Source organism: Barbatula barbatula (genome assembly GCF_947034865.1).
Source record: "Barbatula barbatula genome assembly, chromosome: 3".
Lineage (NCBI taxonomy): Eukaryota > Metazoa > Chordata > Actinopteri > Cypriniformes > Nemacheilidae > Barbatula > Barbatula barbatula.
Window position 1 is genome coordinate 18,175,007 of NC_136764.1, and position 253,901 is coordinate 18,428,907.

The following is a 253,901-nucleotide window of genomic DNA, read 5'->3' on the forward strand; positions in this document are numbered from 1 at the left end:
CACTGCTGCGCTACATTTTTGAAACCCACACGCCCACAAGCTCCTGATCCTGTGGAGGTCAAGGAAAACCTTTTATTTTTAATCCCAGATGTCAGCTATCCTATACTGCTGATTTTGACAAATGTAGTTTGTAGGTCATCCATGAATTCAGAACATGTGCATAGTATTATTAACGATTCAGTACGGAAATTACAAACGAATAAAACAGTTTTTTATATCAATTTCAAATGAAAATTTCCACTCTGTATTTGTGAAATACTCTGTTTCCTTCATGAAATTCTCCTTTCACATCTTTGAAGAATGTATTTTTCTTTCTGGCTCTTAAGAGGTGCAGTAGCTGGACTGGAATAGCCTTGGTTTAAAGGGGTCATTTGACGGCTAAAACGAATATTATTGTTTGCTTTAGATATAATACAATGTGTATACACTATTTAAGGTTCAAAAACGTTGTATTATCCACATACTGTGCATGTTTGTATCTCCTCTTTGCTCCGCCTCTCTGAAACGCGCTGGTATTTTACAAAGCTCATCGCTCAGGTACAATGAGATTTACAAGACCTTACTTGCGTTTAGATTTGGGCGGTCTTAGTCATATAGTTTTACAAACTGGCAGGTGTGGGTGAGCAGTCGCTTCTAGATAAAATACATATTTTGTTCCAACACTTACATTTTTGCAATTTTACGTGTCTAATACATGCATGAGCAACTTATACCACACCAAAGACACAGAAAAACACGTATTTCCGGCGAATCAGCCCTTTAAACACTTGTAAGCAAATCAAAATAAGCTTTATACTTCAAGTGTGCACACACACACAAGGAATTTGTTCTGGTTAAAGAGCTCTTAAACACACAGTATACACATAACACGAGAAATAGAAAAGAATGTAAAACAATATGAGGCTAAGAGGATAAAAATACAAATAATATACAAAGGTGCAGAATAGTTATCTGCTAGTGCCTATTACGTACTGTATTTAATAAATAACAATGCATGGTGGCATGCATACATGTCTTCTGCATTCGCATTGCGTGCATTCGTGTTTATAATATATCCGTCTGAGCAGACCAAGCCATCGTTCCAGCCACGTACGGTAACGGCCCATCAGGGAAAACGCCCGGAAAGCCAGATGCTCACCCCGCCCCTGGAGAAACCGGTAGGCCTACATTAGATGAGAAAATAACTTGCGGCCAGTGGCGGTTCTAGACAAAATTTACTAGGGGGGCCAAGGAGGGGCCAGTGTTTAACCAGAGGGGCACATTAAAAAAATTGCAACAAATTATATTTAAAGATTACAAACTTTATTTTTCTTTACAATCATATAAAAATGTATTTTGTACAGTAATGCAAGAGTGAGTTCAGGTGCAAGAGGTAGGGCCATAAAAAAATGCATCCAGGGTACAACAATGTGCCATTTCCTATTGTGGACAGTTGAGTCCACACTTAACTTGGCATAACAATGCTGGATCAATTATACCAGTTTGGCCTGAGCTCCGTTTTCTGTCCCTCATCAAAGTGGTTGGGAATAAATTCAAGATGGGCTGTACTGGTACATTATTCTTGGACTTGCTGATATCTGTAAAAAGATGTACAGTAAACACACATTTATTTACTTATGCATGTATATCTTCATGTATTTCAATTTATAAGCCAAGTATTTACTTAAAAAATAAACATTAGTCATATTGTCACAAATAGGAATTTACAGCAGAAAGCACTATTTTAAGGACCCACTGTAGACCAACATGATAACGTTTCATGATAACTATATGAAGAAAAAGAAATTAGGGGCATGTATTACAGTCTGTCCGGGAACCGGACTAAGATTCTTTCCCTCTCTTACCTCTGTCTATGTGCTTTCGTCTCCTTTTCTCTCGTCTCGGCAGTCCCTACCCCCAGGCGCTGCAGCCGCCGAAACTGGCCCTGGGGGGAGTAAGGCTCAGTCTCGGGAGTACCCCCCGGGCCTGCGAGGGGCGATGGGAGTAATAACTAATTATTAAAAAATTATTACTTAAGCGATCTCTATAATAATACGGTATCCAATGAAATGTTTCTATTGTAGACCATCAAAATAATAATAAGATATAGCCACTGACCTCTTTTGAAAATATAGGATCTTCTGATCTTATAAACAGCATTGTTCTAGCCATATTTTGAATAGTAAAATAAATCACAATTGGTACCAGTTGTCTGAGAATAATTTGAAAAGAATTGCTTTCCCTTGAAAATTGAAAAACTATATTACTGATCTGGAACCTGACAGATGTGCACTGTGACTAGAATAGGTAGTTACTGGAACTGGTCAAATTGTCACATCTTGACGAAGCAATTCTAATTAGATTAGATTAGACTTTATTGTCATGACACATATACAAGTACAGTGTAACGAAATGTAGTTTAGGTCTAACCAGAAGTGCAATTAGCAAGTGCAGGAAATACAGTTAGAATAAATACAGAATACAATATTAGGAAGATATTATACAGTGGGCATGGCCTATGAAAATACTTTACACTATGTATGTTCTATGAAAATAGGACAGTAGGTTTGTACTATGAACAATATATATAGATGGCTATATACTATGAGCATTAATGTACAGGTGGCTATGAACAGATAATAATTTAGACTAAACAATAGTGCAAGTAACTTAAGTGTGCATCAATTATAGACATAATTATATAACATAATTTGGGTCTATGTTTTCTCTTGTAGTTTGACTAACAACTGCACTATATGCATACAGTATAGAGATTTATTATAGATTTGTATAACTAGGAGAACGATGGCGAATACTAATACAATAGAAGATCAAGTTTACTATGAAGTGTGCTAAACAGAGTCTACAGGACATGTCAAACAAACTGCAGTATGATTAGGCTATTACAGTAGTTAACCTATACAACTTAAAATGACTGCCGTATTTACCAGGCACTGGTCCACAAACAACAATTCTGAGGATCGTGTGTAAATTCAACTTACAACACTGACCAGAAAAATCAATGTTCAGAGAGTCAACTCACTCAGTGAGCCTTTACATGAACTAGCAGAATCCAGAATGTAAAACAAATTACCCCAAAAAGTGATACAACGATACAACAATACTATGTTTATAATGAGATCTAACAGAAATCACTTTGTTATAGTAAACATTTTCACATTTATCTCTAAATTGCCATAACAGCTTCAAGGTTATACTGTAGTTCTAGTGTTTGTTTTAATCTCCTGGTGTCTGTTTTCTTTTTATGGTCCTGTAAAGGCCATAGTGCATGTGTGTAACATACCACATAATGTGCATAGCATATGATATTAAATTGGTTACAAAATGACTTTTTTCAGTTGTTCCTGAAAGGTACAACATTACAGTTTAAAAAGTATTCTATTATGTTTTTCTTTCTTTTAATATTTGATTTGCTGATTTTTTGAATTCAGGCAGTTTTACACATCTGCATAGATGTATATTAAGTATTTAACCAATTGTTTTGCATTGGTCAAAGATACAAATATAATGATTGTAGTATAACTGTAGAAAATTACAGTATGAATCACACATTTCCACAGGGAAGACGTGGGACAATCACATCTGACGTAAATGACATTTTGGATCTTACGACCACGAACTTGAGCAAAAATTGTGTACCTAAATCTTCTCCTATAGAATAACGGCTCAAAGTTTAAATATATACTGTAAAACATGTTTTCAGGTTAACATAAGTCTCTGAATTTCAGTGGAAGGTTACAGCAGTCGTAAAGTTTTATATGCAACCTAAGAACCCCTTACACTCATTTATCGTCATGATCACGTGATGCTTTAATTTCCAAACGAACAGGTCATAACATTGAGACTGAAAAACACAGAAGAAGTCTCCTCAGGATACGTACAGATCTGTTTATGCACAGCAGATTAAGTAGTTTATCTTTGGTTTCAAGGTCAAATGCCTGGCCATCACGTTGTTAATTATTAAAGCCAATGAACACATCCTTCATCTAGTCTTTATCAATGAAGTCCACTCATTTTACTGTGAGACGTCAGATGTTGAGATTAAAACTTTGATAAGATCTGTGACAGAATGATATACTTCAGTGGCAAATAATTTTTGGTGGGCCTATTTTGCTGTGGCCTATTGGTTAGAGCGTTGGGCTTGTGATCAGAGGGTTGCTGGTTCTAATCTCAGTGCCAGCAGGTCATGACTGAAGTGCCCTTGAGCAAGGCACCTTACCCCTGATGGCTCTGCAGTAATGTGCCACTGTAAGAAACTACTTGTAAGTTGCTTTGGATAAAAGCGTCTGCCAAATGAATAAATGTAAGTGTACAAGAATATAATTTTAATCAAATAAATGCTTTTTCTTTCTTTTCTTGAAGAGCACTTGGCAAAGTTTTTATCCACTTTATCCAAAAGTGACCTTTTTTCACTGAAGGTTATAACAGTTTGAACATTCTGCCTTGTCAAATAAATACTCTGCCAATGTATACAGCTTTTAGAAATCAATTGGGAGCTTTCAAATATGACAAATCATTCTGAATTGTGAACTTGTTGGTCTGAAACAACAAACTGACACATGCAAAACAGATTAATGATAATTTAATACAATTGTATCCTGTTGCTTAACATCAAAATGATGACATAGTTTTTAATTGACTATAGGAATGGCTGAGCGGAAGTATTTCTGAAAATATGTACCGCTGTGATACTGATGTAACTTAATTTGACAAGTTATTGAGAGATCAATAGTTGTCCGTGTGAAGTATTGTTTTAAAAACATTGCAAATCCTTAATACAATAAAATAAATCTTTGAATAAATCTTATATAGACCACCAGGGCCCAGTTGCATAAACTTAGCCGCTTAATAATAATAGTCTCACTGACTAACAATTTGTTAGGACTAATCAGTCTTAATTTTCTAATTTCAATTAGCCTATTCTACCTTATATAACTGATTTAAAGAAGTGACATGTGAAGTGAGATGACTAACTTCTAAGACAAGTCTATGCAACCCGCCCCTGTGTGAAAAATCTGAAAAATGAAAGTCCTTGAAGCTGTTTTCCAACTCTGCAATACAATCAAAGTACAGTCTCCTGGTTTTCAGGTTGAGGTGCACATGAACTACGATCAAGGACACGCGCACACACAACCCTATGCGTGCTAATTTCCTAGAGGCAGGTGGCATGAAAAAGGGGGTGGGGAGAAATCATTAATTTGTTGAGTTACTTCATGTCATGGGCTGTGGCTTCTGTTGAAGCATATAAAAACAGATAGAGTACTTGGAGTCTCTTGAGTGCATCTTCAAGGATTACAGCCTTACCCGAGTTTCACCAGATTTTCACTCCTGCAGTCATGATCCTCAGCGTTGCACTCATTTGGGCTGTAGTGGTAGGGCTCTGTTGTTGCCTCTGGCTTATCACGGGAGTACGCAGAAGGTAAATACTCAGATTTTGGTTATTTAAAGCTTCATTTAGTTGCTTGTTGTCTTGGACTTTGCCCAAGTTGAAATAACATCACTGGATGGTGGGATTCACATCTGTTGTGTTGAACTGATGTCTTTCTAAATCACAATCTAATAAATGATTTAAAATTTGTATAATACTGCTTGCTTCTCAGATTCCAGATCTGAAAATCATATCAACTTTTTTGCTTTGTATGATTTTGAATCGATTATTATGATCTGGTTTTCCTAAGCCGAATTAGCATCTACAGTATTTACTGTTCATTCCAGAAACCAAACCATATTTGAATAGATTTTTATGATAGAATTTCATAGAATTTGCTATTAGATTGTACATTTCTTAGCTATTTGATGGGTGTTACAGACAACCTGGGGAGCCTCCACTGGAAAACGGGTGGATCCCTTACCTTGGTTGTGCTCTTGCGTTTGGCGCCAACCCTTTGGAGTTCCTCCGCAGCAGACAGAAGAAATGCGGCCACATTTTTACATGTAAGATTGCTGGGCAGTATGTCCATTTTCTTTGTGATCCCTTCTCCTACCATGCTGTCATCCGCCAAGGAAGGCATCTGGACTGGAAGAAATTTCATTTTGACGCCTCTGCAAAGGTACAGGAAAGCACAAAATAACGTTTTTATCTGTAATTAACGTACCAAATTCATTCTTTTAATTGTTTGTGATCTTGCAGGCATTTGGTCATGAAAGCATGAATCCCAGCCATGGCCACACCACAGAAAACCTGCATCAGACCTTTCTCAAAACCCTACAAGGAGATGCCCTGCCATCTCTCATTGAGACCATGATGGAAAACCTAGAGAGCACAACGCTGCAACCCGGTGTTCTCAAAGCCAAACCCTCAGAGTGGCAGGTCGATGGCATTTACGCTTTTTGCTACAAGATCATGTTTGAAGCAGGCTACCTGACCCTCTTCGGCAAGGAGCTGGATGGAGACAAGAGTGTCGCACGTCAGCAGGCTCAGAAAGCCCTGGTGCTCAATGCTCTGGAGAACTTCAAAGAGTTCGATAAGATCTTCCCCGCTCTGATCGCCGGGCTTCCCATTCACGTTTTCATGAGCGGCTACAGCGCACGTGAGAACCTGGCCAAGACTTTGCTCCACGAGAACCTGAGCAAGCGCGCCAACGTGTCTGACCTCATATCCCTGCGCATGCTACTGAACGACACGCTGTCTACCTTCAACGAGCTGGGGAAAGCCAGGACTCACGTGGCCATTCTGTGGGCTTCTCAGGCCAACACTTTACCTGCCACCTTCTGGACCTTGTTCTATATGATCAGGTACCAACACATACAGCAAAAATCCTGCACAGTAGTCACACCTCAGCATTATCATCGTGCACAGGGAATAGAGCTGTGTTAATTGAGATGGCAGAGATAAGAATTACTTCATCTAATATCCTTCTCTTTACTGGTGTCCTTGACCAGGAGTTTAACTGCACCTGCATGTGTAGGCACAAATATTATCTTTAGTAAGCGATAAGAATAAATTGTAAAACGGATTCGCTTTGTTGCAGAGTAACATTTAGGATTGAAGTAGAAAATTCAGTTTTTGCTTACAAAACTTCTGCTTGTTTTCAGGTGCCCTGCGGCGTTGAAGGCAGCGAGCGAGGAGGTGAAGAAAACATTTGAAAATTCGAACCAGAAAATCGACCCTAGAAATTCTCGACTTGTACTAACAAGAGAACAATTAGACAACATGCCCATTCTAGGTGAGACACTATTTGAAAATATTTTAAGGTTTTTGTATTTACCATATGATGAAGTGTTATGTGAACGCCCCTGCAATTTCTTGAACAACAGACAGCATCATTAAAGAGGCTATGAGACTGTCCAGTGCATCTCTGAACATCCGAGTGGCCAAGGATGACTTTCTCCTTCACCTTGACAATGAAGAATCTTACCACATTCGTAAAGATGATGTCATAGCTCTGTACCCCCCGCTGCTTCACTTTGACCCTGAAATCTATGAAGATCCATTGGTAAGTGTTTTGTTCTATAAATACATCTGAAGTAGTTCGTAGAGTATGTGGGAGTTATACATCCAATCATTTTTCTCGTGAATGTTCATGCATGTTTCCTCAAACAGACATACAAGTATGACAGATTCCTTGATGAAAATGGACGGGAGAAGACCTGCTTTTACAGAAACGGTCGCAAACTTCGTTACTTTTACATGCCTTTTGGATCTGGGGTCACCAAGTGTCCGGGTCGCTTCTTCGCTGTGCACGAGATCAAGCAGTTTTTGTCTTTGATTCTCTCGTATTTTGAGATTGAACTCTTGGACTCGGATGTGAAAGTACCGCCACTGGACCAGTCCCGGGCCGGTCTGGGTATTCTGCAGCCTACCTATGATGTCGACTTTCGATACAAACTGAAAACTCATTGAGGAAAATCTATTTATTGACTCAACTGTGAATTGTAAATAATGTACATTTTATGCCATGTCCGACCGGACCAATGTAAATAGGCTTCAACTGTGTTCTTTTTATTCGAGATGATTCGAAAGCGATTTAAAAAAGTTTTAAAGAGAAAACCCAAGGGTGGTCTTATACAATTTTCAGTAACATTTACTGTTTGTGAGCTTTGTGTCTAAACAAAACATATACTTAGATCATTTAAATAATGCTGAAAACAGGCTTTAAGATTTATTTGTACATTTAAATGAATTTAGTTTTTGTACTTCTAAAGTTGTTTGTACTTCACTTCTAAACCTCGAAATGATCAGTTGTTGCTCTATTTAAATGTAAAATGTGCTTTTGTCTCATTAATGTTCATGTGATGAGTGTTAAGATGTTTTGGATACTCGGAGCGGTTAAAAAACCTGGAAATAAATAAAGCAATTTTAATGAATTTCTTTTTATAATTTGAGAATTCTTGTTAACAATTATAAGAGACTAAAAGGAATGGTCAAAAACGTTTATTTAAAACAAGTAAACAAAGTAAAAACAAGTAATTGAATTAAACAAAACAATTCAATTATTTCCTTCGATGACAGCATGCCGAATTGTGAACATAAACCGGTTGAACATTATCTATATGATATTCTCGGGAATAAATCTAAATTAAACTATGTTTATTACACAAGCATTAAATTATATATAGTAATAATTGAATCACCAGTCACTAATATAAATGTATTTACACACATCCCTTTTAAATCTTCTCATCAGGCTGTTTGTAAAGTTAATGTGCGCCACACATGTTCACCTTTTCACTAACTTCTATTAGCATTGGCCAAATTCGAAAAAGAATCATGACATCAGTGATGTAGTATGATAAACACAGAAAGATCAAATAGATTGTGTCAAGGTCACAGCATTTGCAACCTCCCCATTCTGTTGATAAAGCTAGTATACAAATATTAAAGTGACTTGTCGTAAACTCGATCTTGTAATACCACAGGTGTCATCAAGGTACAATGTGAAAGAGTAAACTCGTGTGCAATATAATGCCCGCTGTACACATTGACCTTGACCTCATTACGTAACAGACTGCCAACGTGCACGCACATAAAGGGGTCGCTTTGCTAAAACAACAGAAAGTTTCATGATATTCAAGAACTGGTGTCAAGAATTATCCGAAAGTGGCTTGTTTCAGGAATTACAGATAAATAAACCAATATGCCTAATAATGTGTCATCTTTTTTATTTATTATCCCTTTGAAACATGTTGTGCACGTTAAATGTGAATATAAAAACTTCTGAAGTTGGATCCAGAAGGCAGAGATTGTACTTAAAGGCATATGTTACGAACCCCTTTAAGGTCTAGGAATAAAACGAGATTGTAACAAAGAAAAAAATAAATAAACTGACGGTCACTCAATCCCCTGATTCCGAAGGCACCAAACAAAACACATGTTTGTGCAAAATATATGGTTTTTATTTTGCAACAAAGTAGGAAGAATTCCTTCAGGAGAGGGCAAGGCCAACACAAAAAACAAAACAATCTAACTTCCCAGATAAGACTTAAATAACCTATATCCAAAAGAAAAAGAAATAAACAACAAAGACTAACCTTCCTCATTGACTAAACAAAAACATTAACAAAAATAAGGTTCAAACCAAAGGGCACCCTCTCCCTACCTCTTCCCAAAATTATAGCAAATATAGTATTCACATAAGAGTTAAAAATATGCAAAGAAATAATACTAAGTTAGTTAGCTCACAATTTTAGTCACTGCTAAAGATTGTTTACTCCTTTCCCACATTGAGAGACGTAACCACACTTGGTCACACAAAAACTCTACACAAGATAATTGTTCGAAATCAGGACAAAGAGTGAAGCGTGCTATCCGTCAGCTCCTCAGCATTTCTTCTTCTCCACTTATACGAATGCTTCAGTCCTCCAATGAGCATCAGCTGAGACAGCAGACAGGTACTATTTTGCCAATGTAAATAACTTGTTTGCATGCGAGCTAGATATCCTTATCTATTGCAGAGTTGGAATTGTTTGTGTGAGAAATGTCGATATGCGGACACTTCAGGTGACTGTCAATAGTCCTGTATCCATGTACATTCCCTGTAAACGTTCAACATTTTAGACTATAGCATTTTTTATATTTATGTTTATTGAGAGTCATAGTAGGGTATAACTGTAGTGATGTAATAAATTGTGTTATATTATCTTAACTTCTTCGACAGTGATTACCTCAAGGCCATACTGCTTCAGATAATGGTAGTTCAGATATGTGAATGGATTATCTAGTAGATATCTCAACTAGGGTTTACTCAAATTGCTTTTAATGCCTGATACAACAGTTAAGGAACATGTAAAGATCTCCACCTAGGTAAACATAGACCCAAAAATCAAGCCTTTATGACTTTCTTTCTTCAGCAGAACACAAAAGAAGATCTTTTGAAGAAAGTCGGTATAGCTCAACAGCGGCGGTACCCATTAACTTCTATTCTATGGAAACAAAACCAATGCAAGTCAATGGATGCAGCCAGTGTTCTTCAAAATATCTTCTTTTGTGTTCTGCAGAAGAAAGTCAAACAGGTTTAAAGTGACAAAAGGGTAAATGATGACAGAATAAAATTTTTTAGCTGAACTATCACTTTAAGAAAAGGTTTTCAATTTAACAGATACGATTGAAAGTGATACACTGCGTGTGCTTTGATATAACCAGACATTACGTTACCTGCAATTTCAGTCATTCGGGGGTGCCAACAGTATTCATTGAACAGGATTACATAATGGCAAACTCAAACAGATTGCTTCACTGACTTTTGTTTCTTGTAATACATTAATGAATGATTCTCAACAAAGCTAAGACAAGCATTGGCTGAATCCCAGTTGGCATTGCATACAGTAGCACGTGGCAGTGTTTTTTTTAACCTAGAATCCATTTAACTTCACAGCTGAGGTGTTTCACTAATCTGACATACCCATGTCCAGTTAATGAAGTGTTTGCTGGTGCAAACGGTTTATGAATAAGACAGACATACGTATATATATATATGTAATGTTGGGGCCTTCAAAGGGCTTGATTGAGAAACACTGCTGGCCTATTCTCAGGAAATATTTACGATTAAAGCGTTGCAAAGAACAAACATTTACAGTATGTTCAACTCCAGGCCAAAACATTACTTGAGGAACAGTACCTCCCAAACTACATTTGAAAATAATATAAAAATATTAATAAACGACAAAAATGATGTATGTACGTTTTTTTGTTCCGAATACTGTAATGTACCATACTGTAATTTCGGGGGTAAAAGGCGTAATAAATTGATCCTTAATAAATTGATTTCTCTTAAAGTATTTTTTGGTATGACCATTCACATTCAATAAGTGGCCTTTTCTGGTGCTCTGTATTTTGACCACATTTATGTGAACCGCTTTAAGAACTTAACAGTACATCCAGGTTACATTGTATCAGCGGTCACAGTCCATACAAGGGACATTTTGTCAGATTCACTGAATTGAAATTGACCAGACTTGAAATATACTAGCACTGTCTGTTTCGTCAACCATAGTAGCTGTATTCATAATCACACCGTATGTTGTAATTCCGCGTTACACCACGAGATGGCAATGGCTTTCCATTACAAAACCTGAATGTGCTGGTAAAAACATCAAGTTGGTCAGAGTCTTTTAATTGGTCGCAATTTAAGATTTTTCATCATGGCAGCCTTTATCTCCTCTACCATTTTAATTAAACTGGATATTGTCAAGGTCAAAGTGTAATATACTGCTAAAGAAATGAGACATCTAAGGAAATGTGGATGTTCCACATCACACTACAGCTAATAAAACAATATCAGTTGTACAGTAGGCTACGTGGTTTATGATTGATATATTTTATGATTTGTATTATTTTTAATCAAGACTGTCTGACAATAAAGAATTACACTCTATAATCCTAGACAATCCATAAACATTTGTGACTAACCATAAATACATTTTAGTAGGTTTCATTCCCACAGTTCCCACAAAGAAAAAAGCCAAAATATAATTTATTGGATACAGTGCATACTCATTTCTCTGATCGTCCCTGTAGGCTACTGTATGAATATAGTTTGCAGAAGTGAGATTACAGTCAGATTGGTAAATGTTAAACTAGTTTGTTTTCATTTAAGAAGCGTTTCTTAATGTTCCAAAAATGTCATGTTTATTAAGTCGACAATTATTATGAAACACTTCAATTTTAGTGCAAGAGTATGTAAAATGTCAAACGTGTGTGTGAAAGTGAGTGCATCAGTCTGTATGTAGCTCTATGACAGGGCAGGAATGTGTTCTTGACACAGGGCGGTTTATTTGTGCCGTGTTCACGGCTGGACAATCTATTGTTATAATTATACTCTGTATCAACATTACCGTGACCCAGTTATAAGAGTTGATTGAGAAAGAGAATTAGTGCCTTCATTATACATAAACTTAAGCTCGACCTTTCTTTCTGTACCCAAAGAGTCATGATGGTATAAATATTTCCAACCAAATCGAACACGAACATTTAGCTCCCAATTCCCGGTAATGAACACACCTGACACACTCTGATTATTTACTGCACAAAAATGCAGGTTTGCCTTTATTTATTATTTTCAAACACAATAAAAACTAAATAAGAATTATTCACATTGTTGCCTGGATCAATTCTGTCAAAACAAATGAACAGAAAAACATCCCTGGAACTCTAACATAATTACTCAGAAACACCTACAGTTATTTTTTCCTTCATAAATAGGCGCAAACAAGTACCATAAAAAGATCTCATATAGACACAGTGTAGAGGAATAGTAATGATCAGCCATATGCCGGGGTTATACAGCAAACTCTCCAATCTGCCACTGTTTCTTCTAATTAACACCATATAAGCATCTGACAGTTTCATACACATAGTTTGGATGACATTTATCAATATGCCAGAAGTGATACAAAAGAAGTATTTTGCGTAATACAAAATAAACTTTTTCTTTCTTAAACAAATCATTTCATGCTACCTCACGGGTTGATGGACTCAACCTTTTCTTGATTAAACCTGGGAAAAGAAATACTTCTTCATACGTCTCTTTTTTTGTCTAAACAAGAGGGACTCCCGATGCCAAGAAACCGCTTTACTTGGCTGACTATCCCTTTCAAAGAAACTGGTGTGGCCCAATTCAAAATCACATTGTTACTAAAAAAAACAAAAAGTTTAATTCTTATACTCTAGGAGTAACACAGATTCTATTTACAGTTTGAAAGAGGGCTGAAGCAACCCGTCCGGCCGTTTGTAGCGTCGCTACGAGCGCCCGTTTTATACTTACAACAGAACTCTGTTTCTAAGGCAGTTGACTAGAAAAGATCGCCACGGAGAGGAAGAATGATACAACGAGAAAACGTGTGAGAAAGGAGGTGTCGTCGGAGGAGGGAGAAATGCAGGAGTCATATCATCCACATTCTTTTTGTGTGGGTTTTTTTTCTTCTTTTTTTTTCTCAGAGTGCGATTTTTCCTCTATACAAAATAAGTTTTGGTTTTCGTTCTGCTGTTTGTGAGTAAGAGCTTGGAGTTCCTGACACACAGCAGTAAGTGCTTCGAAACCGGTGGACTGACACAACCCTGCCGCCAGGCGAATTGACCTACGCGATTTCTTAAACCATGAGCAATTGCCGATAAAACACACGTTTAGAGAGATTTCCATACACTGCCTCTTATTAGCTATGTAACAAGGACCCGAAACAATAGGAGGGCATTAAAAGTCATTAGAGCGAGGTGATTGCATTTAAACAAATTTGTAGAATACAATTTACATTTTCATGCTTTGATGATTCTAGTTTTAAGATCCAAAATGTCTGAATGTCAGAAGCTAAAAGGAGATACGAATTCCGTACCCGCTGCAGTTGGGGAAGTAAAGCGTGAGCCACAAGAAAGAAAACATTCAGACATGGATTTGCTGATGCATGGATTGTGTCTAGTCTAAAATAAGGCCTGAATTACCAGGCCCTGAATAGCTGTACTGGGATGAGGAACGGCCTTGGTCCTGTGAGCATGAAGGATTGTGTGGGTGTTGATGTTAATCAGGTCAGATACAGGGCTTTGTCCCTCTGCAGAGCTCTGTGGAGAGAAATATAAACAAATCAAAATGGCTGCCACAAAAAGCACAAGCATTCTCTGCGTTTCACAGACTACCCTAACTTCATGTTTTCTTCTCAATGAATATGTTAAACATGAAAGATTGATGTGAGCATTACTGCCCGCAGTATAATTTAATAGCCGGGGGGGTGGAGTCAGCACTCACCCGTTGCCGCAGTAGTCAGGGGACCAGTCCAAGCCCTGGGTCGGGCCGTTCCTGCAGCCAGTGCGGTAGTCCATTGAAGGGGACAGACCCTGTCCAGCGGATGTGACATTTACCATGCTCTGATACTCTGCCTGAAGTGGGAAACCCTGAGAGGGAGCACAATAAAATATTATTTACTGCACGTCCCGTATTGGGTGTGTTATGCATAATCTTTAGATTTGAGATATCTAAAAGCTCTCATGTTCTGTATAAGCTAATACATACTTTAGATGATACTAGATATGTACAAAATCCAGTGACAAATAGAACGGGTGAATAATACATAAAACATTTCAAAATATGGAGTTAGGATGTTTCAGGAGGACAGCAGCGATATAATAAAATAACTGCCCATTGGTATTAAGTCAGTGATTTCAAAATGACTCTTAAAATGACATTATATTCATAACTAATATATCATTAAAAAATACCATATTGGGCTCAACTAGAGTCTGAGTGAGAAAACGGAGCAAAACATCTTACACGATCCGAAGCGGACGTGATTCCAACGTAACGCAAACAGCCTCCAATGATCGCTAATGAGGAAATGCATTCGGTGGATGTTTGGGGGGGGGGGGGGGGGGGTGTTGAGGAAAAATAAACGAAGCAGATATTCTAATATGAAGACTTCTTCTCTGTTCTTAGCTTACGAAAGACTGCATGTGAAAGGGAAGTTAATCTGAGTGGTACACAAGAGAATCTGCCTGAAAGAGCAAGACAGCAGGTGGCTGCGTTTTTTCCCCCTCCAGAGATTCTACCTATTCATGAATTGTTCCTCAAATTCTTCTCCTTCATTCGATCACAAAGGCTCCATCTGCCCCTTTGTGTCCCCCACCCCCCCCAACAACACCGCCCCACCTCCCCCCACCCTGCCTCGGCTCAACGAAAAAGTTGAACCGCACGTTTTTGTTTGCTCTCCACAAATATGCAAAATGAGCTAGGATTATTACTCCCCTCTGGATTTAAAAACTCTCCCATAAAAGCAGGATCTGTGGAACAGGCTTAAGAACTCCCCGAACGGAGGAGAGAAAAGCCAAGTTTAAGCATTCGTACTCTCCTCCAAAAGATTGACACAGCCATACAAGGAGCCCTGTGGTAATCTAAAATTGGACTTCAGACAAATTCACACTATAATCTGCATGAAAATGAGATGCTTTTTTTCCTTATGACGATGATGATCCGCAGCAATAGTTAATTTTCCTGACGACGAGTGATAAAACGAAGCACATGAAATTCAATCAAGTAGTTGCTCTTTTAAACACAACGCTTCCCAGAATTCCCAGCGGGCACAAGAACAGAATTTTACAACAATAGGCCTTTTATATTCAAATGCAGATGCTTAACTTTTTTCTGCAGCAACAGTTTCAATTGGAAATGTGGCTTTTTCATTTTAGTTTGTGAAGGAATTAATACATTGCTGTGCGGTTCCATAATGACGCCTGAAACAAAACCAGACAAAAAAGAATGAATTGAATTTTAATGATGCGATACACATCGCATCCTTCAGTAAAAGATCAAACTGCTGTCGCTGAATAAGCGTGTCACCTGTTCTCCTGACCACCTGATTCATCTCTCTTTATGAAGCTAATCTCTGTTTACCCCAAGACAATGTGATTCTCCACCCTCCCTTTTCTTTCTCTCCAGCAGCAGCAGCCAGTCCTGCCTCCCAGCTGATGCTCATCTCTTAAAGAGTTTCAAGGCACAAGGGTGCTATTCATTAGGACCTCATTACAACCTCATCTCTATCCCACTGAAGTTCCAGCACAACTCAGGGCTATTAGGACTCGAAACGGATCGACACGCAACTCTTAACGACTTTCTCGCCATCGCAGTGAGCGTTTAAGAAGACTGGGGCTTCAAACCTCTCCTTAACCACCTCTGTTTGAGATCTCTATTAAGAGAACGAGGGTTTAATTAGCACTGATGCTAATAATGAGACTGAGTGCACTTTAGATCGAGCAAACAGGCTGTGATGCTAACATGGTGCTGTGGTTTAAACAGCCTCTCCCTCCTCACGCGTAAAAGCGGAGAAGGCAATAAACCCAGTGAATGTTTTTCCAAACAAGGTCATTTTCTCTTTAATTAGATTTAGTTTGGGGGGTGTGTGTGAATGGGTTGAGCCTTTATTTAGTTTCTTTTCTGCGCTTTTGTCTACATGCAAAACAAATATTTTGGTTTAAAAAAAGACAAGGAAAGCCATCTTTTCTTTATACACTTTAGCAAAGAACTAATTTCATTTCCTTCGCCCCAGCCTGAAAACCCGTTTCCATCAGATAGGCATGGCGTTTTGTCTTCAGCGCTGATGTATTCATCAATCTCAATGTGAGGTTTTGTGCGCAACCTTAAGTCACATCCAAATCCTAATGCATCTGTTTATTACACAGAGAAAATTGAAAATCTGTCTGTGTGATACGCCTGGATTTTTTTCGCAGAGCATGGACATAAAACAAGCTGGCAGATATTAATGGTTTCTCTCTTGACCTCATTCGCCGGCGTGAGAGATAGGCTGAAGGGGCCGGAAATGATGAAAAATGAAACGCCGCAGCATCTGCTGCATAAACAGCACTTCCTCCACTCTCACATTCATATATACACACACATATACGCTCTGCTATCTGTCCGCCGATAATGTAGAATGGAAATTGGAGAGTATCAGACCAGACGGGTTCTTGAAGAGGTTTATGGAAAACTGATAGCAGGGAGAAAAATCTTTTAATTGGTCTGACCCGGTGTCTGTCATGTCTCTCTTTTTGGTCTCGGTTTAATAATACTGAAAAGACTGGTTTTGTCTCTCTTGATTAAAGTCAACAAGCATGTTATGTTGTCCAGATCCTATTTTTCTAGCACCATTTCTGAGAAAAAACACATTGAATGAAAAGGAATATGGCATGACTTGATTTTAAACATTCAGAATTGTCTGGAAAGATGGTGTTTATATGACAGGAGAGTGTTTTTTTAAGCAGAATGTTTTTTTTAAACAGGGTCCCTTTTTCTATTTAAGATTACTTCTATTGCGCATTTGATAGTATGGTTTTAAAATTTTCGCACCCTCACGTTGTTCCAAATGAACACAGAGAAAGATATTTGGAAGAATGCTTGTAACCAACCAGTTATTGGCCACCATTGACTACCATATTAGGGAAGATTTCATTATACATTTCTTTGTTCTGTTGAACACAAAAGAGGATATTTAGAAGAATGTAGAAAAAAAGCAAACAGTTCTGTGGCGCTATTGAATGCCGTTGTAATTTTTCCAATTATGGTAGTCAATGAGATCCAAGAACTGTTTGGTTACAAGCATTCTTCCAAATATTGTTCTCCTTTTTTTTGTAAGTCGCTTTGGTTTATAAGTCGCTTAAGATAAAAGCGCCTGCTAAATGAATAAATGTAAATGTGTTCATCAGAACAAATACATTTATTAAGCTTTGGAACAACTCGAGGGCGAGTAAATGATGATAGAATTTAAGTTTTTGGGTGAACTATCACTTTAAGTGTCATTGGTGCATTGTTTTGTGTGTTCTCACGTGCTGAAGTGTGTCTCACCTGAGCCATAGAGGGGGAGTGCAGAGACATCGGGTGGCTGCTGAGGTGCTGCTGTTGCTGGTGGAGGCTGAGGTGCTGGTGTAAAGGGGGGCTGATCTGCAGCGGAGGGGGGGAAGAGCCCGTCATGCTGCCCATGCTCACCGATCCCGGCATGGGTGCGCTGGGCCGGACCGGGCCCCGATGCATGGGGGGCAGGTGGGGACTGAGTCCTGGCTGCTGGTGATATTGGGGACCCATATAGAGACCTGGGTGGGACTGACCGGCCCCTGAATAAACCGGTGGCTTTGGTCCAAGCATCTGGGAAGCCTGTGATGCCTTCACATCCCCCGGGTCATTGTAGCTCTAAAGGAAGGTACGGAAACATTTGCCTTAAAACAAACACCCCCACAATGGCAAAGGAAAAGAACGTGCCTATTAAAGCGCAGACACATGTCAGTAGCCCGCGGCCATTTACTTACCTGAGACACAAGGCTCGCTCTGTACGCAGCCAGCTGTTTGAGATACTCCTTCTTTGCGGTCTCTGTTTTTTTCTTGTACATCTGCCACGATAAAGCAAACAAACAAAGAAAAAATATATTAAGGGAGGTCAGAGCCGTTCCCTGTGTTCCTGCGCGCAATTATTCTTAGAAATCTATCTAATGGCAGTCCATTTATGAGCCATAATGTGTAATTGTTGTTGGAGCACTGAAATGGCGCTTGAGTGCAGCCCACTTTATCCAGTGCTTGTTCTTCTGCCTTTATGGACTGTCCATATTCCCTCTTTCAGTACGGAATATGTGTAATTATTTGCCCATCAATACATCTGTGCTGTCATTACCTCAACCAATAGACCTCTACTAAAGAGAGAAGTGCAAAAAAAAGAGAGAGAGCAAGAGACCAAGAAAAAAAGCGGTGGAGAGACATGATGTTCTTTTATTAGGCAAACATCCTCTCCTGCGTCAAAGTACTTTGAAGTGTTTTCATCAGCCTCACTTGGCTATGTTGTGCATAGAAAAAAAGGACCACACATCAACCAATACAAAAAACCTTAAAGAGTTATTTAGCTTTTTATATCTGTATAGCGGCTGCCAGGTTGAGGAATCAGAAGCTAACGCACAACATTTCTCAAAACCTCAATTCAAACCTCATAAAGAGTCTCTGTGTCACATTATGTTTATTCTTTGTTTCAAATGTCAAAATAAACCTCTTTGAGGTTGTACTTCTAATATTTAAGGTCCAATATTACATTTTGATATACACTTTGGTTCCTACTTTAGTTTAAACGCACTGCAGATATCAAAGCAGTTGTTATTTGACAGCAAATGAATGTGTAACTTAATGAACAATAGATGAGTTCACGGCAACATTTTTAGTACGTTTTATATTTTAAATGCTTCGAGGCACTTAAGCCATGCAAACTCCCCCTAGAAACAAATCTGCAAAACATTACTGTTGTGTAATTCGGCTGTGATTGAAAACCAAACGGAATATGACATGCAGAATGGTATTCGTGCTAAATATGTCCTGAAACGGTGATCTAAATCGTACCAGACCGCACAAGGCTTTGGTCTTACATGCTCTCTCACATATTGCACTGTTTTCACACCTGGCTTTGTTAAGACTTCCTCTACACGTACAAGCACACTTGATGTTAGACCGCAATAGGCAGAGCAAAGATTATGTTATTATGGAAATCAGCAACCATTCTGACCAAGATATGCGTGTCATCACATCTGCTGTAATAACAAATCATTATGTGAATATACTTTTGTATACTGTAGATGAAAGCTTAGATAAAAAAACATGTACTGTACCTGTGTAAAGAGCTATGTGTATAGATTTGTGTGTATAGAAACACACAGCACTTTACCTTTATGAGTCAGCCGCAAGATCGTAGCGAGATAAATCAACTTGTTTACATGTGCATGTGAGTTGTGTGGTTTAAAGAGAAAGTCACCTGTTTCTGTTCCTCTCCCAGACCGTCCCACATTGAGGCCACTATTTTGGAAACCTCTCCAAATGTGGCGTTGGGATTTTGGCCTTTAATTGCTGCCTGTGTGTCTCTGAAGAACAAGGCGTATGCTGACACGGGCTTCTGAGGCTCGTTGGGGTCTTTCTTCTTCTTCTTCTTGGGGGTTTTGGGCTTCTTGGCCATGTCTGTGGCTGCTCTTTTCTCTGCCCCATTGATCTGGAAGCAGACAAGCTCATTATAGCAAACAATAGATATCCAATTAGATTAAGCTATAATAAAAGGTTTATGAATGAATCATCATAAAGCTAGTTTGCGAGTCTTATCTTCAGTGCTTGGAGCTACTTTTCAACTTTTATTGACTTGCATACGTTATTTGTATATAAATAATGCATTGTGCCCTGGCTATGATGCTTGTAATTGTTTTCAATTGGTGAACCATTTTTTATAAATTATTTATTAACACAATTTCTTTATCATGAATTACTGAGATAAACACAATCGTACACTTTACATTTGAATTTGTTTATACTTACACAAACGCAAGTGCTAAAATACCATGAAAAATTCAAGTATATTTGATATATTTTTGTATATATCATTTTCATAGTATTTTTAAAGTACATTAAGTAAAATGACATTTTCTACCTCATGTAATATTTTTTTATTTCCAGATATTTGATGGAGATGTAAACAGTGGTCCAGGAGCACTTCTGGTTTAATTTTTTATTTTATTTTTTAAATCTTACATATTTAATCAAATCTTAAAAATATTTGTGTAAAATTTTAATTCGTTTATACATGTTCTGTTGGATGCATTCTGTTCATACGTTTTTGCAGTGGTTAAAAACTGAAACGCTGACATTTTCAGAAGTGGTCTTTAGGGGACTCCAAATTGAGATATAATCCTGTATGTTAACAGCTTTTGGCATTTTAAAGTCAATCTCTTTTCCCTGCATTAGAAACAAGAAATATCTTGGCAGTGTGCATAAATGGTATTTTTTTATTCATGAAAATGTGAATACTTTGAGAAAATGAGCTGTATTTGGGTTGTAAGAACACACTTGAGGCAGATCAGTGTCTTAGCAAATCTATGTATGAGGAAACATGGCAATACAGGTTAGTGAAAGGTCAGCACTGACTCATTCCTTTAAATACACTGTATTTTGCCAAGGTGCATAAAACTGTGTCTGAGTGCGAGGCGAAGATAAGCTTTTATATTCGTGAGATCATAGAATCTGCAACAGTCTTCCTCTCTCACCTTGGCAGAATCATCTGCATCGTCCTCGTGCACTGAGCTGGAGGGGGAAGGTGTGGCTGACTTGCTCTCTGGTGGAGATGGGGAGCCATGGGTGCCGTTGTTGCTGTTCAACCCCAACTGGGTATTGAGCTGTGATTGGTTGATAGTGGTCAGCTGACCTTGCTGACCCATGCCAGGTTGGACTCTGGGTCTAAGCGCCTCCACCTGAGGGTGGCCACCATAGCGGGAGTCTGAATTCACCATTTGCTGCATCTGGAAAATAAATGTTAATTTTCTTCAAAAATGTACTTTAAAAAAAACCTGTAGGTTTGTTTTACACAAGGCCATAGATAAGAGGATAATTCTAAAGTTAGTAAGCTTGCACTTATCCATCCATACAATATGACTGGTTTAGATTTCATTGTTTTGTTGTTATAAATACTAGGTTGTAGTCGAGATCGTCACGCTAGTGGTGGTGATCTTGTTTTTACGGTTGCGTCTCCAGCACTTTGGAACTTGGCGCCAATATCTTTAAAATCCTAGTCAAGCCTGGATATTTTTTAAAATGACTTGAAGACCTATTTATTTTATCAAGCTTTTGGTGTTTGATTAGGTCTGAGAATTGTGAGTGATTCGATGATTGATTCTTTTAGTCCTATGTTTTTATGTATTTTATGTTTCTATGTATTTTTCGTTATTTACTATCTATGAACTATCTATCTTTGGTCCATTTTAATGGCTTTGATAAATAAACTTTGAGTTAAGTTGAGTAGAGTGTAGAAAACATTGCTTTCCTTCACTGTATCTGGCGGAGAAATCACTTCCGACAAGCACAAGCCCTGTTGTTGTAGTCTGTCACCTGATACTGTCTGAAGCAACAGGTGACCTTAAATGTAGACCACGCCCACCATTGTGTTGAGCACAATACACCCGACAGGTGGAGCTTTGGGGTTAAAGGACACGGGCATTTCCCTGAAGGCCAGGTGACTCTAACTCCCCCACCAGAACACTGAAAAGACATACTGGACTCTCAAATTAAACACACGTAAATAGCATCAATCTAACGTGGTACTGTGCGTCTATAATGGGGGAGCACTGAAGAATATGCTAATAATTATAAAGGAGCCTTAATCAAAACAAAAGATAATGTAATAAAATGATTCATAAAATAAAATCAACAATAACTTTTTACATTAACTGCTTACAATTTAAGTTTCCTATTATTCAGATATAATATTTTGGTTTGAATGTAGCCTTTAATGTAACATATAAAAATACTATGAAAATACTTTATTTTAATTTTAACATATTTTTTTATATTTTAATATTCAGAGTTGAATATTTTAAAATATGATATATAATATGTATATCAAAAGTATTGTTATTTAATTAGTTTGTCACTTAATATTTTAATTTTTATTTGACTGTACTTTCAGTAAATGTATTTTCCTTCTTATCCCAGTTTATTCTCGTTGTTATTTTTTTTAAGATGAACAAAGCGTGTAGAAGAAACCACTAATTTACGAAAATTCAACGTATATCCGAAAGCTGACGTTAATATATATGAGAAAACAATTTTATTTGTGCCAGGATGTCGAGTCGATCGGACTAATGACGTGACATTACGCAGCAACGGGCAGGAAAATGTTCAATCGTTGCGGCTTTAGTGGTAAACTGAGTAATCATAAACTGACTAATAAAAATGTCACGTTCTCATGAAACGGCTGGAAAAAGTTCACAATGGAAAACGGTTGAAGAAATTACAATGTTCATGGACAGAAGGAAGTTTCATTTTACGATGAAATGCATCCACCTTCACACACAGCTCATCAATACGCTCTGTGTTTTTAGTATTGCACACATCCTCCCACTCGATTTCTCTTCAAACATCTGTATGTTTTTGGGGGACTTTTTCCACTCGTTAACCAGACAATACCCACCTCTGTGTTATGAATTGGGTAATAAGATAATGTGGTCAGTTACACTTCAAGTTAAAAACCACGCACGCTGATAAAGGTCACCCTTCTTTTTCTTGGTAAAACAAAACCTAGAAGCGTTTCGACAGAAAGCATCATACAGAAAGAGCAAAATCGCATACAAGCCCGTAATGTTTAATCGAGGCACAGCCAGACCACTCACGAGATTCTAACATCCAATAAGAATTTCCCAATGAGAAATATATATAAAAAACATAAATGTGCTGGAAAATATTTTATCGTGTTTGTCAGAGCGAAGTAGTGATGGTATTTATCATCTGAGCTCACCATTAATCTCCACTACACAGAGGACAAAGGCTTGCCTGGGATGAATAGAGGTCACGTGACGAGGTCACACACAAAAGCCCTAAAGGTTGCCTGTTCTGCACTTTTTAAGTTTTAAATAACAAATGGCTGGCTGGGCTTTCATCAGATCCACTGAACCGTGCTGCAAGGGAGGTCATTCTCATTTGATATCAATTTCCTTTAAATCACAGGGCAAATTGTAATCACACTTACAGTAGAAGTCTATTTGCATGCTTATCTTCCGTAGTGTCGGACAGAGATGTATGAAAGAGAGCCAGCCAGCTTTTTTATGGAGTCCAATGACATTTTAAAGGAAAGAAAATAATATCTGCTTTACTCTGGCTGTCACTTCAGGGGCACTTTCATGTCCTTCTGTTTCCATTAAAAAGGTATAAATAGCTTGAGTACTGGACTAGATCAGAGCCAATTGTTTGCGCAGGGTAATAAAACCACAGGCCAATGATAAGGACTTTTCAGGTGGTGGAATAAGGGTGTATGTATTTCATGTCCTTGTGTAAGACTGTAGGTGTTTGTAAGCTAAAAAACACACCACTTTTCTATTGCAGGAATGTAAACGCGAAGTGCATGTGAAATATGACTGTAGACTTGCATAGTCTCAGTTATTCCTCTTCTTTCCCCGTGAGTTAATCCACTTCCAAATGGCTTTGGCGTTTTGGTAATAATAGCTTGTCAAAGTCTACATGATGGAAAACACCCAATATTTATGACACGCAGGAGTACATATGAGAAGTGAGGTAATTCGGAATGTAAAAGCTTGAAGTCATATTAAACCATCTGTCATTTGTACATGCCAGGGTTTAATTGCTCTATGGATACATTTTACACAACTGCAAGCAAATATCTGTCTCTCCATTTAACTTTACTGTAAATGATCTACAGTATGTGTAAGCAGACTAATAGGAGTAACTTGTGCCATTTTATGTCACGCTGCACTTTTAACGTCTCGAATGTTCTAAAGAAAAATGAAGAATGGTGTGATTTTCACACCTAAAGTATTTCTTACACTCAAGGTTACAGTAATACAGATATAATATGATCATTATAATAATATTAAAAAATCCATTGCTCAAGTAAGGACGACCTGATCTAAAGGAAAACAAATATTGAAATGAATCTTTAATTGTGTCTTCCTTTCAATTTTACAGTAAATGATCTCCGCACCAGCGATCTAATAGCAGTGTCAACCTGCACCATGTTTTAAATGTGCTTCTAGTTTTGATGTGCGAAGCAAAGTGCTGTAAACTGAAGGCTTTGCAGCGAATTCACAATAAATGGAGATTTATGTCCATTACGGATTCTTTTTTTTATTTAGGCCACTGCTGGATGAGGATTTAGTGGCTTTTGCTGTGATGATGGACGATGTGACTGCTCTTTACTGCTCACTCTCTCTCTCTCCCTCTCCCTCCTTCTTTGTCAGCTCTGTTTATATTTGCACATTTTACACACATCAACTTGTGCTTATTTAAGCGGACGTGCGGTTTTCTGGAAATCAAACTGACCTGAGCCTTTCCAATAAATTATTTGCGTTTTATGCGAAACACCCAAATCATCAGAACGCCCCGATAAGATCTCATCTCTCACATTATTATGTTTAAAAGGCAGCCCGATTATGTTCGGCACCGAAGAGCCCTTCCCCATTCCTCGGGACTGGGAGATCCATTTAGCTATTCTGTTACATTTATTTCCATTCTTTTTAATGCAATGAGGAAGGGCAACCTTACGAGATAATTTTCCTTTTAATCTAATACATTTTAAAGCGCTTAACTATCTCTAAACAATGCAAGCTGGGAGACCTATAAAATGAATGCAGAATGTAAGAGACCCATAAATGCACTCTATGTTCCAGCAGAGAAGGCAGCTCCAACAGGCTAATGCTGAGAGAAAATTAATTCCATCAGCTAGCTCTTTCATTCTCCACTGCAGCTACAAGCTCTCTGTCCCGTTGCCTGGCAACCATAATTCATAGCCGCTCTAAATGGATGTTCTCCAAGCACTGAGAACATTAAGGTGAAAAGAACAAATGCCTTTGTGAATCTCAATATCTTTCAGCGTGTATGTCGTTCTGTGTTTTTTACCCACCAGTGTGCATTTTTTATTTTTATTTGTTTAGGTAAGCTAAAGTTTGAGAGGGGCACTATCTATGACGGTACGTAAAGATGTTTCTACAAACAAAGAAAAAGAAAATATTGGCTGTACTATTATTTCCGTTGCGGACAGTGTGGCATTGTCATTTTACCGTTATTTGTTCATTTTCGAAACGGAATAAATCATTTGTGCTATTCTTATCATGGTGAAACAAAGGTCAAAATAAAAAAGCAATAATAGCAGCACTGTTCAGGGGTTTAACATGCACGAAATGAACACTCAATATTTTGGTTCAGCCGTGAACATGGAGTGTGTGGAAAACAAAAGGTGAAAGATGAAGTGAAGTTTCAGTATGACTCAAACATCAGATTAGCAGCACATCTCCCATCCATCTCCAACCACAGTTAGTCACATCAATAGCGCCAGATATGTATCATGATCACATAATGAGGTTTCTTGCACCTAACCAAAATTTAAGGTTTGGGTTTCATTTCTTCAGAAGTGACAATGATTCGGACAGTATTTAAAAAAGATAAGGTAAGGTACTAAAACTGGGTTTAATTATAATTTAAAAAATACGTTATTAATTAAACAATACGTAACAAAATTACTTTGAGCAAAATAAATAATATATAATAATCTTTTATAAATTTAAATCAAATAATTAATTGATACATGGCTGTAGTAATCCTTCTAATTAAATTTTCTCAATGCTTCAAAAGTGTATTTTCTGCTCAACTATGTAGTACAGCTATATGGCAAGAAGGCATTAGGAAGAGGGCCTTGATGCTAAATTATATCTAATTAACTTAATCCAGAGGGAATTTGGCATTGTTTCACTGTGCATTAAATCACATTAGCTCTCATTTGCTGTGCGCTATCTCAATCATTCTATATGTCGCTTCAGCCTCTTATAATCTCTGTTGAGGTATTTCATTTGTGTCAATTAAATAATTGTTTGTGCACTGAAACGACTTTGGTGTTGCGTAATTCTGTCATGAGAAATGCATTAGCGACATCTCAAAGGAGAGCGTGTGCAGTGGTATTTTTTCCGCAGTAAAACGTCAATCTCACAATGGCATTTTCATCCACAAAGAAAGAAACTCTGTATTCTTGGTCACGTTGAATGACAGCTATTTCCATACCAGTGGCGTGCGGACTCCTGAAACGAGGAGGGAATGTCCCCAATATGGTTTTATGTTTTTAGATTCTATTTTAATTTATGTTTTGGTTCGATGTCTTGTTTACACAATTTCCAGCTATAAGGAATATGAAACAACTTTTACTTGACACAATATAATAATATCACATTTAAATTCCATTCAATATTAAAAAAAGTCATTATGGATTGTTTTATATTACTTCAAAAATGAAATCCAACGTGATAAGTAGATTTTTGTGTAGCTTTTATTTGCTCTTGGCATTTGTTTGTATATTATTTATAGTCATCTTCTTTTCGGACAATTAGTCATCAAATCCTCTGTAAAGATGACTGCAGGCGTGTAATGTGGACCTGTACTTTAACTGACCTTACTGCTCACTAAAACATCCATAGCCCCTGCTTGATCACATTTGAACTCATATTTATTTTCTCATCCGTTTTATACCAGAAAAATATCCCCCATTGCTTCGGGTCCAGACACAAAACACACAGGTACTCACCACTGAGAGGGAGTTGGTGAGCAGGCCCCCATCTTGGCCCAACATGTTGGGGACTGACATGCCAGTCAGGTCCATTCCTTGCAGGTGAAAGGGGTGCAGTCCATTCTGGGAGACAGGGGGGCAAAGAGTATGGTACTCAGATTCGGGCAAGTGTGCCAGCATGTGTTCGGGGAGGGTGGGGGGAGTGATAGGGGGGATGTTGTAGTCTTCGTCCCCAAGACTGGGCACTGGGTAGGACTGCTGATTTAAACAGAAAAACAGAACAGAAAGGTTACTGCGTGTGATCTCATGCAACACCGATGCACCTTATGTACAGTTGGATGGCTGCATGCTCATGAACAAAACCACAATTATATTGATATTATTTCATTTCATTCTACTATCATCTCAGTACTGTACCTTTATTTGTAAGTAAAACACCGGGATAAAAATTGTGCATTGTAATTTTTAAAGCAAATGATGGTGAAATGCAACGGTCTTGTGGAGTGTCTCCAATGGCAGTAAGAAAAGGCTTTTGCAAACAGTTAGTTTGAAATACGGCACAATGGGGGGTTTACCGCAGGCAAGAACAAGGACAGGCTGTCCATTTGATACTTATAAATAAGAGAATAAGGTGGGTTATGACATGAACAAAAAATCTCTCCAGCAGTCTCGCTAAAAACCGACGGTCTTTGATGTTCTATATTTTCCAGCTGAAGCGATGGCTATGATTCACACTGTATCAATAACAGAAAAGAGACCAATCACAACTATGCAAACAGAATACTGAATAAAGTACGCCATAGCACCTTACACTGATGCAATTTGAGCACTTGAGGAAGTAAACTTATATCCAAATGGCCAATCAATCTCATTAAACTACACCAAAAGGCTGCTTTTATAAAGCTGAACGGTCCCTTTGGTCCGACTGTGAAGTTTTGCTTTGCCTGCTGTAATACAGTACACCCTCCTCTGGCCCTTGTCAGTTTAGACTGTGATGAAAAAGATGTAAAGCAGATAAGCAGATGAAAGGCAGTACAAATCCAAGCAAAATCATGAATTATTCTGTAAACACTCCCCTGGAGTAAAATACTGTGGAAAAAATATACATATACAGTTATCCGCAGGCTGTGAGAGTGGATCGCAAATGCATGTATGAAGTTTATTATCTACACCAGAGAACATATGAAGCCGTGCTCTCCGCCCAAAACCATAGTTTAAATTCAAGTCTAAGAGCGAAACACTTCACGAGAAAAAGAGAACGGCAAATGCGCCTCCGATTCCAATCGAACTGACTCATATGATTCCTCTCCTTTTTACCTTCAAAGGGGCTCTTCTTTTTGCCTCCTTTATTATCTCTAATACATAGCTTTTATTTGCAGCAAACTAAATGAACCTGTCAGACAGCCAACTACAGGCAATTAGGTATGAAATTGCTTCCAAATTCAAGCTCAACTCAAATAACGGTCCAACTGTTACTTTTAAGGATTGCAATAATCGTTTTAATGAGCTTCCTACTTCTGCCTCTAAAAGCCAATGTATCATGTTCATTTGCATATTTGATTGTGTTGTGCTTCACAGATGTCTGCGTTTGTTTGCAGGAAATATGCTGGCATAATTCATACAGTAAAGCCCTTAGAGAAATGATTTTACTGCCAAAATTAAAAAAAATAATAAATCACATAAAACAAGACGACTGTTTGACTGCATTGCTGTCGATAAATGCAAATAATGTACTTAAATTTAACAAATATTTGACATTTAAAAAAATTTAAAGGTGAAAATAAGAAAATGGATGAGAGATAAATTACTTCAAGTCGAGGCTAAATCATAGGGTTATTTGTAAGGTTTCTTTGTCGTTCTTGCACCTTTTTTTTGTCACACTGTGATGTATAAACAAGCAGCTAAGAAACACAACACAGGAAATCAAAAACCCTGTGCTGTGGTGTGCGGCTCTGACAAAAAAGTACAAAATGTTCAAAAAATTAAGAGCAATGCAAACATGCGTTCCTTTATAGACTTAAAACACAGTGAGTATAAACGTAGCAAACCACTGTGCCATCAGATAACCTCAACTTATTTAACTTCCCATTGCAAAAGCGTTCTAGGTTATCTGAATAAATACATTTTCTTCCTAAATAAAGAAATTTTGCACTATGAGTCAGTTATTCTTTTTTTCCAATTCCAAGCTCTGAACAGCAACTGAAGATGAGACATTTAAACATGCTTCATTTATCTTTCCATAGTCGTGTCTGTGGTAATTGAAATATTTTTGTACCAAGCTAAAAAAAAAACAGGGTCACAAAGTGCCGATTTCAATAACATAATAAGAACAGAATCTAAATGAACTCTTTACATTGTAAGTCAAGAATGTGACAAATTACCCATGCTACATCTCTACATTCCAGTCCAGTGTTTACTATTCTTAATAGAATTACATTCAGATCACAGCTACGTTCAACCCCTAATCTAGATCGACAACCAAATAGTGTGCGCTTTTCTCTAGTAGTCAAGCTTTTCGTTTAACAATAAATACTTTAATACAACAATACTTTTTTTTGGCTTCACCTCGCTTTTGATTCTTCAGAATTTGGATGACACATAGTTTCCCAACAACCCCCTTTGCGACACACGCAACCTTTTTTTTCGATGGCAGGCGAAACAACAACTTCTAAAATGTGCAATGTGCCGGTCCTAGCCCATTTCGTGTGACATCATTCCAACCGGACAACAAATCTTGCAGCGAGGTGATTGCCTGTCAAATAGCACAAGGGTAATGGGACTGCTGAGAGATGAATGGCAAATGAGCAGGAGAGTCATTTAAATCTACTATCAATTACTGATGATGGTCATGATGTGCTGTATGGAATCATTGTCTATGGACGACATCACAGTCAGCAGTCAATCAAAGCCTCACAGCAGAGAGAGAAAACCATGAAATGGGTGAACAGTCATCAGTATCTGATGTAGTCTACACTCACAATAAGGAAAGAAATGAGACAGAATGGAACGATATGAACACTTGTGTTTTTAGCATGTGTTTGCGATGAGTGGCACAAATGCTTCAATAGCTGAAATTGCGCATTAAATTACCTCGCTCTCAAATCTCAGTGGAGATAGTCGATTATCCTTCCATCTTGACAGGCGAGTCATTATAAAAGAAACGCATGCAAACTGAGATATGACTCTGAATGAGGTGGTTGAGAAAACGTGCACATTTGAGATAAGAGATACCCACCATTGTTGCATTAACTATGAAAAATGTTACTTTTCTGACTAATGATCTTGTTTTTTGTTTAAATACGATTTACGGGGCGTTTTTGAAGTGAATTTAAATAATCACTCCTGTATGGGCTGTGGATCATTACCCAGAGTTCCGTGTGGCACAAGGGGCGCTCCGACATGTTGCCGTGCCCTTCCACCAATTAAATTGCCAAAGCAGAGCAAAAGGAAGCGTAAACAACGGTAACCTATGCCCACGGATGAGGCGGCTTTTTCATAATGTAATTCTGAATAATGAAGATGTCAGGTTAAATGCTACAGTAGTTAAACTTAATAAGGTGCCCCATTTTTTTCCACCCGCCTTTTCATTTGCCATCTAGGCTGAGATTGCGAGAGTGAGGCAAGGAAAGCAATTCAGCCTGTAATGAATACCTCTGGGACCCAGGGGCGGTGATCATTTGAATGCAACATTCTTTGGCTGGGCCCCCAAAACAACCTCGAACCTGCTGAGCTGCCGATTACTGTTGAGAGCTTCTGGATAAATGGAGAAGGGCTTGTCTGTCTTGTGCAACAACCATCAAGGTCAAGCATTTCGTAGGAGATTTTTACTTTGTCTAATGGGGGTGACAGGAGGGCGTGTGAAGCTTTCCTGTCTACTTGACTGACCTGAGCCGTGACATCAGAGAATGTCTCTGATATACAGATTGGGATAAAAAACCTCACTAGTCACCACTCCCTGTCCAGAAGCTCTGCATAGATGCTTTTGATGAGCTTAAGGCTTATGCATGCATGAATATGCAATTTTCTTGAATAATGCATATTACGGCAGAAACAACCCTAGATGATTTCAGCCCTAAACTCAGGCAGCAAAACCTGGCATAACGTTCTCTCAATATGTCGTATTTGTACAGTATTTGAGTTTGGCTCAAGAGAACGTTTTTTTCTCTATCTGAAATACACTAAAAACACAAGTAAGAACGGGCCTCTTCGGTCCCAGGGGAGAGTGCAAGGTTAGTTTATGCATGTTTAAAATGCACAACTTTCTGCTGGTCCCCCAAGATCTCTGCAACATCTGGGGGGAGGGGAGAGGGATGGAGACTCCTCCACCAGCACCTCTGCAGTATATAAACCAACACAACAATCTGACAGCGTCCCCATCACATATGCACGTTGAACCATCCCACTATGCAAATACATTCTGTTTAGAAACAAACAAAAATAACATGGCCGTATTTTTTGCTACATGAGCATATGTATACATACGCTTTGATCGCGTATTCTATAACACGGACCGGGCTCCCAAAAGCTAAATTAAATATTAAACATCGCTCTTATCAAATTTGCGCTGAAAAACAACAACGGCTGTTTAAAGAATATTGCTCGCTCTGCGAGTCAAAGTGAGCGCTTTCACTCCTCGCTGAAGCAGTGCCTTTGAGGCCGGTCCAGAAATATGAGAACTGTGTATATTTTTAGTGTTCGGTGTGTGTATGCTGTAGTCGGCTTTATCTAGCATCGCTGGCACACACCACTTCATCTTGCTGCTGCATTAAAATAAATAAACTGCGATAGAGAGCGCTTGTGGGCCAACATGTGCTCAGCACGCCACAATTTTGGGCTAATAAATGTGGCTTTTATTTAATAGCCAAGAAACACATGGTTTGGGTTGGAAGAGGGGGGATGAGAGGAGATGGTGAGATAGCGAGGAACCTATGAGCAGACAGACAGCAGACCCGCTCTGTTCTTTGAATGCTCTGTGTATTTTAACATCTCATTGATTTGAGATTTGCAGGGCTGTTATTATTGTTATGTCTAATAGGCAGAAGCAGATCTCTGGATTGTTTGGATAGAGAACAGTATCACGTTTTGTCACTTTAAGTCGCTATGAGGTTTTTAAAAGTGTTGTCGGGCTAACAGGAGGGTTGTGATGGCAAACAGCCAGAGATTTCAACCGTGGGATTAACGCTAGTTTTTAAAACGCTGTTTGAAACATAAAACTGAAAGATACTTTACATGTTTACATGGGTTGATGTCAAACTATGACGAACCGATGTTTACTGTAAAATCTCAACAAGACAGCTTACATTATAAATCATTATTATAGGTTTACTTTTGCAAATCGGGGTAAGGTTGCTCAATAACAGATTTTTGTTTCTTTCCAACCAAAACAAGTTACAGACTGTTGTTTTAAACACCATTTTAACACGTTCATTTTATTTTCAAATCACATCTTCACCAGCTCAGATTCTAAATTCCTTATCCAACCACTAAAACTCACATTTATACACATTTCTCACAATATACACATCTTTGGACAAATTTAAAAAAATATTAGTTAATCGTCGTCGACTGAACAAATTTTTGTCCAATCAGACTCTCTAGAATTTGATTTCTCCTCCCCCCATACCACCTGCAACCAATTATAAAGCAGATTAACAAGCCATTCAAACGTCCCCCTTAAATGCCTGGTTTCAATCTAAAAATATCTCTAGACAAAACAGAAAGCAGTCCTCATCAAGTGATTTTATGTGGAATTGTGACAACGTGTTCTCTTTCCATCAGTATCGGATCTTGTGCAAATTGTGAAAAGCGCTATATAAATAAAATTGAATTGAATTGTGCACCAGGATCACCATCACATCACTTCAGATGTCTCAACTACTAAAATACAAGTTGAATCTCTGCAAACACATCCATGATGCTCCTTTTGCTAACTTGAAGGAAACCACCTACTGGTTTCTGAGACAAGACCAAAACTCCCTAACTGGTCAAATTGCCTGGTCTGATTTACAGATATCCTTTGCTTTGTATTATAAAGCAGATTAAAAGACAGACTTCTACATAACATGTTTTGCCTTCAGGCCTGGAGCTAGATTTGAGGTTTAGTTTTAGCTTCTCGAGTGTGAAGTTTAAAATAGGCACATGGGTACACTTCAGTCTAATTCCGTTAATGTGTGTTTAAAAGCAAGAGAAAGCTCGGTGGCTGCGCTCCACACACCGAGGTCAAGGTGAATTCAACTGTTGTTGCCAATAAAAGTAATTACCTTTTCCCAACAGAGAGAAACGTGGAGAGAGGAAAGTCAAGAAAGATAGAGGAAGAAAGAGAGAGAGAACAAAATGGGAGGAAGTAAAAAAACTGCACAAAATAGAGACCGCAGAGCAACGACAAAAGGAAGTAAGTTGATGTATAACATACTCTTTGACTTCAAATTCAACATCAAGATTCAGAAAACATATCTAATGTTCTGTAGAGACTGACGTTTGCACTATTTATGCTAGACTCCAATGCATATAAAATTATTTTAGATAATAAACAAATATAATATATAAATATATTAGAAAATAGTTTATTTAACAACAATGTTAAAGTCTTTTTAAATTTAGGCCTTTAACCTTCTCTTGTAACAGAATAAGAATGCACTATCCAAAATAGTAAAACAAAACATTGTAGAAAAAAAACAGAAGTACAAGCTTTACATTTGTACTATATTCAAGTTTTAAGCTCTAAATTTACTTAACGTTTTCTTTTGAATTCAAAAACTTTCAAATGCTTTAAAGACAATATAAGGGACTAGCAATCCCATTCATACATGTGACATGAAGGTGGAGTTTAATGGTTAAAGAACGCACAATCTACCCAACAATGGAGTGCAAGATGCAGGGAAACACATCACTCTTAAGACTGCATGCAGGACGGTACAGATGAAACACAAACAATAATATTTTCCGGCTGGTGCGGGGCTATTTACCCATGTCAGACGGGGGCCGTCCGTGTGTGTGGTGGTCTCTCTTTTCCAGTGGCTGGCCTGTTTGTTGCCGTGCTGCGTCTGGCTGGGACTGGCAGGTACGCGGAACTACAGTGGGATTCAAGGCCATGGGGTCAACCAACACAGTAGAGAAACAAGAAGTGACAACACATGCAATACAACTGAACTTTCATCACTTTGCCATGCTTTCCTGGGTGTTGCGCTGCTTTCCATTAACATTGTATCTTTCATCTGCATTAAATCTAAGGCAAACATGCAGCGTGAGCATACTGACCAGAGCATCCAGAATGCAGAAAGCACATTTGAAATCAATTTCTAGCCGTGTAATGGGCGGCAGAATAAGACAGTGTGCAGCCCTTCCTGTTTAAAGCCCTATCAACTCTTTGAAACAAACTAGTGACCTGTAATTCAGTGCACTTTTCTTTACATTCTCTTGAATGCATTTGCTACGGAGCGTTGAATAATACATGACTCGAATATAATTTATTTATTCTTCCACTTACGATTGAGAGCCATAACACTACAAGGCTTCTACAGCCTAGAGGTTACGCAGTAATACCTTCTGATTCTCTATATAACAATCCACTGTGAACGCTTATCTAAGAGCTTTTAGAAGTGGAGGGAACCACATAAAATGATCACGTGGCGAGCATAAAACACATGCGATTTGACATCTAATAATTGGAACATTTTTGCAGATGATGTAAACGGCAGGTCTTCGCCCCAACCTACTTCTGCCAGTTAATAAAGAGACGCAACTTTGTCAAACTGCTGCGAATGTGTTCACAATTAGATTTAAATATACAGTTTTCGACTTGTGTGAGGAAGGTGTGAATTGCACCTTCACACGTTTCTGCAGAACTGAGACCTGTTAAACGTTACTAATGTCAAACCATAAGACAGGAGAAGTTTGAAGCAGGCTGCCAACCCATATGGACAGCTTTTTTAAACGTGTTTCATTATTAAATTAACTTTTGCATAATTATTCATAACACTTCTATGACTTGTGAAGTGAGAGAGGAAGGGGGAGTTATTTTCGAGCGGGATCTCACAGTCTCTACGTACAGTATATAACGTTAAAGGCCAAACTCTGTGATCCGCAAAACAGATTGAATTTAGGGCTCTGATTGTATGCGGTAAGGCACTTTTAAAATATCGTTTATAAGTTCTTGTATAATGTCTCTGAATCCTATTGTGTGTGGTTGTATCTGAGGTTTTGAAATGTCAAAGCGTAACTCAGATAAATTTCATGGAGCACAAGCACATAGTTCAGATCAAAGATTTTTATAAAAATAGGCAAAACCCAAACAGCCCATGACAGAAGCGGGAAGGTAATATTTAAATGGGTCAGCAACATTATTTGTAGACGTTTCATTGCACGCAGGTGCCTGGCCCCAAATGAACTTCCGGTCTGGCTTGTGGCTAATAATATAACTATCAATATTTAATTTGATTTATATTAATAATCATTTAATTAATACATATTTAATTTGATTAAATAAACACTTGTATTGTATTTAATAAACAATTTGTCCAATGGGTCGTGTAACTTTGTCGTATTTAAGTTTAGCACGGTAACGGTTCTTCTGGTAACCCAAAATAATACTGGTTGGACAGCTAATGTCATTTACTTCTTATTTCTTTAGCTTGTTATCAGAAATAATTTTCAGGGACTCTATTCTTTGCTCTTTGTCTTGTGAGGCATTAAAACTGGTGTTTTGCCTAAACATACATGCACACGATCTGTGGTAAAACCGCCCGCCTGCCACATTCATTTCCATGCCGCAGAACGTGTCAGGTGTCCTGAGGGGCACTAATTAATCTCTAGCATTAATTCATTAGGCAAACATGTTAAACGTCCCTTAAGACAACCTGCTCTCCTCCAGCAGGCACGTTCACCCTTGACCTCAATGCACTGACGTCCATGTTTCACTTTAAATATTGAACCAAGCTAGGCTTTTTATAGAAAGACACAGCCATCTTTAAACATCTATTTGATGAACTTTTCTAGCGGTGTCACTGACACAAAAAAAAGCTTTTATCTTGGTTTTTTCGTTAATAAAACAAGATCAAGAATCCTTAAATAACTTCTGTCGGTAAGTAGCGGCCTTAACTGGAGCAGTGTTGCTCAGGGGCTGCACATTCTGCCTTTTAAAGACCTTGTTTGTGTGATGTGTAGTTTGTTTTTAATGAATGTGTAAATGCAGGAAATGAAAGGCTACGACAATATGCATTAAAGCTTCATTTCATTAAGCCGGGACAAAGCCTTAAACGCTTTGTTTACATGTTATAATAGCCCCTGATTACGGTAGTGACTGATAGCGGCTCTAATTTGCGATGTGCCGGCTTAAATTTGTTTAACTACGATTTAAAACAAAAGGAGTGAGCAGTAATTAACCCACCTGGTTCCCTGGCACAAAGTCCTGGCTGGGCTCTGGCATACTCATGAACATGTTTTCACTGTTGTACTGCAAATAGAAAGAGAAGAAGGGGAGAAACAATAAATAAACAGTCAAAAATGTTGGGTTAACACATAATCCGAGCTGGGGAACAAGGCTGAACGTGAGGATGGTGTTCTTGTTGAACGCTTTCTTCCCTGAACACAGACCTTTAGACTGACAATTAGTCTTTGAAGTCTCTGCTGTATCAGATGAAGATGTCAGTGATTTGATGTAATTAGAACAGTGGTAATTAAAATCGCCGGATGAGGGGGTGAATGTGAGCAGAGGAATATAACAGAGAGCCATGCGTGGATAGAGCGGTGCAGGACGGGCCCAGGTGGCTCGCATGTAAACCAACAGCAGGCTGTTAAATCAACATTTTGAGACATTATTTGATCGGCTTACCACTGAATCAATATGAAATGGAGACACATTTGACTGATGATCTAAATCAAAAAAAAATGTTTGACTCATTTTGTTGAGTGAGTATTATTTCTGCTTGTATGTGAACTACTGCAGGCCAGTATACTTTAGGTTCACAGGATTTGCCTCAAGAAAATATTTATTTTATTTTTTAATTACATTTTTCTTAACTAGTCGTGTCGGACACTGCATGTTACCTGTTTTGACAACATGAACCAACAACCTTCCTGACCCACAGCCCACCTATTCCCTCGGCATGTACAGACTGCCGTGCTTGTTTTACAGTAGACGTGTAGCTCGTGTGTTCACACATCGAAGATGCTCGAAACAGCTTCAGCTGAGTCAGTGCAGGTTAACTGTGTGCTAAAGCTCATGACCCATCTGTGCAGCACACCTGGGAAATTACAGCAGCCTACAATGCCTGCCTGCCTGCCTGCTATAGTCCACTCAGCAACACACACACTGCAAGTTCTGCTGATCTGTCTGCTTCACAAACACAAATTTACCAATTTATATATTCTTAAAATCCATGAAAACGGAATATCAAAAGTATAAATCAGGTATATTTTTGCTGAGATGGATGTGGGAATATGGAATTGCCATTAGAGGTATTCTCAGTTCAGGTCCTGAACAGGTTTGATTGTGTTTCGAAAGACGGAATGAGAGGAGAGAGAAATAAAGAGAGAGAGAGAGATCTTAGGGACACGTTTCTGATGGCTGTCATTGGCTGGATGTTTATATTTCTGTTCATCCGAGAAGCACATCTCATTTCATTATGCCTGCTCGAGATAATTCTATGGAAATGAAATGGCAATAATCCTAATGAAAGCCTATCACATTGCGACCTTTTAAGTGCGCGAGTTGATGGGCCGATCTGATTGGTTTTTGCGCACGGATGACAGTTAATTTCATGCTAGCTTATTGATTGTGATTAATGTGATCAGGCTGATCTAACATGTGGCTATTCTGAAACTAGGAGATGTGCTTCTTTTTGTAACACTATTACAACTGGTGCCACAAGGCCACTAAATTCTATTAAAGGGGAGAAAAATGTTTTTAAAAAATTATAAAAGCATAGCATTCCATTTTCAGCCAAGCTGCATTCATTGGTGTAAGTTCATGATAATGGCTCTCTTTTTAAATGACTGTGTCGATTTGCCTACATAGGCAATATTCTAACCACATAAATGACTAATTTTGTATGCTTTACATACGATGGTCTTCTACTATTTATGTCATAGTAAAGCCTACACAAGACTATAAGACAATCTGGAAAATTGTTTCATTGAAAAATTATACAATAATAACAATATACAAAAGGTTAATACTGTATGTCTATACGTGTGTGCTTTCTATACATATGTGCATGTGTAAATAATATCTTTAGAAACTTAAAAACCACACAAAAGCTTGCTTCTAGCTATATTCATAATTTTCTTGATTAAAGGTCTAGTGTCTGAAATGTAGTGGCATCTAGTGGTGAGGTTGCGAATGGCAACCAACGCCTCTCCCCCCTTCGAAGAACTACAGTGCCTGACAGAGAACTAAGATGTCGTCACATTTTGGCTTCTTAGCTGAAGGAGATAACATATTTATGAAACACACTCTAGAGAGTAGTTTATCCGTTTAGGGCTACTGTTGAAACAACATGACGAATTCCATGCAAGAGGACCAACGGTGTGTGTAGATAGAAATTGCTCATTCTAAGGTAATAAAAATATAACGCTTCATTATGTAAGGGTCTTTATATACTACTGAAGACATAGTTGTGTATATTCTATTGCATTTCCGTTAATAGATCCTACAAAAAATTAGTTACAGACACACCTTTAATACAACCCAATTTCTAATTTCACTCAAATGGCAGTCAGATATTTATAACAGCAGCTCCACATCAAATCCATTTTTATAAAGATTTTCTCTATGATTTCAATGTTGTGACCTTTTAGATGTCTCTCTCTCTCTCTCTCTCCCTCTCTCTGTGTCCGTGCACTGTTCTATCTGCTTAGCTCTTACCCTCTATCAGCCACTATTTGCATATGAATGTGCCAGTGGAAAGTGTGAGGCGGCCTTTAGTTGAAAAAGTGAAACCTCAGAGCTAAACCCATCAAACTGACATCAAATCCATCTAGCAACAGTTGGCCAACAGCCTCCCTCACCTACACCCGAATGTGCTAACTGCTTTCAGGAACAAACCCTGACATGCACGTGGATTCACGTTTCTCGATCTTGTGGCATGCTGGCAACCATTTTGCGTCAACGTTTTTCGCGTCTTACAAAACCACACCTGTGTAGATTGTGATTATCGATTCGGACAGCTTCATTTCATAAGCAATTTGAGGACATTATCTTGTTTTTAGAAATTCAAATCTATCTATCGTCAAGCAACATGGCCACGAGTATGAGCCGCTGCCCAAAATAAACAACACGTTCAGTGTGAAAAGAAAGAAGGTATCTGTGCGAGTAGGTCAACAAACGACTACGATGTACATTCGGCAGCTGCTGCGGCGATGCAAATGAGCTATCAAATAACAAAAACAACAAAAACAGAACAGGGCCTAATAGCTGCGGGACTGTAAATCGATCCCATCCACACTCCACCCCGAGCGTCTGGCAGTTTCACAGGAAGCTTAGGTAAAAGAAATTGATCCCAACTGACATGACCACATGCTAACAAATTCCTCATTATGATTAATAGGAAGCTCTCCTCTGGGGGAGGAGGGTAATGACATGGTAGTATTCTCCCAGAATAATATTAGAATGACTGTGGCAACACTTATTAGCACTGTAATTAAACTGTTCATCCTTAAACGACTCCCCTGGTTCAGAACGACAAGGCCTACGGGCCAAAGAGCGCACGGGGACTGAACTGTGGCCAGAAATGTGTACGTTCGCTAATGCCTGTATTTATCTTACGAGGGTTCCGCTGTTAATTCATTCTAATTAGTGTCACAGGAGGGTCCCGGCGTTGACGCACGATCAGATCGAGGCATTAAAAAAAGCTGCGTTTGATTCCCGCATGGTTACAAGGCTCCTCAATTAATGAACATGTGTATGATTAGATGACATGAGCTGTTCCTGGTTAAACATCTGCATCTTTCTGTCAGCGTGGACGGAAGTCCATACCTAGATATTAATATTGTTTGCTATACTTCAACTAAAACAGTAGACCCCCAGAAAATAAACATGCTTTTTAAACTGAATCACAAATAAACACACAGGTCTAAAAAGTCTCGCTCATTCACTGTTACTGTATAGTGCTGTACTTAACGTTGCAATTACGTCCACACCTTTTCTGGTTAAAATAAATATTTGAAGTGTTCTTGAAATAGGGATTTACTGTATAATCTGAGCTGTCAGGATTTCGCGTGAAATGCCAGTTTTTTTTTCAACACACATATAAATAAGAACAAAAGTTAAACCTGCAAATGGCGACAGAGAAGCAACAGTTACACGTAGCAGCTTTAAAGGGATAGTTCACCCAAAAATTTTGTTTACTTCTTGTCATTTCAAACCTGTTTGACTTTCTTTCTTCTGCAGGACACAAATGAAGATATTTTGAAGATTGTTGGTAGCCGAACAACAGAGGAACAAACATTGACTGATATTGTATGGACACAAAACCAATGCAAGTCAATGGGTACCGCCGTTGTTCGATTACCAACATTCTTAAAAATATATTTTGTGCTATGCAGAAGAAAGAAAGTCATACAGTTTTGAAATGACAAGAGGGGGACTAAATGTTGACAGAATTAAAAATGTTGGGTGAACTGTCTCTTTAAAGGACACACAATGAGAATGTATGCTGTATAAACAATACATACTAAATGGGATCAATTATTTGGTGTTGCCTCAGAAATAATTATTAACAGATTTAGAAATGAATCATTAAATTCAAGATTTTAATTTCTTTCAGCCCGCGCAGTCTAGCATCACTGTATTACTTTCTGAGCTTTTCAGAGGTATTGGGATTATGATGTTTTATGTATTATAAATTCATGTTTACTGTTCTTTTACTGTTAAATATAATGATATGAGTATGTCCATGCTGTGCTGGGTTCTTTGTCTTGAAAGCTAGCTGGCAGAAGTGTGTAACATGAGCTCTGAGGAATGCAGAAGCAGGGTCTCAGATAACAAGTGTGTGAGTGTATGTGTGTGTGCGTCAATCGCATCTCTCGGCAGGACCGGCTATTTTCAAAATGTTTTGCAGGAGCCAATGGTTGGGGGAGAATGGAGTCAGATTTACATGTCCCGAGGTGATTGGTTCCGGAGGATTCAACGCCCGCCCGATGAAGGGGAGGAGCCCGAAGATAGAATCGACGTCACATACTTTATAAATACTTGTAACCCAGAAGTGTGGGTTCTGTTGTTTTGTCTCATATGTATGTTGAGAGAACAGCCCCAGCTGGAAGAAGCTTTTACATCTGATAATAAATTCTACTTAAACTTATTGGGAAAAACGATCTCTTTGACTTTTCTTCAAATTTTGAACACGCAGGACTCGAGATTCAAAAGTCCGATAGTTGGTGACCCCGACGACGTGATTTGAAGGACAAAGAGAAGTTTTGGCGCCACATTTCGGCGGACCCCGTGGGGGAGGAAAAAAAGATATCGAGACGATTCAGATTTAACACAAAAGGCCGGCTAAAATACAAAGGTAAGCAGAAAACCTGTTATTTCGAATTCTGCTATTGGATATACTAAATTTCTGTGTTAAATTTGATGAACATCTCGATGAATAGACGAGTAAAATTGAAATAAGGAAAATCAGATTTAAAAGATTCTTTTAAAACAGTTAAAGTCTGTTTAATAAGGGTTAGAGTCCCTGGAATTAAAACAGATTAAACTCTGTTTACGGGTTGGAGTCCCTTGGCGAGAAAGCCATAAATTAATAACAGATTAAAGTCTGTTTAATTGGGAAAGAAATCCCGTGATCGGCGAATCACAAATTCTGTTAGGTTAAAGTCCTTCGGAGAAAGAAATCCGTAAATTATTTACTTTGTATGAATGGTATTGGGGATGAAAGTATTTAGACGTGGTGTTTAGTTGAATGCATAAGTGAACGGAAAATTCAGCACGTGGTGTGTGTAGGCCTTGTGTATGTGTATAATCTAAGTTGGTGTAAGGAGACGATCGTAAAGGAACTAGTAGGAAAGTTATATTGAATACATATATATATAAGTAAATAAATAAATAGAATGGCAGAGTTTCAAAAGGAGTGTGATGAATACGAATGTCCGACCGTATTAGCGCAATGGCAGAGTATCGCTGAGATGATGATAGCACAGGCTGAACCAAGAGAGAAAAAAGGGAGACAAAGAGAAGCTCAGGAATGTTGGTTAGAATTGTGTGATAATTATGCATGGACGAAAGAGGCAGAGACATTCAAAGTGCCCCTGGCCCCGAAAATAAGAAATATGGAGAAAAAGGCTCATTGTAGGTTAGTCAGACATAAAGGTGATGAAAAAACGATTAAATGGTATAATGCAAGTAGATATAAAAGTAAAGGGTGTGACTTAGAAAAACATTTAAGAAAATGGGGTCGTCTTGCCCTCGTGGCGACAGCTATATCACCTATTGGACATAGGAAAGAAGGGAAAGCTACAGACGATGATGTTAGACTGAAAGTGAAGGATGGAAACAGAGAGACCCAGTCACTAGCACCGCCCCCTGAACAGTACCGCCCATTGTATCCGTCTCTTGCCCCGCCTATTGCTCAGCCCCCCCCCTACATCTCACCAAATACGACTCACAGCAAACAACAGGTCGTGCTTGAGGTACGAGAGGGAGTTTTAGACTGTAATTTAAAAGAATTAGAAGAACTTCGACAGGAAGTACAACATCTGGGCAAGGTAGTGACAGAACAGGTACATGCGGCACGAGCTCAGGTGAATGAGACAATGCGCCACATGGCTGAGAATATGGAACTTCCAGAGGGAAGTGATGGTAGTGAGAACGGAGTAGGAAGTGAAGATGAAAGGGGAAGTTGTAGAGCAGCTGGCCCTATAGAAACAACAGGTCAGGCCCAGGGCACGATGCATACAGTATGTATTAAGGGAACGATGGTGATGGATCAGGAGCCAATAGCAAAACGTACTAGGGGAAGGGAAAAAGAGCAGCAGCTGTCTAATTTTTCAATTGATCATTGCCCCCCTAACGTACCAGAGCAGAGAGAGCAGGCAATGAGTCATCATAGTAATCAATTATATCCAGGCGTACAAGCCCCATTGTTAGCAAAGAGCACTGGGGTGCAGTACCAGCCCTGGTCACACAGTGACATGACTGCTATTTCCAGTAAACTTCCTCCAATTACATCAGGGGGCTCTAAGTGGTTAAGTAAATTAACGGCCTTGAGTCATGGTACCGTTTTGGCTTTGGGTGACATAAGGTGTCTGTTGGGTCAGATTTTGACAGCCTCTCAGATGGGGAGTTTTGAACTCGAAGCCCAAACATTACAATATCCAAATGATCTTGATTTTTCAAAAGTAATCACAATGGTGGGCAGGGCACTCGGTCGATTGTACCCATTGCCACCCACCGTATACCAAAACATAAAGTTTCGCATAAAACCAGGTGAGACAGGTGCAGCATATTATTTCAGGTGCGCTGCTGAGTGGGAACAGATGGTGGAAGAAAATAGTTTAACCAACCCAATTACACGAGACATATTCAGAGCAGCGGTTATGGCAGGTGCCCCTAGTGGTGTTAAGCAAATAATGGAAAATAACCCTGACATTCCAATTGCTAGTAACGAAATATGGGAAAGGCATTTAGTCCACCACACAGATAGGGCTGTAGAGAAAACAGGAAAAGAGGAAGAACAATTAGAAAAGATAAAAATAGAGTTGCTAAAACTACAGTTAGAACAAGCAAAAAATGAGGGAGGGACAAAAAAGAGTAAGCAAATGCCACAACAACCCTATCAGCCACCCCCTTACCAATATAACGGCCCACCCTATGGTACAGACGCCCATGCAGCAGGTGGGAGGGGAAATAGACAAAGGAGCAATTGGAGGGGTAGTAATAGAGGGAGGGGGTCTTATGGAGGGAGGCAGCAGGGCGAGGGAAATTGTTACGTGTGTGGTGAGGCAGGCCACTGGATGAGAGAGTGTCCACAGCTTTCAGGTCAGTTTAACGGACCACCTGCGGAGGGATGGGGTCCTCGAAGAGGTGGTGCCGGTGGTCGCGGCAGGGAACCACAAACCCCATACAACCCGGGGCAATACCCTCCACCACCCTCCAACCTACAGGTGCCGATGTTCCCGCCATCGGGCCCGGAGGATGGCGCGAGCAGTTATTGAAGGGGCCCCCAGAGAACCGAAATGAGGGCTAGGGCCGAACCTCTCATTTCGTTAATGGTAAACAACAAACCATTAAAAGCTCTGGTGGACACCGGAGCCACCTATTCGACTGTCACAGGCGGCATAAAACAATCTGATCTGAGTGACAAAATTGTGACAGTCACCGGGTTCTCTGGGGGAAGTGAAAGCTTAAAAATGACACAACCATTTAAAGTAGAAGTGGCAAATCAATGCTTATCACACTCGTTCCTTTTCTCCAGCAATGCTCCCATTCCTCTTTTGGGTAGAGATTTATTAATAAAATTAGGGGCTAGCATTCTGTGCTCAGCAGAAGGGGTAATAGTTACATTTCCAGATGGTACAACCATTAACTGTTCCCTATCAGGTAATACGACAGACAGCCAGTGGATGCTGACCTCGTGTGGGGAGGAGGAGGCAGCTGATCTATACTGGGTAAAATTAGATGATGATACACAGTGGGGCACAGCAATGGAACTGTATAACAAATACCGTTCATGGATTTCAAATTTAGATATCTATTTACCCCCCATAGACCCATTGCATTGTACATTGTTTTATGACAGAAATGACATAACCATTTATGAAGACATGTTTCAGGAAGTGGAGGGAGACAGATGGGTGTTGGAGGGAGCTGGAATTTTTGTGAGTAAAGAAGGAGTGATGGCTCCAGTGAAGCTGACAGAAGAGCAGTTGAAGTGGTATGAGATGGCAGACACAGCAGCACCTCACATATCGTTAGCCTTACACCCAAGCCATGAAGCCAGGGAGCTAGGTAAGATTACAAAAACACTGTTAGCCACCCAGGATTGGGAGCCCACGGAAAAATCAGATGTTAAATATTCACCTAAACACAAAGCCTATTGGATAGAAGGTGCCACACGAGACACTGGAGCTCTAGAGCATGTGCAGGTTTCTAGATTCCATGGCAGGGAGCTGTCAGATAGTGTGGGAGCACCAGACATCATAAAAAATTTACCTGAGGATCTTTGGTCTCAGGGCCCAACAGATGTAGGTTTTTGTAACATGTCTCCAGTTTACTTTCAGTTAAGCACACCTGACCCAATCTGGATTCCACAATACCGCAACAAACCTGAGGCGGACGAGGGTGTGGCCGCAACAGTAAAAGGTCTCCTAGAGAGGGGTGTTATTACACCATACAAATCTAGGTGGAACACACCTATTTTTCCGGTGCCAAAACCAGGCACGAATAAGTACAGGTTGGTACATGATTTGAGAGCAATCAATGCTGTTGTGGCTACACCATCGTTAACAGTGCCTAATCCGTATACTGCACTCTCTGTGATAACACCTGAGCACAATTGGTTTACATGTATTGATCTGGCTAACGCATTTTTCTGTATCCCTTTAGCAGAGGAATGCAAGGCGTGTGTGGCTTTTACATACAAAGGTTGTCAATATTCTTACAACAGATTACCCCAGGGGTTTGTTTTATCACCAGGAATTTTTAACCATGCATTAAAACAACAATTACAGGACTGTAGTTTGCCTGGAGACTGTGTGTTGATCATGTATGTTGATGACCTCCTTTTGGCAGCCAAAACAGAGCAAGGATGCCTGGAGGGGAGCGAAGCTGTGTTAAGACAATTACACAAAAGTGGCTTCAAGGTAAGCAAGGAAAAGCTGCAATTTTGCAGACCTTGTGTTACATTTCTAGGTCGCATGATCACCCCAGAGGGCTCCACGCTAACTGTAGCCCATAGACGAGGAATTTTGAGTCATCCAAAACCAACCACGGTTAAAGAGATGTTGTCATTTCTAGGCCTAACAGGGTATAGTAGACACTATATTCCAATGTATGTTTCATTAACAGCCCCTTTGAGAGATCTTGTAAAACAACAGGGTATGAAGAATTTGAGAGCAGACATTGAGTGGACACAGGAAGCTGAACGGACGTTCATTAACCTGAAACAACAGATGGCACATGCAGCTAATCTCAGTAGTGCCGATTACAGATCACCATTTCACTTAGACGTCTCTGAGACAGGGTCAAGTGCACATGGGGTACTTTATCAAAAAGACCAGGGGGGCAGAAAAGTGTTGATGTATGTTAGCATGTTGTTGGACAGTGTAGAACAAAGACAGCCACCATGCAGCAGGTTTGTCGCAGGCCTGGCAAAGATAGTGAAGAAAACGTCTCACATTGTTATGGGCCACCACCTAATTGTTTTAACAACGCATTCAATCGCATCTTTTGTTAATTCTGAATCATTCACATTTTCCCCTTTACGACAGCGACGCATTGCAGCAATTTTGCTCGCCGACCATATCATATATACACATGAGGGCATTAACATGGCAGATTTGGTGGAGGAGGGAGAACCACACGACTGTGCACCGATCACAGAGAGGGCATCGGTGGTCAGACCAGGTTTGTTTGCAAAACCATTGACTGGCCCTGAGCCAGTCATGATTTTGTTCACTGACGGGTGCTGTTTCAGGGCGGAGGACGGAAGTTTGAAAGCGGCTTATGCAGTGGTAGAGCAGGTAGGACATGAGATGATTACGAGGGATGCAGCAAGGTTAGAGGGGAAGCAGTCAGCACAGAGGGCAGAAATGATAGCAGTGATCAAAGCCTTGCGACATACTGGTGGACACCGTGTAAACATCTATACTGACTCTGCTTATGTTGTTACAGCTGTACACGTAGAAATGCCGTTGTGGAAACGTTGTGGCTTTATCACTTCGTCAGGTCGACCAATAACACATGAATGTGAAGCCAGAGACCTTTTAGAGGCTCTGATGATCCCCTCAGAGGTGGCAGTGATTAAATGCGCTGGTCACTCTAAGGTGGATAGCTCTTTGAGCAGAGGCAATGACGCAGCAGACTTGGCGGCAAAAGCTGCTGCTGGTTATGTGTCCTCGCAGATGATGTGCACATCAGAAAGAACATCTAATGATTTATTGCCGAGATTCACAAGGGAATACCTTTGTAAAGAGCATCAGCGCTGTACCCCCGAAGAAGTCTCTGTGTGGGCACAACATGGAGCTGTTCGTGCCTCTGACGGACTGTGGCAAGCTCCGGATGGACGTCCGGCGCTCCCAGCGAGTCTGTGTCATTCCATCATGGTAGAGGTTCATGGAGTGAGCCATGTCGGGGACAAACAGATGATGAGAGCGCTTGAATATTGGTGGCATCCTTTTTTAAAAGCTATGGTCTCAGCACATGTGAGCACGTGTGAAGTTTGTCAGGGATATAACGTTAAACCCACGATTAAACCAACAAGGGGTTCGTTTCCTTTGACCGGTGGTCCGGGGGACGAAATCGTGATTGATTTCACAGATATGATCACGAGGATACAGGGTAAGCGTTATCTTCTGGTAATCGTAGACTATTTCACTGGATGGCCTGAAGCTTATCCTGTAGGCAGAGAAGACAGTACGGCGGTGATAAAATGTTTAATTAACCATTATATTCCGCGCTATGGTTTCGCCCGGCGTTTACGATCAGATAATGGCAGTCATTTCAAGAATGAACATTTGCGAGTCGTCGAAAAGGCCCTAGGCCTCAAACATGCATTTGGTGCAGTCTGGCATCCTGCCAGCCAAGGTAAGGTTGAACGAATGAATCTCACACTAAAACTCAAATTGGCTAAAATCTGTGCACAGACAAAACTAAATTGGTTGTCAGCTTTGCCATTGGCCTTAATGTCAGTAAGATCATCTGTTAACCGAATCACAGGATTCACCCCTTTTGAATTGTTTACAGGTCGGCAGTTTCCAGGGCCACGGAATGCACTGTCGGATGCCATTGTGACACCATTATCTCACACTGTCTATTTTGATAAACTGACTGCTCTCATTAAGACTTTTTCATGCCAGGTCAATCCATCTCCAGCAGCAGACCCCACTCCAACGACGGTACAGTGGGTGAGGCTGAGGACGTTCAGGAGAAAGTGGAATGAGCCGAGGTGGTCGAAACCCTATAGGGTGACAGCGAGGACATCACACTGTGTTCGATTGCAGGGCAAGGGTGACACTTGGTTTCATTTAACCTTATGTGTAGCTTGTGACCCCCCCTCAAGGGATCTTGCAGAGACACGGGTGGACCTGCGTAGACAGGTCCAAGAGAGGGAAGGAGAATCGGAGGCTGAAGAAGCCACAGGTGAAATCACAACACCACCAGTACAATAACAATTGCAAATCATTCACAAGACAGGTGTTCCAGGTGAATGTGCTGTGACCAAAGAGAAGGACAGTAGAATCATTTTCCAGTGCAATAAATTTTGAGTGAATACTCAAGGGGAAATACGTATTACCATATATTCTTTATAACCATATTATATATTGTTCTTATTGTGATTCTCATATTTATTATTTTCATATATCTATTGTTTTTCATATTTTTTTATATTTACTATTTTTTATACCTTTATATTACTATTGTGATTTTTATATTGTCATTCCTTACTATTTTATTTTGTGTGATTTTAACCATTTATATTTTTCCTTAATTGCATATTCCCATTAAGTATACTGTGTGTTTAACCATTTTTAATTTCCAAGAGTGTGTTTATTATTCCTTTAAAGTCCAAGAGAGGGCAACAAAATGAAGCTGTGGGAAAACTGTAAGCTGTCGGGGATCCTATTAATAATTTCAGGAGTTATAGTAGGAATAATTTTTAGCCTAACTAAGGGTCAGGAAGGCAACAACACCATATCAAAATCGAGACACAAAAAAGCCATAGCCGATACGAGGTTACCATGTGAACAACTCGTAATTAACTATGTTTGGGGTAAGACTACATCATTTACTTTCGACCTATGCGCTGTCATAAATTGTGGGGGAAAAAATAGCTCATGGAGGGGGTACAATATATATATATGTATGGATGGGAATATGGATAGTGTTTGTAAGGTGTCCCAGTCTAGGCAAACCTATAGGGGTGAATGGTGTCCATCATGGAATAAGGTAATCGCATATACAGGTGCTTGGACTCCGGAACAACCTAGCCTTTGGACCCGTACCTCGGCAAAATTTGATTTAAAAATGCAGAGAGATTACAGTGCAAGTCAAAATCCACTCACCCTTTCAATATCCACCAGAACGGGATCAGCCAATTATACAGGGGAGTTTTTCCTTATAATGGGGGTGCACAGCCCAGGAACAGATAAAAAAGCAGTAATAAAATTTGTTATAGACAGTTCACCTGAGGAGGAAAGAAATGAGACAATAGCTGAGCCATTATCGGTAGGACAAAAGAATGTAGTGGTGGAAATAGATTACACCATGTTAAAACCAGAAGATATGATAGAGAGAGCTACAGGATATGGGGAAAATAATTTGTGGCTGGAATGGATAATTACCACAGCCAGAGAACAGAGGTTAGATGATTGTGTTGGATGTGCTAATGCAAGACCTCATTTATATATTGAACCAGCCCCGTTGTACCAAAATGATACGTGGGGCTATGAGTGTATGCTGGCATTGACACGGATGGCCAGTCCAAAAAATTGTACCACATTGGCAGCAATATTCCCACCAATAACTAACCTTTCACGGGCAGGTCCATTTACACCAAAGAAAGCAAATTATACCTGTTTTGATATTAAACGTCTATCACCAACCAGCAACCTGGGGGAGATAAATAAGGAGTGGTGTGATCACATCATAGTGGATAATGGGACTGAAATAGGTACGTGGGCTAGAGCAGGTTTGTATTATTATTGTGGAGATCGAAGATTGTTTACTAGGATACCTGAGCGGGCAAAGGGAGTGTGTGCTTTGGTAAGACTGGGAGCCCCAATAACTCTGATAGGTGACAGAGCAGTCAGAACGGAAACTATAAATTCAGCAACATTGACAAGAAAACGTAGGAGACACATCATAAAACGGAGAGCAATAGGTTCAAGTGTAGATTTATCATTAAATAGCCCGACATACATTGATGCGATAGGCATTCCACGAGGTGTGCCGGATGAGTATAAACTAGCAAACCAAGTGGCAGCAGGTTTTGAGAATATACCCATAATAGCTGCCCTTTTTCCAGTCACCCCAAACAAGAATGTAGATAGGATTAATTATGTGCATTATAATGTGATGAGGTTAGCGAATATGACAAGGGATGCCGTAGATGGTTTAGCGGAGCAGCTAGCACCAACTTCACTGATGGCTATACAGAACCGTATGGCTCTGGACATGCTGTTGGCAGAGAAGGGAGGAGTATGTGTAATGTTTGGTGATCTTTGTTGTACGTACATTCCCAATAATACTGCCCCAGATGGATCAGTGACGAGGGCATTGGAAGGTTTGAAAACTTTGTCTATAGAGATGAAGGAACATTCAGGAGTAAATAATCCTATTGGAGATTGGCTAGACAAAACATTGGGAAGATGGCAAGCAATAGTAATGTCTGTTGTGATGTCCATAGGGGTATTTGTAGCGATTTTGATTACGTGTGGTTGTTGTTGCATTCCTTGCCTTAGATCACTGTGTAATCGTTTAATAGTTTCAGCTATTGAGAGACCGGAAAGCCCCAAACCATTTAATATGCCATTGTTATCCAGCTATACTGACGACACGGAGGACCAAGAATTTTGACCTCTGTCGAGGTCAAGAGAGGGATTATTGGGATTATGATGTTTTATGTATTATAAATTCATGTTTACTGTTCTTTTACTGTTAAATATAATGATATGAGTATGTCCATGCTGTGCTGGGTTCTTTGTCTTGAAAGCTAGCTGGCAGAAGTGTGTAACATGAGCTCTGAGGAATGCAGAAGCAGGGTCTCAGATAACAAGTGTGTGAGTGTATGTGTGTGTGCGTCAATCGCATCTCTCGGCAGGACCGGCTATTTTCAAAATGTTTTGCAGGAGCCAATGGTTGGGGGAGAATGGAGTCAGATTTACATGTCCCGAGGTGATTGGTTCCGGAGGATTCAACGCCCGCCCGATGAAGGGGAGGAGCCCGAAGATAGAATCGACGTCACATACTTTATAAATACTTGTAACCCAGAAGTGTGGGTTCTGTTGTTTTGTCTCATATGTATGTTGAGAGAACAGCCCCAGCTGGAAGAAGCTTTTACATCTGATAATAAATTCTACTTAAACTTATTGGGAAAAACGATCTCTTTGACTTTTCTTCAAATTTTGAACACGCAGGACTCGAGATTCAAAAGTCCGATAGTGGTCAGCAGGGTTTCAGAAGAACCCCTCTGCCCGGCCTCATCATCTCAACGCATACACTGATAAAATGAAAACATTCTCTATAAACCTATATAACCATTCTATGAGTATAACCCCACCCACAGCACTCCCTCATCCTGACAAACACTTTTTCCTGGCATACAATGTTATATAAGTGTACCAGCTATTCAGGAGGACGGTATTAAGGCACCCTGCCAACACTAAGCGCTGACCAGCTCTAAGGACAACTCTCTATTAAAATATACGAGGAACTCCTATCTGCCACTTAGCTGGGCAAGGACAGACTTCTGGAAAGAAGCTAAACCTTTATGTTTTATGCTACAAACAGGATTATTCCTCTGAATGAAACACTTGGTCATTCCACGTAATTATATTGTCCTGTCCTCCAAAAAAACATCCAGTGAACATTTTTTTAAATGTGCTCCTGTTTTTCCTAAACTAAACTAAAATGATGGTTTGTATCAACACAACATGCTACGACAAAATGAAAAGCAGACAGAACTAAACTGGACAGAAATCAAGTCTTGTTTATATTGCTGTTTGGAGCCGAAAACCACATTTCAGGCAAAATTCCATTTCGTCTGTCTCTACTTTGTCTACAATATAATAACAGCCATGAAATGTTGCATTTGCTTTATGAGAAGAATAAATCAGCTGTGAAGATTTGTAAATGAGCATATTATGCAAAAGAAGGTGCAAAATATACATGCGTTGCATTATGAAACAATTACATTCTGAAAGTGCTAACGAGAATTAATGTTTGCGTGTTCTTCTCCTCAAGTCCTCCAGACTGAAATGTGTCTCAAATTTGTAACTTTTAAAATCGCATTTCGAGGTGTTGAATTCCAACTAAAGCATCATACGTTTTACATTCATGCCAATTGTATGTAACTCAAACCTAATCTTTCTCATCAAAATGAACCCAATAAATCAACTCCAGAAAGAAACGCTCCCTCTCCTTCTACAAGAAGCATAATTTTATGCAAATGTTATACAATAATCTGTATTCTATATCTGCGCATGGTAATGAGATTGGTTGCTCTACATTATTCATATTGTACAGGTCCAATATAAACAGATATCATAAAAGGGGGTAGGGAACGGAGGGGAAACACATGATGCATTGGTGACGCCATCGATTTTAAAATCCTAATTTCTAAATCTACACCACCCAGGATTTCCATTTTAGTAAAACCATAAAGACATTTCCTGTATAAGTGAAGGCTGATGGTGTTCTCTTGTTTCAACACTATTCTGTGTTTGCTATAGCAGCACCCGATCAAAATGGCTGACATTCAGGAAGAAGTGTAATGAGATATGAGTGCAATGGAATTCTCGGTGCTGAACATAATCATGCAACTTGCGTGCAATCAATGAGCCTCGCATCATCTCCCATGATTGCCTACCGTACAGACGTGATGTACTTTTCACAGTCATGTATCATGTTTGACTTCTACGACTTTGTAAATGGCAAAAAATATAAAATGATCCCAGAAACAAATAAGAAAAGAGGAGCCAATTGAATATATTTGTTGAACAGTGAGGCCATTATTTTGATGTTTATAGCTCTTGGCAGATCTTGTAGATTTCTTTTTTATTGGATGCTGTATATTGACCCCTTTGTCAAATTGGCTTTATGCATTTGCTTCTCTGCCACTGGATGATATGTCGAGAAGTGACATATCTCCTGCTCAGTGATACATACTGTAATCAAATAGAACGAATCCTATTTCTGGCGTTGCACCTGTGCTCAGACTTTATTGCTGTGCTGTACTCATCATTTCATGTGACGCAGATGTGAATGACATTATCTTTTTTTCTCAAATGTTTTAGTGGCATGAAGCTTTCATTCCTTAAACGCAGTTGTTCAGCAGAAATATAGAATAGGCCATGATTGTTAATAAGACAGCGTTTCCTCTCATGTAGTATGTGCACATTGTATGAAAGTGAGAAACCATTTTTGCTGCACCAACCAGGATGTTTTGTGTGTGTGTCTCTCTCTCTCTCTCTCTCTCTCTCAGATGTCCAGATGTGAATCAGATCTTTTATTTTTTTCAGGAGACTGGAACCAATTTCATTCCTCATCAGTTTCTTATGGAAGGTCAGAGTATGGGAAAATCAAACTGCGAATGTGTATTCTTTCCACACCCTGTGGTTTAAATGCACTCACTACTCAGCACCATGCTCATTTTCGTCCCCTTTTATGTTGGACTCAGAGCTGCTGAAATATATGGGTCCCCTAAAATATCTATTATAAAAACCTCTTGAACTGACAGAAATGGATATAATGCATTTTTCAAAGTGCTAATGCGGTTCTTAAACATGAAATACTTCAGGGCTGTGTTTTATCTCTGCATTTGATGTTTCGAACATTTAAAATGGTCACGTTGTTAACACTTGTAATAAAACTGTGGTTTCGTTTCATTTTAGAAAAAGTGCAATGATGAAAGATGTGAATGTACAAGATGTGTACTCACTAACATGATATTTTCATTATAATTTTTGTAATATAATTGGTTACTTAACTACATTGTGTCTGGGGATATCATTTTACAGTATACGATATGTGTAAATGTGTAACAAAAACAAATGTTTTGCTTTATTTTGTCCAGTCATGGTCATATTGTTTTGTCTGAACTAAAGCAGAGATTTTGCTCTGCTGTAGCTAAAAACTCTTTCCCTGCACCCCCCTTTCAAAACATAGATGGGCTGATGTATTATATAAATACAGTTTACTGTATATACAGTGCTGCGTAATAGACTGTGAGACATAAGGAAATAATTAATCCTGTCGTCTTGTTATCAACCTCTGTGTAAACTTTAACTTACAGAGGAACCTGTAGTAAAAATATGAGGATCTGATTTAGAACTGGAAAGGCTAAGTTTTACCATTTTAAAATGTAAAATGGTTATGCTAAAAATAATTTATGAGCCAATGTAATTGGTTGTAAAAATGCAAAATAATATTTTACAATGTTCTTTCTCTAAGATATTTGGATTTCTTTGATGCACTTTTATAACCACATGACCGTTTGGACCACCAGTTGACCTTTTTGTTTCAATATGGGTGGACCCTTAAAAGCGGCACTACGTCAATCAATAAAGAATATTTCTCTGCCTTCTCGCAAGATGCTAATGCTTTCTTGGAGACGTGCCAGAAATGCTCTCTGTTTCGTGTGTGATCAGCAGATGCTCGTGCGATGAATAGTATCAACATCCAAACGTACACCTTCGGTGTAATTAGTCACCGGCGAAACTTCACTTTCTAAACATGTCAACGTTTATAAAACACAGATAGGCAAGAAAAATGTGAGCATAATGATATGCGGCAGAGTGAAAAAGGAGAGGTTTTCTTGTGGTTTCATTTCAGCTGAAATGTAAAGGTCAAAGGCAGTTACTAAAAGCAATAGTTGCGAGCGAGACGCACCCTCAAATCGGTTCCTGTGTCGAAAATAATAGCTTATTCCCCAGATATGAGTGCATTATGATTTCTTTTCTATTAAAATAAAGAAATACAAAATTTCTCGATAGGAGTCACTGTCGATAGCAACCACTCCTCAGAGAGGAACATGCAGGGGTTTGTTGTCAAACCAAATTACACACATTCTTTCCATGGATAAACTGTAGCCTGAATAATAAGCAGCCACAAAAGTGGGTCAGGGTCGTCATGGAGAAAAATGGAGGCAAAGAGAGAAAACGAGTAAGAGACATAGAGAGAGAGAGAAGGAGAGGCGGGTGTGTTTCTCTCTTTGCTCCCTAGCATTCAATATCAAGAGTGGCAGTCATCTTTGACTTCAAATCATTCCTCTGATGAATAACCTTTGTCTGTACTGCATTACGGCACAAAGTGATTTCTTTTCCCCCCCTCCTCAAAATGGCAATTTTCTGAGAGCCTGAAGCTGAACAGAAAGCGTCTTCATCCGTGTTCCACCACTGTAATTTATTACAGTGAGCTAGAGTGACTTTCATGACTACCTATAGAGGCACTCTGATATTAGGCCCACAGATGAAGATGAGGTATAAATCACTGCCTAGCTCTTATTGAATTGGTACGATTTCATGTCGAGCCGAGAAACCATGTTGGGCTTTTTCCCTTGCGCCCTGCCTCGAAGCTGTTGTGGGAATTTGTTTAAGAATATATTACTCTGTAATGCACGTATTCATTTCGATCGGTTGATTGCTGATTGAACATAGGTGGAAACTCCATGCTGAGAGACAAACACTGACGAGAAACCACCCTCCTATGTTACAATTATCTCCACAAAGGCCCGACGACGTAGATCTGTGAAGAACGGCAGTTTGTATTTGAATGGTAATTTGTATAAGGGGGAATAACACAGTGATGTTGCTCTCCTGTTCCACACGTGAAACGGGCACTTCGTCCGCGGAAAAAGACAGCTGAGCATCTGGGAAACATTTTGACTTCATTGGTTTAATGATTCATGAACGATGACATATTGCTTTTCTAGTCGCCCATCTCCGTCGTTGCACTTCGCCCAAAAAAGAAAACTCTGTCGTCAAATACTCAAACCTGTAAGCCTGGTTTTTGTTTGGTGAAACACAAAAGATGGATAAAAAACTTTAAAAAAAAGAACGCTCTTTTATATACAGCCTCGGATAAAATTAAGAGACCAATCCAAATTTTCCTTTAAGCAGATGTATTGTGGTCGTTCCAGTCCAGTGTCTGTTTAATTTTCAAAACAATCTTACCACGGGAATGATATAAACTCATCCAACAGCAATGTGAAAACTAAAAAAAAATCTAAGTTATCATATAAATGTTGTTTCGCTTAAAAGAGAATCAGAATTTTTTTTTACGTTGCAGTATTTGAAGTCCGAAGTTCTCCAGTTTTCTTTTTCTACAAATAAATGCAAATAGAATAAATATTTTTATTTATAATTTGGTAGAAGCATTTTAAGTAGTTTACAGAATGAATCAAAAACGATCATTCAGCCTTAACACACATAGTACGATTTGAAATGGTCTCTTAATTTTTTTCTGTGGCTTTAATGTGAAAGTGGTGGGGATTGCGGCTTTCAAGCACTAAAACGACAAAAAGCACCATACAAGTATCACGAAATAGGTCGGTTTGACTTATGCAATATTTAAAGTATATGAAGCCCTGCGATAGCTTTGGGAGAAGATCAAATCTATAAGGTGCTTTTTGGCATTTCAGAGTTTGACGGCCTCTGTGAGAAATGATAAAAAAATATTTTCATAATAATAAAGTCATATGATTTTGAAATAACACAGAGTTTGGGAAATGACAGAATTCGGGTGAACTATCCTTTTAAGTGCCTTATCAGTTTATACCACTTGTGGTGTTGGTCACTGGTGCCAGCAAAATTACAGAGACCGTCAATTAGCTTTTAAACCATTAGAGAACCTTTAATGTCTGTTTCCTCTAACCAGGTCTTTAGATACGCTTCAACACTGAATCTCATCTAAAACAGAGCTGACCTGAAAAAAAGAGGGATGGGGATAAAAATGATTACGTTTCAGAGTGAGCAGCCAGTGGCTTGTTAAATATCCTTTCACAGTGAGACAAAATTACAGTGTATCATAATTTACTGCCTCGGGAATCCCGACGGAGGTAAATGAAGGCATATTTCACCAGAGACCAATAGATGGTGACATGACCACTTAATTGCTTTATTTTACGATTGGCTGAGGGGAAAATTTGGTTTGATAAGGCTGTTTGAACAAGTGTTTTCTAGCACAGAAAGCCCAAAGACAACATTTATTCTCCTTGTTTGTCTTTGGTGTCTGTTTCGATATTTTGATAAATGGTGCAGATTTTGGCGCAGCTGCGTGAGGTCAACAGTGTTTAACTCGTGTGGGAGAGTGTTTAAGTGTATCTGCTCACTTGAGGATGTTTGCAACTGAAACAAGGTAGGTCACGTTATTTTTATCTCAACAGAAGTTTTGTGGGTGTGTGTTACATTTAAGGCTGCGATGGTCTCTAGGATGCAGTCCGACATATGTCTACAACAATGTCCCACAATGCACTTCAACCACAGAGCTATGCACACAAAACCTCTTCATGACACAAAAACACCAGACCACTGTCACCAGCACAGACCATTACACATACATCAAACATAAGAGAGTGATTCAAAACATGCTCGTCAGGTGCAAAAGCAACTTCCTTTATTTCTCCATATATTGGACCTTTACTTCAGTCGTATTTTCTGCATTACTAAGAGTGCATTAAAGGGATAATCCACCAAAAAATGAAAATTCTGTCACAAATGACTCAGCTTCAAGTTGTTCCAAACCGGCAGGGTGAGTAATTCATAACAAATGTTTAAATTTTGGGTGGAGTATCCCTTCAAAGAAAAGTCAAATTTTATATTACTAAATTCACCAAACCAAACTTTAAACAGGCAAATGGCTCACAAACTGCAGCGCTGGCAGTCGTTTCCCGAGCCTATGAGAGAAGAGCATGAGTAATTTATGTAGGATAGTATTTCTGAGGCAAGGACCCTTGAGAAATCTAATCACTTAGGGCGGAATTTTTTCTGGTGCATCAAGAAACTGGACACAAAATAATTTGGGAGGGATTTTGGGGAGGTACGCTACACTAAATCGCTGTAATCGCAGAAAAGATAGACCCCGAAAAATGTCAACAGGTGCGGTCCACTGAAAGGATTAACATTTTTCTGCCTGTATCTTTATACACCGAGGAAAAAAACAGACAACAAGGAGACGGGAGCCAGCATGACCTGGGTGGACGGATGCCAACACCCAGCTGAAAGGGCTGCAATTTCAGCCATTGTGCAGGAGAAAAAAAGTCCCATTACATGAAATTAAATTTAGCCTCCAATGTGATTAATTCAGATGTTGGTTTACGCTTTTTCCCTACCGTATGGCTGAATGCCACACACGGTGGCATATTAAAATATAAATCTACCTCACTTGAAGTAAGAATGTGCCCTTATCACACCTGATTGACATCAAGCAGGTAACTCGTTGCATTGGATCCAATTAACAAGCTATTTTTATCAACTGCATATGCCTGTAAATGAAAATGTAATGAACTCTTCTGTTTGCATTTGTTTAAGTCTAACATACAGTTCTAATCAATAACACAGCTCTTGCCATCTGGCAAAAACACTAAAAGCCACAATGAGAATCATGTTAAGTCATTTTCCTGCTAATTTGCAAAACACGAAAGACGATTAAGTGGAATATCCGGCTAAATCAATCCGCTAATCCATCATTTACCCTGACACCACGTCAACAGAAGGGTGTTGCGCGGCCTGTCCCGGGCAATGATGACAAATCAAAAGAGGGATGTACGAAAGGCCTCTCCTAGAAGCGAGTATTGGAGGGGGGGAAGAAGCACCCTTGAGCGCGCTACTTCGCTTGACAAAAGCTGCCAGCAGGAGCTGACCGGATTCACACATCGGCCCCTGTATTTGAACCCAGTACAATGGGCCACTGTGTTCTCATCCTCAGTCAACAGAACAGCAGTGCTACACATCCCCGGAGCTGCCCTGCCTTTTACAGAGACACCACACGAGAGACCAGGAATGCTATCAGTGCTGGACATACTTAGAAAAATATTCCAAGGATCTCGTGAACATTTGTTCCATTCAATCTACAGCTCATGCTTTGACGATGTATGCATACATACTTTCATGCACTATTGTATTCTGTTTGGCTTTGTCAATTAGTTATGGGAAAGTTATGTTGTTGATTCATTTTAAACATTAGTTGTTTTCTATCAAATTCTTCACAGTAAACCTTTTTGTTATCGGCAGTTATTTGTATTTTGATTGAATTTTATTTGCACGATGTAACTGTTTCAGGGTTTATGCTGCTACAGATGCAGTTGTTAAAATGTAGCATGCAGCATCGTACAAATCAGAATTTATACGAAGTAAACATTTATAATGCTCAATACACAGATGTTATTCAAAACAAATTTGACCGATTGATTTGACTCTGCTCTGTGTCAAGCTGAACCAGAGATGCATTTTTACGGGCTTCGAGCTTTAAAGTGAATTGTCATCTCTTGGGCTGTTGCTATGCAGCTATATGTACTTCCTCTGCAGCTGCCAGCCTGGTGTGGTGGGTGATAAGCATCAGGGATGCTGGGACACAAGCTCTCCTATCTGAACGCATGACCACAATCACTTCCTGTTCATTACCTCCCCTGCTAAGAAAACACGTAGGAATTAATGCGGCCTGACCAATGAGCCGTCGCCAAAAACATATCCTGAAAAACAAGCTTGGACACTACCGGGCACAAACATCCCATTACGTGTCAATCATCTAAACCTGTTGTCGACATGCGCGCATTAACAGAGAAATGTATGGGTGAGCTAAATCCAGTCTGACTGCTGCGTTTATGCTAAGGCGCAAAAACAGCTCCTCCATTAGCATGCAGGTCTTGTTCCCTGTCAGGAAATAAAGATTGCTTTATTGATACATGCTGTTGCCATGACAAGCATCCAGAAGATCCATTCGGTGCGAGATTTCGGCATCCTGAGCAATCACACAAATCTGGACCGGCTAATGAGTTTCGGGCTGATCGGCATCCCATGGTTCTCCATGACGTCGCCGAGGGTGCACCTGTTTTCCCTATCAGCAGTGCATCATTTGTTTATTTAACAATAAAACTATTGATTAGGGGTAAACCTGAGAGCAAAACCTGCTTTTACGTGTCATTCTTCTCTTTATTGGCTAATGGTGCTTTGGACATCATCTCTTGAAGTGAAGTCTGGAAATAGCCAGCATTTGCTAAGAGGACAAAAATATCTCTATCAAATGACAGTATTGATTGTGGCTGAACCTGAGCTGCAAATTTACTTTGAAGTTTCCTTTGGAAAACATGACGGATAATCATATTAATCAAGCAGAGTAATGCTTCACATGGCTCGGCTTTGTGAGAGCTCAAAGATAAAAAAAATCTGAATGACGTGATATTTATACTCGCTGTATTAAAACCACAACCATAACACAGGTAAAAGCTATTTCATGTGAGCACTTCCATCTGTCTTGTCACAAGGATTTTTTTGCTTTCATGTTTACTTAAAAGGGATAGGTCACTCATGCATGAAAATCTATTCTTTTTACTTCACCCTCATGTTTCCAACCCATATGTTGGAGACATGTTTTTCATTATTATTTTAATGAGAAGAATTTTAATGCAAACATGCCATACAACAGATCACAATGTCCATAAAAAAAGAGAACACGTTTTTCAGAGAAAAATGAACAGCTCATAAGAATGGAATGACACGAGGGTGAATACACAACGACAGAATCTTCATGTTTGGATGAGCGTTTCTCTTTTATATTTAACAGTAAATAAAACATCAGCAGAAACAAACTGGGGAACGATCATTATAACAGCATATTAGTGTGATGATGGTTTAAAATAATATTTGGATTCATCTCACCACAGCTGAGCACTATGAGTTTCCACCCAGTGAATCTAAACGTGTCAAATGCGACTGCGGGCGCCTGATCTCCGCTAACAGCACAAAATGCATTAACTTCCTATCTGTCAAATGTATAGGGTGCTTCATTTGTCTTCCAAGAAGCAATTTTGTGTTTTAACCACCTGTAGGAAGCTTTGTAACTCTCTCTCTCTCCCACCCCCCTTAATGTGCCTCAGGACCCACGGCTGTGAGGTTCATTTGTTTGTGTAGTTTTCTTTGCCCATGTTTAATTACAATGGTGCAGCTGTTCCTCATTTACACTGGGGTCATATATTTGAATGTGTGTGTGTGTGTGTGTGTGTGTGTGTGTGTGTGTGTGTGTGTGTGTATGTGTGTATGTGTGTGTGTGTCTCTTTATCTCTCTCTCTCTCTGTCTCTCTCTGTCTCTCTCTTCAGGCCCTTGTTTGCAGAGAGAAAAACACTATGTATCCACCGCCATAAGACTCAGTACAGGGATGGTTTCGTAGTTCAAATTATAAACCTCTACTGACTGAAATGGAAGGTTACATAATGGTATGTTATTAAAATGACAATGGAACAATTTCCAGCTTTTAAAAAACATAGCTCACCTGTGTAATACTGATTTGCATTTACGTGAACGGAAAGGCTGAATGCCTGGAAGCTTCTCAAACTCATGAATTGTTTTATAGATCTGGTGTCATATTTGTGATGACAGAGAGTTGCCAATTCTAGACAGATTTTAATATATTGTGTCTTTCTTACACTTTGAAAATCACAGAGACGGTTTTTCTATTCAAAGTTATCCTGAAATGTTATGAAAGACTTTAAAGTTCAGGAGAAATGGTTTAAATAAAATAATGGGAGTGGATCAAGGGTTTTTTGTATTGTGATGACAGACAATATCCAAACTAATTTAATGTAAGACCCGACCACAACGTGTTCAACGTGTTTCTATGAAACAAATGGGTTTGGAAGCATTTCCGAGGCCATTTTCTATTCTTTCAGTGGGAAACCACGAAGAAGGTATGACTAATACAAAACAAAATTGAGTATGACTTTCTGCTGGTTTCCTGTTGAAATGAGCTCCTTGTTTTCTTTCATTTCCATTTCACTTGTAGCGGTACTGATAAGGTTTAAGTCTCTTTGAATTACCTTTTCTTTTGCTTATGAACAGCGTATGCACTTGCCGGGCTGTAATTAATTGCTCTCTCATACGCTGCAGTCAGAGCAACGCATATTTTTGTGCCTATATTTAGGTTCATGGCTGAATGTGTCCTCTAAAAGCCTAAAAGTGTAAACACCCAAAATATGGAACATCGATCAGGCTCAACCCTTCAAATAATAACTTGGGAAAATTACTTGCTTCAAAGCTTTTCACCAGACCATGAACAAGCTGAGGGGAGTTTCTCTTAGAGTCAAGTGTGCAATTATAACTTTAAGTCTGTTATTTTGGGTCGATTTTGACCTCAAACCAAAATAAAAGGAGATGTTTGTTAAAAACGTCTTTTTGTTTTTTCGCTTGAATTTTGCATGTAAGGGAAACGTTCAAAGGACTTTCAAGAATACGCACACTATGAATCTGAAGAAAAAACAGCATCTCTCTTTGATTTCATGAAAGTGTAAGTAAGGCTGAGCAGTGATAGTAATATGTCATACAATGGTAAAATGTGTTTTGGAATCAATAGCTTGCTGTAGCTTTCCAAATGAAACTCTCGATATCCCGAACCAATACTGTATTTTTAATAATATAACATGATTTTACAAACATCAATCTAAAACAAGACATCAAAATGGCCTGTCATACTACACACCGCGTCGTGTTCAGTGCAATATTGATGTTATAAGCACCGTCCAACTTTCAGTGCTTATAGGTTTTGATTACAGCTAATGATAAACCACAAAGCCTGGAGTCCATTTCGATGATTATGTCCTCGAGGAGAAAGGTGTGGGGCCCACCTGTTCTAGTGCCGCTGAAATGTGATCTTACACTTGTCACAAGACAGCGATCAGGAACGCTCAATGTGTTCTAGTTGATCACAGGAGGACAGGGCAAGGCATCAAAAGACTGACAGGTGCCACTTAAACACCAAAGGCCGAGTTGAATGAGGGGAAACGCAGCAGGCCATTAGTTCACCTACAGATGGGCCCACAAAAGCCAGGGTGTGTGATGCTCCACAAAGCTGTAGTGTGTGTATGTGTCCTGATGTGTGGCTGGGAGGCAAGGAAGCATCACACAATGGAAAGACTGGCACTAATATCGTGGCCAAAATAGCACGAAAACCACGCCAACAAACATGCACAAATATGTATTTATCAGATGCTGGCCTCTGTCACACACAGACAAACACTGCGAAAACTCAGACAGATGCCATAAAATGATAGAGATGCAAGCAGACAAAAAAACAGTGGGACACAGTCGTATGTTGACGCTACGTGCACTCAAACGCTTCAAACAATAAATGATTATGGTGAGGGGCCTTTGAAGATATTAGCAATTATACTGATGGCAGAGGAAAATGTTTGGGATGTTTTCACGCCGCTCCACAAATCCTGGATCTGCACCACATTTTTCGTTAGATTCTGAGGGAAAAAATCCTTTATGTGAAAATGATTGCAATATGTTTCATAGTGAGATTAAACCAAACAATTAAGCTATTCTGGATTGGTTTTCACAGAGCCATCTGTCTGGATGTTTCCTCAAACTGGGAGCCTAATCAGCTATTCATATGTAGACTGTCATTGGGCAAAGCAGACCCAAAAAATTAGATGCCTCCAATGAATTGCAATCACACATTTTTGCCAGAGTTTTCTCGATGCGCATGGCAGGCAGGAGAAAACCCATTTCCCCAGCCAAAATAAAGCGAACACATGTCCAGATTTTATGATCATTATGTTCAGCTACTTAATGAGTTGATCTTTTGGCATTTTCTGCATCACGCTGCACTGGCTGATACGGTTGAAGAGATGGAAAGCTAATTATATTGAAAAATTAATCTTATTCTGTAACAAATATGGCTACAGTGCTATGTCACATTTGTTTGAATTAAACGCAGAGGCTGACTTGGAGATTAGAGGGCCGTACTGGAACTGACGAAAAACATCGTAAACACAGACAGACAGACAGACAACATAAACATGTCTCCAAAATTCAGACCCATAAAATTTAACTGAATGTTGTCTCTCTAGCAGAAATTCTTGTGTTTATGACTTCAGTTTTTCCACAGTGACAAAAATGGAACACACCAACCCAAGCTGAAATTTTACGTCTTTTCCATTTTTGCACCTTCTGGCTGAATGTGACAACCTCTTTTCACTTTTTCACAAGACCTTCTCATTATTCAGATCCCTTCATTCACAAGTAATATCATCTCTGATAGATTTCCCAAAGCACCTTCCTTGATTGCACCTTTTCTGTCTTTCAAGTTTGGCCTTCTGGGTCCCTGTAACAAGCAACAACATCATTCGACAACAACAATTCAGTCTTTTTAAATTAACCCTCTTCGAAAAAATTATAACCAGAGATCGTTCCTGTTCATACTTAAAGGAGTAGTTCACCCAAAAACAAAACTTCCGTCATCATTTACTCTTCCTCTTGACATTTTAAACCTGTATGACTTTCTTCTGCAAAACACAAAAGAAGATATTTTGAAGAATGTTGGTAACCAAAAACCGTTGGTCCCCCTTCACTTCTGTTGTATGGACATAAATAACGTGTTCTGCAGAAGAAAGAAATTCTTGTGAGTGAATGATGACAGAATTTTTAGGTGAATTATCTCTTTAATATTTAACAACAAATATAGAAATGTAGCTGGTTGAGTTTTGCGATGACACAGTCGCTGATAAAGTACGTCATTTACGCTGTGCAAATAATCAGTGCTCTCCTACAGTCCCTGTGTGTTTGGAAAGTATATAATGTATACGCATGGAGGAATATTTCTCTTGGAAGTGCCCATAAAGAAAAAGCAAACACACTAAGCAGATTTCGTACCGCATAATGGCCAACAAAGTTAGATGAAGCACACGGCATTTAATGGTCTTATATAATAAGTGCGTGTTTGTGTTTATTTTTGTGTGCGCATGTGTACGCGGTTGTACATTGACCTGTAAAGTAGTAATGAACAGTAGCCTGATCCACAGAGCCTGTCTCTTTAGATATGCACACATGATATGCAATTAAAAACTCCATTCACATTTCAGTGAGGCTGTCAATCAGATGTAAATCCTTTCTGACAGTAGCCAGTGAACCGTGCCAGCTAGCCACTGAACAGGAACTCAAACAGTAATGGCTTTTGTTACCAGCAAGACCAAATTTGGATGCAATTAAGTTTAACTTAAATTAGTATATATGGATGTTGTTGAGACAAGACATTAATTGGGGTTGTACGGTTTGTTCTTTCACCAAGTGTACACTTTGGTTTAATAACTGACAACTAGTAACTACATTAAAAGCTATGACCCTAATGCAATACTAACTTATACAATATAGGCATTATTTTGCAACGTCATCTGTCATCTTTCTTTATATTATATGGACTCACTCAGAGCTCAACAAAATTCTAATGCACTTTCCTTATTGAATAAGCTTTTAGCAGCTCTCAAACAGGATCGCTGTAATGTATGATTTTCCCTGGAGACGCGAGGGCTAACGGCCATGTGTAACCCACACTGATGTTCAACAGGGTGTACGCTCGCAGGGAACTGCAGTGACTACTGCTGGCCATTCTGGCAACAACTAAAAACGTCAATCATTGACAAACATCTGCTCGGGTGTGGAGGTACAGTCCCACTCTATGGAAATCAAACATGGATGATGTGCAGCTCTTTGTGCTGTGTTGTGCTTGGAGCGTGACCTAGGCACAACATGAGCAAAGATCACAGACTATGTAAACATCTCACATTTATGACAATCCACCCATGTGTGGCCTGCCGGTGTGATGTTGACATAAGCTGTTGACACAGGAAAAACTCCCAGATATCCGTGAGTGAAAGAACATCGCTCTTTAAAGAAGGAGATGGAGTTTGGGGAGTTAGTTACAGTAGAATACTTTTAAAACTACTCAAACATGAAAGTGTTTCAGTTGTGAAAACTATTTTGTGCGTCAAATTACTATAAATAGTAGTACGTGGTGTTCAAAACAACCCTCATTATTTACTTTCCTTATTTTGTTTTATTGTTTTTATATGTTCTTATCAAATGGTAGGGCATGGCATTACTAACACATAGTTTATGGTTTTGATTCCCGATGAACACACATACTAATAAAACATACAGCTCGAATGTACTGCAAGTTTCATTTGATAAAAGCATCTGGTGAATTTATGTGTTTCATTTTGAGCCAATAACAATAAACAGCTCCGTTTTTTTTACACAAAGCCACTTACCGTGATGACATCACATGAACGATACAAAAAAGAAATACCAACATAATTCCCCTCATCATTCGGAATTAAATGTCCACTCAGTCTCACCTGTCATCACATCACTCTTTCTTCAGAGCAGTGACCTGGTAAACAGAAATGATCAGAGCTTGCCTTCTCGCTCACAGTCAAATCAGCTTTCACTCACATGGTAAGTCTGCCAGTCCCTTTGTTAAAAATGCACATGCATGTACTGTCCATTGCAGCTGCAGTATAAGGACTTTGGGGTGGGGGCAGTTTAAGAGTGGGGTTTGAGTGCTGCTCTTGACTAACAAACACAAAAGACAGTGTATTATGTCAGGGTCGACATCCTGAGACCCCTCTGACATTCAGGACCACCAAAGAACTCAGTAATTTCGACTTAATTGAAAATGCCTGTGGCTAAGACACGCACATAGCACACTTTATATTACCAGGCATGCATGGTGCATGACAGCAATACATATTTTGGATATCTAATTTCTCATCCGTTTTTAATGCAATCTCCTTAAGACCAGAAATCACATTTGGAATGTACCAACAATATTACATTTTTCCACAAAGAATCATTTTTCTGACTAATTACAAATACACGCACAAGATTAAAGGGACTATTGTTGTGGTCAAAATTGTTGTGGTCCATTTAAAATTTACAGATGATGACATATATACAGATTACCGATTAAATGGAGACCAACTGTAAACCTTTGTGATAGACTACCCAGAAATAAAAAGAAGATATTTTGAAGTATTTAGTTAACTGGCGCCCATTCACTTGCATTGGTTTCGTGTCCATACAATAGAAGTTATGCTGTTTGGTTACCAACTTACTTCAAAATATATATTTTTGGTGTTCTGCAGAAGAAAGAAAGTCATACGGGTTCAAAATGACAAGTCATGTAAATAGTGATAGAATTTCTATTTCAGCGGGAACTTTAAGTCTTATTGGGTCTTCGTTTGAGAAAGGCCCAAAAATGTCTCATATTGTATGTCTCAATAGAATTTCAGAAGAGATCTTAACAACAGACTGAGATTAAATCGTAAATCACATTATCTATTATGTATTATGTCTAAGCAATTTTAGAAAACATGGACAAAGTTAATACTTTAACATGAAACCTCTCCTGAGGTATAAAAGAGAAAAAAGCGATAAAATGTTCCTTTGGGTATTTTTAATCAAAAGAGCTTGAATTTATCTAGTGGTTTTGCCATTTAAAATTGAATTTGCCATAGAAAACATGTTTAAAAGATGTCTGTTATGTCTCTAGTCAAACTGTAATAAAACTAAAACCATATGTTTACTGGGTATTTCTAAACTGTGTCAATAGGAAATCCACAGCCCCGTTGCGCTCACCAACTCTTAATTATTTTCTGCCATTGTTTTAAACACGCAAGCAATTAAATCCTCTTCAACTCTATTAACTGCATTCATTCATAAGCATCATTCAAACCTTGCAGGTACCAAATAAGATACACTGTCCCAATTAGTTCAATTGAAATTCTGTTATCCCAACGACTGACAGAGCCTCATTTTCTACCCTGCCAGTAAACAAACAAGAACTGTGAAATTTGGAAGCGTACGAGCGCGAACCTTGTCTCATTCCATAAACCCACATCAACGACAGGCTTACAAGACAATGAGTCATGCGTGGTGTTAACAGCTTGCTTGCATTATCTCATTGGCTGTAATAACTTCAAGCCTGCAAACTCCATTAGGGCAGCGACTTGAGCACCAGCTGAAAGTCATTAGGCATAAAATAAATCATAGACTTTGATATAGGTTGGCTTCAGCGGAGTAGTTTTGTTGGCCATTAATGGTCAGGGGCTGCATCTCATAATCCCAAACAGACTGTAATGCAATCCTACCCATGATGCCACACTCTCGCTCTAGAGCACCCCTCTGAAGCACTCCTCAGGACCGCTCTTGATTTTCTCAACAGGATCGACTACGGCACACCAGTGCTCTCGTATTAAACCATACATCAGAGGTGCCACGTGCAGTATGCCGATTCAAATCAAGAATGGCCTCATGGGTGGACGCCAGGCACCTCTGTGAGTTTCTCCAATTCATATTTAATTGCTTTTCCATTTATTTGCTTAGCAAACGTTTTCTTACCACAGCAACATTGTGCCTTGTGACAAAGATAAGCATGAAGCGATAAGGCCCATACCGTATAGTGCAGGAAGCGTGGAGCATTAAGTTAAGAGAGCGTGTTCAAAGTTGAGGGCTGGTTTGTTTTTTTCCTCCTTGCAGCAATAAACAGTTTACAATTGCGTAACTTTAACCACCTTGAGCTATACAAAAAGCATTAAGCGATACAACGCACATTTACATCGCATGCCGAAATTCCACAACAAAGTGCACAGCTCATGCTCAGTACAATGCTCAGCACCTGTCTCTAAGGCTGAACCATAAACCGAGGAACTAAAATCCATCCTATATATGAATAATAAAAATACTTTTTATTACACTGTTCGTTTTTATATCTTCCCATACACATCAGATAGACCCAGTGGAGACTTCGGGCATGTGAGGAGAGCAGTTCAGCAGGTAGAGATGAAGGTAATCAGATGGGGACTATGTGCACAGACCGAATCATCCTCTGTGGCAGTGTGACCCTCATTTAGCCACATACCATCAATTTCTGTCTATTTGTTCTAGAGATACCGCACACCACTGTCACAATCTCAGTTGTTTGCTCTATGTATGTCTCCCCCTGCCCCCCTTACTCTATAACTCTAGCTCCACCCCTCCCTCTCTCTCTCTTTCTGAATTGCTAAAATTAAAATTCTCGAGTGGAGTTGATATAAGCTGACTTGCTTCTGCAGTAAAATTACACTATATAGATTCTATCTGAATGCCTTTCCCCTCCCTCTTTCTTTCCTCTCTACCCCCACCAACCTCCTCTCGCATTCTCTCTCTCTCTCCGGCTCTGTTGAAATGGTTTTATAAACTCAGCAAAGATATTAACAATTTACAGCTGCATCAAAAATCACATCTAACAAATGACACAATGCTGGTGAAATTGTGTTTTTACTTTTTTAAATTAGAACTGTCATAATAGTGCCTCCCAAATGTGTGATTCGTCCATAAAACATGTTACTGGGTATTTGACTACACTTAGATGTGCATATGAGACCTATGGCAGTGAATCAAGAAGCATTGAAAGGAATAATACAACCCCAACCCCCACTTCAATCACCCCACAGTAACCCTACCCCCTCCTCATTCAAACACACACACACACACACACACACACACACACACACACACATACTCTCTCTCTCTCTTTCCCCATCTCTCTTTTTATCGTACAAGCACTACACACACTCGCACAGTAACAGCACCATCATTAGGAGAGGGAGAGGAATACAAACCTCAAATATCTTTGTTGTTCAACAGGGAATAAATGATGCCAAACGTCAAAAAGTGTTATTTATTCCTTGCGCATTTTCAAAGAACATATTTATATAGTTCATGTCCATGTTGAGTTTGGGGCAGCAGGTGTATTTTGTAAAACGCGCGCCACTTCTACCAAGTTAATGACTTACATCTTTAATTGTTACAATGTTGCGCGCGCTCGTTGTCTATGACAGGCGCGTAAAGGCGCACTTAAACTTTGCGATGTAATAACAGGTGAAAGTGATGATGCGCGCATTAAAAAAAATCATATGATACAAAACAATATACAAAAATCCTAAACTCGATAAGCGGTGGATACAAGTTTGTATACATTTTCGGTCCCGCGCTCGACGCTGCTACTTTCAGACCCGCTGTGACAGTCGGTGAAACTTTGAACAAGTCCACAACAGTAGTGTTCATTCACGTTCAGCCAAGCAAAACACAAATTCATTGCATTTACACAAAAACACGTTTTCACGCCTTACCTTATTGCAATACGCAGAGTCCGAATAGTGTGACTGTCCCAGTCGGGAAGGGTCTGTTGCTGATGGTGGCGGCTGTGGATAAAATCTCACGTCCATTTCAGTAAAAACATCAACCGGTCCTATTGCCTTTCCACTAGAAATCGTGTTCCTCTCTCACTTAGAGATCGCAACGCAAATGAGAAAAGGTGAAAACTGAAGACTGAGACACACTATTGCGCCTCACATCCGTTCCGTGGTTTTCACCAAAACTTTTATATGAACCTCTAACGCAGGCGTCTTACAACAGAGAGATGCCGCTGAAAAAAGCGTTCGAGTTTGGAAAGAAAAAGAGCATCTGGCGACGAGGTTTGATGTGAGTATCTGTGTTGACTGCTGAGAGTAGAGATGTGTATCTTCTAGGTGCAGCTGTGGCTCAGCGTAACTGCTGTATGAAGAGAAGCGAGCGCTCTGCCAGTGTTCAAACACAAAAGACTCGCAAGAAACGCGGCTGTGCCTCCGCGCGGCACCTAGGGGGCGCTGCAAAGTGCGCACCTAATGGAGAATTTGCATTACTTTTACATGATACTGTCTGCATAATTTGTGACGGAATGATGCCGTTTAGTTTTAGAAAATAATCCACGGCATGTACAGTCAATGTTGGGCGAAAACAGAAATTGTGTATGTTTACGTGAATCTTTCATTAAAAGAAAGCTACACAATTCAAATTTCTCATACAATGGTGTAGATGACTAAACGTCCTAGTTAGTCATAAGATGTGAGATACAACCTATTGTATTTCACAATAGTGATGTTTTCTGGGTTTAGCTAGCCATTGATAAAAATGCGTTTGTTCTGAAATAATAGCAAATCAGTCAAGTCAGTTCTACTGTTTTCCTCAAAGGCAACATCTTAAGAAATATGTAATTGTGAAGATAGGCATTTCACAGAAGAGCTTGCAAAAGCCAAAGCTGCTTGAATTAAAATAGAGAGCTGACAGGCTTCACTACTCATTCTCAGACCAAACCACACAACAGTCTATTACTGTTAGCAGCTCTGTGCACAAGCGATCTTAGCTATACTAGATTCTAGTTTCTTATAGCGTTCAAGATGCGTTTTTCAAGAACCAGTTTTTTCAGCCTACATTACATTACTGTAAGATTGCCTCTGGTTTTTGGTTTGTGTTGCAAAAATGCACATCATTACGTAAAAAGAAAGATCATGTTTTCCATGTTTTCTTTGAATGTTACGTGGTCTGTATTGAGTAGAATTAGCATTTTGTCCACACAAATATTCTACTTGAGTGTCTGCCACATCAATCATTTTATGAAGCTAGATTTTATCAACGATTTAGCACATTTCTGTAATCCCTCAGTGAATTGAGCTCACCCTCTTCTGCCTTTTTCTACAGTAGAATATTTCTCATTTAGATCTACATTTCTGTTCATTTTGTCGACAAGGATATGTGCCTCTAAAAGTAAAACACTGTCTGTCTGTCTGTCTGTCTGTCTGTCTGTCAGTTTAAAATATACTGCCTGTAGATAGATAGACAGACAGACAGATTTCTGTTATTCTATCATTTGCTGAGAAATTAGGTTGACAAAATATTGCCATGACAGAGCATAATGCTTTTGGAGAAATGAATTTGTTTTCCACCGACAAATGGAAATGAAGGAGTTGAGAAGAGGGCAGAGGAATATGGTGCAGGTGGTCCTATTTCTTGTCAATTACATTGGAGAAATTGGCATTATTCATCATTTCTCATTGATTATGATGATGATGGCAAGGGTGATGATGATAGAGCCGACACAGTGTTGCTGTAATGTTTTTGCCAACAAATGTACCAAATCTGAGTGTATCATTACAGCTGCCTCTCTGCATCAAAAGACACGGTAAAATCTTCTCTGGTTCAGTTTGGATATGGAGCTTCTGAATTGGGAATGCTAGTGAACACAACCTCTTGCTTTTTGTGGTAAAAGTCATGTCAGCATTTTTTTTCAAAGGCAGTTAATCTCTGAACAATGTGTAACTGGGAGCCACAAAAACTATCCTGGCTTTGTGACATTATCTGCCATTAAACCTATCGTCACTATTTTTTATTTTTAAAACAGACAATGGAATATACAGTACAGTAAAAATCATTTCAAAGAGACTAAATGTATCTGTACACACAAACAGACATTTAAAGCTATTTAACTGCAGACCCCTCACAGACGGAGGTTTTTATACTATGATGATGACATTTACTACTGTAAAAATACAGATGTAGGGCATACCTATGTGGGCAAAATATTGAGAAAGAGTAGGCATCTAACGCTCACATAAACCTGTTGAGATTATTAGTTTGAAGCAAAACATGATTTGAGCTTTCAGAGTGAGGACCTCTTCACTTCGAAATGTTCAATTGCTTGGCCCTCATAAGTGCAGACAACACACACACACACACACGCACGCACAAACACACAAATATTATTGTTGCCACTATAACAACACGTATGCCTGTTTGCTCTTACTTGTGAGTACCTACACCACCTAGTGAAGAGGTCAACATGATCTCATGGAAAGCATGCATAGTGAAGTGTTTTTGCCTAAAACAGCCCAGTGTTTCTTATTTTTAACATAAGTCAAAACAATGCAACAAAATGAAAAAGGCATTTAACATCCGCCAGAAAAAACTACCCTTAGAGGTCATAGAGTGTTCCAAAAACAAACCAAAAATAAACTAATGACTAGCATTTTGCATTTTTATCATTCAAACCAAAGCAAATTTATGAGATTGAAACTCCAGCCACTAGAGGGAGCACTTTGAAATTCAGATAGAAGAGATACATTTTAGTAGAGTAGATACAACTTTTGAGCTGAGGTAATAATATCAGAAGCAACAAAATTCTAGAAATCATTAACATTTGAGTTACGCTGACATTTTACCAAAGAACAATATGTTGCCCACATAGGGTGAATAAATGTACAATGAGGTTTCTATCCCATTAACCTTTGACTATCAGCTGGCATTTGAAGCATTGTGTTGGCATGCTAACACGGCTATCACGTCACGAGAGAGCTCATAAATAGACTTATTTCAATTGGTGGACTCAGTGTTAATGAATGAAATGGAGAACAAGAGGTGACCAATGCAAGACTGGGTTATTAGTTCAATTTTATTTCATCAAACTATTTTGGAAAGCGAATCTTCAATGTAGGAAGGGCTTATGGAGTGGTTGGAGGTTGTGTCCACGGGGAAGTTCCATTTTAGTCGATATGTTATTTCAACTGATGTACACAGAACCAAAAATCAATGGGAATTCACAATGTGAAACATCTAAACAATCTAATGGCTTTATAACCAGCAGTGCTAAACCAACTTGTGAATTTCGTTTTAAGTTCGTCAGAATTCACTGTGATTTGTAAGGTGCCTGTTTTTCAAAAACACTATATCCAAATAGTTTTTTATAGTATGTTCTGTCTGTTAAGTGATAGCCTACAGAGGTTTGGGGTGTCAGGAGGATTTATTAGAAGTGTATAACTCTGATAGCCTATTGTTTTGTCTCTTGTGTGTTTGAGCGAGCTGAACATGTGCCAGAACTGCATACTTGGAATTATAACTTTACCTCAGAAATAGGCATCTCCTGAATGTCAACTTCCCATCCCCCACTGTATTACCTATTAAGTACATTCAAACAACCCCCTCGCACACGCTCCCTTCCCCCATAGAAATGTACACCCTCCCCCAGCCACTGCGCAGTTTGATGTGAATATATACACATCACAAATCTATATCTAACACACAATCCCTTTCTAACTGTGCATATAATACATACAAAATATAGCCAGATTATACTCTGTGTGCACGTACCCTGATTTTAGGGACCATAAAGAAATACATCAAATATAAATTTAAACTATGTGCTCTTGTTTACCTGATCTAACAGTAATAGAAAACATGGATATGTAAATATAATTTATTGTGTTAATCAAATTTACTTCTTGTAAGGTTTCGTTCTGTCAATTTTTAATCTTTGTACACAGAAGAATACAACTTCTAGTGTCACGCATGCAGCTAGACTCTAGTTCTGTTAAGTATAGATAAAACACTATAGTCACTGATACATGTTTAACATTAACTTTAATACTCTTTAATATGTTAAATAAGAAATTAATTCTAACCGTGAAATCATAAAACATGTGTGCATAAATCTTAAGTTGGGTTATGTTTTAACATGCAAATTCCTAGTGAATGCATCTCGCCTAAAGTACAGGCTGTAGGTGAGGTATCATCACTGCATCAGGCTGAATACATTGTATCATACATTCAAATTTATTCTCCCCTTCATTCTTCCGCTGTTTCCTTCTCTTCTTTTTTTGATGAGCTCTGTTACATAAAAAAATGTATATAACACCAATCGTAATCTTCCCCCACTGCACAACCACCCAGCCACCCACACATATAGAGTACATACACTTTAACACACAGACACACACTTGCATGGTGATCTGTCTGTCTTTCAATAGATGAATTTCAAGTAGTGTACATTGAATATATTTGCACTTTCATTGCTCAGGGGCCATTCTGCATTTAAGATTTCTATCCTTTTCTCTCTCCATAAATCTCATCATTATTTAATGCGTTTGTTGCCAACGCATTTTCTCGCATATTCAACGACAAGTTTATGTCATATTGGTGTAAAGATGGATTTGGCCCATTTGTTCAACATTTTAGGTTACCTGCTGAATGTCCTGTTCTTTCATTGAGAGTTGTGTAACCTATTTGAAAAAATGTTAAAGTTAATTTGAACCTGGCAAAATAAGTTTATTTTGGTATCAATATCAATAAGCATGTAAAGCGATGAAATGGAGCACACAAGTCCATGTGTTATTTCACGCACTATCTATGCGTGTGTGCAGTGTGTCAGATAAAAATTGATTGTGCCAGCAATGACAGCCTGTCCAGTTCTCTGTTGATATCAACCCTTTCTGACTCTCCTGCTTCTGATTTTCACATCCGTCACCAAGACAACCAGATTATTTTGAATCTATCAGATCAAATTCAATTTTGCTTTTGATTTTGGATCGGGAAGTCTCTTGCCTGTCACATGGTGTAGACTGGAGATACTGCCTTGAGATGTAAGAATTTGACAGGGCTGCTATTTTACACTAGAGTGGGAAGTTCATTTCTAGGGTTCTGTTGTTTTTCCAAAACGTGAGGCCAGAACATAGAGTTAGGTAATGTATGCTGGTGGTTTTCGAAAATAATTCAAAACAGAAGGTAGGGTGCAGAATACGAGAAGTTTGACGTTAGCTATTTAAAACACAATTTATTTTTTATTGTCAGTACAAATGCGTTTCTGTTGTCGTGTTTCATGTTATATTATTAGATGTCGCTCAGATATCACATTAAAGCTCGAGATACTTATTTTGTGCTGTGGCATTATGTCACAGACAGTTTTTGGTGACTGACTTGTGTGTGCGCAGCTGTCTGCACAACCCACACTGTGTGGGGGTATGTGTATGTGTCCTTTTGTGTTCGCATATATTCCTTACAACATATCTGTTTTGTATCTCATTTCTGTATCAGGAAAACAACAGCCACAACCACAAAAGCATAATGATGAGAGAAACGAATATACCAAAATAATATCAGATATATTTTCCGACATATATCCCATATAATGTAATGCAGGACACATTATTATATATATTTAAACACTGTTATACTGTAAATAGGATGGTGCAATGTATAGCACGTCTACACAATAAATAGCTTGAAACATTAGGGGTCCAGCAAAGCACCCTATGCGCTCCAACTACAGATGAAGTTTGTCATTGGTTCATTAGCTCTTATTAGAGAGACTGCTTTATCATCCATCGCTCACTCTTGTAGGTCCCCATTCATATGCATTCATAAAAGCCTTGAATAAGTCGACGTAAGGAAGCTAATTTGGTATTCTCAAAGTGATTTATCTTTATTCTAAAGATATCTCACAATGAAAAGACAATGAAAGTATGCATGAGGTGTGCGTTTAGTTAGAATTGATGCATTATAGCCAGTATTTGAATTACATGGTGCAAGAGGAGGGGGAGGGTGGGGGTACTCATAAGCAGTTTGTTCCACTGGGTTTCATTCTATTCTCTATAGTCTGATTTGACCCCATTGTCACAATTACACACACACACAATAAAACAAGCATACAGCACACAAAAAAAACACATGGACACAAACAACGCAAACATCAGACCACGCATAATACCATCAAAGGCACAGTGAAATTATACTACTACACACATGTAGTCACGCAAACAGCTGAACATGGTACACACCACACACACTCGACGCTTGAGCGCTCTAACACAATGACACAATGAGATTGATTCAGCCTCTTAAAGCGGCACATCATCATTAAATTAAATAATGTCACAGGGCCTCATGGAAAATAGATTCTCTCTGGCATCCTCTTCATCATTCTCAGACCAAATACATTCCAGTTCACTCTGTGTGCCCTTCCTCGTCTTCAGCTAAAAAACCTTCTTTTAATGTAGCACAAAATCTAAAAAAAGACATTCCTTTGTAATGTTTAATTGCATTTATAATCGTTTAGTTCATCTTAATCGTTTCGTGAAATGTACGTGACTTTGTATAGAGCCCCAACACACTGGACAGACTGTGTTTTTGTTTCACAAAACAGTTGTACCACTACTGCATGTGGTTTTTCAGTGTGTTATATTCATTAACCACACGCAATCCAGTTTAACCAGGTGCTAAATGGGATGTTACTGCAGCGCACCAGGAATATTAAATGAAGTCAGGTAAATCTGAAATCAACAATACCACAATAATAGATGTACATCGATGTGGTAGCTTATTTAAATACGGGTCACCACTCCACAAATAGACTTGAGTCCGGGCACATACCGGGCCCACCGAGCTCGGAGCCCTCTCCCCGAGACAGCACGCCAAAAACACATAATATCCGTCCCCTATCCGCAGTTATTATATGCGAACTTGTGAATCATTATTTTAAGTCACCCTCTATGTTTGTCACTGGGTTTTGCAAATATCTAACCAATAAAAAGTATTAAAAAGTGCTTGTCAACTTTGACAACACAGTAAATAATCATTTTAAAAGTGTTTTAAAAAAGTGTTTTAGAGTGTTTTTTCCATTTCCTGAAGAAAAAAAGCTAATTTGGACATACAAGGTTTTAGCTTACTCTCGGACCTAGACACCTGCACAGATTTCACCTTATACCTCATACCACCCGCCATAAGCCCTTGGGGGATTTTTTTCTAAAATATGATTACATTGCATTTTTGTTAAAACCCAGTTATTGACAAATGCTTGTTCTGTGACAACTTATTAACATTGCGTGTTGTTTTTTTTCTTTGTCATGTAATTTTTTCAACTTATAGAAAGGGTTTATCTACAAAGTCAAATGGAATGCTAAAACTTTGAAGCTTTTGTCGAAAAAACGCTCAGAATGCAGATAGAACCTTTTCATTTAAAAGCGACAATTTAAGCATAGTTATTTTTTCATTATTCACAATTCTCTCACTTATAACAGTTAGTTCTGGTCCTTGAATCTGACTGGACAAAAGGCATTCCAGTGCCGATATAGGATAAGAACAGCATTGGGATGCTCATTGTTTTGCATCACTCTGGCACAGTAACTATGGAAACGAAACAGCGATAATGTTATAGGTTTCCTCAGTGGACATGTCACGACAGACGCTGATAATCACACGCTCAGTCATGCTCATTCTCTCTGAGATGCTTAGGCCTGCAGCTTTGTGTTTTTTACCAAATCATAGCCATAACATACACACACATGCATCGTTTATTTAATATAGCTTCATTCACACTTTTTATTAGTACGTCCCTAGATTCTTTAACTGGCACACGTCCAATAGCTCTGGTTAAAAAATAATCCAGTTTCAAGGATTTTACAAAATTGTGGAGGTGAGTGATTTCAAGTAACTATTTAATAACGTAAGGTTAGCATTACTCCGGTCTTAGCTTAGTGAGTTGTCAGGTGCTAATTTATTTTAACTTGCCCAGCATTGTTTTTAGTAACATTAAGCATATACTGAGTTGCCATTATGTTACAGGCACTTATATGTTTAAACTGTAAAAGATTTTGTAGCAGAAGAGTTAGTAAAGGACCGAGATTGGAAAACTCATGACAACTATGTAGTTTGTTCCTTTACTAAGTATTTCTCTCAATACAGAATAACAATAATGTTAATCATGACAACATATTTCCTAGCTCAACTTAGCCAACCGAGCTATCTTTTGCAAATGTGACAAAAACAAAGTATAAATCTCATCCTCTGAGATAAAAGGTTTCAGAAGGAAAGCATTTATGTGCAAGTTATTGTCATGAAGTCATACTTAAGCGGGCTATTGGTAGTGATTTCTTAGTCTTAGTGCTCTATCATTATGTGGTTAAACCATTATAAGATTTTCATCAGGCTCAAGTAGCAGAGTTCAATGTATAGAGCATTAAATGTTATTCACATTACGGGTGAAATATATTTTACCATCAATTTTTGAATAATGAATGATGTTTTGATGTTGGGGATAACGTGGTAGTCCTTAAAAAACGACTTTGGAGATTCTTCGTGTTTTTTAATGCATGCCCAAATATGTTTTTCTTGTATTTGGTTATAAATGTTTAAGCATGTTTCTCAGCCATTAACATTCTCTCCATATAGGGTTGAAAGAACCAAGTGCCTCATGTCTGTGGAATGCAGAAATGTGGTTTATATCCTCCATGACTCTACAGAAAGTATGTAAACGCATTTTAAAGCATACATGATAAAAAATCATAATGAAAGAAACTGTATAATAAATAATACCAAAAACGTGACAGAACAGAAATTATATTAATAACAAAACCAATAAAGGAGGAGATTTTAGCAGAAAATGACATGAGTGACAATAAAATACAGCAGATGAGCCACGTGGTCACCTTTTTTCCATGTATATCTTATGAAGCATGAAAACTTTACTATGTTTTGCCTGTTAGCTTTTTATAATGTTGTATGGCATAGCATGTGAAAGTGGGCTAGATTCTTTTTTGAAAGAGCATCTATTCTTTAATATTTTAGCACACACTCACACTTCACAAAACAAACACATCTAATTATGTACTACGCACAAGGTTACAGCACTGCATTACCAATTCTACCACTTATTCACTATCTAAAGCTATATCGAGTTGATCAAATTTTCATTACGAAGAGAAATGGATTTTATTTGTAAAGAATAACAGAGTGCAGAATTATTGTTGCCGTAATTGGGTGTCACACTTTTAACATCTTTCATGAACAAATAGTGGCAACTCATTCTATGTGTGTTATTTCATTTCTGCCCAAAAGCCCTATCTCCCTGACATTTACGGGTGACCTGGATGCTAATAGACAGCAAAATTATTTACCCAGGATGCAACTGGAAAATGTGTTTGTGAAAGATGAATCCATTGATGTTTGTTTTATACCCAAAGAGTATGTAAACAGAAAATGTGGCATGTTATTAACCAAGAGAACTTGGTTATTTCCTTTGCAACAACATCTCATAAACTATTCTGACAGACTAATAAACTATATGAAGCTACCGTGGAGAAGAAAAAAGGGAAAAAGCACGGGCTTGGAATCTTACAGCCATACAAAGGGGGAAACGCAAAAGAAAACATCAATCATGGGGATTATTATTTCAGTTGCCATGGAAACATCCCTCCAAACCCAATATCTCCATGTCTCCACTGCTTATTATCATCTGGTTTGATTGTACATCATTGAAACTATAGTGATTACACTCTAAGGATGAAAAAATGCACGCTGTCATGGCAACATAGTACAATGTTCTTAATCATTTCAGCTCCTCAATCTGAAATGTAATAGGCTGTCAGCCGAAATGGCTTGTGAAGGATGCTTCTGTGAAATGGTTATCTTCTTAACTATCTCGCAAAATTATTCCTCCTGTCCCGAAGACAGCAAAGAAAGGTTTTATTTCTACATTAAACTATACATCTCTTGACTATTCATTTTATTACTAATGACACTTTATGCCTCTTACGTATAGCTAATGGACTGCCCTACGTTTGCGCATGATCACATTCCACTACTCTGTAAAATAAATAAGGAGAACACGAATGTTAAATCCAAGCTTTAACAAATGTCGATACATGCGGGGAGCGGCTTCCACCGATGTTGTTGGTGACAAAAAAACTGGACGTTAATAGCTGGAATGATGAATTGCACCAGAGGTGTGCTGAGAACTATTTTCTTATCAATAGGGCAGCCACACGGTCTCACTTTTATTGACCATGTAAACAAACACACTGTTTCATGCAATCCACTTTGTTTTTATTGAGGGAAGTCGATATATTATGTTTTTCATAACAAGATAAGGCAGTTCTGCTTATACAAATGGTCTAGCTTTAGGCATCTGGATGGCTGTATATTTATATATTTCATTGCATATAATGTGTTACTTTTTATAAATACAGCAAGAGTAGGATAAATTTAGCAAAAGTGGGACATGAGGTAAAATGGGTCAAACACTTTTCATGATCGATTACCCTTTAAATATCAGGGGGAAAATCACATGTAACGGCCATTAATAATCGCCACAAGAGCCTTTATCATTCGATGAGGCTTCAGATGTTAGCAGCACGGGAAATTCACAGAGCAATCTTCTATTCATTGTGACAGACACAAAGTGCCAATGGCAAGAATGTCCTTCTAATCCAGGAGTTCTGTCTTTATAGAAATGAAATAAATTGAGAGCAATGCCTCAAAACAGAGTGTGAGCGATAGTCTTCACTGAGCCACAGAAACACTAAAATTAGCATATCACCACAGGGATGTATAAAAAAGACGTGCAAAACATTCATGAATCTGAATTAGTTCAGCAACTGTGTTTGGATCATTTAGTTTTTTAAATAAATAATAAAATCACTTGCAACAGCTATGAAGGTGGCTCCGTCTCCATCGTGACATGAACAGCTTAATGAAAAAGTTTTAAAGGTATAGTTAAATTTTTTTTAAATGTCATAATTTATTTTCCATTGTGTTATTCAAAACCACTGTATGACTCTTCGGTGGAACGCAAAAGAAGATATTTTCAGAAATGTCTTGATGTCTTGAAGACCGTGGGGGCAAGTGTTATTCAATCGGCAACATTCTTCAAAATATCTTCTCGTGTTCGGCAGAAGAAAGACATCAGGTTTGAATGAGTAAATAATGAAAGAATTTTCATGTTTGGGTAAAGTATCCCTTTAATGGAAAACCATACATCTCCAAATACTTGACTTACATACTGTACTATATACTGTATTATTTATATATTATATTTATATATTATCACTTAGGAAATTCACTATCCCAGTAATATTGCTTTAAATCACGGGGGAAATCAAATCGGCAACTTCATGAAATATGTGTAAAGAGGAAAATGAACATCACCAGTATAATCAATAACACATGAATGAAGCTTCCCCAAAATGCAAAATGGCAATCTTCCATACACGCTCTTCAAAAAACAAAATTGTATTTGAGAAAATCACAAATGGTCGGTTCATTACTTCGGCAGGATTTATTCTGGCAATGTATTTTGCTTTTTAATTGATTTCTGTCTTTGTGGTGTGGTGTGTTTAACTATGAAATGGCATTTTTGATTTCGGTTAACAGCAAAAAGCGTGAAGTTTCTGTCAACCTTACGAGCTCTTGAAAATGCCTTGTTTATATTTTCTGGGGGCTCTGGGCTGCTGTTGCTTCATAGTTATGAATGTTGCGGGGAATCTGGCCTTTTTTTAGCACCAGTCATAATTTAGTACTTAATGCTGCTTTCTCAGTTTCGATTATAATTGGAAAATTATGACTAGAGCTATTGTTTCAACACTTACACTCACAATGGGCCAGGTTTCCTAACAACAATGCTACAAACATGTTGTGCTGCAATAAGCTTCGCTCTCACTGATTGCAGTGTAAAATGCAGATGAAGAGGAATAATGTTTATAAAATACCTCACAGCAACTTAAAAATTGCTATTGCAGCAAATCTTTTTGTTTCATTCCGAACTGTGAGTCTCTTCCATCTGTCAGTACAAATGAATTGTAGTTTGAATTTTCATGTTGGCAGCAGTCGTGTCATTACAGAGAGTTCTGAATTGTTGAATGCCCAGGGCAAAATTTCATGCCTGTTAAAACTAGTCTCCGTATTAACCCTCATTTACAGAAGTCCCTACTTTCAACTTGCACAGCTCGCTACAGTAAATCTTCAAAGAATCAAGTGAGATTTCAGAACACTGAGATTTCAGACTGATTGTTGCTTTGATTCAGTGAGATGGAGTTCAATAAGAACGAGAAGCAAGATGCATGAGGACTAGAGAGGATTTGTGCATCTAGACAACCTATTGTCGACAGGCTAATTTAGATTTCTCATTCTTTCTTTCTCTTTCCTCTCAGACAACACATTTAGCTAAAAAATTGAGATAGACGTTTCCTGCGCGGGGTGTCGGTGTGGTTGAACCCCAGGCAGAGATGTTATTTGAACGTTCCACCTTCATCAGTGCATATATATTGTTTGCTGAGTCTTGGGTTAAGGTGGGCTTCTCAGTTTTTTTGTCGTGTGTTTTTCGAAGAGAAACTGCTGTAATGCGGTCCTTGTCCCTGAAATAGGATACAGCGGCTCTGCGTGTCAGAGATTTCACGTCCGCGAATCAGTTTGTTCTTTGATCAATGACGCTAACCTCCTTGTGCAGCCTCCAGGTGTGTTCAAATGAGGTGTATTCCACCCTGATTCTCAGAATAAAAAGCAATCCGCCCTGTCACTCTTTTTCATTAGACTGCATTGTGGCACCAAAAGAGAATATTGTGAGTCGGGTGAAGATGTAAGGAATAAAGATGACTACATCGCAAAGCGTTGATGTTTTATTAATACGGCCCTCTCAATATGATAAAAATTCAGATTTTTTTCCTCTCGGAAAAGAAGGAACATGTGAAGTCGGAATTTGCATTGATAAATAATGAATTGCATTTAGAGGTAATGAGGATGCATGCCTACTTCTTCTTTTCGTGTTACTGCGCTTTAACTCCTCATCTGAAGGTTTAAAGCACCAGCACATTGAACTTTCCCATCCTACACTGTCAGTCAGACTGAAAATTAGCTCCTCAAACCGGAACGTTCCTGTAGCTCATCTGGTGGGTTTTGTGTTTGTAATGCCAAGGTCATGGGTTTGAATCCCAAACAACACACAAACTGATTGAATGTATTATTGAATGAAATTTATTATGGTACAGTACGTTAAGGATAAAACTGTCTATAGAATGCTTAAGTGTAAAAACATGATAGAGTTGTTTGCAGTACATACAATAATGTGACAAGTAACGTTTTTTTAAGGTTTTGATGTTTTATGACTTATATTACAGTGTGGGCTTTTGATCTTAGAAAGATGTCTGCTCAGAGTGGGTGAAAATTTTGAAATGTCTAATGTAATTTAATTTATAAATGTAATTTATAGGGCGAAACACTTTTAACATACCGGTCATTTTCAAGTATTTAAGGTATTTATGTTGGAAGGGCCTTCTCTTTTTTATGTACAGCATTTTTCATACCTTTCCCATCTTTATTTACCACACAGTGAGAAAACAACAACTCATTTCAATTTAAAGTTTTCCTTTTCTTTGAAATGTACAAATGATTTAACTTGGTTTTACATTCCTCCAGGACTTCTAATAGCATACTGCCAAACCCAAAATTGGTGCTCCCTACATACCATTGAGTCCAGCTCGAATGATGTCCAAAGGCTGTCCTATATACTCACTGTATCCTGCAATTACCAAACATTAATATATGACTTCATTTTCCTCTTTTCTTTCACAGTATTTATGGGCCCAGAGCCAAAAGAACAGTTTCCTTTTCACTCAAAGACATCATTCAGTCTATGTTTACACTTGTTTTATGAAGGGAAAAAAACCTTCTCAAAGCAAACGGCTCTCTCTGCATTTTTACTGCTGTCTACCATAATTAATAGAAAATCGCCTCTATTTATCATCTGAACGTGATTACATGCACAGGAACATTTTTATGAAGACAAATACATAAATAAGTTTCAAGGTCGAGGAAAATGATTTGGAGGAAACTTTGTCAAGGTGAAATTCTGCTTAATTTGCTGTTGGTTTGCAGTTGTGCTTTGGGGGCTTTTGTCTTATTTATTTTCAGTAGCCACGCACACATGATATTATTACACTAGACAGCAACATTATGGCCGTGGAGATCTGTAATTGTATCAGCGGGGTGTGTTTGTAAGACAAGCATGCTTTGCATTACAGCTGGAATTAAAGGAAGATGACTTGTTTAGAATCAGGGAACTTGGTGCAAGTAAAAGGTCATAGTTTTGTGTTTAAATACAATATGTATATGTTATTGCAATCCTGTAATATGTTCTAAATGTTAATGTTTCAACTGATAAAAAAATTTTTTTGACGTCACATTATTTGATTTCCATGGAGAAGCTAAATCTTTTTAAACTGGGATTTCTTTGCCATTGTGTCAGTATCTTGTGGGGGTAAAGTTATCTCCATAGGACAAAAATAACAGCCTCTCTGTTTGGGATCATTTCATAATGTCTGCCTCACTTGGAATGGGCAGAATGCAAAGTTAAGCAGTTTTTTGAATGAGGTGGAGACTGAGAGGTCATGTGCATAAAATATCTCACTGGTTCATTTCAAAACGTTGGGCTTTATTTGGCAGTTCTTGTATGGTAGAACACACACTATCAACCAATAGTAGATGAAACATGGAATGTTAAAAACTGCAAGTTAAAACTAGTGCATTATTTTGCAGCAATAAACATTATGAAATACAACATCATATATCATAATTATGTGCTCTCTCTATGTGCTAATTGTATTTACCAAATACAGATTTTCTTATAGCTTATGGTTAATCTGTTTACTTAAACTGTGAGAATTCTTATTGTTGTTCAGTAAAACATTAATGAATTCAGAATGTGACTGTCAACTAGAAATATTTCTCCCATTTAAAAAATCCCAGCATTCAGACAGATGTTATTGTGTGCTGTCAAAAGCCTTCTTTTTCCTCTTCTCTCTCCTTAATTCTCTCTATCTTTCTCAAACAACTCACAAACAAACACACTGATGCATGCAGACACGCACATATCACCTCAGTCTTTGAATAGGCTTAGTCAGACATGGAAATGAGTGAGTCAGCATTGTCAAGCTGTTTTTTGCCAAGGTTTTTTGAATATCAGTGAAGAGCGATATAAAGAACATTAGCATGCTCAGGGAACACCATGTCTTGTCCTAAAACTGCATTTCTTTTCTGGGACAATATGTAGATTAAATCTAGTCAGGGACAATTATGTACTTCATTTATTACCTTTTAAACTTAAAAAATATAGGTTTGATTGTGATGTGGCTTGAGGGGGGAGTTCTGTAGAAGGGAACGCAAGACTTTCGGAATCTTTCAGAAATGAAATAAAGTATTCAAGAATTGTTAGCTTAATATTTTATGCTGTACATAACAAAAATGAAAGACGTGAACATTTTAAGTAGGAAAGAGCTAGCTTTCTAAGAAAATTATTTGACATGTATCTAAACACGTATTTATTTTATACATTTATATTCATATCTAATGCTTATTATAGACATATTTTTACACTGACTTTAAATCATTAACATACCTTCAGGAATGCCCCCAAATCCATATCATGCGCATAAGTCAATAAGCACTTAAGTGCCATCCGTGTAATGAGATCATAACAAAGATAGACAGAGATATAGAAAGATTGATGGCGTCTAATGAACATAATAATCAATATATATAATAGTCATGTAGTCCTGTAATTTATTGCATATTACATTTTAAACCATAAATGTTGTAAATGTTGTAAATGTTTACCTATGTACCATTATTATTTTTTCATATCTATTAAACATTTGCATATTTAACATATTCAACATTTATTTTCAGCATAACAAATTTGTGACATTAGTGACTAAACAAACCAAAAGTTCCATGGTACTCGATATGTTTGGTACGTTTGCATGGTGCATTTTTGCATGATTACAGCATGTGCATGACTTGGCATGGACTACACAAATTTGTGCAAAACCTGATGACCCATGTTATGATCCAAGATTGCATCCTGTGTGCTTGAATGACAACTAGAAAATCTGACCTTTTTGTACAAAGGAGTTAACATGCTCAATGTCTATTAAAAAGTTTGTTCAAATTTGATTAGTGACCTAGTGCAAATCCATCTTTATGTAACAATCTCTTTCAAAAGTTTTAGGATGATTTGCCTTGGTTGTTAGGTTTAGGGGCGGGGCTTCAGTATTGCTTTTTCCACCAATCGTCCTTTTTAGTACAATTCACATTATGTCGATTCATACGTATAAGCCACCTCGTAAAACAGACTATAAAACATTTTTTATAACGTTTATTTATAGTCATTTTATAAGTCCATGTCAATGTTGATATATCTCATGACTTAAGCAACTCATATATTCTGGCTGCTTTATTTTGTACCACATTCACCTTGCTCACATCCACTCTTTCAAAGCTATAGGGAGAAACCAAGTGTATCTTACCTTATTAGAACGGCTGTGTGTACAGCATCTGTACAGGAATCTGATTTTAAAATGAAGTTAGGAGGGAGTCGAGAAGACTGCACCACAAATCAGTAAACACCAATGTAAATCAATTACAGCGAGCAAAACACAGTCCTGTGTATAATTTGATCTGATTATGCTGTTGACACCAGCAGTGTAATGATTACTTCCGCACAACAGAAGCAAGGAACATCGCAGGCTCCGACATGCGGATGTATTGTATTATCAAGCCAGAAAATCTTTGATTTGATTTGTCTAGTTGTTAGGGCAGCACTAGAAATTCAATTTGATATTAATTAAAGGGAAATGGAGAGGCGGGAAATGAATGTGGTAATAGGCTGTGACGACTTCAGAATAAGAGTTCAGGTGCGTGTGGTTTTTTACGTTGGAGATCAATATTAGTGTGCTGGTTTTGATGAGAAGAAACAGTGTGATTTGATCAGTGTAGACCTCAATCTCTTCAGCTCTTTATTGCTTCTGGAGTGATTGCACTCCCACTCCACCTGGGCTCAGTCTGGCCATGCATCTGATATCCTCTGCTCAGAATGTTATAGAGCAAACAATGTAAGATGAGTTTTTGGATTTCAATTTTTACTTGTTTTTTTCCCTCTTCTCTTGCTGTGTATACTCTTATGATGGGGTCCGGGTGGGGAGGGTTGGTGTTGATATGCGGAGCAGCTGTGTGATAGAAATTCTGTTGAAAGAATGATTTGCTTGGATGTTTTTCGGTATGTACAAACCAGGTGAAATAGCATACTGCGATGAACTACAACACTCAGTCTATTATATCAAATGTATTTAATTTTTCTGCAATTGAATCTTGTGTTTTGGGCATAGCTCAAATATAAAAGATACATTTATTTTAAAGGGATAGATCACCCAAAAAGGAAAATTCTGTCATCATTTACACACCCATCTGCGGTTCCCAATCACTTCTATTGTACGGACACAAAACCATTGCAAGTCCATAGGTACCCCATTGTTCGTTTACCAAAATTATTAAAAATTTCTTCTTTTCTGTTTGGCAGAAGAAAGAAAGTCATACATGTTTTAAATGAAAAGAAGCTGATGACAGAATTTATATTTTGGGGCGAACTATTCTTTTAAGCATACTTTCTAAGTGAAATACAGTGACGTAACTTCTTCTAAATCCTCTTTTATTTTAAAGTGGGACCAAGATAAAACATGGTTCTTGAACTTTGTGACCTTTTATTTCTATCTCAAATATTTATGCCAGCTGAGACCAGTTTTGTTATACGTTTAAGGAAAACAATATTCTAGCATATGGGTCGACTTTGAAAAGCTTTATGTTATTATTACTGAGATACCATTACATTGTTAGAATAACAAATATTAGAATTTTTGATTGATGAGGAACGTCATACGCAACTGTTTTTAATGATAGTTATTTACTAGAGAGTGGCGAGCCCAGACCGTATCCCAAGTATGACGAATTGTTGATCAATACATTGATGACAAGTCACAAGAGCCTCCAAGCATAATGAGAGATTGTGTTTAAAGTGAATATCTTCAATCAAGCTGTTGTCTGGAAAGTAAATGCTACTACACAATGCATGTTATTTGACTTGGCACAGCCAGGCCAGTGTGGCATGTGGTTTGTAAAACACAAGGAGGGTTTTATAAGGGGCAGCTGTGATTACATTCCTCTTTCCCATTCCTTCTCATTATGAATGTGAAACAGAATACGGCCCAAGCATAACTTACCGCACTTACAGGAGGTGTGAAACTCTTCTACGGTACAAACCTCACTAAATAAAATATACATAATGCTGCTGGAGTTTCATAGTTTGGCTCTCCTGTGTCCAAAAGACTTGTGCTGATTTCTCAAAGTGAAAGGAGAGTCTGTTTCAGCGAAGCCATGTAAATAAACACGAACATTTCACAACATTGACTTTTTCAAGAGGCGAAGAGGAAAGTGAAGGACATGAGACAGCCGACATACATGTGTACACCCTCTATAATGCAAATCACAAGGCTTAAATGAATTGTTGGGAAATCACCTGGTACATTCATATTTTAAATGCCAGCTAATGTTTTGATATACTATAGATGGCTTTAGGGGCAACAACATAAAAAATCGTTATGTGGCCCAAACTTCAGATAGACTACCGGAAAAAACCATTAACTCTTGAGTGTAGTTGTAATTGTATTTAATACAATTAATATACGATACAATATTTGTATTAAGTAATATAAAAAAAAATGAAATACAAAATAAATTGTTTTATTATAACCATACACAGACCGGAAGTTACCTACGGCCCAGGCACGTGTGACCGATGAAACTGTTTCAGTATATGGGAAAGTGCTAAAATGTGTCAATCTGTGTCGGTGTGGTGTATATTGTAATGATTATTTAACATAATAAAATTTTTACAGATATAAACAACTGCCTCTGAATTAAAAAATAAATTTAATGCTTAAAGCTGTTTTGCATATCTCTACATTTTCTATATTCCAAAAATGCATTGTCAAAGATGAAGTATCCAGATGTAAAAATATCATATGTTTTGGCTGGTTTTATTGAAAATGCAAATCATGTACAGCAAGATATGACTTTGAAATGAGTGCATTAGTAAAATGTTTTTTTAATAAGAAGTATTGGTTTTCCTGCTTTCTCATTTCTTCTTGGCTAGAGAATACATAAAGTGGCAAAGCTTACCCCGCGCTCCACTTTTATAACAACATCACACTCGTTCATTACCACTTACAGGTTTTTGTGGATGAATGGATTGTATTGTGCACAGATCATCAAACGTCTTAAGGTGCAGCATTTGGGTTTATTACTCTATTTGCTCTCTAGAGTGTTGGTGGTCTGATGGTGGGCTCCAGATCAGAGGTTGTTATGAGCTAATCAGCGAATGCCGCAACGCTCGCTGAGTCCCGGAAGCTCCGAGTTCAATGACAGTGGAGGATCTTATACCACTCTAATGGTCTTTTGATTCCACTGTCACAGCCCACTTGAGGGGCAACAGACCTAGTTTGCTCTGATGATCTCTTTCTGCTGGGTCATTGCTTCTGTTAGAGTACGGTTCACAGTGACCCCTTTAGCAGGGTCCTGTCAGGACCCCGGCACTTCTCAGCTCTATATGTTCAGACATTTGGGTTAAAGCTTAATTTTGAGCGCAACGCTTGTCTTCAAGCATCAGTTATTCCTTAGTGACGTTTAATCGATGTACTTCCAAAACAGCCGAAAAATCTATATTGATTATCCTCTAGTCGTACTCAAATGACCGCTCATTGGGTTTAATTACGCCCGACTCTCTCTCAGATGCATTTCTTTAATGAGCTACACGTTCAAACATGAACTTGAGTCAGACTTATCCGCAAAATCTATATATGGATGTAATCAAATGTATTGATTCAAAACCTAAGCAAGTTTAAAACACGGTGAAATTCCAAACTTGGGAGGCTCCATGGACCAAATTCCATCGTTTCTGGTCTCTACCTTTCACATTTCATCATCAACACTTGTGTCACATTCACCAATTGAATGGGACATTGTCCTCCCCTCAGAGCCCAGTCTCAATAACTGCCCATTTTCTGGGTCCCTGCCCTCACACAATCACGTATCAACTCCAATCTGTCCACATAATGCTCTGCTGCCTGCTTGGAATGGCTGCTAAAACCTAGTGCCATTCCATTTGCATCCATTGCTTCTGACCAGGGTGGAATTCTTTGCGATAGCTAATAAACACCCATGTTGTGAAGGTGTGTGGGTTTGACAGATTTTGTCATTAAAGGAAACGTGTATATGTAGCATTTCAAAGCAAGGAGCTTGTACCAAGTTGTGCTGTAAAAATATTATGTTTTTATACTGAGAGGCAGTGACCATATGGTCATTCGATAGAAAGCATGCTAAAAATATAAAAAAAGAAGCATAAAACATGTATTTTAGATTTTCGCCTTATATATGTGCTCGTGGAATACACTTTATTACAAATAATGCTGCTACTGTAAATGATGTCATAGAGGAACCATTTTTGGCCGTATGGTTCCATAAGGAACCTTTAACATCCAAAGAACCTTTCTGTTTCTGTTTCAAAAATCATGTATTCCATATAAGTAATATTAATTAAAGTGCAGTTGGGTTGACTTGATTAAGTAATAAGAAGTAACTACACAATAAATCACAATCAAAAACATGTTTTTTAAAAATGGAATGATCTGTTTTTGCAAATGAACACTTTACAATGGCATTTGCACCTGAAAACTTTTGTTATTGTTTGAAAAAAAGTCTGAGTGCACCTTTACAAGTCTTCATAATGAGTATCATTCTACACTAGATGATAGAAACCATGAAAAATCTTAAATTTAGATTTATAAACTTCGCAGAAATGCTTAAAAATCTCTTGTAAACCTTGTGAAAGATTAAAATAGAAATGATATTTGCGGCATCTAGTGGTGAGATTGCAAACTGCAAGCAATGGCTCCCTCTGAAGCACTACGGCAGCTGACACAGAACTAAGATGTTGCACGTTTTCACTTCTTTGCTGAAGGAGATAACATATTTACAATAACAACAAAAACTGTAGAGCAGTTTGTCCGTTTGGGGTGAAACATCATGGCGTATTCCATGTAGGGGACCCGTGGTGTATAGAAAGCTCATTCTAAGTTAATAAAAACAAAACGCTTAATTATATAAGGTCTTTACACGCCTCTGAACACATAGTTATGTACAATATACTACAATACAATATATACTATATGTCAATAGATCCTCCAAAAAAAGACACACTGGACTTGTCATGATTCCGCTATGATGTCATGTTTATTCTTGGTCTTGCAGCGGAGTCATGGCATAGCCTTAGGTTTTGTGTGAGAAAGACATGGCTTTGTTTTGATTCTGACTTGCCATGTGCTTTCTCGTGTCTCGTCAGTGTTTCCCAACCCTTTTGTTATATACTCTTGTCTGCCCCTAATCTTGTTTACCATGTTTTGCTTTGTCTTGTCGTTGTCCCAGTCTGCCTTGTCTTGTCAGTCTACCCCTTGATGAACACCTGGAGGTGTTCATTTAAGGGGGGGCTTATGTCATGATTCCGCTATCATGTCATGTTTATTCTTGGTCTTGCAGCGGAGTCATGGCATAGCCTTAGGTTTTGTGTGAGAAAGACATGGCTTTGTTTTGATTCTGACTTGCCATGTGCTTTCTCGTGTCTCGTCAGTGTTTCCCGCCCTTTTGTCTCGTTAGCCTTCTTATTAGTGTTTCATTACCTTCACCTGCCCCTTAGTAATTATCCTGTGTTTGTTCCCCTATTTAATGCCCTCTTGTCTATTGTCTTGTGCTCGTTCGTTGTACTGGTATGCTTTACCTGTTTCATGCTTAATGCCATGCCATGCCATGCCTTGGAGTTGTTAGTCTAGTCAGTGTGAGTGTTCTGTTAGTCTAGGTGTTTTGTAGTTGTAGTTCTTGTCAAGTGTTTAGTCTTTAGTTAGTTCAGTTTATTGTGTACCCTGTTTTGTTACCCCCTCGTGGGTTTTTGTTTTGTTCCTGTTATTCATTAAAGTCCTTGTTAACCCCTTCATCCCCGTTTTGCTGCCTGCACTTGGGTTCTCTGTCACAGTTCACGACAGGACTTTTAAATTCTTAACTACCTAATTTGCAAACGTATCTGATATAGTCCACAACTGTTACATTACAACAGAGAAATGTTGTCTGAAAACACAACACCACTTTGTTTGTGTTTTGCCATTGCTAGACTCCGACAACTGTGTAAACCGCCCACACATTCTAAGCGTGGAGAAACAGCAAAAAATGATTTGAATATTCTCACATGGAAAGTTTTTGCTATTCGAGCCTATAAGCAGAATTAGAAGGCCATGTTCTTGCACAGACCCCCAGCCCTGTGTTGTCAAGCACACTCAATTCCATTTGACAGTGAGGGATCAATATCTCCCTCCCCCTTTCTTTCCATACTGCACATTTATATCTCCCTCATTGGCATAAAGATATGGACGTTATGGCAACCCACAGCTCATTGGTTAGAAATGGTAGTTATTTTTAGAGCAGCTTAATGGAACAATAGTCATTCCTCTCTCTCTCTCTCTCTCTCTCTCTCTCTCTCTCTCTCTCTTTCTCTTTCCCTGCACACATTCTCTCTTTTAGGCACAAAGGTCATGGTGAAATGGATTAGATTTTGTTGTTTGATTTATGTCTGGTATTATTATGCCCCTCTCAGAATTCCATCCCAAAGAAATGCTGATCTTCACCACACATTATTTTTTTCTCTTACCCAGAGAATTGTCTACAAACAAGATATACAGCAAATACTATAGTGTGATTGATCTCAATACCACTCTCTTTCTCATTAGAACACCTTATCATTATTTTTTTCATAATACTGCTCCATCTTAATGTCTAAAAGTGGAGGTATAGTAGCCTGGGGCTTTGGGACCCTTGGGATTTAGTTCTCATTCTCAGGAATTTCTCTTTTTTGAACTATGGTCCTTTTCTATTCACATGCAAGAAAAAAAGAAACTAGTGATTTTTTATCTGCGCAGAGGGTATGTAAAGGGCCCTCTCTGTCTCAGACTTGGCCGATACAGTATATTTTTGTTGCTAAAATGAGTAGCGATGTGGACTGGAAATGCACCAGCTTTACAAGGGCGTTGAGTTGTCCCTCAACCCATGAAGCAACCATCTGTTTGGGCTTTAAGCTCTTTTGTATTAAAGCTGTAATAGCAAAAGGTCATTCTGGGAATGGCATCAATAAACTTGTGAATTAATGCAAAACAAAAGGGGGAAGCGATACCTCTGTACTCGAGGGTACATCTGGCTCCACCTAATCTTCTGCTATGGAAACAAATCAATTAGAGCAACTGCAATTACGTCGGATGTGAACAATGAAGAGCTAGATTTTATTCAGACATGTTTTCATGCATGAGCTTGTTTTTGTTGAATATCCATGCAGTGTACTTTCAGACCTGTTGTATAAATTGAAAATATTAAAGAGACATTTTTGTTAGTCTAATCAAGCATCTGAAATTAAAGTTCCTGTTCTTTTGGCAAAGTAATCAAAATTATTATAAAATAAACTATTAGAAATGTCAAATGAAATAATCCCTTGTAGTTGATATTTCCCCCTGACCGTGAAAGGTCATGGCAAATCATTCAATTAGATGTCCAGTGGCCTGAAACCTTTTAATCCGCCTTCCCTTCATAAAGAATCGCGTACTCAGAGCTCCGCCTGCTGTTTCATTAATGTAACTACAAGTGTACCGTCAGCCCTCTGGTGTGTTCATTTAGCATCTAACGTGCATGAGAGTGGGGAGGAAAACAAAAACCATCAGAGAATATTCGGATCATCTTGCTTTAGCTTTGTGTGCCATGATTGCTTCTGCAAATGTATCCACGCCACTCAAATAAAAAAGATAGGCTTTCTAAAAAATATGCAAGATCTTATTTTTTCAGCTCAAACTTTAGGTTTATATCAGCTTTTATATCTCCTATGAAGAAACTGTAGAGTTATTCATGTCACGAATTCCCGTGAGACTGTGTTGCATTATTCCAGGTAACACACTTCAGCCTTACAGTACCTGCGTGGTAGCACAATATTTGATCAAAACAGGTTTGGGCAGATTTGGGGGACGTATTCCAGTGTCTGACATGTGCTCTTGCATCCTCATCAGTGTTTACAATGGGTCTGTTTACTTAGAAGTGCACACCACAATAAAGAGCTCTGCTATGCACAAGGGTGTAATTAGAAAACATATATTTATTTAAGGAACGTCTTTAGCTAGTAAAGTGAGAAGTTTGTATGAGCACAAGGTTGGTGAAAGAAAACATTCTGCGTGTGTGCAGTGTATGTGTGCTTGTGACTGTGTATAAGGACCTTTCCCTGGGTGTACACGTTTAACTTCTGACGGCATTTTTATATTTTTACAAATGTAGTGCAACATTTTAAACTGTATTTAACAGAGTCCACACTATATCAATCGTGCTCATCTTAAAGAGACAGTTTACTCCAAAAAATATTTTCTGTCTATATTTACTTACTGTTTAGTTGTTCCAAACGTCTGTAATACTTTTTGTAACTAGTTGTGTTTTAAAACAACACAAATTTGTGTGCGTGAACTGGTAATAATCACTGTGTGGGGACCCCACAAAGAAAGTAATACCAGTAGATTTTGTCCCTGTGGGGACCTTTTTCAGGTTTAGGGGATATCATAAGATATTAAAAACAATGGAAGTCTATGGAATGTCTGCATAAAACATGGAAACGCTTGTGTGTGTGTGTGTGTGTGTGTGTGTGTGTGTGCGTGCATCTGTGTGTGTTGCACATGTTTGTTGTTTCATTAATAGGATTTGTCAATGATTGCTATAATCTGTCTTTTTTCGGGCCCAAGGGGGAGCTATTAACATATTAACATCTGTATCTTGTTTATTTGCCATGCCATAATTTCCCTCTAATCAAGACTTAATAAGGACAAGAAGATTGAGGAATTAGCAGTCTGATGAGCATTGTGCGACTCTTCCTGCTGATTACTGGAGTGAAACACTTCATTTAGCGTGACACACTAGCTTGACTACCTCAAAGAACCATTCACCATGATGTCAGAGCATGTCTTTAAACATAAAAGCCCTCCCGTATGCACTTCACTCAGCATCACTGAGCATTAAATTATGATCCAAGATAAATGTCCTCATCCTCATTAAAGATCTGGTGATTCTGCTCTCTGGAGTGACACAGTGACTACTATCAGCTTTTCATAAGCAACACGGTGCTTTTAATAAACACAATAAACTGAGTCTGTGCTATATTTTATCGTGTGTCTTGAAGTCGCATTCACTCAAAATGTAATGCAATTAACGTCAAAACATTGTTTCTGAATGATGTAGTTTACTTCATAGAAGGCTGGGGGCGCCCTACACCATTTTCATCTAAAACCATTGATGTAATCATCCCATGCAGTCCTTAAGTCTTCTCATATTTTTTTATTATTTTAAATGTGTCTCCGCAGACAATTACATGCCATTACCAAAACATTTGTAATATATTTCGTAGGGATGAGGCTTAAGCGAGAGACTAAACGTACTGGTTTGTGTGGTTTACCAATAGATACCGTACTCTTCGATGGTGGTACTTGATAAATGCCATCGTACTAATTAACTGCCACAAAACAAGCATCTTCATCAAGCATCAAGGTACTCGAAACAACAACCCGAAGCAGGGCTGGACTGGGAAGAAAAATTAGCCCCGGACTTTTTTGACCTACAACGGCCCTCCATCAGTTTTCTCGGCTTGAGCGGTCAAAGCATCCGTTCCGGCCCCAAATGATAGCAGCCCACCGGGAAAAAGCCCAGAATGCCAGATGGCCACTCCGCCTCTGCCATGACGTTACCGTTTGGTACATGTGCCCCAAGAAACGAGTGTAAAGTTCCTACCGTTAACAAAAACTTATTTAAGGTGTGTGTCAATATACATTCATTCATTTTCTTCCGCTTATCCGGGGCCGGGTCGTGGGGGCAGCAGTCTAAGCAGAGATGCCCAGACATCCCTCACCCTAGACACTTCCTCCAGCTCTTCCGTGGGGACACCGAGGCGTTCCCAGGCCAGCCGGGAGACATAGTCCCACCAGCGTGTCCTAGGTCTTCCCCGGGGTCTCCTCCCGGTCGGACGGGCCCGGAACACCTTCTGGGGAAGGCGTCCAGTAGGCATCCGTAACAGATCCCCAAGCCACCTCAGCTGACCCCTCTCGATGTGGAGGAGCAGCGGCTCTACTCCGAGCTCCTCCCGGGTGACCGAGCTTCTCACCCTATCTCTAAGGGATCGCCCAGCCACCCTGCGGAGGAAGCTCATTTCAGCCGCCTGTATCCGGGATCTTGTCCTTTCGGTCATGACCCAAAGCTCATGACCATAGGTGAGAGTAGGAACGCAGATTGACCGGTAAATTCTTCACCACGACGGACCGGTACATTGACCGCATTACTGCAGAAGCTGTATATACAAATGTCAATATACAAATATATCAACAAAAAAAAATATTTACCTAATTCAGGAATATGATCAGACTAGTTCATAGCTGAATGAGTTATGAAGTTATGAATTGCAGCATGGCTCAACTCTACTCTACTAGTTTTAGCATCATTGAAAGTGGAGATGGGTGTAATTGCGTTCGATCGTTGTTTTGAGGAACGTTAACATTTCTACTTGAACCTGCAGAATAGAAAATGATGTTAGACCGGTTAATTTACTTAGCTTGCTTGAATTAACATCCTCCTGTTGGAGTTAACACCTACTGACGGCTACATAGCTCTTTGCTTCAGTGTGTTTTAGGTTGGGGTATGATCGTTTTTACCCAAATTTTGCATTGTAGTCATAATAATTGCAATCCTAAGCATTTGACACATTACCTTATAGTACTGTGAAAATTAATATATTTATTTATCATTATGTAATGATTTTGAAACTAATGGATACATAATACTGACATGCGTCACACTTTTCACATTAACATTTTTCGTGATTCTTATCTTAAATGCCAGTATATTACTTACATGACAGTCATAAAACAACAAGGGGGTTTTCAAGATATACACAAACAATGCCTTTCACACTGGTTTCGCATAAGAATAGACTCCTTTCAAGAAAGTGTGAAGCACACAGACATGCCTGTAAATGAATCACCCTTCCTTCACAGTGACTAAATAAGATTACCTTACTAAGAAATCTGGCAAACAACGATATGTAAATAACAACAGCTAAATTTCATATCAGATGGTGGCTGCAAATATATTCTGCTAAGCCGGAAGCAGCCCTTTGCTACTGTTGTTTTGAGCAGTGGAGATATCTTCTTCATATAAATAACAGAATGTCATTGCGAATCCTAAAGGTACTGTGCGTACAGTAATATTTAGGAGGGTCTACTGACTGAAATGCAATATTATAAACATGACTATTTCTTCAGAGGTGTATAAAGACCTCAAATAATGAAGTGTTATGTTTTATTACCTTAGAATGAACTATTTCTATCTACATACACCGGGGGTCCCCTTAAATTGAATTCACCATGTTTTTTCTACAGTAGCTCTAAACGGACAAACTGCTCTACAGAACGCACTTTGTAAATATCTTATCTCCTTAGGCAAAGAAGAGAAAACATGACGACATCTTAGTCCTGTATCAGCCACCAGTGTTTCAAAAGGGATGGGTGGTTAGAGCTGTAGGTTGGTTGCAATTCGCAACCTCACAGCTAGATGCTGCTAAAATGTCCACATTGCTCCTTTAAGCAGACACTGTATACAGCGGCTACAGTCTTTAATACTCTGCACATTTATCGTGGAGTTATGAATTTATAAATTAAAGAACAATGAAGCTGTAGTCAGTTACAGTTCAGTTCATTCAACAGTAATTTATTCCACTTTTAGAGTTTAGGAGGTCTGAGGTCTTTACTGAAATGTATGGTGAATTGTTTATTTTCTGATATGACTTAAAGGTCGGGCCGAGTACCAAAACAACCTTGTAGCTCAGCAATAAGGTGCACAGTGCATAGGCAAGACATTAGTCGAGCCAAGCGCTGACGAAAGTGAAAGATGGAGGTGGAGGTGTGTTTGTTTTGGTGGTTTGAACATCAACAACGGCTAGGAGAAATCAGACACCCTGCCTTTAACTGCCTGTTTTATCACCAAATGGTTTCAATGAAAGGTAATGGATAAACAAAAACTTTGAAAATTTAAAACTGTCCAAAGATATCTTCAAATGGTGTTACATTCAGTCGTTTACATTCTTTTGTGTTATGTGATATTTCTATGAAGTAATATTTATTTATAGGACTACAGAAATGCTACAGTTTGTTAATTACTGTCAAACTTCTTAAGTGCAATAATCTAACATTGTTCATCAAGCGTAATATCCTTGTCTTCTCTATACAAGCTAATCACCAGCTTCACACTGATTCGTTCCTTTTTCACATGGAACCAGTAAAACTGTCAGTCAAATGAAACGTAAGAGCAGCTTCTGCACACACAAACCATCAATGCAGTACTCAGTACATTGAACTACAAATAGTGCCCAAGCAACTCTACAGGAAGTTATGTACTTTCCTTTACACCACAATGTTGTAGGGCTTTCCTTTCAGTTTCTTCATCATTTCTTGTCTCTGAAAGAAAAGAAAAGCATGGACAAAAATATTTATATACCTATTTATAAAAAAATACTAAAAGCTTATATGCAGGTTGCATAGTTGTGTTTTGTAATTGAATGTTTTATATAATGCAAGCTTTTTGTTTTTCAATGCATGTTTTTAGACCCATATTTTCCTAAAATATTCTAGTCCGCTTTTATGCTTGGTATTTTTGACCAATGAATACCTTCGTAACTTAGTTTATCTAGTTTGTAGACAAACAACCTAATTTTCATGGTTTACTGATACCTGAGGTAGCATTAAAAGCAAATACATATATACTATAAATATATAGACCATTTTGCAAGACCTAAACAACACAGGTCCAGAAGCACTTCTTGTTTCAGTTTTTACAATACACTACACAAATGTTAGAACAAAAACCGTCCATCAGAACTTTTAAAAATAAGCCAAATGTTAAACAAACATCTTTAAGACTTACATGTGTGGAAAAAAAAAAAGGGCTCCTGTGCTTATTGTAACTTCCATCTTCCAACCATCTTGCAAAATGATCTATATCCAGCCAATGTCATATACCTGTATGGTAAAGTTATCACACAACATTAAAAACCAAATAAAGGCATCTCCTTAAACTTATTTTTTTAATATACGGCATGGCTCCGACTGTGATAATTGCACATAGTTAGTTCACTCCAGCCTCTATATTTCTTTATTACCAAGATGTTATGGAAACGTTAAGCTTTTTGACCTAGTCAAGAGTAGGAGCAAAATTCTTTTCAAAATCCTTATACACACCACACATGTCGCGCTGATTTGTGAGACAGTCATGTGACCAATAGATATCAATTACACCTTAACAATAAGTCACTGTGCTCCTGTCAGCCTGTCATGTATACGTGCTCTCTGTTGCATAGCGCTGACGAATAAGTGAGTTTATTCTGTGCGTGTGAAATAATATAAAATAAATATGCATGTGAGCTAAAAAGTATAGACGGTTACAAAGCAACAATAAACAAACGTGACTGCGCAAACATGCTTTTGTGGCCCAAACTTAACTTCCGGTACACATTTGCAAAGAATAGAGTCCCTGCAGATTACTTCTGAAAACAAGCTAAATAAATAACAAGTCAATTACATTAGCAAGCAAGTTAAAAGTATGTCTAGTCAGTATTATTGTGGGTTAACAGTTACTTGGCCAAACTTCAATGTGTCAAAGTTAAACGACCCATTCAACAAATTGTTTATTTAAAAGAACCAATATGCAATAAAATACAACAAAATTTTTATTTAATACAATTATTATACAACAAAATATTAATATAAGTTAATATTAAAATGAAATTAAATAGTTATATTATTAGCTACTAACCAGACCAATCAATAAACACAGACCGGAAGTTAACTTCGGGCTAGGTGTGTGCATCCGTTGAAACCATCTACATAATTGAGATTAGAGTGCTTGCTTTATGTTTTACTTTAAAGAGGAGGCTTGTTAAAATGCAGTGCACAGACTTATCACTGAACTGAACAACTGGGTAATCTACACTGACGTCAGTTTTGTATCGACAGTATGGGTTAGATCTACTGATAGTTAAAAGATGGCTTGCAACACACTTAACCTAGATGAAGAAGTTTTCTTAGATGTGGGGACATGATATTTCTTCTGTGTTTGAAGAGTTTCATTTGGAATCATGGCTCAGAGCTTCTAATGAACCAAACCTGTATTAAATAGCATGCTTTTTCATCCTAAGGAAACCCTAGATGACTGTATTGTACAATTTTAGTAGCACTGCATAATCATGGCCTAAACCGAACCTCCTCATAGTCTCATTTCAAAATGAGTAATATGCAGGCAGACCCAGGTGTACCCTTGAGAGTCCCAAAATAGTTGGATCTATACAATGCTGCAGTTAGTCCTAGATCAGAAGGAATTGGGTTACTCTAACCCTTACAGCGTTCCACTGTATACTAATATTAACCCCAGTATGAGAACATGGCCCATTTTTCATTAAAGTATTACACACTAAGCAAGACCTTTTGTTATTGTTAAGTTATTGTTAAGAATTATGATCATGTGGAGATGAAATGTACATGTCTGGCTAAACATAAAGATTTGCACACCGAGAAAATCCAGGTGGGCTCTTGCCACAATGAGACATTTAATCAACTAATGTTAGAAATCCGACTCCTCCTTTACGCAGAGCTTCCAAAGCCGTACATAAGCCCCCGCATTACCCTCAAATGAGGGAACTCTACTTGAATAAACAAAGAAGAGAATACGATCTTCTAAAAAGTTACCCATGGCAGAATAAAATGTATCCTGCTGTGGGGGCTCTACTGGAAGGCTGCCCTGAACACCCTGTCGCTCAGGGGCTGAGTGGGTCTGAAGTTGTCTCCCAGCATCCCATCATTCCCTTCAAGAAGCTCTGCTCCTTTAATGTGAGACCGGAGTCGACGGAACTCTTCAATCTGGGGCAGAAAAATAGTTTGGGTTAGTCGAAACGGCTAGTTTTTACTTGCTTGTTTTGACCCAAATATGTGTTACCTTTTACAAAAATACTGGGTTAATTTGATTTCATAAATGGGTTATATTTTCAAATGTTTTTCCTTTTAAAATAATATCTTTAAGTAAAAAAAATCACATGATAAACAAATGATCAACATTGTATTAGCTTTATTTTTTCTAATTACTTTTTGTACATTACATGCATTTACAAACAAGTCATAAACTTCAAATGATTTAGGCAACATATATGCCTACCTTGATTATCTGTTTTTGTTTTTAATAAAATTAAATATGATGTACAACTTATTAGTATAACGTATAATTTAGCATTTGGGTTACATAGAACTACCAAAAACTACCTAGGACTGACAAAATAACCCCCAAAAATGACCCAAATGGCTCAACCCAGCATTTTGGAAAAAAATAACCTAGGATTTTTTAGTGTTGTGCTTTCAGGTTTCAGAATTGACACAAATACACAATTAAAAAGTTAAAAAATTATATGATCATAATACATTATGTTACACGGAAGAGGGTTAAACAGATCTGGGAAAGTATTGGGTAAACTATTATTTTCATGTTAAATTATACAGTCATACAGTAAACATTAAAATACCTGCATCTGAGAGATGGTTAGTGGGTAACGGTAGAGAATCCAGATGACCTTCTCACTACAGGGTGGTGTGGTCAAAGAGCCCTCATACACCCAGTAATCTCTTAACAGGGGGTCTGAGGAAGTCAATGACGGCTATCAGATAGGCATCGACACCTTTATTTACGTAGTATATCACATGATGAAGCCATCAGAAAGAATCTGACTTCATAGTATAAGCAAAAAATAAACAAATATGGCATATCATGAATTAGATAAGCTAACTTTCACTTTCAACTTACCAGGAAGTAATGTGTTAGGGTTAAAACATGGAATAATTTTTGTCTTTCCCTGTACAAAGAAAAAAGATTTAAGGTCAGATAACTCTACAAGTTTACGTGTAATTCTAATCTGAAATGCTCACTTTATACTGCAGGTCTTGTAGGACATCTGTAATGGCCTTCAGTCCAAGATGTTCCTTTCCAACCTGCAAAGATTGCATCATATCTACAGTGTCAGATGAGCATGACACAGACCAAAAATCCATTTATACACATAGTACATGTTTTGTAGCTATTTAAAGCACTTCAATGGTCAAGAATGTGCCCAAGCTGTGACTGGGATGGTACTATTTAAAAAGGTCCTAATATTAAGGTACAGATATGTATACATTTGATGTATACTATGAAGTGCTTAAATGCACTTTGTAGTTGCAAAGGTTTACGGGGTATTGAAGAAATTCTGGCAGTGCTCAAAAAGCATAAAGCAGCTTTGAAATGATGTGTATTGCGAAAGGCGCTATCAAAATGTGCTGATGGCATGTTTATTTATGCAGTATTGCTGAGTATTGTCATATCTGATAAAAAGTCAAAAGTGATACCTGCACAAACAGTGCAATGATGAGAATGCCATTTTTCTTGCCCATGGCGTCCTCCACACTGTTGAATAATGTGGTGTTCCAGTGGATTAGATGAAGCTGTGAAAGATATTTATTACTTAACTTGAGGGATCTGCGTTTATATCAACCCTGAAATCACTATTATGTAGAATCAAAATGCAAAATTATGATTGTGATGATATTTACTTAATAGTCCGACTGTTACTATCTCCGGTTAAAGAACTGGTTTGACATAGTATATAACTGTGGCAACAACTTCTGGAACGACTGCGTCATGAATACAGTTTGACAAACATGCTGACAACAGTTCCTTATGATTCCTTGTGTACAGAAGACAAAGGCAAGTCGAAGTGGGAGAGCAGGTGCCAGGGACAGGTGAGCTGAATAGATAACTTCATGATGCATGTTGAATTGTAGCTGAAAAATGTCTCTTTATCTCCTTATACAGCAGCATTTGATCTGTCTTTATTGTATATTTATATATATTTTTTTCTCTGTACTACCATTGAACAACCACACAAGACGATGCACAGAATTGGCGGAGACATTTACCTCCATAGGAAAAGCTTTGAAGTTGACAGTGTGTTCAGAACCCCTCTGGTTCTCCTTTCCCCAGTGGAAGCGCACCTCGCTCAGTTCATACTCATGGTCACTGGGAAGAGGGCCACCGGTCACAACTGATACAATAATACAAGACACGGGAACAAGCTCACAATGAAGATCGAAAGGATCATCCTTTAATGGCATTTTATTCGGTCAAAGATAAGATTAATGTTTTAATATTCATTTCAAACCTGATTTAGACTTGAATATGATCCTCACAGTGTGACCATCATTGATAACTTCACAGTCCCTGCAAACCACGTAGTTGGGGTTAAGCCCCACCTCCAGGAGCCGGGGGTCATAGCATGCCTCCCTGGAGTTGAGATTTATGGGGGACTGGTACTCTCCATTTGCTTCAGGAAACAGAAGACCCCACTCAACACCTGGAATCAATCACAAGACAACAAATGGTGATTTAATTAACTATTGAATGGTGGTAGCTTTTTGTGGTTATCAAAAAAAACTTATCTTGCCTTTGAGTGTAAACTAACTTTGTCCTTGTTCATGACCCACTAAAACACAGTTTACAGCTAATCCTTGGTGGACTGTTACCTTGAAACAAACTTTTGCAACATGATAGGTTGTGTCAATCCTACTTCCTAGTTCCTTGTGAATGTGGCCTTGGAACAATACTGTTGCTGTGGATGGTAGACAGTGAACAATTTTTCCTAAAGTGACACTAAATAGGGGCTGTCAGACCTCCAGTGTCTCAAAATCATTAGTGAGGCGTCCAGCAGGAATACCAGACGCAGGGGGATACAGGATGTGCTAATTTGTTCCTCTGCTGCTTTTTCTGTGTTCTTCATTATTTTAATATTTTATTCATGACTGTTCAGTTGCTTTAATAATGTAAAAAAGAAATTCACTTACTGACTGCTAACAGTATTAAAAATTCCATGAAGTGCAATTATTAAACACTTTAAATATGCAATTATGTACTGAATATGAATGTGCACCTGAGACGTTTTACATATGAATCTCCAAGAGATCAACCTTGGCACATTTTTGAATTCTCTGACCTCAGAACAAGAAAGGAAATTAAGTCTGTTAACACTTTTGTCATTCATTGACAATAATAGAAAGGCATTTGTCTATAGAGCTGCTTAAACAATAGATAGTCACTTGGAATGGTAAGGTTTAATCTGACTTGTTTGTCAAAATTATGTTCTTCACTTATTCTTATCCGGTGACAATTTATCTACATTATATGATGTTTGTTCTTTACGTTGTGTATATTTTGGGACTTTTTTTGGCAAAATACAAATTCAAAAGGAAGGCAAAAACGTTGTCTCAACTTTATTATCTCAAAACTGCTCAGAATGCTGATAAAACCTTACAATTCCAAGGCCACAATATATAGTGCAAAAAACTGCATTTAATAAATGGACTTTTTTTGTAGAGCAAAATGCAAACATTGTTTCAGTATATTAAATGACCATTCATAGCATAGCATTGCTTAGTTAAAAAGGAGATTATACAAGTTATGAATCCAGACTATTCTTTGAATTAGTTGCTGATACAGTAAGTCTTACTTTTCATAGAAACTACAATTTGCATGAATATTTAACCAATCTTTTACATAAGGTACTAAATAACCCTAACACTGATCACTGATGATTTTTGTGATACAAACAGAATGCCAAAGAGATCCATTGCAAGATGTTAATTAACAGTTTTCGCAAACTGCAATAGGGATGTTTAAAGAGTAATTCTTTATCATGGGTGTGACAATAGAGTTTCATGTTTCACAAAGATGGGAATTAGTCAGTGATTATCAGACTGTAGTCTTACCTTCTTCATAGCCCCAGTCCAGCTCATCTTTGCCAGGATAGTTGTCAGACTCTTCAATAACATTATCAGCCATGGCAACACAATTTTGCAATTATCACAATAACGATCGCTCTGCCCCGAGAAGATGTCAAAAACTACGAGTTCTGTTCGGCCCCCGGTTTCAGGGTGAATTCTTCCTCTTCATTTGCTCACTTTCCATCCATCAAACATGAACAAAGTGGTGCATAACAATACTGTGGAAGTGATTGAACTTCAAAGGTAATGTCAGAAACAAAACTCCTAGGGAAGATTGCAATCAAGAGATCAAGTCCTCATTCCAATGATAATAATGATGAGTGTGTCCGATCCCCTTTCCTGACTCCTGATCTCTTCTAGATTATGGTCCTCCCTGTACGAACTCCCGAGCAAACCAAAAGAAACTTCAAAAAGCCCTTTTCTCTTAGCTGCTACGACCCACACTGTGCCCCCGCAAGCCACAAGCCATCTGATTGGCTGAGTGCAATGACTCTTTAGTCTCAGATGTAGCACCATAGAAACAACTCAGCAGTCTGGCCTGGTTTACAGTCAGGCCACGGGAAGCACAGTACACACTGGCAGGAATGCAGCAGTGATGTTGCTTTTGGACAGTTTCCTCCCACAATGGAGGAAATGGGTGTGGTTAGAAAAATACTCGCCAGGGGGAGGGGAAAAGGAGGAGAAACTTAGAGGGAAGAGGGAAGGTCTGGCAGAATTATTGTTTGCTTTGCACATTACTGATGGAGTTTTCAAGGTGAGGATGAGCAGGGCCCATGCGGCGCTTTCCTCTGATGGATGGATGTGATAATTTCTGCAGTGGAGGACTGTGTTGATCTTCAGCTAACCACTGACCTGCTTTTTTAAACCAGACATTTGCAAGAGACCTTGTTGTTTGTGCGCACTAATCTTATCATTTCTTCCTTTTTAATAATAATATCAAAATAGATTATCAGCCATTTCCAGCAAAGAGCAACAGTACATTTTAACACCCCAAACCGAACTTCCAATAGTTAGATGGGAAAGGGAAAGTTCACCCACACGGAAAACTTTTAGTTTGACCTTTATTTACCCCTCTGGAACACAAAATAATTTATATTTTATAATGACTACAATTGTAAAGTTCCTAAAATAGAAAAAGAAGTCCAGATGACTCATGATCTTTTGTAAAGTCATAGATTTGTGTGAACCAGATCACTAAACAAACATTTTTTGAAGGGAATTGAAAAGGAACAACAGGTTGATCTGGTTCACAAATCAAACCCAACAATTAATTTATGTATTTTAATGATTTCTTCAACTCTCTGACTCACTTTCACAACAGTTCTTGGGCAAATAGCTCACATGTGATGATCATTGTAAATAACAAGTTACATTTATGTCTGTCTGATCTACACACAAGATTTTCCTATGACTTTAGAAAACCTGTGTGAGGATTCACTTCTATTTTATGTTTCATGTAAGACATTGGTATCATCTTTGTCATATCGTCAGTCTGAAATGATAAGAGGGAAAGTAAATAATGAAAGAGGTTTTGTTTTGTTCAAAGGGATAGTTCACCAACAAAATGATTACCTCACCCTCATGTCAATTCAAACTGGTATAACTTCCTTTCTTCTGCAGAACACAAAAGAAGATATTTTGAAGAATGCTGACTTCCATTCTAAGAAACCCTGTTTCTTAAAATATCTTATTTTTGTACCACAGAAGAAAGAGTCACATGTTTCCAATGACATGAAGATGAATAAATGCTCATAGAAAGTTTACTTTTAGGTGAACTATGCCGGCAATGATTGTCCCAGGATTTCTTATTTAAGTAATACAGCTGAGCAATACACCTCATTGTCTTGAAATCTATATAAAGAAATTACTTTGACCCATATTTTCTAAAATGAACGGGAGCACATTATACATAAGTGGAACCACTAACTAATTAATTTGAAGTAGGTCATTTTACTCCCTAAAGCTTAAGGACTAAAATTACTTAAATACGGTTGTCATGTGACCTCAGGATTTAAAACCCATATTTGATTGTGTTTCATAAAAAAAGAGATTAGCAATGGTCAAACTATCTTTTCAGGATGGTGTGACTGTTGAAAATAGTAATAAGTATTTAATTGAACAACACAGTGTTGAGTTAGTTCATGTACCCAGATAAAGATAACACCACTGCCCTCTAGAGGACATTACAAGATATATTACCCATAAAAAGTTGGCCTGACATCTAGGCTTTGTTGGTGACCTTTATGTTTTCTATATATAGGGATGATGGACACATAAAGCATAATTTCTTTACATTGTATTTTTATGATTTTATACAATTAACCAACAGAATAGTCAATATTAAAAGAAAGAAATTAGTAAACCCACGACGTGGTCCATACACCCAAGTTTAAATCATCACGTTGCCAGAAAGAAAACACCCCAAATTAAACCATTTAGCATGTCCATATGTCCCTGCACCTTGACTCTATTTCTGACTCAAGAAGGACATGTTTTTATGATGGAAGGGAGAGACTTTGATAAACACACACACACCAGTATAAATACAAGCCATAAAAAACTGAAAGAAAATGATTATTTCCTCGATGAAATATTACATTAACCCAAATCACATTTATTAAATGTATTATTTACTTTCTTGCACTTGTATTTCTATTACAAAAACGACTCGTTGTGAGAACTAATTCAAATCATTTAGATTTTATGTCATCATCGTATTAATTGGTTAATTGCGATATTGCATGCATTCCACTCAATGCTATATTTAAGCAGCATATCAAAATATACTAATTAGATAACCAACATTACATTACATCTACATTTTGTATTTCTTTGTGGGCTTGTTCTCTATATTGCACATCAATTCCTTGAGTCTTACCTGGAATCTGATGAAGCTCAGCAGGTAGGTGGTTATTTGTCAACTTTGATTTATCTTACTGAGGAAGTAACATAAAGCACCTGTAAGCTTCACTTACAAACAGAACCAAGCTAGTTGTTATAAATAAATCTTAGCTCATAAAACAAAATGCTGCAAAAACCCAGAACAACCGGCTCCACTTGAGCCTATTTATTGAACATACACTAATCAAATTCTGGTTTTATTTTTTAATATATTAGAAAGGTTTGATACATCATCTTTTGCATGAAAAAACAAGTGTTTATGGATAATTAAAGACCTGCTACACACGGGCTAGGTGAGATCACTTCCGGTAAAGTCCGGTAATTTTTTTAACAATATTACACATAACAATATACGTATACATAGAACATTTTCCAGATACTACAAATTTACATTTACATTCATTCATTTGACAGACGCTTTTATCCAAAGCGACTTACAAGTAGTTTTTTTACAGTGGCACATTACTCAAGGCACCTTAACACAATCTATCCAGTATTTCTTTCATTACAAGATAACGTTTTAAACCGGTCTTGTTATTAGTGTTTGTGACAAGTGACTTTATAATATACTGAATAAAAATCTTTAAATCTATAAAAAAACACTTCCGGTAAAGTCCTGCGCTTCTTCGGTTCTGCGTGCGTGGCGAAGGCGGGACGTGTGACGTAGTCGGGCTGGAGCTCGAGGTGTTTATTGTTCCTTACCGTCGAGGAGAGAAAAGGGTTGGCTTAGCGGAGGCATATACCAAACACTTACTCTGCGATTTTTGGTTCAAGGAGCCATTTTAAAAAGGCCAGAACAGGTTGATTCAGGACCAGTTGGCCATGGCGTACGCGTACCTCTTCAAATACATCATAATCGGAGACACGGGTAAGCGCAAGAGCGAGTCTGTTATTTCCGCAGTGTTGGAGTCAATGACGTGGTTCAAGCAGGGACGCGAGGGGTGGGAGGACTGACAGGATGTTTTATCTCTGCCTTTCTCTCCATCTGCCTCAATAACTCTTAATCCTAACACGTACACCATCTATTAGGTTCATTCTGAAGTCCGTGCTCCATGTCATGACAGCAGCGTGCGGCTATATTGCTGTCACTATCTTTTGTTGTTCCGCTCCCTTACAGGGGATGGGTGGGGGGAGCTAGCAGGCAAGCTACATTCGGTTTCATATGCGATGTCTCCATCAATAACAGCAGTCGCGGCCTCTGTGTGTATTTTAACCATGACAGGGTGTGTAGGTGTCGGTACGTTCGGCTCCAGGAATCCACGTTCAGTTGTATTGCACGTTTTTCTTAGGTCTTTCTAACACAAGCGAAAGGCCACAGCAGCCCGGTTAGCCAAAACCGCTAGCAGCTATTTGCCCTTTTTGAAAATGGCGTTTGCCCAATTGCGCCTGTCAGGTGAGAAACCGTTTAATATACGATGAATAAAAATCTCACGAGATGTTTTTTTGATGCACATGGCTGGTATTTTTTCAGTCAAAGACATTTGTGTTTCGCTGCTAATAACCCTGTATATCCGTGGCCTGCTAGACGTCAGGACAGATTTCCTATCCGGTAACTTAGGCCTTTTCCCAAGACACAGGGATACGTCAACAGGAGACGTTGTTGTATATCTGTCAGATGTCTTGTCAGTTAGATTTTCCTCACAATGTTAAAGTATTACGAGTGGATGACAATCAAAGCTAACGTTACGCTTTAATAAATACGATGCTGAGATAGGTTCAATTTTCAATGCAAACCAGCATTGTGTCCATGTTATCCCCCCTCCGTTCACCACCTCCTAACATCTGTTCATGTTGCACCATTATTGGACCTCATTTGTATGTAACCCCGCAGGCATTTTTAAGTATTGACAAGTTATTAATTTATGTATTATAATAACTCTGTTTTCTGTGATGAGGACTGGCAAAGTCTAGATTCTGCAACATTAGGCCTGATGTTGAGCTAAAATCCTGAATTATCAAATTATTTATAATAAGCAAGATTTCATTGTTGGTGTCCTCTTTAAATCCTGCTATAATCTGGGGTGTTTGTGCAGTAAATGTTATCTTTAAAATGCTTTACAGAATAATACGTGAATTTGCTATATTGATAGGGAAGGTGCTTCTCTGGGAGTCAAGCTTTATTATTTACATGTAAGCAAGATCTGCCAATGTAGGTGTACTATGATTCCCTTTAGTTGACAATTGAAATACATGACCGTTTTATAACTAGGCTTTACCTTACTCTGTACTTTAACATTCGTTGTGCAGTGTGTTTTGAAGCCTGTATTTTTAGTATTGACATTGTTTTACACATTTATAGGGTAGCCGTTTTAAATGACTAAGTTTATATCTTTTTATTCAGGCTTATAGAGTGGGCAGTGTTCTAACAAAGCCTACTGCATTTCAAAAGATAAACATGATTGTCAGAGCCTAGGGTTTGTCAAAGGTAATCACCTGTTTGGCAAGACCGGTTATAAGCATGATGCGTTTTCATGAGTAAATTGGTTTGTCCCTTTGCATGTTGCTTAACCCAGGTCAGATGATGCTTGTGAAACCCAATCTGGTTAGTCGCTGCATGGTGAGTTTGCATCTAGGTTAGTATGCTTGAGGTTCTTAATGTAAGACTTGGGTTCTGTCTGGCTTCATTTCTTGAAAAAGCTAAATTTTTAAGAGACTTGCATATGAAAATAATACCATATATGCTATTGTTCAAAAGGAGGTAAGAAGTATATGATTATACAAGAAGTGCTAGTTTACTAATATAGTACTTTTATGTAAGTGGAAATACAGCAAAGAATGGAACTTTGTAGTCTGTCAGGTGCACTTGAATTAAAGTGTGTAAGAGTTGTAGTATATTATAATAGTCATCAATTATCTCTAAAAGTTTAAACTCTTCAGTTTTCTACTTTGATTTCAGGGGTTTACTATGACTGATGTTACAGGCTTAGAAGCAATAGTAACCAGCCATTTCAGGATTAGTGTCTGCCAGCATAACGCATTTTTGTTATTTCTTTTATTTCCTCACGCAAAAAAAATAAAGATTATGTATGAAATTGTTCATTGAGTAGTGTTTGTTGCATGTGAGCCTGCACATAATACACCCTGTGTGATTTTACCCTTATGTTGTCTCCATACATCTCTCTTGTGAGAGCTTGATGAATGCAGCTCGCTTGCTTGGCAACCGCTGTTACTCATAGCAACTCTTCAAGCTAATGTCCTTACTTAGCATTTAACCTGTGTCCGTATCTTGTGTATGATATCATCGAATCTCTTATCTCATTTTAGGTGATAGGTTATATCAGGGGCCAGGAACCTTTATTTAACCAAAAAGCAATCAATTCAATTACTTCATTACTAACTTGATTTATGTCCACTGACCACAGTCTCACTTGGCCCCTGTGGGAAACAATTGTTCTTTTCCTTCGATGAGATAACATGTCCACAGTCAACTCAAAAACAGTGAAATAAATAAGAAAGACAGGTCACACTGATTTGAGGATTTAAACAGGGAGCATTCATACTGATGCGTTTCAGTTTGCCTCCATCTGCTCACCGGATACCTTTCTGCATGGTGTGTTTTTAAAACTTTTTACATGTGATTATAGCGAGTCAACGAGAGTTCTGTATCATATGCCACAGAGAGACGAAACTTTCAATAAAAGCATTATGCACGCTCTTCTAAACGCCTCGCTCTCTGGGTAGCTTGAATCTGGGCTGCGGGCACGAGAGGTTACCATAGAAACGTTATTTGACATTGATTAGTGTTGTAAAGTTTGCGCATAACACTGCATGTGTGCATTGGCCAGGACAACCTTACATTTTTATATATTATGATGTTTTTAACAATAAAATGATGGTTAGGGTTAAGACACCTGGCAAGCCAAATTATTTTTGCAAAGAGCCACCATAGGTTCCTGACCACTGGCTTACATAGTTTTAGCTGTAATATGAAACTTGTTTGAATTTCAAAATGTGGACTAATTGGTTATTACATGTACAAAATAAATGCAGGTAAACAAGTGAGTAAAATTTTGTAAAAAGTCCACATGTTTGTCATGACATGAGGCTCAGACTTCAGATTTGACCCAATAGATGGTAAGAAGGGTAAGAATTAATAAAGCAGATAAAGAAAATCACTACAAACACTAGAGTTGAGAAACAGAAATAAAGTGTACTATGAATGAAATGGAAAAATTTGTTATTTTCTTTTTTCCATCTGTACTTTCTGTGTAAATAAATTTTCAGCAGTACAAATGAGATTGTTATATTACCATATATAAATATATATATATGTGTGTGTGTGTGTATATGTTTGTGTTGTTAAATGAGGTGTTGTGAGAGAGGAAGGTACATTTTATTATCTCTGCAGGCGAAAACTCAAAGACTCAACAAATGTTTTTTTATGTAATGTGATACAGCAGATGTAATGCCCCAAGGCTAATTGTGGCCATTTAATGTGTTTGCTTTGCAGGTGTGGGGAAATCGTGCCTATTATTACAGTTTACAGATAAGCGATTTCAGCCGGTGCACGATCTCACTATCGGTAAGGCTCTTTAACCCAAGCTCATTATATTCCCTCATTAATTAAAACCGAAGGAAATGGAATCTTATCAGCGCTGTAAACAGTGTCTGTCCCCTGTGGATAGATGTTTAAAGGAAACTTGAAAATACATCAATGTAAAAATGAGTTGTGAGTACCAGTACAAGTAATGTGTACATTTATAATCTGCTTAATTGTCCTTATCATGAAGGCCTATTTCTGGTTTTATCCAAGCCCTATCTGTTTTAACAAAACCTGAGTATATACTGTAGGAAATGGAAAATTTTTACAATTGTTAGTTTCAATTTAAAACCTGATGAATAGTTTTACTTTTCTCAAACTGCCAATGTTTCTCGACAGGTGTTGAATTTGGAGCACGAATGATCACTATAGATGGCAAACAGATAAAACTTCAGATTTGGGATACGGTAAGATCACTTTTTTATTTGATGTACCTGATGCAGATTTGTCACTCACCTTATTTAGACAGAAGTCTCTTTTCTCAGCCGTATCAATATATATATATATATTTTTAACAAAAAATATATTTTTTTTATAAATATATGGAATTATACATAATATATAGGTTTATATGCGCATACACATGAAACTGAAATGTTGGAGACCATCAGCCCTAATGTTGCTGAATCTAGACTTTACCAGAACTTCATTAGGTGAAGACAGTGTAAACATTCAATTTTGATTGGCAAGAGTATGACTGTTCTCCTTTGGCATTAGCATTAAGTAATTTTTTCAATTTTGCTAACTTGAACCCCACACTCTTTTAACAAAACTCTTTATTATCCATAGTTCAAGCCCAAACATGGTAAAATAGTTATAATCTTGGTCTTTTAAAGCTCTTAGTGAAATGTGTTTTAGGTTTAAGGGTGTCTATGTGCTTGTACATTTTTGGGACAGGCATGAGATAAATCAAAGTTCCAGTCTTTCTCCTCTGGGAAACACCAACAATATTAATCATTCTTTTGCACTACACAGATTTCTGTCCAAAAATATTAGTAGTAGAATATTTTTTCTGTGGTGACGAAAATCCTATTGGATATACTTTGATTTTACAAGCCATTATTGTCCCACCCAAACATTCTGTTTCAATAGTAAATATGCAAACACAAGGGAGACCGTTTATCAGCACACATGCAGGACTTTAACACCAGACGTTCAAAACAGAAAAAGTCATTTGGAATGTAATTTTAAAGAAACTGGTTGCACTGGTTCTCGGCCTTTACACAAAAAATGTTTTACTCCATGACTGGGTGAAAACATTTTCTTTTGTTTATTAGCTATAACCTTTCGATTATGACGACAGAATATCATAAAAGACTTCAGGACGCAAATTAGTTTGCGTCATATTTCATAAATTGATGATTCAAAGTGTTCCAGATTGAAAAATAGGGCTGTCAAATAATTAATTGTGATTAATCGCATCCATAATTAAAGGTTTGTGTTTACATAATATGTCTGTGTACTGTGCATATTAGCTTTGTATTTATAAACCCACGTGGATATTTAGGAAAAATGTAGATGTACGTATTTATATTTACCAAAATCCTTTTAATATTTTGTCTTTTCTTAGAAATATTTATGAGTAATAAAAATTTTGTGCACAATACCTAGACATATTTTCTGTAAACATAAACTTTTATTCTGGATGCAATAAATCACCAGTAATAATTTGACAGCCCTTAAAAAGCATTTTTATAAACATTTCAGTGCTCCAGACCAGGTATTTGTAGGCATTCAGTTTTTATGTTAATTTGACAATTTTAGCAATTTTGATATGCTTTTATAATTTTCTAAAATAAATATGATGTTGCTATATAATATTATTTCATTTATATTTTAGTGTTTATTATTATTATTTTAGTGCTTTAAACTTTTCTCAATTTATTTTCAATTTGTCCTTAAGTTTTAGAATTTTTAGGTCAATATTCTATTTGACGCCTTAAACGGTTACATTTGTGACCAAAAATATTATTTGCGAGTGATATTTTTATGGAGATCGCCACTGTCGACCATCAAAATGTTCTAATTTGTTTGGATGCAGCTGTACGTTTCCCACATGCTCAGTTCTGCTCTCAGTTGTCGGCTTGCTTTGCAAAAACATTGCTGCATTACTCCACAATGTTGTTAGTGTTTCATTATCAGCACAGTGAGGAACTGAGGACAGAGCTGTTTAATTTCCTCTTAAAGAGCTATACAAGGAGCTGTATTTCTCGGATGCAACAGAAGCAATATTCACCTGGACAACCAAGTAATTTTAATTTCTTGATATGTTTCCCTAAATGAATGTGGTGTACATCACTGTAATGTTTTTAGCTTTGCAGCTTGCTAGTTGAATCAGTGTTACAATGTACACAGCGAGTTTGCCAGTATGAACACACATGGTCATCAGAACTCACAAATGAATGACTCATTTGAACCGAATCATTTAAACAGAATATAAGAGATCGGTGAACCATTTAAACCTCCGTGAACCACAAGAGAACGCAGGATGGGAATGAGTTTAACAAGTGTAGTAAGACTGGTTAATGCCGATGGCTATTTTGTGCTGAAAAGTTAGTTGAATAGGATAAAAAGCTTGGGCTCTATTTTATTTTAAACAACTTTTTGAATAAATTTAATGTAAAACATATTTTAATCTTGTCATTTTTATCTAACTTTTAGATCTTTTATATGTCGTTTTTAAAGTGTTGAAGCCACTTAAAGGTACGGTATGCCTCCCCTAGAGTGTGTGTACAAAATAAGGATGGCAACCCCTCCGCCTAATTTTGAGCCAGGAAAATACCTGGATAACTGATTTAAGTTAATGTTATGTAGATCTAAAAGATGTTTTTATAATAGCCAATTATTTTCTTGTCTGGAGCCCTGGTTTTATGTTACAGTGGCCCAAGTTTTTTTAAATCTTATTAGTTCTTCGTCTCCGTGGACTTCACTGTTATTCCACATGTATATATGCAATGTAGCGAATATAGACAAAAGTCAGAGTCGGTCATGAGAACTTGTTTAATCATTCTTGCCTTTTGGTTTGCACATACAACTTTTACTCAGCAGAGGGTGACAAAGTATAAACCACCGATGTGTCTTCTGTATTTGTACATTAGGTGAGCAAGTCATACACGTTTTATGTGTTATAGTGTCATTTAAAATTAAATATAGGCAAGTTAAATAAAATGTTTATTTAAATGCAGTTTGCATGGGTGAGGCTATCTCATAAAAAAATCTAATAATAATTCAAGGTAATCATAGGATAAGCTGTTTGGTGTTTGCTTCACCTAGGGTTGTAACGTGTCTTTAAATACACCATAAATCATTTATTTTAAGGTTCTTTCAACAAGCGTTTTGTGATAAAACTAGAGAAGATAATGGAGTGTTGGACGTAGTAACGGGAGAAATCTGCATGTCTGGCCTTCCTGTAACCTTTCACTCCAGCAGATGGCAGGCACAACGGAGTCATTCATCATTTATTCACAATGGGCTCCATTAACTCTAATGTTAACAGCTGCCCCAGGGAATGGGTTATTGAATTCAGATACGTGCTGTTGGCTTATTTTCCTGCTGTCAAAGGGGGTGGGTTGACCGGAGGCCATCTTGTGCCATGACACACTGTTGAGCGGTAGCCGTGCACTGGGAGTCTGCTGATTGGACGGGCGCCATGCTCTGGAGAAACATTGTGGGATGGAGAACCGGCAGTGGGTCAGTGCATGTGAAGTCGCTGTACCCTTAGAATCCATAGGCTGTCTCACTCTTCATGATCTCAATATTAGCGGACGGAAGTGTCAAGATGGAAATGAAAATTCAGCTAATGCCGTGGACTTTCAGGGCTGGTGGTCTCTTGACAGCACCTGCTTTGAGAAAAGGAATTGAAGATGATTTTTTTACAAAATGGAAATACAGTGTATCCAGTGGATGTTGTCAGCAGCTGGTTGCTTCGACTTAACAGGCTCTTACTTGCGTAGTGATGCATTCGTTTATATGTGTTTCAGGCCGGGCAGGAGTCCTTTCGCTCAATCACCAGGTCTTACTACAGAGGTGCAGCCGGGGCTCTACTAGTATATGACATCACAAGGTGACTCCAAACTCTTTTTATTGTTGTATTTTTGTAGATCCTCTGCCTTTTCAAACTCTGTACTGCACTCCAGATGAATTTACTTGAAGATTGCATAATGTGCTGTTTATGTGTGGTGTTTAGAAGGGACACCTTTAACCACTTGACAACCTGGTTAGAAGATGCTCGTCAACATTCCAACTCTAACATGGTCATCATGCTCATTGGAAATAAAAGGTGAGTGCCTTTAGAATTTTTTCAAGAGTCAGAATTGACAAAACGCTACAGTGCACATTCATAATCTGTTGAATTCAACTAAATGTGATTTGGTTTCTTTATGCAGTGATTTAGAGTCACGGAGAGAAGTGAAGAAAGAGGAAGGAGAGGCCTTTGCCAGAGAACACGGTCTGATTTTTATGGAGACCTCCGCAAAGACCGCATCAAATGTAGAAGAGGTACAATAGCGCCCGTATGACGGAGGTCTTCAGTGCTTATGTGATGATTTATGTTTGGGTTCCTGTGCGAAAACATGTGCACGTACATGCATACAGATAACACCCTGGGGACCTGCAAACTGGCAAGAAAACATTCAGTTCTCAGCATTGGGGCCAAGAAGCTAAAACAGGGTTTAAAGATGGCTTTAAAAGAATGGGGGTGTTAAATTGTGGAAGTCCCTCCCCCATACATCCACCCTAAGCTGCCTCGATGATTAATTTGTCTCATTAGGGTTGTGTGAATTCTCCTGACCCCTTCCCCCACCCCTTTATGACGTTTCAATCTCCTATTTAGGGATCATGCATATTCATAGATTCCCTGCCACACGCGCATGGCTACGAGCGCACACATCTGCGGAGCTTTGCTCTGCCATCTTTTTCTCTGTGGTAATTGAGCCGCAGAGGACTGATTGCTCTGGAGAGCTGAGAGGCAGTTCTACCAAAAGCAAAGCACCTCTGTTAATTAGACTACAAAGTGCCCATGGCAGTTCTTAACACTTTGAGGGTGAGCTGAAGTCACGGCCGTGTTTATTTTCTCCCTGTGACCAATGTGTACTTGTCAAGAGCCATAATACACACAATTACTTTCAGCCAGATGGGGGCACCAGCCTTCAACTGTAAATACCATGACACGGTTTGCGTTTGAATATCTTTGGTGTTTTCACTTGCCTGTTGCTTGTATGTGTATTTGTCTTGTGCCTAATGCTTGGTTGTTATTGAATTTTGTCCGCCATTACTCAGACGATCCGATGCTATGCGTAAATTTTTTTTTAACTTATAATATGTCTAAATAAATGTATCACAGCTGAGAGGAGTGCATTTTAATTTTGCCTTGATTTATTTTTAAAAATATATATTTTTTGTCATTTCAGGCATTTATCAACACAGCCAAGGAGATTTATGAAAAGATTCAAGAAGGAGTCTTTGATATAAACAACGAGGTAATGTATAAAGAGGAAGAACATTCTGTGTTTATTATGTTTTCAAGTAATTAGGTCAAAACGATTTCCTGTACTGTTACACTGAAATCCATTGCGTTGGTCTGATAGGTGGATTTAGAAACCTTCAATGCCAGTTTTAATTAAAGTCTGATCACCTAGTTTTAATTTTAGTTGACCCGAATGTTAAGCGGTTGATACCCTTTGTACTGTGGCTATTTTTAACCACAGCAGCCACTTTGTTGCGTTCAAATCTATGCAAATTCTGATGTAATAGCCAGTGAAGCATAAGGGATGAAATTGTATTGGTTTGCATGTGATACAGATGCTATAATAACAAAGTATTTAAGAACGTTCTAATGGCTGGTCATCAACAATTTCATGATATGTTCTAAGTTTGATATGAGTATTGGAGTAGCAAGAGAAGTTAAAAAATTAAGGCATTGAGTCCAAACCACATCAGCTGATAGACATCCCTGCCAGAAACCTCAAGGCTCACTCTCACCCTAGGTCACTACAAATCAGATTTGACGCAATGTGGAGTTTCCTAAGAATGTTAAAAAAACGAAGCCTCTTGCCAGAGTTTCGCTTTGAACAGAAGTCCACTTAAGAGAAAAGTTGGCAAGGTGGATCCCTTTGTGTGATGAATGAAAGTGCCACCAGCTTGGGTGTGTGTGTTTTTAAAGCATTGGCAGGTTTCCCTGCTCCTCTGTATTACCGCTGGAATAACACTCCTGAGGTTCTCTTGTCTCAGTGCTGACAAAAGCGGGACGCTAAATCAAGCCTGCAGGGACTGATATTTTCTGCTCAATACAGCATTATGAGACTGTACAAAACGCATATTACATGAGCCCGTATTATATTTTGCGAGTAATAATTCTAATAGTGATCTTGTTTTTCACAGTGCAGCCTTAATGAAAACAAATATACAAATGTCTTTATTTAATTTGTGTTGTGCAGGCTAACGGTATTAAGATCGGACCACAGCATGCTGCCACCAACTCTACGATGGGAGGCAGTCAGGGAGGACAGCAAGCTGGAGGGGGCTGTTGCTGAGCACTACCCTTTACCCTCCAGTCTTCTCCAGCCCCTCCTGCCCCTTACGTTTCTACTGGACTGGTCGGACTGACTAACATTTTCTTAACCTCCCACAGCCCAGGCCCCTGATTCAAATCGTATATTAGGTGGCTGTCCAAAAAATATTTATAAAGTCCAGGTCCTCTACAAACCACCTGACAAACTCCTGAAGCCTGTTTGGGCTACAGCAGACATTATATGGTTGGTAGTAAGGAAAAAGTTAGGAGCTTTGGAATTATTATGGTAAATATATTCATGTTTGTTTCTCAGCAAGTTGGTTTTTTCAATGTTTTGTTTTTGCCCATTTGACTTCAATCTCAACTGTATTAAACACTACAAAGTCATCTATAGTATTTTAATCGGTTTATGTGGGTGAATTCTTTGAAAACTGGTCAACCCTGAAGTCAAAATAAAAGAAACGTAGTGCTGTACGTAAAAGGAACAGCTATTATCAAAGTGAAGAATTTAAAAGAAGAAAAAAGCAGGACTGTTTTAAATCTGTATTTATCATTCACATTCTGTATATAAAGTTATCTTTTCTTGCTTTGGTGTACGTTGACCGAGCTAGAATTCTGTAGTGAATTTGCTTATATTCTATACTGTATGAATAGAGCTTGAAACTGCAACAGTATTGCGATATTTCCAAATCTGCTTCGACACCATTTTAAGGTAACGTTTTACTTCATTTGTTTTAGTTTGGTCCTGCCATCTGCCTTGACCCATCGTATCTGTGCCCCTCATCCTGCTCTCTGTATAGAAACTCTGGCTCTATATACCTATTTTAATGCCAAATTTGTGTTAACCTGTGTTGTAAAATCACAGCTCCAGATATGGATCACATCTCCGGGAACTACATCTGCTGTTTGCCTTAAAAGATTTTGGGACGTCAAAAGAATAACATAATCATGTTACACAGAATCATTTCAGTAATTACATGCAATTATATATTGCACATGATAACGCTAGACATACTTATCCATTAGACAGCCACACAGACACATACATGCCTATACCTATATTATACATAAAGGTTATCATACATGCATGCATTTGTATGCATATAAGTATATATTTTCCCTCTTTTTGAAGTGCTTTCTTTCTTCAATGCAGTCCGCTGTGTAACGTCAGTGCAGAGCCACATTAATTTAGGTGTCTTGAGTGATATTTGGAAGATTTGCTTTCTCTTGGCACTATGTTGTTAATAGATATGTGGTGGACATCTTGTCTGTGTGAAAGGGTGTGATAAAGCCAAACCTGGAGTAACTTTGTGACCCTCACCTTTATTTGCTGTGTTCTCAAAATGAAATGCTATCACGAAATAAAAATATAATAAAACCGTCTAAACTCAGTGGATCTATGTGTGGTTTCTAGCGCCCTGCGGGCTTTGCTTTGGGTACTTTTTGCATGTCGGTTTTTCCGAAAAAATACTATCCTAATCCTAAAATGTTTAACACAAATTAACGTATTGTTAACATAAACCATGTTCGGTGTTCTACAAATAAACAGCAATTTATATGGTGGAGATTGACGTGTTACGTTATGTAAACGTCATTGACGCAGAGATCAAGGGCAGGCCTGAACATCCGGGGTACTGACGCCAACTAGGATTGGTTGAATTACGATTCAGGTAAATCGAATGCATGTAAGCATACACTGTGAATTAAAATAATTGCAATTTATTGCAAAATCATTTATTTATTTTACTATAAAAGTTATGTAATCCTTGCTGAAAGCCAGAATAGCACGCATCGATCTGGAAAAAGAACGTTTTGGTTTGTACAGATGTTAATTGTGCTGCTCACATACAACAGATGCCAAAGTTCGAGCATGTAACATCATTCACAATTCATGTAGCTATTTAATCACATTCTCTACGAATTTGACGTTAATTTTGTTCGTTTTTACTAAAATGGCTTAGAAATACTTTAGGCTATAAAGTTTGAAGCAATAATATTGGACCCAATAAATATTCAAAGTGTAATAAAGAGATGTGTCCGCTAAAACATCAGTATCGAACCTTCAAAAAAATGTTTATAATGAATCGGTGGGTACATGAAAAAATGCACTTGCGTCACAACCCGGCGAGGTCACTCACGCGCACGCCTGTTTATCCGACATCTCATGCACGCGCCCCCTGTCTGTGGAAGGTGAGCGCGAGTGTCTAGAGGAGAGGACACGAGAACGCGACTGCCTGGATCGATCGGATTAAACTCGAATTGAGTGAAATAAACACAAAGGAGAGAGGCAGAGTCGGCGAGGACGGGACACTGAAACGCCGACTTTACAGACAGATTTTGATTTTCGACAGTTATTCGCACATTTGTAGGGATTTTGGGGATATACGAACAGGAGTTCATTGGTGAAAACCCTAAACTGACCCGCGCCGAGAAGGGTAAGAAATCGCTTTTCTTTCTGATGATACAACGTGAATCCACAAACTTTATCAGTGTCACCAAACTTATTTGTTCCACGTGTTCTTTAAACCGTGTTTTGTTAATATACCCCGACTTCCATTGTAAGAAAACAGTTTTAAGTTCACATTTAACTTTGTTTTTCACCGTGGCGATATCCGCTTCATTCAATAGCACGTTTAAGGCACTTAAAGTTGGTTTTTATGGAGGGTGCAGCTCATAATAGAAACACTATGCTTTAGTTTTTATTTTATTTTAACTCTTCGAAGAGTCTCAAACTAGCTTGCGCACATGCTAACATTAGCTCATTTAGCTCACGCTCACTGTATTGTATAACGTTAGAGCCGCACGGTGCCTATAGGAGTGGACGCGAGGAATATATTAGTTAAATAACACGAGCGTCGTTTAATCCTTTAAGGTACAAAACACAACACGTATAACCCCCGTGTTCTACGTGTCCACGGCAAAGTAAGATAAATTTCTCAAAAATGATGTTAAGTTAACGTTCGTTAGCAAGCTAATTGTGTGTTGAGACACGAGGTGGTTTGAACGTAGGTGAGTCATTGGCCGAGCTGAATGAGGGAGATCCCCGACCCCCGGTATCAACAATTACACTTAAAATAGTTTTCACGCACCCCAAAACTGCTTGCAGACACTGTGAAGTTGTTTTTTTTCGCCACTCTTATCTTTAAATATGATCGAGGAGTCGAAATATGACGCGATAACCGCAAAACTCCTCCGAAAGTGCTCTCGTCCGAAGGACAATATAGATATCGGGTGAAGGTGGCTTGAGGCCAGTGTGTCAGTCCCTCGTTTAGCTTATTATTTTATTAGAGTTAAACTCTTGACGTATTTTATTAGACACGGTTGATAAATGTAGCTTGTTTGCTGAGATCTAGGTGTTTTTTGGACGACTGCGTTGGCAAGGCAGGCGTGCGTCGAGGTAATTAGCTGGTTTGCAAGTGGCCGATCTGCTACATAAGAGACGGACAGCGTCGGCTTCATTGTCTCACAACAAGCTAACTAGCTAGCTGGACACAACTCGTTTCACGTTTCTTTTGTTCCCCTTTACTCCTCAACAGGTAGACGGGCTTTAAATGGGGGGAGGGATCGTTCGACACTTTGAGATAAACCGAAACAATAGCATGACTTTTGTAAAGTTTAAACTTGTTAACTAGTTGTCAAATTAAAGCGGGTTTTAAACGAATCTTCTATATTTAAAACAATCGTGGAACTTCATAAGCACCTGCTTTATTCGCAGGGTTAGAATTAGAACGAAGTACGAGGAGAAAAAGCTCGCACTTATATTTGGTCTCGTATTATTGTTTAGGCCCCTTTCCCTTTATTTTGTAGATAAATGGGACGTTTTAAGTATATGGTATTTAAAATAATTATTAGAGTTTAGGTTTGGAGACGATGTATTGTCGCTGTCTCTTCCACTCGCTGCCTCTCAAGTCTTTAACCTAAGATGGCAGCTTTTAATGTGTGTCGGTCCACTCCATGAACAGATATGAAGCCGGTATTGCAGAGCAGATGTGAGACTGCTTTGTTGTCGCTTTGAGCTTTTCAACTCGTGTGCCTTTTTTGTGGTTGCCTCAAATCGAAAAGTCAAGTGCCGGTTCCTCTTTTGGGAAGTTGTTTGATTACAACTTGTTGTTCCAGTGCGGTAGTATCAGTTTGCTCTCGAATGAAAAGTGTTGAGATTTGTCTTAATTTTCCATTTTTCGTGCACACCTTTCATGTGCAGTTACATAAGCTTCAGGATTAAAGAAACAAGATCACATCACTTTTTAAATTAACTTTTTAACATGATTTTGATTTTCTCACAACGAATTTTGCCACTTTTTACTTGTAAATCTTTGAATTAGTTTCCTACTGCAGTACTCGTTTTGATGATTCCTTAATACATATTTATATCTAGTTAAAAACTAAATGTATGTTAATCATTTCATGCTTCTGAGTTTGAGACTGAGGATGATTGGAGTAGGTTCTTTGTCAGCCATTTTGACTGGATCAGGCAAACTTAGAAATAGATGACAGAAGACATGTCGACATGCTTAAAGTATTCAGACAAGTATTTTTAGCGAATTACATAAGATAGATAAGATACTGTCAGTGTTTTTTTAAACAAAATACTGCCATACACATCTACTTTACCGTACCACACATCTGTGAATTTGTATCTTCAGTATACGCCTGAATGGAAAGATCTCGCTTGGACCTTAATATTTTAAAATTAAAACCAACAGTGTTCTTTCTATGATGCATGAAATTTGCTTGAGTTTTGAGCAGCCAATGTTGATTACTGTAGTTGTTTCCCCAAATATAGCTTTTTATAATAAATGGCCCACAACGTGCAAGCAAATCCAGAGGACTTCAGTGGAAGTGGGTCTGGCACCCCGCAAATGACATGTGCACACAAGCACTAGTATGGACGGAGCTTCCAAATCTGGTATTTCAGTTATCTGACGACATGCTTTCAATCTACGCCAGGAACAGCACTGCTGTGTATAGGCCCTTTCCCTCCAGCCCCTCCTCGTGCCATGGGTTAGCAGGAGGGCTGCAGTGGCCTGTTGTGCTGCAAAACAAGCAGGCTTTTTTTCCCCTTGCTGACCATCCCCCTCTCTCCTGCCACATATAAGATGGAGGAAGCGTTTTAGATGAATAGCTCGAAATGGGTGAATCGAATATTCAAATGAGAACCGCTGGCCTTTAATAGGTAAAGTCGTCACTCATTTTATTTCTTAGTGAAGGTGTTGTTGCGCTGCTTAATATCCTTAAACTGCTTCAGGGCCTTTGTAAAGTTTTTATAAATTCCAGTTTTTGAAACACAACAGGAAAAGCGATGTAAAACTAACTTGTTCCATCTGAGCCTCACTTCAGAGCCTGCAAGGTATTTCATTTCTATCTCAACAGTTATAAATCACATTTCATTGGCTTTTGTAGCTCAATGTACATAGTGTATGTCAATCCTTTAGCTTTCGTAATCACATCCGTTAAGATCACGCATGTGGTTTAGTTGTTGTTCCCAATTTTTTGTCAAACAAACAAATGTTTTAACAAAAGCGTCTTTATCATCATTTCTTGAACTCCGGTTTAGGCTGTTTAGTAGAGATCTAATGTATGAATTCCCTTCAGCTAATTTCTGTGTCCCGTGTATAACTACATGCAGTTATCAGAAGTCTGGGGATTTACATTACAACCTTGAAATCATCAGGTCTGAGGAAATGTCAAATCTGATACTGATACAAAAGACTGGTTACGCTGATCTAGTGTTGGGGGATATTCTCTATAGTCTGATCATTCTATCGCCAGCCTGTGCATTTCCAATACACGATAGTGTCGATGGGTGGGGCAATTTATGCATTAATCTATGACAAGCATTTTGTGGACAAACAAACTGAAGCTAACGTGGCTAGAAAATGCCCATGTGTGACTGCTATTAGCATTCGGTTAGTGTGAGTATAGTGCAACTGGCAACATTGTTCCCACCGCAAGTTGAAATAAGGTAAATTATTGCTGCAAGTCAATGTCATTATTCCGAATGTGGCATTATTGACCATTGTGTGCGGTTATTACTTGATTTGGCAAACTTGTCCTCTGGTTTTAAACCCTTAAGCGCAACGCAATTGCTGCAAGGAAAAGCCATAGCCGCCGCATTACAAGCTCTCTTATGCGTAGAAAACTCAAACCCTGCACATCATAAACACTCTCTCTGGTGCTCGGAAAAGCCAGAGCCACCCGGATTACAAGCTCTCATGTGCAGAAAAATCAGACCCCATACATAACGAACTCGATCTGGCACAAGGAAAAGCCTAAGCGACTATTGCAAGCTCTTTTGCAGAAGAAATGCGCAATGTGCATTTGTAATATAATTTATTTATTTATTGACAAACCGCTCACTATTGTCATAGGAATCAACTATCGCCAAATTGTCTGACTATCGTCAATACATGATAGTATATACCCTATGCTGATCCGTGCCTGAAGTTCATCAAATGAATGTGATCGAGGCATTCAGTCTGATCAATCATCTTGGACTAACTGAAAACTTTTTGCCCGATGTGTTTCGTGTTAGTAGTTTCTTTTGTCAAAAAAATTAAAGGCACGGTTTTAATGCTGAAAAGCTTTTCCTTATTGAACAAATTTTCAGTTCAGGTTCCATTATTATAGTTCAGTGGATAAACTGAGGAAATCTGCGTCGATAATATTGTAATGGCCCCATGGTTTGTGGTAGTATTGTATCAGACAGTGAAAGGCTTTAAAGCATGTACCACAGAGGGTCTTCGTGGGTTCTTGCCCCAGATGACCCGTCTGCAGGTCCTCAGCCAGTGAGCAGACAAGTGCCGGAGGCAGACTTGGTGACAGCAGGTTTGGAAGTGAAGGTCAAAGTTCTCTCTTCCTCTTTTTGTCTGTGTTCTGTAACACGCAAGCTCTTTCATTCATGTGACCGAAATGCAGTCCTTGTAGTCCTTTAAAATCTGACAGGAACTGCTTGATGTTTGCAGCTAAATCTGTTAAATTACTAAGGACTATACACGTAGGCTAACAGAGCTTATCCTCAGCAACAGTTTTCCTCACGTAGGCCAGCTCACACTACAAAGTAAGAGAGCAAAAAAGTCATCCATTTAATTACAGAAACCCCGTTTAAGAAGAACCAGTTTGTGCAAATAGATCCGCTCTACAGCCTAACCCCCGCTCTCTCCAACTACCCACTCTTCACATCCTGTCACCCTCGCACTGTCTTTGTGCTCTGTTTCTTGCCACAGATACACCCCCTCCAAACCCCCGCCTATGCATATAATGTGTGCTCACTCACAGAATAGCACAGATATAAATTATGCCCAGCTGCAGTCAGAGATTCTAGTGGGGGTCGTTGAAGAGGGGAATAAAATAAAAGAAATGCTGCTGGTGAGCATTTGTGCAGGGAGTTGTTTTGAGTGTGGCTCCTCCTCTTTTTTTTGCCATGATGCATACCTCTTGTATGTTAAACTTAATCCCAAGAGACAAACCACAGGTGGCCATAGACCTGCCCTCTGTTAACAGGGGTTTAAAGCTCTCTGTGAAATGGGAAAATTGGGGTGGTAGGATTGGTTAATCAGTGACTTTCTTGCAGGGTGCATTAAAGAGACTGTCGGTGTTAATGACTGCAATCACACACACTTGGTGGGCCTTTCCTCCCCCACTTTTTTCTTTTTCCTCTAGTCTTTTTCTTTTCTACTATGATAGCATATTGCTCTTTTGGCAAGGCAGTGTTGGTTTGGTTTCAGGAGAAAACAATACGGGTTAGTGCTGTGACACAGACTGTTAAAAACCGGCTCAAACTGCTTTAATGTTTATTGCCTGTTTTGTCAAAAGATAACAGTTCGAATGAAGGATAGAATCAACTCTGTATCACAAGTATTCATGTTTTGTGGCGTCCTTAACTGAGGTATTGTGATCATATACTTTTCAGTTTAGTAGATTCGGTCAAACAGTTCATCGGATATGTGTTTAAGACTATATTTTGAACACCAGTTCGGATTTAGCTTGTTCCATAAATACTATACATGCACATATTTTCTTTCTATTCTGTATAGTGAGAAGCAGTGACCTCGGAGAGTACGAGTATGCATGTGGCAGCAGATAAAAAGTTAGCACTTAGACCGATTGGCTTTTTTTGATTGTTATGAAACAAATTTTTCCAAAGTTGTTGAAATTGCAACAATAGAATTGCTTTGTTTAGCCATATTTAACCATTTATCATTGTCGTTATGGTCTAACGTTGATACATGTGGACAACTGTGGTCTCACCAATGTCATAGAAATAAACTGAGAAGTCAAAACTGACCAACTGTTCACATGATCCATATGGTAGCTCCTGAGAATACTCCAGTTCTGCTATGCCAGCATGAATTATTTTCAGTATAGCATTGGATAGCATTGGGAATTGTGGAATAACTTGCTCTGAGCTAGTGCTGGGCTGTATGACCGTAAATTTATATAACGGTAGAGCTGGGCTGTATGACGGAATATTCTGTTACCACAGAATAAAATGTCAACTAAGAGATTTTTCTATTCAGTGTATTCCTCGGAATGTAAATAAGTAGGCGTGGTTAACTCTGCGTTAACTCTAATTCACATGTTTTTCTTCTGAATAACTTAATCCACCCATAACAAATTAATTTGTAAAATTTTCTTGTGATCCTTCAGTCTGTAGTAAGGGTGTGACTAGATGCTTATCCCACGAGATGAGTTTTAGCCTTTAAAAAAAGAAAAGAAATCCTCAGTCTCAACACAAAATGCAAGAACTGTAGGGATTCAAAAATCAACATTCATATTAAACTTTGATTTTAGTTAATTATATTTTAACAGCAGTAATAAACAGTGTTAATTTTAATAATATTTTGTCACAAACTCAACTGACAGGCAGTAATTGCACAAATTATGCTTTGTGTTCTTAACAGATGCAGCTTTTTAAAGAGCTGTGGTTGCTTTCTCTATACGCTTTTTGCATAGTGCTCATGTTAGCAGTGGGGGCGATCATATGACCTAGTCAATCCTCCTCCCTCCACTGACTGAACCCTCATAGCCTTCAGAGAAACAGTTAAAATCACATAAACATCATGTTTTATGCTTTCAATGCACATGTTAGAGACAGATGATATGTGTTTGAAGAGGTTTGCCTGTGAATGTATTTAAAATAACTCTGTGCTGCTAGCAGCGCGTACTGCATAAAAATAAGTGTGCGGATGCGAAAGATGTGTGCGAATGTTGAAGTGGCCGTCTAGCGCGTGTTTATCATCCCGCAGCACAACTTTATGTAAATTACATTGTCTTCGTGTATGGCCAGGCCGGTCACTGTAGCCCATTGCAGGCAGATACTTTACAGAAAACACTAATAACTGCACAAAGTAATGAAAACAGGTCGCACCACAACAAAATGTGCCCAAATATATTTTGAGGTCGCACAGGTTAAATATAGGGAGCATATGCGACTAAAATGGTCACAATTTCGAGGATAGTGTGTTCTCGCGAGACCTCATGCCATGGGATCTCGTCACACCCCTAGTCTATAGTTTTGTAATCCGCTCCAGTCCGGTGCTTTCTCTCTGACCCGCCACAGTGCTCGTGCAGGGATCTGCACGGAGATAATTATAAATATAAATCTGATTGTCAGAATTTAATCTGATATCTTTTTACAGTTCATTTAAACGATCACCATAGTTAAAATATAGGCAAGTTATGAAAATGTAATAAAGCAATGAAAAAGGAGGTTTAAGATGTCAAATTACAACGGGATATTGGTACCGTGAAATGTAGAGTTACTAAATGCTTATATTGAGCAGGTATCAGGGGAACACTATCACTTTTTGAAGATGTTAAATCGTGAGTGTATTTAATACAACATAATGCCAACTTGCAATTGCTACACCTGTGTTACAGTCATCTGTATTACTGCTCATGCACGAGATGTACGCAAACATCCAAATTATACTGTAGTGGCGCAGCATAGAAAGATGGGTTCTGTGTGAATTGCATGCTATGTGAATGGCCGGTAACAATGCAATTGTGAAAAGAGTCCCCCACTGTAACGGTGCCTTGCTGCGCCTTGTTCCGCACGTTGTTTGAGCCGCATACACCGGAAATGCGATATATAAAAAATACACGTCGGTATTCTGTAGGAACTGGTATATCGCCCAGAATTACTCTGAGCATGCCTTAATACAAATTTATTTTACACAGGGCTCGACATTAACTCTTGTCCGGGACAAGTGAATGTTTTGTATGGGCAAGCGAGAGAGAATTTTACTTGCCTGACTGGACAATCGGTCTGTGCTAAGAATAATAAAGAATTTAATTCATCAGACAGAGCTGCTTGTTTATGTGAATGCGTTTGAGCATACACGGAAGCCTGTTATTTATGTTAAATATGTCATCTGGCTGTTCTGAGTGTATGAATGAATGAGGTGCACAGTTTAACACACTACACGAGTTACAGTTGTGGATTTGTCTGACTGTGCTGTATGAGCATACAAAACACATGAAAAACATCTTCAGAGTTGCTCTGAGTTTATTTTACAAGCTTTTTACTGTTTGAGTGAAGCTATCGTCAAACACACTAAAACTTAAGCGTTTTCCCGATGACCCTTCAAATAAGTCCCGTTAACTTGAACACTCAGATTAAAAAATACTGCAGTGTACTTTAGTATTTCAATTATATTGACACTTAATTTTAATAAAAAAACTGACACAAAAACAATTGAATGTGTCAATCAAAAGTCAACAACTTTTGAATGGTCCTCCTTCTCCACATTTGTAAACACTGACTCTGTACTTCCGCCTACGTCAAGCTTGTCCTTTTCAACGTAATTATGTATTAAGTGAAGTTGAGAGGCGAGCAAGTGTTTAAAGCTGCACTCAAACTGTAATTTTGACCTTCAACCATTTGGAGTCCATTGAAGTTGGAGTCTATTAATTTTTTTTAATGAATTTGCAATTGTAATCTTAAATCAAAAATATTAAGATCCTCTCCCCCTCTCAACAACAACTCTTCACCACATCACAACAAAAAAGAGGTTGGACTATACTGAGTGTCCAATGGCCAGGCATTTTTACCCCTCCAACTTACAACAAACCAATCAAAAAGAGAAGTGCAAATAAAAGGCCTGTCCAGCATTTTTTCCTAATTTCAGAAGCCGTTTCACTCGGATATACGTCACGATATTTGAAAGCAGTCAAAATTCACAGCTTTCCTTTCATTGTGACTTTAATGTCAAGCCCTGTCACACAGTGCACAGTAATCTTCTCTTTACGCTATGAGTCGTTGGAATGAAATTTTGCAAGTGATTGTTACTGGCCAAAGTCTGTTTTTCTTGACATTCTTAGTTATGTAAAATTTAAAAACAGGTGATTATTTACAATGGTGTCATTCTTCATATCATTCTTAAAGAACGGTTCACCCCAAAATTCTAATTCTGTCTTTTTTTTACTCACTTTCAACTTTTTCTAAATTTGTATACATTTCTTTGTTTTGGTGAATACAGAGAAGACTATCATTGTATTTTGTCCTATTATGCTAGTCAATGGTAAGAACTGTTTGGTTACAAGCATTCTTCCATGTATCTTTGTGTTCATCAGAATCCAGAATGTTTGGGTGAGCTTTTAAAGGCCAGGGCTTTTTCACATTGATTGGTGTGAAAGTGCCTTAGAATTTTATAGCGGTTGTGTTTTATAGAGATTTTTCTAACCCTCTCTATTAATCATAAAGTTGACGTCTTTTCAAAAGATCTCTTGTAGGGCTGTAGGTATTGATTATTATAGTAATCAAGTATTATAGTTATTCTATAGTATTCCATCGATTAATGGAGTATTCTTGTAGTAAAGTACTTTTTCTTTATTAAAGAGTAATACTAAATATACAAGAGAAAATAAGTTCAAATGTGGTTTGATTTGCAGTGGCCACTAGCGTTGTAACGAATATCTCTGTCCAAACACGGCTGCGACAACGTGTCTTCTCATGTCGACACAGGGATGAGATCATGCGAACATTAGAAAGACTGGAGAAAGAGCGATGTCTTATTTATTACATTATTTTATTATAAAATAAAAGGTCTGCGGATTTTAAGGATAAAAAGGATAAAACAGGCGGAGCTTGGACCTGGGTTAATATTTTAGTTCTAAGAGTAGTTAAAGTACCAACTACAGTCTGACGCTGTCACATATTATATTTTAGTTAGGACTGTCAACAGATTAAACCCTTTTTGTGCCATAAATTGCACACGTATAGTGAATTAAACATATATGTTTATTTTAGTGATGTCAATTGATTTTAAAAAATGTACTCATCACACACAGCTTTTATGTTTTAAATCATACTTATACATTCAAATAATAGAAACCACACATTTATTTTACAGAATAATTATGAATGACAGCCAACATTCTAATATTGTTGGCTTTCCAACTGATGTCTTTATTAAACACTTTTTTTTCTACTAATCAAATCCATTGTAATAAGTGTGCCCTTCTTACATCTCTAACAGGTAGAAAATACACAGAAAATAGTTCTCAAACACTTTTATAGTCTTAACTGCTAAATACATGAAATACAGAAGAATCCTCTTTAGTCAGGGCAGCACGTTTAAGAATGTAGCAGCCACTTTAAGAGCTGCTGCTCTAAGCAGGTCTTGCACTTCCTATTTTCACTACTCTTTGCATTCATTTAAGTCTTTAACAAAATGTGCTTTCTGGCATAATCTTGTGTATTTGTTGATTCAAGCATCAAAGAGAACTTAATACTGTCTGACAGATTCCGACATAGCCTATAGCACATATGTACACCTGACTGGACATCTGTGGAGCTACGTTGAGCCGTGTTCCACAGCCAGAAGCTGTCAATCTATACTGGACATGTCGATACAACAATTTAAAATCGCGCCTAAATATTTTGAAGGCCTTTATAAGAATAAGTGCCTGATTATATAATGTAACGCCAGACAATGATCGTAGACAAAAAGAATATCGCGTTTATTTTATTTTTAACGTTTGAATGTATTTGGTTTACTCTCTTTCTCTATTGGTCCTATATGCTCGGATGTGTTTCCGCATAAAAGGACTTCTGCCTTATTTGTTCCAAAGATGTCACGCTATTATATTTAGCAACGTCTAAAAAAATACTTTCAATTTGTGAATTGATTCAAACTGCTAGCAGATTTAATCAATATTAATCGAGAAAACATTTTTGTCCCATCCCTAATAAATAGTAATATGTTTGATAGCTTCACTTCACGACACTCATTAACATGTTCTAAAATGAACTTCATCTCCAGAGTTGCTCTGAGTGTTTGTGTCCATGTCCTCATACAGCGCAAATCCATGAGAATCACACGTGAACACGTCAAACTGTGCAGTTCATTCACTCAGACATACAGAACAGCCAGATGGCATGTTTAAATAACAGGATTATCTAGTTATATGGACTCCGTGCAGCCAGAAAACAAGTTTTACTTGCAAAATAGACTACGTAAAATAGTGGAGCGCTATTGATTAGCGGCACACCGAAACAAGCACAACAAATGCACTTCCCACAAACAAGCGACTCCTTTTAATGCACCTGCCAAACAGTATCACATGCCTCCTAAACTAGCAAATACATATAAGCTACACTGTACAATCCTGTTAGGGGCGCATGTGTTTAAACAGCCACAAAGTCTGCTTTCAGCCTTTGGACATAATACATAGTGCAAACATTATGGGATGCGGGGTAGTCAGACATTATAAACTTTGCTGGCTGACGTCCTAAAAGTTTGGCTTAAAGGAACATACCAGGCACAATGTTCTCTCTGCAACAAACACAGGGCGTGTGAGAGAATGGAGTCTCGTGGTTGTCAGAGCAGAAATGGAAACTTCTTCCCTCTGTATGTAGTTTTCTATAATTTTTTTCTTTGTTTACATAACATGTCCAGAATCTAGCGGGCTGTGCGTCCGTAAAACAATGGTCCGTAGGGAAACGCAGTGCTCCATGTGTAGTGTTGTTAAACGAAGCTTCAGGGGAAAGAAATTGCCTTTCTTTTTTGTATTATAATTCCTTGAGATACTCGAGGAATCGTTCCAACCCTGATCTCTTGTCTGTTTGACGTCAAAAAAATTATATTTTGCAGTCCCCATTCTCTTGTTTATACCTCAAAAACTGTGCCTGATGGCCATTATTTTAGATACTACAAATTATTAAAGACAGCTTTAGTATGTTTGTTTTGGCGCAGCAAGGTAATTAGCCTTTGTAGTGACGTTTTGTATGACCCTGGTTATATTGGCTGCCATCCACACCACACTTCACTTTATGTACTGCCCTCCGGTCAGGGGCAAGCCTGGCCACCCACTCTCTGTGGTTGCACTGTAAGTTTTACGTCACGGTTTCTTCTGCTCTGACTTGTGGGTTTGTACTCCTCCTTAGAGGGTGTGGCCCTCCAGGAGTCGCCGCTCTGGAGAGTGATAGATGTGGCGGAGTGCCAAAGAGAATTAGGTGAACAGTCAGTCTGTCGGCTTACACACCAAATCTGATCATAGGGATTCAAATTTGAGGCTTTTGGCATGGCTGTGTTAGATCTCCCTTCCTCCCCCCACTGATGCAAGCAGCAAGAACAGCGTAGTACTAGTGCAGCCTTGGGTGAATGGCCTGATTTATGGCTGTGGTGTTGAGACTCATTTTCCTGCTCTTAACTAAAGCTGTGAGCAGATTAAAGCTGTGGTCCAGTCACTCACAGTCAGACCTATCATCTTCCTCCAATCCCCGCTTCCATTGATGTTAGCTTTGCCCACACCTTTTTACCATCTTTAGGGCCCAGGTAGAGCTAAAAAAGTTTGTCCACCACTAAATCATCTTTCGCTTTTCTTATTGAGATGCTTTGTACTGAGTGATAGGGTTATACATGGAAAGAAGGCCTGTTGGTTTTGTTAGGGTTGTGTAAGTGTGAAATGTTTGTTCACTATGTGGTTTGTATCAGGGGGAGTCAGTGCGGCAATATTGCCTTACAGGAAGTCTTGACACCTACTGTCATATTGCATGACCACTGTTATCTAGTTTATGGTTGAAAATGTTTTTCTTTTGTCATTTTAGTGTAATAATTTTTTTTAATGGTTAAACCAAAGCATGCATATGCTTGTTTTCAACTGTAGCTCTGTGATCCTGAGATTAGGCGGGTCAGTGTAGATTTTCTCCAGAATAGTTTTAAAAGCCATGTGGAGAGACCTTAATAAAGAGGAACATTTTTGGGTTGGGGAGAAGAGGAGCAGAAAGGTAGAAGCATTTTTTGTGGGGTAGTTGAAGTTGAGGCAGCGCATTCCTCAACCCCCCCCCCCCCCCCCCCCCTTCACACACACACACACACTCACTCATATACGCACAGAGCTAGATGTGGTTGACTAGGCTGTGCAGACACAAATTTTCCCCCTCCCCTGCCTGGTTCACCTCACATCTACATAATTCCCTTTGCTCATCTGATTAACCTGCATAGGGGATGAGCAGATTGAGCTCACAATATTCCGAAGAATATATACCTTCACAGTCCTTCAAAGTCCTCTAGCAACATATTCAGAGTAAGCTGCACACAGGCAACAACAGGGTTAGTTTTAAGACTTAGCCTTAGCAGGTGGGCTGCCTGATTGTGTTCTTACATCTGCCTGCCTGGTCTGGCAGCTGCTGTTGTTTAACTACCACTGCTTCTGCTGCTGTCTCACTCCAAAATCCTTTGTTCTTTCTCCACCATCAACGAATTGTAAAGAATGAATGAATTTAGGCTTGGTGGCTGTGTGTGTTGGCCCTTTTGTTTGGAAGCAGAAGGAACAGGGGGTGGGGGCTGGGATCAAAGGTTGGCAAAGAGTCAGTTACAACTGATTTAACTGAAGAAAAATCCTCAGTCTCACCACCCCTCAACTGCTGTTGTATGTCTCAACAGCAATGACTCAGACTGAACATTTTAATAAAGCATGGTTTAAGTGAACAGAATCTCACCTAGAGCTATTTGTGTTAATGCTTCCTCTCCCTTCCTCTCCAGGTCCTGTAACCTGACTTTGCCTGACGCTGCGTTCTCTGAGAGAATTAAGGAAATATGGAGTGACATGCTGCAGATTAGTTAGCGGATTAGCGGCTTTGAGGACATTCACCTCTGTGTGAGTACACATTCCCTGTCCTGCTTCTGAAGCTTGGCAGCACAGCAGGAGCACTGCAGCCATGGCTGACCCAGGCATGATGAGCCTTTTTGGGGATGATGGGAATCTGTTCTCCGATGAGCTGGAGAGCCTAGGGGACTGTGGCTACCCACAAGGTCAGGCAAATCCAATGAGTCAACAGATGCCCCATGAGCACCAAGGTTATGGGCAGCTCTCCTCTTCTCTTCACCTCTCCTCTCCTGCTGTCCCTGGACAGGCCAAGCTTGGCCACCATTTTGACCACTTCAATCAGTACGAACAGCCCAAGATGCATTCAATGGACCAGCAGGGAAACCGGATGATGGGAAATGGACCAGTAAATGGCATGTCCTCACCTCATTCCCGCTACCATGGTGCTCCAGCGGGTGCTGGGGGCCTTCATGTCTACCCTGGTGCACAAGGAGATGGACGTAGCCAGTCATTCCCAGATGCTGGAAATGCATGGGGCTCTCAAGCGATACCAGTCCCTGAACAGGCTCGACCCCCTTTTCCCCAGCAACCCCCACAACCTGCTTCCCATCAACATGGGCCTGCTGGACCACAGGGCCATGCTCACCAAATGGGCTCTTTTATTGGCCGTGGTGAATATGCCATGCAAGGGCACAACCAGACACCAACACCTCCAAGAATGAACCACTTTCCACAAGGCCTCCCTCAGGAAGCCAGTCACTTCATTGGTCATGTGGGCATCGCGCAGAATCCCAGTATTTCGGGACCTGCAATGCGCCACCCAGCACAGCCTTCTCAACAGCATCAGCAATCCAATCAGCAGTTTCTCCACAGACCTGGACAGGGCCCAGGTCATCCGGAGTCTGTTGCTGGTCATAACCCCCAATTTCCACAAAGCCCCTCACGGCAGCAACAACAGCAGCAAGTCATGGGCGGGAGACCACACCAAAATATAGGATTTAACATGCACAACCAACCAGTCCCTTCCAACACTGTAAACAGCTCAGGGCAGTACCCTCCCTATCCTTCGTACGGCAACCTTAATCCGGGATTAGCCAACACTTCAGGGATGAGTCCCAATTTGAGCCTTACCACCAGCAGCAACAGTAACCCTAATGCACCTGTGTCCCAGGTACAGCGCTACCCTGCCCAAACAGGGCCCCAGCGCTATCAAACACCTGGGCAGCAACAGGGACCAATGCACCAGCAGCCCATTCATGTGAACCAAATCAATGCCCAGCCTATGCATCCAACTCAGAACCAGGCTACAGCTCAACAAAAGTTGCAGCAACAGCATCTACCACCTCCATCTCAGGGATCATATGCTTCCCCACCTTCCATGTCACCAATGAGAAACTTGGCTACCCCTGCGGGTACTCCTCCACCCCAGCAGGTCCGCCCACCCAGTGCAGGTTTAGCAACTGATGTCGGTGGGTACCCTGGTGTGCCACATCAATCTCAAGCCCCAATGGCTCATTCCCAGAGAGGATCTGGTCCAATGAATGCAGCACAGCAGCATCCCCATCAGCAGCTGCCATCACATCCCTCACACCCGCAGCAACATCCACATCCTCCACCTGCCCAAATGTATGCTGCTTTGTCACCCAATCATAGGGCCACGAGTACTCAAGGAAGACCTCCAGCAGGGCCTGGTACAAACCACACAGAGCCACCACAAGACCAGAGGCTGCTCTCCCAACAAGCGCAACGACAGCAGCTGCAGACGCCCCCATTGCCTTTCCAGCAGCAACAGCTGCAGCAGGTGCACACCCCTCCAACAATTCCCACATCACAGGCACACCTGGCTGCACACCACCAGAGCTCCCCTCCATCTCAGCAGGCATGGGCACCTCCTCACCAATCGCCTCCATCCATGCAGAAAGTGCCTCACATGCAGGTGAGCGTGTCAAAAGTATACCCTCAATTGTTATGACTGTGTGTGTGTTAATGTTACTTTTAGAAACTTTTGGGTGGCATGCTTGAAGTGTACAAAATTCCCTTTAGCCCTTTGGGAGAACAAGTGTGTGGGAAATGAATTTTTACAGCTGTTTGTTTCCTCCTCACTGCATATCCCGGCCCTCCCCAAGACACAGGCGCCACAGTGCTAATCTCCTAACCCCACCCCTCCCCCTTTCCACTCTGAAGGGGAAATGCTCCCTTCCTGCTCGCAGTAAGCATCATTCTCCTCCCCCGTCTACACTCCTTCCGCTCCCTCCCTCTCTCTCCCTCTCCCTCTCTCTCTCTCCCTCCCTCTCTCTCTCTCTCTCTCTCTCTCTCTCTCTGCATCATTTCTGTCTGTGTGTCTCTCCCCCTATCTCTTTGCTTTGCCTGTCTCTGAGGACTCATGCATGAGTTAATGGTGTACAGCAGGATGCATCCTGTTGGGAGGGTGGAGGAGGGAGCCAGTGGGGAAGGGAGGTTAGCAGCTCTCAATAGCTGTGAACGTCACATGCTTCTTATGCCATTAGCTTGTTTTGCTCTGAAAGCCTCTTTCTCTGGTGACCCATTCACACACAATGTCGGCTGTTATTCCAACATGCATATCGAGCACATAGCATTTTATGGTGGCGTTTGTTTCTCTTTCTCAAATAGCAGCCTGCAAATGTGGCTCAAGCGATGGCGTCTCTTTGATTGTGTCCTGATATGGAAAGTTTTGTGGTTGACATTTAGGATGTCAGCATTAATTTGTCCACCTCTCTTGTGACCTAGATGAAACACATGCACTTAGGTGGTGTGTGCTGCTTCAGTGCATCTGTCACTGTGGGCTAATAAGGCATATTTTCTGTGTCTGGACCACGAGTTGTCTAAAGACATTTGATTTTAATATTTTTCACAGGCATTTTCAATTTGCATTTATATCAGCGGAGGCAGCATTTAGTTATGAATATTAGGTTTTCTCTTTAATACAGTGACTGTTTTGGGACATTTGGGACATGTGGCATTCATGACCAGTAGAGACCGTACTCTCTGACATTTATAACGGAGGAGTGTTACATTTGCTTATTGCTGGTTGAAGTTGGTATAAAATAAGTCCCATTAATTGTTTCTTGAGATCAAATGTAGTGTGCATCAGGCCTCCATCCTCAGGAATGGCAAAACTTACTGCCCTCACCTTGTGTTTTGTTGCTCCGTATTAAATGACAGATGTCACTTATACAGCATTGAGAGCTTTGATGAGAACAAAATTAGAGTGTTGCGTTTTAAGTAAATCAGTTCTTCATCTGAGGAAACAGACTCTTCATTGTGGCTCCAGCCGCTGTTGTCAAACTGGTACCATGCGCAAGTGTTCACAGCATTACACTGTTCTGTGAAAACCACTAAGAAGTGCAGATGGGAATGTATGAAATGTTTGTCGTGACTTAAATCCAGTCGCGCTGCATGTGGAAAGTGGACAGCCCGGTTTATGATTCCTTTATTTCCCATTTAGCAGTTTGTACAAGCTGCTAGCCTCCTGAGACACTGCTGACAGCGGCTGCTTGCCATTTTAGCTGTGTCTCTCTCACTCAGGGCAAGCACGAGCAATGTGGCACTTCCTAAATATACAAAGTATGTTATGTGTAATTTGCACAAGCAGTGTCGTAAAAGGAAGTTGCAACACAGGACAGTTAAATTGCCAGATATTTACATGTTCTGGGCTCTCTCTTTGGCACTTTAAGTACGGTTTAAGATTTGTGTTAAGTATTAATGTGGCGTCCTTTTAGTATTGTAGATTATTACAGGCCCTAAGCATTATGAAGAAAGTTTACACATTTTGTTTCATTTTGGCATTCCTCTATTCCATCTATTTTCTAGAGGTTTGTTTATAGTTTGCAAATAGTAAGTAGCTTACTATGTTTCACCACTGCAGATTTGTAGTTCATTTAGGTTTGGTCTTGAACAGAAGCAAGCTAAACTTCATGACTAATGAATCTTGATGATAAACTTTAGCTCAGGTTAGGCTCTGTGTTTGGGAGTCAGCTTTTCATCAGATGGATTGGGTGTTAACTCATGGGTTGGCCCTGCAAAAAGCCTGCCGTGCTGAGCAGAGGCGCAGTGCTCCTTCAGGGAGTATTTAGCTCTCCGAGTGAGCACTTTGCCTGCTAGATTAACTGACACGCCAGTCTCCCCCTCCGAGAGATGAAATCCTATATTGAACATATTGTATTCTGGACTGCTGCTGTCAAATTAGAAATGCAGAGAGCGCGTGTGGTGGGCCTATTGTCATTCATGCAATTGATTATTGGGGAGACTTGGCAAGAGGAGAGACATTTATCCGTTAAAGCAGCAGCAGAACACTACATGCTTCCAGCTGCTCTAATGACCACCGATGCGTTGGGTGTTGGATATTTTCTGTGACCTTGCCACTGTTTGGCATGCACAGTGCACCCATTTTTCTCATAGTGTGTTTACAGGAAATATGCATTTCGACACCACAATGATGTGGTTTACGAAGTCTTTTGTTTTAAAGCAAAGTGCATGGTATGCAGTAAAATGCTAGGGTAGAATCAACACATAATTCATAGAGAATGTTCCTGTATGCCAAGAAAACGGATATCATACAACAAATCTTTTGTTTTGGTTGTTTGTGCCTTTTAAGAGTTCTGGCATATTTTATTAAATTTGCTGATGTCGAAAACTGAAACACTGGCATTTGTAAGGTATAGCTATAATTTATTAGTGTCATAATGCCGGATTCCCATCTGCTGCTGGGACTTTGGGAAGCTGGACGCTTAACACAGCTGCCAGCATGTTTCCTGTCATTCTGTCTTCGCCATGAACGGAGAGTGGGTTGAAGATAACACCGCAACTGCAAGGAGACCAGGAACGGCGACAGGGGCAGCAATACATTGAATTGTGAAGATGCTTGCATTCATTTCCCCCTACTGATTCTAAAACTAAAACAAATTTAGCTATGTAATGGATGAGTGTAGTGGTTCACTCAAATGTAGTGATATCAAGAGCAAGGGTTATCCACTTTGTAATCATGAATGGTATATTTTTCTAATGTTTTTATACTTTGTCCTTTTTCTCTCCAATCCTCAGCATTCTCCATCAGACCCTTCTTTGGAGATGGTAACACCAAGTAAGACACCTGCTTCAGGCCTGAACCTCCAACCAACCAACTGTGGCATAGAGCAGACGGAGAGTGCGCTCAAGCCAAAAAAGAAAAAGAAGAAAGCCAAGGCAAGCGAGGGCCAGGAAATTAACGAATTCAGTGGTGAAGCTGAAGGAGCATCATTTCTGGTTAATGATGGAGATGGTGTTATGACTGCCATGGATCAGTCGACCGTTGAAAAGAAGGGCAAGAAGAAACCAAAGGAGAAGGAGCCGAAAGAACCCAAGACTCCTAAAACTCCGAAGACTCCCAAGACACCCAAAGAACCCAAGGAACCTAAGGAGAAAAAAGTTAAGACCGCCACTCCAAAGCCTAAGAGCTCCAAAAAGCCCAGGTATGAGTTCAAATCTTTCTGTTTTCGTTTTCTTAAAGACGGTGTTCTTGTATTATATACTTTTCTAACTATTTTGCTTATTAACAAAGTGATTTTTCACATGACCTTCATCATGTGCACTTAAAGCAGTTGTTTTCTAGGTCTAGTATCATCTAGTGCTTTACCCAGTTCACTCAATTCAGCAGTGCTGATATTCAGTTGTATTGGATTTAACACAATACATTAGTGATATTGTCCCTTTTCAAAGGCTTTACGGACTGATTTCTGAGCTAGTAACAATAAACTACAAACATCATAGGCTTTCTTTCTCACCTACTTACCTGAGGTTGATGTTGATGCTTGTGAAGGGTTGCAAATTATCATTACTCTGTGTCAGCTTTGTTTATTAGTCACTCTTTTTAACATCTTAAATGTATATGTGGCTCTCCTTTTAATACACGTACCTATCATTATGCTGACTTCAAATAATGCCATTTCCATTTTAACAGCCTCTCCTAGCCCCAACCCTTCACTACTCAAAAAAAGCATCCAGCCTGAAAATGCCAAGCAACAAGGTTGAATGCCTATTTCTCCTCTTGCTGAGGTGGTAACATGAGCCGCCTGAGGAATGTGTCAGCCTACCCCCTTAACCTCCCCCTCCTCCCCCCGCCCATCTAAATGCCCGACGCTCCTCCGCCATGTCCCTTTCATCCAGAGGAAAAGGGCCGGGCCAATGCAAGCACTCAGCAGCGCATCTGCAGCACAGTGCCGGAGCAGTAGGTCATCTTAAGGGGGAGGGGTGGGGAAGCGCGTGTGTGTATGTGAGAGGAAAAGGGGAGGGGGATATCTCCATTCAAAATGGCACCGAATGCTAGTTAGTCCACAATGCTGTCTCATTAATCATGCCGGCCTGAATTTGACCAGATCCGCTACAGTTCTGCATGTGTGGGGTTGGTGAGCCCCTGTGGATGCTTCTTAACAGCGTGGCCTCATTTCTCAAAAGTGGACTACCAAGTTAAATCCGCAGAGCACGTCATTCCTTTGATAGGAGTTTGTCATTCATGTCCCTTCCCCCATTGTCATTTTTCAAATATTTGCCGTCCATCTTATCAGTTCTAACACTTTCCTTGTTTACTTTAATCAAGAAAATGGAATAGAGGTAAGAAAGTTGGACCTTTTAAAGTCTTTGTCTCATCTCTGTTGCTGTTCCTAACTGGCAAAGAGAGTACAACTATAAATAGTGATTCTCAGGCCGCACCCCGAGTAAAATGTGAGCGTCTGCACGGCCAGGTTTGTTTTCCATACATAATCATCAAACACTTCTGAAGGACCTCTCCTTAGTTGTTGCGTTGTATGTGACTCTTTTCCCCCATGAGAAGACTGCTTTGCATTGCAAATGCACACAGCTCATCCTCAATTTATTGGCAGGTTCCCAAGAAACTATAGCAGAGCCCCCATTTTAGTCAGTGAGGTTGTTTTCTAACTGTATGACCATCTAATTCGGTGAGCAGTTTTTCTGCCGCTTTGATTTTCATTGGTCTCGTGGCAAAAGTCTTTTTCTCTCGTTCTCGCAGATAATCTTAGCTACATCCTGTGCACTCAAATATGAAAACCACAACAGTCGTGGTTGCATAGGAAGTGCTGCAATGTGTGTGTACTTAAAGCGCTTCACTTGCGGGACCAGCTTGCTTGTTTGCTCGCAAGTCTTTCTACAGCACATTTACTCCACACTGCTTGCTTAATTGTCCTCAAACAAACACGCCGTCATGTCCCCCTTCAGCCTGTGGCGTGAAAAAAGGATTCTGTGTGACATTGAACCTCAAAATGAGAGAGAGTTGATGGCATAACAGAAGGAAAGTCTAAGCATCCAACTTCATCCTCCCTGTTTATTTTATCCTTCCGAGACTGGCAGGCCTGGCCCACCAGGGGTTGGGAGTTTTCAGTTCCTGTGAAGCCTTGTGGGTTGCTGCTTTGGTGATCAGACAGGCCACCGCCTCAAAAGAAAGAGAGTGAGGCAGTGAATAGATTTGTGAAGTGTGCCGAACGATGAATGCGTAGCCACTGGGGGACAAGCAAGAGCGTAGATACACAGCGCTGGTGCTACACACTTCCATCAAAGCATCAGGCATTTAAAAACAAAGAGCCAAGCCACCACACACACTGTGCACAAGAAAGAACCTCTGCTTTCAAATTACTTTATAGGAGGCCTAAATGTTATTTGAAAGTTCACCTTTATGGCTAAATTCCTTGGTGGCCAGAGGATTTTTTTTAAGATTTGGAAAGTATTGTCCTTATAGGTTTTGAGGCCTAAATGTGGTGCTGTGCTGCTTTGTAGAAGCATGTTGCAATCACATGACCAGCACTAATAATCATTACTGAAGAGACATCAATGATGTTTGGTTGGATTATACCAATCGTGACTCGTAAACAAACTACTTTTCTTAGTGCACCTTTAAGATGTCAGTTGCATTGTTTTTAGAGATGGTCTGTAAAACACGGGGGTCAGCGTTACACGTTTGTCCATTTCTGGTTGTGGCATGCATACATCTGCAGCTCTCAGCAGTGGTCTAATAAACCTGCCTTGTCAGTGATGGCGAGTAATTGAGTGGATCCGCAGCATGGGTGACCTTGCTCTGAGAGCCCAAGGTGTGATGCCGTTGCTTCCCCCAACTCTCTTCCTTCGCATATGCGAACACACACACTGTTTCTCCTTGATTGGCCCCTAACACTTTCACACACTCTTGCGTGCCTACGTTGTCCTTTTCCACCTTTTATCTCAATCCTTCTGCTAAGTTTGTCTTTCTATCCCTCCCTTTATCATGCCATGCTAAACTTTGTTCATTCTCTCACATATATATCAACTCACCCACACACATCCTCTCTCTCAACACGTTCTCGGCACAGTCCAGTACTCTTGGCGAGGCTGGCATTTCCCCTCCCTTAATTCGGGCACAGTTTAGCGCGATATTGATCCCACACCGCCTTTGATTGTTCTTGATAGCACTCTTTTTATAAAAGGGTGTTTGGGTCTGTCTTTTGGATGTCTTGTCTATCTTTTTTGTGGAACCTCATGTTTTGTCTCATGCCTTATCCTGTCTGTTTCGAAGGACGCGGACATCAATTACGTTCCATTTGCCTTTGTAGACCAGTTGTAGCATGTTGGTTCTGCAATTTCACGTTCTTGTTTACGTTTGCGCCTGTGCGACACTGCAAAAGAGCTGTTGAGAGTAAACAGCCGTGCGTGCGTGTGTGTGAGCAGCTGCTGTTAGAGTGAGCACCATGGGGGGGTCCAGCTGAAGATGAGTCATCTCACTGGCGGCGGCAGGTGTCCCATTAACCCCCCGGCCCTCTCTCCTCCTCCTCCTGAGTGTCAGCACTGGAGCGGAGTGGCTCACACAAACCTGCAACACGGCCCGTGTCCTTCCCCTACTAATGCCAATTAGCCCCTCTTTCTCTGCCCCTTCATCTCAAAGGCCACATGCGGCCCGGCTCGGCCCGCTACAGAATGTTGTTGCCTGTGTTTCGTTGCAGCTATCTGCCTTCTGTGATTCATAAAGGGCAGCTATGGAAAAGAAGGCTGTCCCCCCCCTTTCATCTGAGAGTGTTTATCCTGCCCTTATAGATCTTTTTCCTCCTTTTGTTCGACCAGCTTTTTTCTGGCAGTTTTTGCCGAACAGTGACAGTATGAAACCCAAAGCCACAGAGCGGTGTGGCTGCAGGTGCTTGAGGAGTGTTGGAGAAAGAGACTCTGACTGAGGCAAGCAGATGGCTTTAGCCAGTGGCGTCCAGCCAGAGGAACAGGTGCGGGTCACGTGACCGCCGGTTACCAGGGCGATTTGATTGCTCTTGGCGTGCGAGTGAAAAGAGAGGGGGGCCCCAGAGCGAGAGAGTGCGAGAGCCTCCAGGGCATTGTGTAATCTGTGGCAGGGAGAGAGCAGGACTCTGAACTGGAAGTGGAGTTAACTAGTTCTTGCTCTCCACTTTCACATTCCTTATGTGAGGGTAACCATTTCTTTTCTCAAGAGTACCTATTTTTTTCAAGAAAAATTACTTAGTTTAACACCTAAAACAACTGTACATTTTTCATCATTCTAGTTTAGGATTTAGCATGAATGTATTGTTGTATAGTTGACATTACAAATTGAAATCCCTAAGCTACTTTTTGATCACACTTCTTGAATCTAGGGATGCACCGTTATGTACATTTTGGCTGATAACCGCTAATTCTTTAACATTGGAAGCCGAAAACCAATATGTTTGCCCATATAGAGTATGTAAATATAAAGACTGAACCTAAAGGCAAAAACTGGTTTTATTTGAAAACATTCACGGCAGAAAACAAGGTAACCATTAGTTCTCTTTTCCCCCCTGAAAATCATGTACCAAGGCTACTTTTGACTAGTTAACGACTCTTTAACCTTCAAACTTTTCTGGTATATTTTCTCTAATAAACAATTATAGATGTTCTTCCAGACGAACCCAGAAAATGTCACATGTCTAACAGGTCTCCAGACCGAAAGCATTCAGACAGCAGTCTTGATTCAAACAATATGCTTTTGTTCCGATAAATTACACATTCATACATACTGTATCTACATACATAAACAATGTTCCGCTAATAGCAGTAAATGAATGATCACGACAGAAAGATAGTACTTTCCCTAACCCTAACTCTGGTTAAATGTATTCAGCTGCACGCTGCTCAGAGGAAATGATTTATCGACTATAATACATCTGCCTACATTTTATTATCCGCCGATACCGATAATATTAAAATGACAATTTTTCGGCCAATATGGCAGTTAATTATTAGTTATTTTTGGCAGATTTACTAGCCAGTGATATTGGAACCAGAAACTGTGGTTTATTGGTTTGATGCTTAATCTAACCAAATCTCTTTCGTCACCCACAGTGCTAAGAAACCTGACTCAGAGTCCAGTAACAGCACCAAGAAAGATGCAAAGCGCAAGAGAGAGCCCTCAGTCACCCCTGATGCGGAGAAGACTCCTCCACATTCACCAGAGGAAGAGGAGGATGATGGTGTACAGGTAAACATTAATGTTTGTACTCATTCTAGAACAGTTCTTGTCTCAAAGCGAATCATTAATGCTTTAAGAGATACACAGATCAACTTTCTGATGCATGTTTTGTGTGTCTACTACAGAAAAGACGATCCAGTCGGCAAGTGAAAAGGAAGCGCTACACTGAGGACTTGGAGTTCAAAATTTCAGATGATGATGGAGATGACTCTCCAGGACCAAAGTCTCCAACTACTTCAGAGCAGCAGGTCAGTATTATAAGATCCTGTGTTGGAGTGTTGTGTGTATGCATGACTTGAGCTGGAAAACAGCTGATGTGACATTCTGTTGGTTATGCTGGATGGATGTTCCCCCGTTAACTCTTTATCCTTTGTGTTGTAGGAGATGCCGGATGCCGAGGGCCCCGTGGTGGAGAAGATCATGGGGACGCGCATGGGAAAGAAAGAGGTGAGCAAAGCAGCCGAAATCCTCTCACACAAGCTTTAACCACTGCTCTCTACTGGATCAGGCCAGATTACACATAACATCTGTCTCAAATCCTGCCCCAGACCCTGTCATTGTCGAGATGTCGTCTGAGTGGGCTGATATTGTCTTCAGCTGACAGTAGTAGTAGTATTAATCCGGTGCAGGCCAGCAGCGTTCCAGAGTTGTGGCTGGTTCAGAGCAAAGCTGATGCGAGGTCTTGTGACGAGGCCATGTAAGAATAAACTCTGTCTCAGCGTGATTAATCTCAGATTCTACAACGTTACTCCTTTGAAACTGCTCCACAAAACAAAGCTCCCCAAGCTCGGCAGCCAAAAATAATACGCTGTGCGTGTCTCTTAGTAGCGCAGCTGCAAATGGGCTCCCGCCCGAGGAAATGGTAGGTTTGGCGTCTGCCGTAGCGCTGTGGTTTTGGCAGGAAGCCAGGCCCCGGGTCAGCTCCCTGTGAATGGGGCTGTGTGTGGTAGAGGAGCTGAAGTGATTCATGACTCAGCCGCACTACGTACTACTAGCTAGAGAAACATAAAAGGTGGATCGCTCTTTTCTTTTTCACCCCTGGTCTTTTAGTTGTCATACTGATTTTTTTGTCCTGAGGCATTACAGTCGAGAGCAGATATCAATGCCAAAATGCTAAGCTGCGCAAGTTGTTTGTTAAAGGAAATAGTGGACACTTCTGATGTCTGGGTGGAAGAGCAATAGTGATTTGTTGGCTCCAAACATGTTACAGATATGCACATTCTGGACTTCAAATAATGTTCCTGCTTGTTTTTTTTTTTCAGCTTGAATCTGGTGAAGAGTTGGAAGTTGAAGAGTTTTATGTCAAATTTAAAGGCTTGTGAGTATCCATCTAATGCCATTTTTATTGTGTTATGATGTGAAGTAATTGAAATTATTATATTTAAAAGTTAAATAAAGTGCCTCCTTGTGTGCAAGCATGTATTTCTAAAAGTTAAACATTAATGGGATTTAAATGTCAAATAGTGCAAACACACAGCTGCTTTTGTACTGTGCCCTTATTCAACCATTAAACTGAGCCTTTCTCTGCTTTACGAGGAAGTTTAAAACTACTAATACAAAGGGATTCATGTCCTGTCCACACCTGTTTATTTGGGAGGACATGTTTTGTTCACAAACAAGACTTGATACACATGCAATTCATAGATAATTATGTCTAAGTGTTACAGTGTGAGTGATACAGTTAGGTCCATATATATTTGATAGCACAATATTTATTTTTGTCAGGTTTTTTCCTAAACCTATTCAAGCTATAGTGATATAATGGATATGGGCTGAAAGTGCACACTCTCAGGTTTAATTTGAGCGTATTTACATCCAAATTGGAAGAAGGGTTTAGGAATTACAGCTATTGAGAGTAGCTACCCCCCTTTTTCAAGGGACCAAAAGTAATTGGACAATTGAATCAAAAGCTGTTTTATGGACAGCTGTGGGCTATTCCTTCGTTATTTCTTCATCAATTAAGCAGGTAAAAGGTATTAAGTTGATTCTAAGTGTGGTATTTGCATTTTGAATCTATTGCTGTGACCCTTCATCATGCGTTCAAAGGAGCTCAACATGCAGGTCAAACAGGCCATCATTAGGCTTAAAAAACAAAAATCCATCAGAGAGATAGCCGGAACATTAGGAGTGGCCAAATCAACTGTTTGGTACATTCTGAGAAAAAAAAGAATGCACTGGTGAGCTCAGCAACATAAAAAGGCTTGGACGTCCACGGAAGACAACAGTGGTTGATGATCGCAGGATTCTCTACTTGGTAAAGAAAAACCCATTCACAACTTCCAGCCAAGTGAAGGAGACCCTCCAGGAGGTAGGAGTGTCATTGTCAAAGTCTACAATCAAGAGAAGACTCCACAAGAGCAAATACAGAGGGTTCACCACAAGGTGCAAACCATTAATAAGCATCAAGAATAGAAAGGCCAGATTAGACTTTGCACCTAAAAAAAACACCTAAAAAAGCCTGACCAGTTCTGGAAAAGCATTCTTTGGACGGATGAAACTAAGATCAACCTGTACCAAAATGATGGGAAGAAAAAAGTATGGAGAAGGCTTGGGACAGGATTCTGAAGTGTATAGGAATATCTGTGTCCAAATATATATGGACCTAACTGTATGTCTTTGATGTCACTCTGGAATCACCTTTTTTGTTATTTTCCCAGCTCATACCTGCACTGTCGCTGGGCAAACATCGAGGAGCTGGAGAAGGACAAGCGAATTCAGCAGAAGATCAAGAGGTTTAAAGCCAAGCAAGTCTTCAATAACTTTCTGACAGAGGTTAGCATCCACCCTCCATTTTCCTTGTCATCCACCATTTTGTATTTTCTTTTTCCATTCATTTTTTTTCCCCCACTCATTTTATGACCCTCACTGATAATGGCAGCAGTATGTACTCTCAACAGTGGTATGTTGTGCTGGTATTATGGTGGCTTTCTGAACAATCTCATCCACGCTAGGGCAATAAAATGCCCTTATCTCTGTTGCACGCAATCTCCCAGCATGACAGTGCACATACTGCCCAGTTAAGGTCACAAGTATTAGGTAATTCAAGCAGTTGCTTAAGAACGTGTGCCATTGCGTTCTTTAATTTTTTGTATGGAACTGTGCGATTTTTGAAGGGGGTTTTCAATCAATCAAGCCTGGTGGGGTTTTCCCTGAGAGATTTAAGCCACCCACATCAGAAATCTTAGAAAAGGTTCCACCAGGTAGATTCTCATTTCGAGGCTTGTTGTGGGGTGGCTCGAGCAGGAATGAAACCATTGTTTTGTAGTCATTCATCTAACCAATCAATCACGCTCATTGACAGATGGATGATGAGCCCTTCAATCCAGATTATGTGGAGGTGGACAGGGTTCTGGATGTGTCTGAAAGCACAGATGAAAATGGAGAGGTACAGCGTCTCGCTCATTCATCTGCTTCACTCGTTCATAAAGTCATTTGTCTCAAAACATAGATTTACCTTGATTAAAGCTCTTACTAGATGGGTTACCGCTATAAAGACGTCAGTCAGACCACCCTGTGAGAATTCCGAAAAATGTGTGAACTCTGTCTTGTTGATGCATGTTTCTGCAGCTTGTAACTTTGTACCTGGTGAAGTGGTGTTCCTTGGCCTACGAGGACAGCACATGGGAGCTAAAAGCTGACATTGACCAAGGGAAGATTGAAGAGTTTGAGAGGGTGATGGCGCGTGAGCCAGAGCTAAAGCGTGTGGTAAGAGCTGCTGCTTGTCTAGTGCGCTTTATTTTCTCTTGAGTGCTGAGCGAGCGAGGGGAGAGGGCCACGTTCTTGCGGTTGCACGGAAACCACTAACGGGAATTGTTTTATTTGAAACAGGAGCGACCTCCCGCTAGCGACTGGCAGAAATCCGAGAGTTCCCGAGAATATAAAAACGGCAATGCACTCAGGGAATACCAGCTGGAGGGAGTCAACTGGCTGCTCTTCAACTGGTACAACACGTATGTATGCAATTACCAAGCTGTCCAGCTGCACTACGCAGTCTAAAGCATTTGTAATGCTGTTTAATCGCAGTGCTTTATGCAGGGAATACGGCATTCTTTTTTTGTCCAACACTTATCCTCACTCTTTTCTTTTGCTCTCAGACGAAACTGTATTTTAGCTGATGAAATGGGTCTTGGCAAAACAATCCAGTCCATCACATTCCTATATGAGATATACCTGAAGGGAATTTGCAGTCCTTACCTCGTGATCGCTCCTCTTTCCACCATTCCCAACTGGGAGAGAGAGTTCAGGACATGGACCGAGCTCAACGTAGTGGTCTATCACGGTAGCCAGGCCAGCAGAAAGACCATTCAGGCTTATGAGATGTACTACAGGGACTCACAGGTAAACATTTTCTCTTATCATTTAGTGTATGTATGAATCACATTACCTCAACTCTTCAGTATGTTTTTAGGGGTAATGTTGTACATACTCTATACTTTAAGCAGTGTTCTTTAGGGCCCTTCATCATAAGCATTTTTCTGCAGGGCCGTGTGATAAAGGGAGCTTACAAATTCCATGCAGTCATCACCACTTTCGAGATGATCTTGACAGATTGCCCTGAGTTACGAAGCGTGCCGTGGCGCTGTGTGATCATTGATGAGGCTCATAGACTCAAGAACAGGAACTGCAAGCTGCTTGAGGGCCTTAAGATGATGGACATGGTTGGTGCCTCTGCTTTTACAGCACACTTTGAAACTAACCTGCTGTTAGTCTCTGCTCAGATCTGTTAGATGCTTTATTCATATTAGCATAACCATGTAAATAATATTATGACTCTACCTGTGGAACAAATTTACATTTTAGTTGTAGTGTCGTGTAAAATATTAACGTCTGAACCCGTTTGATGGGTTCATTCTAAAATATCATCTAATTGCGGATTGTTGCACAGGAACACAAAGTACTGCTGACTGGGACACCACTGCAAAATACAGTGGAGGAGCTCTTCAGTCTCCTTCATTTCCTGGAGCCAGACAGGTTTCCCTCAGAGATCACCTTCATGCAGGAGTTTGGAGATCTCAAAACAGAAGAACAGGTACAAAATATATTTTTTCACTTGACTTATTGCGCAATGTGTGTAAAGCTCTTAAGGACCTGCCTAAATGGATTCTCTCTAATGGACTTCGTTTTGGATTTAGGTGCAAAATCTACAGGGCATTCTGAAACCAATGATGTTGCGCAGACTGAAGGAGGATGTAGAGAAAAATCTTGCTCCAAAACAGGAAACCATCATTGAGGTGGAACTGACCAATGTGCAGAAGAAATACTACCGTGCAATCTTGGAGAAGAACTTTGCTTTCCTGTCCAAGAGTGGAGGAGGGGGAGGTGGTGGTGGTGGCGGAGGAGGATCTAATGTTCCCAACCTGCTGAACACCATGATGGAGCTGAGAAAGTGCTGTAATCACCCCTACCTCATTAATGGTGAGGAAAAAATCGAATCGATCTTTAAGAAATAAAAAATTAAGAGATTAATAATACACTGTGTCCGCAGCAATAGCTAAACTGAAATTTCATTTTTCTGTAGGTGCGGAGGAGAAGATAATGGACGAGTTTAGAGAGAGTCATCCCCCTGACAACCCAGACTTCCACCTCCAGGCCATGGTCCAGGCTGCAGGAAAACTGGTGCTGATCGACAAGCTGCTCCCCAAACTGAAGGCTGGGGGTCACCGTGTGCTCATCTTTTCCCAGATGGTGCGCTGTCTTGACATCCTGGAAGACTACCTCATCCAGAGACGGTAGGTTGCCTGAGGCCACAGCACTGCCAACAAATCAGAGAAATTTACCTTTAAATGGATTTTTGATTTTGTAGAACAGAGTTAATTTTTCATAGCTAATGTGTGCCCTGTGATTTTCATTCTAGGTATCCATATGAGCGTATAGATGGCAGAGTTAGAGGAAATCTCCGACAGGCAGCTATTGACCGCTTCTCACGGCCAGAGTCGGACCGTTTTGTCTTCCTGCTGTGCACCAGGGCTGGAGGCCTCGGTATTAACTTAACTGCAGCTGATACTTGCATCATATTTGACTCTGACTGGAACCCTCAGAATGACTTGCAGGTATGAAATTTCTGAATGTTCACAAAGCTTATAATAGAGCACTTCCAGCTGAGTTACTAGATGGAATGCAGCTATCACATTCTGCAACCATAGCAGTTTCTTCAGAATGTGTGTGTGATCATTTTGTGCTTTTTCCTTCAGGCACAAGCTCGATGCCACAGGATCGGACAGAGCAAGGCTGTGAAGATTTACCGCCTCGTCACCAGAAACTCTTACGAAAGGGAGATGTTTGACAAGGCCAGTCTGAAGCTGGGACTGGACAAGGCTGTACTTCAGTCCATGAGTGGGAGGGAGAACGCTGCCAACGGGGTAAGAACTGCACACAGCGCCACCATTTTTTTAATACATATATATATTATTTTATATTATATTAGTTTTAGTTTAATTGTAGTCCAGATGTTTCATTAATCAAACATACTTTCCACATGTTGGCAGTCAGTGGATGGACCACTAATTCCTTAGCACAGAGACTTATTTGTCCTTTTTATTGTCTGCCTAAATTTACATTTATGCATTTGGCTGACGCGTTTATCCAAAGCGACTTACATTGCATTGTACTATACATATTTTATGTGCAATCCCTGGGATCAAACTCATGACTTTGGCATTACTAACGGCATGCTCTAACCACTGAGCCTCTGGAAAGCCAGTGAATGTGTGTATATTGTGAGTTTATTGAAACATTGTTTTAGTAAAGGTAATTTGTTGTTGTGTTAGGTTCAGCAGCTCTCTAAAAAGGAAATTGAGGACCTCTTGCGGAAAGGAGCTTATGGAGCTTTAATGGATGAGGAGGATGAGGGATCAAAGTTCTGTGAAGAAGACATTGACCAGATTTTGCAGAGACGTACACAGACTATTACCATTGAATCAGAGGGCAAAGGCTCAACATTTGCAAAGGTGATAAACTGTGGCATCTTAATTTCAATGCTATGGCTGAAACTCTTATGTAACGCATTATATTGACAAACCAAAGCATCAGCATTACGCAACTGCCTACATATGTGCTCGGTACCTACTTCATCATGCTCTTAAAATAGTGTTACTTAAAGGGTAAAATGTGTCCAATCGCAATTCATTTTCTTCTTTTTTTTCCCCCACCAGGCAAGTTTTGTGTCCTCTGGGAACAGAACAGACATTTCTCTGGAGGACCCAGATTTCTGGCAGAAATGGGCAAAGAAGGCAGAGCTGGACTTAAATGTGCTCCATGGCAGGGTAAGCTAGATAAGGAGAAAAGCGGTTCTCTTGTGCTGTGAAATGCCTCACAAAAGATGTAGTTTCTGTAACCCCTTTTTCTCATTTGGATGGCTTTCTGTTATGTCCTGTGTTAGCCGATTTTGACAGAGTTTGAACATACTCAAAATCTGTCTGACAATTGATAACTGAAGACCAAACGCTGGTCTGGTGTCAGTGGGGCTCAGTGGTGTCACTCATAAATATGCTATCTGAGCATTATTAATGAGGCTGATTTCCCCAGGCTAACAGTGTGTGAAATGTAGCTGTAATTGGGCAAAGGCTAAATTGTTTAAACTTGGCCATGGGAAGCATTTTCTGTAATTACCACTGTTCTTTGCTCTCATGAGAATTTGATGCAGTAAGCAGCTTATATCTGCTTGAGGGGAAATGTAATGATACATCTGCATAACAAAAGTGCTGTATCACGAATGTTTTGAAATGTAATTGTTAATTATATGATGGTTTTACAGTAGTATACGAGGAAGTGTTGATAGCACAGCACCCTCTCCGCTGTCTTAAACGCGTCAGTGAGCTGTCTAACCTTTGATCACATCTCTTGTCAGAATACTCTGGTGATTGATACTCCACGGGTGAGGAAGCAGACACGTCACTACAGTTCTATGAAGGAGGATGAATTGGTGGAGTACTCTGAGCTTGAGAGTGACTCTGAGGACAAGCCCATTCAGAAACCACGGAGGCCGCAGGACAGAACTCAGGGGTATCCCCGCAGTGAGTGCTTCAGAGTGGAGAAGAACCTGCTGGTGTACGGGTGAGTGCATTCTGGAAAAAATACATAGAAATGCTAGTGGTGTTTTGCCATTTTATCATCATTGTACTTTGTATCAGGGTGTGATTGGCAGAACATTTACTGTAATCACATTTGTTTTATCACTGTTGTGCACAGGGGTTTATACATATAAAACCGTTGCAGTTCATTAACTCTGTCCACTTTTGCTGATTTCCCCACCTCAATCCATAAGATTTTTTCAGAACATGTCCCTCTAAACCAAAGATGGCACTTTCATTTCTTTGCCATCGCTCACCATGGAAACCAGCTTTAGCAGGAAGTCCACCCCAATGCCACGAGACTATTTTTTATATTTACATTCCTGCTTTGTTTCATCACCATCCAATACTCCTTGTCTCGTCTTGTTTTCCATGTGGAATGTGAATATCTGGTCGCTCACAGCCCACCAGTACAATGGCAGAGTTTGTCATACTGGCTAGTCCCGGGGCAGTGGCACACACGCTGCTATCTAACGCGCACAGTTAATTTAGCGCCAGGCCTCAGTGCACTCAGCACTAATCATGGCTGGCTGCACGCACCATGTCTGACCAGTATTTTTTCCCTCTTTTTAGTCAGACACGTCTAGACCCCTGGGCTACACGGCAAATTAGATCCATCAAGTCTGAGGGCTTTGTCTCTTCTGATGGTTTCTTTTTTTTGGAAAAGCAGTGGAGGGCTTTTAAATCAAAGCAGACATCCCTCTCTCTTCCCAAAAGCCCTGCAGGCCTGTGCCTAAAGAGTGCTTGAGTGCATTCGTCAAATAACAAGGGCACTGGGTCTCATGATCATGCACTGTGCCAACAAGACAGTGGTGCCACTGCCTCCATTAAAAAAATTGAGGCAGCGATTAAGTAATAGTATGCTTAAACGGTCCTGTCATTGTGCTCAATTTCCATTTTGCAAACGGCGATTATTAATTAATTTTTTGGAATTGGCTAAACTAAATATCCTGTCAGTGACATTTCCCCTGCTTTTTTACACGCTCTAAGAAAACAGGATATCAAAATCTGGGTTCAAAAGGACACAAATCTTTAGAATATCCAATGGGGACATGGAGATCGAGGTTTCTGCGTGCTTTGTTTGGAGCTCTGGCTAACTTGTATTCTATCCTTTGCATAGCTGGGGCCGCTGGGGTGACATCCTGTCCCACGGACGCTTCAAGCGCCCGCTGAGGGAGCGAGACGTAGAGACCATCTGCCGCGCACTCCTGGCCTACTGCCTGCTCCACTACCGCGGAGATGAGAACATCAAGAGCTTCATCTGGGACCTCATCACCCCTACTGAGGACGGGCAGAGCCGCACACTGACCAACCACTCCGGTAGGACAGGGCAACCTTGAAATTGCGCTCTAAGTTTGCATCATCCTTTCCCTGTCACTGTCAGATTATGTGCGAATAATCATAAGTTACATTGATTTTCTGATAATAAATTCCTGGCACATTTTACCAATTCCAAGTCTTATTAATGATTAAAAACACAATTAAGTGTTAGCGAAGGCTTGAAGTGAAAAACGCTTTATATTTAGGTGTGCACAATTACTAGGCACCATTTCTTTTACAGGTATAAGGAGTCAAAAAAAGACATTTAATATACACGAAAGAAATATTTAATGTCCATTTAATGAACCTTGTACTTCTGGAGACTCCAGGTAGGTTGCAATTCCGGAAAATGGTGGCACTGGAGACTATAGAGGGTTTCTCGTGGTTTCACAACTTCTTCATCTTAATTCTTCATTCTTTTGCAGTTAAACTGTGCGGTTTCTTTGTTTGTTTTAGTTTGACTGCTAACCCAATGAGCATTTTGCTACCCCATTGGTCACACCTTAATGTTGTTCTAGTATTTCATTCTTATAATTGGCATTCAGTATTTTTTTTACTTTTCTGTGTATTTAATGTTTTTTTACTCATACCTGTTAAAGAAATCGTGCCTAATAATTCTGCACACCTTAATATAAATTATTTTTCACTTCAAGCCTTTCCTGAATGTTATAATATATGACCAGAAAAATCAATGTACCTAATTATTATGCACGCACTGTATTTTCGAGACTTGCTAAACAGTAGCTTTTCTATGGCTTCAGGACTATCTGCTCCAGTGCCCCGGGGCCGTAAAGGGAAGAAGGGAAAGATGCAGACTTCTCAGACTCACATGCCACAGGCTGACTGGCTTGTTAACTGTAATCCTGACATCCTCCTCCAAGAGGACAGTTACAAGAGACACCTTAAACACCACTGCAACAAGTATGTGCCATTTCAACATCCTTCTTTTGTAGAAAGTCCTAACATATTGCAGATCTCCTGCATGGACATTCCAAAAAATGTCTTGAGTGCCTGGAAAAAATAAGCAGTTTTTGGTCTTCCAAAATATTTCATAGGCTAGATATTGATTTCAAGCCTGTGTGGTTACATCATCCTGTCTGTTTAGGGTGCAGGCATTAAAATATACAGAAACTTATTTGTCAAGAAATGTGTGAACCTTCTGTCTATTTGACTTCCACTTCCAGGTTTGATATCCTCAGAAGCAGGTGCTTTTGAATTGGAAAAACATTTGAAAGTTCTTCAAAGAGCTCTTGAAAAGTTATTGAAGCAAATTTATGAATTTAGATGAACACCTAGAAATGCGAGTTGTTGCTGTTACCTTGTGGTGCAGATGTTTCATTACGTTGCTTGGCTCCTCAGTAGTTTAGCTTTGACTAATGAATGTCAGTTTAAAAATGGCCAGCTGTAGAAATTCTGGCAAATGAAACAGTCCCATCTTTCTGGCAAGGGCTTCCGCCAACAAATGAAATAATGAATGGCAGGCCATGAGGAATAGTTTTCATCGCTGAAATTAAAGATTTTAAGATCTATCAATAATTCAGCATTTTACTCATCAGGCAGCACGTGGCGATTTTGTCTCTCTCCCCACATTGTGCCCTGTGCACTGCCTGCTTGCGTACCTTTGTCTTTCGAGGCCTCTCTGGTTTCATTTGATAAATAATTTCTGTTACCAGGCCAGCATTGTTGTGTCCTGTCTAATGCTAGGCAGTGATGTGGGGGAGAGTAAGGGAATCAAGGTTTACACTCCTGGCTTAGATGTGCATCCAAAGAAAGGGGAACAGAGCAACAGCTGAGGAAATGTTACGAGACGATAAATGCGATGTGCTTAGACCGCCAGCCATCTGTTTGCCGCACTACAAACTTCTGCCTCTGTACTTTGGAGGCGTCCCGTTAGCACCTCCCCAACTTCCCTAACAGCATTAGGAAGGAAATGAAAACGAGAGGATGAAGGTGGCTGAGTGTGTATGTGTGTTGGGTACGGGCGCCTCCCCAAGCGCATCGGCGCAGTGCCAGGCCAGGTGCCAGGCAGACCTGTTGGAAGTGGGTGAAAGGCGGCACACACAGAGGTGATTATGTGCAGCCATCTGTCAGGCGTGGAGGCTGCCGCACAGCGTGGCTAATCAGCCCTGGCAGCATGATGGATGAGCTGTGGCACATGCCAAAGAGCTGCTGCAGCCGCTGTTACTGCTGCTGGCACAGCTCAGAGCTGCTGGCCGAACTTGCTCGCTCTTTTGTTTCTGCTTTCTCTTCTTTGTCCTTTTCTTACTTTCAATCGGCAACTCCCTCCGTGTGTCACTTCATTAACCCCAACTCATCTTTTTTTGCTCTGGTTTTCATTCTCTGACAGAGTGCTGCTGCGGGTCCGCATGCTGTACTATCTGCGGCAGGAAGTCATCGGAGACCAGGCAGACAGAATCCTGGAGGGAACCGATTCAAGGTTGGCATCTTTCTCCATTCCTTCCACAGAATCCTGCCTGCTGTTATCTTTCCTCTCCTTCCATCACCTTCTCCTCCTTCCCCGCCCCTTCTGACAGCCCCCCCAACCAGATGTTCATGCATTTATAATGTGCAAACGTGCTTGCCATGTTGATGTTCTCAAGGACTTGACTAAAGTTCTAATGACTGCAAGGGGCTTGTGAATGCATGGGTGAGATAAGCAAGTAGCTCAGATCTCTGGCCATAATCAGGTTGGCCCTGAATAAACAAGACTGGCCTTAATGAGATGAGTTTTGCTAATGGTAGCATTTCCTACCAGATGTCGGCAGATAGACATTAATGCAGCGCTCATTAGATTATGTGCCGCTGCGGCCATCTCCTGGTTTTAATTACTTTTTTCCTGTGTTTGTCTTGTGCTTACAGCGAGCTAGATATCTGGATCCCACAACCCTTCCATGCTGAGGTCCCCACCGATTGGTGGGATGTCGAAGCGGATAAGTCCCTCCTTGTCGGTGTCTTTAAGCATGGTAAGCTCCACCTCCTTTCTATTTTCACATCTTTTACAGCTGCCAGTCGGCGCTCTGGTGGTGACAGGCAACTATAATTGCTAATGCTGACCTATTGTAATATTGCCTAGAGATTGATTGGTGATATTTTCCAAATGGCCGATCCTGCACGTCATGAAGGGCGGTTGAGAAAATTAACTGGAAAACGGAGCAGGAATGAGCCGCATGGCTATCTAATCCATCAGAGGCAACAGGCACCTCTCAGCGCGTTTTATTAACATTGACCTGTGGTGTTAAGAAGTGTTCTGGGAGAACCTGCTAAATTCCCAGTTTGGGACGAGGTTGTTTTCTTTCGGAAAGCTGCGCAGCTGTTACGATTTATCTTTTGGGGGAAAAGGGGCCAAAAGCAGTATAAAAAGGGAGATGGGGATTTCTCGGCTGCTGACGTTTAATTGTATTAAATATAGTAATAGCCACTTCTTATTTAATAACGGCCGCTGGCTCTCCCGAACTAATATTAATCTTGGCGAGAGGCCTTTTCTCTCTGATTTGTGTGTACAGAGATCTCTCTCGCTCTTTCTCTCCTGGTGCTCTGTGCTGCGTAGTTAACTCAGCTGGCCTCCACACACAGGAGCGTGTATATAACAGGCAGCCTGTTCTTAATCATAATCCCAATTCAGTAGGGAGGTCTGGGGAGGAAGCAGGGAGAGGTGGCAGGCCTGGACTGCAGAGGAAAGAGTGATGGCCTATAAACCCCCTCATGATTACAGTTTGGCTCAGGGCGCGGCAGCAGTTAGGAACAATGTGTCACCGCATAAATCCTAATTGAAATGTGATGTTCTGGCGGGGGAAGGGGGAGCGCTCAAGCCTTGTCTGATCAGCAGCTCAGCTGAAGTGGTCCAGCCTGCCAATCGCCTCCCCTGTCGTGCGCTGTCGGGATCCGCAGGCTCAAATCTGTTCTGCTTGGACAGTTTCAACGGGCATTTTCCTGCGGCTCTGCCTTTTGTTTCTCTTCCCTTTAGCACATTTTGAGGGGGTTTGAGTGATTATTACAGCACTTTAAATCACTATTTTGTAAAAAAAAAAAAATATCTGTTAACTTCATCTGTGTGCTAGGGCTCTTCTACGTGTTTACCCTTGATTATTAAATATTTGGAAAATGTAGTGTTATGGAAAATGGGCCTAAAATATTGATGCCATTTTCAGCATATGGAATTTTGTCTAATCAGATCCTACCTTATCATGGAAATGTCCCTCCCACTAAATCTAGCTGCTGCTGATAAGTACGTAGCAAATCATGGTTGATGGCTGTAATCTGTTATTGGCTGTTTTAAAAAATTTAGCAAGAGCCCTTTTATGTGCGACTTCCTGTTTCAGTGGTAATGCGTCACCAATGGGTCTGCATCGTGCCATATTTCAGAACGTCCAGCAATGTCTTCTAGGGATTCTTTAAATACTTAAGTATTTGTTTTTAAATTCCAATTCAATCTCAAGATAGATTTGACATTGGTAATAAACTCATCTTTATGCCGCCCTCATCACCAGGGAAATAATAGCCTTCTAGCCCACAGCTCGGCCTCTAATTATGCATATTTTATGTTCGCCACTGCTCTCTTTTCTTCACTAGGCTACGAGAAGTACAACTCTATGCGTGCTGACCCCACCCTGAGTTTCCTGGAGAGGGTGGGCATGCCTGATGCCAAGGCCATCGCTGCCGAGCAGAGGGGAGCGGACATGATGGCAGATGGTGTCGAGGGGTAAGTTTGGCCTGAAATCACAGCCCCAGTGAGAGGGACTCCTCCTGTTCTCTTTCTCTCTCTGGCTCTCGCCCTGTTTCTTTCCTTTCATTTCTTTGTTTCATTTCTCGGCCCCACTCTGATAGCTGTTCTCTTTCTCCAACAGAGAGGATGAAGACCCTGAATACAAGCCACTCCGCATGACTTTTAAAGACGATTTGGATGTAAGTTTAGAATTTTCGCTTTTCACCATCTACAATCAATATTGTTCATAGATGGGTTACACAACTTTTTGTCATATCTGTAGGATTTTACAAACTCTCCTCTTGATGATGGAATTGATGGCGAGGGTGGAGAAGGTATGTCTTTAGAGTATGGTTATTGCATAATTTTTTTACTATGCTCACCTGCTTGTGCTGATCACTGCTGTTTGGTTTTTTTCATGTTCAGCTCCTAGACCTGGTGAGAACTGGAAGACAGGCAATCTGTATTGGCCAACAGCCTCTGCTCTGACTGCCAGATTACGCCGCATCATCACGGCCTATCAGCGCACTCATAAACGTGAGCAGCTGAGACAGGAAGCCATAACCAAACCTGATCGCCGTCGCCGCCGCCCACGTGATGACATCCTCTCCATGGTAACGGAGGGAGGCGCTTATGTTTCTGAGGGGGCTGTGGCTTACCTGGCAGAAGGATCGCCCTTCATGGCTAAGGGATCACCTTTCATCCCAGATAGTGCCGCCCTGCTGGCTGATGGAGCAGCCTACTTTAAAGAAAGACGACAGAGGTATCTGTCAAAAATCATGTTTATTATTATGTTGTAATGTTTTTATTGTGAGAGTTAGCCGTATTTATGAGTTATTTAAATCAAGACAAAACAGCTGCAGTTTGATTGATATTAATTGGAATTCCCAATTTAAAAAACTAGATTTTTGAAAACGTGAAAACGGATGTTCTCCTTTTGGAACCATACTCTGTTCAGGTTATTTTCCAATAAATAAATGAAGAGTATCTTATCCTGTTTTATGAGCTTCTGTTTGTCTAGAGTATTTTTGAGGTTTTGGGAAACAATACATTTCTTAAAAAAACTGATGAGTAGAAACAAACAGTGTTGTAAAACTAAATTTGTATTATCCTTTATTGTATCTAACGATTCCTTGTGACTTGAGAAACTCTTGCATATTTCTCATCTGTTTTCTTTTGCTCCACCACCATCTGTTTTCCAGATGGACAAGGCGTGAAGAAGCTGATTTCTACCGTGTGGTGTCCACATTTGGTGTGGTTTATGACATCCACAAACAGTGCTTTGACTGGTCCCAGTTCCGTGCTTTTGCTCGTCTAGACAAGAAGACTGATGAGAGCCTGGAAAAATATTACTACTCCTTTGTGGCCATGTGCAAGCGAGTGTGCAGGATGCAGGTTAAATCAGAGACAGGTAACCTCCCCTTTTGTAACTTCTATATGTAGTCATTTAAATACAGTTGAATGGTTTACATAATAAAAATTACAACTAAAATTATCTTTACATTTATTTTGTGGTCTTCTGCTGCTTTCTACAACTTTTTTTTCTCTGAGTACCCACAACCATGTCAGCTTCCTCTGCCCTTTAATAGCTTCATTCTCTTTCTATTAATGTCTCTTTTTTTTCCAGTGGATATTCAAACATTACTTAGGTAGTAGGAGGAATTATGGGTCACAATTTAAAGTAGTTCACCTTCAAAATAGGTGTTTGATTTCCGACAATAAAGAAACAAAGCAGGTCGTGCACAGACCGAGCATCACACCAAGCTTGCGTGTCATTTTAAGTCTGCTGGTTTTGAGCTGTAGTTATATTTATTCGTTTCAGCCTTTATGGTACACTTACATGATCGTCCTTTGATAACAGCTAGAGTGAGCACAAGTTCTGAAGGGAGAGGCACAGCTTTTTTCTTTCGGCCTTTTTTGTTCTTTCTGCAAAAACCGATAATGCCATCTTTGGCAGCCAATATTTTGGTGCATCACTAGTGGTCTGTCTACTTATTTTCTCCAAATATTGTTTACTCTTAATACTGGTTATTCGTATGAGAAAATCTACATTTGTTTTTACATTATGCAGCTATTTTGCTGTTGAATTTAATTTTGGAACCATATTGCAATATTATGAATGCTTAATGTGTGCAGTATGTTGATGCTACGGCTTCGTATTTCTCTGATCATACATCTTGCTAAATATTTCCTCTCTGTTCTGCTTACAGAGCTGCCAGACCCCACCCTGATCATTGACCCCATTACAGAGGAGCGGGCCTCTCGGACACTATATCGCATTGAACTGCTCCGGCGAATCAGGGAGCAGGTGTTGATTCACCCTCTGCTGGAGGAGAGGTTAGGTCTCTGCCAACCCAGCCCCGACCTCCCAGTCTGGTGGGAGCCTGGACGCCACGACCGAGACCTGCTAAGGGGTGCGGCAAAGAATGGCGTGAGCCGAACAGACTACCACATCCTAAATGACCCTGAACTGAGCTTCCTTGAAGCCCATAGGAAGTTCACCCAGGGCAAGGGTGCGGAACTGCCCATCATCCCTGATCCTCTTACCCCTCTGGCTCTGGTCAAAGATGAAGAGGTGAAGGAAGACCCAGGAGATGTGGTGATGGCCGAAGTGCAGAACGGAGGCACTGTAGATGAGGTCAAAGAGAAGAAAACAGAAGCTCTGTCTCCTAAGAAGGAAGTGAAGATAGAGGAGACTGCAAATGATTTGGGTCTGAAGCAGGTGCCCAAGGAGGAGAAGGTGGAAGTGGAGCAGAAAGAAGAAATTACCACCAAGGAGGAGCAGGTCAGTTTTGAAGATGGCATGGCTGAGGAAAAGCCAATGGATCAGCAGCTCACTCTTCCTACATGTGAGGATAAAAACACTCAGGGTGAGGAGAAGCCTCTCTTGACTACTGAGAACAAACAGTCTACTGACAAAACATCTGAAGATGACGAGGAGGAGAAGATGGATGAGGATGACAAATCGGAAAAATCTTCACAAGCTGAAGGTTAATATTACAGGATATTTTGTATTTATTGCGCTTGTTTTAGGTCTCCTTTCTGGTTTTTGTTTCACAGGTTCAGATCAAACCTATTTCATTGGCCTTATTTCCTTTTTCTATCACAAAACACTAAAGCTATGGTTAGGGTTGGTTTGCATCCATATTTTTGCTTTTGGAAGCCACCTTATGCTCTGTTTTTTAATGAGACATTTGTTTGATGCTTATTGTAATTTTTACACTTTCTAGGGCTGGCTTATAGTTGTTTCCATCGATTTAATTTTAACAAACGTAAAGAATCAGTGTTGCAAGTCTTTTTGCTTGTTTGCATTAAAACTGAATTTTGTTTTGCAGCTGGTGCCGCTTCTGAGAGGAAGAATTTTGATGAGGAAAGTAACGCCTCCTTGAGCACTGCCCGTGATGAGACACGAGACTGCTTCAGTGTCGACGACGTGGAGCCGTCAGCCTCTCAGATGTTCAGTGAACGTTCTCTCTTCTCTTTCTGGCCCAAGGTTTGTTTAGTAATTCAGCCTGTTGCTACTGTTTTTCTGTAGCAGTTTTCTGTCATTGTAAAAAATGATTATATCATAAGCCTATTTTATAAAACTTGCTACAACTTGGAGCATGCATGTACATTGCTTGTGATTGGACTAATTTATACTTTTGGTAAAGTGTAAGCTTGACTTTCACTACAGTTAACAGGAAAAAAGGTATTAAATGCACCTTAAAACAGAGATACCCTTCAAAGGCCTTCCAGTTCATTAGGTGTGTGTGTACACGTGCAAGCACACGCTCACACTTGTGCTACTCTTCTGTGTTTGTACTTCAGGACAGGGTAATGATCAATCGCATGGACAACATCTGTGAAGCGGTCTTGAAGGGCAAGTGGCCTTCCAACAGAAGGCAGTTCTTAGACTTCCCTGGCCTGTTGCCTGGCTACAGCTCCATGGCAACGGACAGTCCCCTGCAGAGGCGGAGTCTCGGTGATCTCTCAATGGTGGGTCAGGCCAGCTATAGTGGCAGTGAGGACCTCACCATGTCACCACAGGTCAACAAGGCAAGTCCCGTCCATAACTTAAATACCTGTTTGTACTTCTAAAATGCCTATATTGTGCCTGCTTTGTGGTTGACATCGATTGATTGAAACAATGTTTGATTACTTGTCATTGTCCTTTCTGATGGACAGGATGAGGCATTGAGCATGTCAGTGCCTCGCCAACGCCGACGTAGGAGGAGAAAAGTGGAGATAGAGGCCGAGCGTGCTGCCAAGCGCAGAAACCTAATGGAGATGGTAGCTCAGTTACGAGAGTCCCATGCTGCAGAAGGCCAAGCTCAGGCCATGGATCTGACCAAGGCCCTGCACGGCATGTCCGCCACTTCTTCCACCACCTTCCCCAGAGCCATGGCCTCTTCCGCAGCCTTAAAAGCCCAGATGGAGCTGCTACAAGCAGGTGCTTCCTCCAGACCAAGAGCTAACGGCTCTCCACTCGATGCTGAACTGCCCAATCGGAGAAAAAGAGGCCGTAGGAAAAATGTGGAGGGGTTGGAGCTGCTTTTTATGGGAAACAAGAGGGCACCGCTCAATGCTGTACGTATCGTACCTTTTTGTCATAATGTTTTCTAGTTTTCACTGTGCTTTCCTCATTTTCTCTTATTGATTTTACAGGACAATTCAGATGCGACCAAAGCTTTTGTTGATGGGGCACATATGCCAGGACAGGCAAACAGACACCTTTCATCTCCTGCGCAGGCACCTGGTGATGGCCTAGATGAAGGGAGCCATCTTAAAGGAGAAGATGGACCCAGCCCTAAAGACCTTCAGGAATGGCTGAGACAGCATCCCACATACACTATGGATATGTCTGGATTTGTACCAGTGAGTGAAATGTTTGTGACATCTTACCTTGAGGTCGAACCCCACAACTCGTCTGCAGAAGTTTTGTTTTTGCAATGCACTTGTTAATTAACTGTTGTCTTATCTTTTAGAAGAATGAGGATCACCTCCTCTCCCAATTCGCCAAGCCTAAACAGAAAAGGCACCGTTGTCGCAATCCTAACAAGATTGATATTAACACACTGACTGGGGAGGAGAGGGTGCCGGTGGTTAATATAAGGAACGGCAGAAAGGCAAGTATTCCATTCAGCCAGTGTTTAATTAAAAGATTGTGCCTTAAATGTTACTAATATGTAAATATTTTTATTTTACATAATTACAGATGGGAGGAGCCATGGCCCCTCCAATGAAGGATTTACCTCGTTGGCTAGTTGAAAATCCAGAGTTTGCCATCTCCCCAGATTGGACGGATATTGTTAAACAATCGGTGAGTCCTGTTGTGCTTTCATCCTGTTAAATAAAATATGCTTATCATGATTTTAAAGATGTTTTTATATATATATGCATAAATATAATTTTGAACCTGTTATATATATTTTTTGATCAGGGCTTTCTCCCAGAAGCCATGTTTGACCGTCTCCTTACTGGGCCTGTGGTAAGAGAGGAGGGCGTTCGCCGCAGAGGCAGACGGCCCAAATCTGAGATCGCTAAGGCAGCGGCACAGGCAGCTGCCGCAGCAGCGGCCTCCACCTCTGGAGTTAATCCTTTGTTAATGAACGGACTGTTTGGAGGTATGGACCTGACCAGTCTGCAGGGCCTGCAGAACCTGCAGGGCCTGCAGAACCTCCAGAGCCTCCAGCTGGCGGCCGGCCTAATGGGCTTTCCTCCTGCTCTGGGAGGAGGGGCAGATGCCAAGCACGCTGCTGCCATGTTGCCTCTGATGCTTCCAGGCATGGGCGGCCTACCCAACATGTTCAACCTGGGGGGACTGTTTGGAGGGAATCTGGCCGCTGCTGCCTCAGCCACCAACGGCGCCTCGGGCACAGAACAGGGCGAATCTGAGGAGAATCCGAAGCCCAAAAAAGATGAGGAAAGTAAAGATGAGGAAGAGGAGAAAGAGAATGACAAAGAAGCGGAGAAAGCGAGTGAAACGGAATCTGCTGAGGCTACAGGAGATGCGGTGGCACTGAACGCAGCTGCCTCTGCTGGCATGTCGAGTAACCAGTTGGCCTTTAACCCTTTCCTGCTTTCCACCATGGCTCCAGGCCTCTTTTACCCATCCATGTTCTTACCCCCCAGTCTTGGTGGCTTGGGCCTCCCAGGCTTTCCTCAAGCTTCTCTAGCTGACCTTCAGAGTGCTGTGTCAGGGGCCTTAGGGGCTACCGGCGAATACAAGGAGTCTGGTAAAGCAGCCCGTGCTGATCAGGACCAGAACGCCTCCACGGCTGATGTTGAAACCGCTGACAACACACTTGAAGACAGTGACTCGGAGGAGAGCCAGAATAAGACGGCTGATTCATCAGTACTTGATGACGACTTGGCAGGACCAGCTGAGGACTCAATGGAGGGTGGAATGGATGAGGATGATGATGATGACGACGACGACGATGATGATGATGACGACGACGATGACCCTGCTGATGAGGATGACAAAAGTGACTGAAGATTGAAATGGGCCGCCTTACATTTCCCTGGGGCTGAGACGCTGACTGAAACTCATGGTTAGTCCAGTTGTTTACATGCCAACTCAATATCAAAACACATTTTTGAATTTGGTTGTTTGGTTTTTCTTGACTGGCAACGTATCGGGAACGCAAATAAGCGGTCTCTGTAACCATTAGCATAGCAAGGGAAGAAACAAACCGAAGTTAGAGTTGTGTGGATGTCAAAAGGGTGTTCCCCTCCCCTATGTATTTTTCCTTTTTTGTTTATGTTTAAGTCTTTGGCACTGTGTGGGTGCCTTCTAGAGGAGATGGAAATGTCGTAAAATATTATAGGAATTAATCGTTCCAATAGTGCTATGCTGCTCTTTTATTTTAATATTGTTTGGGTTTTTGTCTTATTTTTTCCTCTCTCTACTGTTGATATTGTAACAAGGAGTAGCATCTCATAATATTCAGTGGTGTACAATTTAACGGCATTAAGACTCCGCTGCTGAAAAAGGATTTTGTTGTACTGTTCTGCTGAGAGGAGCGGGTGAAGTTCTCACATATCATAGCCTACACTCTGACTGTTCCCAGTCTCTCACACTGACAATCCAAACGGGTGGGGAGACCTCTCAACCTGTGGAGACAGCAATAACGAAGGCAGCTTTTGAATGTTCAATTTTACTCTCTTGACTAAACACCGAAACGTGTGAAAAATGAAATAAATTACTGCAGTCAAAATTGTCTCGTTGTATCCATGTTAATGCACTGGTGTAAGAATAAAATCAGGTACCTTTATCTATTTGAATGGACTTTTGTTACTTTAGCCACAACGCTGAACAGCATTACCTCAATTCTAACTAGCCTTGAAGTTTACAGACATAAATGTTGTAAATGTTTTTCTTTTTTTGTGAGTGTCCTTTCCTTTTTTGAACCATCATGTATGATGAACTGTAAATTGCTGCCAACTGTAGTAATGATGCTTTTAATAAAAGTGACTCACGATATTCGCCTAGGAAACCAAAATGGTGTTTGTGTTGCTCTGTGGGAATGACAAGTAACATTTGGTGCCATGGTCCTCTGAAAACAATGGCACTTTTACATATCGGTTAAATGGTTCAGTTTACTTAAACTGTAAAAAACTAACATTGTTAAACTGGTATAAATGTTAAGTATAACCATACTTTTTCATATTTAGTTTCATATTTTGCATGTTATTTCGTGCTACCATGCTTTTGATTTTTAGTCTAATGTAGTTGAACATTACTAGTCCAGCATGTTTTACACAAAATAATATACGAAAACCATTTAAATGATTCTGTACTAGGTCCCTCGTGCAGTGCAGCAACATGGCCTTGTTGCCAGTAAGAGAGAAAAGCGACTCGGACAGGCCTGTTTATTCTAACCATCATAAACACCATCGGTCCTGTGGAGCGGCTGACATAACGTGCTTTGACAGCACGAGAGGACATGGCAGGGGCTCTGTCCGCTCCAGTAGCCAGCCATTATGAGCCTAACGCCTGAAACAAGGCTTTCCCCCTCTCGACAGACATCTTTCATAATTGCACTTTCCGATGAAGTGGATCGTGAAATCCATAGGTCTCGTGTGTGTTTGCAACTGGCAGTAGTTGGAGTTTTCGACAGGAGGTACTTGCACGAGGAATTGTCAAAATGATGCCCCTCGTGCATTCTGCGGAAGTCCTGGACCGGAGGTGTTAAATGTACGTTAAAAACTTGGCACAAAAATGCACATCGGAAATGTTTTGTTTCTTTGAAAGCAAAATACCGATCTGCTGTTATTTTTCCAGTTCTTCCTGTTTTAATGAAAAGCGAGACGTGCGGTTGTCAGGCCGGTTTTAGCGGCAGTGAAAATCTGTGCTTCCCAGTCATTATGTGCTATCTTGACACATGGCACAGTTCCTCACACAGGGCCCGTCACCGCCGGCATCGTGCCTCCTTCACTAACCACTGACTGCTGGGTGTGAAGTCTGTCGTTGGCGAGGAGGCAGGTTGTGGTTAGCCGCCGAGCGTCAAACATGGCAACGCGGCACGGTTCACTATCGCTGGGCCGCTGGGATTGGAGCTAGCAGTCTCCCCTTGGGAGAGACCCTTGCACAGAAAGGCCAAACTCGATGTTTCCTCGTCAGCAGATCCGTAAGAGGAGCAAACGAATAACTTCTGATATGTAAGAACGACGTGTTGGATAAAGCGTCTGCAAAGTGCGTGAAATATAGACACGATAATGCCGCTCTGATGTTTTGACACAGGGATGTAGGCCATTATCCGATTATTCAGGATTGATTCATGAACATAAGAATGATCTGTTAAAAGAGATGACCCGAGGCATTGAGGTGCAACTAATAAAAATGTTATTACATAATCAGCTCATGTGTAGGCACTTAATGAGAAGCACTCATTAGCTATTGTGACAGGTCTGGCTGTAAGCCTGCGGCTCAAAGCGCTCGCTGTAAGCAGATCTACTCGCATCCCACATTCGTGTTTATATACTGTGTGTCCTGCTCAACAGCTGAACTGGTTTAATATTCAGCAGTGAGCCTTCTGGGTTTTAGTAATCCACCCAGCCAATGATCCTAAAACGGATGCTTTCCGAAAATGTCAGGCTTTGGGCAGCTGATTCGTATTCGGAGCCGATAAATATGCCATTTCCAGCTCGAGTTGGCCCGGCCGGTCGTCTCTGCAGCTTTCGATAAAGAGCGATTTGCGGTCGTCAGGGCGACCCAGTGCCTCGCCGTCTTGGTTACGTGATTGATCACAGTATCCTGTGCCGGTGACACAGGTAGGGGGAGGGATGTGCCTGAGCTCTATCAGATGCAGCGACGATGTCCTTCTCGCCGGCTGAGGGGATTTAAAACTGTCACACGCTCTCGCACCTCCTGTTTCCCCCGGAGACGGATGTGTCGTGCGTGACATTGAGGGCGAGAGGCAGAGCATCAATCGCAGACTGTGTGATGAGTGTCATGCCGACTGCTCAGCTGCCCTGCGCATCACACGCGCGCGCGGACACACTGTGCGCTCTAACGTGCTCGGAGTGGTGCGAACAGATGACTACCAAAAACTACTCATAGATTTTAGCGCACGCTGTGAAAAGAGCGAGAGAAATGTGCCAATATGTTTAAAAGATTATTCAGACATTTCTTTGTGCTTATTGAGATGCTGTCGGAAACCTAAATGGAATTCTGAGGTTAATACACATTAACAGAATTATCATGTTGGTGGTGTACTGTCTCTTCATGAAAATTCTATAAGTTAAAGTTTTATAGTCTATTTAAAAATCTAAATAGATCACACACAGCTTATCATTGGTCTCAAAACTATTTAACCCAAGGCTTACTTAAGTTTACTAAAACGTTTCTTGTTTATTGAAATCAAATATAACATTGGCCTAAAAATGATTGGAAAACTGAAATAAGTTTAAGACACTAAGGCCCGGTTTCACAGACAAGGTTTAGTTTAAATCAGGAGTCAGGACTATGCCGTAAATTATCATAATTTATTAGCTTTTTCTAAATGTCATTGATAAAAACATTACTGCTGTGCATCTTGAGACATTTTAAGAGAAGTCAGGGCAATTTGTTTTCAGTTAATGCAGCTGAAACTTTCATATAGGTTTAAGCCTTGTCTGTGAAATCAGGCATGAAATTATTATAGTATACAAAAATAAAGGAAACTCAATAAAATTACGAAATCAAAATATTAAAAATTAGCATAAAATCTAAATTTAAAACAGAAATGAAACTAAAAACAAAACTATAAGTTTGTAAACCTATAGGCAAGAAAAAATGTATGTTGTTCTTTTCTGCTGTGAATTCTGGCCCGTCTGGTCTGTGCTTGACACCCAGTTGAGATGAAGACAGATTATTCACTACAGGCATGACTCATCAGACGCCATGTTGCCCAAATCAAGTGTCTGTGAGCTGTGTGGCCCCAGAGAGTGGCTGTATTTCACTGTGAAATTAAATGCTTCTGTGCACCACAAACACCCTCTTTATGCACATTTCACCCTGGAACATTCTTTCCAATTCCTCTAGAAATTGGGGATTATGGGAATGCTTGGGGTAACATACTATACATCTCGGTTTTTCATTTCTGCAAGAATGTTAAATCATCGTGATGCTGTTATTCATAAGACGTGCTCATTAGCTAACCGGACCGTGTGATAGTAGTGTCTAAGAAGTAATGCCCGGGGGAATATTTGGACAGTATTTGGTTTTAATGCCCCTCAAATTAGATTGAAACATCTAAATATGAGGTGCATAGTGCAAAACACTTATTTATTGGGCAAATTTATTGTTCAATTTAATTTGATTTATATAGCGCTTTTCACAATGTGCATTGTTCCAAAGAAGCTTTACAGAAGAAAAACACAAAAAAGGTAAAACACAGCACTGTACATGTTGTTTATTGAACAAGCTAAAAAAAATATCTAATAAATGCTGGTGGTTTATTTTGCATATTAGGCAATAAATACTTGGTATTGTGTCTGACCCTTCGAATAGGAAGGCTATTCCAGAGTTTAGGTGCTACGTATGAGAAAGCTCTATCCCCTTTGGTGGATTTAGTTTTTTATTGTGCAAAAACAAACGACATTAAATCAGTAAATATTGTTTTTTTTCATTCAAATAAAACCTACTGGAAATAAAGCCTGCATTGACCACAATTGTATTAGTTATTAAGATTTGTTAATCCTGTTGTGTAGTAATGTTTTGTAGTCATTCTCCTGGTCTTGACTCTAATTTACCCTACTTTAATTTACACTACAAGTTGAACTATGCAACATAAATACAATGTGTCAATATGTATTTAATATATTATGAATATACGTTTAATATATAATCAAATAAACAATTTATTTCACCCAGTCTGTAAAACCAGTCTAATTCTGAAATAAAGTTTGAGTTCAACTATTACTTTCACTATGATTTCAATCTTTGACAGGGATTTACTCAGTCAATGGTAAATATATTAAAACTATATTTTACAGAATTTTCTTTAAATTTCATATGATGATTTTAATAAATAATAACTAGATGGGTTTACAAACTGGGTCACATATTTGAATTAAAAAAATCCTAAATTGGACACTTTTGGACAGAACTGTATATGTTTTTACATTATTCCTCTTACATTTGTATTGAATCTACTACAACCCCCATTCATTCTGTTCATCCATTCCCTCATTCCCAGTATTCTGTTTCATGTTGTATTCTGTCTTGGACCGAGTCAAGCTGGTTTTCCTCCAGTGGCATCTCTTATCAGTGTCACACACAAACCCAGCTGCACGTCTGGTCCACATCTGTGCCTCGAGTCCTGGCTGCTTCCTGCGTCTCTCACGCCGACACATTACGAATGAGCACCAAAACACAAGCCAATGCTGTTGTCAGTGCCGGAGAAGTTCACATTTAACTCTCTCAATTCTTCAAACGGAGTGCAAAACACATTTCTAAAGCACTTATTAAGGTCTTTCTGAAGGTATGCTGTGTGCGAGAAGTGTGGTTTGATGGCCATGCAGCTCTTCAAGGACTGGAACAGCAGGTGTCTGTTGCTCCGGTGTCTCGCTGTGAGCACTAAAGGTCATTTTTGATTTAGCTGCGCACAAATATTTCATTTACTCTTCACACAGTCACACACCCAGGGGTGGTCTACAGAAATCTAAAGATAGAAACGCAGGTCAAGTGTGTGCAATTTATAGCCTAATCTTAAACCAAACCGTCCCATCTTTTACAACAGGACTCATTCATTTACATGTGTTACACACTGTACCTGTCCAATGCTCAAGATTACCATGACAAAACCAGAGCCCGAACCCCCTTTGAGAGAGATTAGAAATTTAACTCTGTGAATCCTCCAGCAGTCATTTGGCCTGGGAGAGAGGACAATGCGGGAGGTGGTGGGGCTGTAATGTGTGGCACTGTGTCCTGCTGTTCTCCTTTTCTCCATGCTGACTAATGACCTTCCCCCTCCCCCAGCCCCCGCTGCCTCCTCCTGCCCCCGCCCTGTCTGCCCTTCCCCCGTGCCCTCTCACGCTATCCCCATCCCCCGCTGAGGGGTGGAGTCCGCCAGAGAGGCGTCCATCGCAGGTCTTTAGATTAGCCACAACGCCGCTCAGGACAAAAGGGCTCCTCCCCCACACCGGCCACCTCCCACCCTCCCCGACCCGGTGGGTGATGGAGGAGGGGAAGCGTCATGAACAGGGGCAGAGAAGAGGCACCTCTTGGTTCTCCACTGATGGCAGAGTGCTTTACAGAGAGCTGATCCACTTGTCTCTGACTCAAGTGTAAGTCTGAAGGGACCGTCTCTCTCTCTCTCAGTCAAACACACACAATTACAGCTTCTCAGTTTCAGATAAACACAACTGGAAGGAAATTGTGGAATTACAAGCTGTGAATCTGAGATGAGATCAAAGTAAATGTGAAAAGGAGAACTGTAATTAAAATATGAGATCGGAAGGCTGTTGTAGAAATGTATAATGATGTGAGGTGGTAGGTAAAAGCTGGATGTCTGTTTTATTATAATATTGCTAGTTTGAAAGTAATACGAGAAGCCCTTCGCATGTTTATCCCTTTCTCATAAACTTATGTCATTCGATATCTGTAAGCATTATTATTTGTGTGCCAGGGCAAATAATACACCCCTTTCAGAAAGTGTTGATAGATTTACATCATCCTTTACAATAAGTGAAGAGTTTGGTTCCAAAATGAGATCAAAATCATGTTTTTTGATGGTGCACTCCAATTAATATCAATCAATCTGCAGTTGGTTTGTTTTGATTTAATCCATAATAATTTAAAACATAAACACAATAAAACAGAGTTATCTAATTTTAAATCAAGCTCTTCAAGTGCAGATCACAAACAACTCACAAACTTTTATGTAAACTGAAAAAAGCCTTAACCATAAAAATAAACTGATCCGTCAAATATTTTTTAAACAAACGTTTATGAGCTCAAAATCAGTAAGTAGCCTAACTCAGTAAATTCAAATGCAAGTGTGTGCTGTACATGGTAACACACATGTTTCTGTATTACAGTTTTAAAATACTTTAAGATCAAACAATATTCAGAGAAGCAACAGGAAACCGATGAGCAGCTGGTCTTCAGAATTTGGGTTGGAGGGACCTCTGCTGGAAATGCATTTTAATGATTGTGTTGAAGAAACATTCATGCTTTTCCTCAGATGTTTTTGTTTAGATTACAGACAATATTTTATTTTTCATATTATTTTGTAAATTAAATATTTATAGTTCCTATATTTTAGAAAAAATTGAATGGTATTTTATTTGCTCTTTGCTACTTTTTCAATCATCCATTTTCAAATGCACAGGGCCTATGGTAAGTCTGCATTTTTTATTACCTTTGTTTAACATTAATATTCAACCAACTATCAAAAACTTTGAATCATTTGAAAATGGTGGCACTTGTTAAGAGGTTTATGTGTGGATTGACATGTGACAAACTACATTTGTTCTTTTACTGAAAACATTCCTTCCTTCATGTGTTGTGTAAACATGACTAAAGACAACTCAAGAGTCTAGTGTGAAGAAAGAAACCACATTTTAAACATTCCAGTTAAGCAAGCAATTAGCCAAGATTATATCTATAGATAAGGACCTTATGAAACAAACAATTATAGCTTGACACAGAAAACCGTGTTTCTATCAATTTTAGAGATTTACACAAATGCCTTCTGAAAGCACCAGAAAAGGAATAGTTCACCCAAAAATGTTTCATCATTTGTGAAATGTCATAGTGGTTGTGTGTCTATATGGAAGTCAATGAAGGCCAGTGGTGTCTGGTTACCAGCATTCTTCAAAATATCTTCTTTTGTTTCTGCAGAGAGAAGAAAGTCATACGGAATTACATGAGATTCAGAAGAGGCTGTTGCCTCAAAAGTAAACACTCTTCGTAGCTTTTGGCTTGGCTAGACACTGACATACTTAATGATGAGTTCACTTAGTTTGAGCCAATTCTGCTTTACAAAAGCAACCCAGTGACCTCAACCCAAAACCCAAAATATGTCACTCCTATATTCGAAATACATATTTTACAGTCACTGTTGTGCGTTACATTTAAAAAAAAACTTGTAATCATAAACATGGTATATTTTCATAAATTACTATTTTAAGAATGACAGCCGATAAACAAAATCTATCTACCTTTAACCCATGAACTAAAATCCTTGGCGACAATTTAAAAACGAACCTGACAACCATGCATGGCCAATACAAATAGGCAATGTTTCACAGACAAGGGCTTTGCTTAAGTAGCCCTTAGTCAAATTTACATTACGCATTTGGCAGACGCTTTGGACTTACATTGCATGATACCAGGGCCGGCTCGTGGGGTTGTGGGGCCCTAGGCAAGACCATAAATATGGGCGAACTAGTGTAAAAATTTGTCATACCACTGCAGTTTGACAAGTAAATGAAACAATTTATATATTTACGTGCAAAACATGTTATAGTGCAACAACTGTATATAAACAGATTTAAATAAAGATAAGTTAAGACAAGGAGCTAATGCCAAATGTGCATGTTTATCAACTGCCCTCTATTGGCCAAACAAGGTAAGTACTGTGGTAGATATTTTCTATCTGTACAGTTATTTTTAATGTTTGTGTTTCTATATATGAATGAAAAACTTGACAGTTTCAAACACGCTGGAATTAGAATGGTTTAAAACCAATTGTAAAAAACAATCGCGCCCAACGTGGGGCTCGAACCCACGACCCTGAGATTAAGAGTCTCATGCTCTACCGACTGAGCTAGCCGGGCTTGCCTGACGTTCCTGATTCAGTTCTAGAAGCTTGTCTAACGGAATAATACATTAACGCAACATACAGTAATCCTGATCTATATAATGTGTGCATCCGGTTCCAACGGCAGAAGGCGCCAAAACCTTCCAATAGTAAATGCTTGATCTGATTCATTCACGTCCAGAATCATTTTTTTCGGTTTCATGCTAAATTCTGTCAACAGCCAAAATATTTAGTGTTTGACTTTCTTTTTTAAGTGTTTCTAGCCTATTGCATTATTGCACTGTTAAGTCTTTTTGCAGGCTTGGTACTGTTTAACCTCTGTCAACTTTGTGAACGGTTATATAACATTATCAAGGAGACCAGGGTTTCAGTCTTGTGACTAGTAAATCAGATTAGAGCCTCTTTCACCAAACTTTACCATACTGAGATTGCAGATTAATGAAACATTTACAGTCACTTTGTATTTGCTTGTGCTTTCCTTGAGGAGCAAGTATGATAACACTTACTGAATTCATTGCTCTGGATAAATCAGTTTTTCAGATTTCTTTGAAACCACAGAAAGCGTGAAACTTTCACAGACACTTCATCCAATATCCTTTAAACACTCTGAAGGTTTACGTTACGGCTGATGTATTTAGTCCCACGATGATGTTATTTGTTTGGTTTTTGTATCTCCATGAAACAATTGAGCAGTTTTGCCATAAAGAGAGAGAGCACTTATGAGTCTTAACATATCAAAGTGATATAGTATTTTTGGACACATACCATCTTAACACTTTGTTGGAGATGCAATGAAACATAAAGAATATCCATACTGGGAAATACCCTAATCGCTTCTGTTTAATGTGGCTACATTGCTGATATGGACCATACAGCTGCTCTGGGCTGTAATGTTATTTTGGACCGAGGTGCATTGACCTGTACTGCCAAACTCAATGAAGATTATTAGGACAGTTTCCTTCATTTTCTCACATCGAGCCAACTCGCTGTTTTGTGGCTACAGACCAAGGTGTCCGCAAGCGTATAAATAATAGCCAAAACAGCCTGATTTATAATGCTGCCTTTTAAATTATTGTACACATACGTATACGACCACCTTCTTCACTTTCCTTTGTAGCTGTCCTTCTGTGGCTATGTTAGGATGCAACACCTGATCCTTCTGAACAATGTCTGAGCAAGTCAACCAACTCTGTCTCAAGAAAAAGAAATAAGGCTAAATTGAAATGAACTGCTCTGGGTTTCAAGGCCTCCTCTGCACTGGTCACCCTCATGTTACTTCTGGACGTATCCCCAGTCTAGAGTAAATGACATAGCGCTGTTTTCTCATTCACAGACTTACATTTCCAGCCAATGCAAGATCACATGATAGTAAACAATATGGCATTTTTAATATGGCTTAGACCTCTTTATTCCACTGTGGTCTTCAACCCTGCTGAAAAGACCATCTGGTTTATGCTGGTTAGTGCCGTTGAAACACCACGTTCATCAACGTCCATAACACATACACTGGTCTTTTTAGCAGGGAAAAAGTATTGACCAGTATTAACAAGGTAAACATCGTAATGACAATGGCACTGTTTGGTAATATTCCTCTGAAATAAAACCAAGTTATCAGGCTTACGTGATTAAACAAAGCTAAACATTCATAACAGAGATATCAAATGTAAACATGACAAAAGCTGAATTGTTTTTGAGACTATTGCCCCACACTGTAAAAATGTATTTGTTGTTTGAACTTAAAAAGATTTAAGATACCCGGCTGCCTTAAAAATTGTGAGTTAATTCAATGTAAAAATGATTAGAAATTATGTGAAATTATGTGTGCTATGTTAACTAATATTCTAAAGTTGAATAAACAAAAAACGAAGGAAGCCAGCTAACTAAACTTTTTAAGTTAAAACAAAAAAAATGTCTGCAAGAAATGTGTATAGTTTCAAATCTTGTTAAAGTCACATCATGTTATGCTTTGTGCATTACTTTTCCAAACTGCGTTCATAATAATTAAATGCGTACACTTTTCTTTGAAAATACACATTTCTATAACGTTACATGTTAAGTGTAATACAATCTGACGTAGGCAAGAAAAGTAACGAAAAGCGTTAATCAAATTATAAATAAATGGTTAAAAAGTCTTTGTTAAGATTTCTCCCAACCATGCAAATTAAATACAAAGGTGCAGCAGTGGAAATCTCCGCTCAGTCTGTTTAGCAAAGAAGTCATTGCCTTAAGTCAAAAAGGTGAATGTTCTCAAATGTGTTTCTCAAAAGCATTCTCAAAAAAACGCTGGATTGGTGTGTTCAATCACGCAGCGTTTGCAATGGCGTTTGACGAAGCGCAGCGCCTCCAGTGGTACATCGCAGTCCTGAACATTCAGCAACTGAAGGTCGAAGCAATTTGCCGCTACTACTTGCAGCCCGCGGCCAGTGATGCTTTCGCATGACTTCAGACTCAGTCTTTTCAGGTTGAAAGAGTTAAGTGCAAGCTGCTCTAGGCCCGCGTCCGACACCAACGGGCACTTCCCGATGTCCAATGACTTGAGCTTAAGGCAGTTCTTGGCAAGGTGCTCGATGCCGTGGTCTGTCAGTCCCTCGCAGCCACGAGCGTTCAGGTAACGCAGTCTGATGCAGTATTTAGCCACGTAGCGCACCCCCACGTCTGTGATGCGAGTGCAGTGCGCTATGCTAAGGTAGCGAAGACGGCCCTCTAGCTTAGCGATCTCTCGCAGGCCAAAGTCACTGATGAAGCGGCAGTCGCTGACGCTGAGCTCGCGCACAGACGGGCAGTAGATGACCAGGAAACGCAGACCCTCGTCGGTCAGGCGCACACAGCGCCGCAGGTAGAGGTGAGTAAGCTGAGTACAGTGGGCTGCAATGGTGTGCAACCCTTCGTCTTCTAAAGCGAAACAGTCTGTCATGTCGAGATAGCGGATGGAGATTTGCTGGCCGTGAAGAGGGGAGAGTTTCACGGACACGTCCCGAGTTAGACTTATGCAGGTTACCTTGGAGCACCCTACAAAAAGAGAAAGACAGGATGAAACATCAAACCTCATCTTGTGTTGATATATATTTATACATATTAAAATACATTAGATCGAAAATCGGACTGGATGACACGAAAAAGTGGGAAATTCATGCCAGCAAACACGGATTAATAGATTACAGTTTGTGACGATGTCACGAATTCCCGTGAGACTGTGTTGGTTATGAATGTATCTGGAAAAAAGTTTTTTCTTCAGAACCATGTGTATGTGATGTAACAAATTATTCTGAATGTTTCTCAAAAGTTTGCAGATGCATGTGTAAAGAACTACCAAATGTTCAGTTTTAGATCTTTTTGAACACAAATCACAAAAGACAACTGTAAGAAAGCAGTGAGGTAACACAGACCACGCATTCGTGCTTCTTTTGCAGTGTTTGGTTTCCCATAAGAAAACGAGAATGTACTTGAGACCTGCACTCACACAGGGAAAACAACAGTATGCTTAAACAGGAAGTGCAGAGCAGGAAGTTGGAAATAAAACACCAGAAAACTAGAAGACATGCAGGAAAAAGCACTATTATTTTCATACATTCTCGTTTGCTAAATCCTAAACTGTACATATATGGACATTTGTGAAACAAAAACAGTAAATATGATTTAAAATGTTTTAGTAAGATTAACAGGGAACAGTTCATTTTGGTAATGTCACAAGAAAACGTTTGTGGTTTCTAGCAAATAACAGTAAATTATGAAATATTACACAAAAAATATATATTCAAGCCCTTTTACAATGTTTAAAATGTATCTATTATCAAAACAAAATAAAACGTAGCTTTCTATAACTCTACATTTATTATCTGATATTACACTTACTTCACTGTTTATATACGTTTTTTTTTTAAATATAGTTGATCATTGAATGTCATAGAATTCTCTAAATTAGGGTAGCAGATTATCCCAAAGCACCATAAAGTCAGAGGTCCTGGTTTTGCTTTGGCTTATGTTTCTTTTGGGAAGTATAGAGAACACAGGCAGAATGTCGGCGCTATTAATACATTTTCCAGCTTTTCCAAGAGGAAGTAAAAAAAACGTCAACTGTCTTGTGTGCTAAACATCAAAACAGGTGAAGTATTGAGGCTGTTGGCTCTGAGTTAGGAAGTAGTTAATACCGTTAAATAACAACCGTTCTGTGGACTTTCAGAGGTGTGTCTGTGTATAAACAATGTCACATTCCTTAAATGTTTCTTTGAGAAGTTAAACAACAATATTCTTAGAAAAATGCACAGAAAATGTAAAAATATTTGCATTTTTTTGGTTTAGGCAGTTCATAGTAGTATTCACAAACAGAAATATTAGATTTTTGTTTAATTTAGCATGGTAAACAATTTTAGTACTGTGCTGGGTTGCCTCTTTTCCAGAATAAAGCTAGTTTCCGTAGCAAAACCATATTTATGGTGTAAATCTTTGATATTTAAAATGAGCTGTTGCTAGGTGTCACCCAAACTTATGTTAATAATACAGGACAGAAAAAAGCAGTCTATAGAAACAATAGTCCGAACATTTACCTGAAACATCCAGGTGTTCCAGACTGGGACAGCGCGAGACCACTTCAAACACTGCCTCATTCGACACATTATAGCACCCGGCAACCTCTAAACGACGGAGTTCTGGACAGCACTGTGCCACCGTGTACAGTCCTCGGTCAGTCAACCTCCGACAGCCACTGACCACAACCGTCTCCAAAGTGAGACATACATTGGGGGTATCCTGACAGAGTCTGCGAGTGAGAACCCGAAGTGCACGGTCCACGTGCAGCACATCTCCCGTCAGACGGACAGTCCTCCACAAGCGGGGGTCCCATGCCAAATTGTACCAGCGGCGACAAACGCGAGCGCACCGACACAGTTGGTTGGTAGGCAGGTGGGTGAAGATCTGGAGAAAAGCGTGATCAGGAAGAATGTCGATGGGCGCCTCCTGCTGGTCTTTAGGTTGCTGCAGGCCCCTTTGAGGGTGGGTGAGGGAAGTGGGGGGGGTGTGCACCATGGCAATGGTTTCTGTGCTGAACGCAGAAGAGGATGTGGAGGATCCATTGAGAATGGCAGAAGAAGAACGAGGTGGCAGAATCAAAGCTAGACTTGGCGTACTCACTGTGCGCATGCTAAGGTCCGAGTCTGAAAAAATAGAAAAAGCAGAACAAATATTGAGCACCAGAGAGAAAGGGAAGAACACACATCAGCATAGTAAGAACACAATTATAAACATAGACAAGTATAGTCATAGACAATAATGCAAACAAATCTTAATTTTAAATCTCAATCATTTCCTTTCCACACATTCAGCGTGTTTGGCAACAATGAGTGAGACAGATCATGTTTCATATATAGCTTTAGGAAATGTAATTCCCTGACCAGTGTTGTTAATATCTGGCCTGTGTGCACGGCCTGCAAAAGCAATATTCATAGAGTCTATTCTCCCATGAGTTTTCTCGGCTCGGCTGTAGGATCTGGCTCTGTTCATGCCATCATTATATCAACGATACGCCTGATATAAAGCATCAGGCCTTATTTGGTCTCTGCTGCCATTAGGACAGTATTGATTGGACAAGTATCAAGAGTTACCAAGCTTTGATGATTTCATTGGGTAAAGCTTAAAGCAACAGTATACCCAAAATTAAAATTCATATCCTCACCCGTATGAAGTTTTAACGCAGTATTATTTTCTCTCTTCCATGAAACACAAAGGAGATGCAAAGTAGAATATCTGTCTTGCTCTTTTCCATTCAAAGAAAGCCGATTTATATAGTTAGTTTAACATATATTTAGAAGAATATAATATAACTTTGAAAATGGTTTAGTCAAGTTTGGCAATATGAGCCACTATCTTAAACATTCTCTCTAACGTCTTATTTTGTGTGTCATGCAAGATTATAGAGAGTTGGGACAATATAAGAGAAACTAAACAAAGGAATAGTTCATCTTACAATGAAAATTGTGTCTATGTTAATGACAAATTTGAGCTGTCTAACCACAATACATCAGAATTCCAAGTCTGTTACATTGATTTATTTATGGGCACGATGACCCCATTGTTCCCTTTGACGGGTGTTGCTGTCTCCTACGGTTTCAAATCACGAAATGGGAAACAGCAGAGAGTGATCATATCCCATATATGTGGGATATGCTTCCATAAATGAAAATCTGAAGGCCAGCAGACTGGCAGATAGAAGAATCGATCTTCAAACATTATTTAGATCACATCTTTATAACATCAAGAGATGTGCAAAACAAGTCCACTGGTAGGAGAAAAAACAGGGAGAGACAAGATTATAAGCAAGGACTTGGCATTTAATAACATAAGAAGTAAATACAGCGTGTTCTACGAAATAGAAACCAGAACAAAAAACCCCAAACAACTCAAAGTGCCAGCAGGGAATGAAACTTAGCTTTGATTGTACAGCTACAGCTACCACATTCAACCAAAGGCCCATAATGTTATGAGAAGCTACTACGGTTGGCAGAATAAGCAGAATCCAATTATGTTTTAATGTCACCACTAGAAAAAAAGAATTGAGAGTGACCGTGCAAGCTCACTCGCACACTAGATTACTGCCCTCACCAACAGCTGGATTACGTTGCCAAGCAGAGACCTTTTTTTTCCATATACAGCCAATTTCAAACACAATACAAGTCAACAAACAATGGGAGGCGTCTGTGGTGGTAACATTTGATTAAATTAATAACATCCCTGTCGGAAAATCCAGATAGTTACATGTTTCTATAGCTGGTCAAAGAAGATCTATAACAGACAGTCACCCCTCAAAATGGATGATCCCCAATGTGCTATTAATATAACATCTGTTCCGCACCATATTCTGTTTGTAACAGGTGAGGAAACTCATGGGCAGCTGAAGTGAGATGGGACGGCTGGTGTTGGAAGGAGGGAAGCAGGTGTGACAGCTTATTTTCAGTGAGAGGGCCGCGCAACACAACATAGCTTTTGTCCATTTTTCAGAATGAACACATTTTACATACACAGATTTGTAAGAATGACCCCTTTAAAATACCGAAGCACACAATGGGATTTGAGCAGCTTAAAGCGTCTCTGAGTCACAGGTAGCGGTCACAGATACTCAAGGTTCTGAGTACACTGATACTCGTGTGTGTAAAAACCATGAATATGAGGCTGGCGCAGGTCCCTTCTTGAAATACACCAGCCCTCAATAAGTATTTAGATAGTTAAATGTCATTATGGGAAAAACAAAACATTAAATCAAGCATCATTTATTTAGTTTTTTTATGAAAAAATACACAAAAATATTAGTGTGTAAATTACAGTAGGACTTACTGTAAAATAATGAATAATCAAACATATTTGATTCATATATCAATGCTATCAGCTACCTGTGGTTACTCTGCTAAAACACCTGTGTGATCACCCAGAAACCAACTATGAAGTAAAATCTCGAAACCAGTTTGTAAATGGGAACGTGTCATCTATACAATGCAAATTATACAGTTGTGGTTTGCATGTCCAAATACTTTCTTGAAGCCATTATATTGTTTAGGTCTTAAACGTCTACAGAGAAGCTGCACGGTTTTAGACTGGCAGTATCTGCAATCTAAGAAAAAAAAAGTTTGTTTTATTTGACTTCTATTTGGTCTCCACATTTTATTAGCTCCAGTTATATTCTCCTAAATCCCCCATAACTGCTGGTTAAAGGGGTGACTTCGGCCAAATTTGACCAAAAACCACACAGAATGCCGCGGGAGCCATAATTACCTCAAGCCATGAATTGTACCTCATTATAACATTTATTTTAAGACCGTTCCATGCCTGTTCTGATTGCAATCTCATGTAAATGAGGTGATAACATGAAACTTGAAGCTAAATTACATGTAAATGCCAATGTAGAACTTCAACTGTTTTCCCCCACAAATCATCGGGAGTCCAACCTTGACAAATGTGTAATATCTCAGTGCTGTTTGTATGAATTATTCAGGGGTGGCCTCTCTCAGCAGAGAGGGAAAGTCCGTCTATGGGGCATAATAAACTGGATTGGTATTCCAGGCAGGTTTGCTGGGGACCTCAGACATAAAACTACTTAGGGACTAGATGCCAAATGGCTATTTAATTCACTGACAAAATAGCCACTCTGACTAGAGTGATGTGGAAGTAGAAGAATGCAAACAGAAACAAAACCATCAACATTTCAAAGAAGAAAACCAGCTTTTGTGATAGTTTAACAATAAACTCATGTTTGTAGCTGAAGTGAGAAATTCAGCATCTATCTGTCTTCACTTTTAGTAACACAAAACACATTTAAAGCAGTATGACTTGTACATTTCTGAACTAACACTATTTAATAACTAGAAATTGTGCATTGTTTCATTTAACAGGGAAAAACAAGCTCACTTTTGCATAATTTCTTGCATAAAAGGGTGAAGCCCGATGCTGTTGCAAAACAACTCAAAGACACAGAAAATCTGCAATTATAGCATAAAATCTTTAATGATTATTACTCCTTATGTCTTTTTAAGCCTATAAAGCACCATTTACAATGTATTTACTGCAGTGGGCCTCAATGTGGCTTCACAGCTCTCAAGCAAAATCACCAACTTCTGTTGAATTTCAACAACTTTGACATATTTTACAATGTTTTACAAATATTCCTGTCGTATTACTCAAAAATGAACATGAAAAATATTCAGTTTTCAGGATTATTTTGACCCGTTTCTTCAGTTTTTCTGCAAACAAATGGAAATAGAAACAATATTTTTATTTTTATTTGAAACACATACCTATAAATAAATGGTAAATTCAGAAAAACAAAATGAAATGACCTCTTAATTATTTCCGTAGCTGTATATGTAGTTAGCCTCTTCAGAGTGGCCACTTTGTAAAAAATGTACTCTATTCTGTATGTACTATATTATCCAACTTTGTATTGTATCACCCGGGGATATGCTTTTTAAACCATATTAAAGGAGTTATATACGCTTATGCGCTGGGCTCTTTTTGATTGCCTTTTTCAGCATTTTTTCGGTTCACAAAATATGCAATGAGTGGAAAATGCTCAACATCAGATCAAACGTCTCACTCTTTTTGCCCACAGACTGGCACTAAGATAAAGTCCAGGTAAACGTTGTACACATTCACAATAATAGCAGACAGGAATGTGAGGAATGCCATTTCACCTTATAGGTCACTTAAGAAAAGTCTCCTGTGAACTCTCAGATTGTAGATCCATCACTCCTGCTCTTTTGCCTCCAGTCAATCACAGGCTTCTGAACCATGTCAAGTAGGAATGTTTTTCACTGGGTGTTTTCTCGCACACCTCTGTAATCCCAAACAATGCTGCTCTCGTGGCATGTAAACCATTATGAATCACACATCTGTCAGCTCTGGGATTGATTAGGTGTTCCTGTTAAAAAAGCTTCCTGCTGTTGAACTTTAAGACCTTCATTCACGCATACTCCAGCATAATCACATTTGATCTCCAGTACATCGAAATTCCCATAGAACTCAATTCTTTCAGAAACGTGAAGTGGAAAAATAGCACAGAAAGGGGAGCAGTGGGGGATCAGCGTAACAAATTTTGATAACCAAAGTCTTGTTTCATCTCAGCAGTGTTCAGAAGGTAATTGCTCTCAAATATGTCTAATGAAGATTGGTGCTTGCTTATCTTAAGACAGAACCCTTTAACCATAATCTCGGCCGCTAATCTTCTGCCTTTTGAAGGATGAAAATGAGATGTTTGGAGTTAGGGCCAGCTTCCATGTTTTGAGCAGACTCCAGAGGGTCTGGTGTGAGGGTGAACGGGCGGTCAGACTCACTCACTCATGTTGTTTGTTCACGGCACAGGAGACTAGAGAGTTCCACGCATACAGGCCACTATCAGGGGAACCGCGACTAGCCAAAACTAAACTTCTGCTTCAGCTGTCGTTTAAACATCTCGCTAAACACACAGTGCAGAATTCAAAACAGCAAACGCTACATCAATCAAAGTTACAAATATGTTGTTATATATTGACATTGTATTCAAACTTAAGCTCTTTGACTCTGTCCGTCCTCATCCCCCCCAAAACTTGTGAAACAAAATGATAAGAGTGTCTGGGTCGTAATATAATAACTTTATGATTCCTTTAGCAATAAAGGACATTCAAATGGGTGACATTTAAGGATAAACGATTAAAAGTTGACTTTCTGAAAAGTTTTCTTTCATCATTTATTAATAAATAAAATATCAAATATGCAACTTCAAATGAGTCATTTTGAGTAAAAAGGGGCACACTGGACACTGGCAGTGCAGTACCGTGTCATCCCAAATCTTAAAAAAAATCTAACACAGGCGAAGCTTCATAGTTGTTCACGATATACACAATGATCATGAAAGAAATACAGATGTAAGCGCATACACAAGTTAATCAGCTGTCTATTTGTTATAAAAATATATGTTTTACTAAAATTTCCTATTATTGCATACAGTTTTCATCACATTGTTTAAAAAAAATAATTCTCTCCTCACCCACTTGGCTACTCGGTGGCAAACCCTCAGGTATCCAATAACAACATCTATTCATTCCTTTAGATATGAGAGGCAAAATGTGAAGTCTTGAGACATGTCTCCTCCACTCTGACACAGAGCCTGACCTCTAACAGCAGACAGTAATCTGAGCTCAAAACACAACACAGGCAACTTGTAACATTTTGGTGTCGGGGCTTCAGGACCTGTGACTGCTACACTTCATTTTAGATAACTTTCTATCATACCTGTCATACCTTATAAGCACAGAAATCACAACAGATTTTTTCTTTCCATGAATTTGAGTTTCCTCTGCTCAGGTCGCTGACAGATCTACGCTCGGCTCATCTGTCAGTCTAACCACAGTTCCTGACAGACGCTGGTCCTTCATGTGCTCAGCTGTGCCCCTTCCAGGGCATATTGTTTTGATTCAAATGCCTTTGGAGCTTCTCATGCAAGATTGTTGAGCTGTGCAGCGGCGGTTGTGTATACGCGTTTAAGAGCAGCTGCGCTCAAACACTACCATCCAGCATATGGACGAATCACTCACTTATATAAAAACTGGGTTATCATAGTCAAACCTTTGCCTCAGACTAAAGATTTTCTGCTTTTTGGAGGCCAAATGCAGTGCCCCCTTAGACAGCAAGAGCCTTTTGACTGACATGTAAAGTGGAAAATCAAGGTTTGTTTTTATGTGCCTTTAATGGCAGGGATATAAAAGAAACAGTTCAGCCAAAAATGAATTTTGTCTTCATTTACTGACCCTCGGGTTGTAAATATCTGTATAAATGTATTTGTTCTAATGAACACAGAGAAAGATATCTGGAAAGAAATCTTGTAACCAAACTAGTTCTTGGCCACCATTGACTAACATAGTCGGAAACATTTCTTTATAAATTTCACTAAAGAAGATATTTTGAAGGCCAAGTGGTTACAACTATCTGCAATTAATGCGTGACCTGTACGTCGTCCCAAATACTGAACTGAGTGAACTGTTAGAAAAAAAGGGTTGGGAAATATTAGAGCAAATTTGGGCACTAAATTCAAAGCGGAAAATGTTGCTAAGAATTTGCCCTGCAGATCCAACAAACCTTCAGTTTAGGTTGCTTAGATTCTACCATGTTCAAAGGTTCACCATTATAAGAAGTATCAGGTATCAAAGCAATAGGTGCTGCTGTTTGGTTCTGGCATTTGTTTATTTTTTTCCTTTCATTAATTCATAACAGCACATGGAGAAGTCAAACCGCCACATTTCTTTGATGTTTCCACTCTCTAATTATCATATTAAAAAGAAGTGAAGTAACCGTGTCACCATAAATATTGTTCTTGAAATATTCATCCATCCAGGATTCATCTTGTTTAATCAAAAACATCATAAAGGAAATATTCGGACATCTGGTGTTTAAACCACGGTTTGCCACAGTAAAGGAAGTGAAGGAAAAGCATTTCATGTTTCTAGCCAGTCTGCCCTGTTCTCATACCGTCCCCTCCCCAGTTTGGAAAGCCTGGTTGGTGATGCATAAAGCAGAGAGGATCTGGAGAAACAGTCTGAAGCCCGATCACCCTCTGTCTTGGCCTGGGCCCCCTTACACAAATTAACCACATGTACACTCTCACTGCACGCACATTTCTGCATTAGCAACTGAGGTCCAGAGAAAATTAAATTCACGAAACTGTCTCTACAGCAAAGCACAAATAACAAAATTTATTTTTCGTGAGCTCTTCCATAAGATCATAGGAATGTCTGGGAATAGTCAAGCTATTGACTGGTAGAAAATGATAGAAACCAAATAGATTCCACTAAGCAAACAAATCTCACATCATAAATTGTATGTGCTTGTCAGGTGCAGGGCTGAAGTGAATGATCCTCCTTATACATACAAGAACAGCCAAACCATTGAGCTCAAAGCTCATTATACACAAAGTCTTATTAGAGCTGTGGTGATCTAATCAAAACCACAACGCCTAAAGACTGGGGCAAGCACAGCATGGCTACATGGGAGCGTGTTATTTAATCCAAAAAGACTGGAGTACTTCTACACAGTTCCTGTGCTCTTTAATTGTCTGAAGGAAATATTACAAATCTGTCTTCTACCATCTGTACATGAGGATGTATAGAAACTCATTCAACTCATCAAAAAAGCTGCTTCCAGTTCTGTTGCTTAAACAATAACTATTTTAAGGTCCAGTGTAAGAAATCTAGCGGTGAGGTTGCAACCATTCACATTAATACTGAAGATTAAGGGTATTATTAAGTTAGAAGTCTATCCATGCCAGCTGGTACGTAAATGGTTTAATTTTCCACCGCACTGCATGGCTGATAATGGATATCTTTAAGATTGAAACACAAATGCGTCACGTGCTGCCTTGGTAACACAAGAGTCAGAGCTATAACGTCTCTGCATACATTCTATGAGCATGATTCAGGAAAAATTCTGAGCCGAGAACAAATCGTGCCGTGTTAAACCAGGCTCACGTGGAAACATAACCGTTTCAGACCGTGCTTAGAACGGTTTGGCGCAATGGTGGAAAAGCTCTCTAAGTCGCGGCCTCTCAAAAGGAAGCACTGACCTCATCAGGGTAGTTGGGGCACACTGGAAATAACTGCCTACTGACTTCCTGTTCTCCCCATTACAGGAAACAACTGGGAGAGAAAAAGCTCTCTGTGCTCCATGAGGAGTCACTGTATACGTCTGAACGCATTCTGTACCCCATGCATTCCACAAACACACGCTTCTCTCCGTCATGCCGAATGACAAATATCTGATTCCGCTCACTGCTGCTGAAACTAGAAGCTGACAATTACACAGGCGATTTCACCCCCACAGTCGAGTCATTTGAGACGGTAGTAGGCTGTTAAAAAGACCAGCTTGGATCGGTAAGCTAATTGTCTTTATGGTGGACTGGAAATAAATAAAACGGGTTAAGCAAGTTAAGAAGTCAGCAAGGAACAACAGCATTCCATTCTGGGAATAAAAGAGTCCAAACACTGGAACTGGTTGTTATCAGGGGAGTCATGCTGGGACACCTAATGTCACATGTTTGTTTTAAAGTGAACTATGTCTTTAATGTATAAATGCAACACTGTATAACCACACCATCAACAGGAGTCTTGTTTACTTGTTCTGCACATGACAGAGGCCTCCCTCTCCTCTTTAGGCTGCCCTTGTATAAAAGCATCTCTCTAATCAAAAGTGCATTGCGGTTGCTGTAATCATCCTGTCATTTGGCATGAAAGGTCGAATCTTTTGAAGCACTTGCAAGAGTTAGGAAAAGTTTGCCTGGAACCTTCCAACATGTTCATGAGTGATTTTATTCTCCCCTTGAGCGCACAGGGCTCTTAGTACATAGAAGAATAGAACACATTTGTGTTGTAATGTAAATTAATTATAGTCCAAGAGGATATAAAGTCCAAGAGGTTTTAACTTAAGATACGATGTACATTTACATGTATGCAATTGGCTAAATTAATAAACAGTACATTCAGTCTAGGAATCGAACCTATGACTCTACCAGTTGAGCTACAGGAAATACCACGGGTGTATCTGTCTTCATATATTAATGCATTCCAAATAGGGACATAAATAGCACAGATATTCTAACCTGCTGCCGTACCATTACCAAACCTCTCGCTGGCTTGCAAAGACATTGTGGAAAGAAAAACAGTGTGGTTGAGTATGGGACTCTTTAAATTCAATGTCCTGCCAAATGTCTGAATAGTTCACTTCACATGATATTTCCCTCTGAAGGTTCAACTGCTGAGTGTCTTCTTTAGGTGTGAGAACAGACATAAAAAGGTACTATACCTACAACCTTTAGTGCCGTGTCATGTCCACTCTAATACGCTTTTGTTTAAAAACGCATATTTTTCTCTCCATTTCGGCCTACCGTCCACACTGAAACCGCATTTTTTCAACAAAAGCAAAGCTTTTTTTTAAATGCTCTCCAAAGTCGATTTCACATTATTGTGTGGATAATGAAAATGAAAACTGGCATTTTACTCGCTTTTGCAACTTTATAGTCTTGAGCAACCAAAGGCTCTTTTGTCCGCCCATTTAATATACTCTGTTCCTTCCCTCTACATTGCCACATCATTTCAAAGAGACAGAAAGTAATTAAAAGCCTGATAGAAATTGTTGAAGCATTTTACATGGTGGATGACGATTTTACATCATGTGCAGTATGGAAGCATTTTCAGACATTTTAATGTGTATGAGCAACTTTTGGTAAACAACAAAAAATGCAACTGTTTACGAAGAGCATTTTGTAACTTTTTTCCAAATTAATTTATTTAAAAGGTAAGGAATGGGATAAATCAGACCACATTGGGTCCACAAGGGACCTGCAGGACATTTCCCTTCAAAAATATAACAATTTCCCTTCTCTGCTGTGGAGCTTTCAACACCGCTGGTGCTTAGACAAAACTAACCAGTGAAGAAAACTACCATATTGATTTCATACTACTTCCATAGTGGGGAAAACTACCAGATTGATTTTATACTTCTTCCACCGCATTAAATATATATTATTATCAACTATTTTCTGATCAAACATCCTGCACACATGTGAACTGCAGCTCTAACAGTGAAAATAACAATTTTGCTATTTTTAACTAATTTAACTATATGTCAAATTTGCGATATTCATTTTAGGACATAAACCTCATAGTCAAAGTGATTTTTAATGCAGGACAATCTGTAAACATTCGCGTTATATCTTTGAAATTATCTTGCCTGCAAGATTTTTTACCTACTCTCTTTGTTTTAAGTAGCCTAAACACTTTTCCCAGGGTCATAACTTACAATGGATTTAGCAGGATAATGAAGTCACAAAATCTTAAAGAAGTATAAAAGCAACTAAGCAACATCCTTCTCAGATCTTGTTTTATCCACGCCATTAATCCAGTCCTGGACTCATAAATCTGACTGGCCTTCTCTCGGAAGAGCCGCAGATGAGTTCAAAAGACTCTTTCCCACCACAGCTCAAAGCATAGATGAGAACACTATTATTCAACACACACTTGTGGAGGCCATCTTCCGGGAAGAACCTCACAAATCCTATCGTGTTGCACTGCATACTTCCTTCCAATGACTGCTCTCCAACACGAACTTTATGTCATGCCAAAGAACATTTGTCCGGACCGGGCCTTCCAGAGCTGAGATAATAAAACTTGGACTTTAACTGCGGTATTTGCAAAGAAGAGCAAACTGACCTGCTCTGCTCAATCCACATCAGGTGCTCGAAATCAAAACCTAATCATGACATGAACAGTGTGGATAACATGGCACTGACCCAAACAACAGCTGTGTAACTGTTGGCCAGAGGCTACCTGAAACATCTGATTATGATTATCTGCTTGATCGTACAGTCACACCCATCTATTGTTCTTAAAATAAAAAAGACAGGCATTTGGAAAAGAACACTGTGCAATGTTGCATTTGTTGACATTAATTAACAACTAGTTACTATTAGTCTATTTGAACCAATAATTAATAAATACGTTTTTGAAAGTTGAATAAGAACTATAAAAACAAAGAATTGTTACACTGTGTATTGCGCAATATTTATTTATCTGAAAGTATGACCTTTTTCAACATTTACTAAAACATATTTAAAATTTTAAGTTGACTCTGTTTACATTAGATATTAAACAACAAACATTTACAAAAGTCAATATATGCTCTAAATGTATTGTTCATATTAGCTAATACATTAACTGACTGTTAACAAATAAAAACCTTACAGGTTTCCTAAAGAAAAAAAACTTAAACTACACATGTTTCACTCAAGGAAGTACCTCACCGTCTTTTACCTTATGACTACTAGCGCATTTAAAAGAAGTAGAAAGTCCCATGTATTGCTAAACGTAACACAGGCATACAGTAGATAATGCATGGCCGCTCTACACAAAAAACATTCTCAGCAGGGTGCAGAGTTTTTACATAAACCCAATACAGCAGGGCAATAAAGCTGCCTTGCAAGGAATGTAGAAAGAAAACATGTCAAATCTGTTTTAAACGTTGCTTAAATAGCATTACAATGCGCCACGTGGTTGAAAATAAAAGTGTGCTTTATTAATGGTCAAGGAATGATAAACTAGGAGTTAAGGTTAGCACCTAATGTATTCCTATCAATGGCTTATTTACCATTAGTTAATGTTAACTATGTATTAGTTTAGCGCATAACTGTTTTTGCCCCTTACACTTTATAACCTGACCATAAAAGTCCGTAAGAGCATAATGGCTTCTTTCAGGGTCTAACCCCCTAACTCTCCATAAGATAATAATGTTTTCATGTATATTTAGCTAAATCACAAAAGTTTAAAACATCTCATGTAAACACAAAAAAACTAACTCCATGTCTGTTGTTTATAATAGCGTTGGTGTGCATCAGCAGTACTTTATGGAAGAGAAAGATATTATCTGGAATATCAGTCATTGTGTATGTTGACAATAGCCATCAGCAACATAAACAACCACATTAAGGAGATGGTTAGATATGTATGCGAGTATGGGTGTGTTTGTGACCCCGAGCCACCTTTACAGAATGGAAACATATCTCTAGCAATGAACTTCAACTCAACCCTGACTCCTCTCTCTCCAGCACGCTTCATACCCTGAGATCAGATTTCTGCATGAAAAGAAGACTAAGAGAAACCACACTTTGTACAGCAACATAAACAGTTCTATATCAGATCACTGCCCTGTAGGGTGAGCCTTAATAGCTGTGAAACTCCACGTGCTGCAATACAAAGGCCCTCTCTGCCAAACAACAAGCAAGTTTATATACCATTGCCTTCCCCTTAGAGCATAATGCGTTGGACAAATGTGGCCTTTAGATTTTTCAGAGTTGGCTTTTAGCACTAATAACAACATACCATAGTAGTGCCAGAGTTAAACTAAAAACCATGCATTTACTGGTGTTGGGGGGCTGCCACAAGCTATGACTGGAAGGACCACCCTAACCTGCCCCCTCCCTTTTGGAGCTGGGAATGCTGATATAGTGCACTGTTAACCACAGCAAAAAGCGTTCCTTCATTTGTTTATATAAACTGACTGATATATGATTATGAGGCTAATAAAATGTCTACCTCTGTCCATTTCATTCAATATAGAGAACAATTTTCTAATCCTATAAAGGCTGCTCCTCCTTCGGGGAGTCAGCCTGCACTCCCCTCAAATCCACAGTGAGGCAGAGTGGATTCCACTGCCCTGACGTACGCTTATGCTTTCATACAGGAATTATACTATTTCAAGCTTAGTAAGAGCCTAAGTGTGTTGTCTGGGGAGCGGCGTAAAAGCAAGGGAATCAAAGACCTGGATGACTGTTTCAAACCATCATTTCAAGGTTCGAACTGAAGAATGAAAGATATCTGATGTGATGTATAACATCTGTCATTGTGAATAAGTTAACAAACTAAGAAAACAAGAGAACTCCACACTGAAAATGTTGAATGTAAGAGGTCTATGTTCCCTTCAGCTCATTTAATTAAAAACAGCTGAATATGCCCTGTTCTGGAATAACCTTGACATATAATTTAAAACAAACTTATTCTGATAAATAAGCGTGGCCGTAGCCAAATCATAAGTATCATCCAAGTGTACTAAGAATCGGTCCTGTGAAAAGCTCCTTGGGTTCATCTTAAAGACATGTAGTGCACAGTTTAAGGATTAAACAGAGAACATATGTTTGTTAAAGATGTAGCTAGCATGGGGCTAATGATTACTTCCAGCAGGACTCGCAAAGCCAGTTAGGCTAATTACATCTGATAAAATCGATCCAGCTTTGCTTTGTCCATACTCTCGTCTGGCCTGACTATAAACTTTAAAAATAAAAGTGCACACCTTCAACAAAAGATGTCAGGTCTTCGAATAACTGCAGTTTTTTTACTTTTTATGGGTCTACACAATAGAAGTGAATGGATCTTTAAAATATCTTCTTTTGTGTTTTGCAGAAGAAAGAAAGCCATGCAGGATTTAACTGAAAAGAGGGTGAGTAAACTGCTTTAATTTATCAAGTACAAATGTGCTCTGGTAGTACTGTGGTATACTGTAGTGCAGGGGGGACTGAGAAGCAATTTCGGGCCTGGACTATTCGACCAACATTGGCCATCCACCAAAAAGGTTGATGGGGGTGTCGAAGGTGTGTTTGATGGTATCGCCCCTTCACCAATACTGTCGACTTCACGTCGCGTGCATTCGTGTTTATAATACGTCAGCCGGTCAGCCACCGGTGGGACGGCCGTTTTGGACTTTGACAGAATGTCCTACTGGTCAGTCCGCCCCTGCTGTAGTGATACTACATGAAATTTTAGCCATTTTCAGAAATATTGAGGTGCACCTAGAGTATGGTAGCAAATTACTTTTTTTGGCAGTGTCTTCCGGAGGCTACATCCTCTGAAGGATGACAAGACATCCTTCAAAGGACATACTGGAAAAGGAAACAGGAAGTATGACATTGCTATGCCAACACACTCTTACACCTGTCAAGTTAATACATTTTTTTACATGATTTGAAGAAATACAAATTTGGTCAGTTTCTAGACTAAACATTGCCAGTAGAGAAAAAATTAAATGTTTTTCTTTACAATTTTAAACTTTTAAAATCACTAAACAATTCTAATCCTCATTTATTGCATCTGTCTACTGAGGAAATCAAACAAAGAAAATTGCGTTACTGTTTTAAACCGTTTACATCTAAACACCACATATTTAATTGAATGTGCAGCTGCTGCCGTTTGTTCAAATGAAATTTGTTGATTCTTAGCGATGCAAAGAATTGTGGGTTATCTCTAACAACGAAGGATACACCCCATGCATCCTTTGAATTCCTGTGAAAGAAGGTCGGATTTGAAGGGCACATTCAGAGTGCCCTACTTGCTTTTCTGCCTCGATGACGTATGCAGCCTTCGAATGCGACCTCTGGAGGACAAGCCTTCCATAATGAGACTTATGTGACATATTAACACCTAGAAATACAATGCAGGCCACAATTTAAACCTTTTGTAGTTCCCTGGGTTCAAATCAGGTTAGGTCAGGTACTATATTTCAGCAATAGAAACTGATCTGCTGTAAAAGTGTAAAATTGTACTGCTCACTGTAAAATATTTAATAACGCTTGGAATGTTTAGGGGCTCAAAGCAAGATCCTTTGGCCAAACAACAGCTAAAGACGCACTGAAGGGGGTCCCATATGAAAATCTTTACAGGACTAGTCAGAAAGCTGTTTTAAATATAATTCCCTAAACTACAAAACACCTTCAGAACATTGACAATTTCAATCTGACATGTGCTTCTACTCTAGAATAAAAACACATCACGGGCTAAAGCAACATGGCTCAGATTCCTCTGGGGTTATCACTGAGGAAGTGCTGGTAGGAAAGGCCCCTTTCTCAGAACAATGCTATCTGACAGCTCTGATGTTGTACTGCCCACTGCTCCTCAAACTAGCAACAGTGGCAAGTTCAGCACTCTGTTTGATACTGGTTAAGGTTAGATGAGTCACCATGGAGCAAATGAGTGTCTGCACTCCCATCCCAAACCATGTAGAGCCAAATGAACAGAATTATGCGTCTGATCTCAAAAAGGATTTCCAAATCTAGACATTTGATAGACTGTGCTTGGAAATGTCAAGAACTCACAGCCTATATTATTTGCTGTAGTTTCTCGCATTGAATTAATTCGAGTTTGCTAATCAGTTAACGTTTTCTTAATCAAGTTTGATGTGCAAAGGCATCTATATGACATTTGACGGTTGAATACACATACTGTAACATTCCTGAAATGGTGCTCACATGGCCCATTGAAACTGCTTGTCCCACATGTCAATATCTGGCGCAACCACTGCTGTGAGTCTGGGATGAAGCTACATGTTTGTCCAAACAATGATCGCCGGGTAGCAAGGACGGCACATAAACACACAGAAACTAATTTTAACAGATATACTATGACTACTATCCTGACAAAACTACAGCACTGCTAGTGTAAACTGAAATGTATTCTTGCAAGGTCAAAACAGTGGCATAATCTACGGCGTGCAGTGTCTACATGATCTTAAGAGTACTCTTCTCCTCTGCAGTGTTTAGGAGGAGCTGGTGTAAATCAAAGCCACAGAGGCAGTCATTCAGAGCACCACTGACATTACTGCGGCCAGGCAGAGGAGAGACCAGATCTGTTTCTCTGAGGGCTGGATATACTGCAGGCCGCAACCACATACACACACACACCACAGGTTGGCTCTGAGACACCCTCATAGCAGAGCAATCCTTCACACTGCACACGCTACCTTTCACATGTTCCCTACGTTCCCACCCAAGTCTGAATTCAGTCCATGTTACATCTGAAGAACTCTTTGTACTCGAAATACAGCTGAGAGAAGCAGATGTGTTTCCTTTTCACATTTGTTTGTTTACATTTTGATTCTAGAGTTGGAGTTGGGTTGGAATCTTCGGGGTTAGTGCTCTTCTCTGACAAATGATGCCCAGAAAAGCCCATCTTTTTTAGTAACTTTGAGGAAGTCCGCAGAGAAAACGGCAGCCAAATGTTTATAAGCCTGAAAAAACAAGGCTTCCTCACAAATTCGCCAGCATTTGTCATTTTCGTTTTCCCCACATTCACACACTTTACCCATACACGAGCATGCACACACTGTTTCTTCCCTGAAGGCACACTCTCAACACCACTGTGGGTCTGGAGCAAATTCTCTCTTCTGAGAGGGGAACAGATTGGGGAAAATGAGAAGAGAGGTGAAAAAGAAGCTCAGCATGGTTTTCGGTGATTCATTTTTTGGTACGTTTTTACTATATCAAGAAATAACGTCCACCAAAATAGTGAAAAGGAGCAACTAAGAATAAAAAGGCTACCTAAGTGATGCTTAATGTGGACCATATGCCCTACCTTCACTGGTAGCTGCATTCTTAGGAGCTCTGGTCGATGTCTGATCTGTACTTGAACTCAGGTCGGAGGAAATACTGGAACTGCCTTTCCCTAAAATCACAAAGAACGGTCCAGGAGGACACATCAGGGCAGTGAAACAACACAAATATTAGCATTAAAAAAACAAAGAGGTGCATGCAAACGGCATCTTATCAGAGAACAAAGTATTTTGAGACATTGAGTTTGCACAAGGATTATTATAGATAACTTTTTACATTTACCTTACTATTCACTGACAGAATATGCTGAATTGAACAAATCTTAGGTTAAATGCCACACATTCTTTTTCTGTCCATCACAAACTAGGAATAACAAACCATGTGCCTCCCACAGATACTCCCCAATGACCAGGACAAGGAAGAACTGAAAGCTGAGACTCTGTACAAATCACACCACAGATACACAGAGAAACTCTAAATCAACCCTGCTGAATTTAAAATGAACCATTTATGAAAGCTAACTTGACATGTGAAGAAAGGTAATCACACAAAAATGCTAAACATAATTTAAAGACGGCCAGGGTCAGTCTCCTGCAAAAATATTACAATACCTTTTTGCAATAGTAAAGCTATTTGAACGTTGTTTTACAATCTCATTGTGAGAAACTGGTTTCAGAAATGGGATATTAGTTAGTAACCCTATACGACTGTTTTTTAAACACTTTAGTTTTAATGTCTTTTCAGAGCATGTTTAACATGTGAAACATGTTTACAGGCTCTACGAAAGCGCAAACACAAGAGTTCACATCAGCTTTTATTTTACCATTTATGGTCTGACACAGGGAGTTTCCACATGCTGAGCACAAAATGTGTTTTGCTCTGTAAACAAACCTGTTTTTCACTAAATAGTCTCAGAGTGATATCACTACATTTCAGGCCAGGTTTTTTGAACTGATCGGTGAAAACAGTGAGCGGAATTTACACAGAGACCGACCTTGAAAGGGACGCCTGATGACATCACAAGCTCAATTGTTTTTTGTCACTGAAGAATGTGCTTCAATGCTGATGAGATTAATTGGTTGAAGAAATATTACATTGATGGATTTCTACAGGACATTTTCCTTAAATTCCAGTAAACAATTTCTCTTTGTCATTCATCATTACCAAAAGAGACAACTGTATGCAGGCCCAAACGACTGACAACAGGAATAATGAGGAGTTGACAAATTTCTAATTCAGTGTACAAAAATCCTTAAACCAACACAAGAACTCCTACATTTAAAACATTTCATATGAAAAACATGCTCTTTTTTACTGTTAATGTTGAGAAGAAAGACTGGTACTCTGTAAAAATGTGTCTTTGAAAGGGGAACTTTCTGACTCCCGGCCATAGACAGCATCGCAACTGACTTTCAACATGTAGAATGTCAGTTACGATGCTGTCTAAGGGCAGGAGTCGGAAAGCTCCCGAACCTCATCAAAACTATCTTAATTTGCATTGCGTAGATGAATGAATGTCCTAGGCTTGTCCAATGACTTGAGAGTGAGTAATTTTCCCCTTTAAGTGTCCCTCATGTTTTTAAGGGACTCAAACACAACTTTATATGGAAAAAAAGTATTTTTATAATTTGTTGGCCTGTATGCATTTAAATGTGAAGACAACATTGCTGAATTTAGAATACAGAGTGTATTAAAATGTTCATACGAAATACGTCTGGAGACATAAGCAGTAGACATAATTGATTTAATATGCTATCCGTAAACAAAATACACCTTGTAAGGCCTTCAATGGCAAAAGCTACACATTGTAATAGATGGTCAAATATCAAATATGCAAACTGGAAAGCTGTCAAAGCAGAATGCAAAACGTTTTGAGAGCCAGTTCTGAGGGTAGGCCAAACCCTGACCTTCCAGAAATTGGGTGTTCTTTAAGAGACCACAAGTCTTTCACACAGCCAGGAACAGACTGTGTGAGAGTGCAGTCTATGGGTATTCATGATCTTTTGATTATGAACAGTCTCAATCATTTCAATGGGTAGTTTCTGATCTGACCTCTTGTGACATGTGTCAATTATGTTGAAAAAAATCACCCTCAAGCTAAGATGACAGTAATGTGTTATGCCCAGATTCACAGATTTATTAAAATAACACACCCATCATTGACTGTTACTTAAGTAAAACCAGCTAGTTTGCAGTATTGGCAAACAGTCGTTTTTTATTAGTTCCAAACCTCTAAAGTTCTCATAAAACTGTTTTGAACTTTTTGTTTTTCTTTCTTATTTTCTAAGTGCAGTAAAATATCTTTGTCCGTGACAAATAGTAAGCAGATGAATATTAGTCCCTCCACATCTATCCAAGCAGACACTAACAATATCTTAAAACAAACATAAATGTTAAAAGACAATAAATATTCTTTCAAATATAAATTGAACTATTGTTTAATGCTAAGCATAAATGACATCCTATAACTGATATATAATAATATATTCCTTTATACTGTAGATTAACTCTTTAGCCTCCAGTGTATTTTCAGTTCCAACCGTTCAGACAATATGATTATTATGATTTTTATACATTCTTCAGTTCACAAACCTAGTAAATTAATATATTTAATTGTATACTTTAGGTGTACAATATTTATTATGGCCAAATGCCAGAATAACTTTAAGTGGTCATTGGATACCTTTCAAATGTATGATAACACATCGTGCAGTGACAAAAAATGACAAGTATTCCCCAGTTTCTGGTTTAAAGGGAGTTCTTCCAAGAGTTTACTGCTTGGCTACCGTTGTCCACAAAGAATAAACTGGAATAGTGACGTTGTCACAACTATGGCTGCTGTAGGCTACAGCGAGATTTAACAGTGGAAAAGGAGAGTTGTGGCTGGCTCTGATAGTTTGATTTTGGCACTCACCTTCACTCCCGCTCTGTTTCCCATTGTTCGCACCCATCCTGCGGAATTCATAATCTACCGTCTGCGCTCCCTAAAAGTATCCATATGCGTAAAACACGTACAACTTCAACAAAGATGTGGTGAAGAATTCTTCAAAGACTCTTCAAATAGACTTCGATCCTCGTCCACCTTCAATGCATATAGAAAAGTGGAAATAACGTTAAGAAAAGTATTTCTACCTATGAAATCGGATAAAACTCAACGCAGTTGTACAAAAAGTCAAATAAAACAGCTCTAATTCGGAAAAGAAATGCTGGGTACGTATTTTCGTAACATTAAAATCTCTTCTTCTCCAGACAGCGAGTAGTCATCCAAAAGGAGAGACTGGAAACCAGATACTAGTTGCGTCAGGACCACGCATTCGCTCGTGCAGAATCTGAGTGTTACCATGCGCACCCTTCCACGCGTCTGCGGTACCCTCCCTCTTTTCTGTGCCGTAATGTTACATTTAAAGCGACTGTGAGAAACGGCGATTTTTCATACTATTAGAAAGTTTTAAATGCAAGACGTGTATTTAGCAGAAAGTGCGAAATACATACCATTAAAACTGTATTTTATAAATAAGCCCTTATATCGTATAGCCTACTTCACGTTTAATTCCGAAATATAGCTATAATAAGGATGCGTTTATGTGAAAATGTGTCACTCGCTGTCAAAGTGAACAATAACTTGCGCTTTAGCTTAATACCTCATGTATTTCCTAACCTCCCAGATAGATGGCGACATACACACACGCTAAGGACAGCGCTACACTCTTTCACTCTGTGGTTGTAGTAGCGTCGGCTAAAAGCAGAAGACCTTCGGTTTGAACCTACGAAGATTGTGAGTATCTTATAGTTTCCTTATAAAGTCGTTTCTCTTTTAGTGAAGTGACTTTTGCCGCAGGACTGTTTTACCGGCAAACTGCTAAAAGTGTGTCGTATATGGGAAATCGTAGCTTTAACTGAGCAAGCTGCTATGTCCACGTATGTATAGGCTGGTGTCGTATGAGACCTAGCCGTTTGTTTATCTGTATTGCGTTACTAATAAAATACATGGTTACATTTTGGTCGATGAGGACACTTTTTTGACATTGAGGTGACTATCAAAAATGTCAAATCTACGTGCTCACTCACGTGTTGTTATGATGCTTTGCTAAAGCTAGGCCTGGGTTGATTTATTAACATAATATTTTTTCTGGAAACGTTATTCTGTAATGGGATTTAACACAATTTATTTAAACGTCTTTGTATGTTGATATTACATTTTCTAAAAATAAGCTGAATAAAAAAGGCTTCCTTTTGTATTTGAAAAACAAAGGCCATTGGTACTTAATAGCCTACTTATTTTCTTATTTCTTATTCCAGCACTAAACCATCACATTTTATATAATAAACTATAATGCAATGCTTTATGTAATGTTTCAGGTTTTTGGTCCTGACTGCTGTTTTTTTTCTCATTCTGAAGAAATAATGTTCAACGGCAATGGCCACTTACTCCACGCTGCAGGACCGGATCAGAGTAGCCAAGGAGCTGCTTAAGCAAGTGGACCAGATTTTTAGTCGACAGGGCCATGATGTCGAAGGACGTGCTAAATTGTGCAGTAAGCTTCGGGCGGAGCTGAAGTTCTTGCAAAAAGTGGAAGCCGGCAAGGTTGTGATAAAGGAGTCCCACCTGCAGAGTACCAACCTTACTCACCTTAAGGCCATTGTCGAGTCGGCTGAATCTCTGGAGAATGTGATGAGTGTGCTTCACGTGTTTGCCTATGAGGGAATTGATGGCCAGAAGCAGACATTGGTGGTTGATGTGGTGGCCAACGGCGGACACACCTGGGTCAAAGCCATTGGGCGCAAAGCAGAGGCTCTACACAATATCTGGCAAGGCAGAGGCCAGTATGGAGATAAAAGTGTGATCCGGCAAGCAGAAGATTTTCTTGAGGCCAGTAAACAACAGCCTGTGCAGTACAGCAACCCACACATAATATTCGCATTCTACAACGGTGTGTCCAGCCCCATGGCTGACAAACTCAAGGAGATGGGTATCTCGGTGAGAGGTGACATTGTTGCTGTTAGTATGATAATTGGAGGAGAAGAACAAGAGGAGGAGGAAGAGGAGGATAAAAATGAAGAAAAACATGATTGTGTTGAAGAATACCATGAGCAAGAAAATGATGTTGTGGATGAGGAAGAAAGGTATGATGATGATGATAATGATGACGATGATGACCCAAGCTACATGCACACTTGTGTTGATAGAGACACCATCGTGGCCAGCCTTGCCTTTCCTACTGAGGTAAAGGTGGATGTGTGCAACAGGGTCAACCTTGATATCACTACTCTGATCACCTATGTGTCTTCACTCAGCCACGGTAACTGTCACTTTACTTTTAAGGAGGTGGTGTTGACTGAGCAAGCTGCACAGGAACGGCAAGAGAAGGTCCTGCCCAAGATGGAAGAATTCATGAAGGGAAAAGAATTGTTTGCTTGTCATTCGGCTGTTAAAGACTTCCGTGTCATCCTCAATACATTAGGAGGCCCGGGAGAAAAAGCCAGAGCTGAGGAGTTGCTAGCCAGACTCAAGGTGGTTCCAGACCAGCCATCGGAGCGCACCAAACGACTAGTTACAAGCTCAAAGGTGAACCACAGATCACTGATGATCTTTGGGACTGGAGACACATTGCTGGCTGTCACTATGACTGCAAACAGCGGATTTGTTCGTGCAGCTGCTAACCAGGGTATGCGATACAGCGTTTTCATCCACCAACCCCGTGCACTCACTGAGGGCAAAGAATGGAGAGCAACTCCAATATGAGAGAAATATTACTAAAATACTCTATAAATAATACTGTGTCAGCAATTGACTTCATGCTTACACTATTTATGTAAACTCTGAGAGCTCAGTGCCTCAATTGCAGCACTTCAATGCAAAGCAGCACAGATGTCAAAGTAACCAAATGTTATGATATTAAAAACATTGTCTAAGGAAAAAGCATATACTTTATTTACAAAAACCTTGACTATATGCTACAGATTTATTTCTCTTCATTGTAGTTTGTTTTACCAAACCACCTGAATTATGTTTTCACCTAATCTTGATTTAGAAATCTATTTTGAAAAAAAAGAGTACAAAATAAAAGCATATGAAAATGCAAATATGGCTTTATCATGTTGTTGTCTCAGTTGTGTGATTTGTAAATTTGGTTGTGTTTAATTTCTGAAAATACTTTATAAAATAAATTATAAAAGCTGCTTTCTGTTATAATTAAACAATTACATAATGTGAATGTACTTCATAATAATGGTTTAAAACGCTACAATATTGGCATTTCATTGTTCATTTTCAACGTAAAAGTTGCTACAGTACAACTACATTTGAATTGAAAATGAGTTATACAAAGTTTTCTACACATAAAAATGTATAGGCCTATGTATGTCGGAAGGGGGACCCTCGCAAAAGGTTCATCATATTTGTGGGTTATAAAGTTTGAAACCCCCTTTCCTAACTCACAATAAAATGTAAATATTATTATGTATTGTTTATCTAGCAGTACAATAGATAGTAAAAATAAATAATCATGATAGTCTATATACATTTTATTTGAGCGTACTTCAGTTTTTTTCAAAGTAAATCAATGTGGAAATTTGAATGAAAATATGCGGTGATCACATGGTCATGTTCAACTTCATCTATTACATCCAGCACAAATATCGACTAGAGGAATCTATAAAGGAAGTTACAGAAAAAGACAATCGTGCCCGTGTAAAAATGTTCCTCAGTTTACTGAAGTAACTCGTGAGCCTGTTTGTGAAGCCCAGGCTGTCAGTACTGCTGCTGCTCCCTTCTGAGTCACGCACTGAGGCAAAACAAATCTGCCCATAGCAGCTAACCTAACAAGACGTCGAACACGCGAGTGCCTGTTAGGTAAGCTTGATTTGCACACACTTAATCCACGATTTAGATGTTAACAAAACGTAGTTATTCGCCCATTGAATCCGTAACGCATCATGTATTCAACGCACTCTATTTTGAAGCTAGAGACTCATGATGTCCCTGTTAGCTTTGATGTGCTAAACTGTATCATCCCCTGTTCCTGAACACGGAAGTGGGATTTAGCGCATATATCAGTATTTATTTATAACAGGAAAAGCACTCGCGATTTTACTACACAACTAAGTCTCAACTTTCGGAGAAGCTCGAGCGTGTCGTTTCGCAATCATTGACTTAGCACGTTAGCATAACGGCAGTCATTAGCACACTGTCGGCGAGTCAATGATAACACTATCGGAATGATTTCCTTTGGCTTGGTTCCATACTCGCGTTTAAATGAATTCACACGCGTCTTGTTTTATGTGAATTACTGTAGAAACGTGTAACGCATGCGGTGGTTTAATTGTTGAAGAATGTATTAAAACCCAGCAGCGAGAGCTGTTTTCTTTGTGAATGTAATGGCTTTCAGTTGAATTCAGCCAGAGGAATAGACAGACTTTCAAAGGTAGCGTTCATATGATTTACTATTAGGGTACTATCATTAAATGGTTGTAATCACAATTGTATACGTTGCTGTCATCACAGCACATCTCATCAGGATCAGCATGATGGCCTACATCAAACAATCAAGAATCAATACTAATTGAAATGTTCATCTACCCGTTTTAATAGTGAAAGGTTCAGAAATGTTTACCACTGACTGTCATGCCACTCCCTCATCTGTTATTGAAATAGGCCAGGCTGCAAACAAAAGACTGTTGAAGAAGCGCCCATTAGTAAAACGACCATTTGAATTTACCATTACTATTGTGTCTCGTTCTGACAACAACCTTATAAATGTGGTCAATTTATGTGGAAGAAATCAAGGATACTGCACCTTGTTGACAGTTAAACATTAGCCACACCCTCTCTGTACACACCACAATGCAACAGAACATAGTGAGTAAACCTAAGAGAAATACTGTTGCAGTTTTTAGTCCAGTAGTTTGCACTTGAGTGAACATCACCCGTTCTATAAACTCGTTCGCGTCACTGGTATGATAAACCCTCAAATTTCTTTCGTTTTAAATAGTTATAATATAGTCAAATTGCAGATTCCAGTCGAGCATTGGCACTTTATTCTCATCCTCGTCATATACTAGACTGTTTGTCAGATCAGATCAGATCTAGTCATTTAGTTTTTTTAAAAGCTTCATTTAAAACTATATTGATTTACACTCCTTTTGAGCAAGTTTCCGCTCATTTGTTTCAGTTCAATGAGTAATGATGTCAGTGTCAGTTAGGAAGGGAGCAGACGAGTTCTACACCATCCCTTATGAAAAGCTCTATTGTTTAAGTCTCAGGAGTGGTCAGAGTAACTGATGAGAATAGGAGTAAGCTAATTATTCATAAATAAAAGTACTAATACGGTTTAATGAATGTTCATTGTTCTTTGATGAATAAAACAGTTGCTGCTGTGCAGATACAACATAATACCTTTCTATAGACCAATTTGGAAAATGTACACAACGCTTGTCCCGAAAAACGTCTCGTTTCAGTTTTTAACACCACACAGTTTAAACAGAATTTATTAACTAATAGAACATTTATGACCAAATCAAAATATTCAAAGAATTTTTTTTAATTATGTAAGAATGAAACCAAAAGTGATTCTAAACCAATGTTTACATTTTGTTTATATTACTGTCACATCAGAGCAAGGCGCAATAACTACTCATTGTCAAAATTTTGACCTTTCTGAAAAACCTATGGATTTGGGCTCAACTATACTTGGAGTAAATATTACATTACATCCTTAAAGTAAAATTTCATGTAGTGTGTATTGTTGCTTTGTGTGAATGTAAGCAGTCTGCCAAGTTTTAAAGTCGAAAGTGAACGAATGACAAAGTTATTGGATTGGGAAAAAAAAGAGTCGACAAGTCGTCTGTCGTACAAATTTTTAGTTCCGAGGTCAAATTTGCGTCACTCTGTGTAATGCCTGCCTACGCTACATTTGCAACATTGCATGCGGTGCACCAATAACAGCAGACTATACCATATGACCAATGAGATCAGAGTAGGCTGACAGAAAGCAGGGGACTAGACAGATGAATCGCCGAATGAATCATTTGAGATTCAATCAAGAAGTAAATTAATAACTGTCTATTATTAGAAAATGTTTTTACAACGTGCATGTACGTAAACTTGTTGTTGGTCACTCCATAAACCAAAGTAGGACTTTAAAAATCACAAAATATTTACTCATTAAAAAAAATCTAAGGTTAAAAACATTAAGATGACATTGTTTAAACAACTACCACACATACTAGCAGTTTCAGTGATTGATTGGCTCTGTTCATCTCAAAGACTCTCTTCCAGGGTTCTCTTAATACCCAGCTACCTCTGACTTGTGGTCTCCCATCACTGCACTGCCACCGGTGTCTCACACCTGGACGCCATGGCTGCTAACAAGAATGCTCTGGTCCTTCATAAAGTGATAATGGTGGGCAGTGGTGGAGTTGGCAAGTCAGCATTAACACTGCAGTTTATGTACGATGAGGTAAGACTTTACCATTGAAACCATTCGCATCATTTGACAATAAACAAGAGTAATTCTGCTGTAACTTATCTATGTTAAGTTTGTGGAAGACTACGAGCCCACTAAAGCTGACAGCTACAGAAAAAAGGTGGTTCTGGATGGAGAGGAGGTCCAAATCGACATCCTTGACACAGCTGGGCAGGAGGACTACGCTGCCATTCGAGATAATTATTTCCGCAGCGGAGAGGGATTTCTCTGTGTGTTCTCCATCACAGAATCAGAATCATTTGCTGCTACGGCTGATTTTAGGTAGAGACACTTTCATGAAATTGAAACCTTGGTATAAGTGTGCATGTAAGTTCTTTATTGAAGTTTGCATTTTCGAAACGTCAGAGAACAGATCCTTCGTGTGAAAGAGGAGGAAAACGTACCTTTCCTACTGGTGGGAAATAAGTCAGACTTGGAGGACCGACGACAGGTTGGGGTGGAGGAGGCCAAAGCCAGAGCAGATCAGTGGGCAGTCAGCTACGTCGAGACTTCTGCTAAAACCCGTGCCAACGTAGATAAGGTAGGCCTTATAAAAGACTTGTTTGACAGCCATTTTAAAACATGGTACTTTATGAACTGAGTTTCAATAGATTTCACTGCTACGTTCATATAAACTTCATAATCTTTCCAGGTGTTTTTTGATCTCATGCGTGAGATCAGAGCCAGAAAAATGGAAGATGGCAAAGAGAAAAATGGAAAGAAGAAGAGAAAAAGTCTGGCAAAGAGAATTCGTGAAAGATGTTGCATTTTGTAAAGAAAGAGTACATCTGCATTGATAACTTCTCTGTTCTACCCATCAGGTTTCATTACTCTCCCGCCAAATGGCCGGAGATCATCTCTTACAAACACATCCAAGCTATGATCTGTTTCTTTGTGGTTTTTAATGGGTATGAAAGGGTATAATATCTGATATGCTTTACCAAAATAATGTCAAAATGACAACCTAAATAGTGATGATGACCAAATGGTGTCAAAGGTCTGACATATCAAATAAGAACATTTCATAGTTCAAGCACACCATAGAGAAGAACTAAAATGCTATTAACTCCAATATTGTGCATTAACCTTCAACCAGTTGCAATGCTGTTTACTTTAGTTGCTTTTCATTTTGGAATGGGAGTCGGAAAAAATCAAATGCTAAACACTAACACCATAGGTATATATAAAAAATACTATTCTGCCTACTTACAAAAAAACATGGTATCATGGAGCAAGTCTGCAATTAGGACACCTCCAAAAGAAAATTACAGCTATGCCTTGACTAACAAAAATATCTAAATATTACTCTAGAAAAATGAACACTTGCTTAATGATAGCTAACTGGGTAAAACCCAGTAATTGATTGTAGTTTATTCTTGATGGTCTGTTTCTACCAAAACACATTTAAAGTGTTAAGTGCAAAGGCCATGCATTTCAGCGATGACATCTTGGCTTAAGTCTGTGTTTTGTCACCGTCCTTTCTTTCATCATAAATATCCCAAGCCTAACAGTGCACCAACTCTGTTAGCTAAACCGAACCCAATTTTTCCCACATATGCACATAAAATATTTGCAGTCAAAAGGGCTATTTTTCATCCCTGCGTATGTGTGGCACCAGAATGACAGATTTCTTTAATGCTGTTGATGTGTTCTGAATGATTTTTGCTATTTGGAAAAGAAGATCATTGACATGGGTCTAGTTTACTGTGAAAAACAGGCTGGAATGTTGCTTTAATACACAGACTGAATTGTGTACTTTATAATAACTTATATGCAATTTTATTTGAACATTTATCCTTTGTAATTATATTTTCTAAATGTAAATTAAACATTTTCTGAATTTTAGTTCTTTGAGGTTTAGAAATTAAACTATGTAACGTATAACTCGCTTGCACTAAAAAACTCAAATTGTGCTGGACAGAAAGTGTGTTTTAAGCATTTGGCACTGATGGCTACTGTGCAGATTATCCCAGAGAGGATCCATCATCCTTTGATACATTGCTTTAATTAACTAGAATCCACCCAATGTTTCATGTGAAAATAACTGTAGATTGTACAATTTATTTTTAAAATTTTTCTATTATCTTCCAAACATGGACTTTTATATTACCACCTGCAGGTAAAACTACATTGCTTTTTCAATGTAACCTAGTCTACATGTTTTTCTGCACTGTGGTCTCTTTTCTTGATCAGTTTAGTTATAGTGGGTCAATACCATTCAACAAAGCTCATCATTGGTTTGCGTGGGATGCATGCCATGGGGTAATGATGCTAATAATATTATCAGCTGATGCCTCAAAAGACCTCAACTCTGACTGGAGTTTAAGGTTCCTTTTAATAGAAGCTTGCATTGCTTATTTATTGATTTTGCTGTAATGTGTGGAAATTAATATATTCAGGGCGTCTCCTGGCAAATCCTGCACATGCAAATTTGAGTGATACATGGGGTAGTTTATGAAGGTCAAATTAGAACAGAACCAGATGATGACCAAGAAAACAACAAGAGTTTAAAACACTGATGTTATGTAATATCACATCAGCTATTGACTACAATTTGTGATGTGAATATAAATAAAAAGCAAACATTTATGCATACTGATCTTCAAAAATTAAAATGTTATGTGTTCCATTACATTAATAAAATCTATTTTTGTAGACGTCTTATATGAGTCAAATGTATTGAATGTTTAAAAATTTAGCTTTACACATACAGAAATGGGTGTCAATATAATGGTGTTTTATTTTAACTATCAAAAAACAATGTTGATTGTAAGATTACTTTATGAAAACACTTTAAGTCATAAAAGATGATCCACTTATGTTTTTGATCAAACGCTGTATTGATTTATCATTTTTTATTGCAGTTAGGCTTATGATCAACCAATTGTCTGAAATCAGTCCATGTTTTTAACTAAACAGAAAAGAAATTGTGAAATTTTATAAAACCAAAGGTCCCCAAAAATTAAAAGTTAAAACAATAACAGTCCATAGCACATCAGGAAATGCAACAACTCTACAAATACTTGTCCTGGCCTGTTTTTTCAGCATACAGAGGTAGACGTGTTGAGAAGACCTCTTTTGTTAGACTGTATTTTAAAGAGGTGTGCCTCTGAATTCAGCGCATCAGCAAACTCCATGGGAGTTGGCCAAAATGACAAACTAGTTGAATAGCTTGCCATGTGCTATCACAACAAAGTTTTCTGATCATGTGAAACCGATATAAAAGACAAAGTCTCTTTGTACAAGAAAGTACACAAGTTAAAAAAATAGTTTGGAGCAAACTTCTCCAGAACTATTGCTGGTGAATCCTGAATCAAGTCCCAAATAAGTTTATATCTGTGATGGTTGACTCCATTTAAAAAAATCTTCAATTGCAGAGTTGCATGAAATGAAAAGGGACTGCTTTCTTTTTTAAGTGTAAGCTTGACTACATTTCCTTGAAATGTACTTGGCTTCAATTATAATACCTTCCTGGTCTGCCTGTGTTTGTGGTTTGCTGGGAGTTGCATTTAGACTGAGTTTCTGTGACTGAGATAGGCTTTAGGTCAGCCCAGGGATCTTGGAGCATTGAAGGTTTGTAATACTTTTCCATATCATTTGTCCCTCTCTCCCTGCCATGCGTTGACCCAAATGGTGTTGATGTCCGTGGTGAACCCTTAAGGAGAAATTATCATGCAGAAAGACATTAAAACGACTACAATCAAGCCCTGACAGAATATTAAGACAATCAAAACGGACACAATGCGCAGATTATCACACAAATCAAACAACGATCAAAATAGCCGAATACTGCCATTTGATCAATGAAACGGGAAATGGTTACTAGAGGAGCAAGTAAAATAGTTTAACGCGCGCATTTATCACAATTTTGTTTTATTCGCGTATTAGCTACCTGGTGTTCGGCGTGTCGTCCCGAATTGTCATACGGCGAGCGTCTGTACGGTGTGCCGCGGGGACTCGGGTTCGACCTGCGCGGCGTGTGACCAGGCTGCTGGCCGCTAAAATGTTTCCCACCGTTGCCACCCCTATTACCAAAGAACTCCCTCGGCGGTGTATTTGGAGAACACTGTCCAAATCTCGGTCCAAACGGCGGAGGCGGTGTTGAAAATGCCCACGGAGGCGACGGAACCATACTCCCTGCCCTGTCGAACCCTGGAGGCGGACTGCGGAAACCTGCCGTCCTCGGACCCGATCCCGGGCGTGGATGCCGAAAATGTGGCCTTTGCATCGCGTTGAGGTACTTTGCCCCGTTGCTCTTCAAACCTTGACTGACAATTAACTTTGTATGGTAACGCGTTTAAAAGCTATTCGCGTATGGTCTTCCCTAAGCGCAACAAAAGAGGTTGACCCGGAACAAGAAATTCAGAGAGTAACGCGACGATTTGCATGTGAAAGATGGACTCGATACTGCCGCCTATTCTCATGGCGTGTGAACACACATAATCGCGTTAACTCATCCGCTAATCTAAATCTAGACAGCCCATCAGTGGCGGCTGGTGAAAAATATTCTCGGTGGGGCTGTGCCATACTTTTTTGTTTCCGTAACCATCGCAATAAAATTTAACACAAACTGCAGGACAGCAGTGCTCAGTGAAATAGTCAGTAATTATTTAATGCCAATATTAAAAAGTTGAGGCATTCGTACACAAAAACATAAACATCATGATGCACAAACACAAGCCTTTTATTTGCATTTAAACTGAACTTGTAAACAATTGACTATTTCTACATATAAGTAACATCTTTTGGAAAGGCTGTTGGTGCCATTGGTAGTAAATAGGCAACACAATATGCATGCTGTCAGAACAGAGTGGAAAGTGGACAATAACATTAAATTATTATAAAGTTTATAGGAATTCTTACACTGTATAAAGGATGTATAATATAGAAATGGATATCAAGTGGCTGAACTCAAACCTTTGACTGGAAGAATAGCATAAAGTATTTTATGATCAAACTAAATGTAACTAATTGTTAATGTGCTCCAGAACTGCAACAATTAATTGATACAAAACATATATACAGTAATATTAGCAAACACACTATTAACATTTTTTAGAGTACCATATATAACTGAATGATTTTTATGCTAAGGTCAACTATATACAAAGAAACGTGTGTGTGTGTGTGTGTGTGTGAAGCTACGGGAGAAGCCGCGCATATACTGCTTCCCTTTTTCGCTAGCCTGCTGTTTGATTGAGAGGTCAGGTTGATCTGGGCCCAGCTCTTTCACCCGAACTTTCTCCGACAAAGTTCTCCTCTCAAACGGATCTTGGAGGAGAGATTTCACCGAGTTAGGGTTGGGTCTTGGAGGAGTAACGTCCGCGCTCGCCATTGTCGTTTAGTAAAAATGGCGCCCCTAGAGCCCAGTCCTTATTTTATCAGGGCTTGGGGCGATAAAATGATCGCCCTTCTTGGATTCTATTTAAGAACGCTGATTGGCTAAATTTTATGTCATACATTCATATCTTAAATTAGCAATTGGCTTAACTGCTACATAGACCCGCCTCCTTGGGGCGCTTTCTCTATCGCCCCAGAGCTGATGAAGCGGTCAGACAGGCAGAGGAAAGGTTGCAAATATGATTTTGTATCATATTTTACATGTATTACTGGGTGCATTCCATATTTAAAACACACAAATATTGACATACTGATGTTTTTCTCATTATTATTACTATTTTTGTTTTAATTGTTTTAAATTTTTTTTTTTTTTGTGGCTTAAGGGGGGCGGCGCCCTAGCGCCCTCTATTGGCCGGCCGCCACTGCAGCCCATATGTAAAGTAGGACATTTATGAAACTCGCAATCATTCATTAACGTAGGAACGAACATCTTTCTCTCATTTACGTTGTATTTTACGTCGTTTTTCACCACACAAAATGTACAAGGGTTTTAAATACCTAACATTAATAAAACCAACGACAACTTTTATGTGAAACTGTCCTGATCCACACGGTCACTGCGTGTACAAAATGATGATTTTCAGCTCATCTGAACTAATGATGCTTAGTCCTGAAATGATTTTAAATGGTTTCTTGAAACTTTTTGTTATTTTATTACTTGAACAAGAAAGGTAATGTTTGCCAAATTGGTAATTTCCACGCCTTTCAAATGCATCGCTGTCAAAAGTGCGTGGCATATTTGCAAATGTTGACAAACGTCCCATCGGTTCTTTGAACATCGATAGCCTGTACCATTGTGTACAGAAATGTTTTAATGATATTCTTTGGAGTTTTACACAAATAATCTGCCGGAGACCATTTTGTGTTCAGTGTTATTGCAAAGTTTTAAAGAGTTCAGATATGTTAGTTTCTAAACAATTAATATTTTTTACAATTTATTTTCTGTGAAATTGACTTAATTGTCACTATACGTGCGAAAACAAATGGCTATTAATCGCCAATAGAGGTCAGTATAACCATTGCCGTTTGCGCAGCCATAAATAATGAATGAGGAGGATAAACAAATCTGTACAAGGAGTAGTTTAAGCATAAATATATGTATTACAATAACAAACTTTCCTCACTCTTTAGATGAATTACTGGGTGGGGGGAATGGGCTGTGGCCTCCTGTTGTTGTGAATAGTCTTCTGTTGAGGTCACCTCCATGTGTTGTAGCTGTGCTCTTATAAACAGAACATAATTCATATACAAAGGTTTTTTTGCAGAGAGAATGAGAGGTTTACAGTGAGGAGAAATAAAGTTTCCCACAGCGCCAGGGGTCTGTTTGAGGACTGCTAATGGATTTAGTTCTCAAGCATGTTTTCTTTTAATACATTCTTTTGTTTAATTCAAAGCTCTTGTGTCACAGATTCATCAGCGGAATAATGTTTGGTTTTGTCATTATTTCATTTGGATATCGGCATACTGAGGGGAGTGTGGCCTTAAAAGGCAATCTAAAACTTGAGAGATTAAGTTTGGGAATTTAGACGATGGACTAACGGCTGCAGTGAGAATACAATGGCCCTATAATTTTCTAATCGTCACTGCTGGGTAATTTGTAATAATGCAAATCTGTGCCGTCAGTTTCCTTAATTGAGCAAAAGGGACTTTAAACTGTCTAAAGCAAAGAGACATTACAATTTAAGAATCTTTCTTTCTTTTATTATTGTTTGGGTTGCTCTGTGTTCTCAAGATTTAAGTTTAAAGAATAACATTTTAGGGCACACAGGGTGACCAGAATTTTAAAAGCACAGATGTCAAACACAATTCTATCTGTGCCCTGCCTTTTACGGCACCTTTGAACAAGGCCTCTGCTGCAATTAATAGGGCCAAAGCACAGTTATTATATGTTTGTTTTCAGTTTTGTTGTAGTTGTATTAATAATTTAAATTCGATTTTTTAAACACGAGTTTTCGTGTTATTTTGATTTAATGTTATCAATTTTGTTACACTTGTTATTTAAAAGAAAACGTTTCATCTGAAAGTGTATGCTTAAATGTTTAGTTATTAGACATTAGTTAAGACAAAAATAATAATTTTGCAAATAAATATGTTTTTTCCATTACAAAACATTTTAGTTAAAATTTTTTTTTTTTTAAATGGATGACTTTGACTGAATAATGAAGAAAGAGCAGCCAATAGGGCACAGATGGGAACTCAGGGTGACAAGAAGCTACTTGATAAAATGACAAGAAAACATTTCTGCAAAAGGTGACTAAAAGATAATAAAATATTACACGTTTTTGTAATATATGCTGTACACTGATTTGAAGTACTGCTGAGGCAACATTTTTAATTTCTGTACGTTTTTCAAATAATGGGTAGATATTTTATTTGAATTCAATTAACAGTAATGTTTTAATCGTTTGTTTTAGTTTTAGTGAACTATAATGACCTTGGCCCAATGCAAAAGTTGCATGGGTGGGTACCATTCACATAGAAATAAATGAAATTTAAAGTTCCCATGAAATCAAAAATAGCCCTGTTTACTTGTTAGTGCATATTATTAGTATGGTTTCGAAAGAAGACAATGCACACAAAAACTAAAGTTTGGCACAAGAGGGCACTTCTGTCCATATACAAAGTTTAAAATCATATATGGGACAAAACTGTCACTGAAGTCACATTCACTCCCTGACAAACAATGTGCCACTCAGATGAATTGCGTGCACCTCTGCAGTCTCTCAGGCAAGTGACCTATTTCCTCACACCCTAGATTTCACTAGTTTTCCCATGTTTCTAGAGTATCCTGACCAACTTTTTCTTACCTCAAATGCCCCTCCAGCATCTGGTTGCTGAAGGCTAGTCCTTTCTACATTTTACTTGATGCATTTTCTGCTATTTGTAAAAACACCACTTTTGCTTAAGACACAGCATATTGGTTTTAGCTTTAACTTTTTAGGTTTTAGTTTAGCTTTTCTGCACAGAGATGATGTGCAGTTTGTTTGTAAGTCTCTAGAGGTCATCTTTGCTTTAGTTGTGGTTGTATCTGTGTTACTGAACCAATGTCTGCGAAGACTTACCACCAGTGCTTTCAGATCTAAACTACATGTGGAGCTTAACTTTCAATTTCAATGAAAGCAGAATCTGAGATTTACCAAAATCATTTCTGCTGTTGATCATTAGTACATCATTATTTTGAGTAAATGATTCCTCATCCTGGCATTTTTGCAAGTTTGTCTCCTATTAAATACAAGGCCTCTCACAGAGCAGCCACCTAATGTTCTTGTGTGACTGGTTCTAGCAGTATGATCATGCTTTGGTTTAGTAAGGGCCCTTTTGGAATATATTTTACCTCGATCTAACTTTCGGTCAACTGATTTGGGAACCTGTATGTTATAGACTAGAGGAATAGCTATGGACTTCCTTGTTGGGATGTGCCATTGATCTTGCAGTATTTGAGGGCTGATCCTTACCTCAGAGGCAGATTATTTATGTAGACTTCAGATCCTTCAACACTTGGGTATACTCATGCTCTAATAATCAAATCCTGTCATCTGGCTTCATGCTTAGTTGGTCACATGCTATTCGTACCCGCTGCTCTCTGGCTGCTTCATTGTGATTCTTTATGGCACTTCACACTTTGTCTTTTGAACTGTTTGGGACACCAAACAATGGAGGGATAATTGGCATGAAAATAAAGAGCCACCTCTTGACAATTTCTCATTGAAAATTATAGTCCATGATATAATATTTCATCATTCACAAAAAAATCATATCGAATATTATGCAGCTTGCTTAAGTAACCAGACAGTCGAGGATCTCAGGTGAGCCGTTGTGTAGTCACAGTTCGCACCTGCATCTCTTAAGAATCAAGCAGGTTGGAACTTTTTTTGAGCTGATCCATTGTCGTCACTCTTCTTTTTCATTTTGGCAGCTGCATTGAGCCTTTGTTTTTTCATTTCACCCTGGAGAACTCTTGCTTTTACAGATGTCAAGAATAGTTTAGATAAATCTTGTTTCTATCAAAACGGCCTGATAAATGTTGACGTCAATTATCTTGTCGCCTATTCCAAAAAACATAAGCACCTGAATTCTTATTTCTATTATGAATACCAACATTATTTTCCTATGGAGATGCATTTGAAGTAGTATAACATCCTTCTGGTGTCAGACAAATGCTGAGCTCTTGAGTGGGACCTTGAGTTCTGGCAGGACGGCAGTGCTGCTCTGATTAAGAAAATGATTTGAATATTCTTCCAAGTGGGATCATCGGCTTCCTTTGTCTGATCCCTCACAACATAAAAACCAGATGGTTGTTTTGATGCCAGTCATAGTAGGATAGATCTAAACACACCTGTCTGAGCTTTAGGGTATTAAAAGGATATTTTCGCTAATTTGTTTTCTGAGCAGATTTAGTCAAGAATTTGCAGGTGTGTGTGTGAGACAAAAAGTTTATAACTTTGTGCTGTCCCACATGATGTTCGAAATGAAATCCCAAAATCGTGACTCAAATATGCAACTTTATTCCACAGCTTCACATGATTCCAAAAATATAACAACAAAATGTACCCTTGACATTCTACCCCTTTGATGTCTAATGCTGTTTCATAAACACAGTTGTGAAAAGAAAGAATGTACGTGTTAACAGATTAATTGATGGATGCGAATACAAGTATTTTTAGACCAATTAGGCCTACTGCCAGTATAGATGCTGGTACATTATTCTGCCAAATCTGGACCGGAGGTAACAATCGTTTATGTGAATAGCTGTGGAAAACGTGCTCGGCTTGGAAATGTGTACTCTTTTTAGCGAATGGGATACTGGCTCATGCAAGGATTTTTCCAAACAAAAGAAAATAGTTGGATAGCATGAGAAGCATCAAATAATACTTTAGGAAATATTACATAACAGGATAGTTTGGGTTCTTAATATGGCTGCCAGATAAATGACCAATCTTGCGTAAAATGGCTTTGATGTTAAATAAGGGCTGGTGATAACTCGTCTTTGTCCTGTTCAGCATAATACCACCAACAATCTAATATTAACAAATACTGTTGCATATGTTACACATATTTTAAGTGATAAAGAATAACAAAACTATAAAGAATGTTTGATTAGTATACAGTATGTATTGCAGCTTTTTGTAATTGTGTTAACTTTTTATAAGATATTTCAGCCGCCTATGAATGAGTGTATGCAATGAAATATGTGGAGGTCAATAAAAACTTAATTTAATCCAGCAGACTTTGCTAGAAGTTGAGAGAGACGGCGAGACATATGTAAAATGTACCTCTGTAAAGTTTATAATCTGTATTGACTGAGTGATTATTACTTTATTAGAAAGATCTGTGGTTATACACCTGATCTCACTTTTATCAAGACACAAATCGCACCAATAAATGGATAATGAAATCTTTATAATGTCTTAAAGATCCTTTATTCTGTTTATATTTATTTTTCTATAGCAACTCTTCACAATTTTCATTGTTGAAAGCAGCTTCACATAAAATACAATTATATGAATATATAAAATAGAGACAGTATATGATATTGAAATACAAGTCTTTCTCTATGCAATGTACATTGATGAAACTTAAATGACGTAACTGCAAAGTTGTATTGTTAGAAACTGTAAATGTATTAAATGCCTTATATTATTTAAATTAAGTAATGTTAAATATTATTAGTACTGGAAATGTAAAATGACTATATACCAGTACAATTTAAAACCATTCCATAACATGCAAATAGAATGTTTATCTTAAAGTTGAATGCACAAGTTATATATCAACGTGTGAATGAATGAACAAACTTAGAGAGTTATTCCTATAGTGTCTGCTGCTGAAATTGACCAACAGTGTATTTATCATATATTGTGTCTTGTTGCTGGATGATTGTAGTACGGCGATTATCTCTCTTTTGATGATGTAGTCAAGGAGATGAAGATATGCTGTTCTCCAGCATGTACGTTTCCTCTGTTGCTTTGTTCATTTTTGGTGATAATGTGAAGATTTGGCCACTCCAAACCAGCATGCATGGATAAAACAACACAAACTCACCCCCTGCGGAAGTTTATGTTCAAGCACACCCAATTTACCTTGGACAAGAACTGTTGCTATTATCTGATAAAGTAGGAATGGACCCCACCCTATCCTGTATGGGCTCCTGAAGGCTTTTCGGCTCTGCAGATTGATGTGGGTTCAGGATCATAGAGATACATAAGATCAAGTCCCTGCATTCTAAAAGGGGGGTGTTGTAATGAACCGAAATGAACTGAAAGAGTCATTAGTATAGTAATGTCAAATGACCCTCACTGTATAAATAAGAAACAGTTAAAAAAAACATTAGTCATTTTATTCCAGATCTTGCATGAATTTGTTTTTACTTCTGCCAATTTTCTAACTTTAGGTGATAGCAATAAAAATTTTGGCAGCTTAGCTTACAATGGTAATTTATTAAGAAACAAAAACAAAATTGGCTGTTTTGAGTGAGTTTTTATTAAATGTGGGCTGTCCAGAGATTTTTGAGGCAGCTTCCCAAAATTCAGTTGTGCAGCGAATTAGCAATGTACCCCTTCACAGAGTGACAAAAATCTCTTTCATACTTACTTGCTATGATACAAGTGTCCTTCCTCAGTGTATTTATTTTTGGCATAGTGTGCTTTTTAACAATTCAGCTTACATTGATAGCCATTTGTAATAGAAACAATTACTTCTGTATACAGAGTGGATTTCACCAGTTACACCCTTTATATGAGCTTGAAAATTATTAAATTTTTTGCAAATTTGAACACATCTTCTGCAAATTAATTTAGTCTTATCTTCAAATGTGAGGTTCCTGAAACCAGTAATCATAAGTGTTTCTTTTCTTGTCGAGGGGTGTACCACTAGACTGTGGGCTATCATACATAGGACACCAGGTGAATCAGGTGCCCCCTACTCTACCCGCCGAACAAACATGCATGCCATCCCTGATATTTTGAAGTTGGAAAAAGCACTATTTGAAAATGTTGAATAACTTACTCTAGTGCATCTTTCTACACTACATTTAGGTAAAGTGTTGTTTCTTAATGTAAATCCTTATGAGAACTAAGTAATAATGAGTTTGTTTTGTATTATTTTCCGACCGACCTAAAAGGACCTGCGCTGCAGGTATGAATAGAGCTGAAGAATGACACCACAGAGACAACAGTGGTTTATGAATGTATCTTTAATCAACATCTGTCACTCAGCATAGATCTAAAAATCGTTTTTGTCCCGCAGAGGCGCATTTGGAATGAATGAGTAATTACGCTCAGCAGACAGCGACAATCCCTTCCATTAACTTTCTCAGTCCATGACTCTAACTTAAAGAGAGTGATATTCCAAGAGCTTAATGAGACTGCAGGAAAATTGATGGGTCGACAGGTCAAACAGCAGTTATTGTTATAATGACTGTACTTAATATAAAATGTCCCTGTAGATTATGTACAGAATTATGTCCATGTACCTCACTTATGTTTTTTATACAATACATTAGTGTATGACTTCAAATAGGGAAAATCTAATTATTTCTACACTACTTAGCTTAGCAGTATGTGACATATACCTGTAAACAGCTTCATTTATTGTATATTGTTGAACAAATTGATTTTGAAAATCAAATATTCTATCATCTTATCAACAGCAAGCTTCATGAATTGAACTGAGAGTGTCAGATAAGGGAGACATACAAAATGTGCAGTGCTGTGGAAACCCAGAACGGGAGCTGAGAACCATTGCCCTAAATTATTTAGCTGTGGAGCGAAATTCATTAAAATAGAGACAGATCTAAAGACGTGCACTAAAAAAGAGGTTAAAGGGAGCATTTAAATCCTCGATCGCACTGGGGTCTGAGCCCCTTTGGGGGATTTCCTGGGCTACTAATTAACCAAACTGAAATGTCCCAATTCTGCTGTGGTTGAACTATGTGACCATAGACCTATCAACCCTTGCACTTGGGTCAGCACGTGTGGGCCCATATTTTCTCCACCAGCAGGTCCTTTGTCCTGCTATCAATGGAAAACTTTTATCACCAACATTTTCTCATTATAAAAGAGGCAGCTCGCAATTCTCGCTGATGACGCACACAGCGTCCTATTGGGGATGGAAGGTTTTTCTTAGAATTTGTTTCTCCCTTGCTAAAAACTCACAGCACTCGCATCTGTTCGGTGCTGTCTGTGTCCCTTGTCTGCACACATTCATCCTGCTCATTTATCTCACATGGGAAACAAGCCAACAGCATTAATGGGCCTGTGCTAAATTGCTCAATTTACTCAGTTCTTATATATGTCAAGCTTGTCTGTGACTGGATAACTGTAGAAATCGTCTATCAGCAGGTCCAAGGGCTTTATGTGGTAATACGTACAGGGAAGGTATAATTAACAGCTGGTACATTATAAGCAAAGCCCTAAAGACCCTGTGGCGAGTGAAGTCTTTCTTGTCTTGACACATTTTCTATTAAAACATATAGCACTTTTCCTTAAAGATCCAGTGAATGAAATTTAGCGGCATTTAGCGGCGAAGTTGCGAATTGCAACCAATGGTTCGCTCCTCCCTCCCTCTTGAAGTACTATGGCAGCTGACGCAGCACCAAGACGTCGTCATGTTTTTGCTTCTTTGTTGAATGAGATAACGTATTTATGAAACACGCTCTGTAGAGCAGTTTGTCCGTTTAAGGCTGCTTTAGAAATGACATGGTGAATTCAATTGGGGGAACCCGTGGTGTATGTAGATAGAAATAGCTAATTCTAATGTAATATAAACATTATGATTCATTATGTATAGACAGTTATGTATATTATATTGCATTTCTATCAATAGATCCTCCAAAAAATGTATCATTGGACCGTTAAAGAACTATACCGCCTGACGATGAACCCATTAGGACATTTATTTTTAAGAGCACAGAGTTTATCTTTCATACAATAACTGCCTTATACATTTCAGGTCAAATTTCTTTGTAATGGCATTGATCTAAAGTGTCTTATTCACGGGTGTGTCGTTGCAAGCCTCATCCATGTGATCCTCCGGTGTATCGTCTGGAAGGATTCATAGCCATCAGCCTAAGGAAGTGAATCTTTCACAGCAACAGGGAATACAGTGTTCTGTGTTATAGTGTTATCTCAGGGCAGGTCAAAAACCTTCTATTTGATTCTGCTGATGATATACACAGTTTGGAGGACACACAAGCCCACAGAAAAGCACATTAAAACTCTAAACTGCAATACCTGCAGTCAAAAACTGGAAGACTGGAAGAGAGCCAAAGAGAAGAGATTCATGGTTTGGCCCGAGTATGTGGAAGCTGCTTTGTATGTATCCTTGTGAAAGGTGCTGTATCTGTGTAAAGGTGTGTTTCACAGTTCATCCATGAAAGCTACACAATTCATTCTGGCATTTATTATCTGGTCTAATAAAAACAAAGAGGGATAGTGAGAGAGGATATCCAGGAATGAATAATGACCAGCTGTGCGCTGTGTTTCAAAGATTTTTTCGCACCTAGCATTCTGGCTTTTTTTCTCACATTTTGTCTAAAAATGAAAAGATCTGGTGAGGTGAAGTGTTTATGCAGAGATCTGCGGCACAGGAAAAGAGCTTAACCATTTCTGTCAGCTGTTGAAACTCCCTTTTTTGTTCACGTTCCCTGTGGATTTGAGCGGGTTTCCAACCCTGCGTTCCAATGAGCATACTATCCGTCCTAATAGTATTCGAAAGTAGAATTAGTATGTCCCAAATCGGCTGATATTGCCCACATCTCACCGCGAGTAGTTTAGTGACACTCCACTGCATTGATAAATTATATAACTGATGCCTCACTAAATGAACAAAAGTAAGGATACATTAATGAATGAAAAAATACCTTAATGGAAAGAAGAGCTGTATTTTGATGTAGGTGACAATTATTGGCCACAATGTTGTCTAGGCAACAACAGCCACTTCCGCTTCCTGTTAGTATGTGCTATCTCTTTTGCCATGCACTCAAAAGTACCAACTATTCCAACACAAAACCAGTACCTATTATAAGGCATAGTATAAGTAGGCGAATTGGGATGCAGGGCAGGGCTTTGAGATTAGCGGCTCTAATGCTGGAGAAATCCCCTCTAACATGCACTAATATCCTCATGTTCCTTGACTTTTCTCCATCTTTACAGAAACTAACATGTAACACGCTAAACGGTTAGAGAAAGCATTATGAAACTTTCGTTAAGAATGGATAAAACTAAACATTATGCCGTTCTGCTGGTCATTTTGAAGGTAATTGTAATATGTGAGCTACAGTGTGACTGGTTAGGGTTTGCCACAACATACAACAAATTGAGCTTCATAAATAAAGTGAAATATGTCTGTATAAAACCAAGTACAGAGTTTAAAATCAATTTGCAGTTCATTTGTTTTAGAACATGTGACCAATCCACATGGCTTTCACCTAGCTAAAATATCATTTGTTACATAAAATGTATAATCTATCTAAATGTGAGACTGTAAATGATTGAGATGCAGATGTGTGTGTGTTGGAGCAGCAACTAATTAAGTAAATAAGATTCTTTGTCATGTGCATTCTGTTTTCAGCAGATGTTCTTACTCTCAGATTAGGAGCTTCTCACCCCCATTTGAAAAGCAGTGATACTGCATGTTTTACTCTATTTAGCCGAGCGAGAGAGAGAGAGAGAGGCATTGAAAATAGAGGCGTAGATCAACAAATTATTTTTATAACCGATGGCTCTACCACAACACATTCCTTTTTTAATTAATTTCATTCATTTTAACTGTTTTGTAAGTTTTTGTACTGATAATTATTTTACTCTAGCTATTTACTATTTCTTAAAATTATGCCAAAGAGGAAGTGTCATTATTTAGACTGTATTATTTCTTTGGCAGTTGTACTGTTGGCTGCACTGTTACCAACCTAATTTTCAGAATAATTAGCAGATTTTTATTGTTCATTAATTTATGGGAAATTTAAGTTTGCAAATAACTACTGATAATTATTTGATGTCAAAGAAGCAATTCCCACCGGATGCGTCAGGCACAACGCGACGACAACCTGCTTTCTGCCATAGTTTTATTGTTTAAATTTCAACTATTGTGTTTTCGTTTTTTATTTAGTAGGCTATATTAAATCCTAAAATGTTTTATTAAATTAATTAAGTCATGATTAACATTTTTTATCAATGTACCTGTGTCTGTAATAGGGTCAAAAATTACTTCATGTTTAGGCTCTATTATCTACCCTATTCATTAAGTAATCTCCTGTAAGTTTACGACACTTGGTTATTTCTTTTAACCACAAGATGGCATTCGCAAAGTCTTCACAGGACTTTTCTGATGTACTCCATCGCTCTGCAGCACAAAGGATCTGTCTCTGTCTTGACATTCCACAATGCTTATCATTATTAAATATTAAGTATGTGGACATCAGAACTATTCTAGTGATTCCTCCAACATCAATAACCCCAGAACAGTGTGATAAAAACATTACAAATCAAATCAAAATAAAAAGTGCTACGTTTGTAAGAAATTGGCTATCACAGAACAATCATAAGAGAAATTGATTGTTTGACTGCATGAGGAATGGTGGAAAGAGGAGAATGGGAATGATTTTTCTCACCACAGGGTAGTAAGGACTTTTAAGAGTGGACGGTGTGCATACTTTAGACTTGACTGAAACCACATGTCTGAGACTTGATCAAACTAAAATGTTTTCACATCTGCCGCTTGGACAAAGCCTGTGAAAATGAATTGGTCTAGCTGATTTTCAGTTAATGTAATAGATGTAAAACAGCAGTGCCTGTGAGAAACTCAAACACTGCACGATTTCAAAATTAAACATTCTTTACAGTGAAGTGTGTTTTAAATGATTAAATAAGCTGCTTCGTCTTCCAAGCGTATGGCCAAAATGTGGCATTTTAAATGGGAACGTGTTGAATGGAAAAAGTTAAGCATTGCATTATCATGGGCATAAATTACAAAAATAGAATCAATTTCGTGTTTACTTGCACAAAAAAACAAAAAACATGCCCCATCACAGATGGTCCTAGAGGAACCAGAACTGCTCTACCCCCATCATGACGAATTCAACACCAGGGAGCAGGTGTTTGTGCCCCAGAGGTCACCTTGATCTAGAGGTCAGTAGGAGGCCGGTGGACGTCAACATCCCACCACATGAAAAAGCTTATTGATTGAAGAAGCCACCTCTGATGCCTCTATGACTCATATAGAGACCACAGGAGCCCCTAGAGATAAAGGAGAATACACACACAGAGTTAAACTAAAGAGTTTTTTCTCCTGTTAATTCTGTTCTATTGTGTGTAACCAAGAGCATTTCTGTGATTCTCATCAAACCGAACGTTATCACTTCAAAGCACGATCTCAAAGGCTGTCATATGGGATTCACATCGTTTCACTGGTGCAGCCGCCTATTGCTCTGCAACCACTAAGGAAATGAGCTTGTTTATGACTTACATGTATATTGTTTAGTGCATGTGGGCTGCACATTTTCTCCAAAAGGCTGCGTTCGCCATTTCCGGACATAGTATGCGCGCTTCTTCCGAGGTCAGGCGGTTGCTGCCACGGATGCGCTGACTTACGGCCCGCAGCATGATGAGCGTTTAACCTCACACTTCTCTGAAACAGCTTTCTAGTCTCCAGAGGGAGCAGCACAGATTAATACACGCTTTTAAGGTGAATATCTCCTAACCTCTTTGCCTGTCAGCTGTGCCATTGCTTCTTTGCTTAGGCACGTTTTATAAAGAGGTAATGAAAAGTTTATGGAAAACAGGTGGACATTAAATTCGTTCCGCTGCGTTTGTGCCGCGTCTCAGCTGTGTTCCGTTGTTTGAGCTGAAACATCCAAGAAATCTAAAAACATGAGCTCCTAGTAAAGATTTCTTCAATGCTTTACGTCAATCATTGTGTCGGTATTCCTTACTTAATAATTTAACACAGCCTTGTTGTTTATTTGTGTACGAGTCACGAAAAGAGTGGGCTGAATAGATTGTTACTATTGGCCACATGAATGACTATAATTATGACCATGTTGAATCTGGCTTTACGCTTTGTATACAATTGAATATCGTTTCGGTTTTGAACGGTTGGGTTTTGAATAATGTTTAAAGGGGCGTTTGAATTAATATCTATTTCAAATATTATCTTTATTTCAAGTTCAAATATCTATTTAAATAATTGTGTAAAAAAGATTTATCAGATCTTGAACCTAGTGGAGTTATTACAGTTTATTTTTTACTTTTATTTTGTTTTATTAATATTTTAAATTAGCTTTTAAGTTTTTGTTTATTTAAGTTAGATTCTTAGCAATTTTGTTATATGCTTTTGTCATTTTACAATTAATTTATTTTTAATGTTGCTAAATAAGTTACTTTGTTTCTTTTTATTCTAGATTTAGTTTATAATTATAATTTTAGTGCCTTAAACTTTTCTGTTTTTTTCTGGGGCAATCCTTTTTTCCCAGTAATTTTAGGCCAATGTTTTATTTAATTTCTATAAACAGAAACATTTTTAAAGTTTTAATTTAAATCTAATCTTGGAACTGAAGGGGAACTGAAGGGCTGGGGTATCCAGGAGCCCCCATAAGGCATTAGGGGTCCCCCATAAGAGGTAAAAATTGACTTGTGGTCCACAATGAATATAAATTTAAATCATAGTACTAAAACTCCGCGTGTTAAAATTACAAACGACCTGCTTATAGCATCAGATAAAGGTTACATCTCCCTCCTAGTCCTGCTCAACCGGTATTCAGGGACAGGCACTACAATGGTTCAGATCTTACTTACAGACAGACATCAATTTCCATCCATCCATCCATCCATTTTCTACCGCTTATCCGGGGCCGGGTCGCGGGGGCAGCAGTCTAAGCAGAGATGCCCAGACATCCCTCACCCTAGACACTTCCTCTAGCTCTTCCGGGGGGACACCGAGGCGTTCCCAGGCCAGCCGGGAGACATAGTCCCACCAGCATGTCCTAGGTCTTCCCCGGGGTCTCCTCCCGGTCGGACGGGCCCTGAACACCTTCCGGGGAAGGCGTCCAGTAGGCATCCGTAACAGATGCCCAAGCCACCTCAGCTGACCCCTCTCGATGTGGAGGAGCAGCGGCTCTACTCCGAGCTCCTCCCGGGTGACCGAGCTTCTCACCCTATCTCTAAGGGATCGCCCAGCCACCCTGCGGAGGAAGCTCATTTCAGCCGCCTGTATCCGGGATCTTGTCCTTTCGGTCATGACCCAAAGCTCATGACCATAGGTGAGAGTAGGAACGTAGATTGACCGGTAAATTGAGAGCTTCGCCTTGCGGCTCAGCTCTTTCTTCACCACGACGGACCGGTACATCGACCGCATTACTGCAGAAGCTGCACCGATCCGTCTGTCAATCTCCCGTTCCATCCTTCCCTCACTCGTGAACAAGACCCCGAGATACTTAAACTCCTCCACTTGAGGAAGGAACTCTCCACCAACCTGAAGTGGACAAGCCACCCTTTTCCGACTGAGGACCATGGCCTCGGATTTGGAGGTACTGATTTTCATGCCAGCCGCTTCACACTCTGCTGTAAACCGTCCCAGTGCATGCTGAAGGTCCTGGTTTGAAGGGGCCAACACGACAACGTCATCCGCAAATAGCAGACATCAATTTGTCCATTTAAATGGAGAATCATCAAATCAAACGCAAGTAAATTATGGATTACCTCAGGGATCGGTTTTAGGACCCTTGCTATTCTCCATATGCGTGTGGCCCTTCTGCAACATTATTAGAAAACATGGAATTAGCTTCCACTGTAATGCAGATGATACTCAGCTATACATCTCATCAAGACCAGATGATTCCTTCCAGCTATCCAAATTGGCAGAGTGCATTGAAGACATAAACCATTGGATGACTTAAATTGTAATAAAACAGAAATATTACTTATCAGACCAAAGACACGTAAACAGAATATTTCGGATTATAACCTGCAAATTGTAATGTACTACTGTAATGCACTAATCAATGGCTGTCCTGCATCATCAATAAACAAACTATAGTTAGTTCAGAATGCAACGGTCGGAGTTGTATCCAGGTCCAGAAAAACAAAACATTGCATAACCCCAATGTTATCAACCCTTTGCTGGCTACCCATTATGTTTCGTATTGACTTTAAAGTTATTTTAATACTTATAAAGCCTTAAACGGTTTAGCCCCTTTTTCACGTAGCATTAACTTTTCAATGCATAGGGTTCGTTATAACTTTGTTATACAACTAGCAGTTAACTCTCGGCCCAAAACTAAACATAAAGGGAACTGTTTGTCCTCTCTTCTTAAGTTGTCACAAGTGCATTAGTATATAGGGAGAAGGAACAGTGAGAAGGCTCATGTTATGTGTCACGTTTGTGTTCAAGTAAATGAATTTGCTAACGTTTGCCAAGGTTAGTACACACAGGCATTTATAGATGTATGCTCTCCCAGTTTATCTTTACTATACACACTTGGTTTCTCTGTCTGGTAGGTGTATTTTAGATGTCAGGCCACTTAACTGGAGGTAATCCTGTCAGTTCTTCTGGATATATTGAGTGTGCATGTTCAGGTTGGCCAGGTTCCTTGCGTTAAAGTGAACGTTTTAAAAAATAATCGCGGTCCTAGACAGTGTGTGACCTTACATGTTAAAATTTAATCCGATTTTATACGCTCATTGTCAAATAGCATGCAAACAAAATGTACTACCTAGCATTAGTAATACAGTCAGGGGGATAAACAGCTAGCCCAGCCAATGGCGTACACTTGGGGTAAGGGTGTCTGTTTTCAGACTAATAAAAAGAAAAATGAAAACCGGTTTTAATTAATATATTATTATTTTTATGCTTAATTCTATTGAGTTGTGGCAATGGCACAGATATTATACTGTAACATTGAAAGAACAAATCACTTTTAAAATAGAAAGTTTGTTGATTCATGAAAACTGGATTGTTCATCAATCTCTGCGTCATTCTGTGACATCAAAGTGCAACGAAGTATAACACCTCCCACCGCATGCTGACATAAAGCTGGAGCTGAAATAGACTACGTAGACGGAATCCCCTCTTACATCACTTCCTCCGTCCCTCTCTCGTTCTTACCCTCGATGAATACTTATTGAGAGATGTGTGGGCAGTTCAGTTCGAGGATGTCTGCTTATTTGGTTGCTTGCATAAGTGTGTTTAACTTTATACCGTTCTGCGTCCACAACGTCCCCCCGTTCAAGCGCGTCTGTGCGTGCGTGCAAAACTCATTTCATCTGTGTCTAAATGTAAGGGATGAAACATTCCTTGACCACACTATGTGGGCACCATCATCATTATCATCATCATCCATCCCTGAGTTATGGAATGGACGGCAGGGTGTAGGTACACACAGTGTGAGGGCCACTAATATGAGAATGACACCTCTCTGCCCACACATGGCCTGTTCCTCACCAATCAGAGTCACTCACAGAGGCATGCAGGGTGGGCGGCCGTATCACGCAGACTAAGTAATGAAGGTGTTGATGGAGAACACCAGCGTTTTCACACGTCACACCGAGCAGATTGGTCATGTGGTGAAAATAAAATGACCTGTGTCACCGGTACACGTATACAAGAATAGATCACATGTAACGCTTCATTCAGGGCGCTTTTAATTAATCCACGTGCTTACGGAAAACAGACAAAGTCCGTTTTGGTCATAAAGCTGCTGTAATGCTTATATCCGGTCCCACATGCCCAATTACCAGGTCTCTTATTAGCTTTAGATTAATGATCCCCAGAGGCTTCTCTTGTGTGAAAGAGCACAGCCCCACCAACCCACACACTGCTCACACACATGGGCATTTTAATTGGCAGCCAAATCCCACCATAGTAATGCTCTTACAAGTCTGACTCATCCCAGCAGACCAGCACGCACAGCACACTACTATCAACTTTCAACTGCATTTGTTGTGTTGATTGTCTGATCTAATGTGAGAAACAATACGGCTCAAGGCAAATTTCATAAACCCTCTGTTCACGATGAAGTAAATGCTGAACAAACTGGTCATTTATTAGAGATGCGATGTGCTTATTCCTGTACTTCATAATTGAAAGTGCTTAATTTGTAAAAACAGCAAGGTTTAATGGGTATTGTCTCATCCTGTCGCTCTAAATGGGTTTCTGTTTTTTTTAAAGTGCTCAGTGTAATCTTTTGGAGGGTCTATTGACAGAAATGCAATATAATATACATAACTATGTCTTCAGAGGTTTACAAAGACCTTACATAATGATGCGTTGTGTTTTATTACCTTAGAATGAGCTATTTCTATCTACATACACCGCAGGTCCCCTTACATGGAATTCACGTGTCGTTACTAGCCCTAAACGGACACAATGCATTTCGTAAAAACGTTATCTCCTTTGGCAAATAAGAAAAAGGGAAGGTTGAGCGGTGGAGTGAGCTGTTGGTTTTAAATATGTTTTTTCTTAAATGGACCTTTAAAAATCAACTGTATTTCAGATGTTTCTCCTAAAACTTCTTAGAAAACAGACTAAAAAGAAACAATGGTGTCAAAAGTGTGAAGAGTGGAAAGCTATAACATAAACCTTTAATGCATGAATTATGGTATCCGTATGACCTTTTAGGTTATAGAAAACAAAATTTTCACTTTTTCATTTTCATTATCCATCTGAAGATGTGACCGTGCATAGGATGATGCACTAGTGCCCCCTGTAGTGTTTGATGTGCACTATCCCATCAAAACCAATGCATATGCAAAAAAAAAATTGGATAGCTGTCCACTGTAGTGATCGCCATGCAGGAAAGAGTTCATGTGGATAATTGTGCAGCTCACACAATCTGATCTTGGAAAGATTTTATTAGAATTGTCCGTTTAAACTCTCCATTAAATGTCATTAATGTCTTTTACTACTAAAGAGATCTCATTTTTGTTTCTTCTTTCCTATGGGACGACATTTGAATGAAAAATGAAAGAACAAATTTCCAAAATTGTGATCTTGAAACCATGTGCTGCTGTAGACCTCACCGGAGAACAGGTTTTGGGGATCAAAGAAGGATACATTTACTCATTTCCTTCTGTGCGTCTGTGAGACAAGAAGTCGTACCCTGCCAGGAAGTACAGGATGGAGGATGTCTGAAGGGAATAAAATGATTTGCGTCGGATAAAACCACACAGCTGACTCAGACACACATCTAACCACAATATACAAACTGCTGCCATATACTATCAGCATTTTACACCTGGGCACACAACCACTAAAGAGGTACAGTCACACACCTGCCAGCAGTGTCACTGGCCACAACCACAAACCCACAGATACCTGGAAAGTGCTTACACATGTGTGTGTTTCATAAAGTCACATAGAAGGCTCCAGGCAAACAGAAGTTGATTTTATAAACTTTCTGCTGGTGTGTTTTGTGATACACTTCAGGTGTTTTGACAGAGCCCAGGTATCATCAGGTGCATCTGACTGTCACATTTGTGATGATGAGTATAGTATAGAGTGTTATACTCAAAAGATTCAAGTGTCACAATTTACAGTTGATTTTCTACAACAATAAAATAAAAATCTCAAATTCTCTCTGAAACAGCCCATAAGAAAGAAACATTTTAGATTAACTCTTTTTAATTTCTCCTAGACAACATTGAGATTGAATGGATACTAGTGGATGTCCTGCATCTCTGATATTTCTCCTGAGAAAGAGGCAGAATCTCACAAATGTCTCCATGAGAATTTTGATTTCACAGAAATTAGTATCTACACAAGGTGGCTAATTTATATGAATTCGTACGCCATAATTGTAACAAAAACATTCAATTATTAGAAAAAAAACAATAGTAAAAGCCCTCCCCTAAACCTTACCGGCACTGGCATGAAAGCAAAGCGCATGATCGTATGATTTTATATGAATTAGCCACATCGTGAAATAGTTACGAATTCTTCAATTTACATTCATTTTACACCTCCTATTATATACAGCAATTTTGGGAGAAACAGCTCAAAGTTAACGCTTAAATTAAACACAATTGAGAACTTCATCAAAACTCCAGAGCTAATTTTCCAGCTCACGTTCCCTTACAGTTCACCTAAAAATTGTGTCTTCATTTACTCACCCTCAAGTTGTTCCAAATCTGTATAAATTTATGTTCTGTGGACACAAAGAAAGATATTTGGAAGAATGCTTGTAACAAATCAGTTCTTGCAACCGAAAATGGCTTTATATTGTTGTTCTTTTGAACACAAACGAAGATAGTTTGAAGAGTGTAGAAAAGAAAACAGTTCTGTGGCACTTTTGACTACGATTGTCATTTTTCTCATTATGATAGTCAGTAGTGGCCACGATCTGTTTCGTAACAAGCATTCTTACAAATATATTTTTCTGTGTTCATCATAACAAAGAAATGTATACCAATTTGGAACAACTTGAGGTGTGAGTAAATGATGAGAGAAATTGTATTTTTGAGTAACCTGTCCCTACAAATGACTAACCTTCATTTTGGAACTTTTCAGGATCCATTCCATTATCTGTGGATTATTAAGCACTACCTTTTTTCAATTTAAGATCCTTTTTTACCTAAGAAATACATCATATTATGGCTTTAAAAGTTGGGAACAGCTTGACATGTTCACGTTAATTACACTATTTAATTTTAAACCGATGCTTTACACCTGGCGATAAGTAACATGAAGCTGTGCTGATTTGCAACTAATTCAGTCTGAGTACAGATGTGCTGTCCCTTCACCACAGCTATTTTAGGATAAATTGCACATCAAGGCAATGAAATGAAAAAATGAATAGCACCTGTTTTAGCTATTTCCAACAATGCTCATTTATGAGTCGCTCGTAGACAGTATCCGTGATGAATGGTCAAAATCACACAATAAAACACAAGGCGGAGGTGGAAGATGTGTGGTCCAGTTTTTGACTCACTCCGAAGAACCTGAGAGTGACTGGCAAAGGACATATGGCTCAGAACCCCTGTAGCTGGGCCACGGCGCTCTCTGATGTGGCTGATTACACATCAACATCCAGAACAAAGAGAGCAAAATAGAGAACACACCATGTGGCCAGGCATGCGTGACAGTCCTTAATTATCAAAGGTTGGAGAGGGATGTTGGATTGTTTATCGCTGCATGGTCATTGAAAGTGGGAAAAACATCCCATATTCCCATTTCTGTGAGTGAAGCCTTGTTTAACCATGGCAAGCTGATGGCATACAACATTTGCCCCGGGCACATAATGCTATCAATTGTAGAGGGGAAGCTTTATGTATCCAGGGGAACGTTGAGTTCCTGGATCCACCACATCTATCAACAGTGTGCCCACAAAGGTTTTGTTTCCTAAATCCAAAGAAGTAAATAAAGTGATATAGTTGCAGCTTGTCTTGCGAGGGGAGGACACAAAAACAGTCTTGTTTATTCCACTCCATTGCTGTGCATATTGTGTCTAGTTCTTTAAACGCACGCTTTCTGTTAGTGTCCAACTGGCACGAGCGTCCGCTGAACCAGGGGGATTTGAGATTAAGGGATTCTTAAAACTTCTAAGAAAAAGATTCAAACGTAATGAAACATGAAACTTGCTATTTTGTCTCAAGATGGCCTCAGAAGGTTTTTCTTAATCTTTCTATTACTTGAAAAAACATATTTGGGGCACTTTGTCTGTCATGCTTAAGGAAAACACATGTCTGGCAGCCGTTCAGGGTTACTGGTCTGAATATTCATCAGCAGAACCGTTTAATCTATTGCACAGTTCATTTACGGATATTTTTCAGTGCAACCCTTCCATCACTATGGAAAACAAGAAACACTTGTTTTGTGGCACTGGATTTATGACTTCTTCTTAACTGTGTATATAACCTGAATTACAATCTTGAGCCTGCAACAGAAGTTTATATGTCGTTTTATTTTATACCTTTTCATTGAGATTTTGTTATTTCAGTTTTTTCTGTCAGTCAGGAAAGCTAGCTTATTTTTGTACAATAATTAAAAGTAAACAAAACAAGGTTTTATGAATAACATAAGGTTGAAAAGACCGTTTTATTTGTGCATCAGTGTTTGCCTGTAGACAACAACTTCGGATGACGTAAACAACGCTGGTCCAACACTGGTCGAGAAGAACTTTCTGCTTCAGTTTTTTTTAACAGGACACAAACGTTTAAACAAATTACAACCAATAGAACATTTATAACTGGATCATAATGTTAAACAAATAAAACAAATGTAATCATATAAGATAAAAAAATTAAACACGTGCCAGAGCAGTGTTTACATCTGGTGAAGTGGTCTATACATTGTAAAATAGCCTAGACACAATGGAATTGTTAGGAATAAAATCTGCCGCCAATGTCAAATGAAAATATTTGCTAGAATGACATGACAAATATTTCAAATCTAAATATTTAGAAGAGAATTATTATTGATGCAGAATTAAAAACATCTCTGCCACATCTGTTCAGCAAACCCTTTAAAACTGTATAAACTCTATTGTATAAGAACTAAACTAAACCAAATTATTTCCATAGACCACTGATAAATAGTCATTTAACATACTTGAGTGGTAGGAATACATACATTGAGTTGATATTGAACATCAGAATGTGCCACATGGTTAAGATGAATGCTTGTACAAAGGTTGATTCAGACCTATTAAGCCAACACTCCCACATTATTCCTGGAATCATGGATGATATAGAGCTGTTCAGTCATGACGTCAATTCAAAGGTCGACCCAGAAGGCTAATTCGCCATGGGTTCCCTCGTGAATTTCCTATTAGCTTTCGAATAGTGATTAAATTAGTAGCACATTAGATTACATTTTGAGTAAATTAAGGTCAGTGGTTAATACTTGAGTCATTCAAAACACACATTGCTTTAAAAATCGTTCCTTCCTGTAAAACATTAACTTCTTTCCTGGTAACTAATGGATATTGTTGTTGCTACATGGACATCTTTGCATTTGCTTCTGTTTTTCCTGTATCATATCACAGAACATGTCTTTCTGCACTTGTTCAGGAATATATGTATGTTCAGTGAAAACCACACACTTATAATCCAATCAATGATGGTTTCTGACTACGTAGGCTATTTACTTATAATGCATGGGACACATTTGCTGAAACCGCATCGCAGCACATGTACTGTAAGCGAGAGGCATCTACAGATAATAAAGTCAGCTGCAAGTGTGGGAGATGAAATAGGTGTAGGTGAGCTGTAGGGTAACCTTTTGAGGCAGATCTATAATGAAGTTATTATTTTTCTTCTCTCCATGTAGTGAAGTGGGCAGAGCCGGAGTGAGAGAGAGAGAGAGGCCCGGCTCTAAGTGGGTTGCATTTGAGGGTGGGCATGTGGGGGTCAGGTCGCTACCGCAGGGACGGGGAGGATGAGAAGAAACATGGTGCTGCCTCGTGACAGATGTGTCATCATTGCGCCTGCCACAGCCAATGACAGTTTGTGTTTTAGATAGATGCGTCTATCACTAAACTATAGAATAGAAATCAGAAATTTATAAATGGTAGATCTTCAAAAAACGTCACTATTATTATTATTCCAAGTATTCTTAAATATACAGACATGTAGGCAATTTGGTTCTCATTTCATATGTCTGTAATTCTGGCATTTATCAGGCTGCAGCAGTGTAGGTGACTTATGAATAGCTTATACGTAAGTGTAATAGAAAATCTGTTCACTACATGTTAATCAAATGTTAATTTGCTTCCTTATAATAATTCACAAGTATAATAAGCCTCAATGCAATGTACACACGCACACGCGCACGCGCACGCGCACACACACACACACACACACACACACACACACACACGCGCACACACACACACACACACACACACACACACACACACACACACACTATTGTTTACAGAAGCCTATTTTAAACAAAAACTTGATAAAAATTGAGACAAATAAAAATATAGACCAACAAAATATTTTATGACAGAAATCTATACATACAAAAGTTACAAATTAGAGTAACATCTTTACAGATGGGTAGTTGACAAATATGCCATACACATGTCCTATGGTGTGACATTGCAACATTTTTCAAGACAAATAGTTAATCAAATATTATTTTATTTATATTAATCATTTAAAACAGCATAAGAGAGATTTATCATCATTTATATATATATTTATTTTGGCTGTCACACCATCTGACACATTATTAATCTGCTGTTTATTTATTACATCCAGTTCAATTTCACTATTAAACCATTAATGATCCAAATATCAACATCACCTACATAATTTCTGAGTTCTCTGACAAAAACCCCAGACTAGTCAATATATCATTAAAAAAAGACAAGCATGGACAGATGTGTTACCGATCTTCTGCCCACCGCAGCTTTTGACAGGCCTGTCTTTCAGTTGTTAAGGAAGTGGTTAGCCTCTTAGGTATACAATAGGATCCAGAAAACTGACAGATCTTTCAAACAAACCTGGACCAGAAGTTTATTCCAGAGGAAGTGTTCGCAAATACTCAGACATTTAGTGTAATTAAGGCTTGGAACTCACGCATGCTGTTTATTTCAGCCTCTAAAACCCAACGAGCGCTTGTCGAGCTTGTAAACTCGGGTAAAGAGAGCGAGGTATTAAACGTACCCCTTCAAATTGCCTCACACCGGCATGAACACCAAGATCCCCATATAAAGTTCAACAGAACATGTTTGGCTTTTTAATTATAGCCTCTCCCACAGTACAGCGTCTTTTTGAAGGCTCGTGATATGTGAGAGACGTTTGAGCAAATATTCCGGTACACTGTGTGTGTAATCTGTGGTAATTAGAGAGGTTAAGACCACCCACCCACCGCACCGCATTGTTTCTTAATAATTGTACAACGTGTTCTCAGGAGCGAAAAACCCAACGGAAGACATATAAACAGTAATATAGCTTCTCTCATAGTCCCTCATCTTACAGCCTACATCTTTCACTAGCCCCCACACAGCGTATGCCATGTCCTTAACCAATGTGTGTTGCTCACCGTAAACACAAAGTGTGGTTTTCAGTACCGTTACAGATGGGATTAGATCTTACGTTGCATGCGCACACGGTTTGACGGACCGACAAAGACACACCGGCGTTTTAACTGCATGACAACTTTGGTTTGTACGTGTGCGGTTGCGAGTATGAGATTTGTTTGGCGTGACCAGTCGGGCTGTATGTGTTTGTGTGTGTGTGTGTGTGCATGTGCAGTATGTGGAGGTGGCACACATGGCATTACACTTTAATCACCCACTATAGCTGTAGGAGTGAGTCAGCATCTCCAGTCTCATCAGAGGAAGAATCCTGCATCCTGGGCCCAACTCCATACCGGCTCATTGCTTCTCCTCTCAGCTCCAGCTAGCCGTCAACACACTGTGCTGCTAATCCCAGAGTATATAAAAAGTATTCCAGGATAAAAAATATAATATTCGGCATGGTCGATGTATGTTTCACAATATTTAGACAAACTGTAATTAAACTACAATCTTTGTATGTGTGATAAACATTCATCTTTTTACAACTTTCAATGATAAAATGGATGTTTGTAATGTAATTTGTTGCAATGCGCTGGCAGCGTTTAGCAACTATTCAAACACTCTGACATTCAGAACCCTTCTCTGGAAAGACTCTCTGAAATGGGCCCTATCAACAGCGCTCAACATTTTTGCAAGAAATAATATTTAGACAGTCCCAGAGGGAGCATGAGGTCAAACGCATCGGTAGACAATGGCTGCCTTTTTCATCCACGTCACTTCCCTGTGCCTAGAATAACACCGGGACAACCCTGGCCCTCAGTGAATGAGACGCACATCAGAGGCCGTCCTCAAACCTGGCTGCTATCCCAACAAGCCAACTCAAGCATGAACAGTCTAAGCTTTTAAGAGAGGCAGTTTCTCATTTATTCCCATCTGCCGATAAATTCAAAGCCGGATCCATGTTTTTCCAGTTCCATATCTTTTGATGAATGAAAAGTTTGTCTTAGACAAGTTTTTTTTATATGTTTTGATGTGGTGAAAGGTATTTGAAATAGTGATAGTATGAACCCACTGATGCACTTTTTATTGAATAGAGTGTAAAAGGCATATTGAGATTTTTTCATCATCTGAAAGTTGAATAAATAAACATTCTATTGATTGATGTTTTCTTAGGATAGGACAATCTTTGACTGGTGCAAAAAAATATTAATATTTAGAAAATCGCCTTCAGTCCATCAGAGGCGCTGTAGTAGGCCATCCACTCACAAAAAAGTTTTTATATATTTACGGTAGGAAATGTACAAAATATCTTCATGGAACATGATCTTTACGTAATATCCTTATAATAACCTTCTTTGGTATAAAATAAAAAGCGATCATTGACCCATACAATTACTTTTTTGGCTATTACTACAAATGTTCTCGTCCTACTTAAGACATTATTTTTATTTTGATAGCTTACAGTTAAACAAACAGCAGGTTTTATATGTAGAATTAATGCAATGTACAAACATAAAATTTTGTATCTCTTACATTATGTGTTTCCTGGCCATCATTTTCACACAGACTGTATTGTATTGTATTGTTTCCATACTGATCCCTGAAAACATTCTCTTCGACCTTGGCCGACACGTTGTGCTTACATGAAATAATAAATAATTACATAAGTGCATGCTGAATGATGTCGTTCAGTATCATTAGAGACTCTCTCATGGCATTTTGATCTGTAAATATTGCACCACACACTGAGGCACATCAGCCAGAATTCAATCCATCCAAGTGTTTCCGTAAAATGCGCTGACTAACCTGTCAACAGGGTCACTGCACTTTGTCTGTTTGCAAAATGTTTTCCTTATTTACCTTATTTTCTCAATCCATTGGCTCAACACTCCCCCTTTGCACCAGTACATTTGTTCATCAAAAATGAAATGGAATAAGCGTTTACCACAGTGCATTTGCATAAACTAAACGTATTGGGAACGCAGTTTCATCAAGCTGACAGCCCGCACCTTCTCTTTTGCCTGAAGTGACTCCATTGCGTCGTGTGCTTTGTGAACATTTGGGAAAATTATAATGTGTCCCGGAGAGGAAAGGGGTTCTTAAATTGCCATTAATTTGAAATAGTTTGCCGGTGTCCTCAGGAAAGTTTAGAATTGCAAGGTACGAAAACAGATTTAAAACAAAAAGAAGATATCCAGTAACTAAAATAATAAAAACTTGCATATTCTCTTAGGGGGACGGAAATTCAGTTTTTATCCATCTGGTCTTCATTTAATTACCTAAAAAATAATTTTATCACTACCAAGTGGCCTTCACTTATTGGGACATTATGCGTAAACATCTGCGGGGTCTTGATTGTGACATTGCTTATTGCCGTAAGATATCTACATTTACTTGTAGTGTGACTGGAATGACTTTTATCTAAATGTCTTTTTTAATGCAATAGAAAAAAAAGAATGAGTGGAAAAGTTAGTTGAAATGACTTCGCTATTGCAAGCTTTGGAGTGTGAGCATTTTAATTAAATTATTGCGCAATATAAGTATACATTTAAATAAATCCTGTTTTATTAGTCAATGCTGGCCCATACAATAATGTTGGCACTGACACAAAAACTAATGAAAATCCACAAGACTGCTAATCACAAATGCATTGATGAGATTTTGGGTCACTTCACAACTGAACGGTGCCATGTCAGGCTGTGCTCTCCATTGCCAACCTAAGTTTTATCTGCCCTCTTTCTCTTGTCCTGAATGCACTTTCTGTGCCCTCGGCAGGTATTACTTTACAGCTGTCCATGTTCAAGTTCACATACTACGCACTATAAAGGAGTTTATGTCTCAGCGGAGAGAAGAGGAGTCAGGGGTGGAAAAAAAAAGGAAGAGAAGGTTTACAGTGATAACACAGGAGCCGTGCAGTCTGTAAGCTGCCGATCTAAATTTTCTCGGCAAACAAAGAGGCGGGTGTTAGATTTCCCAGTCACTCTCACTTCTATTGTTAAAGTGAGAAAGCTGACCAGACCAGCAGACATGATACGTTGTTCTCAGCCTTGAAAACAACAGACCACCTTGTGTGGACTTCTACTGTAGGCCAAGCCAGCAAGATCTCGTTTTTTACCCGTTTTTCATCCTCCTGACTTTTTTATCACGCTGAAAAGAGTGTCAAGATTTGCGCAACCCCTCGGAAGCCTGGCATGAGATTAAGCTCTTGACAACCTTGAGATAACTCTCTCTTCACTGGAATATTCCCAGGAGGCTGCCATTGTCAAGGCCCTTTTGAGTCTGTAATGGGAAGCTTGGGCTGTCTGCACATCAAGTATAGGATTAGCACCCAGGCCTACATCATGTGTCTCTAAAACATTGCAATTATAGCAGTTGACTGTTAATAGCTGTCGTATCATTTTGACCATTTAATCTTACATTGGCCTGTGGGGGAGATAAACTGACCAACTTTTGGAATTGTATCTGTTTTGAAATTGTTTTGTGACTAAAATGCATATATGCGTGCATAATCTTTGAACAGAGGATACCATTTTTCACAACTTTTGAACAGGGCACAGATCAATATTGACTTCAGTCAGTCACCATTGGAGTCTGTAAATATGAATAGGGGGGCGCTGGCCTGATTCAAGGCCACTGTGTGCCATTCATGGGGCTAAATTGTGTCAACCTTTCAGAGAGATGGTATACACATAGTCCAAGGCATGTCAAGCACAGCTCCTGTCATCCTTTTGACAGATGAGGTGTTAAATAAACACTTAGGCTCTTATAACGTATACAAACACCCTTCCCCATGCATTTATTCTGGGAGGATTGATAATGCTTTACGCCCACACAAATTCTGCACATCCAGCTTCCCTCCCCTCTGGCTTTATTCATTTGTTGGGGGTATTTTAAACTCTCCAAGCTCATGTCCTTGAAGAGCAGGAATGCATGTGCAAGGTCGACTGACAATAGTCAATGTCACCCTATCTCACTGATGCAAAATGACATTCAATTTTGGTGCCGCATTTGTGTTCACTTGGAGTAAACTACATTACCTCAACTGCTGGTCTTGGTTTGGCTGTTTTATATCCCTGGTCAAATTTATAGGAGGATTCAAACGACACAACAAACACTTTTATCATGTTAGAAAGATTGTGGGTTTGCATGACACATGTCCATGCAATAGTTGCAAAGCATTTATTTTTTCTGTGTATAGACTTAAAACTAAAATTCACCATAAACACCAAAGAGAGTTGACCTTAAATATCTTTACATATCTTATGGAGTTCTCAGAGACTGTAACACACTTGTCACAGTAATTCTAAAGAAGGCTACATAAGATATGAAAAGTAATTTGATGTGGGTTGATTTGCATATGATCTTTGAACATTTCTTGCATAACAAGTGCATAATGCAGAGAGATCTATTTCAAATCATGATTAGTAATGAATGAGCCGAGGCAGTGATGGTCTATAGATGTTCTCTAAATGGCATGAAGGGTTTATAGGGAAGAGATTACGTTCTCCTCTGAGAGAGGCTCTTTTTCACACGACCTGTGGGGGTTTTATTTGCTGAGTGATGATAGTGGTAATTACCTTTCTACCCCTGGGTCACATCTCTTGTCCTGACACAGCAAGCCAGGGTGCTGACATGATCCCTCTTTAAGTGCGCAGATCTCTGATTGAAGGCTTTTTATGCTTTGAATATGTTAAATAAAAAAGCACATGCAGTGCCACTCTGACAAATAGAAAAGTCTTATTAATGCTGCAAGCTGTGATTGGGTAGTTTCTGTATCTTTCCTGTACCTTATTTTAAAGTTTGGATTAAATCTATTTGCTGTACTCATTTGCAGGAGATGATGCAGTTTCGCAAAACAAAATGTATAATTTGCTTCAATGATACAGTCACAATACCAATGTGTCAAAGAAATCTTCAATACCACAGTTGCAGAATTGACCAGATTTGTTCATTTGAGAGTTGCCTGCGTGTTTGTTTTGGCCCGTGCTTAGCAGTGTGTTCATGACCTGCTACTCAAATAATTAACAGGTAAAACTACCGATTTCCAATCACATAACGTGATAGATTTAACTATGAATAATAAAAAAATCATCATAAAACATTTTAAACATAATTTATATATATTTTTAAGTTTGAATAGATTCAATATAATATAATTAATATAATATAGTCTAGTCTAGTCTAGTCTAATATAATATAATATAGAATAGAATATATAATTTAAAAAAATACAAATTATACAAATCCGCAGGTTAGAGCAGGTACTAATAATTACGATTAATAGTTTAAAGGGGCGTAACCACATATTTAGAAATAAGGAGTAATAGCTTAGACATTGGGACAAATCCACATTGGCAAAATATCAGTTTCTTGAGAACATCGGAGGATGTATATTTGAGTTCAACTTATTTTTTTAATTGCCAGGTCTCTCTCTAAAACAGTTGCAATCTCACTTTAGACAGTTGCTATGTTGACTGAAATACCTTATGAAGTTTTCACTAGTTTGCATGGCATCTGTGCCTTGACAGACTGGTCAATCAATTCACAAACTACGTTGAAGCTAGATTTAGTGAAATTTAATACCAAACTTGATAGAATTTTGTGGTATAATTGTGGTGGACAGCTTAAACACACTTAAACCAAATGCTGGAGTTGTACATTTTAGCTTTAATAGTGAAGCAAAGATTATGCTGCAAAATAAATTAGATATAAAACATAACAAGCACATATTTTGATTTGTACAACATAACAACATATCACCATATGTTGTATAACTCTACACAAAACAGAGTATTTTTTTAATCCAAAGTCTTCCTTTAGTGTCTTAAACTTTGTCCCTGACCAGAAGATTTTTCTTTTTTATGTCCAGAATAACGCTTTAAATGCTGAGTTTCAGTACAGATTCTAAGACCTTTGTTATACATTGGTAGAGACAAACACTGTTGAAACACATAGCAAAAAGTCTTCAGTTTCAAGAAAAACAAACAGACAAACAAACAGAAAAATATCTTATGTGCTATATTGTGTTAATGGAATATTATGTTGGCCATACACTGTTGTCGCTAATTTCAATAAATTTACAGAGCAGGCAATTGCAGCGACTTGCTCTGAGAACGGGTGTGTATGGTCTTTGGTTTGCTATTTTTTATTTCCAAATGCATATAGTTCTACACTCTCATATGGCAACTGGAATGCAGCCCGTCCTGCCCTTGGGCTCAATGGAATAGTTCACCCAAAAATGAACATTTAGTCATTATTTACTCACCCTTATACATGTCATTTAAACCACCCTATGGGTTTCCTTGTTCTGAACCAAACCAGATAGTTTTAGTTTTGCGTTTTACAATGGTAAAGAATTGCGAAGAAAAAGCCCCAAAACGATGCAAAAGCTTCATAAAAAAACTTCATGTGACCCCATCCTGTATATGAAAAACTAAAATCCATAATTTTATGAGAGTTTTGACCTGTGCCATTATGCGTTCACAATGCAGAAAATCCGGTTTTGTCATTTACATGTCTACATATGGCACGAGTTGCATAGAAATGTATTGATTTTCTGCTTTTGCATTCTTTTGAAGCTTGAGAGGAGGCAAATGCAATCCAATAAAATGCTGTTGAATTCACAAAACACAGTTTAGTTCAGAAATGGAGGAAATGAGTGAATGTAAATTTTTGGGTGAATGATCCCTTTAACAAAGTAAAAATGTCAGCTTAGTGCAAATTCATATTACTTTTAATAAACATTCATAATGTATAATAATAATAATAATAATAATGTAGTTTGGCTCCAGCAGCTGGTCAAACTAGGTTTTGTTCAAGTATTTCTCAAAAACGAAATGAAATAAACACAACTACTTCTTCAACGTACTAAAATATGACTCTTTTTGTGAGAAAAGGGTTTTCAATAAAAACGGCATAAAACCAAAAGCTAAGACAAAAAAAGGACATCCAGTAATAATACTTGACATTGCATAGAGTTCCATGGTTCTCGTTCTCAGAATATATAATTCCACACTTCAGCATTATTGTCTCTTTATTGCAGTGCAGAGAATCAGGGCTGACACTTTTACCCCATGCATCCGTTCCCTCATTAAAAAAAAATATATTATCCTCCTTCATTTCGTATATGAAAGTGCCACAAAGACCACTCCAATAACCAGTCCTATTGGAATGGTCTATTAACAATAACGTTGCCCATGTTCGCAGTTACCAGTTTGAATGTTTGTGGTGTAAACACACCATGCCAATCCTCCGATATGTGCTTTGTACCAACATTTAGGATTTATGTCCGTAACTGTTTGTTAGGAGTCTTATGAGCAGCCACACTCATCCACTATCATGTTCTCGATGTCTTTTTTAACAATCAACTGCTCTTCATTGTAGTAGAGCATGGACATGGCCCGGAGGCGTGTGGGCACGCAGCAGGACTTGATGTTGTTAAAGGGGCTGTAGCCGTGCATTCGATAGTGATTTATCACGGTGGAATGAAAGGAGAGGGCTGAGCCTGTGATGCTGGCCACATGGCTGGGACAGTTGCCCTCGCAGTAGTTAGCATGATATCCAGACGGGGCGATGATCCAGTCGTTCCACCCGATGTCCTTGAAATTGACGTAGAACTGCCTTTTACAGCAGACGCGGATTTTACCGTCACACTGTAGGCCCCGCTTGCTCCGGCGGTGCTGGTGTTCTTCAACTGGCTTGAGGACTACCATTAGGAAGGGTCGGTGCGATTCGTCTCTCTCCTTGGCCTTGCTGTCCTCTGCGGGAACCAGGATGGGTGTGGCACCGGCTTCACCACACAAGGGACAGGAAACATGTAGGCTGAGCGAACTGCTGTCCCCATCCAGCAGGACCTGAACCGTGCCGGGCACGGGTAATGTGTGCCAGCCGCTGCGTCGCGTGTCCACCGCCTTCTCAGAAACCACCACTTCCTGGGGTCCTGTAGTTAAGCTGTGATTAGCTTTTTCATGCTGTAGTAGCTGAATGGACACCTTTCCCTTTCTTTGGTTGCCCTTTGCAACCTTAAGAAACAGCCAAATATTGGCTTGCTCCACCACGGACACAGTGCCACTCTCCTTGGAGACATCAAATTTCACGATGTCAGGGGCATCACCTGTGGAAAAGACATGACACATTGGGTTACAGTGGAATCGCATTTTGTTGGGTAATGCAGATCAAATGTAAGAAAGGCTGAAATTCCAATATTGACAAATACATAAAAGAAGAAGACAAAACTATTAAGGATTTGCAAAACTAAATATTTTCATTTAGGTGCATTTAGGCAACTTCCCTGATGTAATTTAAAGGGATAGTTCACCCAAAACTAAAAACTGTGTCATCATTTATTAACGCTCATGCTGTTCAAAACCTGTTTAAGACTCTTTTTATGTTCAACACAAAATTATGATTATCAATACAGTGCTACTTATTTATCAAATTATTCAGCACCCCTTTAACATAAATGATCTATAAATTATTTATCCTTTGGCCATGATAATCTTGTAATTAGACTGTGATAACCCTAGAGGATATTTTGAGAAATGTCTCAGTGCTTTGGGTGTCCATACATTGGAAGTCAATGGGGGCCAATGTTGCTATAACTATATTACCTAAAACTAGACCACTTATCAGCATCTCTTACTAATGGCATAACTTACAGTACACTCAGTTCCCTTGTTAGATTTTTATCAATTGATTCATGGCAAAAAGAGCAAAACATTGTTATGCTTTGTTGGAGCCAATCCAAACAAATGAGAAAGTTCAAAAGAATCAGTAATAAGACTAGATGCACTAAATCTCTCTTTTTCAGCCGACTCTCTCTTTCTGTGAGAGAAGATACGTACTTTTTGCAGTCAAGCTCCACCATCTGCAGTCTTTCGTCAACACCTAGCCTCAGTCCATAAAAACATTTCCTGCTTCTAAAATCCTGGCACTCCATTTGTGTACATAAAGCCTGTTATGTTATGACAAGGGCCTTCCCCATAACTTGCACATGACTGTCTGCTATAAGCCAGCCCAGCATCAGTAACCGCTGCTGATTTACACATCTAACATATATATCCACTCTCTTAAATTACTCTACCAAGCCCTCTTCAACAAAACTGCTAATAATTCAACACATTAGTCAACATGTCCGCATTAATAAATCCTGTGTTATCTGATATAAGTGATAGCCACCGTAGCCATGAAAACACCCTTTCTTAAAAAAAACACACTCTTTTTTATTGTGTTGAATGTGGAATTGAGATATGGCAGAGAACTGTAGGTTTGCTTTTATTCAGTCATCTCACATGACACTATATAATAGCTCACGATGAAACATAAGAAGGGTCAGTGCATTCTCATTCAAATGTGTCTTTGATTGTCTTTCCTTGATTGACAATGTCCATTCAGACTATTGTTTAATAATTGTTAAAAAAGTAATACCCTAAGCTACTTTGCAAGGTAGAGAAGACACACAAAACAGAACAACGGCTTTTAAAAGTTAAGTGATTTTTGATGTTAAAATACTTCCTTGTATCTTAGCTTAATATGCAGAGACAAGCATATGTAAGCCATTCGTAGGCTGAATTCCCCAAAAATGTAAACACTTTGGCTGTCTGGCACTTTCAAAACATTTCTGTGTTTGTTGGAGCATTCTGAACAGCCCGACAAAGCAACACTAGCTTAACCGATGGTAAGAGCTGGGATGAGACTATCTGTGTGCTCAGCAATGGTAGACGGAGGGAATGTTGACACACTTCACTTTAAAAGTCTTAAACAAAATGTTTAAAGGCAATATTGCCCTACACAACTGTGGATCAAGTTGTCAAAGAGTTTTTTGAGAAATGGAGTGCCACCACTTTAATGTGAATTGAAGTTTCCTGTGAAGCTTCCGTTACGTTCTCATACAACGGATTCATTTATGACATTTCTTTTCCTCATATATTTCTGTCGATTGGCCTCTTTAGTCACCTGAGCAAAATATATATATTTATACAGTAGATATGTTTTTGGGTCAAACGATTATTTTTGTTTTTATTCTGTGCGCTACTATGTCAAATAAAAACATTTTTGCAATTTGAAAATGAAAACTGGAGAAACAAGTCAAATTCTGACAAAAGATGCTCTGCATTTTTTTCAGACCTCAAATACTGCAAAGAAAACAAGTTCATATTCTCTTTTTAGCAATACAACAGTAATATTTGTACATGTATTTAGAAAGGTTAAAACGTGATTTTTAATGCGATAACCTGGATTTTAATCACAGTTTTCATGTGTCTTGTCATGCTCTCAGTATTTCACATTGCTGTTGGATGACTTTGTCACTCCTGAGGTTTGATTTTGTTGAAATTCAACAGACACTGGACTGGTATGACCACAATACATCTAGAGAAATAGATCATTTGAAGCAAATCTCCGCAGCTATATAGCTAACTGCAGTTTAATAATGCAGGTGAATGCAGTCGCAGTCTGTATCATTATCATACCCCATCTCGGACACCTCGTAACTCAAACAAGACCTGCAGTTTGCGACCATCTAAAAAGAGTCATGCTTTCTTTTCATATTAAAGGGAAACTACTCTTTTGCCACTGTTGTGCAGTTTTTTAGTCCGTCTTACACAGAGTTAACTGTTGCTGACTGTTGTCTTTCTTACAGGATTAAATGCCACGTGTCTCTTCTGTAAGGTGGACACTTAAGATACTGTGCTACTTTTGTTTTAAAAGGTCAATTAAATCCATGGGTGTATGTTTCTCAACACATGAGTTATTCTTCTTATTTACCCATGCTTATCATATTGTCACCATTTTGTATTTGTTTTATCTGTTGAAGGTCTGTCTCTGGCATAATATCAGGCTTAACAAAAGAAAAGGCTAAAACGTTCCATTGAAATCATTTGTGCGTAAACTGCCCTTCTCTTAGATTTAATCTGTCCTGCAACAGACAGGTTTGGCATTGGATGTGAATATTGTAATTCACAATCAATATCAAAATGACTACGAAGGCATATTTCTTAGTTTCAGTTTTGCCATTACCTGTGTTGACAAACTATGTCAAATCACTAAATTTACTTCGTAAATAGACTTAAAGTAAATTGCTTTATTCTTCGATAAAAACAAACAAAAAATAAGATCTTAACCAGAGATTTCACTGTGCTCCTGTATTGTTGTAGCAGGATGTAAATTGATATCAATGTATCTGATCCCAGCAGCATAAAAGATATTACGCACATAATCAAGAATTCTGGCGGTTACCTATAATATAGTCTTGCACTCCTTTGTCTCTTTTACAATACACAACGCTATCACCATCTGTTCCTTAAAAATAAAGCTTTAGGTAAGAACTGTCAGGAGGCAAGGTTGACACAGGGGTCAGAAGACAAAACAAATACAAGTTGTGCCAAGAAGGCCAGGGCCCCGGGGCCTCTGTCTGTCAAGAGCCTCTAGTGGTGGCTGACACTTGCAAATAAACACTGCAGGTGTAACATAGCTTGAACGTGCCAGTGCCAGAACGTGGCATGAAAAATTTATCAATAAAATGAACAAGACTGCATGGAGGAAATCAAGGAGAGATTAAAGGAACTTTAAAGCACCTGCAGTAATTTATCAGTCAAGTCTTGATCAGTTTCAGGAAGCTGAGCAGACAGGAAGCAAGCCAAAAAAGAACAGCAACACCTAGTTCGACATCCAATGCCCATGTGATTAAAGAGCTGCTATGATTGACCTGATTTCTTCCTCTTTGTCTAGTGCAAAAAGCTCTCTCGCTCCCTCCTATACCTGCAGACAGCATCAGTACAAATATTTTCAGTTTAGCACCCTTTGAGAACATAACATCCCAACAGCTGTAAATGAAGCATCGTTCCATCTCAGAGAATCCCAGAACTGGCACAGGAATGTCATTAATTTTGTTTTGCCTTCATATTGAACTTTTGATGGGTCTTTCTTTCCCTCATCCAGTCTTTCTGATACTTTCAAAGAAACCCCGACCGTTCAACACTCAACAGAGTAATTACTGGGCCCCATATTTTGCTGAATGGAGCAATTATGGCCAGATAACAGCCCTGTGAGTTTTGTATGGGATCAGAACACCCCCCAACCCCAGTGCATCATTAACACCCCTGCAATCTCATAAAGAGGGCCTTTTTTAAAACTTAAGTTCATTCAAACGATCTATTTATAGCATCGGGGTATTATACACATTTATGTAAGCTACACAGCCGTCACATGTTTTCTGTCTTTCTCTTGCGCTCAGCGATGACTGCAATCATCACGCCACGGAACACATCCCATTAAGGAACACAGCAGCACTTTTGGTAGTCCATATGTGTATAGAAAAATGGCATGTGACTGGCAATCAACATCACGTCCGATGGATTTCTAAACATAGTCCAGCCGTGATATCTTTGGAAACACTGTTATATTGTTTTTGCTGGGAAAGGAAGAAAATAATGCTGTGCAATAATTGGTGCGCATTCATCCACCTCCACGGCACACTGCACCCCATTCAGATAAATGCTTTTTTTTACAGCAGTGTAATGCTGATTTGTGGATCAGTGACATTGTTGTAAATAAGTCATGAGGAACCAATTAAAAATGGAATGTACTTGTGGATCTTCTCGTCCAAGACTTAGCCCATTGAACCTACCAGCATGTCATGTTTATTACTGGTGGCTTCAAGAAAGCATTCAAAAAGATAATTTTAGTTTTCTATTAACTACCATAAAAAACTACACAAACATCATTGGTTTACCACACTCTTATTTCTTTAGTGCAAAATAGCTCTGGAACTGTGAAGATGACATAGAGGTTTCCTATTTGGTAGTGTCTAAAGTTTTAATAAACTGTGTTTGTAAAGTCTAACTTCTGTTTTGAATTCATGTTGACACAGTCTCCAGTTCTGCATTACTCGAACGTGCTGAAGTGGCCACGTTCAATAGCTGTTAATAGGGGCATCATTTCCTCATCTCATGTCAGTAGCGCAGCAGCGCGCAGTGTTAATACTCCACAGCTGCAGAGCATGTGTTGCTCTCCCTCAGACCTCCACTAACACCTACCTGAGTGCTTTTTAAAAGCACTCCTAAGAAACGGCAGTCTGAGCGGAGCCATTTAAGGTGACATCCACTGTACATCATATATACCGCAAGCCTTTTCTACGCATATCATAAAAAGGGAACTGTTAACGGCCTCGAGCTTAACAGAGTGTAAAAAAGTCGTTATTAAACAAACACATAGTCTTTGATGCAACAGAAATGCTTTCACAATGTGTAAATACATTATTAGCATTTATGTAATGCTTAAAAATCGCTAGATCATATACATTAAATCATTTAGTTTCTACACCTTACTGGTGATCTGATATTTCGTTCAGTTGAATTAAATGTATTGTTATGAATAAACCGTTTAAGTTCACATGCACTTTACACTTCTTCTGTCGTCTCAATCAACAGGTGAGAACTCATTACTTAGTACCACAAACAGGCTATTAATGTCAGACTTCTAATGCAGACACAACCCGCACTGCTACACAGGGACTGAAACACTCATAAATAATGAACTCACCCTGTTCTGCAAAGGTGATGATCTCAAAGGGCTGTTCCTCAGGTTGCTCTCTGCGCTCTCCGAGCCCCATTCCATCGTCCTCCATCTCCACCGTCCCATCTTCAACCACCCGCCCCACGTGAAGCTTACGGATGGCATTGAGCAAGGCGGCGCGGGGCACCGGGTGCGTGATGTTGGGCCGGACGTTCAGATGGAGCATGCTGAGAATGTGCCTCTTGACCGCCTCAACCATGCCTGTCTGCTCCCCCGAGTCTTTCTGTCTCTGGGCCAGAGCGCAAGATGGGCAGATGGTCACAGGATCGTCTGTCTGCTGCACACCCTGAACTGCTTGATGCTGCTGCTGGTCCAGACCTTCTACCCCAGGAAGAACGGTTTCGGCGGGTGTGGGTGAGCAGCCGCCCGACAAGCAGCTGGAAAGCAGCAGCACCCCCGTCACGAGCGTGAACGAGGACATCCTGAGTGACGGCGAACTCACGCCTCTGCTTCACGCGGACAGTCAGACGGACCCGCTCGGCAGTCAACCCTCTGGCTTATTTGTCAAATCGATAGGGAAAACGAAGGGGCCAGTCCAAAAATAATCCTTATCTGAAGGGAGCAGTCATGTTGATAAAGTTAAAGAGAGAGCTGGATAAACTGTCGCCGGTCCTCTGCAGGTGTATGTACGTGTATATATATATATATATATATCACGGCTCCTGCAGTTTGGTCTTCTATAGGTCCTCGGTCCTGGTCCTTCTCCGGGCTGCAGTGTTGTCTGCAGCAGAGCTTTAGAGAAACCTGACAGTGCAGAGCTCACTGTACCGGAGTTGAATGGTTTAGTGGAAAGTGGGCAGGGTTAGACAATTCTCTGACTCTTTCTCCTGCACTCTCTCGCTCTCTGGCTTCTGTCTTCTGTTTGTCCTCTCTCTCTCTTCCTCTCCTGTAATTATACCTTCTCTCTTTCTCACTACTGAGTCACTTTTTTATCTCCCTCCCTCCCTCTCTCTCTCGCTCACTCACTCGCTCTTCAGTGGCTCCTCCAGTAACGTGAAGCGAGAAAATCTGGAGAAATATAAGTTGCTTTCAGCAATCATTCATCTTTTCAGCCATCAATCCATCAGCACCTGTTGTGCAGGCTGGTTAAAATGCGCGGTGGAATATTCTTATGGGGAGGAAGAGTCGGAGGGTCAATACGGCTATCTGTGAGCATGACACACACACACAGCGATTCACTCGTGCAACATACAAACACGCTCGTCCTGGAAAAGACAGACTGGGGATATATGTGAGAGTAAGACACTTCCAGCAGATCAAAACTGTTGTATTTGATCATTCAGATTGAACGGGTGAGACATTGGCAATATTTGTTTAAATTTTTTAAAGAAAGCACCAAAATGAGAATTGCTGATTTTTTGCTATTGGTCAAAAAAACATTTCACACAACAGTCACGGCAGAGTAAAAAAAAATGTTTCCCAGGAAGCCTTGGTGCAAAATATAATGACGTATAACATTTAGTAACATGACCATTTATACATATGGCGCAAAATTTCAGCTGAAAAAAATCCTGTTATCAATTATTCACCCACATGTTGTTTAAATATATCGTTCCGTTACCAACATTCTTCAAAATATCTTCTTTTGTGTTATGCAGAAGATAAGAATTTGTTACATTTATGTACATAAAATTGTATCTACAAGTCATTTACCGTGATGTGAACATTTAAATGAGATGACAAATGAAAACTATTTCTAACTTGTGTGAAAAAAAGGTGTCTATATCTAAACCGTTCAGTTCATACAGCAGAGTACTGCATGGCTGTCATACACCCTACTCCCTCTTGTGGTTATAATCCAAACATTTCCTATAATTAAAAATTCACCACAAATAGTAAATAAGGAGTAAAAAGTTAAACAAAAAACAAGTTAAACAAAAAACAAGACGCTAAACAAAACCGTAGAAGGTTATTCCGCCTAACAGAGGAATGTTGATGAGTGCAGAACAGAATGCGCCAGTGTCTCCAGATGTTTGTGAAGTTCAGACATCGAGATCTCCAGAGACCAATGAGAACTGTTAACTGGCCACAGCCCATGTGTGCTTCTATTAGACAGATGCAGGTCTCGATCGTGCGTGTGTCTGAGAGATCTGAATCTCACCTTTCATATTTTGCTCTAAAACAAGCATTGTTCACAGGTCAGCTATATCCTCCAAAACCTCCAGTTTTTCAAGAATGTAGTCTTGGCTGAACAAACAACAGAACTTGAATGGTTTATATACAGTAATATAACCATTAAAATACTACATAGAAATATTCTCAGTTTAAAATATGATCTGTCATATTTCCTCTTCGTAAAACTTGCATGTGTTGCCTAATCATTGATTGCATCAGGCCAATACATCTTGTTTTCATTTTGATTTAGGATAATGTGTACCAAAGGACATTTCATAGTCCTCATTTAAGGGCCTTCAAATAAACCTTTTAAGTTACATTCTATGTAAAAAAATTATATAAGCTGGCACGCAATATAGCCAAGCATATGTGGACACCCGAACACCAAGCATAACTTCAAACGCACTGGCAGTAATAGAAAAAAGTAAATGAGAAATTGGGAAAAAACATTGGCATTGTTAGGGAGGTAGTTCTCTCCAGCAGTTGCCACTCTTTTAGAAAGGCTTTCAACACAATAAGGTTGGGCAGAGATGTTACGTCATGAATATGGTTAAAGGTATAGTTCACCCAAATTCAATTCTTTCATCATTTATTCACCCTCATGTCATATCAAAGTGTATGACTTTTTTTCTTCAGCTGAACGCAAAAGAAGATATTTTGAAGAATGTTGGTAACCATACAACATTGGCCCCCATTGACATTGTATGGACAGTAAAGCACCGAGACATTTCTCAAAATATCGTCTTTTGTATATCACAGAAGAAAGAGTCATATACAGGCATACACATTTTGTGAATAAATTGTTTTTTAAAAGATGTATCTTCTCTAGAATTAACAGGCCTGTGAATCAGATTTTACATATTTTTGTCCAAGACTTTTTAATAAACATATTGATTCCAAACTTCTTATCAAGGTTTTCTTTCTTGTAATTTTCTACTCAAATAATAATATTCAACCTTGACAAACTATCTCAAACTTTCTTGCTGATGTGCATGTGGGTTCAACATAAGGGCAACCCTTCATCTACCCACTAGCGTCAGTGTAGCTATTCCGGGACATGTTAACACTTCAAAAAGAACACAACACTCTAATGGATGATTCTCAGCTCTTAAACACTTATTCTTAGCTTTGCCACATGTTTGCCTGGGCAGCGTTTGTAAGAGTGTGTGGTGAGTTTGCTATTTCTGAAAGGTGCCCATAAGGTGGTGTCATCACACATCCTACTGCTGCCATGCCTCCTCTCGCTCTTTAGATGACACACGCAGGGACTCGAGGAATGAGTAAGATAGACTTCATCATCTCTGCACATTCTCACGTGTTTCACGTTTATTTATTCTAGAGAAAACGTCTTCTGTCCTCACATGTCATTTCACAAAGCTCATCTGATCCTAAACGCTTCAATCAAACCCATTGTTTTTTATCTGTGGGCAAATTCCACATCTGAAATGAAGAATAAAACAACGAGAGGTATTATTTGGAAGTTGTTATAATTTACTTGGTCTCTCCGTAGAACATTAAAAGTATTTTTATTTGTTGTGGTATGGTGTCGTAACTGTGAGTCTGATGATGTAAGAGAGGCTGTAAGTAGTTGGTATGTGTGAGTTTTGGCAGGAGAGTCGGTACCCACTACTACACCGCTCTGTGAGTCAGAGCCTGCCGAGTGACGCTCTGATGGGTAGGCGGGATCCCTCGATCTCGCGCTCAACGCTTTACCTGCTGCACAAGACTCCGATCATCGCCAATGAATCACCTGAAGTCATGCTTGCAACTTTCACTGCCAGCTGCCTCTGCATTTCTTGAAGCGATCACGTTCTCGCACACGTTCCTGACTCCTTCAACTACAAAATGACTCACAGTCAATGTTCTCTACAAGTCCTTATGAAAGTATTACACTACTTACGCATGATCCTGGATGGAAACACCCAGAACAAAATACCAGAAGTATTCACTTGACCTAGAGCTGTTCCACAATGAATTAGTACATAACATATAACTGTGTACTGTGCATATTTATTTTGTATTTATAAACACAAAAACTTACACATACATTATACAAATGTAGGAAATATTTACACATATTTATTTATATTTATAATAAATATATGCATTATTAAAATTAAATATAATTATATATAAACATTTGTTAATTTGTATATTTTTCTTAAATATATACATGCGTATGTGTTTATAAATACAACATTAATATGCACAGTTTACAGTCATATATTGATATATTGTTTAAATGCATCCCAGTAGGTTTAAAGGTGAAAAATTAGTTGTAAAAATAATGTTTGTTATAAAACACCAGCCTAGAATGACACACGGGAGACCCAATGAAACCATCCGGGAGTAACGCAGTCACTTAAACACTCCTTTGACATCCACAAGCTGAACTTTCTAAAGCCTTCCCTAATTTGCAGTGTTACTGTGAGTCTAACAGTACCCACTTTCCCGAGGCGAGCTGGTAATGTATGCAGGTGATGTCAGAGTGTGGGGAAGACTTCAGTTAGTGCTGAATCAGAGGAGACAGCGAGGGAAGCCTCTTCATGTTTGCCTAGTCTAAATGTGGACATCCTCCCCGGCGGGCGGACGAGCGGCTGATTCATACTGCTGTTTAAACGGAGCGCTCCAGCAAACATTACGACATTGAGGTGGGCTGTGGTGTATTTTTGAACTCCCATCACGAAGAGACATCACCAACACTCGCGTGACTACAATCTTTGTTCTGTGTTTTCTTTGTAACCAGATTCCCACGGAGATGCTGCAACAGTTCTTGAGGGGAAAATACCACTCATAATTGCTTACAGCAAACAAGAATTGGAAAATGGCTCTGGGTGAAGGAATAGTTGACTGAAAAATTATGATTATCTCGAAATGTACTCAACCTTCCTTTCCAAAATGTTCTAAAAAGGACAATCGCCCATTAAAAAGTAGTCCAAACAACAACAAATATGTTCAGCTTATTTTGCTAAATTTAAACTAATTATGGCCACTAAAGGTTCTCTTAAAGGGACAGTTCACCCAAAAATGAAAATGTACTCTGTCATCATTCACTCACCTTCAACAACTGTATAAAAATC

The 253,901-nt window shown here is 39.2% G+C and overlaps 10 protein-coding genes across 20 annotated transcripts; 5 read left to right on the plus strand and 5 right to left on the minus strand.

Moving 5' to 3' along the window:
• Positions 1-5,271: 5,271 nt before the first annotated feature.
• Positions 5,272-8,310, plus strand: cyp7a1 (cytochrome P450, family 7, subfamily A, polypeptide 1). Its single transcript, XM_079453705.1, has 6 exons — positions 5,272-5,419; positions 5,810-6,050; positions 6,131-6,735; positions 7,036-7,166; positions 7,258-7,436; positions 7,544-8,310. The coding sequence occupies exons 1-6, from the start codon at positions 5,337-5,339 to the stop codon at positions 7,841-7,843; spliced, it is 1,539 nt and encodes a 512-aa protein (XP_079309831.1). The 5' UTR covers positions 5,272-5,336; the 3' UTR covers positions 7,844-8,310.
• Positions 8,311-12,451: 4,141 nt separating this feature from the next.
• On the minus strand, positions 12,452-70,512 carry tox (thymocyte selection-associated high mobility group box). Its single transcript, XM_079452070.1, has 10 exons — positions 70,009-70,512; positions 36,362-36,427; positions 33,942-34,046; positions 26,995-27,234; positions 20,966-21,217; positions 19,693-19,923; positions 18,215-18,295; positions 17,757-18,098; positions 14,175-14,320; positions 12,452-13,990 (listed from the first exon to the last, which is right to left on the minus strand). The coding sequence occupies exons 1-10, from the start codon at positions 70,102-70,104 to the stop codon at positions 13,954-13,956; spliced, it is 1,596 nt and encodes a 531-aa protein (XP_079308196.1). The 5' UTR covers positions 70,105-70,512; the 3' UTR covers positions 12,452-13,953.
• A 26,484-nt stretch (positions 70,513-96,996) lies between these two features.
• On the minus strand, positions 96,997-105,701 carry ca8 (carbonic anhydrase VIII). Its single transcript, XM_079452071.1, has 9 exons — positions 105,109-105,701; positions 103,509-103,700; positions 103,267-103,391; positions 102,697-102,792; positions 102,241-102,303; positions 102,119-102,167; positions 101,841-101,953; positions 101,017-101,187; positions 96,997-98,733 (listed from the first exon to the last, which is right to left on the minus strand). The coding sequence occupies exons 1-8, from the start codon at positions 105,179-105,181 to the stop codon at positions 101,053-101,055; spliced, it is 846 nt and encodes a 281-aa protein (XP_079308197.1). The 5' UTR covers positions 105,182-105,701; the 3' UTR covers positions 96,997-98,733; positions 101,017-101,052.
• Positions 105,702-108,628: 2,927 nt separating this feature from the next.
• On the plus strand, positions 108,629-120,463 carry rab2a (RAB2A, member RAS oncogene family). Of its 2 annotated transcripts, XR_013786376.1 has the most exons (9): positions 108,648-108,892; positions 112,475-112,546; positions 112,904-112,971; positions 116,545-116,627; positions 116,751-116,843; positions 116,950-117,061; positions 117,973-118,041; positions 118,999-119,358; positions 119,811-120,463. XR_013786376.1 is itself a non-coding variant. In XM_079452072.1 (8 exons), exons 1-8 carry the CDS (start codon positions 108,847-108,849, stop codon positions 119,092-119,094), a joined length of 639 nt encoding a protein of 212 aa, XP_079308198.1. In that variant the 5' UTR covers positions 108,629-108,846; the 3' UTR covers positions 119,095-120,463. The 2 variants fall into 2 exon arrangements, 1 of the variants encoding a protein (XP_079308198.1); XM_079452072.1 differs by having other exon boundaries at positions 108,629-108,892; positions 118,999-120,463.
• A 736-nt stretch (positions 120,464-121,199) lies between these two features.
• chd7 (chromodomain helicase DNA binding protein 7) lies at positions 121,200-167,186 on the plus strand. 2 transcript variants are annotated; one of them, XM_079452068.1, is made up of 38 exons: positions 121,200-121,507; positions 135,062-137,061; positions 140,187-140,593; positions 145,485-145,620; positions 145,737-145,859; positions 145,993-146,058; positions 146,874-146,929; positions 148,269-148,383; positions 148,913-148,996; positions 149,179-149,316; positions 149,440-149,561; positions 149,706-149,949; positions 150,093-150,269; positions 150,497-150,640; positions 150,744-151,026; positions 151,130-151,340; positions 151,466-151,661; positions 151,803-151,970; positions 152,379-152,558; positions 152,763-152,873; positions 153,458-153,663; positions 154,801-155,000; positions 155,762-155,921; positions 157,348-157,437; positions 157,860-157,963; positions 159,570-159,699; positions 159,845-159,902; positions 159,986-160,037; positions 160,129-160,465; positions 160,905-161,113; positions 161,913-162,692; positions 163,038-163,195; positions 163,513-163,740; positions 163,870-164,271; positions 164,350-164,559; positions 164,670-164,810; positions 164,900-165,004; positions 165,125-167,186. In XM_079452068.1, exons 2-38 carry the CDS (start codon positions 135,238-135,240, stop codon positions 166,178-166,180), a joined length of 9,411 nt encoding a protein of 3,136 aa, XP_079308194.1. In that variant the 5' UTR covers positions 121,200-121,507; positions 135,062-135,237; the 3' UTR covers positions 166,181-167,186. The 2 variants fall into 2 exon arrangements, with proteins under 2 accessions (XP_079308194.1, XP_079308195.1); XM_079452069.1 differs by having other exon boundaries at positions 164,673-164,810; positions 165,125-167,185.
• A 9,118-nt stretch (positions 167,187-176,304) lies between these two features.
• Positions 176,305-199,679, minus strand: fbxl7 (F-box and leucine-rich repeat protein 7). 2 transcript variants are annotated; one of them, XM_079452778.1, is made up of 4 exons: positions 199,226-199,679; positions 196,334-196,423; positions 179,483-180,088; positions 176,305-177,947 (listed from the first exon to the last, which is right to left on the minus strand). In XM_079452778.1, the coding sequence occupies exons 1-4, from the start codon at positions 199,260-199,262 to the stop codon at positions 177,211-177,213; spliced, it is 1,470 nt and encodes a 489-aa protein (XP_079308904.1). In that variant the 5' UTR covers positions 199,263-199,679; the 3' UTR covers positions 176,305-177,210. The 2 variants fall into 2 exon arrangements, with proteins under 2 accessions (XP_079308904.1, XP_079308905.1); XM_079452779.1 differs by lacking the exons at positions 196,334-196,423; positions 199,226-199,679 and adding an exon at positions 190,652-190,801.
• Positions 199,680-199,972: 293 nt separating this feature from the next.
• cUnh7orf25 (chromosome Un C7orf25 homolog) lies at positions 199,973-202,831 on the plus strand. 8 transcript variants are annotated; one of them, XM_079452784.1, is made up of 3 exons: positions 199,975-200,086; positions 200,671-201,535; positions 201,635-202,489. In XM_079452784.1, the coding sequence occupies exons 2-3, from the start codon at positions 200,729-200,731 to the stop codon at positions 202,052-202,054; spliced, it is 1,227 nt and encodes a 408-aa protein (XP_079308910.1). In that variant the 5' UTR covers positions 199,975-200,086; positions 200,671-200,728; the 3' UTR covers positions 202,055-202,489. The 8 variants fall into 8 exon arrangements, with proteins under 8 accessions (XP_079308907.1, XP_079308906.1, XP_079308910.1 ...); XM_079452785.1 differs by having other exon boundaries at positions 200,711-201,535; positions 201,635-202,404; XM_079452787.1 differs by having other exon boundaries at positions 200,078-200,229; positions 200,711-201,535; positions 201,635-202,407.
• Positions 202,832-202,907: 76 nt separating this feature from the next.
• ralab (v-ral simian leukemia viral oncogene homolog Ab (ras related)) lies at positions 202,908-208,432 on the plus strand. The gene is made up of 5 exons (XM_079452790.1): positions 202,908-203,164; positions 205,577-205,769; positions 205,849-206,057; positions 206,142-206,316; positions 206,428-208,432. The coding sequence occupies exons 2-5, from the start codon at positions 205,668-205,670 to the stop codon at positions 206,548-206,550; spliced, it is 609 nt and encodes a 202-aa protein (XP_079308916.1). The 5' UTR covers positions 202,908-203,164; positions 205,577-205,667; the 3' UTR covers positions 206,551-208,432.
• Positions 208,433-208,498: 66 nt separating this feature from the next.
• Positions 208,499-210,118, minus strand: mplkip (M-phase specific PLK1 interacting protein). The gene is made up of 2 exons (XM_079452791.1): positions 209,668-210,118; positions 208,499-209,430 (listed from the first exon to the last, which is right to left on the minus strand). The coding sequence occupies exons 1-2, from the start codon at positions 210,001-210,003 to the stop codon at positions 209,230-209,232; spliced, it is 537 nt and encodes a 178-aa protein (XP_079308917.1). The 5' UTR covers positions 210,004-210,118; the 3' UTR covers positions 208,499-209,229.
• Positions 210,119-240,782: 30,664 nt separating this feature from the next.
• inhbab (inhibin subunit beta Ab) lies at positions 240,783-249,127 on the minus strand (the record flags this gene model as incomplete). The annotated part of the gene is made up of 2 exons (XM_079453852.1): positions 240,783-243,247; positions 248,674-249,127. 2 exons carry the CDS (start codon positions 249,125-249,127, stop codon positions 242,445-242,447), a joined length of 1,257 nt encoding a protein of 418 aa, XP_079309978.1. The 3' UTR covers positions 240,783-242,444.
• Positions 249,128-253,901: the final 4,774 nt, after the last annotated feature.

Coding starts and splice junctions, on each gene's coding strand:
- tox (XM_079452070.1), bottom strand. CDS start 70,104: ATGGACGTGAGATTTTATCCACAGCCGCCACCATCAGCAACAGACCCT. Junction 18,099..18,214: donor GAGCGAGCCTTGTGTCTCAG/GTAAGTAAATGG, acceptor ACCTTCCTTTAG/AGCTACAATGACCCGGGGGA. Junction 14,321..17,756: donor ACTCCCCCTCTATGGCTCAG/GTGAGACACACT, acceptor GCTCCCTCTCAG/GGTTTCCCACTTCAGGCAGA.
- ca8 (XM_079452071.1), bottom strand. CDS start 105,181: ATGGCTGATAATGTTATTGAAGAGTCTGACAACTATCCTGGCAAAGAT. Junction 102,793..103,266: donor TCAAAGCTTTTCCTATGGAG/GTAAATGTCTCC, acceptor TATCTTTCACAG/CTTCATCTAATCCACTGGAA. Junction 102,304..102,696: donor TCATTGCACTGTTTGTGCAG/GTATCACTTTTG, acceptor CAATCTTTGCAG/GTTGGAAAGGAACATCTTGG.
- cyp7a1 (XM_079453705.1), top strand. CDS start 5,337: ATGATCCTCAGCGTTGCACTCATTTGGGCTGTAGTGGTAGGGCTCTGT. Junction 5,420..5,809: donor ATCACGGGAGTACGCAGAAG/GTAAATACTCAG, acceptor TGGGTGTTACAG/ACAACCTGGGGAGCCTCCAC. Junction 7,167..7,257: donor AGACAACATGCCCATTCTAG/GTGAGACACTAT, acceptor CTTGAACAACAG/ACAGCATCATTAAAGAGGCT.
- fbxl7 (XM_079452778.1), bottom strand. CDS start 199,262: ATGGGTGCGAACAATGGGAAACAGAGCGGGAGTGAAG. Junction 196,424..199,225: donor GAAACAGAGCGGGAGTGAAG/GTGAGTGCCAAA, acceptor TTGTGATTTTAG/GGAAAGGCAGTTCCAGTATT. Junction 177,948..179,482: donor GGAACACCTGGATGTTTCAG/GTAAATGTTCGG, acceptor CTCTTTTTGTAG/GGTGCTCCAAGGTAACCTGC.
- chd7 (XM_079452068.1), top strand. CDS start 135,238: ATGGCTGACCCAGGCATGATGAGCCTTTTTGGGGATGATGGGAATCTG. Junction 163,741..163,869: donor TGTCACCACAGGTCAACAAG/GCAAGTCCCGTC, acceptor TCTGATGGACAG/GATGAGGCATTGAGCATGTC. Junction 165,005..165,124: donor CGGATATTGTTAAACAATCG/GTGAGTCCTGTT, acceptor TTTTTTGATCAG/GGCTTTCTCCCAGAAGCCAT.
- ralab (XM_079452790.1), top strand. CDS start 205,668: ATGGCTGCTAACAAGAATGCTCTGGTCCTTCATAAAGTGATAATGGTG. Junction 205,770..205,848: donor TGCAGTTTATGTACGATGAG/GTAAGACTTTAC, acceptor ATCTATGTTAAG/TTTGTGGAAGACTACGAGCC. Junction 206,058..206,141: donor GCTGCTACGGCTGATTTTAG/GTAGAGACACTT, acceptor TCGAAACGTCAG/AGAACAGATCCTTCGTGTGA.
- rab2a (XM_079452072.1), top strand. CDS start 108,847: ATGGCGTACGCGTACCTCTTCAAATACATCATAATCGGAGACACGG. Junction 116,628..116,750: donor CTAGTATATGACATCACAAG/GTGACTCCAAAC, acceptor TGTGGTGTTTAG/AAGGGACACCTTTAACCACT. Junction 117,062..117,972: donor CCGCATCAAATGTAGAAGAG/GTACAATAGCGC, acceptor TTGTCATTTCAG/GCATTTATCAACACAGCCAA.
- cUnh7orf25 (XM_079452781.1), top strand. CDS start 200,729: ATGGCCACTTACTCCACGCTGCAGGACCGGATCAGAGTAGCCAAGGAG.
- mplkip (XM_079452791.1), bottom strand. CDS start 210,003: ATGCAAAGGCCACATTTTCGGCATCCACGCCCGGGATCGGGTCCGAGG. Junction 209,431..209,667: donor GACGACACGCCGAACACCAG/GTAGCTAATACG, acceptor TTTCTCCTTAAG/GGTTCACCACGGACATCAAC.